General features: G+C 62.9%; 17 protein-coding genes and 1 long non-coding RNA gene across 39 annotated transcripts; 14 read left to right on the plus strand and 4 right to left on the minus strand.

The window, feature by feature from the left end:
• The first annotated feature begins 690 nt into the window (after positions 1-690).
• Positions 691-17061, plus strand: IP6K2 (inositol hexakisphosphate kinase 2). 4 transcript variants are annotated; one of them, XM_081106267.1, is made up of 7 exons: positions 691-819; positions 9513-9866; positions 11557-11624; positions 11739-11961; positions 12778-12953; positions 15633-15808; positions 16228-17061. In XM_081106267.1, the coding sequence occupies exons 2-7, from the start codon at positions 9634-9636 to the stop codon at positions 16726-16728; spliced, it is 1377 nt and encodes a 458-aa protein (XP_080962393.1). In that variant the 5' UTR covers positions 691-819; positions 9513-9633; the 3' UTR covers positions 16729-17061. The 4 variants fall into 4 exon arrangements, with proteins under 4 accessions (XP_080962393.1, XP_080962390.1, XP_080962391.1 ...); XM_081106264.1 differs by lacking the exon at positions 11557-11624 and having other exon boundaries at positions 9513-9835; XM_081106265.1 differs by lacking the exon at positions 11557-11624 and having other exon boundaries at positions 691-742; positions 9513-9835.
• A 2085-nt stretch (positions 17062-19146) lies between these two features.
• NCKIPSD (NCK interacting protein with SH3 domain) lies at positions 19147-30607 on the plus strand. Its single transcript, XM_081106495.1, has 13 exons — positions 19147-19418; positions 21594-21703; positions 21875-22076; positions 22263-22353; positions 22551-23035; positions 24781-24951; positions 25087-25173; positions 25269-25407; positions 25491-25571; positions 25703-25831; positions 25915-26007; positions 26293-26465; positions 29677-30607. Exons 1-13 carry the CDS (start codon positions 19248-19250, stop codon positions 29878-29880), a joined length of 2136 nt encoding a protein of 711 aa, XP_080962621.1. The 5' UTR covers positions 19147-19247; the 3' UTR covers positions 29881-30607.
• A 2998-nt stretch (positions 30608-33605) lies between these two features.
• CELSR3 (cadherin EGF LAG seven-pass G-type receptor 3) lies at positions 33606-58104 on the plus strand (the record flags this gene model as incomplete). The annotated part of the gene is made up of 35 exons (XM_081106562.1): positions 33606-37314; positions 38676-39326; positions 39933-40158; positions 40386-40501; positions 40784-40872; positions 40976-41133; positions 41551-41714; positions 41969-42094; positions 42180-42349; positions 42639-42824; positions 43514-43630; positions 43893-44064; positions 44211-44352; positions 44445-44565; positions 44869-45052; positions 45210-45311; positions 46586-46680; positions 46926-47135; positions 47374-47569; positions 47760-47915; positions 48215-48386; positions 48851-49018; positions 49235-49361; positions 49448-49654; positions 49864-50038; positions 50258-50370; positions 50742-50821; positions 51502-51625; positions 51865-51981; positions 52055-52203; positions 52411-52526; positions 52844-52996; positions 53456-53656; positions 54376-55246; positions 56496-58104. The coding sequence occupies 35 exons, from the start codon at positions 33606-33608 to the stop codon at positions 56521-56523; spliced, it is 9891 nt and encodes a 3296-aa protein (XP_080962688.1). The 3' UTR covers positions 56524-58104.
• Positions 58105-59425: 1321 nt separating this feature from the next.
• SLC26A6 (solute carrier family 26 member 6) lies at positions 59426-68885 on the plus strand. 2 transcript variants are annotated; one of them, XM_081106252.1, is made up of 21 exons: positions 59426-60111; positions 60959-61117; positions 61195-61334; positions 61764-61874; positions 62261-62412; positions 62590-62754; positions 62827-62979; positions 63248-63330; positions 63410-63557; positions 63765-63878; positions 63961-64038; positions 64485-64580; positions 64649-64755; positions 64890-64959; positions 65710-65802; positions 66026-66124; positions 66406-66498; positions 67110-67289; positions 67424-67478; positions 67655-67791; positions 67988-68885. In XM_081106252.1, the coding sequence occupies exons 2-21, from the start codon at positions 60999-61001 to the stop codon at positions 68000-68002; spliced, it is 2208 nt and encodes a 735-aa protein (XP_080962378.1). In that variant the 5' UTR covers positions 59426-60111; positions 60959-60998; the 3' UTR covers positions 68003-68885. The 2 variants fall into 2 exon arrangements, with proteins under 2 accessions (XP_080962378.1, XP_080962379.1); XM_081106253.1 differs by having other exon boundaries at positions 59481-60111; positions 67113-67289; positions 67988-68220.
• A 1135-nt stretch (positions 68886-70020) lies between these two features.
• On the plus strand, positions 70021-70876 carry TMEM89 (transmembrane protein 89; the record flags this gene model as incomplete). Its single annotated transcript, XM_081106373.1, has 2 exons — positions 70021-70314; positions 70691-70876. The coding sequence occupies 2 exons, from the start codon at positions 70021-70023 to the stop codon at positions 70874-70876; spliced, it is 480 nt and encodes a 159-aa protein (XP_080962499.1).
• A 3713-nt stretch (positions 70877-74589) lies between these two features.
• UQCRC1 (ubiquinol-cytochrome c reductase core protein 1) lies at positions 74590-86034 on the plus strand. Its single transcript, XM_081105751.1, has 13 exons — positions 74590-74845; positions 75100-75243; positions 79197-79283; positions 80785-80914; positions 81110-81308; positions 81762-81841; positions 83848-83963; positions 84167-84310; positions 84429-84589; positions 84681-84766; positions 85061-85149; positions 85393-85468; positions 85869-86034. Exons 1-13 carry the CDS (start codon positions 74777-74779, stop codon positions 85931-85933), a joined length of 1446 nt encoding a protein of 481 aa, XP_080961877.1. The 5' UTR covers positions 74590-74776; the 3' UTR covers positions 85934-86034.
• Positions 86035-89065: 3031 nt separating this feature from the next.
• Positions 89066-121413, plus strand: COL7A1 (collagen type VII alpha 1 chain; the record flags this gene model as incomplete). The annotated part of the gene is made up of 118 exons (XM_081105896.1): positions 89066-89150; positions 89656-89836; positions 90278-90437; positions 90520-90613; positions 90700-90861; positions 91004-91167; positions 91245-91374; positions 91468-91584; positions 91680-91826; positions 91904-92020; positions 92092-92241; positions 92323-92451; positions 93466-93609; positions 93699-93824; positions 93921-94064; positions 94309-94428; positions 94583-94726; positions 94937-95062; positions 95142-95288; positions 95498-95620; positions 95939-96085; positions 96285-96413; positions 96491-96637; positions 96722-96858; positions 97099-97225; positions 97302-97448; positions 97529-97701; positions 97799-97828; positions 97912-97938; positions 98028-98072; positions 98140-98202; positions 98676-98747; positions 98829-98864; positions 99026-99061; positions 99202-99255; positions 99361-99438; positions 99678-99704; positions 99783-99836; positions 99930-99992; positions 100077-100136; positions 100228-100263; positions 100432-100476; positions 100560-100595; positions 100921-100965; positions 101039-101074; positions 101225-101257; positions 101460-101492; positions 101596-101640; positions 101713-101772; positions 101855-101890; positions 101986-102066; positions 102348-102383; positions 102561-102605; positions 102805-102876; positions 103118-103162; positions 103396-103422; positions 103585-103614; positions 103734-103814; positions 103887-103922; positions 104215-104250; positions 104326-104406; positions 104612-104647; positions 105385-105447; positions 105533-105577; positions 106817-106852; positions 106929-106964; positions 107298-107393; positions 107508-107543; positions 107618-107653; positions 107738-107785; positions 108070-108105; positions 108245-108364; positions 108445-108645; positions 108733-108768; positions 108840-108893; positions 109067-109135; positions 109212-109256; positions 109363-109425; positions 109566-109610; positions 110091-110126; positions 110212-110247; positions 110403-110447; positions 110596-110628; positions 110768-110830; positions 110909-110944; positions 111019-111099; positions 111235-111303; positions 111401-111436; positions 111510-111551; positions 111649-111693; positions 111770-111814; positions 112826-112861; positions 112943-113002; positions 113099-113206; positions 113336-113407; positions 113544-113579; positions 113743-113802; positions 113915-113959; positions 114151-114186; positions 114300-114335; positions 114430-114486; positions 114634-114705; positions 115119-115190; positions 115456-115491; positions 115757-115837; positions 116018-116071; positions 116140-116193; positions 116312-116374; positions 116551-116613; positions 116710-116826; positions 116983-117060; positions 117156-117209; positions 117343-117391; positions 117805-117837; positions 120170-120247; positions 120403-120492; positions 120596-120790; positions 121099-121413. 118 exons carry the CDS (start codon positions 89066-89068, stop codon positions 121113-121115), a joined length of 8757 nt encoding a protein of 2918 aa, XP_080962022.1. The 3' UTR covers positions 121116-121413.
• Positions 121414-122572: 1159 nt separating this feature from the next.
• On the plus strand, positions 122573-122893 carry UCN2 (urocortin 2; the record flags this gene model as incomplete). The annotated part of the gene is made up of 1 exon (XM_081105897.1): positions 122573-122893. One exon carries the CDS (start codon positions 122573-122575, stop codon positions 122891-122893), a length of 321 nt encoding a protein of 106 aa, XP_080962023.1.
• A 4448-nt stretch (positions 122894-127341) lies between these two features.
• On the plus strand, positions 127342-152514 carry PFKFB4 (6-phosphofructo-2-kinase/fructose-2,6-biphosphatase 4). The gene is made up of 14 exons (XM_081105942.1): positions 127342-127873; positions 133740-133856; positions 134006-134102; positions 136523-136589; positions 137228-137302; positions 137512-137568; positions 138362-138483; positions 144751-144958; positions 145494-145640; positions 148640-148744; positions 148956-149085; positions 149167-149229; positions 149782-149846; positions 150627-152514. The coding sequence occupies exons 1-14, from the start codon at positions 127588-127590 to the stop codon at positions 150684-150686; spliced, it is 1599 nt and encodes a 532-aa protein (XP_080962068.1). The 5' UTR covers positions 127342-127587; the 3' UTR covers positions 150687-152514.
• Positions 152515-156127: 3613 nt separating this feature from the next.
• On the plus strand, positions 156128-174008 carry SHISA5 (shisa family member 5). 7 transcript variants are annotated; one of them, XM_081106033.1, is made up of 7 exons: positions 156146-156304; positions 158407-158560; positions 167738-167853; positions 168835-168909; positions 172247-172362; positions 172651-172863; positions 172949-174008. In XM_081106033.1, the coding sequence occupies exons 3-7, from the start codon at positions 167738-167740 to the stop codon at positions 173026-173028; spliced, it is 600 nt and encodes a 199-aa protein (XP_080962159.1). In that variant the 5' UTR covers positions 156146-156304; positions 158407-158560; the 3' UTR covers positions 173029-174008. The 7 variants fall into 7 exon arrangements, with proteins under 7 accessions (XP_080962158.1, XP_080962159.1, XP_080962156.1 ...); XM_081106034.1 differs by lacking the exon at positions 156146-156304 and adding an exon at positions 156324-156645; XM_081106032.1 differs by lacking the exon at positions 167738-167853 and having other exon boundaries at positions 156128-156304; positions 158414-158560.
• TREX1 (three prime repair exonuclease 1) lies at positions 174000-176263 on the minus strand. Its single transcript, XM_081106029.1, has 2 exons — positions 175667-176263; positions 174000-175387 (listed from the first exon to the last, which is right to left on the minus strand). Exon 2 carries the CDS (start codon positions 175366-175368, stop codon positions 174439-174441), a length of 930 nt encoding a protein of 309 aa, XP_080962155.1. The 5' UTR covers positions 175369-175387; positions 175667-176263; the 3' UTR covers positions 174000-174438.
• Positions 176264-176267: 4 nt separating this feature from the next.
• Positions 176268-189410, minus strand: ATRIP (ATR interacting protein; the record flags this gene model as incomplete). Of its 2 annotated transcripts, none has more annotated exons than XM_081106028.1 (13): positions 176268-176398; positions 176716-176968; positions 177118-177198; positions 177544-177635; positions 177727-177863; positions 180058-180720; positions 180900-181029; positions 181350-181445; positions 182809-182966; positions 184462-184580; positions 185962-186132; positions 186800-186930; positions 189164-189410. In XM_081106028.1, the coding sequence occupies 13 exons, from the start codon at positions 189408-189410 to the stop codon at positions 176331-176333; spliced, it is 2346 nt and encodes a 781-aa protein (XP_080962154.1). In that variant the 3' UTR covers positions 176268-176330. The 2 variants fall into 2 exon arrangements, 1 of the variants encoding a protein (XP_080962154.1); XR_013996786.1 differs by having other exon boundaries at positions 176269-176398; positions 177118-177272.
• Positions 189411-191869: 2459 nt separating this feature from the next.
• On the minus strand, positions 191870-194023 carry TMA7 (translation machinery associated 7 homolog). Its single transcript, XM_081106629.1, has 4 exons — positions 193943-194023; positions 193804-193859; positions 193618-193705; positions 191870-192230 (listed from the first exon to the last, which is right to left on the minus strand). The coding sequence occupies exons 1-4, from the start codon at positions 193956-193958 to the stop codon at positions 192196-192198; spliced, it is 195 nt and encodes a 64-aa protein (XP_080962755.1). The 5' UTR covers positions 193959-194023; the 3' UTR covers positions 191870-192195.
• A 50-nt stretch (positions 194024-194073) lies between these two features.
• CCDC51 (coiled-coil domain containing 51) lies at positions 194074-201635 on the plus strand. Of its 3 annotated transcripts, none has more exons than XM_081105521.1 (4): positions 194094-194145; positions 197857-198176; positions 199571-199735; positions 200230-201635. In XM_081105521.1, exons 2-4 carry the CDS (start codon positions 197865-197867, stop codon positions 200953-200955), a joined length of 1203 nt encoding a protein of 400 aa, XP_080961647.1. In that variant the 5' UTR covers positions 194094-194145; positions 197857-197864; the 3' UTR covers positions 200956-201635. The 3 variants fall into 3 exon arrangements, with proteins under 3 accessions (XP_080961648.1, XP_080961647.1, XP_080961646.1); XM_081105520.1 differs by lacking the exon at positions 194094-194145 and adding an exon at positions 196490-197438; XM_081105522.1 differs by lacking the exon at positions 197857-198176 and having other exon boundaries at positions 194074-194145.
• Positions 201636-209293: 7658 nt separating this feature from the next.
• On the plus strand, positions 209294-230205 carry PLXNB1 (plexin B1; the record flags this gene model as incomplete). Its single annotated transcript, XM_081106214.1, has 36 exons — positions 209294-210400; positions 211435-211617; positions 211943-212071; positions 212191-212291; positions 212820-212952; positions 213211-213367; positions 213633-213741; positions 213817-213925; positions 214139-214831; positions 215168-215290; positions 215433-215555; positions 215986-216079; positions 216182-216354; positions 216463-216614; positions 217540-217645; positions 218114-218250; positions 218527-218703; positions 218870-219041; positions 219283-219525; positions 219933-220097; positions 220194-220342; positions 220966-221066; positions 221146-221363; positions 221451-221629; positions 221776-221842; positions 222020-222166; positions 224260-224428; positions 224646-224749; positions 224828-224912; positions 225113-225285; positions 225441-225601; positions 225686-225833; positions 227878-227942; positions 228059-228134; positions 228782-228856; positions 229367-230205. 36 exons carry the CDS (start codon positions 209294-209296, stop codon positions 229469-229471), a joined length of 6408 nt encoding a protein of 2135 aa, XP_080962340.1. The 3' UTR covers positions 229472-230205.
• A 3131-nt stretch (positions 230206-233336) lies between these two features.
• On the minus strand, positions 233337-242539 carry FBXW12 (F-box and WD repeat domain containing 12; the record flags this gene model as incomplete). The annotated part of the gene is made up of 10 exons (XM_081105898.1): positions 233337-233834; positions 234199-234332; positions 234400-234744; positions 234944-235159; positions 236020-236178; positions 238427-238693; positions 239740-239855; positions 241301-241434; positions 241653-241690; positions 242255-242539. The coding sequence occupies 10 exons, from the start codon at positions 242537-242539 to the stop codon at positions 233735-233737; spliced, it is 1794 nt and encodes a 597-aa protein (XP_080962024.1). The 3' UTR covers positions 233337-233734.
• An 11045-nt stretch (positions 242540-253584) lies between these two features.
• On the plus strand, positions 253585-256611 carry LOC308529929. The gene is made up of 3 exons (XR_013996805.1): positions 253585-253671; positions 255003-255045; positions 256472-256611. It is a non-coding gene; the product is annotated as an uncharacterized lncRNA (long non-coding RNA).
• Positions 256612-256760: 149 nt separating this feature from the next.
• On the plus strand, positions 256761-263117 carry NME6 (NME/NM23 nucleoside diphosphate kinase 6). Of its 9 annotated transcripts, none has more exons than XM_081106313.1 (6): positions 256761-257152; positions 258815-258911; positions 260426-260528; positions 261195-261234; positions 261809-261969; positions 262222-263117. In XM_081106313.1, the coding sequence occupies exons 2-6, from the start codon at positions 258822-258824 to the stop codon at positions 262404-262406; spliced, it is 579 nt and encodes a 192-aa protein (XP_080962439.1). In that variant the 5' UTR covers positions 256761-257152; positions 258815-258821; the 3' UTR covers positions 262407-263117. The 9 variants fall into 9 exon arrangements, with proteins under 9 accessions (XP_080962439.1, XP_080962444.1, XP_080962441.1 ...); XM_081106318.1 differs by having other exon boundaries at positions 257062-257152; positions 260335-260528; XM_081106315.1 differs by lacking the exon at positions 256761-257152 and adding an exon at positions 257463-257744.
• Positions 263118-264782: the final 1665 nt, after the last annotated feature.

Raw genomic sequence — 264782 nt, forward strand, 5'->3', positions numbered from 1 at the left:
CTCCCTGGCCCCACCAGGGACACCCACATTCACTCCGGGGAGCCCGACGGGCCAGCGCCGCGTCCAGGACACTGAGCCTCACACAAGCCCCGCCACGTGCGGCGGGGTGGGACCTGGGTGGACACGGGGCCACCACCCACCAGTCACAGCAAACCTAAAGGCCGTCCTTCCGTCCACCCCTCTGTGCGTCGTCGTTTCCCGCCCATCTCCACCCAGACCTCGGTCCGCCTGGACATTAGACACGCCTCTATCCACCGTTCACAGCCGCTCTTCGTCCGTCTTTCTGTCCATCCATCAGAACAACGTCCCAGTTTGCTGACAAATGACTCAACGCTGGCACTGAACGCCCCGCATCCTGGGGAGCCCTTAGACTCCGGGTGATGGTGAGGTTGGCTGACCCGCCCGCCCCGCGGCCAGCCCGCCCTGCACCCGTCGGCCCGAAGCCCATCGGTCCACTCACCACCCAACGGACCTCCTCGGACACCCGTCCAGGGAACGTAACAAGGCCCCGCCCCCTGCCCCGCCCATCGCCCCGCCCCTCCCGGAAGCTGCTGCAGAGAGCCCCGGCACCCTAGCAACAGCGCTTTTCGGACCACCCAATCCACGAGCGGGGCTCCTGGTGGGAGCCAATAGCGAGGGTCGCCGGGAGGGAGGCTGGGGGCGGGGCTCGGCCAGGCCGCCGCCATCTTTACGGGGGAGAAACAATAGGACGGAAGCGCCGCGGGCCCGGCCGAGGCCCCAGGTAACGCCCGCCTCGCCTCGCCTCTGGCTTCGTCGCCCCGAGAGCTTTGAGGGAGGCTTTCTCCGAGCCGCTGTGGGGTGAGGCTTCCGGGCCTGAGGGGTCCCCCGTGCTCTTTGGGGGGGCTCGCGCTGTTACGGCGGGGCGGGGGCGGGGGCGGGCGGTGGGGGCGTCGCGGGGCTTCGGGGGCCGTGTCTCTCGGGGTCATTTGAGGGAGACGTTCTCTCTCCAGGTTCCGGGAGGGGCAGGGTCTTCCTTGCTTGTTGGGGCAGTCTCTCCCCGGATGTTTGCGGGGTGCGGGCCCCCCCGGTCATTGAGGAAGCTTCGGGCCTCGGGCCTCGGGCCGCATACCCCCGGACCCGGGCGGTCACCAGCCGCGGGGCATCGGGCGCTGCGCCCCGGCGCCGCAGGTGCGCTTCCCGGGGCGGCCGAGGCGCAGCCATTTTGAGGCCGAGTGGCCGTTGGGCTCGTCAGCGGGCGTCGGGGAGGACGCCGCCGCCACGTCCTTCCCCAGAGGAGCCCCAAGGCGCCCGGGGGCGTCCTCTCTGAACTCGCTCGTGGGCTTCAGGAGAGGACGGGAGGGCAGGGGCGGGCGGGCTGCCCGGAGCATCGCCCCCCGGGGGTCGCGCCCGCGGCCCGGCCCCGCTCCCCGACCGGGAGCCCAGCCGGGACCGCCTGGTTCCGAGGTGGCCGCTCAGCCCGAGCCCCACGGGCCGCGGGGGCGCGTTCTCCCGGCCGATCGGCCTCCCCCGCGGCGCCGTCGCGTGGGGTCGCCGGCCGCTTTGCACGGGCGGCATCCGAAGGGGCTGTTTCCTTCTCGGTCCGACTCGGCCTCATGCTCAGAGCCCGGAGGGGAGTCCTCGTGAAAGGGGGCGCGGAGGCCGTGAAAGGGGGCGCGGAGGCCGTGAAAGGGGGCGCGGAGGCCGGCAGGACCCGGCGCTCGCAGGTGCCGGGGCTGGAACCGGCCGCTGCTGGGGACGGAGCAGCAGGAGCGCCCTGGCCGGGCCCAGGTGGCCCAGGTTGGGGGGCGGGGGGGTCCTCCCTGACGCTCGAAGGCGGTGGGTGCCATCCGGGCGTGTTTCTCCCACGGGGTGTTTGTCCCCCCCCCTTCCTCTCTTCCTCTGAAATCAATAAAGACATAGCCTCCAGTGAGGATTTCGAAAACAAACAAATGCAACAACATTTTGGTAGCAAAATGTACGCAGATCAAGAATAAAAGTGGCCCTAAGAAAACGTACTGAAACCTTTGAAAAGCGGTAGCAAAAATGTTGCAGGGAACCAGTTTTATGTTAGTTTCCACAAAGCACCATGATTACAGTAATCTTGATGAATTCTAGTATTTAAAATATTCGCCGTGCTTGCATGTTTTAGCAGGGTAACACTTTAAGTGAACTGAGATGCTGATTTCCACCGGTTGCTGCTGTGGGGTTTATATAATTGCATCCTGTAACCTGGTGTTAAGTATTGGAAGAGAAGGTTTGGGGTAATGTTATTGTTTTAACTTCAGCCGCTGTCAGCATTAAAAAGAGGGCAAAATTAGCCCTGGCTGGTGTGGTTCAGTGGATAGAGGTCGGCCTGCGGACTGAAGGGCCCTAGGTTACATTCCCGTCAAGGGCACAGGCCCGGGTTCGGGGCTCGATCCCCAGTTGGGGGCGAACAGGAGGCAGCCGGTCCCTGATTCTCTCTCATCATTGATGTTTCCATCTCTCCCTCCCCCTTCCTCTCTGAAATCAATAAAAATATATTTTTTAAAAAGTGGGCAAAGTTAATGTTCTGTCATATTTGACATAATCGGCCAGTTGATTGCTTAGTAACTTTTCCTTTGGAGGAAAAATCATTTGAACTGTTAACTGTTACTCCAATTGGTTTACTGGCTTTGTGATTTGAGAGTAGAATTCACAGTTATTGTTAGAAATCAAATGAATGAGACCTAGGACAAGAGTTGATATAATTGTAAAATGAGTTTAGCAGATGTAATAGACTTTTGTGATTGAAGGCTTGGAAAGTGACAGGTGGACTTGGATAGCAGCCCTGCCCCTGCCTGAGCAGTGGATGTGTGCGGAGGGGACAGCGCTGACTGATGAGCTTGCTGGTGCCCTTGCGGGAGGTGCCAGAGCTTCTGTGAGCACCAGAGCTGTCACGTATCCAGGCAACTGGGCGGAGCCTGCGCCTCCCCAGGCCGCTTGCTGAGGTGAAAATTTTCCATTGTTTGGCTCCTAAAGGGGATGCACTGGGGAGGAATATCCCCTTTAATTAAAGTTGCTTTACCTCCTGAGACAATCACCTTCAGTTGATATTTTTGCACAGTAAAAAGTAAGCAGATGATCACACTCGTGATCACGTTTTAAAGCATGTTTTTGTTTTTATTATTTATTTTTTAATCCTCGCTTGAGGATATTTTTCTACTGATTTTTAGAGAGAGTGGGAGGGAGAGGGAAAGACAGGAATACTGATGTGAGAGAAACACGATCGTTTGCTGCTTGCACTTGCCCCAACCAGGGACCCTGGGCTGGGGAGGAGCCTGCAGCCAAGGTATGTGCCCTGACTGGGAATCTTGGATTTATGAGGAAATACATGGCTGTCCCTGAGAGTCCCTGGCGTCAGGGGCACCTTCCCAGGAGAGAAACCCTTCTTTGACCAGGATGGTGACTCAGACTGACCTTGGTGCAAGTGATGCCAGATACTCATGTGAGGCCCAGGAGCTCGGTTGGGACGGATGGGAAGGCCAATACCCGCCAGTGCACTTGTATGGAAATTGTTACACTGCCATTATACTTTCAAAGTACATTTTCTGATTATTATAATACGTAATTATGAAAATTTTGTAGATTAAAAATGTATAAGTAAAATTCCCTTTATTGAAGTATAATTTCTCTACAATAATATAAACTCCAAGTCTATAACTTGATGAGTTTTGACAAACTTATATAGTCACTGTCCCAGTGACTGCATGGACTCCGTTCACTGCATCTGAAAGTTCGCTCGGGCCCTTTGCAGCCAGTCCTGTTCCCCTACCTCTGTTGCCTGGCAACTGCTTATCTGCTGCTATGGTTTTGCTTTTTTTCTTTTTTTTTTTTAATATATATGTTTTTTAAATATATTTTATTGATTTTTGACAGAGAGGAAGGGAGAGAGATAGTTAGAAACATCGATGAGAGAAACATCGATCAGCCGCCTCCTGCACATCTCCCACCGGGGATGTGCCCACAACCCAGGTACATGCCCTTGACCGGAATCGAACCTGGGACCTTTCAGTCCACAGGCCGACGCTCTATCCACTGAGCCAAACCGGTTTCAGCGTGGTTTTGCTTTTTCTAGAATTTCAGATAAATGGAATTTCGCAGTGTATCTTATGTGACTGACTTTTTCTACTTAACATAATGTTCTTGTGATTAATCTTCTTTTTGCACGTATCAATACATTCCTTTTCATGAATTTTCCATTATACAGATATATGGCATACGACAATGTGTTTATTCATTCACCTGTTTGATGGGCATTGGTTGTTTCTACCTTTTGGCTATTGTGAAGAATGCCTCTATGAACATTCTCATGTACAATTCTTTTTTTTTTAAATCTTTTATTGTTGAAAGTATTACATATGTTCCCCCCCCCCATCTCTTCTAGACCACCCCCTACCCCTCTTGTAACAACTCTTTGTGTAGACATTTGTTTTTATTTCTCTTAGGTAAATACCTATGAGGAAGATTGCTGGGTCCTATAATAAGTATATGTTTAACTTTATAAGTGGTGGTAACTTTTTGTATTTCTCCCAGCAGTGTTTGAGAGTGCCAGTGACCGACACTGGTGGTGGAGTTGTGGGGGGTGTGGATGTGTGCAGTGCCAGGCAGCGGCTCTGGGGCCACGCGAGAGCTCTCGGAGAGGAGGGGCCGGGTGGTGAGGGTTGCTTTCCCGCCATCAGGCTAGTGGGCTCACATTGTCCCCTGTGTCTACCCAAACTTGGGGCTTTTCTGGAGGCAGCATCGCAGCCCCAGCAGATCCCGTTTGTAGCCTCATTAACGAAATTCTAGGTATGTGAGCTAGGGGCCCGGGGGCTGTCATGAGTCATAGCTGTTTTATTTGTAGTATTTTAAAAGTTAAGAATATTAATAAACTGTTCCAGGAGATCCCTAATCCAGTTTAATAGATGGAGGGGAGTGAATTGTGGGAGAAAGCTCTGTCCTAGTCCAGGATGACTCCTGCTGCGTTTCTTAGCTGTTCATAGTTTCGTGGACAAATGTGTGAGGTAATATAGAAAGTTAAACATAGTAAACCTGAAGCCAGTGTTGTATGGTATCCCGTAGCTCTCTAGATACAGGGCTTATCCATTGCATGGACTTCATAGTAACCGTTACACCCCAAGTTCTTGGGAACTAGGCCTTAGACTCAGATGTTTGAAAACCATTAAGCGACCCCGTTGCTCAAACCGCACGTGGACCAGGAGAGAGTAGCAGGGGACGCAGAGCAGGTGCTTGGGGTACTTTTCTTTGGAGGCTACGAGAGAAGTCGATCCTTTATTTCCCTACGGGGATGGGGCCTGTAAGGGCCCGGGGAATATGTTGTAGAGTGAAGGCATACTTACGTTCCTAAAGAGAGACTGAACACAGTTGAAATAAAAGAATCACAAAACAGGACTCACCTTACTTGTGCAGTACATTGACATTTATTTGTTTTTCCTTTTTGATTAAAACACTAATTTGATTACTCAGCCCACAGAGTAGAGATCTACTCCAGCCCTCTCCTATTTTAGACATCAGAAAACAAGTCTGTAAAACTTAATGGGGATTTTCTCCAAGTAATCCAGTCACCTCACTGCAGTATGATCCGCCTCCCACTGGGAGTTTCCTCTGTCGTCAGACTTGGCCCAGGTGAGCGTGAGCCTTGTTTTTCTTGCCTCTCTGCTCAGGATGATGAGGTCTCTGGGGAGTCGTGCCCTGGGGGCTGCCAGAGCTGGGTGCTGCGGGGACGGGTAAGGTGCCACATCATCCCAGCAGCTGTGAGCACACTGAGGACCCGGCCTCGCGGCCTCCAGACACACCCAGGAGCCATCCTCTATAGGGAGCTGCTCAAAGGACTTGTTTTTGTTTGTTTTAGGTTTGTCATTGGAGGTGGGGATGGATAAGAAACGTATGGAAAGATAGTTTTCTTCTGAATTGAATACGTTTAAGGAATCTTGAGCAGGTGGAAAGGGATTGTATTGTTAGCATTGCTCTGGTAACAGAAGTAGTTTTGTACACTTTCAGGAAAGGTTTTTGGATTATGTTTCTGAAGTCTGGCCCATGAGGAGTGTTTTAGATGTTCACCATTTAATAGTTATGGTGCCCGGTTTGTGCTGGGGTACTAGCAGTCTCACCATGAGTCAGTCTGTAGGTTTCCTTTGGAATTGCTCTTATTCACCAGGCCTTTTCAGTAGGAGAGAGGGAACCACCCTCCTCAGATCTTGAGAAGGGGCCTGTGTGGCCAAGCATATCAGAACGCCACCTTATGGAGAGAGTCTGGAATGACAGGAATGTGCTCACCCTTAGAGCTGATGGCCTGTGTTGTGTCTTGGGAGCACATGCCCTCCTGAATGCTACTCTGATGATGAGAAGGTAGTGCCAGGTGAGAAATCAGGACCTTTGGCCCCGGCCAGCAGGGTTCAGTTGGTTGAGCATCGACCCATGAACCAGAAGGTCACATGGTTCGATTCCCGGTCAGGGCACATGCCTGAGTTGCAGGCTTGATACCCAGTAGGGGCTGTGCAGGAGGCAACTTGATCAATGCTCAATGGTTTTCTCTCACATCAGTGTTTCACTCTCCCTCTCCCTCCCTCTCTTACTAAAATGAATAAAAACGTATTTTAAAAAAATCAGGACCTTTGGTTTTCTACACTTTTCATGTAGGGAAGCTTATTAATTCCTACCCCTTGAGTTTAATTGGGGTCCACAGCCTGTTTTCTCTGAAAGGAAGAAATGAACACCAGTGTAAACTCAGAAAGGTTATATAGCCAGGTGCCACACAGTGACAGTAACAACAGACCACATGTATGACGGCTGTCCTTTAGGATGATAATAGAAGTGAAAAGTTCCTATCGCCTAGTGACCTCTAGCCATGTTCATTGTAGTGCAACACATTACCCACACGTTTGTGGTGATGCTGGTGTAAACAAGCCAGCTGCCAGTTGTATAAAATATGTTACTTACAATTATGTACAGTGCATGATGCTTAACAAGATAATAAAAGACTGTCACTGGTTTATATATTTACTATGTGGTACTTTTTTTTTTTTTTTTAAATATATTTTATTGATTTTTCACAGAGAGGAAGGGAGAGAGATAGAAAGTCAGAAACATCGATGAGAGAGAAACATCGATCAGCTGCCTCCTGCACATCTCCCACTGGGGATGTGCCCGCAACCCAGGCACATGCCCTTGACCGGAATCGAACCTGGGACCTTCCAGTCCGCAGGCCGACGCTCTATCCACTGAGCCAAACCGGTTTCGGCTATGTGGTACTTTTTATCATTATTTTAGAGTGTACTCTTTCTGCTTATTTAAAAAAAAAGCACAAAGGTTTTCTGTAAAAATATTCATGTTTTGCCGGCAGCAGCGTCATACATCTTGTGTTTACAGCGCCTCTTGATTACATAATTCTCTTTTTTTAAAAAAATGTTTTTACTGATTTTAGAGAGAGGAAGAGAGAGAAAGAGATAGAAACATTGATAAGAACACCTTCTGCACACCCCCTACTGTGGACCAAGCCCACAACCCAGGCATTGGCCCTGACCAGACTTGAACTGGGGGCCTCCTGGTGCATGCGTCAGTGCTCAATCACTGAGCCACACCGGCTGGGCGCGTAATTTTCTCTTGTGTGTGATTTAATCTCGTGTTGTTTTGCACAGTAACACGCTGTACAGGCTGTAGCCTAGAGCAATAGGCTGTACCATACCACCTAGGGGTGCGGTGGGCTGTACCATCCAGGTTTGTGTAAGTGCACGCTGATGTTCGCACAGTGACAACATCGCCTACTGATGCATTTCTCAGAATGTACCCTTGTGTTCAGTGGCGCATGGCGTGTTTTATAAATAGGTACTATAAATACATAGTGAAAGCACTCTCGTAGGACACGCTAAATGTCCCAAGTACGGAGGAGTGCTATGCCAAGGCAGAGGCCCTGGCCCTGGTGGCTGCCATGTGGGAGCATCCAGCAGCGTGAGGTTCATTGGGGAGCTGTGCCTTACTGTCTCTGACTGTGGATGAGTTTGCTTCCCTCCCCGAGTCAGCTTCATTGTTTGCAACAGGGAGAGTAGCATCTACCTCTTAGAAGGTATGGTGAGGACTAAATGAGGTTTGATCCTGCAGTGAGTCCGGCACATAATAGGGGCTTTACCCCCTTTAGAGGACAGTGGACACATCTCCCGCAGGCCATCCTCACCACCACCATCTCTGTGGGAGTCCTGGGAACCAGAGGAGTCCTCAGTAAGAATCCCTGTACAGAAACCGAAGGGTAGCCCCAGCCCTGGAAGTAATGCTAGGAGTGACTGTAGTCCGTAAGTTACAGACAGAAAACAGACTTGCCCTAACACTGTTAACAGTTACACAGAGGAGGGCTTTGCTGCGATCCAGGTGTTTGGGAATGTGAAGTCAGCTGTCAGGCCCTGGCCTCAGCATGGGAGCGAGCTGTGATTGCCCCGGGAGTACAGCTTTGGTTTAAAGGCCTGTCCCAGCTTTTGGAGATCAGGATAGAACTGATAAAAATAGTTGGTGACCTAGAACACTGTATCTTTTTAAAGGGAGTCGGGCAGCCTTGATCAGTTGTTTTTAGATACAGACGTTAATCATTAAAGCAAGGCCAAGCTCCACCGCTAATAAGGGTGCTGGGGCATGTATTTGGCCTTGGATAGGGGCGGTGTGTTTGGACGCCCTGGGGAAGCAAATCTTACTAGATGGCGTGGAAGCAGTTTTTCCCTTTAAGTGCATTTTATAAAAACCTAATTAATGACCAACCGTGAACATGAATGTAAACTAGGATGATGGAGGTTTATCATCATCTATAATAATAATCTATAATAATAAAAGGGTAATAGGATAATCAGACTGAACGTCATTCCGGACGTCCTTCCTGATGAAGCTGGGGCTGGAGGGAAGCCAGCCTTGTCCCGGGTGCCTGCAGGCGGCCCCAGGGAAGCAGCCCAGGTCTGGGTGCCAGAAGGAGCTGGGGAAGGAAGGCTTACTCTTGCACGAATGTCGTGCATCGGGCCTCTCACTTGTAATAAATGTGCTGCACTGGGGGGGAGTGTTGATAATGGGAAAGCCATGCATATGTGGGGGCAGGTGGTTATATGGGAAATCTATCTTCCTCTTAATTTTGTCTCGAACCTAAAACTTCTCTAAAAAGTAGTTTATTGAGAAATATATAATTAACAGAGACTTGGACATCAGTTACCTTCAGTTTAACAATTTTATTAGAAAATAGTAAGATTTAATCGGAATATTAGGTTTGAAATGATGACTTTCCCTCATTGTGGCTTCATGTTTTGCCCCGCACTGTCTAAGAAGGGCTGTTTAGAGGCACCTAGAGTCAGTCCAGCCCCTACGTGTAGGCCTCGCCCAGCAGGCTTTGTTTGTGTCTGCGGGAGGAGGCGGGGCGGTAGAGGGTGATGTGGGCCACACTCTGAGTGAGCTCAGTCTGTCTGTCTTGCTGCTGGAGGTGGAGGGCTTCAGGCAGATGCGGCTCTAAGGCAGATGCCGTTCCCAGGTCACTTCCAACTCCTGCCACTGTTTGCCTCCCGCAGAGCGTCCCGTCGTGTGCAACCAAGGAGCCAAGGCCAGACACGCCAATACAGACAGACGGAGGACGCTCTGGCCGCTGGGCCCTGCTGCCTCCCCCTTCTCCCTGTTGCTTGCCCCCGGAGGATGAGCCCAGCCTTCAGGGCCATGGACGTGGAGCCCCGCGCCAAGGGCGTCCTGCTGGAGCCCTTTATCCACCAGGTCGGGGGGCACTCTTGTGTGCTCCGCTTCAACGAGACGACTCTGTGCAAGCCCCTGGTCCCGAGGGAGCACCAGTTCTACGAGACTCTCCCAGCTGAGATGCGCAGATTCACCCCCCAGTACAAAGGTGAGCCCCCGCCAGCGCCTGGCGAGGAGATGTGAGGCGTGGTGACCTCCGTGGCAGCCATGCCCAGAGTCTTCACCCCTCCCACTCACCCTGTGTTTTCCCTCCGCCTCCTCCTCCTCTTGGCCCTCAGCCCAGCACCTCACACCCTCAGGTTTCAAGCCCTGGTAAGATTGCTCAATTGTCTTTTGTTTTGTGGATTGCTTGGAGTTTATTTTGGTTTTTGGTGAAAGTGTAGATGTGTTTTATGTTCAAGTGTCTCTTGATCGCAGTAACCCATAGTCTCCATGGAGGGACAGCGGGGGAAGACTCTGGGAGGATTTTGCCCAGAATACTGCGGCCGGCTTTTTGTCCTCCAGAAAACCAGAAGCCCTGGTGATTAGGTAGGCTCGGGAGCAGGTTGAGTCAGATGGAATGCAGGAGTGGGAGGCCTGTGCTGACTAGCTGAAGCCCAGTTACGGAATGTCCCTGAAATTGCCATGTTACAGCAGCCTTCCGATTCCCATATGGTGACTCTGCCTTTTTATAACGCATTTTGGGGGGACATCAGCAGCCACCAGCATGGTGTGTTCTTTCCTGGGGAGGTGGGGTTCTTTGTAAATTAAGGATGAATCCATTAAGGAAATTAATGTAAAATGTGTATTGTCTGATTAAACAAAAGACTCTTGAACAACTTAGGCTCTTCTGGGACTGTTGAAACACACTCTTTGAAGACAGAATGTGCTGGGCACCTCTCTGTTCTGAATATGCATGTGTGTTGTGGTGGGGGCGGGAGAGTTGGGGGCCCTCACTTGGTCCTTCTCTGTTGTTTTTTCCAGGACAAAGCCAAAGGCCCTTTGTTAGCTGGCCGCCCTGCCCCTTTTTTTCCCCTGGTCCTTTCCCCATGGCCACAGGGAAGTGTGGCCCCTGAATCCCCGCCCCGGCTCCTGTGCGCCCAGAGCCGGGGACCACCTCAGCAGTGTCGTCTCTCTCTGAGCACGCATTCCCCTGCAGCGGGCGGGCAGCAAGGACTGAGCACATTGAGTGATCCTGGGCCAGAGAGGTCTGGGAGGAAAGGTGTCCAGCCAGTCGGTTGTAAGGCGCTCGTCGACACCTGCTGAAATGCTGCCAGTTGACAAACCCTCCTCAGAGACTGACTGATTACACACGCAGGTGCTAGAGACTGAAGGGGGAGAGAGCTGCTCTCCAGGCACCACCATCTGTACCCCCAGCCCAGCCCTATTTGCCTTGTGTTTATTTTGTTCTTTTGTGATATGAGATCTCAAGAGACCAATAAAATAACCTTTGAGAAGGACAGAGGCTTGGGGCGCCCACCTGTATGGGGGTGCTGCAAGAAGCCTCTGCTAGGGTGTCTGTTGTGCCGTGTGGTTTGTTTTGCTTGCTCCTTTATTTTGTGTTGCTTGCCCAGTCTCTCCTTACCCTTGGATGCTTCTTACCCCCTCAGGCACACCTGTGTCCCCGTGTTCAGGCTCTGCTATAAAGCAGGCCTTGAGGCCATTGGAGTTTCTGTTTAGGGCATTAAAAATCCCCGCAAGATATAAAGAGCAAATGTTTTCCACCTCTCTTAGGAGTAGAAGGATTACTTAAAAATTAATAAACATTTTCAATGATGGAAAAGCGTGTCTTGTAATTATTTGGCTCTTGCCTTGTTGAGTGCATCAGAGAGGAAGCCTCGGCTGTATTTGCTCCCTAATTGCTTGTCTGTGTGGTGTCATCTCTTCTAGTGTTTTGATATTTGTTAGGTTTGCAGATGAGTTTGGGGCCTCTGGCAACAGAGAGACTAAGGAACAGGGTAAGAGAAAACCACAAATGTTACAATCATGTTATTTATAACATATGTGGAATTGAAAGTTCTCTCTGCTTCTGTGCAATTAATAGTCCTCTCTGCTCCTTACCCCCCTTCTAGGTGTGGTGTCTGTGTGCTTTGATGAAGATGAAGACAGGAACTTGTGCTTAATAGCATATCCCTTAAAAGGGGACCATGGAGCCGTGGACAGTGTAGACAATTCAGACTGTGAACCAAAAAGTAAGCTCCTAAGATGGACAAACAAAAAACATCATGTCCTTGAAACAGAGAAGACCCCCAAGGACTGGGTGCGGCAGCACTGGAAGGAGGAGAAAATGAAGAGGTGGGTATAAGCTGAGGGGAGCCCTGAACTCTGGGAGGGAGGTGGCGGGGGATCCTAGTTGCAGCTCAGTGCCCTGGACCTAAGGATGCACTTCATGCACTTAGTAGGTGCCTTGTCACTCAGTGGCATGCGTAGCTTCTCTGCATTACATTGTGACGTTTGGAGAAGTGGCTGTGGTGGCAGCTATAGAAGGATTTCAGTCACCTTCCTCAGTGCCAGTCCCCGTGCTGCACCCTGGGGATGTAGCTGTCCTAAGACAGCCATGGGTTCAGGTTGGTCACTGACAGTGGGAGAAAATGGTCTGCTGGGCATCCCCTCAACTCAGGATTCCACCTAAGCGGGGCCTTCTGAGTGCCACACCTTGGAGAGCTTGTAAACATACCAATTGAGGCCTGTGTAGTATAGTTAGTAGGCTGGCTTATGGCCATGGAGTTTCAGTTTCGATTTCCCCAGTCTCCAGCTTTCGGAGTCAGGGAACCTGGACGTACCAGAAACCAGGGTGGTACTGCCTTGAAGAAGGCTGTGTAGGCTGCCTGTGAGGCCAGTGGGGAGGCAAAGGCTGTTCTTGCATCGTAGGTTCTCCTTACTGTAGAAAAACAGTGAGCTGGCCTCTTAATAAAAAAAAAGAAAGATCACCTTTCCTGAGGTATAATAGACATACAGTGACATGTACCTTTTTAAAGTGTTTGATATGTACAATGAAACCACCATATCAAGACATCAAACTTCCCATCACTCTACAAAGTTCCTTTGTGCTTCCTTTGGCCCTGAATTTGATAAGACAATGTGATTGATTGATTTTTTATCTCTTTATAGCCATAAGTTAGAAGAAGAATTTGAGTGGCTCAAGAAATCTGAAGTCTTGTACTACAGTGTAGAGAAAAAGGGGAATGTAAGTTCCCAGCTTAAATATTATAACCCTTGGAGCATGAAGTGTCACCAGCAACAGTTACAGAGAATGAAGGAGAATGCAAAGCATCGGAACCAGTACAGTATCCTTTGTTTACAGAGCATCTCTGTCTTGGGGGGAGGGGTGGTGGTGAGGGGCCCCTTGGAGCTGGGGGAGAAGGGTGAGAGCTGTTAGTCCTGGTTGTGCCGGCATACTACTATGTGACAACTGTGTGTAACGTCACTGCCCTCAGGCCAAGGGCTGGTCTGGGAATGCACATGAGGATGCGGTTTGAGAGGTTTTGGGGGATGAGCGGCTTCTTAGTTAGGGACCAGTCTGCATCAGGAGGCCTTTAGCCTGGAGTGCAAGGGGCAGGTTCGTATTTGAGACTCCTACAGAAGTCCCCAAACAGCTTCCCTGCCAAGGGTCAGGTTGGGGCGGACTGACCTGCCTATCCCCTTCTCCAGGCTGACCCATGAGGCAAGCACAGGCCGCTTTTATCTCCCTTCTTACCCACCAAGCTATGTGCTCATTGATTATTTAAAAATATGTTTTTATTGATGTTAGAGGAAGGGAGAAGGGGGAAGAGATAGAAACATAAATGATGAGAGAATCATTGATCAGCTGCCTCCTGCACACCCCCTCCTAGGGACTGAGCCTGCAACCCGGGCATGTGCCCTGACCATGACCTCCTGGTTCATGAGTCGATGTTCAACCACTGAGCCACACCAGCTGGGCTTGATTTTTTTTTTTATTTAATCCTATGGGGGGAAATTCCTCAGAATTGAGTGTGTATGGGGGAAAAAAATTGAGTGTGTTTTATTTTTAACATTTTATTAGGGAAAAATTAAACCTGTTAAAAATAATACATGTTGAACCTTTAAGTACCAATTACCCAGGTTCGGCAGGAAACCCACCGATGTCATTTCTATGTACACCCAGCACCGACAACTGAACTGTTTCGGAGGCAAGTCTCAGGTGTAGCGTTGCCCCTGTGTACACCCAGCATGCATCTCTAAGAGATAAGCGTATTTATTTATTTTTATATATTTTTTAAAATATGTTTTATTGATTTTTTTTTACAGAGAGGAAGGGAGAGGGATAGAGTTAGAAATATCAATGGGAGAGAAACATCGATCAGCTGCCTCCTGCACACCTCCTACTGGGGATGTGCCCACAACCCAGGTACATGCCCTTGACCAGAATCGAACCTGGGACCTTTCAGTCCGCAGGCTGATGCTCTATCCACTGAGCCAAACTGGTTAGGGCGAGATAAGGGTATTTAAAACATTGTTACTATTGCTACTCCTGGAGACGTGGACAGTAGTTCCTTCCTATGAAATCCCTAGCTTCTGTCCACAGTTTCCTAATTGCCTCCTGAGTGAGTTTTGTGCTGACAGCCTCCTTGAAGGGGATGTAGACGAGGTTCACGTGTTGCTTTTGGTTGACATGTGTAAGGTTTTCTAAGTACCCTTCTTGTTTTTTCTTAGAAATTTCTTGTTGAAGAAATTGGGTCTCCTAGAGTTTCCCACTATCTGGGTCTTACTGATTACATCCTTTCGGTATCTTACAGTTACTCCGTCTCCTCTGTTTCCATTAAGTTGGTCATTTTTTTTTTTTTAAATAACATTTAATAAACAAGTTGGTCATTTTATCTACAGGCTTGATCAGGTTCAGGTTCAGTTGGGGGGGCGGGGGGGGGGGGACCAGAGCCGCAGACACGGTGTCCGCCGGGAAGCATGGTGTCCCGTTGCCTTTTCTTTTGTACGGGTCCTTAGATCTGTTTTGTTCACTGGGTGACTTTCTGCTTTTGACATTCCTTCCTTCATAAGCTGGAATCCTACTATAAAGAAAAACTTTTCCTCATTAACTACGTGCTTATCCTGAGGTATACTTTATATAGGAAAAGCAGATTAAATCCTTCCATTTATTAGAGATGTATTTGGAATAATGAGTTGGTTTCTTGACATCCTCCAAACGTTTCCAGTGAGTTTTTTAGCATAAGTATTAATCCATTAATTTAAACATATTTGACATGTTTCCGTTCATTGCAGTTGTCTTTATTGATGCTCAAATTATCACGCCTTTGCCAGTAGGAGACTTTTAAAATAAGCTCCTGAGTCCCTTGGACACAGTCACAATAGTCTGTAATAGCTGTCTTACTTTCTGGAAAGAAGTCCACGGTCATGTATGTTTCCGGCTCCAGATGTGAACTTAACCATTCCTCTGAGGCAGGGGCTGCAAACCTTTCCAGTTAAAGGCCCAAATAGTAAATACGTTAGGTCTTGCAGGCCACATACTCTGTCACAACTGTCGCTGTGGCATGACAGCAGCCATAATAGTAAATGAATGAGTATGGCTGTGTTCCAATAAAACTCTTTATGGTCCCTGAGATTTTAATTTCATTTTCATGTTGTGTTGGGGGGGGAATCATGCATCTGGTCATTGTTTCTAGACGTTTTTAGTGTATGCAGCTGGGAAAGACACATTTATTTTTCTTTAAATATATTTTTTATTGATTTCAGAGAGGAATGGAGAGAGTGAAAGAAACATCCATGATGGGAGAGAATCATTGATCGGCTGCCTCCTGCACACCCCACTGGGGATTTAGCCCACAGTCCGGGTGCCTTTTAGCCCAGTTGTCAGCCTTGGTCTCCTTGTTGGGCCCTCTGTCGTGTTGGGCTTCTCTGGGCACTGTGCAGGCATTGTGCCCTGGGAGTGGAGTGCCAAAGGCCCTTGCAGAGCACCTGCTCTTTAGAAGGTGTTTTCCTTAACCACTCAGAATTTATCTTACTGGAGAACCTCACTTCCCGATATGAGGTACCTTGTGTCCTGGACCTCAAGATGGGGACACGCCAGCATGGTGACGATGCTTCAGAGGAGAAGGCAGCCAACCAGATCCGAAAATGCCAGCAAAGCACCTCTGCGGTCATTGGTGTGCGCCTGTGCGGCATGCAGGTGAGGAAAGCTGGTGCATGGCGTGGGCTGCCGCCCCCCTACCTTGGCATAGTCCTACGTTTTCTCAAAAGAGACCAGATTTGACTAACACTTTCTGGTTAGAAAAGAAAGCACGCATGCCTGGGTCATCCCCTCTGGGGCTGGCCTGGCTGGCCGAGTCCAAAGTCTGTGGACAGGAGGGGGCGGGCAAGGCAAGAGGATTAGGTCCTCTCCATCAACCATATACTGAACACAGAGCTGGGGGCAGAACCCACGTCAGAGGGTTGTATCCTGGGTGTTGATTGGCAAGCACATTGTCTCCTGTGACTCAACAGGTTAGAGACTCTGATTGATGCAGGGCTGTTGTTATCCCAGCCATGCCCCAGGGGCCCGGCTTTGTGGTGGTGGTCAGCCCTGACCTGCTGGTCTCCCTCCCACAGGTGTACCAGGCGGGCAGTGGGCAGCTCATGTTCATGAACAAGTACCACGGCCGGAAGCTGTCGGTGCAGGGCTTTAAGGAGGCGCTTTTCCAGTTCTTCCACAACGGGCGGTACCTGCGCCGCGAGCTCCTGGGCCCTGTGCTCAAGAAGCTGGCGGAGCTCAAGGCCGTGCTGGAGCGACAGGAGTCTTACCGCTTCTACTCCAGCTCCCTGCTCATCATCTACGACGGCAAGGAGCGGCCGGAGGTGGCCCTGGACTCGGACGCGGAGGACTTGGAGGACCTGTCCGAGGAGTCCGCCGACGAGTCGGCGGGGGCCTACGCCTTCAAGCCCCTCAGCACCAGCTCCGTGGACGTGCGCATGATTGACTTTGCCCACACCACCTGCCGGCTGTACGGCGAGGACAGCGTCGTGCACGAGGGCCAGGATGCTGGCTACATCTTCGGGCTCCAGAGCCTGATAGACATTGTCACAGAGATCACTGAGGAGAGTGGGGAGTGAGCTGGCCGACTGTACTGGTCCTTGACCCTCCGTGTCCCGGGCACAGCTGTGCTGTGTCCAGGAGGAAGCCAGAGTGGGCAGGGGGTGGCCTCTGCAGCCTGGAGCTGACCACAGAGGCCTCGAGTCCCGCCTGAGCCGGCCCCACCGCCCTCCGAGTCTATTTATTTTACTGTTTCTTCAACATTCCATGTTTGATGAGCAGATACCTCTCTTCCCTGAGTGTAACTGTCCTAATACAGACCCTTTTGTTCATTGTACACAGTGCTGCTGTCATTTTTTTTATTGAATTTGTTGGGGTGACATTGGTTAATAAAATTATATAGATTTCAGATATACAGTCTATAATAACATCATCTGTATATTGTGTGTTTCTACCAGCCCAAGTCGAGTCTCCTTCCATCACCATTTGCCCCCTTCACCTTTCTAACCCCCACCCCCACCCCCCGTCTTTCTTGCCAAAGGCAAACAACCAGCTCCCCTTCCAACCCTTAGAAGCCTCCTCACCTGTGACCACCACACTGGCCCCTTCCATGGGCCTTCGAGTCACCACAGCCTCCTGGCTTGGTCCTCAGTCTCTTAACCTAGTACCCCGAGGTAACCCCCAAAGGACCCCGACACGGATCACCTTCGCTGATTGCTGTGGGGTCCGCTAGCGGAGTGTCCCAGCGCCTCTGGAGAGAACTACACTGGACTTTGGACGGGTCTTCCTGCCCTCATGCAGCTTAAGCCAAACCTGGCAGCAGCTCATTGGCTGGACATTGTGATGTCAGAGGACTCGGAACCAATATGGGGCAGCCACCAGGCTCGGCTGCTGGCAGCAATGGGCTCTGTGGTGAAGGGTCCCAGGAGATGGCTGTGCCATGAGGGGTGTCCTGGGCAGGTTGGCTCTCGGCCTCACCACCCGTCACCGCAGTATTCATCCCTGGGCCCCGGCAACCGCGCCCGTCTGGTCCTTCAGCCAGGGCAGCCCCAGGAGAGCTTGTGCTCGGTGCTAGGAGGGCTTCTGGGAGGAGGTGTGTGTGGCAGGAGGTCTTGAACTGCAGAACCAGACACCAGGGAGCACAGGGTCTGAGTGCCATATTTTAGCAAGTCTCACCCCTCCCCTGGACCCCCGGCATCTCCTCTCCAAGGCCCAGTATTCCTCTGTCCACAACGTCCAAAGACAGGCCGCACGCACACCCTGGTTTGGTTGGGCCCCCAACCCTGCTCCCCGGCCCAGGCTTCAGTGGGGAATGCGGGTGGACCAGCCGGGGCAGAGATGGGAGGGCCCCAGAGACCCCTCCTGCAGACCCTCAGGGCCTCTCCTGGCTTCCCTCCTCCCGAACTTCAAAGACCTGCCCTTCAGGCTCCAAGGCACCCACTCCACCCTCAGGGTGACACCTGCAGGCAGCTGGGGAGCGGCTGACGGCTGACGCTGTGAAGGAGGAAGTGGGTCCGATGTCAGAGCCCTGGCCCCCGCTGCTCAGGGGTTGGATGGCTGGCCCAGGCACCCAAGGGTCAAAGGGTCGCAGGTCAGGGACCTGCGGTTCCCTTCCTGCGGGTTGGGGCTCCTGTGGGAGGCAACCAGTCAAGGTGTCTCTTTCACATCCATGTTTCTCTCCTTCTCTCCCTTCCACTCTGAAAAGGGAAAGAATATCCTCTGAGGATTAAAAACACAACGTGAGAGCGGAAGGGGAAGCTGCTGAGAGAGGAGGTGGGGTGCGAGCAGGATGGGGGGGTTTGGGACCGGGATGGCCCGACATGGTTTCTGTTTTTATTGTTTATTTTTTTAATAATACACTTTTTTTGGCTTTTAGAGAGAAAGGAAGGGAGAGAGAGAAACATCGATGATGAGAATCATGGATCGGCTGCCTCCTGCACGCCCCCACTGGGGATGGAGCCTGCCACCCGGGCCTGTGCCCTGACCGGAACCGAACCAATGACCTCCTGGTTCCTGGGTGGATGCCAGCGGCTGACCCACCAGCCGGGCTGGTTTCAGTTTCTAAGACCCGCCTCGCTCTCGCTCCCCACGGCCACCCTGGCGTGGCGGTGCCCGGGGCTGCCACCCCAGGAGGGGCCGGAAGACACACACGCCTGAGACCTGGCGCTCGCGGGCCAAGGGTCCGAGCAGAGAGGCCAACACAGGGACCGCGCCCTGGAGGTCGCCGTCCAGCCGGTTGGGTGGGACCCACTCCTCCCCGGGCGGCCGTCGGAGCGCTCCTTGGGGGCCAAAGCGCTCGGGCTGGCGCGGGGAGGAGCGGGGGACTGGGGGAGGGGGGCTCCGGGGCGGGGCGGGGGCGCGCGGAGACAGGGACCGGGAGGTGGAGAGGCCCCGGCGAGGGGCCCGCGGACTCAGCCGTCCGGGCCGCCAGGGGGCGCGGCGCCGGCGTGCGTGGCCCCCGCGGGGCGGGGCGGGCGGGCGGCGTGCGCGCTCTCGCGGCGTGTGTCACGGGGCGCCCGGCGTTGCTCGCGGCCTGGGTCCCGGTTCCGCCGCCGCCGCCGCCACCGCCTCCCCGCCCGGCGCGGCGCGGCCCGGCCCCATGTACCGCGCGCTGTACGCGTTCCGCTCGGCGGAGCCCAACGCGCTGGCGTTCGCGGCGGGCGAGACGTTCCTGGTGCTGGAGCGCAGCAGCGCGCACTGGTGGCTGGCGGCGCGGGCGCGCAGCGGGGAGACGGGCTACGTGCCGCCCGCCTACCTGCGCCGCCTGCAGGTGAGTGCGCCCCCGCCCCGGCCCCGGCCCCGCCCGGCCTCCCGACCGCCCCGGACCCGGACGCCGGGGGGCGGGCCTCCGGAGAGAGCCCGACCTGAGACCCCGGGCCCCGAGGACTGGGCCCCCCGGGGCTCGCACCTCCGCCTCAAACCAGGCCCTGGTCAGCCGGCTCGGAGGACCCGGGACCCACCCAACCCTGACCCTGGGGCCGAGACCCCTGGGGACCCGCTATCTGAACCCCCATCCAACTAGAACTCAAGACTCAGCCCCGATTCCAGCCCTGGATCCTGGCTGTTTCCCCGGTTCCCCAGACTCCAGACCCCTCATCCGCCCCTTCCGGGGTCCCCGGGCACCCACACTCTTGCCTCCCATTCTCAGACCCCCAACTGGAGCCCCCGCTTCCACCACCGAGACACTGCCTGTTCCCCAGCCTCCTCCATGTCCTCACCCCCAGCTCAGACCCTGGGCACTCTGGAGCCATGAGCACCCCATCCCCTAGGTGATCCCCGAAGCCCTGAGACCCGGTGTCTTCCACTGTCCTATTCTCGGCCCCCCCTAAGCGCTGCCTAAGACCACCCACCCACCCATTTGAACCACGGGCCCCAGCCCCTGCGGACACTTCCTGCCACCCCCCCACCCCCCAAGCCTCAGGTCCTGCCTTTTCAGACTTTGTTCTTTGAAAGTGAGGGTGCTCCCTCCCTCCTCCAGCCTGGAGTGGGGGCCGCTGCCCTGTGAGGAGGTGGGACCTCGCCGTGGCTCCCCCTGCTCTTGGGGTGCAGTGTCTCCAGCTGGTCCAGTCTGACCACAGCGGAGGGAGGCCTGCAGGCTTAGGGCCAGACACCCCCCTGCCGCCCTCATCCCAGACACCCCCCTGCTGCCCTAATCCATGGCCTTTGGGAAGCACCCTGTCCCGCCCAGTTCAGGACGGAAATAACAGGATAAATTTGGAGATGTCATCTGGCCTCACCAGAGGGACGGCCCGGGGCCTGGACCCTCGGCCTGACACGTCTCGCAGCGCCTGGAGTGACAGCGGGGAGTGCGGCCGGCCGGCGGGCTGCTGGGCTGCACGGTCTCTCCGGGGCTGAGGGCTGTCGGCCTCTTGTTCATGGTCCTGTGAGCCCCTCCCTGGCCAGGCCCGTAGGGCTGGGAGTTTGGGGGTCAGGGAGGCTCCCATCTTCTCTGTGTCTTGGTTTCTTTCTGCACAGCTCCCTGCCTCAGTTTCCCTAACCCGTCACTGGTTCCCCCCAGTGTGTCTTTCCTCCTCCCGCTCTCCCTGCTGCCCCCCCCCCAGTCTTGTCTCCCCGCCCCGTCTCCCCGCCCCCTCTCATCTCCGTGTCTCTTACTGCCTGTGTGTTTGTGTGTCTTTCTGTTCCCCGTTCTGCCTGGAGCCTGACGGACCACGTGTGCCAGGAGCAGGGAGGGGTGAGGGGCCGGTCCTGCCGCTGCCCCCCCTGCTCCCCACCCCGTGCCAGGCAGGCCGGGTCTATTGGGCCTGTGACGTGCTGAGGATGGCAACTCAAACTCTGGGGCAGGAGCCAGGCCCCTCTCATAATTATGTCCATCCACTGCCACCAGCACAGCACTGCTGCTTCCCGGGTGGCCAGAAAGATTCCTGGGACAGCGCGGGAGATGAGGCTGGGAGCAGGGGAGGCAGGGGAGGGGAGGGAGGGCTGGGGGGAGGGGAGGGGAGGGGAGATGGTCGCTGCCAGGGCCTGCAGAGGCTCCGTGAGCACAGGCTGCGTGGGAGTGTGACCTTGGTTTTGTGGAGGGTCAACAGGACCCAGGGTGACTTGTTAAAGGACCCGGACACTAGGGGCTCCCTGCTGGGCGTCTCAGCCTGAGCCGGGGTCCAGCCGGGGAGGGACTGCGTGTCCCCCCGGCCTCAGCTGGGGTCCCTGGGCTGTTTTTGCTCTGGGCGCCTGGTTTTCAGACATCTTAGCTGAGAACCTCACTGGGGTGAACCCCTGAGTGGGACCCGCCCCAGCTCCCCTTGAGAGCCGGTTGGGATTCCCCTCGGGCTCTCCGTGTCCCCGTCCAGCGTCCAGCACTCGGGGCTCCGGCTGCAGGGGTGCTGTCTGCCCCGGCTCCATCCAGCCTGGGCCTGGGTCAGTGCCCTTCCCTGGCCCCTGGTCTGATCGCCTGCCCCCCCCCGCCCCCCCCCCCACCCCCGCGCAGGGCCTGGAGCAGGACGTCCTCCAAGCCATCGACCGGGCCATCGAGGCTGTGCACAACGCAGCCATGCGGGAGGGCGGCAAGTACAGCCTGGAGCAGCGGGGGGTCCTCCAGTGAGTGGGGTCCCCCAGGGGTACCAGGGAGGTGCCCGGGCCGAGCTGGGGGAGGGCCGAGTGGGTGGAGATGCCGGAGGGGGAAGGTCCTGGGCTGGGGGGCAGCATCCCACAGGGAGCACGTGAAGACGGGGAGCTGTGAGGTGACCCCAGGGCCCCGTTCCCCGGCAGGAAGCTGATCCACCACCGGAAGGAGACGCTGTCCCGCAGGGGCCCCTCCGCCTCCAGCCCTGCGGCCATGACCCCGTCCACCAGTGACCACTGCCTGGCCACCGCCGCCAGGCAGCCCAACGGGGTGTGTCGCACTGGGTTCGAGCGGCAGCACAGCCTGCCCAGCTCCGAGTACCTTGGGGCGGACGGAGGCCTCTACCAGGTAGGTGGGGAGGGGGCGGGGGGGAGGGCTAAGGCTCTGTCCAGAGGCTCGAAGGCCCCTGGGGTCAGCAGTGTGGCTAGACGCGTAGCCCTGCCCGTGCCGGCAGCACAGGGAGCACAGGGCCTTCGCCAGGCCGGCAGCCCCGCGGCAGGCAGCCTGTCCTCACACCCCCCTGTGCCCTCCCAGATCCCGCCCCAGCCTCGCCGAGCAGCGCCCGCCACACCGCCTCCACCCGTGAAACGCCGAGACCGGGAGGCCCTGGCAGCCTTGGGGAGCGGTGAGAGGCAGGGTTGGGAGAATTGTGGGGGCACCGTGAGCTGGAATGGCTGCTCTGCTGTGTCGGGTTGTCGGGGGCTCTGGGCTTGGGGGGAGGGTCTGGCAGTGGAGCCGGGCCCTGTACTGGGGGGCGGGGGCTCTGGGCTGGGCGGGGCAGGGCCCCCGGGGCAGGGAGCACAGCGTCCACTCTGCCCGCAGGCAGCCGCCACGCCACGCCCTCGGGGGGCAGTTCTGTGTCCAGCGGCTCCTCCGTCAGCAGCACCTCCCTGGACACGCTCTGCACCGGCTCCAGCTTGTCCGAGGGCCCCAGCGGCTCTCCCACGCCCCCGCCTGTGCCCCGCCGCGGCCCGCACACCACTGTGTCCCAGGCTCAGCCGCCCTCCCAGGGGCCCGTCCCCGAGCCCCCTGCAGAGGAGGTGGTCGGTGACACCCCCTCGGCCCCCGAGGAGCTGGAGGCCCTGAGCGCGCTGAGCCTGGGGACCACCGAGGAGAAGGCGGGGGCCGAGACGGCCGTGCCCAAGACCATTGGGGCAGAGCTGATGGAGCTGGTGCGGAGGAACACGGGCCTGAGCCACGAGCTGTGCCGGGTGGCCATTGGCGTGGTGGTGGGGCACATCCAGGCCTCCGTGCCAGCCAGCTCGCCCGTCATGGAGCAGGTCCTCCTCTCGCTGGTAGAAGGCAAGGTGAGGGCGGGCACAGGGCCAGGGCTCCCCGTCCTCGGGCCACCCTGCTGCTCCCGCCCCCCCCCCACCCCCCCCCACCCCCCCCCCGTGTCCGCCTGTCCTTGGCAGGCGTTGGTTGAGCTCCAGCTCAGGGCCTGTGCTCTGCTGGGCGCTGCGGACAGTTAGGCTGAGCCTTGGAGGAGATGGGGAGGAAGAGCGTCCGGAGAGGCTCCCCTGCGCACAGGCCTCGAGGCAGGGCCCGGGCGGCTGGGCCACGGGGAGTGTGCGTGCAGGTGGGGTGGGGGGTGGGGGGGCCTGGGCGGGTGACGGGTGAGACCCGGTGTGGGGGGCCCAGGGCGCTCTGGCTGCAGGAAGGAGTGGACGTAGGGCAGGCGTGAGGCGCTGCTTTGCTGGCGTTGGCAGTGGGGAGAAGTGGGTGCTTCGAGAGCTCTGAGGAGCCCCAGGTGCTGACTCAGACGTGAGTGAGGAGCATGGACACCCTGGGGTGGGGGGCACGGGCCAGGGAGCAGGATGGGCAGGCGTGAGCCCAGTCCACACGGGGGGCGCCTCCTCGGGGCTCCGGCAGCTTGGGGTTGGGTCGGGGGAGCAGTAGGTCGATGGGCCCGTCTGCTGGGCAGGTGCACGGGCTTGGCTGGCAGGGTCCCAGGGGAACCGTGGCACCACTTTGTGTAGGATTGGGGCGGGGTCTCGGGTTTATCCAGGTCTGGGATGAGAGGCAAGTTGTTGGAGAACACCCCACGTTTCTTTTTTTTTTAACATCTTTTTCTTGATTTCAGAGAGGAAGGGAAAGAGAGAGATGGAAACATCAGTGAGGAGAGAGAATCTTTTTGTTGTTAATCCTCATCCAAGGATATTTTCCCATTGACCTTTTAGAGCAGCGGTTCTCAACCTGTGGGTCGCGACCCCTTTGGCGGTCGAAGGCCCTTTCACAGGGGTCGCCTAAGACCATCCTGTACATCAGATATTTACATTATGATTCATAACAGTAGCAACATTACAGTTATGAAGTAGCAACAAAAATAATTTTATGGTTGGGTCAAATGAGGAACTGTATTTAAAGGGCCAGAAGGTTGAGAACCACTCTTTTAGAGAAAAAGGAAGAGAGAGGGAAAGCCCTGGCTGGTTTGGCTCAGTGGATAGAGAGTTGGCCTGCGGACTGAAGGGTCCTGGGTTCGATTCCGGTCAAGGGCACATGCCCAAGTTACGGGCTCGGTCCCCAGTGAGGGGCATGCGGGAGGCAGCCCATCAGTGATTCTCATCATTGATGTTCCTCGCCCTCTCCCTTCCTCTCTGAAATCAATACAAATATATTTTTTAAAAAAAGAGAGGGAAAGACAGAGAGAAACATCCATGTGAGAGAAACATCGATTGGTTGCCTCCTGCAGGAGCTCTGACCAGGGCCTGGGCTGGGGAGGAGCCTGCAACCCAGGTACGTGCCCTTGACCTGAATCGAACCTGGAACCCTCTGGTCTGCAGGCTGACGCTCTATCCACTGAGCCACACCTACTGGGGCCCCACATAAGTGTTTCATGCAGAAGCCTGTCCCAGGGGGTTTCCCAGAGTTGGGGGGCGGGAGAGCTGGCTGGTGGCCTTGGGAGCCTTGGTGTGCAGAGATGGGTCATGGGAGCAGCTATTGGTGGGAGCTTGATGGGGACCAGGGTGGCGGGAGGGGGAGAACCTGGGTCTGGCCCCTCACAGGTCCTAGGAGCTGCCCAGCGCCAACCCCTGCCTCGCTCTCTCCCCAGGACCTGAGCACGGCCCTGCCCTCAGGGCAGATCTGCCACGACCAGCAGCGGCTGGAGGTGATCTTCGCGGACCTGGCCCAGCGGAAGGACGACGCCCAGCAGCGCAGCTGGGCCCTATACGAAGACGAGGGCGTCATCCGCTGCTACCTGGACGAGCTGCTGCACATCCTGGTGCGGGGTGGGGTCCCCAGCCGCCCGCCCTGCGCCATCCCGGCCCTCGGGCGTCTCCCCTCCACGCCCCCAGCTCCCTCACCCTCGGCTGCAGGGCCCACACTGGGTGACCGTCACACTCCCTCCTCCCCGCAGACGGACGCGGACCCTGAAGTTTGCAAGAAGATGTGCAAGAGAAGCCAGTTTGAGTCTGTGCTGGCCTTGGTGGCCTATTACCAGATGGTGCGTGAGCAGGGGCTGGGCCTGGCAGGGGTGGGGGCTGGGGGGTGGGGGGCTGGGGAGGGCCTGTGGCGCTGAGCACGCAGGTCCCCTGCCAGGAGCACCGGGCGTCCCTGCGGCTGCTGCTCCTCAAGTGCTTTGGCGCCATGTGCAGCCTCGACGCGGCCATCATCTCCACCCTCGTGTCGTCCGTGTTGCCCGTGGAGCTGGCGCGGGACATGCAGACGGACACGCAGGGTGAGGCGAGGGGAGCTCCCTGCCATCCGGAGGGGGGTTCCCGCCGTCTGTGGCGTCTCTGACGGCCCGCCTTGCCCCCGCAGACCACCAGAAACTGTGCTACTCCGCCCTCATCCTGGCCATGGTCTTCTCCATGGGGGAGGCCGTGCCCTGCGCCCACTATGGTAAGAAGGCCGGGCGCCCCGAGCCCGCTGGGGCCAGGACCCCGACCTGCAGGGACGGGGTCTCCGGGAGGGGCTCTCGGAAGTGCAGGGAGTGGGTGGGGGCAGGGCTCAGCCTCCTGTGCCCCTTGCAGAGCACCTGGGCACGCCCTTTGCCCAGTTCCTGCTGAGTGTGGTGGAGGACGGGCTGCCCTCGGACGCAGCGGAGCAGCTGCCGGATCTCTGCACCAACCTGCTCCTGGCGCTCAACCTGCACCTGCCAGGTGGGGGCACGTGGGAGGCGGCTGGCCAGCCAGGGCTCCGGGCTCAGCCCTGCCCCGTCCCACCTCTTGCCGTCTCTCCCCAGCCCCCGAGCAGAACGTCGTCATGGCCGCCCTGGGCCAGCACGCCAATGTCAAGGTCTTCTCCGAGAAGCTGCTGCTGCTCCTCAACAGAGGGGGTGAGGCCCAGGGGTGTGCGCGGCGCCACGCCCGTGTCCTGGGATCCCGTGTCCTGGGACCCCGTGTCCTGGGACCCTGAATCCTGGGACCCCGTGTCCTGGGACCCCATATCCTGGGACCCCGTATCCTGGGACCCCGTATCCTGGGACCCCGTATCCTGGGACCCCGTGTCCTGGGACCTGTGTCCTGGGACCCCATATCCTGGGACCCCGTGACCCCAGTAAGTCCCCAGGGAGACTCTGGGCCCAACACTAGGACCGCCTGACGCGCCCCTCCCTTCCTAGACGACCCCGTGCGCATCTTCAATCACGAGCCGGCGCCGCCGCACTCCGTCCTCAAGTTCCTGCAGGACGTGTTCGCCAGCCCCGCCACGGCTGCCATCTTCTACCACACGGACATGATGGCGCTCATCGACATCACCGTGCGGCACATCGCGGACCTGTCGCCCGGAGACAAGGTGCCGGAAACACGGGGAGTGACGCTGGCTGGAGGCGAGGGGCAGGGCTGCTGCTGGCGCCACCGGGGAGGGTGGGAGGCGCTGGGAACCTGGTGGGTGGCGGAGGGCCAGCCCTGTGGGGGGCGGGGGCGGGGGGGGGGGGGCCGGGCGGGTCTGTCTGGGGGAAGCTGGAGCCCAGGAGCCGTGGGAGGTGGGCGAGTGGAAGTAGAAGTGGGGTGTGCAGGCTGCGTGCTTCTCCCACGAGCGGGCCGTCTAGTAGCGCCCGGAATGCCGGGAGGAGGGCCGCTGTCCCTGTGGGGGGGAGCGGGCGGGGTGTGGGGAGGTCTGCAGGGCTGGCTGCCCCCCTGTGTGAGCAGCCGACGGGCGAGGTCCTGATTGCTGAGGTGCCGAGGACCTGACTCGGGGAGGGATGGAGGGTGGTGCTGGTTTTTATTTTTTAATCCTCACCTGGGGATGTATATGTTTTTATTGATTTTAGAGAGAGGGGGAAGGAGAGAGAAAGGAACGTTGATGAGAAAGAGAAATATCGATTGGTCGCCTCCTGTGCGCACCCGCCCAGGGATTGAACCCCCAACTGGAAGTGCGCCCTGGACCGGGACCCCTCAGCGCAGGGATGAGCTCCAGCCACCCGAGCCCCAGGTGCCAGGGCTGCGTGTCCTGAGCAGGTTTACATGGAGGGGAGGGGCTCAGCCCTGGGCTGCTGCTGCCTCCTGGCTGCGAGGACCCTGCTCAGCTCCTCCCTTCTCCTCTTGGCACGATGTCCCACCCCTTCCTTGGTGAATTTTGGGGCCCCCTCGTCCTTGGAGACCTCGAGCCGCTCCATGGCGCCGCTCTAGGGGTAGAGCCATACACCTGGGGCCACGCCCCGCACTGACTCGGTGTGCAAGATGCGCCCGCCACGGCGGCTTGCCGTGGCCGTGGCCGTGGCCGTGGGTAGCGCCTCTGGCTGCCTCTCGGGAGGGTAGGCTGTTTTCCGGGTCAGGATTGAGAGACCCCTGCGATGCATCCAGGCACAGGGGCCGGCGGGAGGCGGTGGGGGCTGGAGAGACGCGCTGAGCCCTGGCCCGGATGTGGTGGGAAGCCTGTGGCCAGTGGGCACTTCGGGAGCAGGAGGGACAGGCCAGAAGGAAGTCCAGGCCTTAGCGCGGACGGCAGGTGGGGAGCGAGAAACCCGGGAGGAACACCAAGGGAACGGGAGCACAGAGCCACGTGTTCGGAGGAGGAGGGGTGTGAGCCGAGTGAGGCCAGGACTGAGGAACTGGCACAGCCCGTGGTGGCGGACGGGCCACGTCTGTGGAGTGGGGGGGTCTGAGCGGGAAGGTTAGAGGACTTGGAAGGGAGTGAGAAGGGCGGGTGGGGGCTGGAAGCAGCACATGGAGACAGCCCTTGTGAGTTTCTGTGAAGGGGGCAGTGGAAGGGGGTGCTGGAGGGTGAGGGTGAGGGTTCTAAAGGCGGGAGACTCTGGTGCCATCTGAGCCAGAGGGAAGGCCCCGGAAGCGCCGGCTGATGTGTTGCGAGGAGAGGGCACTGCAGAGGGCAGGTCGTCACAGGGGAGGGTCCAGGCCACATGGGGGAGGCCCGACAGTGCATTCCGGGGGGGGACAGGGGAGATGCAGGTGCTGGGAGAAGACGGGGCTTTCTGAAGGATGGCTTGTTGCCCCGGCTGGGTGGCTCCGTTGGTCAGAGCGTTGTCCCTACACCACAAGGTTGTGGGGTCACTTCCCAGTCAGGGCACATACCCAAGTTGCAGGTTCGATCCCCAGGGCGTGAACCGAGGCAACCAGTCGATGTTTCCCTCCCTCTCCTTCCCTCTCCTGCTAAAATCAATAAAAACCTGTCCTGGGTGAGGATTAAAAAGAGAGAGACGGCTTGTTTCCCAGGAAGCACAGGCCAGTGGCCTGGGCAGTTCAGGTTCAGAAACCAGAGAAGGTGGGCAGTGGTGCTTCAGGGAGAAGCGAAAGGGCTGAGAGAAGTGGAGGGATCCCCAGGCAGTGCACACCCACAGGAGGTGCCCACGGGAGGTCTGTGGTCAGGAATGCGGTGAGGCCTGTGCGTGGCTCTGCATTGTCTGTTGCTTAGATACCTGGGCTTGATTGGCAGGCGCTGGTCTGACTAGGGGAGGGAGCTAGCAGGCTGATGCTGCCTCATCAAAGGTAAAGAGAGAAATGTGGAGGCGAAGGGGACAGACCGAGAGCACAGGCTGTGCCGTCAGCGGGTCGGGTCTCAGCGAGGCGGGGAGCAGTGTAGGTGTCCGATGGGGGCGCTGTTGGAGCGCTCTCGCCCGAGGTGCTGGGAAGGTGGGTGGGGCGGGGCTGGGAGATGGACCCGTGACCGCCAGGTCTTAGGCAGGGGCTGGGGGGTGTGGGGAGAGGCAGGACACCGGTGGGCTTGGCCTGACGTCTGAATGGACAGCAGTGCTGTTTGCCAGGTAAAGAACACGAGAAAGCCTTCACTTTGGACCGATGGGGAAGGCCGTGAGTTTGATGGTGGACACGGGTTTGAGGCCTCCGAGACGCAGGAGGGACAGTGGGCAGCTGGAGGTGCTCGTCTGGGGCTCACGGGAGAGGTCGAGGCCGGAGGTGTGAGTGTGAGTCACGGTTGAGGCTGTGTGAATGAGATCTTCCAGGGTGAGAAGACGGCGAGAAGCAGGGGGCCTCCGAACACAGGCAGTGTTACCAGGAGGGGCAGTGCCCTGGCTGGTGTGGCTCAGTGGATAGAGCGTCGGCCTGTGGACTGAAGGGTCCTGGGTTCGATTCCTGGACAGGGCACATGACCAGGTTGTGGGCTCGATCCCCAGTGGGGGGCGTGCAGGAGACAGCCGATCGATGATTCTGTCTCATCATTGATGTTTCTCTCCCGCTCCCTCTCCCTTCCTCTCTGAAATCAATACAAACATATTAAAGAACAAAAGTAAAAAAAAAATAAAGGAGGGCAGGGGCTCACCGCTGCTTCTCGCCACCTCTCTGAGCCAGGACTGCTTCAGGGCAGCTGCCTCCTGGGACTGCCTATGTCTCTGGTGATTCATTCATTCACTTACTCATTTGAGATTCATTCATTCACTCGCTCACTCATTGGAGAACTATCACAGGCCAGTTCTGTGCCAAGTACCTTCAGTGCCGGGGCTGCAACTCCGAGCCTCACTGGTGCCCACAGCCCGGGGTCCCTGTGGCCCGTCCCTGGGGTCCCTGAGCTTTGCCTGCTCTTCCTGCAGCTGCGCATGGAGTACCTCTCCCTGATGCACGCGGTGGTCCGCTCCACGCCCTACCTGCAGCACCGCCACCGGCTGCCTGACCTGCAGGCCACCCTGCGGCGGATCCTGAGCGAGGAGGACGCCTCGCCCCAGTGCCAGGTGGACCGCATGATTGTCCGGGAGATGTGCAAGGAGTTCCCGGCGCTGGGCGAGGCCCCCAGCTAGCGCCTTCCTCTCTGCCTTCCCTGCAGCCCTGGCCAGCGATCAGGGGACGTGGGGCTTGGCCCAAGCAGTTATTGCACAGATGGACGACAGTGTTAGGGGGTGCGGTGGTCGGAGGGTCCTGAGCAGGGCCCGCCCCCTGACGTAGGGCTGATGCGAGGGGCCAAGGGCAGGACTGGGGACCACGCTCTGGGAACAATGCTGGGGCCAGGGGAATGTGTGTGAGCCGAAGCCCCTCCACGTCCCAGCTGCCTCTTCAGCATGTCCCCCTCCCCCTCTCCGCACACACACACACACACAACTCGCACACACTCGCACTCGCACACGCACAGTCCCGCTGCTGCTTCAGGCTGGGCCAGGGCCCCACCCCCAGCCTGTCTGGTCTGTGTCCTGGGCTTCAGCAAGCCGTTTCCTTGGGGTGAGGGGAGGCTTCCGCTAGCTCAGCTCTGTTTCTTGCCTTAGCTTCGCATTAAGTGCCGCTCATGTGCTCCCCCTGCCCCGCCCCCCAGGGGTCAGTGCCCTCCCTCACCCCCCCAGGGGCCTGGGCCAAGATGCTGCTTTGAAAGCAGAACTAGGAGGCCAGTGACCCATCCATCCTTTAACCTCACAGAACGGGCGATGGCGCCGAGAACACCAGTGACTGATTCTATTTTCTCTGTAGACTGAAAAGCCATGTGTATCTCCTGTGTGCTGCGCTCACCTTTGGAAATAAATTGCCTCTGGAAACCGGCTTCCCTGTGTGATCCTGGGGTGGAGGAGGATGGCGGCGGGGCCCTGGGGCTTGCCCTGCCCTCCCAGCCCACAGAGGTGAAGGCCCCGACAGCCTCTCCCCCTGGGGTTCCTGCTCTGAGCCACATCCGGCCTGGGGTCCTTGCAGGTGCTGCCCCGCAGGCTTTGCTTAAAATCTTCCTTTGCCTCGAACGCTGCAGCTGCCTTCCCTGCTGAAACCCTGCTCCAGCCCTGGGCCCTGCGGGCTCTGCTCCTCACTCACTGGTCACGAGGCCGGCCAGGGCCCTCGCTCCCCGGCTTCGGCAGAGATGAGGGATTTACACGGTGGGAGGAGCATCTGAGCAAAGGCGGGGTTAGGTTTGCACTTTCCTGTGGGCTCCCACGTTTAAAAAACCGCTGTACGTGGAGGAGGTTCCGGGAACCCAGTGCCAGGCTCCAACCAGTCGGTGGTTTTCATCAATTCATTTTTTTTTTTTTACCCAAGATGATTTTTAAAAAATTTATTTCCCAGAGGAAGGGAGAGGGAGAGAGAAACATCAATGATGAGAATCATTGATTGGCTGCCTCCTGCACCCCCTCCCCCCCAGTGGGAATCAAACCTACAGCCCAGCCCAGGCCTGTGTCCTTGACCAGAACTGAACTTGGGACTCGACAGTCCACAGGCCGATGCTCTGTCCACAGAGCCACGCCAGCCAGGGCTGCCCAAGACGGTTCCACACATTCAGAATCATCCCTGATATTGACTTCCGGTCACGAGCTTTATTTTCTCATCGGGACGCGAAAGGCAGAGGGCCTCTCCCACCAAGGCTAATGCAGCAGCGCAGCGGGCGAGGGACGGGGCCCTGGGCAACAGGTCCCTGGGCAACAGGGGCCCTGGGCGGCGAGAGCGCTGGACCGGGAACCCCTGGGAGCAAAGCAGGGGAGGCTGATGGGCATCCTTCCCTTCACCGCCCGCTCCCAGCAGGTTGGGCAGAGCCTCACCTGGACGACGGAGGAGGGGCTGACGCCGTGTTTGGCCCAGGTAAAGGCTCGGCCTGGTCCCTCCTCTCCCTGGAGGCACGTGCCCCCTTTGTCACCCGGAATCAATGCACTGGCTTCCAGCCCGCGCCTTTCTCCTGGGAGCTGGAGGCAGAGAACCGATTCTCTTCCCGAAACACGCGGCCGGGCTGTGCCCCCTGGACCAGTGCTGGCGCTTAGGGACGCTGGCCCGGTGGCCGGAGGGCCAGAGGCCGCCGCCAGCTGCCCAAGGGGACTCCGCTCTGTTTGAAAGGGACGCAGACGCTCCACCCTCACGCCCTTAGGGACCCAGACCTGCATCCGGCGAAGCTCCGGCCGCACGGGGTCCCCAGGTGCAGAGACTGGGGCCAAGCACCGCTGGAGCTCACCCGCCTCCGGGCCCAGCCAGGCGAGGCGCTCGGGAGGTGGAACCCCGGGAACCCCGGGAACCCCGGGAACCCCGCCTCCCGGAAGCGAAGGAGTCGAGAGGCCAACGAGCGCGCCGTCTGATTGGCTGGTGGTGATGTCATAGTTACCGTTTGGGAGGGCAAGAGGCCTTAGGCAAGGGTTCTCCGCTGGGTCCAAGCAGGAGCCGCACCCCTGGGTGTCCTGGGCCCCAGAGCGACCCCGCCGCGGTCCTGGGGCGCCCACGCCCTTTGACCGGGCGCTGCAGGCCGTGGTCGCTGCTGCCCTTGCAGGCCACTTGGTGGAGCGGCTCCCGAGTGTCTTCCCGGCTCCGCTGGGCCCTCGGAGCGCCCTGGGCCCGGACAGTGCGTCCCGTAGCGGGCAGAGCCTCACGTTGTGCCCAAGAGACGGTGACTTTCTGATCGGGGCGCTCGGCGTCCACCCCGCCCCGCTGTCCTGTGACGTCCATTCCGCTGCGCCTGCCCATTGGCCGGACGGTACCCGCTGGCGCCCGGAGGGGCCGGCGGAGGAGAGCTGGGTTGTACGGCGGGAGAGGATTGAGCTTCCGTTAGTCCCGTCAGCGGTTAAAGCGGTCTCAGCGGAGGAGCAGCCGGGATCCGAAGAGCCGGGCCCGCAGCCGCGGGGCCACGCCGGGCTCCACGGGGCATCCCGGAGCACTGGGGTCCGTGCCCTGGAGAGAGGGGTGCAGCCTCCGGTGGGGGATCCCCCAGCGCCGGAGACTGCGGGAGGCTGTCAAGGCCGGGAAGGGGTGGCCTCTGCTCCTGCCCCGGGCAGGGCAGGTCACCTCCCGTTCCTGCTCCACACAAGGAGGTGGACAGTCGCGACGTTTCATGATTTAGAACTCGCTGATGGAAGAGTTAAAGCTATTGTTCGGGCTGCTGGTGCCCAGCTCTCCCCCCATCGCCCCCCCGCCCCGCCCCATGGTCCTGAGGACACTCACTGAGCCCCACATTCTCACCGAAATCCGGAACGAGCTTCGGAACTGGGGCTCAAGAAGGGGGACCAGAGGCCCGTCGGCGGAAGAAGGGAGGGGATAAAGTTACATTTGAAAAAGAGAAGAAAGGGTGGGAGACGGAGCCGGGACCTCGCCCTGACAGGAGGGAGGCGGGCGAGGGCGGAGCCCACGTGCGAGGAGGCGGCATCCGCGGCGGCCGCTCCCCGCGCCCGTTCAGCACCGCGGGCAGCGCCTCTGCGTTGCCCTCAGTAAAGATGGCGGCGTGGGCGTCGGCGATCGGAGCTGCCATGCGCCGCGGCCTGTACCACCGGGTTCGAGGTTTCGGGCGGAGGCGGAACGAACCATCGCGGCGGCCGGGAGCCATGTTGGAGCGGCGGGAGGCGGCGGCGGCGCCCGGGATGCTGCGGTGGGGGTGGCCGAGCCCGGGGCCGCACTCCACAGGGGCTCCGGCCGCGGAGTAGATGGTGGCCGGGGCGGGGCGGCGGGGGCGCGGAGCGAAAGGCCGAGCGGCGCGGGGCCGGAGCGGCGGCGGGGGCCCGGGAGGGGGCCCGAGCGGCGGGGCGGGCCCCAGGCCCGGACCAGGGCGGGGGACGGTGGAGGCCGAGTGGGGAGGCGGGGGGCGATGGAGAGGCGGCCGCCGCGGTGGGGCCTCAGGGGGCCGACGGCCGCGCTGCTCCCGCTCCTGCTCCTCTCTTTGTTCCCTCTCAGCCGGGAGGAGCTGGGGGGCGCCGGGGGCCGCGGCTGGGGCGCGGAGATGGCTGCTACCCCGGAGCCCGGGGCGCGAGTCGGTGGCGGGGCCTTAGCTCTTTGTCCCAAGCCTCCCGGGGCCCGGGAGGACGGGGAGCCCGGCCTGGGAGTTGGGGAGCCTGTCTTCGTGGGGCTCCGAGGGGGGAAGCTAAGCGCCCAGAGTGGCGGAGGGTCCCCCGGGCAACCGGATGCGGGGCTGGGGGCGGAATACGGGGGCCAGGCACTCGGGAAGCGCGGGCGAGGGGCCGGCCAGGGCCCAGGGTCTCCGTTATGCTGGCGCCCGGAGGTTCCCGCCTGCGGACGGACAGGACCGTCACGAAGAGACAGTTTGTCGCCAGAGGCTCCGTCCCCAGGGGTCCCGGCCCCAGCGAACAGCTTGCCCTTCCCTTCGGACCTTCTGGTTCGGCCCCAGAGGCATGCTGGGAGAAGCGCCCCCCAAAAAGTGGGAACTACGCGATGTTGCGGGGAATTGTGGGTGCCGGGGCGCAGGGGCCAAAGCGAGAGAATCCTGGGCCCCCGAGCCGAGAGGACGATCTCCCGGACGGACTGTCCTCCCGGGGCCGCGGGGCCTGTCCCGGGCCCGGCTTCAGCACCGCGCACGGCCAGGACAGCTCCCGCGCCGGGTTCAGCACCGCGCGGTGACCGGACAGCTCCCGGGTCGGCGCCCGAGCGCATGCGCCCCTGCGGCCTCTTCCGCCGCCGCTTCTCCCCGCTGCGCCCGGGGGTCCCGGCCCCGCCCGGCCCCTGGAGGACACCCCTGACGAGCCGGGCCCGCCCCCGTCGCGCCGCCAACCGCCACCCGCAGTTCCCGCAGTACAACTACCAGGCGCTCGTGCCCGAGAACCAGGCGGCGGGCACCGCGGTGCTGCGCGTGGCGGCGCAGGACCCGGACGCGGGCGAGGCGGGGCGCCTGGTGTACTCGCTGGCTGCGCTCATGAACAGCCGCTCGCTGGAGCTGTTCAGCATCGACCCGCAGAGCGGCCTCATCCGCACGGAGGCCGCGCTGGACCGCGAGAGCATGGAGCGCCACTACCTGCGCGTGACGGCGCAGGACCACGGCTCGCCGCGCCTCTCGGCCACCACCATGGTGGCGGTGACGGTGGCCGACCGCAACGATCACGCGCCGGTGTTTGAGCAGTCGCAGTACCGGGAGACGCTGCGCGAGAACGTGGAGGAGGGCTACCCCATCCTGCAGTTGCGAGCCACCGACGGCGACGCGCCCCCGAACGCCAACCTGCGTTACCGCTTCGTGGAGCCGCTCGCTCCGCGCGCCGCCGCGGCCGCCACTGCCTTTGAAATCGACCCGCGCTCGGGCCTCATTAGCACCAGCGGCCGCGTGGACCGGGAGCACATGGAGAGCTACGAGCTGGTCGTGGAGGCCAGCGACCAGGGCCAGGAGCCCGGGCCGCGCTCGGCCACCGTGCGTGTGCACATCACCGTCTTGGATGAAAACGACAACGCGCCGCAGTTCAGCGAGAAGCGGTACGTGGCTCAGGTGCGCGAGGACGTGCGCCCCCACACGGTGGTGCTGCGCGTCACGGCCACGGACCGCGACAAGGACGCCAACGGCCTGGTGCACTACAACATCATCAGCGGCAACAGCCGCGGCCACTTCGCCATCGACAGCCTCACGGGGGAGATCCAGGTGGTGGCCCCGCTGGATTTTGAGGCCGAACGCGAGTACGCTCTGCGCATCCGGGCGCAGGACTCCGGCCGGCCCCCGCTGTCCAACAACACGGGCCTGGCCAGCATCCAGGTGGTGGACATCAATGACCACGCGCCTATATTTGTCAGCACGCCCTTCCAGGTGTCCGTCTTGGAAAACGCGCCCCTGGGCCACTCGGTCATCCACATCCAGGCGGTGGACGCAGACCACGGGGAGAACGCCAGGCTCGAGTACTCGCTGACCGGCGTGGCCCCCGACACACCCTTCGTCATCAACAGTGCGACGGGCTGGGTCTCTGTGAGCGGACCCCTGGACCGCGAGTCTGTGGAGCATTACTTCTTCGGGGTGGAGGCCCGAGACCACGGCTCACCCGCGCTGTCCTCCTCGGCCAGCGTCACGGTGACCGTGCTGGACGTGAACGACAACCGGCCCGAGTTCACCACGAAGGAGTACCACCTGCGGCTGAACGAGGATGCCGCCGTGGGCACCAGCGTGGTCAGCGTGACCGCCGTGGACCGTGACGCCAACAGCGCCATCAGCTACCAGATCACAGGCGGCAACACCCGCAACCGCTTTGCCATCAGCACGCAGGGCGGGGCGGGGCTGGTGACGCTGGCCCTGCCCCTGGACTACAAGCAGGAGCGCCACTTCAGGCTGGTGCTCACCGCCTCCGACCGGGCCCTGCACGACCACTGCTACGTGCACGTCAACATCACCGACGCCAACACCCACCGGCCCGTCTTCCAGAGCGCCCACTACTCCGTGAGCGTGAACGAGGACCGGCCCGTGGGCAGCACCGTGGTGGTCATCAGCGCCTCTGACGACGACGTGGGTGAGAACGCGCGCATCACCTACCTGCTGGAGGACCGCCTGCCCCAGTTCCGCATCGACGCCGACTCGGGGGCCATCACGCTGCAGGCCCCGCTGGACTACGAGGACCAGGTGACCTACACGCTGGCCATCACCGCGCGAGACAACGGCATCCCACAGAAGGCGGACACCACCTACGTGGAGGTGATGGTCAATGATGTGAACGATAACGCCCCCCAGTTTGTGGCCTCCCACTACACGGGGCTGGTCTCGGAGGACGCCCCGCCTTTCACCAGCGTCCTGCAGATCTCAGCCACTGACCGGGACGCTCATGCCAACGGCCGGGTCCAGTACACTTTCCAGAACGGGGAAGACGGGGATGGGGATTTTACCATCGAGCCCACCTCGGGCATCGTCCGCTCGGTGAGGCGGCTGGATCGGGAGGCCAGGCCCGTGTACGAGCTGACGGCCTACGCTGTGGACCGAGGTGTGCCTCCGCTTCGGACTCCGGTCAGCATCCAGGTGACCGTGCAGGACGTGAACGACAACGCCCCCGTCTTCCCCGCCGAGGAGTTCGAGGTTCGGGTGAAGGAGAACAGCATCGTGGGCTCGGTGGTGGCCCAGATCACGGCGGCGGACCCCGACGAGGGCCCCAATGCCCACGTCATGTACCAGATCGTGGAGGGGAACATCCCGGAGCTGTTCCAGATGGACATCTTCTCCGGGGAGCTGACGGCGCTCATCGACCTGGACTACGAGGCTCGCCAGGAGTACGTGATCGTGGTGCAGGCCACGTCCGCCCCGCTGGTCAGCCGAGCCACCGTGCACGTCCGCCTCGTCGACCAGAACGACAACAGCCCTGTGCTCAACAACTTCCAGATCCTCTTCAACAACTACGTATCCAACCGCTCGGACACCTTCCCCTCCGGCGTCATTGGGCGCATCCCAGCATACGACCCCGACGTCTCCGACCACCTCTTCTACTCGTTTGAGCGCGGCAATGAGCTGCAGCTGCTGGTGGTGAACCAGACGAGCGGGGAGCTTCGGCTCAGCCGCAAGCTGGACAACAACCGCCCGCTGGTGGCCTCCATGTTGGTGACCGTCACAGGTAAGGGGTGGGGGCAGGCAAGTGACGTGTCCGGCCTCCGGGGCTCCACAGGGCACCTCAAACCCAAGAGGGATCTCCGCGCCTTCTAAGAATCCCGGCACCGCCCGGGATCTGCCATAGGCCTCACAGGTTAGGTTCATACAGTCCCTGCTTAGGCTCTTGGGAAGTCTCTACAGAAAAAAGACTGAGCTGTCTACTACCCCAGGGATGGTCCCCTCCCTCCAAAGGCTGGAGGTCCTGGGTGAATGGTCTGGAGGTCACGGAAAAGCCGGCAGAGGCCAGTCAGCCCGCACCACACCCCTGTCCAGAAGATGGGTTCCTTTGGGTCCACTCTGCCCCTCACCCCTCGGTGCGGGAGAGGGGAGCCAGTGGTTTAGCGGTCAGAAACAGCAGCGTACTCTGGCAGCTTTGGGCAGAGGGGGCCGCATTGGCCTGGCTACGATCCAAGGGACTGACCAGGCCCTGCCCTTTGGGAAAACACGCAGAGGCCCACCTGCCTCCTTCCCGCCCACACAGCAGGTGTCAGAGCCCCTCCTGGGAGCTGCCGTGGGGAGGCTCTGGAGGCTGCGGAGGCCGGAGACAGGCGGTCCTGGCGTCCACTCCGGTGCGGGGCCTGGTCCTGGCCCTGCCGAAGCACTCAGCTTAGGCACCAACCCACCAGCCCGCACCGAACGCCCAGCGTGTGCCATGGTCTGGGGACAGGCGTATAAGCCCCTCATCCTCATTTCCGGGGGGCCACTGAGATCGAAGGACCCGGGTCTGGGGTGATGGGCAACTTGCTGAGGGTAGGAGAGGTTGGGGTGCACGACCCTCCTGGTGCGAGGGAGCTGACTGACCTGAGGGGGTGGGTTGAGGGGTTACAGGACCTGGGCCAGGGGAAAGCAGTTGCTGACAGAGATAGGGATGGGTAACCCCTGACCTAGAAGCCTCTGTGTTTTGGAGGGTGTCTGGCTGGTTCTGCAGTGCTGGGGGTGGGGGAGGATGGGTGGTCAGTGTCCTGAGTGGGGTGGCCTGCTGACTAGGATAACTTGGGCAAGGGTGAGTTGCACTTCCGACTCTCTCGCGTTCTGTTGGAGGAGTGGCTTGCCGACCTCCGGGCACTGGGTGGGGAGGGGTTGCTGGTTGGTCCCTGGCCCAGGCCCCTCCTTGTGTTGGAGGGAGGCGAGAGGAAGCAGCAACTTGCTGACCCCTTGACAGGGAGAGCTGGGTCCACCAGGGCCACAGTGGTCACGAGTCCCTTGGCAGGGTCAGCCTGCTGACTCGGGGGCCAGCGCACTGGGCAGTCACTGGCCCGAGCCCTCTGCGTCCCAGGGAGGGCCGCTGCTGACCCCAGGCTGACCCTGCCCCTCCCCCGCCCGCAGACGGGCTGCACAGCGTGACGGCGCAGTGCGTGCTGCGCGTGGCCATCATCACGGAGGAGCTGCTGGCCAACAGCCTGACCGTGCGCCTCGAGAACATGTGGCAGGAGCGCTTCCTGTCCCCGCTGCTGGGCCACTTCCTGGAAGGCGTGGCCGCGGTGCTCGCCACGCCCGCCGAGGACGTCTTCATCTTCAACATCCAGAACGACACGGACGTGGGGGGCGCCGTGCTCAACGTGAGCTTCTCGGCGCTGGCGCCGCGCGGGGCGGGGGCGGGCGCCGCGGGGCCCTGGTTCAGCTCCGAGGAGCTGCAGGAGCAGCTGTACGTGCGCCGCGCGGCGCTCGCCGCCCGCTCGCTGCTCGACGTGCTGCCCTTCGACGACAACGTGTGCCTGCGCGAGCCCTGCGAGAACTACATGAAGTGCGTGTCGGTGCTGCGCTTCGACTCGTCCGCGCCCTTCCTGGCCTCGGCCTCCACGCTCTTCCGCCCCATCCAGCCCATCGCCGGCCTGCGCTGCCGCTGCCCGCTCGGCTTCACCGGAGACTTCTGCGAGACCGAGCTGGACCTCTGCTACTCCAACCCCTGCCGCAACGGCGGCGCCTGCGCGCGGCGGGAGGGCGGCTACACGTGCGTCTGCCGCCCGCGCTTCACGGGTGAGCCTGCCCGCGGGGCTGGGGCCCGCCCGGCCCGGGAGCCTCAGGCAGAGCGCGAGGGCGGGACCACACTGCCGGGAGGACAGGGATGAAGGAGCCGGCACGGGCGGGGCGCGGTGGGACCAGAGCTGGAGAGCCTGGTCCTGGGGGAGTCCAGGGCCACCAGGACCCAAGGCCTCGGTTGGGGCTGAGGCTGTGAAGGAGGCGTGGCCACTCCGGGGGGCGGGGCTGTGAGCATCCGTTGTAGTGGGTGGGGCGGGACCACGGGGCGTGGTCGGAGTGGGGCGGGGCCAGATAGAGGGCGTGACTAGAATCGGACTGGGCATGGTTAGGTATGGGCGGGACTAGACAGAGGGTGTGGTTAGAGTCGGGGGGCGGGGTCACTGACTAGGCGTGGGTATGGTGGGCGGGACCAGACCGAGGGCGTGGTTAGAGTCCGGGTGGGCGGGACCACTGGCTGGGCGTGGTTAGGTGGGCGGGCCAGACGGGGGCGTGTCACTTAAGCGCCAGACCCTTCCGAGGCGTTGAAACCCGCCTGGGAGCCCTGAGCCTCGGGAGCGGGGGCGGAGGGGCCTGGAGTGGTCGTGACCGCGGCTCCACCCGCAGGAGAGGACTGCGAGCTGGATACGGAGGCCGGACGCTGCGTGCCCGGCGTCTGCCGCAACGGGGGCACCTGCGCGGACGGGCCCTACGGCGGGTTCCGCTGCCAGTGCCCGGCGGGCGGCGCCTTCGAGGGCCCGCGCTGCGAGGTGTCGGCTCGCTCCTTCCCGCCCAGTTCGTTTGTCATGTTCCGGGGCCTGCGGCAGCGCTTCCACCTCACGCTGTCCCTCTCGTAGGTGCCCGCCCCGCACCCCTGCGGCCTCCACGCGTCCCTCCTACTGCCCGACCCCGCCTCCGACTCCTGCCGCCCCTCCCGCCCTGCCCGGGCGGTCACTGCTGCGCCCCCTCTCTCACCGCTCCCTAACCCCAGCCTGGGCTCCCTCCCCGCCAGCCTTGTCGCAGGGATGGTGGGTGCGAGGAGTGTGCGGCTTGTGACTCGCCCTGCCCACCCCCACCCAGGTTTGCAACAGTGCAGCCCAGCGGGCTGCTCTTCTACAACGGGCGTCTGAACGAGAAGCACGACTTCCTGGCCTTGGAGATCGTGGCTGGGCAAGTGCGGCTCACCTACTCCACAGGTGGGTGCCCCGGGGGGTGTGGGCGGCGGTGCACGTGTGTGGGGGCCAGTGCAGCTCCAACCCCCTGAGGGGCCTGCACACCCGCTTCCATGGCCGCAGAGCGGTGAGAACCTGATTCCGGGGGAGTCCATCTCCGGGGTGCGTGCTGCTGTCTGCCCCAGGCACTCCGGTGCACCAGTGTGTCACCGTGTGTGGGCTGATCGGATGCAACAGCGTCACCCTGGGGGTGGCTGTGCCTACATGACTTGGGGGGGTCAGCCTCCACACGCATCATCCCAACAGGTGAGTCCAGCACGGTGGTCAGCCCCACAGTTCCAGGGGGCCTGAGTGACGGGCAGTGGCACACGGTGCACCTGAGATACTACAACAAGGTGGGCATCCCCTCGGCCTGGGCATGGGGGGAGCCGGATGCCAAGTCCTGCCCCTCGGGGATCCCCCCGGGGGCCCTGCTGAGCGGTGTGCCTGGGTCTCTAGCCCCGGACAGATGCCCTGGGGGCAGCTCAGGGCCCCTCCAAGGACAAGGTGGCCGTGCTGAGCGTGGATGACTGTGACGTGGCCGTGGCTCTGCAGTTTGGAGCTGAGATCGGAAACTACTCATGCGCAGCTGCTGGCACGCAGACCAGCTCCAAGAAGTGAGGCCCGGCCCTGCCCCCATGCCCTCTGCTGGGCAAAGCCCGCCAGCCCGTCACACACCCACTCCGCACTCCCGCCCGCCAAGCTCCCACCCTTCCCCAGACCACCAGGTTTCCGCTCCCCACAAGGACCCTGAGACCCCACCTCACCTCTTCTCCCTCCGCCACCCCAGACACCAGGTGCCTCGCTCTCTCATCCTGACCCTGAGCCCGCTCTCCCCGCTTCCCCCAGACTCTGCCCATCATGAGCTCCTTTGCACCCCCACCTGGAGTAAGGCCCCAGCAGCTCCCCCAGCCAGGCCTACTCAATCACCTCGCCCTCTAAGTCCTACCCCCACACCTCCTATGACCCCCCCCCCCAGGAGCAACCCTACCCTGGCTCCAGTCCCACCAATGACCTGGACCCCTGACCCCCAGGTCCCTGGACCTGACAGGCCCTCTGCTCCTGGGGGGTGTCCCCAACCTCCCCGAGAACTTCCCCGTGTCCCACAAGGACTTCGTCGGCTGCATGCGGGACCTGCACATTGATGGCCGCCAAGTGGACATGGCGGCCTTCGTGGCCAACAACGGCACTGTGGCAGGTAGGCGTCCCTGTCCTCGGGTGGGGTGGGGCCGTGAGTGACTCCCCCGCTCACGGTCTCCTCTGGTGGCCAGCATGGCTCCGGTAGCTCCTACAACGGGCCTGCACGGGGTCTGCACTGGCCCGCCTCCGTCCAGGTCCACCCCGCGGGGACCTGGGGCTGAGATCGTGGCCACTCGCGGTCCCTGTGGACCCCCAGGTCCTGCCCGCGCTGTGCCCCTCGTCTCATACGCTCCCCATGCCTTCCTCCCCCAGGCTGCCAGGCCAAGCTCCACTTCTGCGACTCGAACCCGTGTCAGAACCATGGCCGCTGCGCAGAGCGCTGGGGGGGCTTCAGCTGCGACTGTCCTGTGGGCTTCGGCGGCCGAGACTGTCGGCTCCGTGAGTGGGCGGCTGGGCCGGGGGCCTGCAGGGCCGGCTTGGCTCCTGAGGGGGGCCGGTGACCTTGCCCCTTCCGTCTCCGCAGCCATGGCCCAGCCCCACCGTTTCCGCGGCAACGGCACCCTGAGCTGGGACTTCGGGAATGACGTGGTTGTGTCTGTGCCGTGGTACCTGGGGCTGGCGTTCCGGACACGGGCGGCGCAGGGGGTCCTGATGCAAGTGCAGGCCGGGACGCACAGCACGCTCCTCTGCCAGGTGCGTCTGGCCCCCGGCCCCCGACCCTCTTTCCCACCGGGGCATCCTCCGCAGGCGCAGGGCACCTGTGTGGCGCCCCACTCAGCGCCCTCTGGCCTGACCTCTGCTCCTTCACCCACTTCCGGCAGCATCGTGGCCCTGGGCGCAGGGCCTGTGTGCCCGATGTAGCCTTGCCCTGCTGTTCTACCCTCTGGTGTTCTCGACCTCTGAGCGCCCTGGCCTCACCTCCCGACATGCCCAGCCCCGGCCAAACGGGGTTCCTAACCCAGGTCTGTGCCTCTCCCCACAGTTGGATCGGGGGTTGCTGTCCCTGACGGTGACCCGGGGCTCGGGCCGTGCTGCCCACCTCCTCCTGGACCAGGTGACCGTCAGCGACGGCAGGTGGCACGACCTGCGGCTGGAGCTGCAGGAGGAGCCAGGTGGCCGGCGGGGCCACCATGTCCTCATGGTCTCGCTGGACTTTAGCCTCTTCCAGGTCTGACCTCTGACCCTGCAGTCGTCCATTCTCAGTCTGCCAACCAATTGATCCCGCCTCTAGTCAGCTCCTCTCCGCTCCCTCCCCTGCGCCCTCCCCCTCCTGTCCTGCTCCGAGCCCACCCGCAGCCCTCCTCATGGCAGGGGGCTCCTGGATTTCTGGCCCGGTCTTGGGTAGTCAGCACTTTGCCAGACTCTGGGAAACCCTTCTAATCGCCGGCCCCATCTCCCAGCTCAAATCGTGGGATTTCAGGGTCTGTTCTGGTCCAGGAGAAAGGGCCTATCTGAGCCCAGCTCTTTTTTAAAAATTAATTTTTATTGATTTCAGAGAGGGGAGAGGTAGAGAGAGAGAGAAACATCAGTGATGAGAGAATCTTTGATTGGCTGCCTCCTGCACGCCCCCTACTGGGGATCGAGCCCGCAACCCGGGCATGTGCCCTGACGGGAATCAAATGGGACCCTTCAGTCCACAGGCCGACTCTCTATCCACTGGGCCACACCAGCCAGGTCTGAGCCCAGTTGATCCCTTCCTGACCCATCCCCCTGCTCCTGCAGGTCCCTCATACTCAGACCATCCCCTGGTACAGAGGAGCAGAGCCTGGTTGTGCAGGGCTAGGGCCAGGCCAAGACGGCCTCGGGGGGTAGGGTAGGGGTCCTCTCCCTCCCCAGTGCTGACTGCCCCTCCCCCAGGACACCATGGCGGTGGGGAGCGAGCTGCAGGGCCTGAAAGTGAAGCGACTCCATGTGGGAGGCCTGCCTGCCAGCAGCGGAGAGGAGGCTCCCCCGGGGCTGGTCGGCTGTGTCCAGGTGGGGTCAGCACGGGGTGAGCGGGGAGAGCAGGGCCTGGGGACCTGAACAGCTGCGCTCACCTGGGGCGGGGGGCTAAGCCAGAGACAAGTCAAGCCTGTCTGTGCTGCTGGAGGCGAGAGTCCAGCTCCGATGGTCACGGGCCCTTAGAGGTCAGTGTCAGGGGCAGCACACTAGGGGCCCCTGAGCTGAATTAGGGACATGGGGTCGGGTCGGGTCGGGAGCTGCATGTCAGGGGTCATCAGGCCAGCTGTGTCCACAGGGGGTGTGGCTCGGCTCCACGCCTTTGGGGTCCCCAGCCCTGCACCCCCCCGCGCAGCGAGTGAACGTGGAACCTGGCTGTGTCGTGGACAGCGCCTGTGCGTCTGGGCCGTGCCCGCCCCACGCGGACTGCCGCGACCTCTGGCAGACCTTTTCCTGCACGTGCTGGCCAGGTAGGGCCCGGGCGGGGGCGTGATTGGGGGGCTGATGAAGACTCGGGGGCCTGGAGAGCCTGGAGGGGGAGGAGGAGGCCAAGGACGGCGCCGCTCCCTCCCGTGCCCTGTGGTCAGTGTCCTGAGCTCTCTGACCCGACCTGCAGGTTACTATGGCCCGGGCTGTGTGGACGCCTGCTTCCTGAACCCCTGTCAGAACCAGGGGTCCTGCCGGCATCTCCCAGGGGCCCCCCACGGCTACACCTGTGACTGTGTGGACGGCTATTTCGGGCAGCACTGTGAGCACAGGTAGGGGGCCAGGGGCCGAGATCAGGGAGGACCTGGGGGCGTTAGGAGGGCGCTGAGAGATCGGGGGCATCTCACCGGCTGTGCACCCCCAGGATGGACCAGCAATGCCCGCGAGGCTGGTGGGGGAGCCCGACCTGCGGGCCCTGCAACTGTGACGTTCACAAGGGCTTCGACCCCAACTGCAACAAGACTGACGGGCGGTGCCACTGCAAGGTGTGCTGGGGCCCGGCCCCTGACCCCTGGCCTTGGAACTCTTCCCTAGCCATGATTTGTGATTCTTTTCCAGCTTGCTGACCTCTGCCCCCTGACTCAGGCCCTGACCCTTAACCCGTCCTGTGACCTAAGTGCCGTCTTTTGTCCTTGACATCTGACCCCTCCCTTAAGTTTCACTTGCGGCCCGGCTTCCTCCTGGCCTGTGAGCATTGTTCTCTCCACCCTTCGACCCTTCGACCTTGGCTCTTCTTCCCCAAGCAAGCATTGACCTCTGACCTCAGGCCCTGACCCCTTCTCAACCAGGAGTTCCACTACCGCCCCCGGGGCAGTGACGCCTGCCTGCCGTGCGACTGCTACCCTGTGGGCTCCACCTCGCGCTCCTGTGCCCCCCACAGCGGGCAGTGCCCCTGCCGCCCGGGAGCCCTCGGCCGCCAGTGCAACGGCTGTGACAGCCCTTTCGCCGAGGTGACGGCCAGCGGCTGCCGAGGTGAGCAGGCCAAGTGCTTTGATGACTTGCCGCCGAATCCGCTAGGCCAGCCGGGGAGGGGCGGGCTGGGAGCCGGGCTGGGTGGCGGAGGGGCCGTGGCAGAGGCTGTCACTCGCCCCTGCTCCTGGCCCCTGGCTCAGTGCCCCCGTCTCCTTAGTGCTGTACGATGCCTGCCCCAAGTCGCTGCGAGCTGGTGTGTGGTGGCCCCAGACCAAGTTCGGCCTTCTGGCCTCAGTGCCCTGTCCCCGGGGGGCCCTGGGTGAGTACCTCGGAGCAGGCGCTTTACTGAGGGGGGGGGGGGGCCTGTCCTTGGCCTGCGGTAGCCGCCTCTTCCTGAGACGGGCGGCCTGGTTCCTGCAGAGGTGGGAGCGGGGAGGGTTCAGGCGGGCCCCTCACTGCCTCCTAGGGGTTCCGTGTCCCTCCCCCACCTCACTGAGCCTCCGTCTGTTTCTCCTGGCTTCTGGGCAGGATTGCGGGGTGCAGGTAAGGGGTACGTGTTTGCTCAGGTGCGCTGCCCCCCCCACTGCCAAAGCTTTCGCAGATCCCCCTGCTGCCTGAAGCCCCTGCAGGCCCCTCCCACTGCCTGAGGCCTCTGAAAGCTACTCCTGACTGCTGAGGTCCCGGGGCCCCTTCTCTGCTGCCCTTGGTCCTCAGAGACCCTCCCCATGCCTGGAGACTCTGGCTGCCCCTCCCACCTCCTCAGGCCCTGAGGTCCCTGCAGGAACCTGTGTCCCTGCTGCCTGAGTTCCGCCTTCGAGGCTCCTACAGGCTCCTCCCCACGGCCTGAGGTCTCCCCCAAACCCTCCTCCTTGCCTGAGGTCCCTGCAGTGGCTGGACAGAGATCATCCGTGTGCATGCACGTGTGTGTGTCTTTCTGTGCCTGCGCACGTGTCCGTGAGTCTGTCTTGGGGGGAGAGGACCCTGTGTTAAGGTTAGGGTCCCTTTCGCTGATGGCTGCAAGCTCCCTCGTGATCCAGGTCATTCTTATACAGCCCCCGCCCCAGTCTCATGGACAAGGAGAGACGGCAGCAGCCATGCCCGGGCAGTTAAAACCTGCGTGGAAACTTCTACCCTCACCAGTTTGGTCACAAAGTGCTCCTGGAGAATCTGGCCTGTGTGTGTGTGTGTGTGTGCGTGTGCGCGCGCGCGTGTGTGTGTGTGTGTGTGTGAAAGAGCATTGTGTGTGTGTGTGCAGATAGGAGCATTAGGGTGTGTGTGCGCATGCGTGCGTGCCCTGGGCCGCATGCCTGGGAACCTTTCCTGGCCTGTGTGTGCATGTGCGTGTGGACGTGTGCACAGGCCTGCCCTCGTGCTACCTTTTATCGCTGGTGGTTCAGAATGGCCAGACCCTCAGGAATTGCCTGGCAGCAGCTGGGGGCTGCCTGCACTGGGGCTGGGCCGCTCCATCCAGGGTCTGACGGGCAGTCCTCTGGTCTCTGACTCAGAGCTTCCTCTGAGACGGGAGAAGGTGCGTGGCCACCTCCTCGGGAAGGTGCCCGGCCCCAGGCCTGACCAGGGCTCGCCTGCCCCCAGGTGCTGCCGTGCGGCTCTGCGACGAGGACCAGGGCTGGCTGGAGCCCGACCTCTTCAACTGCACCTCCCCTGCCTTTCGCGAGCTCACGCTGCTGGTGAGACCGCCAGCCGATGCCCTGCACTCAGCACCTGCCCGGCCCTGGCCTCAGTCTCCCCAGGCCTGTGGTCAGCCCAGACCCCACGCCCGTCCCTGGGTGCCCGTCCCTCGGCCCAGACACCATACCCATCCCTGGCCCCGGCCTTCCCTGGGTGCCCTTTAATCTGGCCAAACCCTTCCTGTGAGGCTTTGGAGAAAGGCCTGAGGGACCCAGTGACCTCGGACCCCATCTTTGTCCGGCAGTTGGATGGCCTGGAGCTGAACAGGACAGCACTGGACACTGTGGAGGCCAAGAAGCTGGCTCAGAGGCTGCGGGAGGTGACCGGCCACACTGACCACTACTTTAGCCAAGATGTCCGCGTCGCTGCCCGCCTGCTGGCCCACCTGCTGGCCTCTGAGAGCCACCAGCAGGGCTTTGGGCTGACGGCCACTCAGGACGCCCGCTTCAACGAGGTGGGCTGTGCCCTGTGCCCTCCCCCAATCGCTGGCCCTGGGCTCTGAGCCCCGGGTCCCTGCTCAGGCCCTCCTGGCCCTGGGGAAGGGAAGGCCCTGAGCTCCCTCTTCCCCGGCCCCCCAGACCCAGACCCACCCCCTGCCTGCTGGGGCCCCCTGAGCCCTGGCCAGACCCCTCCGCCCGCCCTGCCCTCATGCAGCCTGTCCTGGCTGAGCCTGCTCTCCTCCCTCCTCCCAGAATCTGCTGTGGGCAGGCTCCGCCCTGCTCGCCCCGGAGACTGGGGACCTGTGGGCCGCGCTTGGGCGGCGGGCGCCCGGGGGGTCCCCCGGCAGCGCCGGGCTGGTGCGGCATCTGGAGGAGTACGCGGCCACACTCGCCAGGAACATGGAGCTCACGTACCTGAATCCTGTGGGGCTGGTGACGCCCAACATCAGTATGTGGTGGGGGGTGGGCAGGGGCTGCAGAAGGGCGAGGACCTGGGGTCTGAGGGCCGGAGGCCGGCTGCCACCCTCAGCAGGGCTGGGCTCCGCTGGTAGCAGGGAGGCTCTGGTGTGGGCAGGAAGGAGCGGGACCCCAGCCTGGGGAGGGACCCTTGACGGCCTCACCCCCTTCCTCCTGGGCAGTGCTCAGCATCGACCGCATGGAGCACCCCAGTCCGTCCCGGGGCACCCGTCGCTACCCTCGTTACCATAGCAACCTGTTCCGTGGTCAGGATGCCTGGGACCCTCACACCCACGTGCTGCTGCCTTCCCAGTCCCCGCGGCTGTCCCCATATGACGGTGAGGGCCCGGGGTGACCCCTGGGCCCGGTCCTGCTTCCCCAAGCCAGACCCCACGTACCCCCCTGCCAGGTCCCCTGGGAGAGACTCCCTCGCCAGCCCTCCCCCCACCCCTGGCCGCAGCACTCGCCTCCCAGCTCCTGCCGCCTCCAACCTTCCCAGGCCTGACCCTGCGGCCCATGTCCCCTCAAGGCTAGTTCTGGACCCGCAGGGAGGGAAGGCCCATGCTGGATGCAGGGTGGGGTTGAGAGCTGGTTTGTGGGCGCTCACTGACAGTGGCTCCTCCCCTTGCCCTGGCAGTTCTGCCCACAGGCGGCAGCGTGGAAAACTCTAGCTCTGCACACGTGGCCCCCCCGCCACCTGCGCTGGAGCCCGAGCCGGAGCCGGGGACCTCCATCGTCACCCTCCTGGTCTACCGCACGCTGGGGGGGCTGCTCCCCGCCCAGTTCCAGGCCGAGCGCCGGGGCGCCAGGTACGGGGGGGGGGGGCGAGGGGGTTAGGGGGAGCGATGCCAGGCCCCTCACCCTGAGCTTCCTGCAACTTCTGCCCAGCCTGGCCCCCCAACCCCGTTTTGGTGGGCAAGCGAGCAGGTTCCTGGTCACGGCTGCTCCTCGGCACAGCGCGGGGCCGGGCCCACCTGCCTGGTTCCGCAGCGTGTTGCGGGGTGTTGGTGGGATGGTCATAGGCAGAGGGCGGGAGCCAGGGCATCAGGCAGCCTGGCTGAGAGGCCAGCAGACAGGCCGCTGGGGAGCCCGGCTGGAGAGAACCTGCCCCTTCGGGAACCGTGACCCCAGCAGAGGCTGAAGGGGTCTCAGAACAGCATCCTCAGGGGCTTCCCAGGCGGGGCTCAGCCACGATGAGTGGCCGAGGACCCTGAGGCGGGCAGCCAGGGCTGGGCGGGCCGCGGCGCTCAAGCCCAGGCGGGTGTCTCCTCAGGCTCCCCCAGCACCCCGTCATGAACTCCCCGGTGGTCAGCGTGGCTGTCTTCCACGGGCGCAGCTTCCTGCGGGGCGTCCTGGAGGCCCCCGTCAGCCTGGAGTTCCGCCTGCTGCAGACGGCAAACCGCAGCAAGGCCCTCTGCGTGCAGTGGGAGCCGCCTGGCCCGTGAGGACCTCCGCGCGGGAAGCCCGGGGCCCCTGTTAGCCCCTGGGAGGCCGGCCTGCCCCGGGGCCCCCACTCACGCCCCTGGGCACCCAGCCCCCCGAGGAATGCTGCTCCCCAACTCCAGACACCCTGGGCCCCTCCTGCCCTCTCTCTCCCCTGCCCGGCGACGGGGCCCTCCTCGGAGCCGCTGGTGGGTCTCACTGCCCGTGGCCGCAGGGAGGACCAGCACGGAGTGTGGACGGCGCGGGACTGCGAGCTGGTGTCCAGGAACGGGTCCCACGCACGGTGTCGCTGCAGCCGGACGGGCACCTTCGGGGTCCTCATGGACGCCTCCCCCCGTGAGGTGCAGCTGTGCTCGGGGCCCCGAGGATGTGGGAGGGTCAAAGGGCAGGGGTCGCAGCACCCCAACGGTCACCCCTGTCCCCACAGCGGCTAGAGGGCGACCTGGAGCTGCTGGCTGTGTTCACGCACGTGGCCGTGGCCGTGTCGGTGGCCGCGCTGCTGCTGACCGCGGCCCTCCTGCTGAGCCTGCGCAGCCTCAAGTCCAACACACGGAGCATCCATGCCAACGTGGCGGCCGCCCTGGGGGTGGCCGAGCTCCTCTTCCTGCTGGGGATCCACAGGACCCACAACCAGGTGCAGGGTCAGGGTCAGGGGACCTGAGTCCCGGTGACCTCGGCCGGGCCAGAGCTCAGGGTCAGAGGTCAGGGGTGCTCCAGCCGGGCCAGGGTGTGGGGCAGGGTCCTGGGGCAGGTGCTGTGGTGTCGGGGTCAGCGGCGGGTGGGCGGGCGGGCGGGCGTGAGGCGGGCGGGGCCGGAGCATCCTGACGCCCGCCCTGCCTCCAGCTGGCGTGCACCGCGGTGGCCATCCTCCTGCACTACTCCTTCCTCAGCACCTTCGCGTGGCTCCTGGTGCAGGGGCTGCACCTCTACCGCGTGCAGGTCGAGCCCCGCAACGTGGACCGCGGCGCCATGCGCTTCTACCACGCCCTGGGCTGGGGCGTGCCTGCTGTGCTGCTGGGTGAGCGCCCTGCCCACCGGCCCGTCCAGGCTGTGACCCCTGACCTCTGTCCACCACCGGGCCTGCCCCTGGCCCCCAATCCCAGTGTGACTCCAACCTCGGCCCCCATGCCACCTGCTCTGGGAGGACAGCTCTGCTCGCCATCCCGGCCTCTCCCGCCCTCGGAGGCTCAGGGGCTCTAAAACACGCCCCTTCCATCCTGCCCCTCCCCCGCCCCAGGCCTTGCCGTCGGCCTGGACCCTGAGGGCTACGGGAACCCCGACTTCTGCTGGATCTCGGTCCACGAGCCCCTCATCTGGAGCTTTGCAGGCCCTGTCGTCCTTGTCATTGTGGTGAGTGCCCTGCGCTCGGTGCCACCTGTGTGCTCCGCTTGTGGGTGGGGCAGCAGCAGGTGAGGGGTGCCAGGGAGGGGCGCCAGGTGGCAGTCTGCAGGCTTCCTGGCTCGGCCTCTGGTCCCCATGCAGCTGGCATGGAGATGGAGGCGGGGTCAGAGGTGGCTGCCCCCCTCCCCGCCTCTGTCTCCCTGTCTCTCCACCTCTCAGTCCCCTCTGGCTCCCTGTCTGTCTCTGATCTCTGTACCATGTGTGTTCTCTGGGTCTGTGCCCTCCCCCCGCCCCCCCGTGAATCGTGGTCTCTCTCTGTCTCTCACCGTCTCTGTCTCTCTCGGCCTTGCCCGGGTGCCCATGTCCGGCGGTGGGTCCAGATGAGCGGGACCATGTTTCTCCTGGCTGCCCGCGCGCCCTGCGCCTCCGGGCAGAGGGAGGCCAAGAAGACGTCTGCGCTGTGAGTTGGCTGCCTGGGGGCCCGGGGGGTCTCGCCCTCCTGCTTGGGGCCTGGGGTCCCGGGACAGTCCCGGTGCAGGCTGGGCTCCAGATTCTGGGGGGGAGGAAGCCGCCTGCCCGGGGCTGCGGTCACTCCCTGGTGCCCGCGACACGCTGACCACACACGTGCTCTGGCCCTGCTGCCTCCCCAGTCTGCCTGGCCCGGTGGCTCACTGGGCCTCCTGCCCATGGGCTCCCGCCCGTGTTCTTCCCTGTTTGCTCTCATGCCGCTTCCTGCGTGGTTCCCCATGTCCCCTCCTGGCCCCTCATATCCCCCAGCGTCTTCCTGACACCTCCACGTTCTTGTGTGAATCCCCCCCCCCGTCCCCGGGTGTCCCCTGCCTGGCCCCGTGCTGCCTCTCATGTGACTCCGTGTGTCCTGTGTCCCTCCACGATCCCCATGTGACTCCATGTCCCTCCACGAGTCCTGTGTGACTCCCGTGTGACTCCGTGTGTCCCTCCACGATCCCCATGTGACTCCCGTGTGACTCCATGTGTCCCGTGTCCCTCCACGATCCCCGTGTGACTCCCATGTGACTCTGTGTGTCCCGTGTCCCTCCACGATCCCCGTGTGACTCCCATGTGACTCCGTGTGTCCCGTGTCCCTCCACGATCCCCGTGTCCCTCCACGCCCCTGCGCAGGACCCTTCGGAGCTCCTTCCTGCTCCTGCTCCTGGTCAGCGCCTCCTGGCTCTTTGGGCTCCTGGCGGTCAACCACAGTGTCCTGGCCTTCCACTACCTCCACGCCGGGCTCTGCGGGCTCCAGGTACGGCTGGTGGCCCTGTCACCGGGCCTGACGGAGCTTCGGGGCCGCTCCTGGGCGGGCATTGGCAGCAGGCGGGTACTGGCCGGGAATGACCTTCACTCACACCGGGGCTCCTGGCCGCCTGCCTCCTGGCCACACCGACCTTCCCCAACTCGTCCCTCGTGTCCCGGGGACCTTGGCTGACGCCCGGCTGGCCCGGGGCCTCCTCGCCCACTGAAGTCTCCGCCCTCGTGCCCCAGGGCCTGGCCGTGCTGCTGCTCTTCTGTGTCCTGGACGCCGACGCCCGGGCCGCCTGGACGCCCGCCTGTCTGCGCAGGAAGCCGGTGCCCGAGGAGGCCAGGCCCGCGCCGGGGACGGTAGGAGGCCCTCAGGGCCGGGAGGCCAGGGTTGGAGGCTTCTCTCGGTGGCTCACCCCCTGTCTCCCCCCAGGGGCCTGGGGTTTACAACAACACGGCCCTCTTCGAGGAGAGCGGCCTCATCCGCATCACCCTGGGCGCCTCCACCGTCTCCTCCGTGAGCAGTGCCCGCTCCGGCCGGGCCCAGGACCAGGACAGCCAGCGGGGCCGGGGCTGCCTCAGGTGAGCGGGGGGACACAGCTCCCACCAGCCCGCGTTCCCAGGTGGGCGCTGCCGGGCCCCCTGGGCCCCTGGGCCTCTGTGGCGCCTCCGTCCCGAGGCCTCCTGCCTCACCCCGGTGCCCTGGGAGCCATCCACGGGCACGCAGACGCCCGGCCTCCAGGGCGCCCATCGCCCCTCTTTAACGGGGGAGGGGCGGTGCATTTCCAGGGACAGCGTCCTGGTCCGACACGGCTCCGCTGCGGACCACACTGACCACAGCCTCCAGGCTCACGCCGGCCCCACAGACCTGGACGTGGCCATGTTCCATCGAGACGCCGGCGGAGGTGGGGGCCCGGGTGGGGAGGAGGGAGACACATCTCTCCCCGCCTCCCCTCTCTTCTGTCCCAAATTGGGAGCCGCGGCTGCAGCCGCCAGCTCCCCAGGTCACCACCCTAGCGGGCACCCAGCACCCAGCCCTGTTCTCCTAACAAGGCCCAGCCCTCTGCCCCTCCGCCCCTCACCCTCTCCCAGGCCCCAGGTCCCCAGCCCCTTCCTTCCTGCAGGGGCCACCCCAGGGCTCCCCTAGTCCCTCCTTTCCCCACGACAACGCTGGGCCTCCCACCTCTGACCTCCCACCTCTGACCTCCCACCCCAGGTGCAGACTCCGACTCCGACAGCGACCTGTCCTTGGAGGAGGAGAGGAGTCTGTCCGTCCCGTCCTCCGAGAGCGAGGACAATGGCCGGCCGCGGGGGCGTTTCCAGCGTCCGCTCTGCCGGGCCGCCCAGAGCGAGAGGCTCCTCAGCCACCCCAGAGGTGACGGGGCCCCCCGACCCCCGGGTGACCAGGACACCCCGTCCCACGTGGGTGTGACCCAGGGACCCTCCTGCCCCGAGGACTCCTGGGCCCGACCTGCTGGGCCGGCACTCCTCTTCCCTCCCGCCTCCGGCGTGTTCCGTGGCTGGAGGCCCGCACAGCCGGTGGCCGGAGAGCAGGTCGGGGTGTTCTAGGTGACACGCCACCCCTCCAGCCCCTGGGCTTCCCTGGGGTGGGGGCTCCTCTCTCAGCATCAGGTTCCCCCTGTCTCTGTCCGCCTCCAGCTGAGAGGGAGGGCGCATTAGTGCCCGAAGGCTCATGGACCTCTGAGAGCCGCCTCCCGTTCGCACCTGTGCTCACAGGACAGCCAGGGTTTTAGGGGCCATTGGGGTCAGGGGTCAGAGTCAGGGCCGCAGGGGTCATGAACCACCGGGTCCTGTCATGGCCCTGGCTCTGCAGATGTGGACGGCAATGACCTCCTGTCCTACTGGCCCGCCCTGGGGGAGTGTGAGGCTGCGCCCTGCGCTCTGCAGGCCTGGGGCTCCGAGAGGCGTCTGGGGCTGGAAACCAGCAAGGACGCGGCCAACAACAACCCGCCGGACACGGCCCTGACCAGCGGCGACGAGACCTGCCTGGGCCAGGCCCAGCGCCAGAGGAAAGGTGCGAGCGAGCCTGGCCTGGCCGTACTTCAGGAACCCCATGTCTTGACTCGGGGTTCCACCCTCCCAACCCAGACGGCTCCACGGGGGTCCTGAGTGCTCCCTCTGCTCCGATCTGGGGGTTTCCACTCCCCTATGCTGCACCACAGTCCCTGGGGATGCCATCATGGCAGTGCGTTGCTTGCCCCGCCCTGGTGTGGATCACAGAAACCCCAGGGCCTTCTGCCCCAGCCCAGGGGTCCTCCCCCAACCCCATCTGCGTCCTGTGAGCCCCAGGAGCCCCTGTGCCTCAGGCCTCAGAGCTCCTGCCCCTCCCCTGCTGGACAGAGGTCCTGAGAGATGATCCTGCCCACCCAAGGGCTCCCTGCCCTGACCTGCACCACAGAGACCCCCGGGAGTGCCCTGCCCCAGCCCAGGGGTTCTGCCCTCTGACCCTGTCAGCATCACCAGGACCTGGGGCTGCCCCCACCCCGACCTGGTGGGGGGCGGCTTGTCTCCACCCCTGCACGAGGGAGCTGTCCCGTCCTGGCCCAGGCGATGACCGCCTCCCCGCTGGCCCTGTCCAGCTGCCTCTGGAACTCCCAGAAGCCTCCTCTGCGCCTCTCCCATGGGTTTCTGCCCCAACCCTGTGTCACAGGGACCCCAGGGCTGCCATGTCCCTAGACCCGGGGAGTCCCTGCCCCCCTTTTACACATCCTGTCCCCCGCTGTTCCCACCCAGGCATCCTAAAGAACCGGATGCCATGCCCACTGGTGCCACAGCCCCGAGGCACCCCTGAGCTGTCCTGGTGCCGCGCAGCCACCTTGGGCCACCGCGCCGTGCCGGCGGCCTCCTACGGCCGCATCTGTGCCGGGGGCTCGGGCAGCCTCTCGCAGCCGGCCAGCCGCTACTCCTCCCGCGAACAGCTGGACCTGCTCCTCCGGCGGCAGCTGAGCCGCGAGCGGCTGGAGGAGGCCCCGGGCCCTCTGCTGCGCGCCCTCAGTCGGCCGGGCTCCCAGGAGCGCCTGGCTGCTGCGCCCGGCCGCCCGGAGCCCAGGGACCGGGGCAGCACCCTGCCGCGGAGGCAGCCGCCCCGGGACGGCCCCGGCGCCGCCGGCCGCTTCCGGTCACGGGATGCGCTGGACCTGGGCGCGCCCTGCGAGTGGCTGCGCACGCTGCCCCCACCCCACATCGCCCGGGACCGGGACCCACCGCCCCCGCCTCGGCCCCTGTCTCCCCAGCGGCAGCTCTCCAGGGACCCCCTCTTGCCATCCCGGCCCCTGGACTCTCTGTCCCGGAGCTCGAACTCAGGGGAGCGACTGGACCAGGTGCCTAGCCGGCACCCCTCGCGGGAAGGCCTGGGGCCCCCCCCACAGTTGCTCCGCGTCCGGGAGGACCCGGCCCGCGGCCCCTCCACCGAGCAGCTGGACATCCTCTCCTCTATCCTCGCCTCCTTCAACTCCTCGGCCCTCTCCTCCTCCGTGCAGTCCTCCAGCTCGCCCTCCGGCCCCCACACCACGGCCACGCCTTCCGCCACGGCCTCCGCGCTGGGGCCCTCCACGCCGCGCTCGGGCACGTCCCACAGCATCTCGGAGCTGTCGCCCGACTCGGAGTAAGCGGGTCCAGCCCCTGCACACCCCCATCTGCTCAGGACCATCTTCTGTGGGCGCCCTGTGTCTGCCACAGATGGGGTGTGCGGGGGGGGCGACAGTGACAGTGTGGGCACCCGGGCTCAGCACAGTCAGGGGCCAGGGGCCGAGGGCAGAAACCCGCAGGGAGAGGGGCTGTGATTGACAGGGGCTTGCGGCTGTGCTTGGGCCAGCACACCTCCCCCCCCCCCCTGGGCTACAGGGAAGGACAGGGGCCTTGCCTTCTAAGGGGCTTGAGCTGGGTGTGGGGGGCAGAGGAGGCAGGAGGCTGGGCCGGGGGGAGTGGGGAGAGCAGGGGTGGGAAGTGGTGCCAGGATATGGGTCCTTGCACGCCAGGCTGGACAGCTCACTAATGGTAACACACTCATCCCTTCACTCAGTCAGTGTCAGGTCCCTCCTGCCTAGGGCACTGGGGGCTGGGCACACAGATGCTGAGCTGGGACCTGGTGCATCCCAGTGCCCGTGGGTCTCTGTGGGTGGGGGTGGCGGACACACCGGAGGCAGCTGCATGCTCAGGTGTCGGGGAGGCCGTGGGGGGAACAGGAGTTGCCAGGCCTTAGCAGTCAAAAGGAGGGTTGAGTTTTATTTGTTTAAAAAAGTTTTTTTAAATCTATTGATTTTGAGAGAGAGAGACAGACAGACAGACAGGGGCTTGCTCTGCCTCTCCATGCGCCCCCTGGTTGACACTTGTATGTGTTGACCTGACGGGGTTGAGCCCGCCCCCTGGGTGCGTCAGGACAGCACTCTGACCAGCAGCTCCCCGGCCAGGGCGAGGGACAGCTAGTCAGGTCTGTGGAGTCTGTAGGGTGAGCGGCTTCGGGGAGGGAGGACCCCCAGGATCTGAGCAGAGTTGGGGGAGAAGGAAGGAAGGTGAGCGGGGCAAAGGACTTGGGGCCTGGTGCCCAGGGCGCTGGGAGGATGCTGGGGGAGGGGATCAGAGGGGCTGTGGGCCCCATCGGTGGGGTCTGGCTGTGGGGGGCAGGGAGCTGGGGGACTGAGCAGGGGTTCAGGCTTTGGGTGACCCTTGACCCCTCTGAGCCTCAGTTTCCTTATCTGCAAAATGTGCCTGTGGGAGCAGGCCCTGTGAGATGGGGAGATTTCTGAGACCAGGTCTGCCCAGTGTGCGCCTGGGGTCTGTCACGGGGGTGCTCGCTCCGCCTGGAGGAGACACGCAGGTGGCCTGGCTGACGGCTCTCCCCGTTCCACTCGCAGAGTCCCCAGAAGTGAGGGCCACTCCTGAGGGGCCGCCGGCAGCGGAGGAGCCGCGGGCAGCGGAGGATTCCGCGACGCTGACGGAAGAGACCCCCGGAGGCGGGCTGACCCCAGGCGCCCCCCGCTCCCCGGGCTGCCGGCTGAGCTGCACGCTCCTCCTGAGAGTGCGCATGCGTGGGGCTGGCAGGGGTGCGGGGCCTGGGGACGGAAGGGAGGACTTTTATACTTTTGTATCTTTGTAACCAGAGAGATATGCGTATGTTATTTTTTAGCTTTTCTGTTGCCTGGGGTTCTGAGGCGGGGCTGGGAGGGGCGGGGGCCGAGGGGAGAGGCGCAGAGTTTGACTCCGCTGGGGTTCCCGGCACCAGATGCTCTTTTCTCTCCTCTTAACGGGGCGGCTCCGGGCAGATCCTCCCGCCCCCCCCAGGGGGATCGGAACACCGCCAGGGCCCAGAGAACAGGACTGATCTTTGCTTTTTCTTGGATGCAAACTCGAGACTTGGGGTGGGGCTTGGAAACAAGGGTCCCCTGGCCGCCTCACAGGGCCCCCTCGTGCCGCCCCTCCCCGTGGGTTTGGGTGTTCACGGTGCGGAGCCCCTGCCGTTACTGCCTTATGACCGAGGACTGCTGCTGGTGCCGGGGAGCCGGGAGCCGGGTCCTCCTCCCAGAGGGCTGCAGGCCGCGGTCACCGCCCGCAGAGGGCGCCCGCCCTGCTGTGAGCAGAGCTGTCTGGTGCCCGTGATTCCCGCCAGGACTCCTGCCGAGGGCTGGGTGGGAGGGACAGCCAGGGATCAGAACCAAGGGACTGACGATGCCCAGTGTAGGTGCCACCCCCATGTTTACAGGAGCGCCCGGCCGGCACCGGCTGAGCAAGCGGCTCCCTCCCGCGCCCACCCCCTTCTGCTGGGAGACGGGACTGTTAGACCCTGTGCACAAACCTCCGTTTGATTGCTTTGTCTGATGCCCGGAACTGGGAACTTCTGCATTTTGTTACTTTGTTTACAGGTCAGGATTGAAAACATTTTAAGCCTTTGTTTACAACTGGAACTTTTTACACTTTGTTTACAGTTTAGAATGTTCCCACCCCCTTTGTTTACAAGTGGGAGGTAGCAAAAGTGGGAGAGGAGCCCACCTGGCAGGACCCTGGCCCTCTGCGGGGTGTGTAACCCCCGCTGTCCCACCAGAGGTCAGCCCTGAGTGCCTGCTGGACAGCAGGACAGCAGCGGGAGGCCTCCTCTTACCACCGGGAACGGGGTCTTGCAGGGTTGGGGGCGGGGCGGGCAGACAGTCCCTCCTCCAGGATGCTCGTGGGAGCCGTTTCCCAGGAGACCGAATGCTCTACTTGACTGACAGGTGCCAAGTCCCACCGGCCAGGACCACGCTCTGCTGACCAGAGTGACCCGCCTTGCAGGGTTGCGGGGCCGCGTGGGGAGAGGGGCTGTCCTTGCTATGTCCCCGCGGCGGGGAGAGGGGCTGCCCTTGCTATGTCCTGGCTCTGTAGATGCCCCTCCCTGGGGTCGCCCCCTTCAGCCGTGGCCCCTCTTCCTGTCTGTGTACATTGTTCCGTGAAGCCGCGCTCTGTTTTGGGAATAAACTTCTATAGAAAATGGTTATTGTCTCTCTCTTTCTTAAAAATGTATTGATTTCAGAGAGAGGAAGGGAGAGAAACATCCGTTTCTTGTCCCACTTATGCACTCATTGGTTGCTTTTTTTTGATATATTTTTATTGATTTCTGAGAGGAAGGGAAAGTGAGATAGAAACATCAATGATGTAAGAGAATCATTGATCGGCTGCCTCCTGCTCGCCCCCTACTGGGGATGGAGCCCAAAAACCTGGGCCTGTGCCCTTGACTGGAATCGAACCCGGGACCCTTCAGTCCACAGGCGGACCTCTATCCACTGAGCCACACCGGCCAGGGCCATTGGCTGCTTCTGGTACCTGCTCTGACAGGGCTGGACAGGCTCCAGCCAGCGGGGCCCCTGGCCAGGCCTCCGTCTCTCCTCGGTGGGTAGGAGGTGGCTGTGGCGACCCAGGGGGCCGAGCTCCGGGAGAAACCTGAGCGGGACCTTCTCCCGAGGCTCAGCTATTTTTAGCCCATTTCATGGGCGAGCCTACCCGGCTCCCGTCGCCTTTGCCCTCAGTTCTGGCCTCACCTTGTGACTGGGCCCCAGTAAGGGCCGCGGGGAACCCCGCCTCCGCAGGGCAGGCCGGGCTGCAGGCAGCTGCGGACTTCACCTGCCTGGCCCAGGGCAGGAGCGCTCAGAGCTGCCCTTGCTGACCCTGCAGCCCGTGGACAGCACCGGCCCCGGCAGCCTCTGCGATTTGGAGCCGTGGGGACATCACGTTCCGCGCGGAAACCTTGGCGGGGGGGACAGCATTCCCGGGCGGGGCTGGGGGGGAGCCCCACTTCGGGGCTGGGTGTCTGTCCAGAGTTGGAGGGAGGCTTCCGGCCCCTCCCGTCTCGGAGCAAAAGCCCGAGGGTGGCGCTCGCAGGGGCACAAGCGGCCCCACGACCCGGACACCCACCCCCACGGGGCTGAGGCTGGGGTCGCCAGTCGCGCCCCTCGGCATCCCGGCCTCGCGGGGTTTCCTTTCCTATTCCCCGGGGCCTCCCCAAGGAGCCCCGTAAGGAGCCGGCCCGGGGCCCCCGTCTGCAGACACCCCCCCCCTCCCCCGTCTGCAGACACCCCCTCCACGCCCCCGCTCGCTCAGTCAGGAGGGCGGGGCCCGGCGGAGCGCCCACGCCGGCCGCGGGGCAGAAGGAGTTAAATCTCCCCCCCGCGGGGCCCGCCCCGCCCAGGGCGCCTCGCCGAGGCCCCGCCCCGAAACGCTGATTGGCCCGAGCCTCTCCCGTCCTGCCTGGCGATTGGCTCCCGGGGGCGCGCCTCAGCCCCGGCCCGCCCCGAAGCCCCGCCCCCCGGCCCGTAGCGGCCTCGGCCCGAGCGGCTGGAGCGGCTGGCAGCGCGCTCGCCCCGGGGCTGTCGGAGGCCACGGGGTGAGTGCAGGGCGCGGCCGGGTCCCGGTGTCCGCGCGGCGCTGGCGAGGGGTCGCTCAGCGGGGGCGCCGCCGAGTCGGAAGCAGCGGTTTCCCGCCTGCACCGCCCCGCTTCCCTGCTCCCGGCGGTTCCCTGCGGGCAGCGTCCCAGCTGCTGCGAGGGATGGGCGGGCGCCCGGGACCCCGGCCTCCAGGGCGCGGCGGGGGGCGGCGCGCCCTGGAGTCCACCCAGGAGGTGCGTGTGGGCTGCGTTGGTGCCCGAGGTCGCTGCACCGAGCCCGTGGGGAGGCCTGGCCCACCCAGCTGGGCTCCTGGCCCGGTACCGAGCGCGGGGGTTCGGGCCGCTGAGCTCTACCCGAAGGAGGGGCCCGGGATGTAGGCCCCGCCTGCCGGCGCCGGCCCTGCCCGAGCGGGGAGACCCGAGTGACTCAAGGAGGAGGGGCGCGGGGCTCAAAGATCTCCGAGCCGGCGGTGCCAGTCCCCGAGGATCTGTGCGCCGCGCACGCCCTCCTCCGAGCGACCGGGCACCCGGTGCAGAGCCTTTCCCGGCGAGTGCCCGCTCCTGGGTGGCACCCGCCCCGGGGCAGAGCTGCCTTCTCAGCCGGGAGAGCTTTCCTCCAGGTAAGGTGTCCCAGGTGAGGGCTCCCCCAGGTGAGGTCCCCTCCCAGGTGAGGGCTCCCCCAGGTGAGGGCTCCCCCAGGTGGGCGGACCGTCCCTGCCGGTGAAAAGCTCCCAGCTGGTGGGAGCTTTTGGCAGGTCTAGCGAACCCCCCTCTGATAGCTCCTATTTCCAGGGCCAGGGGAGCTCCCCCCCCACACACCCCCCGTGTGAGGGCAACCCCAGGTATGACCTCCTGCTGCTAAGTGAGGTCACGCCCCCTCTTCCGGTGGGAACTCGGGGTCGATTCTTCCCAGGACAGAGGCAGCTGGCGGGTGAAACTTGCCTGCGGGTGAGGCTGTCCCCGGAGGTCCCCCCTTCCGGCGGGAGCTTCCTTCCCTTGTGGGGAGGGGCTCTGAAGAGGGGTGTGCCTGAGGGCCAGGTCCCCTTTGCTGGGTCCTTCCTGTCTGGGCTCCCAGCCAGGCAGGGGCTCGGGGGTAGCTGGGAAAGGACTCAGGCTGAGCAGAGCTTGGCTGGGGGAGGCCCAGGGGCTCAGGGGAGGAGGCTGGAGGGGCAGCCGGCCTGGGACCCGGCTGGTGGACACTCCGGCTGAGCAGATACCTCGGGGCTGGAGGTGTGGCCTTGCTCATCCCCTTGTCTCTTGATGGGGGACTTTGGCCCAGGAAGAGGCTTCCACCAGCCAAAGTTCAGGCTCTACCCCTGCCGCACGGGCGTGGGGCCAGCTGGAGGTTGGACCCACTGAGATCTTGGGGCCTCGCGAAGTCAGATGGGCGACGCTCTGGTCCGACGGGGCGGTGTGGGGGGTTGGGCCAGGGGTGCTCTCACTGTGTCTCTGGTCTCGCCACCCCAGACTGGGGGACACCCAGGTACTGCGGGCCACCACGGAGGCAATGGAGCGGAGGAGGCGGGACTACCGTGTGGAGCGGCAGCTGCTGGACCAGGAGCAGCTGGAGGAGCTGGGGCGCTGGGGCCCGGCACCCGGGACCCGCTGGTGGCGAACCTCTTTGCAGTAAGACTGAGGATGGGGGAGGGCCGCTGGCGGGACTTAGGCAGCTCCCGTGCTTGATACCGACCCCGTGTCCCCAGGTGCTCCCGGGCCCGGGCCCGAGCCCTGCTGCTGCAGCACCTGCCCGTCGTGGCCTGGCTGCCCCGGTATCCTGTGCGCGAGTGGCTCCTGGGCGACCTGCTGTCTGGCCTGAGCGTGGCCATCATGCAGCTGCCACAGGGTGAGGCCCTGATTCGGAGCTGCACCCTCAGCCTTCGGGCGGTGACCTGGCCTGCAAACCTTACCCCTCCCCCCCGCAAAAAATAACCCTAGCCCTAGCCAGTTTGGCTCAGTGGATAGAGCATCAGTCCAAGGACTGAAGGGTCCTGGGTTCGATTCCAGTCAAGGGCACATGCCTGGGTGTGGGCTCTATCCCCAGTGTGGGACATGCGGGAGGCAGCTGATCAATGATTCTCTTCCACCATTGATGTTTCTCATTGATGTTTCTATCACCCTCTCCCTTCTTCTCTGAAGTCAATAAAAGTATATTAAACAAAAAAATAACCCTGAAGCCATGACCCCTGCCCCTGGAACGGTGATCTGGTGCTGGGATTTCCTCATTCTCTCAAGGCTCAGCCTCCAAACCCACATGCTCCCGTCCCACCTGCAGGCCTGGCCTACGCCCTGCTGGCTGGACTGCCCCCCGTGTATGGCCTCTACAGCTCCTTCTACCCTGTCTTTATCTACTTCCTGTTTGGCACTTCCCGGCACATCTCGGTGGGTGAGTGGAGCCAGGCCCAGCCTGACAGGACGATGCCCACATCCTCCGTGGAGGGCAGGGTGAGGGAGGGCGGAGCGGGGCAGCTGGGAGACGGCCTGAGGGTCATTCCCAGGCAGGGTGAGGCCTGTGAGCCAGGGCCGCAGGCACAGGTACCTGACGTGAGCAGGGGGTACGGGGCGGGGGGGGGGGGAGGGACGGGGCAGAGGGCGCAGGGCCCATGTCTAGCCACCAGAGCCAGGGCTCCCACCTGACCCCCAGCACGGCCTCCGTTGCACAGTGGAGTCTGGGGACATCTGTCTAGAACTGATGTCGCCCGCCTCTCCCTTGAGGCCAGGGCTCCTGGTAGGACAGCGTCCGCTCCCCGTCAGACCTGCCTGTCCCTGCAGGCACCTTTGCTGTCATGTCCGTGATGGTGGGTAGCGTGACGGAAGCCCTGGTCCCAGACGAGGCCGTGAACTCCACCGTCAGCGTGATGGCCAGGGATGCTAGCCGGGTCCAGGTGGCCTCCACTCTCAGCGTCCTGGTGGGCCTCTTCCAGGTGCGGAGCGGTCAGGAGGGGCCCCCGCCGTCCCCGCCACTGCCAACCCCCTCCGCCCCGCCAGCTCCCCTGTGTCTGAGCCTCACCGTCCTCCTCATCGCACCCCCTCCGATCCCTCCTGCCCTGGGCGCTGGTCCAGCCACCCCCAGGCCCCTGACCGCCGCGGCCGGCCCACAGGTGGGGCTGGGCCTGGTGCACTTCGGCTTCGTGGTCACCTACCTGTCCGAGCCGCTGGTGCGCGGCTACACCACGGCCGCCGCCGTGCAGGTCTTCGTCTCGCAGCTCAAGTACGTGTTCGGCCTCCAGCTGAGCAGCTTCTCTGGGCCGCTGTCCCTCGTCTACGTGAGTGCGGGCGGGAGGAGGCCGGGGGGTGCCCGTGACCCCGAGGGCTGGCGTGACCCCGCCTCCCTTCAGACGCTGCTGGACGTCTGCTGGAAGCTGCGCCAGAGCGTGGTGGGCGCCGTGGTCACCGCCGCCGTGGCAGGGCTGGTGCTGGTGGCCGTGAAGCTGCTGAACGACAAGCTGAAGCGACACCTGCCCCTGCCGCTCCCCGGGGAGCTGCTCACGGTTCGGCTCCAGGGCACGGGCGGGGGGCCAGGCAGGCTGCACCTGTGGGCACCCCCAGGGCTAAGCCTCACGGGGTGGCACCGGTGAGAGGTCCTGGGGTGGGGGACCACGCAGGAGGCCCCGCGTCAGCCGCCTCCCCTCTCACTGACTCCCCCCCAGCCCCCCCTCCCACGGAGGTTTGGCTCTCGACCTCCCTCTCCATCCCCAGCGAGGTTCCCCATCCCCCACAGCAGTGCCAGCCCCCCCTCCCCCGACTCTGTCCCCGCAGCTCATCGGGGCCACAGCCATCTCCTACGGCGTGGGCCTCCAGCACAGGTTCGGGGTGGATGTCGTGGGCAGCATCCCTGCAGGGTGAGCTCCGGCCCCTGGAGGTGAGGGAAGGCTGGGCCCAGGCAGCGCCTTCCTCTGGCCTCACAGACGCCCCTCGCAGGCTGGTGCGCCCCGTGGCCCCCAGCCCCCAGCTGTTCGCCAGTCTCGTGGGCAACGCCTTCGCCATCGCCGTGGTGGGGTTCGCCATCGCCATCTCGCTGGGGAAGATCTTCGCCCTGAAGCATGGCTACCGGGTGGACAGCAACCAGGTCTGGGGGCGAGACGGGGGACACGAAGGGGCACACTGGTTACCAGAGACCCCGGGGCCTGGGGGGGAGTGTCCGGTGGGACCATGCGGGGCTGAGGGTGGAGAGGGGACACGGGACAGCAGGCCAGTCCTTGGGCTCTGGAGTGGGGATGGCGGTGGGGACGCCACGGGGCCGGGCTCGCTGGTGACAGCTCCTCCCTGCCCCCAGGAGCTGGTGGCCCTGGGCCTCAGCAACCTCATCGGGGGCATCTTCCAGTGCTTCCCCGTGAGCTGCTCCATGTCCCGGAGCCTCGTCCAGGAGAGCGCCGGGGGCAACACACAGGTGGGCGCCGGGGGCAGGTGTGGGCGGGGCCCAGCCTCTGCACACAGACCTGGTGACCCCGTCCGCTCACCCCGACCCCCAGGTGGCCGGAGCCGTCTCCTCCCTCTTCATCCTCATCATCATCCTCAAACTTGGGGAGCTCTTCCAAGACCTGCCCAAGGTGAGCCCCACCCACACCCACACCCACCCCACACCCCACCCACCCACACCCCACCCACACCCACACCCACCCCACACCCCACCCACCCACACCCACACCAACCCCACACCCCACCCACACCCACACCCCACCCACCCACACCCACACCCACCCCACACCCCACCCACCCACACCCACACCCACCCCACACCCCACCCACACCCACACCCACCCCACACCCCACCCACCCACACCCACCCACCCACACCCACCCCACACCCCACCCACCCACACCCACACCCAGACAGGCCCTGGGCTCAGAGCCAGTCAGGTCCCAGGTGAGATCTTTGGGGTGAGATTGGAGCTAGGGGTCAAGGGAGAGAACCTTTCGGAGTCAGACCCATGTGGTCAGGCCGGGGTGGGCGTGGGCGATGCCCGTGCGTGGGGTCAGCCGGCTCCGCCCCCAGGCGGTCCTGGCGGCCATCATCATCGTGAACCTGAAGGGCATGCTGCTGCAGTTCCGGGACATCTGCTCCCTGTGGAGGGCGAACCGCGTGGACCTGGTGAGCGCCGGGCCAGGGGGGGCCTCCGCCCAGCGCCCGCGGCCCCGTGACCCCGTGTCTGCTTCCAGCTCATTTGGCTGGTGACCTTCGTGGCCACCATCCTGCTGAACCTGGACCTGGGCCTGGCCGTGGCCGTGGCCTTCTCGCTGCTGCTCGTGGTGGTCCGCACGCAGAGGTGAGTTCCGCCCGCCTCTCACCGGGGGGTGAGAGCCACACGGCTCCCCCGGCTCCCCCCATCTTGGGGTGACCCAGGCTCCTCGTTCTTCCTCGTCACCCCTCACGCACCCCCTACGCACCATCTCTCCCCAGGCCCCACTATTCTGTCCTGGGGCAGATTCCAGACACAGATGTTTACAGAGACGTGGCAGAGTACGCAGAGGTGAGGGCCGGAGGGAGGCCGGGGGTGGGGCCGGGGCACAATGGGCCTTTGTGAGTCCCTTCCACGCCTGACAAGGACACGTTGGTCCCTGGAGTTTCGGGGGAGGCGTTGGGATCCATGACCCCCATTCGGCGTCCGAGGGGGTAGGAAGGGCCGGAGGACCCGGGGCAGCTGGGCCTGGGCCTCGGGGTCTCAGCCAGTGGCACTAGCCCGCCCTGCAGGCGGTGCTGGGCCAGGGGTGTGAGGGCAGGTCCTGGGCACCGTCCCAGGCCAAGTGCTGGGCACGGAGATGGGGCCCAGGAGGAACCAGCCTGCCCCCGACGTGGAGCCTTGGGGGCTGAGCACATAGGACCAGGCCGCGGGAGGGAGGACGTGCCAGCAGCTCAGCCGGACGGAAAGGGCAGGGCAGGGCGGAGCCGGCCGAGACCTGGGCTGGGCCTGCGTGGTGGCCGCTGGGGAAGGTCACTGTCCGCAGGCAGCTCGCAGCGGACAGACCGCAGGGCCAGAGCAGGGGGCCCACGGGGAGGCCTGGGCAGCGGACAGACCGCAGGGCCAGGGCAGGGGCCCACAGGAGGCCAGGGCAGAGGGCAGGAGCAGGACAAGGATCAGGGTGACGCAGGCTGCAGGCTGGGCCTCCGCTGGTTGGGAGCAGAGGGTTGGGGGGGCACTGGGGTGCACGGGGCAGGAGAGGCAGGAGAATGAGATGCTACAGGAGAGAGGGCTCAGCCGCCCCACCTGACCCTCCCCCAGGCCAGGGAGGTCCCGGGAGTGAAGGTCTTCCGCTCCTCGGCCACTGTGTACTTTGCCAACGCTGACCTCTACAGCGACGCGCTGAAGCAGAGGGTGAGGCTGGGGTCAGGGTCAGGTCAGAGGGGCCTCGCCTCCCGGGCGCCCACCCCCCTCCCGGGCGCCCACCCCCCTCCCGGGCTCCCACGCCCCCTCCCGGTGCCCACCCCCCTCCCGGGCGCCCACCCCCCTCCCGGGCGCCCACCCCCCTCCCCGGGGCCACCCCCCTCCCGGGCGCCCGCACCCCAGCCTTCGCCCCTAGTGCGGCCTTCGCCCCTAGTGTGGCGTGGACGTCGACCACCTCATCTCCCGGAAGAGGAAGCTGCTCCGGAAGCAGGAGCTGAAGCTGAAGCGCCAGCGGACGACGGCCCAGAAACAGGCAGGGACCCACGACCGGCCCCGGCTCCTGCCTGACCCCCTCTTCCCTGACCCCTGACCCCTGCTCCTCGCTCCCTGCGGGGGCTCTTCCCCACCTCTGAGCCCCTGGCAGTAGAGCCCCCAGCCCTCTCCATCGGGGTGTCCCCGGGCTGGTCAGAACCCCGCCTCCCGCCTGGCCTCGGCCCGAGCTCGGTTCCTGGCCCGCCTTCCGCCCAGAGCCAGGGGCGACGCCAGGCTGCGGCCAGCTGCTGGACGGCTCTCCTGTCCCCCTGCCCGTCCCAGGCCGCTGCCTCCACGGGCACTTCTGTCCCCATCGATGTCAACACCAGCGACGGCGCCATCAAGAGCCAGGATGAGGACGGCCCCAAGGCCCAGGTGAGGTTGGGGGGTGGGGGGTAGCTGCAGAGATGGGGGCGGGGCGCGCCCCGCGGGGGAAGCCATGGGCCTGCCGTGGTTCTGGAGGGGTCCCCGGGGCGAGGCCGCAGGGTTCTGCTTGTGGCTTCCTCTCTGATCCAGGCCCCACAGCCTGTGCTCGGGTCGAGGGGGAGGGGGAGAGTGTGTGGGGAAGACGAGGGGCCAAAGGGGACGCCCAGCTCCCTTAGAGACGCAGGTGGGTGCTGGCGTCTGCAGGGCACGGTGCGTGGGTGTCGGGGTCTCTCAGCCCCTGCCCCTCCGCCTGGCTGAGGGGGGGACACTGTCCCCCAACACCTCCCTTCTCATGGGTCCCAAGTAAGCCCGCGCCCAGGAGGTAATGGGACACGCACGTCAGGGTGTGTTGTCTGAGTCGGGGTGCCCTCTCCTGTGTGTCCCCCAGTGTCCCTCCTGTCTGCATCCAGGAGGCTCCCCATGGCCATGTCCTGTGTCCCCTGCACCCCGTGTGTGGGTGCTTCGTGCTCGTCCCACACCTGCATGAGTCCTTGCCTGTCTGTGCGGGTCCCTCCCTCCCCCTCCCCGGGGGCAGCCTTGAAGGGTGTCTGGCTCCCCAGCAGGTGAGCATGGAGCATGAACTAGCGGAGCCAGCGGCCAGCGGGCAGGAAGGTGCCCAGGCCCCAGACGGGTGCACGCTGAAGAGCCTGGGCCTGTCCCCGCCCGCCTTCCACAGCCTTGTCCTGGACCTGGGCGCCCTCTCCTTCGTGGACACCGTGTGCATCAAGAGCCTGAAGAACGTAAGGCCGGCGCCCTTCGAAGGCCCTGACCCCTGCCCGGCGCAGGAGCCCTCTGAGCTCTGACCCCCACCCCTGAACTTCCCTCCAAACCCCCCTCCCCTCCCCCCTGAACCTGGCCCCCTTTTCCGCTACAGATTTTCCGTGACTTCCGGGAGATCGAGGTGGAGGTGTACATGGCCGGCTGCCAAGGTGCGTGGGGTGGGGACCTTGAGTGGTTTGGGAAGAGGGCGGGGCCAGGAAGGAGCCTTCCCTGGAGCTGGACTCCTGGAAGGCGGGGTCAAGGGTCACGCGTGAGGCAGGCCAACCTGCAGCCTGGGCGGTTCCTGGCGGCTCCGGGAGTCAGGAGAGCCCGCCCTCGCCCGCAGCCCCCGTGGTCGCCCAGCTGGAGGCCGGGCACTTCTTCGATGCGTCCATCACGAAGCAGCACCTCTTCGCCTCCGTCCACGACGCCGTCCTCTTCGCCCTCCAGCACCCGCGGTCCGGCCCCGTCAGCCCTGTTCTGGTGAGCCGGCCCCTGGCCGCTGAGCCCGCTTACTGCTCGTCCCCACCCTGACCCTGACCCAGCTCCGGGGTCCCCGAGGACCCCCGCCCCCGCTCCCCCTCCCTCCTGCCTGGAGATGGAGCTGGCGGCAGGGGCAGGTCCGGGAGGCGGTGTGTGCCTGGGTAACTGACGGCGCTCCCCTCCGCTGCCCGCTCAGGTCACCAAGCTCTGACCTCGCTGCCACCTGCGGAGACGGCCGCCTCTGGGGCTGCGCGGGGCTGAGCACCCCCATCCGCTCCGGATGTCACTCGGGAGTCCCCTCCGCACGCACACACGACTCAGGGATGGAGGGCCCGACTCCACACACACTGCCGTCGCCTGGGCTGGGCCCTGGCCAGGTCGGGGTGGGCATGAGTGTTTTCAGCTTCAGGAATAAAGACTCATTTGCCCAACACCCGGCTCTGCTGTGACTGGTGGGCACCAGGGGGCCGCGGCCCTGGCCCCTGACTCTTCTTATGCCCCAAAGTGGGAACTGGTGTTAAATGTCGGGAGCCAGGGTGCAGAAGGCGGGCCAGGCCCGGGGCGGGGCACCCAGGCTCGCGTTTTCCCAGCCACACAGGCCTGGCACTGGGCCTCCCTGGTGCAGTCGCTGGGACCAGCTGCCTCAGGAAGGGCCTGTCCTCGGGGTCCCCCTGTAGGGTCGGGCAGGGCGGGCCTCTGGGCAGCCGGGGAGGGAGGGTGTCTGAGCAACCGGCGGCGGAAGCGCCCGCGCTCACAGGTGCGGCTGGTCCCACTTAGAGGTAAGCGTGCGGGTGACTGATTTGCTTGGGAAAACGCCGCTGTTAGAGGTCACCTGGGCTCTGCAGGTCAAGGTCAGCCAATCTCCGCCTAAAACGCCAACATCTGCCCCGGATGGTATGCTCAGTGGGTAGAGCGTCGGACTGGAGACTGAAAGGTCCCGGGTTCGATTCCGGTCAGGGGCACAGGCCCGGGTTGCAGGCTCGTTCCCCAGTAGGGGGCGTACAGGAGGCAGCCGATCCATGATTCTGTCTCATCATTGGCGTTTCTCTCTTTCTCTCCCTCTCCCTTCCTCTCTGAGACCAATAAAAACAGTTAAAATAAAATAAAACGCCGACATCTGGGCCTATGGCCGGTGGGCAGCAGTAGGCTTTCTGCCAGCGACGCTCAATTGGGGGTGGGAGGCCCTGGAGCCCTGGGCCTCGGTGGGGGACGTACCAGCACCCGCTCCTGGGTGCCTCCTGGTTACTCACGGAGACAGGAAATGCCCGAGCGCGTGCAGCTGGGCCCCGTCCCAGCCACTGAGTCACCTTGGCCAGCTCTGCTTCCCGCTCCCCCAGGCCCAGGACGTGGGCTGTCTGTCTGCTCTGCCAGCCGCGTCCTGGCTCCGGGACTGCCTGGCGCATGGCAGTGCCTGGTAAATATTGGCCGAGTGGAGCGGACATGCCCAGTGAAAGGCAGGCCTGCGGGAGCGCTCGCGGCTCCGCAGCAACGCTGGGCAGGAAGTAAGGGGTCACCGGAGGGCAGAGGGCCTGCTGCCCAGACGGCCAGGGAGGCCTGACAGGTCGCACGTGAACGGGAACCGGCTCCCGGCTGCCATCGAGGAGCGAAGGGCAGTGCGCTCAGGAGCGGGGGTGGGAGGGGGGCAGAGCGCTCAGACGTGGGGGGGCTCGGGCCGTACTCTGCGGGCGGGGCCACGTCTGTCTTTTTAAATATGTTTATTGATTCCAGAGAGGGAGAGAGAGGAGCATCAGTGATGAGAGAGAATCACCAACCAGCTGCCACCTGCACACCGCACACTGGAGATGGAGTCTGAAAGCTGGGCGTGTGCCCCAAACCGGAATTGAACCCTGACCTCTTGGTTCATAGGTCGAAGCTCAAACACTGAGCCCCCCCCCCCGCCCACAGGCCCCGCCCTTGAGCACTCACTCCGCTGCTGCAGGCAGTGCAGGCAGGGCAGGCAGGGCAGCCGCACGGGGCTGCCTTAGAGTTTTAGGGGGTGAGTGTGAGGTGTGGAGCAGGGAGGAGGGCAAAGGAGCCCGTCCCTCCGTCCTGGGCCCCAGGCCCGCCCGCCCGCCCCCTCCGGGCCTGGCACTGCCCCACCCCCAGCCCCCACTGGAACCCGCTGCCTCCCCAGGTGTTTGGCCCGTCGCCAGGCGCCCAGGCCCCGGGTTCCGGGTTCTGCTGGCACGGGTTCCGCTGGCACGGGTTCCGCTGGCACTCGCTGTCGCCATGCAGTACGCGCCGGCCTTCCTGCTCTTGCTCCTCCTCCTGGCCATGTCTGCTCCCTCCCAGGCCTGGTCTCGGCCCCTGTGGTACCAGGTGGGGCTGGACTTGCAGCCCTGGGGGTGCCAGCCAAGCAGCCTGGACGGCTGCGGGGTCAGCCTGGGCTGTCCCGGCCAATGGCTGGGCCTGGGGATGAACCCCATCTACTCGGTGACGGGGGTCATGCTCACCAGCGCCATGATGCTGATGGTGGGCCGCAAGGTGCTGCAGCGGCGGTGCCCGCAGGGCGCCAGGAGCGAGGTGAGAGCCTGCTGGTCCCCCAGCCTCCTCCCTGGACCGACACCCAGTGAACCCGTCCTCCCTCCACCCGCCCCGCTGCCCACCAGCCTCCTGCCCACCTCTGTGGGGCCCCTGCTGCCCCCCTACACCCCACGGTCCGTACATATGTCCACACCCATTGATCCCTGACCGTGCCCCAGGGCGAGGACCCTGCCCCTCCGTCTCCTTTCAATGCCTAGTCCTCATCCAGCCCCCAGGGGCCCCATGGCCACTCCCGCCACAGACCGTCCATCACCCAGCTCCCCCCTCACCAGCCCATCGCCCCAGCCCCAGGGGGGCCCCGCGTCGCGCCCCTGTCCACCCCTCTGCTCTCACGCTGCCTCTCGGTCCTACTCAGGTCCTGCAGGTGCCCGCTCACACCCCTGGACTCGGTAAGCGGCGGACCCCCATCTCCGACCACGCCCTGCTGGTCACGGTCCTGCACATGTTGGATGCCCTCCTGGCCCAAATCCAGGGCCACCTGCAGCATCTGGCCGCGCAGCAGCCCCGGCCAATAAAGGGCACTCCCACCCCGTGTGGGTGACGAACACGCCTCCGCTGGTGGGCCCTGGGGGGGGGGGGGCGAGGCGCTGGGCCCGGCTGGGACTGTGTGTCTGTCTCCCTGGTCCCCTCCTACGTGTCGAACCAGCAGCTGACTCACTGCTCCACTGCCCCCTTCACTGACCCCGCCTCCCTGAGGGTGTCACCCAGAAATACAGCTGCTATTCTGGGGCTCCCCGGAGGCGCCCAGGGGGGTGGGAGGAGACTTGACCATCGGGTCAGACTTGGGTGGTCCAGGGAGGGAGGCCCAGAGGTGACGACCAGCCAGGGCTGCTAGCGGGGCTTCGGGCCTGAGCTGGGGCGGGAGGGGAGGGGAGGGGAGGGGAGCCCCGGCTGCCTCCCCCTCGGTGGTGTCTCCAACCTGTGCTCTGGCACCTGAGTGGCCCAAGGGGACCCTCACCCCTTCCTCGCTCCCTCCTGCCACAGGCAGCCCCGCATGCGGCCACCGAGCCTGTGCACTCTTAGGGTCTCTGTTTTAGAAACAGCATGGCGTTACGAATTCAAAACTAGAAGCAAGTGCGCTGGGAAGACGAGGAAAGAAACGACAAATGTTACAGCGTCGGTGAAACTGCAGCGCGAGGCCCAGGACCGGAGCACGTCTGGGTCCCGACATTTCTGAACCCCGCCCCCCCCCCCCCCCAGTCCGATGCTCGCTCTGCTGGCCTCTGCAGGAGGGTTTCCCACACAGAGGCGGAGGGCAGCTCCGTCCTAACGCCGCGTGAGGTTTGGGTCTCGGTTACTGGTGGTTAGGAAATGCCTCTCCCTGCGTGCTGTGGGTGCGGTCACACCCATGGCCTGGGCTGTTGGCAAATCGGAGAAACTTCCAGCAACGCTTCTCATAAGAGACGCTGTGTGAGCTGGAATAATTGTCCACAGACTCCTTCTCGGCCCAGTTTCTAGCCTTGGGCGCTGGGGCAGGTTCTAAATGGAGGACCTTGGCCTCCGTCCTGGTCCTGGGCCCAAGGGGGGTGGGGGGGAGGCCTAGAGGCCATTCCCCGGGACAGGCAGGGACAATGAGCTGAGACACAGGTGTGGAGCAAACATCATGTCCCTCTAAACCCAAACCAGTGCCTCCCTGTGGTAGACGTGCTGCCCCCCAGAGCCTCATCACAGCGGGACTCCCCGATGCCCAAGGACTCCCCGAAAACATCCTGAGCTCCCCCTTAGAGTGCGCTTCCCAGAGAACCCAACCAGCGACAGTCCCCCATTCACCTTCCTCTTGGCTGCACCCCCAAATGTCACAGCCCCTCCAGTGTCACCTGCACAAGGGGAAGCAGGGTGGAGGGGTGTCCCAGTGGGAGAGGACAGAGGGCCTGACTGGGTGCGGTTGGACTCTCTTAATTTTGTGCGTTTTCAAAAATGACTTGATCCTACGGACGCACTCCTGGGGGTTCTTCACAGGCCGGGGCGTACGTAAAGGGCACTGGAGGCTGAGCGCGTCATCAGCCTGCAGTTAGGTCCACGTCTACACTCCGCGAGGTTTACCGCGCACCTACTGCGTGCCAGCCTGCTGGCTGATGTGCAGAACACTGCAGGCCCCTCCTCGCCCAGTCACAAACAGGGGAGGGTGGCGGTGGTGGTGGGACAGACTCAAAAAGGCAAAATTACTCTGCAGAGGCGGCTGGCCCTGAATCGGCGATGAGGGGGAGTGCTCCTGTCGGAAAGAGCAGCACTTGAGGGCCTGGTCGGGGACCATAGGGTGGTCGGGACTTCAGGAGACAGGAGGGGCTCTGGGGGGCAGGGGGGGCAGGGAGGGGTGGCAGCCAGAATCATAGCCCCTCAAGGTACCCGTGGTGTCAGCGCATATGATACAATTCTTGGCAAAAAACTTTACAGGCAGAACTAGGATTAAAGACCTTAAGCCCCGGCTGGTGTGGCTCAGTTGGTTGGGTATCGCCCATCCCATGCACATGCCCAGGTTGCAGGCCCAATTTCATGTCAATGGTTCTTGCTCTCTCTCCCTCTCCTATACGTTCTCTAAAAATCAATAAAAATATTCTTTTAAAGAAGATTAGCCCTGGCTGGTTCTGCTCAGTGGATAGAGCATCAGTCTGCGGACTGAAGGGTCCCAGGTTCGATTCCACTCACGGGCACATGCCTGGGTTGCAGGCTCCATCCCCAGTGGGGGCGTGCAGGAGGCAGCCAATCAGTGACTCTCATCATTGATGTTTCTCTCTCCCTCTCCCTTCCTCTCTGAAATCAATAAAAATGTATTTTTTTAAAAAAAGATTAAAGACCTTACAGTAGGGAGATCACTCTGGGTTGTTTTGGTGGCCCAGGCACCCACATGAGTCCTTCCAAGCAGAAGGGAAGCTCTGCCTCTGCCACTGGCTTCCGAGATGGGGAGCGGGTCCCCACCGTCCAGGGTCCCCACCGTCCAGGGGGTCCAGGGCCCAGGGCCCAGGGTCAGGGGCCGCGAGGGCTGGGCATGCCTGCAGGGGGCAGCCTGCAAGGAACCCGCCGCAGCCCCACAACCACTGGGTCTGTACGCTGTCACCGGCCTGATGGCCGAGGACGCCTTGCGCCTCTGGGAGGGACGCGCCCTGCCGGCGCCCTGCCGCCCGCCCAGTGGCATCCGTGTGGACTTCGGGCCTCGTGAGCTGAGACGGTAAATGTGTGTGATTGTCAGCCACCGGACTGGTGGTTAGTGACGGCAGCGACAGACACACGGTGTTCGACCCAGAGGCCGGCGCTCGAACCCTCTTCGCAGCTGGGCGGGAGCGCAGGCCGAGAGGAGGGAGCATCACGGACAGAGGACATGGCCTCTGTGGGTTCAGGGGGCCCCCCTCAGGGTGCCCCACGGCCTGGGCTCAGCCGCTCACCCACTTCCTCATCCTGTCTCGGCACCTCTCGAGCCGCGGCGTCTCTGACTCATGTTTCTGGGGTTCCAGGCAGCGGAAACGGAACCTGCTTTTCTCTTGCTCATCTGCTTCCCGTGGACTCGGCCAAATTCTCGGGGGGACGGGGGTCTGGGAGGTAGAATTTCCCCTCCCCACACCTTCCACCCCCTGCGGGCGGGAGCCGGGCTTCAAGGGTGCTGCCAGCGGTCCTGGCCCGGGCGGCTCGGGTGGTGGGAGCACCATCCCGCCGGTTGTGGGTTCGAGTCTGCGTCAGGGCGCGGACCCAGGTTGCAGGGACACGTAAGGGAGGCAACCGATTGATGCCTCTCTCTCTCCTTTCCTCTCTCTTAAGTCAATGAAAAACATCCTCGGGTGAGGGCTTAAACATAAAAATAAGCCCTAACCGGTTTGGCTCAGTGGGTAGAGCGTCGGCCTGCGGATTGAAAGGTCCCAGGTTCGATTCCGGTCAAGGGCATGGACCTGGGTTGCGGGCACATCCCCAGTAGGGGGCGTGCGGGAGGCACTGATCGATGTTTCTCTCTCATCGATGTTTCTAACTCTCTATCCCTCTCCCTTCCTCTCTGTAAAAAATCAATAAAATATATTAAAAAAATAAAATTGAAATAAGATAAAAAGGATGCTGCCAGTCAGGCCTGGGAGGAGACGGGAGCGGCGACGGGCGCCGATGGGAAGGGCGCGTGCGAGTTGCTTTCCAAACAGGAATCCTTTGCACAAACCATCTCAGCCGCCCTTTTCCTGAGCGACGAACACTCGGTCAGATCCTCCCCGCGCCGCGGCCGCTTCTTCCTTTTACAAAGAAACAAACCCTGGCTCTCAGCCGCGCCTCGCCTCTCCGCGCCGGGCCGCCACGCCGGGCCCAGCCCCACGGGCTCGCGGCGGACCGGGGGCTGCCGGGCCGGCGGGTGAGTCCGCGGCTTCCGCCAGGGGGCGGCCGCGCGCCGGGTGGCGGGACTGCGCCTGCGCCTCGGGCCGCCGCGTCGCTCTGCGCATGCGCGGCGCGGCCGGGCCGACGGGACTGGAAGATGGCGGCGTCCGCGGTCTGCCGGGCGGCCGGCGCTGGGGCTCGAGTGCTGCTGCGCGCCCGCCGATCGGTGAGGGGGCGGCGGGGGCGCGGGACAGGCGCGCGGGGCTCCGGGACGCGGACGGGGGGCGGGCTGCTAGGGCGGCGCGTGGGGATCGGGGAGGTCGCGGGGTCAGGGCCGTGGGAAGGTCACGGCCCAGGGCGGGGATGCGATGGGGATGGCGGCCTCGCGGCTGCCGCGGGGCGGGGACGGGGACCCCCTGCGGGTCGGGCAGCCGAGGAGCGAGGCCCGGACCCAGCCTCGGCCCCGCCGCCCGCTTGCAGCCCGCGGCCCTGCTGCCGCCGCCCGCCCTGCGGAGCACGGCCACCTTCGCGCAGGCCCTGCAGCGCGTGCCCGAGACGCAGGTGAGCCAGCTGGACAACGGCCTGCGCGTGGCCTCGGAGCAGACCTCGCAGCCCACCTGCACGGTGAGTGCCCGCGGCCGGGGCGGGGGTGACCTTGGGCTCAGGCCTCGCGGTTCGGGTCCCGACTGCAGCCCCCCCTGCCCTCGGGGGCCGCCCCCTCCCAACACGCATTTCGTAGGTGACGCCTGCCACGCCGGAGGCCAAGCCTCCCCAGCAGCTCCAGCAGCCGCCGCCCCAGGGGGACAGTGAGGACAGTGGGGTTCGGGGACGTCAGGCCATCACCTCCCGGCAGACGGGGAGTGCATTGCACGCGAAAGGCGTTTGGGATTCTAGCGAAATGGATGATTCTCCACAAAAACACAAAGCCTCCCATTTGACTCAAGGGTAGAAATCTTGACCGGATGCCGGCGTCGGCGGGGATTTCTCAGGAAGGAGTCCTTCTGCCTCTCCCCACCCCAAACTCAGGGCGCAGAGGTTTTATTGGCAAAATCTTTGGGTTCAGGAACAGTTGATGCCCCGTGTGATGTTGGTACAAGACAAAGGGCAAGGGCAACTTCCTTATCACAGGCACCTGCGCCAGCCAGCCAGCGCCTGGGAGGCCCAGCAGAGACGGCTGTCCCAGGTGGACCGGGTCACAGTGCGGATTTTTTCCCACAGGTGGAGTGACACACATGTTGATATAGATACGGCTCGATATGTCTGCTATCTTGTTGTATGGCGCCTTCAGATGACCACTCGTTCCGATCGAGGGCGCACGCACTTTCTGAGCAGCACTTCACAACGTACGGAGACGTGGGAAATCGGGTCTCTGAATGGTTTGCCTCAAAACAAGAAAAGTTCTATTGGGACGGTCTCCACCCATCACCCGAAAGATGGGGGAATGTGTAGCTAGCGACGGACATTACTTTGAACAAAGCACTTTTGATGTTTCTCTTGAAATTATCCTGTTTTCTTTGATGACAAAATCCGCATTATTAACCGGTAAATGGTTAATCCTCATTACTAACTGGTCCCGCATTATTAACCGGTACTGGTTAATAATTCGGATTGACCCTTTGCCGGTTAATAATGCGGATTGACTATTTACCGGTTAATAATGTGGATTCAGTAATCAAAGAAAACAATAATTCCAAGAGAAACATCGAAAGTGCTTTGTTCAAAGTAATGTCCGTCGCTAGCTACACATTCCCCCATCTCTCAGGTGATTTGTGGAGACTGTCTCAGTAGAACTTATTTTTTGAGGCAGACCATTCAGAGACCCAATTTTCCACGTCTTCGTACGTCGTGAAGTGCTGCTCAGAAAGTGCGTGTGCCACAGATCGGAACGAGTGGTCATCTGAAGGCGCAAGGTCTGGTGAACACGGTGGGTGGGTTAATACTTCCCCGGCAAGATCTTTTAACGTGTCTTTAACTGGTTTGAAGTGTGTGATGGTGGGTCATCATGAAGCAAATTACTTTGCCGTGTCTCCTGGCCCATTCTGGTGGTTTTACAATCAAAGCGTGCTTCAAATTGATTATTTGTTGGCGGTGACGATCAGTATTAACGGTTTCACCTGGTTTGAGAAGCTCATGACACACCTTCCTGATCCCACCAAACGCAGAGCATTGTCTTCTTTCCGAAGCAATTTGGCCTTGCAGTCGATGTTGATGGTTGACCTGGGTCAATCCATGATTCTGTGCGTTTGGGATTCTCAAAATTAATCCACTTCTCATCGCCAGTCACAATTCGATGCAAAAAAGACTTTCTTTCTTTCATGTTGAAGCAACATTTCACTGATGACTTTTCGGTTTTCCATTTGTCTTTCAATGTGGCACCCGTTTTCCTTTGGATTCTTCTAGAATTTTTATGGTTTCCTGTCGTACATTTAAATCCTTTATCCATTTTGAGTTTATTTTTGTGTATGGTGTAAGTTGGTGGTCTAGTTTCATTTTCTTGCATATATCTGTCCAATTTTCCCAACACCATTTATTGAAAAGACTATCTTGGCTCCATTGTATGTTCTTCCCTCCTTTGTCAAATATTAATTGAGCATATTGGTTCGGGCCGATTTCTGGGCTCTCTGTTCTATTCCATTGATCTATATGCCTGTTCTTGTGCCAGTACCAGGCAGTTTTGAGAACAGTGGCTCCGTTTTCCTTCCTTTAAAATGGTTCCCGTTGCTAGTAAACGATCGGAAATTGTTTGCTGAGCAACGTTTCATCTTTCTGCAAGTTGTTTTTGAGTCTGACACGCATCTTCACCCAATAATGCTTGTAGTTGTTGGTCTTCAAACTTTCTCGGTTGACCTGGACGTTCTGGCTTTCACATCGAAACCATCACTTTTAAAGCGTTTGAACCAGCGCTCACAGGTATCTTGAGATGGAGCATGTTCACCATAAGCTTCCCGAAGGATACGATCACTTTCAGCAGCACTTTACTTCGTAATAAAGTAATGAATTAAAACTTCCCGAAATTCGACATTTTTAAGTGTAAAAATGTCTATGGTGTTAATACCTTCAGAAAATTTGTCATATGAAGTTTTGAAGCTTGCTGTCAATACAACAAAATAGCAGACATATCAAATCACATATGCATCATCATATGTGTAGCTCCTTCTATTGGAAAAAGTCCGCATTATTAACTGGTACACCTAGTATTTCACGTGCTAGAAGATGCTCTAGAGCAGTGGTTCTCAACCTTGGCTGCACAGTAGAATCACCTGGGAATCTTTTTAAAATCCTGATTTCTGGGCCTCGTCCTCTGGAAATTCTGTTTCTTTGTTGTGGGGTGGGGCCACAACATTAGTAACAAAGAAACAGAATTTCCGGAGGCTGAGGCCCAGAAATCAGGATTTTAAAAAGATTCCCAGGTGATTCTAATGTGCAGCCAAGGTTGAGAACCACTGCTCTAGATTGTAAGGAGAAAGCCAGAGAGAGGGTGCTGCAGTTGTAGTCAAAGGATACCACGGACTTTAAAATGCCTCTTTCCAAGATGTCAAGTGAAATAGATGTTCATCTAAGAATTTAGGACATATGGTTGCACACAATATCTCAGGAAAGTAGATGTGAGAATTTTTTTGAAATATATTTTTATTGACTTCAGAGAGGAAGGAAGAAAGAGATAGAAACATCAATGATGAGAGAATCATTGATTGGCTGCCTCCTGCACGCTGCCCCCTACCGGGAATGGAGCCCGAATCCCAGGCATGTGCCCCTGACCAGAAGGAATCGGGACCCTGGGACCCTTCAGTCTGTAGGCTGACCGCTCTATCCACTGAGCAAACCAGCTAGGGCAGGATGTAATTTAAATCAACTCGGAACGAATAGTAAATTAAAAGACGAAGCTTGTGTGACCCTGTGGGGGGTGGGGGGGTGCCGCGGTTTGTTTTCAGCGCAGGGGGCTACGCAGGAATTGTAAGAGCCTCTCATTGGGCAGCAGGGACGCTTGGCGTGTTCAGTGCTCGGGTCCGATTTAAAACTTCCGTTAAGTGTGAATGAAGGTGCTTCCTCCATAGAAACGCCCAGCGTCTGACCGGCGGCCTCCTCCTTATCAGTGAGAGGAGCTCGCCGCGGGCAGAGCGTCGTTGTCAGGAAAGAGCGTGGGCTGTTTGCAGATGTGCTGCTTCCTAGAAAACAATCCCCTGGAAGTCAAGAGCGAGCCTCAGCGTTTCCTATAGCGACGCCACGTGGTCGGGTGGCGACGTGGTCGGGCGGCGACGTGGTCGGGCGGCGACGGGGCCGGGCCGCGGCGACGGGGCCGGGCGGTGACGGGGCCGGGCACAGGGCCGTTAGGGACTGCTGTGGGAGCCCTTGCTGACCAGGCAGAAGCACAGGAGGGGGAGGCGATGCAGCGTGGCTGGTCCTTCAGCCGTGGGTGCTCTGGGCACCTCCAGGCACAGTGGCCCTGCTTGGAGACAGCGGTCCCCACTCTGGGACTGTGAGCCTCAACTTCATCCTGTGTGGGTGGGGGTCCTGGGCTGTGCTGTCAGCCCGGGTGGGGTGTACGTGGGGCTAGCGGTGTGTTCCTTCTTGTCCAGGTCGGGGTGTGGATTGATGTTGGCAGCCGGTACGAGAACGAGAAGAACAACGGGGCAGGCTACTTTGTGGAGCATCTGGCTTTCAAGGTGAGCGCCCGCGGCCCTGCCTCTCCCGGCCCTGGGGGAAGCCGCCTCCCCAGTGGGGCTGCAGCTGGGGCGGCCTCTGGCCTGGGAGCACCTGTCCGGTGAGCCCTGCACAGGCCCCAGAGTCAGAGACCCTCCGGAGCCACAGGGGCCCTCTCCGCCCCCGAGGCCGGGCCTGGGCGCGTGTCCCGACTGGAGCAGCCGTAGGCGTGTGGTGAACCCGGGCTGGGCTGAGCAAGCCTTCTGTGCGCTGCTCTGCCTGTGGGCTCCCTGGGCATCTCCGGTTCTCGAGGGTGGGACAGTCCCCACTGCAGCCCTCACCCAGCCCCGGTGGCACAGAGGAGAGACTGACATTCTTAAATGAGTGGGAAGGTGGAGGCGGAGGCAGGGATGGGCAGCGGCACAGGTGTGTGGGGACCTTTTCTGTTAAGCCTCCTCGGAGGGTGTTTTTCCAGTGGATTTGCAGAGAGGAGTGGGCGGGAGAGAACATCAGTGAGAGACACAGCAATGGGTGCCTCCCGTGTGTGCCTCAGTCAGGCTGGGGCTCGAACCTGCACCCCAGGGATACGTGCCCTTGACCGAGGAGCAAGCCCAAGACCCTCGGCCTGTGGGCCAGTGCTCTAACCACTGAACAACTGACTTAGGCATAGATTTTTTTTAAAAAAATTTTGTTGATTACAGAGAGGAAGGGAGAGAGGAAGGGAGAGAGAGAGAGAGAGAAAGAAACATCAATGGTGAGAATCACTGATCAGCTGCCTCCTGCACACCCCCTACTGGGGATCAACTCCACAACCCTGGCTTGTGCCCTTGACCGGCAGTGAACCCCTCAGTCCGCAGGCCACACCAGCCAGGGCTCGTTTCTATTTCTTGATTTGAGAGGAAGATACCAATGATGTTGTTCCTCTTATTTATATAATTACTGGTGGATATTTTTTGTTCTCATCTGAGGATATGTTTTTATTGATTTTAGAGAGAAACATGGATAAGAGAAATGGCGATCGGTTGCCTCCTGTGTGTTCCCTGATTGGGAATCAAACCCACAACCTTGATGTATCGGGACGAAGCTCTAACCGACTGAGCTGCCCGGCCAGAGCTGTGCAGATGTTAACACACACACACACACAGGACAGGGCACTGCACAGTCATATGAATGGTGTGGGCGGAGTAGGTAGGGGCAGGGTTACCCGACACAGGTGTGAGCTTACCTGGGCCTGCCTGTTGGTAAGGGGACGGGTGCTGTAAGGCCAGACTGCTAAGGGCACTCTGGGTTCAGGACACTCGTTTGGGCCCCGCCCTTCCTCCTGGCCCCTGGCTGTCTCCACGCTGTTGGTGTGATGCTGTGGCCTCAGCGCAGAGCCGGCTTAGTGCTGGAGGCACAGATCCTGGGCCCGGCACCGCCGTGCTCCTTGCCGAAGGCACTGCTTCTGCTGCGACTTCAGTCTGCGGAGCTGGGGGTCCTGGGCGCTCAGGCGGCTCCTGACGGTGCCATTGGTGTCTGGCTCAGGGAACAAAGAACCGGCCTGGCAATGCCTTGGAGAAGGAGGTGGAGAGCATGGGAGCCCATCTGAGTGCCTACACCACCCGGGAGCACACGGCTTACTACATCAAGGCGCTGTCCCAGGACCTGCCGAAAGGTAGCGCCTCGGGGTGGCGGGCGGAAAGGGCCCTCCAGAGGTGCAGGGACTGGCACCAGGAGCCCCTGGCCTGGCCGCAGAACGGGGCTGCCCTGGAGTGTGGCCTGGCCACAGGGCAGCGGGGGGCCAGGCCTGGGGCCGTGTGCTGCTGTGGTCTCCAGTGGTCCACCCGTGCCCACACCGGTCCTTCCCCAGCTGTGGAGCTGCTGGCGGACGTCGTGCAGAACTGCAGCCTGGAGGACTCGCAGATCGAGAAGGAGCGGGACGTGATCCTGCGGGAGCTGCAGGAGAGCGACGCGTCCCTGCGGGATGTGGCCTTCGACTACCTGCACGCCACCGCCTTCCAGGGCACGCCTCTCGCCCAGCCCGTGGAGGGGCCCAGCGACAACGTCAGGTGGGAGCCGGCTGGGCCTGTGGCGGATGTCGTTACCCCTCCGGCCTGGCTGCCTGCCTGTGTGGCCCTGTGTCTCTTCTGTTCCCGTGTGCTCTCTGCTGGAATCTGGCCTTGATTGCAGGATATTTCCTGCCCTGACAGCCCGAGGGAGGGAGTGTGTGGGTGCCCCATCTGTGGGCTTCCGTCCTGTGGTGGGAGAGCTCTGTGCTGCCCTGCGAGCCCACAGGGTCAGCTCACCCTCCTCACAGAGGCCTCTGAGCCTGTCCTGAGGTCAGGTGTGAGTTGGGCCAGGCAAGGGCTGCCCTCTGGGCCCCGGAGGGGTGGGGGGTAGGGATGGGGAAGGGATCGAGCAGTGAGAAGCCGTCTCCTTCGCTTCTCCTTGGCTGCTCCTCAGCCCCCTTTTGTGTGGGCTGGGTTGGGGAGGCGCTGAGCCCCTGGCCGTGTGTCTTGCAGGAAGCTGTCTCGTGCCGACCTGATGGAGTTCCTCGGCCAGCATTACAAGGCCCCTCGCATGGTGCTGGCGGCGGCGGGAGGTGAGTGCTGAGCTCGGCCAAGCCCTGTGGTGGTGGTGGTCGGCCCGGCCTTGGTCACCAGGGCCCAGGTCTCCTGTTCTGAACGGGGGTCATCTTCCACTCCTGGGGACCCCGTCGTCCTCCCCGCCCCCCAGGGGAGCAGCCTCCGTCCGTCTCTGAGATGGAGTAGGGTTCTGCCTGGGCCGCCACACGGCGCCGCCTCAGCCCCACCTGGTCTCGGAGCCCCAGTCCGGAGGCTGGTGGGAGAGGCCAGCCTCACGGCCCCGCACGCGGCGGTGGCATCAGGAGGCGGCGGGGAGGTGCCTGGGAAGGAAGGCGGGTTGTGGGGACTCGGAGCTGGAGGCTGGGCTGCTTTGGGAGCGCGTGCTGTCAGCAGAGGCCTGGAGAATGGCAGGAGGGGGCGCCGGAGCAGAGAGGGCTGGGCAGCGTCATGTGGTGTAGGCTTGTCCTGCCGCCACTGGGGCCAGCGCAGAGGCCGGCCGACCAGGGAGGGGCTGTCCCGGTGCCGCTGGGAGGTGGCGGGAGCCAGGGCAAGAAGCAGATGGAAACTGATGGAGGCCTGGGCGGGGCAGGGACGCCCCCAGCTGTGGTCTTCGCAGCGGGTGCACAGAAGGCTGACAGGAGAGCCTGTTGATGGCTTCGGGCCCGGGAACCTGGGGACCAAGCGCAGTGGGAGCTGCTGGGGGCCAGACCCGGCTGGGTCCAGTGGAACCTGAGCTCAGGGAGGAGGGGAGGCAGCTGCTGGAGGCCGTGCCGTCGGGGAGGCCGCCCGCCCCGCGCTGAGGCACTGACAGCAGGGCCTCCTGAGGGAGGGGCCCCGCAGGCCCCGCGCGCCTGGGTTTGTAACGTACCAGGAAGTGCTCCAGCCGGGGACCCCGGCGCTAGTCACGCACTGCAGCACCGCCTCTGTGTGCCTGTCGCCTGCCACCCTCCCAGGGCAGCACCAGGGTCTGAGGGGAAGGCGAGGGGCACAAGGCAGGACAGGTGGCTTGTGCCCTGGAGCCCGTCTCGTCCTCGGTGCAGGTGAGAAGGCACCACACGGACCGATTTTAGGCTCAGCTTTCCTTTGGTGCTGTGCGCCGTGCTGTGCCATCCTGAGGTGCCCGCCCTGCCCGAGGCAGAGCCTGTCCACGGGGATCTCCCCTCACCCTGTCCCATGTCACGTTTTGGTGCCCTGTGCCCACGCCTGGCGGCCGGTGACATGCTGTCCGGCCCTGTGCCCGCGCCTGGCGGCGGTGACACGCTGTCCGGCCCTGTGCCCGCGCCTGGCGGCCGGTGACACGCTGTCCGGCCCTGTGCCCACGCCTGGTGGCCGGTGACACGCTGTCCGGCCCTTTACCCGCGCCTGGCGGCGGTGACACGCTGTCCGGCCCTGTACCCGTGCCTGGTGGCCGGTGACACGCTGTCCGGCCCTGTGCCCGCGCCTGGCGGCGGTCACACGCTGTCCGGCCCTGTGCCCGCGCCTGGTGGCCGGTGACACGCTGTCCGGCCCTGTGCCCACGCCTGGTGGCCGGTGACACGCTGTCCGGCCCTTTACCCGCGCCTGGCGGCCGGTGACACGCTGTCCGGCCCTGTGCCCACGCCTGGTGGCCGGTGACACGCTGTCCGGCCCTTTACCCGCGCCTGGCGGCGGTGACACGCTGTCCGGCCCTGTACCCGTGCCTGGTGGCCGGTGACACGCTGTCCGGCCCTGTGCCCGCGCCTGGCGGCGGTCACACGCTGTCCGGCCCTGTGCCCGCGCCTGGTGGCCGGTGACACGCTGTCCGGCCCTGTGCCCACGCCTGGTGGCCGGTGACACGCTGTCCGGCCCTGTACCCGTGCCTGGCGGCGGTGACACGCTGTCCGGCCCTTTACCCGTGCCTGGTGGCCGGTGACACGCTGTCCGGCCCTGTGCCCGCGCCTGGCGGCGGTCACACGCTGTCCGGCCCTGTGCCCATGCCTGGCGGCGGTGACATGCTGTCCGGCCCTGTGCCCGCGCCTGGCGGCGGTGACACGCTATCTCGCAGGGGTGGAGCACCGGCAGCTGCTGGACCTCGCCCAGAAGCACTTCAGCGGCATCTCTGGGACGTACGCCGAGGATGCTGTGCCCACGCTCGCTCCGTGCCGCTTCACTGGCAGCCAGGTAGGCTGCCTGGTGGGCAGGGCCATGCTCTCGCCGGGCCCCTGGGAGGAGGGACCCTCGTGCACACGGAGATGCCTCAGCAGGTGGGAAGGGCCCGGGCTGCCTCACAAGCACACGCTCACACTTGCGCCCCCCTCAGCCTCCTGGCACCCTTGGTCGCCTGGGCCGGCGGGCGTCCCTCAGTCTTGCCGTGCCCGTTTCAGATTTCCCACCGTGACGATGCCCTGCCTTTGGCCCATGTGGCCATTGCCGTGGAGGGGCCTGGCTGGGCCAACCCGGACAACGTGGCCCTCCAAGTGGCCAACGCCATGATCGGCCACTACGACTGCACGTACGGTGGCGGTGTGGTGAGTGCCGGTGGGCGTGGGGCCTGGTCTCGGAGGAGAGGGTCTGGGACGGGCTGCACGGCCCTGTGGGGGCCGGTGTGGCCACAGTCAGGGTGCTGCTGACCGCCTTGGCCTGCAGCACCTGTCCAGCCCGCTGGCTTCTGTCGCCGTGGCCAACAAGCTGTGCCAGAGCTTCCAGACCTTCAACATCTGCTACGCGGAGACGGGCCTGCTGGGCGCGCACTTCGTCTGCGACCGCATGAGCATCGACGACATGATGTTCTTCCTGCAAGGCCAGTGGTGAGTGCAGTGCTGGGGGTGCCTGGGAGCAGGAGCGGGGCTGAGCAGCACCTCTCAGTGACCCCCCCCCCCCCCCCCCCCCCCCGGTCAGGATGCGCCTGTGCACCAGCGCCACGGAGAGCGACGTGCGCCGGGGCAGGAACCTGCTCAGGAACGCCCTGGTGTCCCACCTGGACGGTGAGCCCTGCGCCCGCGCGGGGGCGACTTCCTGGCGGTGACAGCCCCCATTCCTACCCGAGACTGGAGGGAAACTAGTCGCATCATAACCCACAGCAGCCGGGCTCCAGATACAGGGGGGTGGGCCGGGGGCGGCCATTACCACAGCGACAGGCGGTTGTAGAGTGAGGGTGGCAAGCTGGGTCAGACAAGGGTTCAGGGGTCAGCCAGCAGCTGGAGTGGGCGTGTGCCTGGTCCCGATGGACGGGATGGACCTGGAGCCTCCCCCTCCTCCTCCTCCTCTCTCCCTCGCAGGCACCACTCCTGTGTGTGAGGACATCGGACGCAGCCTCCTCACCTACGGCCGCCGCATCCCCCTGGCCGAGTGGGAAAGCAGGATTGCGGTACGGCCGGGGCGGGTCTGGAGTGTGGACCTGGCTGACTCCTCTACGGGCAGCGGGGCTGGCGTATCTGGAGGGAAGGGGCAGGCAGAGGCCTGGCTGTGGGGTGGATGAGCCCTGCTGCCCTCCCCTTTGGGGCCGGGGGCAGCGCCGAGGTCCGTGCAGAAGCCGTCGGTCGGCTGGGTCATCCTGACTGCCTGGGGTGGTGCCCAGTGCCCGTCAGTCAGGGTGCCCGCTTCGCTGCAGGAGGTCGATGCCCAGACCGTGCGTGAGGTCTGCTCCAAGTACTTCTATGACCAGTGCCCCGCGGTGGCTGCAGTGGGTGAGTGACCTGCCCGCCTGCTCTCTGTCCTCCCTGGGCCCTTCCTGCGCCCCCACCCCACCCCCACCCAGCCTGCACTGGGAGCAGCCAGAGGCCCCGAGAGGCTCTGCCCATAGTCTGGCTGCCAGGGAGTTCTTGCTCAGAAAGCCTGTCCCAGCAGCTCCCTGACTCCCTGCCAAGGTGCCTCCATCAGTGCCCGACACCCACCAGGTAACGGACACCGCGGGGTGGGGCTCGGAGGCCGAGCGAGAAGAGACAGGCTCGGCGCCCCGGGATGTTCTCCCCTCTCCCCTCAGAGCCTGCCTTGTGCCGCTCTGGGCAGCCCGAACTGGGTGCGGCGCAGGGCCAGGTGTCCCTGTACCAGCCAGGCGCCCCGCCCTGACACCGCCCATCCCTACAGGCCCCATTGAGCAGCTCCCCGACTACAACCGGACCCGCAGCGGCATGTTCTGGCTGCGCTTCTAGGCAGCAAGCCTGTCGGCGGGAGGGCGGGCCGGCGCCTGGGCCCCCAGCAACATGTCGCCTCAGCTCCTCAGTCCTTCCGCACCAATAAAGCCCTGGTGAGAGCTGCGTGTGTCTGGCTTTGCATGGGGTCCACTGGGCAGCGGAGGGGGCCTTCCGCCTCCCCACAGGCTGCGTGTCCTCAGCGGGGGGCCAGCCGTGGGCTGGAGGCCTTTGCTGCCTCAGGCAGGATGAGGCCAGATGTTCCCACTTAGCCACGTGGGGTGCTCCGGCCAGAATGTCCAGCGTGAGCAGGGCGTCCACGGGAACTGCACACCCAGCCTCTGCCCTGAGGGAGACCCCGGGACTCGGGTGCTCAGGCAGAAGCCCTGCTGTCACCCTCTGGTGCCTGGTCCCCGGATGGACCAAGAGGGGCCACCTTCGTGTTTACTCTGGATTCTGGGAGGAGGGTAGCCTGGGGCGTCGTGTCCCCATTTGGTTCGTAGCTGCTGCCTGGACAGGCAAGGCAGCAACTCCTCTGCCTCCTGCTCGCTCGCCCGCGCTGACTCAGGCTCCAGGAATAGCCTGAGCTCAGGCCCTGAGCCCCCTCCCTGCCTCGGTCTCCCGGGCAAGTCCTGAGCTGCTGCCCAAGGTCCCCTCCCCATCTTCCTGAGGCTCTGGCTCTAGGCCCCTTGCCCCCACGGGCCCAGTGCAAGCAGAGAGGGAAGGCCCTCTTCCTGCGGTCGGGTCCCCTGGAGCCTGGGGGCGGGGGGTGGGGGTGGGAGTGAGGGGCCGAGTTTCCGAGGAAGGTGTTGCTGGGAGTTGTGAGCAGGTCCTGGGTCGGGATTGCTGAGGACGGTTCAGCCCCGGCCTCGCAGCAGCCAGAGCAGCCCTTGAATCCCTCCCGCTGTCGGGTAGGAAGTAACGTCAGGTCAGGTGCTTCCAGAACTCAGGCTGGGGACTCAGATCCCCCCACGTTGGGGCCACGGGAGCAGCGAGCACTGCGAAGCCTGGCCAGCCCCTGTGCTCACAGCGGCAGCTCGCCAGGCCTCGTTGGAGCTCCTGAGGGATGAACTGCTTTCTAAACCCAGGCCAAGGCCAGGGCCAGGAAGGACATGTCCAGGGGAGGGGCAGGGGGAGGTCAGAACTCAGGGCCCCGCTGCCCTGATGGAGGGCACTGGCCTCGGGCTGTGTCCCAGGCAGGGAGGGAGGCCTGCCTGGAGGCGGCAGCCAGGGGCCCAGAGGACCACACTTGTGCTCTTGAGGCTCCCAGGAGCTCCCGACACGCCCTCAGCCTCAGCCTTGCTCCTGCCGCCCAGCAGCCTCTTCAGCACCCTTTGACCCCTCACAGCAGGGGCCTGCCTTTCTTTTGGGGCCCCTTAAGGATCCGGTAAGGTTTGCCAGCTGGGCCTGTCTCCCCTAAAGGCTCACCCACACTGGTGTCCATACTGTATGTGCCAGTTCCTCCTGCTCTCCACCTGCTGAGTAAGGGAAGGGGAGGTCTCGGGGCAGGGGCTGCCTCTAACAGGAACATGTCTGGGCCCGGCTGGCATGGCTCAGGGGTTGAGCGGCGGCCTATGAACCAGGAGGTCACAGTTTGGTTCCTGATCAGGGCACAGGCCTGGGTTGCGGGCTCCATCCCCAGTGTGGGGTGTGCAGGAGGCAGCCGACCCATGATTCTCTCTCATCATTGATGTTTCTCTTCCTCTGAAATCAATAAAAATATATTTTTAAAAAAATGACAAGGCAAGACTTGTCTGGTTCTTTGCTACCCTCACCTGTAGGTCAGTTTCAAGGGGGGCGGTCCTGGCAGTTTTGGGGAAAGGTTTGGGCCCTGTGGGTCAGGTCACTGCATCCCAGGAGAGCTGGGGAGGCCAGTGCTGAGGTCGCCTCTGCCTTCTGGGTGACAGGAGGAGGCAGCAGCGACACAGCTGTCCCTGGAGCCGCAGGCCTGGAGGGGTCCCCCCAGCTCTCCCCACAGCCTGTGGGTCCCCACTCCGCCGGGCCGGGCATGCCGGGAGGGCTGGGTGGCCGCGGCGAGTGTAGATGTACTTCTGGGCTTCCAGAACGATCCGGGCTGGCGGGGAAATGGAGGGGAGGCTGGGGCGCCCTCGGCCTCAAGTGAACATGCACATAGTCACCTCCCCAGGACAGTGGCCCTGACCAGTCACAGCAGCCAGTGCAGGGAGACAAGTGGGCGGGCAGGGATGGTTAGGAAGGGGGAGCGATGGTGGATGCGAGGGCAGGAGGGGAGCCCAGGTGACCTCGGCCTGGGAGGACGGGGGTGGAGGAAGCGGGGCTTCCAGGTGTCAGGCCAGGAGGCGGTAGGCGGGGGTCTGGCCTGAGGCAGGACTGGGCGCACAGGCAGGAGGGTGCATTCCTGAGGAAGGAGCTGTCCCTGTGGGTGGTCCCTGCAGGCACAGCTGGATGGCATCTGTCTGGGCCGGTGCCGGCATCACGGGACCCGGACCCGGGGCGCGGGACGGACACGTATGCAGAAGCTGACCATCCTCTGCTGCCCCCCCCCCACACACACACACAAGGAGGGAGGGCGTGCCCTGGGGCAGTGTGCTGTGCTCTCCCTGGGGTCAGCTCAGAGCCCTTACTTGGGGGGCTGCTCCGCTTGTCATGGGTGGGCCGCTGTGCCGCACCCACCCCACAGGACGGAGGGGCTGAATCACAGAGCGCCGTCTGGCCCCCGTGGGGCGGGGGTGAGTCATTTTGCCTCCAGCCCCCAGGAGCCTGGGACGACCCAGGTCCCCTCGCTCTCACGTGTGCGCTGCAGCCGCCACCACATCGACCCCATGGGGCCGCGGGGCCGCCGCTGTCCGTGGAGAAACCTGCGGGGAGTCCCAGGAGCCGCGGGACGTGGGGCTTTAAGGGAGTCCGAGCGTCTGTCCAGGGGAGGCTGGGGGCGGCTACCGCTGGGCGGGTGGGCGGAGGCGGCCCCTGGGTCCCCGCCCGCGCCCCGCCCCCCGGGATTAGGGACTTTTCTCGGCGGCGGCTGGCGGGGGAGCCAGCGGAGCGGACCGGACCGGACCGGACCGGCAGGCAAGACTGGGACTGGGGTCGGGGGGCGCCGGGCTCGGACCGCCAAGGCGGCGGAGGTGCGGGACAGATGCGGGGTCCTGGCTGACCGGCCCCCCCACCCCCAGGATGAGGCTGCAGCTCCTTGTGGCCGCGCTCTGCACCGGGATCCTGGCGGGGGCGCCCCGAGCGCGGGCCCAGCCCGGGGAGCGAGGTGGGTACGACCAGGAGGGACCCCGGCCTGGGCCCTGCACCGTCCCCGCGGCCCCCGCGCCCCCCGCGCGTAGGCTCCTAGGTCTCTGGTCTCCCCAAACCCTCCGGGACCCGCGCTGCGTCTCCCAAACCGCGCCCCAGCCTATGCACCCCACCCTGCCCCCCCAGATGTGCGCTGGCTTTCCTACCCCTGTCCCTCCTGCGGGGGCCAGCCTCGGTCCCCCACCCTGCAGGCAGCTCCCGCCCCCATATCCTCCGGGGAGGGGGCTCGGGGAGCGGGTTCGGGGAGGTGGTCCCTGAGGGAGGGGGTCCCAGGGGAGGGGGTCCCGGGGGAGGGGGTCCCGGGGGGAGGGGGCCCCGGGGGCGGGGGTCCGTCTCTGGGCTCCTCTAGGTGCGGGCGGGTGGCATAGCCGATGGGGGCCCCTCCCCGTCTCCCCCTCGTCCCGGACCCAGGGGAGGGGGGCCGGGGGGAGGGGCTCCGAGAAAGTCCGGGTGCCCCGCCGCAGTGACCTGCACGCGCCTCTACGCCGCCGACATCGTGTTCCTGCTCGACGGCTCCTCGTCCATCGGCCGCGGCAACTTCCGCGAAGTGCGGGGCTTTCTCGAGGGGCTGGCGCTGCCCTTCGCGGGCGCGGCCGGGGCCCAGGGCGTGCGCTTCGCCGCCGTGCAGTACAGCGACGACCCGCGGTGAGGGCCCGGGGCGCCCCGACCCCCAGCCGGGATCTCCCCGAGACACCCCAGGCTAGTGCCCCGCGAAGGCCGGGCTGTGCACGGGGAGCCCAGGAGGGCCCGCGGCTCAGAAGCCCCTGCCGGCTGGGCTCCCCCTTCTCACCCCCGAGGCCTTCTGTCCGGCACCAGCCGCCTCCCACAGCCCGGCCCCTCCTCCTGCAGTTAATCGACCAGACAGCCTGCCCCGAGGCTGGGAGCACCAAGGCTTGAGGCGGACACGGGGACCCCTGAAGAGTTAGCTTGGGGGTGTCAGAGGTGGAGGGAGGAACCACAGGGCCAAGAGGACCCCCAAGGGGCCCTGACACCCACCACCCTCACCCCAGGGGCCCCTTGAGACCAGGATGGGAAAGGGCCCGGCCCCTGATCTGTTGCCACCACCCCCCACCCCCACCCCCACAGGACGGAGTTCGGCCTGGACGCGCTTGGCTCGGGGAGCGAGGTGATCCGTGCCATCCGTGAGCTCAGCTACAAGGGGGGCAACACGCGCACGGGGGCTGCGATTCTCCACGTGGCCGACCACGTCTTCCTGCCCCAGCTGGCCCGGCCTGGCGTCCCCAAGGTGACCTCCCCCACCCGGCCCCCCGGGCCACCCCAGCCTCAGGGTCTGCGGCCACCCTGACTCGACCCCGTCCCCCACGCAGGTCTGCATCCTCATCACGGACGGGAAGTCCCAGGACCTGGTGGACACAGCTGCCCAGAGGCTGAAGGGCCAGGGGGTCAAGCTGTTCGCCGTGGGTGAGTCTCGGCCGGGGTGGCAGGGCCACCTGGGGCAGGGCCGGTCGGGGCAGGCGGGCAGCTCAGCCCTGATGGCCTCACCCCAGGGATCAAGAACGCTGACCCAGAGGAGCTGAAGCGAGTGGCCTCCCAGCCGACCAGCGACTTCTTCTTCTTTGTCAACGACTTCAGCATCTTGAGGACGCTGCTGCCCCTCGTCTCCCGGAGGGTGTGCACGACCGCGGGCGGCGTGCCTGTGCCCCTGCCCCGTGAGTGCCTGCCCGCCGTCCGCCCCGGCCCCGCCTGTGTGCTCTGACCCCAAACCCAGGGTGCTGCCTTCTGACCCTTGACCCCAACGCCTCACCATGAGCACCAACCCCTGACCCTGCGCCTGATCCCCCGCCTTCCCAGCCGATGTCTCGCCCTCTGGCCCGCGGGACCTGGTGCTGTCCGAGCCCAGCAGCCAGTCCTTGCGGGTGCAGTGGACAGCGGCCAGCGGCCCTGTCAGCGGCTACCAGGTCCAGTACACGCCCCTGACAGGCCTGGGCCAGCCGGTGCCCAGTGAGCGGCGGGAGGTAAAGATGTCGGGAGGGGAGGGTGGAGGACTGGGGACTGGGCTGGGCAAAGTGCAGTGACCTCTGACCCCGGGCAGGTGCGCGTTCCGGCCGGCGAGACCAGCACGCGGCTGCAGGGCCTCCAGCCGCTGACCGAGTACCAAGTGACCGTGGTCGCCCTCTACGCTAACAGTGTCGGGGAGGCCGTGAGCGGGACGGCGCGGACCAGTGAGCAGTTCTGCTACCCTCGGCCCCCCCACCTCACCCCCCACCCCAGTAACCCCCACTCCTCTCCGCTAATCCTGGTGCCACCTTCCCCAGCCGCCCTGGAGGGGCCGGAGCTGACCGTCCGGAACACCACCGCCCACAGCCTCCTGGTGGCCTGGCGGGGCGTGCCCGGGGCCACCGGCTACCGGGTGTCCTGGCGGCTCCTTAGTGGTGAGTGAGGGGTGTGGGCTGAAGGGCGCCTCTGCGCCCCGACAGGGTGGCAGGGGCCTGGTCGGCAACACTAACCCCGCCGTGCGCCCGTCCAGGGGGGCCCACGCAGCAGCAGGAGCTGGGCCCGGGACAGGGGTCCGTGTTGCTTCGTGACCTGAAGCCTGGCACAGACTACGAGGTGACCGTGAGCGCCCTGCATGGCCGTCACGTGGGGCCGGCCACCTCCCTGACGGCCCACACTGGTGAGCGGCTGGGCGCTCCCCGCAGGCTGGGCGGGCGGGCACCGGGCGGGGCCCCTGACGGCCCTGTGCCCGGGCAGGCGCTCCCGTTGAGCAGACACTGCGCCCGGTCATCCTGGGCCCCACCTCCATCCTCCTGTCCTGGAACCTGGTCCCCGAGGCCCGCGGCTACCGGCTGGAGTGGCGGCGAGAGAGCGGTCAGTACGGAAGGGAGGGCGGGCGGCCAGGCTGGGCTTGGCTTCAGCCGGCCTGACCCTGCCGCCCGCAGGCGTGGAGGCGCCACAGAAGCTGGTGCTGCCCTCGGAGGTGACCCGCTACCAGCTGGAGGGGCTGCAGCCGGGCACGGAGTATCGCTTCACGCTCTACACGCTGCTGGAGGGCCAGGAGGTGGCCACGCCTGCCACCGTGGTCCCCACTGGTGAGGGCGCTGGGGGCCTGGCCAGGCCGGAGGGGCAGGGACGGGGGCCCCGGGCTGCCCTCACGCTGTGGCCTCCGACAGGGCCAGAGCGGCCGGTGGGCCCCGTGACAGACCTGCGGGCGACCGAGCTGCCAGGGCAGCGGGTGCGGCTGTCCTGGAGCCCAGTCCCGGGTGCCACCGAGTACCGCATCGCTGTGAGCGGCACCCAGGGTGAGGCGGACGCAGCAGCCCCCCCCCCCCCCACACACACTGAAGCTCCAGCCCTCAGCCTGTCGCACTCACACCGTCTCCTGACTCCTGTCCCTCCACCTCCAGAGGCAGCGCTGGGCCCAGACCTGTCGCGGGCTCTGCTGTTCTCCACTGCTCCACCCCATCTGTCGCCACTTCCTGCCCCACTTCCTTGTCCGTGGCCTCACCTCTCACACCTCCAAGCTCACCCCCCGCCCTGCTGGGACCCCTGTCCACGCTGACCTCCATCGCACGTCCCCACCCAATTCTGAACCCTGTCGGAATGTGACCTGTCACCTCACATCGCTGTCCACTGCCCCCCGCCATCCTACGTCCATGTTCCTGCCCCCTGCCCCCCGCCATCCTACATCCATGTCCCTGTCCCCTGCCCCCCGCCATCCTACGTCCATGTCCCTGCCCCCTGCCCCCCGCCATCCTACGTCCATGTCCCTGCCCCCTGCCCCCCGCCATCCTACGTCCATGTCCCTGCCCCCTGCCCCCCGCCATCCTACGTCCATGTCCCTGCCCCCTGCCCTCCGCCATCCTACATCCATGTCCCTGTCCACTGCCCCCCGCCATCCTACGTCCATGTCCCTGCCCCCTGCCCCCCGCCATCCTACGTCCATGTCCCTGCCCCCTGCCCCCGCCATCCTACGTCCATGTCCCTGCCCCCTGCCCCCCGCCATCCTACGTCCATGTCCCTGCCCCCTGCCCCCCGCCATCCTACGTCCATGTCCCTGCCCCCTGCCCCTTGCCATCCTACGTCCATGTCCCTGCCCCCTGCCCCCCACCATCCTGTATCTCCGTTTGTCATGGCCCTTATCATCCCGTCTCACTGTCCATCACTGGCTCCTCATTTCTCACGTTCTCATCTCTCCCCTCCCAACCCATAGTCCATCCCTCACAGTGTCTGTCCATCACTGACCAGCGACCTCCCCCTGTGCCTCTCCCACATCCCGGGTCTCATGACTCCCTGCTTCCCCGCCGCTCTTTTAGGAGTGGAGAGGACCCAGGTGCTTCCTGGGAGTCAGACAACCTTTGACTTGGATGACGTCCGAGCGGGGCTGAGCTACACCGTGCGGGTGTCCGCTCGAGTGGGCGCCCGTGAGGGCAGTGCCAGCACCCTCACTGTCCGCCGGGGTGAGCGCCGCAGGAGGGTGGGGGTGGGGGGCAGCTGCCTGGCTCACTGACCCTTGTCTTGACCCCTGATCTCTGTCTTTAACCCCCAGAGCAAGAAACCTCACTGGCTATCCCAGGGCTGCGGGTCGTGGCATCGGATTTAACCCGCGTGAGGGTGGCCTGGGGACCGGTGCCTGGAGCCAGTGGCTATCGGATTAGCTGGAGGACAGACAGTGGTCCGTGGAGGGTGTGGGGGGCTGTTGAGGGGAACGCTCAGGGTGCGGGGCCGAAGGGGCAGCAGGAGCCATGCCAACACTTCCCTCTGACCCTAGGCCCAGAGGCCAGCCGGACACTGTCCCCGGATTCCACTGGCATGGACATCGTGGGGCTGCGGCCTGGCACCTCCTACCAGGTGTCGGTGTCGGCCCGGCGGGGGCGAGAGGAGGGCCCTGCTTCCGTCACCGTCGCACGCACTGGTCAGACCCGCCTCCCCTCTCGGGCCCCTGCTTCTCCCCGGCTCTCCAGTCTCCGCCTTCTGACTCCCACCGCCTCCTCCCTCGGAGCCTCCTCTTCCCCCTCCAGTCTCCCTGGCCTCCTCCCAAGCCCCAGCCCTTTCAGATCCTCTGCCTCTCGCCTGTGACCGCCCCCCTATCAGATACCTGCCTTCAGTCAGGCCCCCAGTACCTCCCCCAACAGACTCCCCACTGCCTCTCCCCTCAGACCCACTGGGCCCAGTGAAGACCGTCCATGTGACTCAAGCCAGCAGCTCCTCTGTCACCATTGCCTGGAGCTCGGTTCCTGGCGCCACAGGATACAGGGTCTCCTGGCACTCAGGCTACGGTGGGGGTCAGGGGTCGGGAGGGGACCGGAGGGTCGGGAGGGCTGTGAGGGACAGGTCCGGCTGGAGTAGAGGCTGGGGGTTTCTTAGGGGGCCAGGCAGGGCAGGGGGGCCAGCGTCTGGCTAGCCCTGGAGCTGCCTCCATCCTCACCCCAGGCCCAGAGAAATCCCAGCTGGTGTCTGGGGAAGCCACGACGGCCGAGCTGGACGGGCTGGAGCCGGACACAGAGTACACAGTGCGCGTGTGGGCCCACGTGGCCGGTGTAGAGGGGACCCCCACTTCTGTGGTTGTGAGGACCGGTGAGTGGGCCCCGGCCAGCTGCCCATCGCATGTCAGGAGTACCGGCCCGCCGGGCATTCCTAGCTGCTCCAGCCGGCCACCGGCTCCCGCCCAGTGACTTCTTCCCACGCCCACCTCCCCCACTGACCGCGAGTCCGCCCAGGGCGCCCTCCGCGCGCTCCAGCTGCCCACTCAGTGGCCCTGACCCCTTCTCCCTCCTTCGCCCGCAGAGCCCGAGCCCGTGGGCAGCGTGTCCGAGCTGCAGATCCTCAACGCGTCCAGAGATGTCCTGCGGGTCACCTGGGTGGGCGTCCCCGGAGCCACCGCCTACAGACTGGCCTGGGGCCGCAGCGACGGTACCGCCCGCCCCGCCCTGGCCCCTGGCCGCGCTGGCCCCTGCGTCCACCGCCCTGACTGTCGCCTGTGCCCCATCAGGTGGCCCCACGAGACAGCAGCTGCTCCCGGGAAGCGCGGACTCCGCAGAGATACGCGGGCTCGAGGGCGGAGTCAGCTACGCGGTGCGGGTCACGGCGCTGGTCGGGGACCGCGAGGGCGCCCCTGTCTCCATCGTCGTCACCACGCGTAGGCCAGGCTGCTGGGGCGGCGGGACAGGCGCGAGGGGACTAGGGACCCGCAATTGGTCGAGAGCCTTGGGGGCGGGGCCGAGGGAGGCGGGATGACGTCTGGGATAGGCAGAGGGGTCGGCTGAGGGCGGGGCGTGCTCCACGGCCGGCTGGGATTGGCGCCGGGACGCGGGGGCGGAGCCTCCTGATTCCCACGCTTCCCCGCAGCGCCCGCGGCCCCGCCCGCCCTGGAGGGCCTGCGCGTGGTGCGGAGAGGGCCGCACTCGCTGAGCCTGCGCTGGCAGCCGGTGCCCGGGGCGCAGGGCTTCCGGCTGCGCTGGCGACCGGAGGGTGAGCAGTGTCCTGGGGGGGGGGGGTCCCCTGGGGGGGGGCTGTGGGCAGCGGGGGGGGGAGGGGGGGCTGTGGGCACGGCCAGTGATGGCGGGCACGGCCTGTCAGGGGCGTCGGTGGCCTCCGCGTCCATCGGGGATCAGCCGGGCAGAGCCTGTCCACTGGGCAGGGGCAGCAGGAATGGGGAGGCTGAGTCAGGAGGTGGACCTGGCGGTCTGCGAGGTCACGGTCAGGAAGGTGGGTGCGGGTCAGCCAGGTGGCTGGCCCATTCGCGCTGGGCTGTGACACCCCCCGCCCCTCCTTCCACGCCTGCCCCAGGCGGCCAGGACCAGTCTCGGGTCCTGGGGCCCGAGCTCAGCGGCTATGAACTGGACGGGCTGGAGCCTGGGACCCGGTACCGCGTGTGGCTGAGTGTCCGGTGGCCTTCCGGGGAGGGGCCCCCCACGGAGGTGACAGCGCAAACGGGTGAGCCCAGAGGGCCCTTCCCGGGTGCTCTTTTCCCCACTGACCACCCTCCTGGTTTCCTGCACCCCGTGACCTTGAGTGACTTCCCCTGTAGCCCCCCTACCACCTCCTCCCCTAGCATGCACCTGCCCGGCCCCCCTGAGGTCCCCCCTGGGTGCTCAGGACACAGGCTGAGCCCCGGCCCTGGCTTCCTCCTCAGAGCCACCTCGCGTCCCGGGCGCTGAGCTGCGTGTGGTGGACACTTCGGTCAACTCGGTGACTCTGGCCTGGAGCCCGGTGCCTGGAGCATCCAGCTACGTCCTAGCGTGGAGGCCACTTGGGGGCCGAGGTGAGGGGAGGCCAGGCCGGGGGGCTGGCAGGGGGCCCCACGGGGGCTGCTGTTTAGCCGAGTGCTGTGCTCTGCAGAAGTGCCCGGGGCCTCACAGACACTGCCCAGCACCTCGAGCTCCCAGCGGGTGACAGGCTTAGAGCCTGGCATAGCCTACGTCTTCTCCCTGACGCCCGTCCAGCAGGGTGTCCAGGGTCCGCCGGCCTCGGTCACACACAGCCCAGGTATGGCGGCACCGGGTGGGGGGGGCCGAGGGGGTGGCCAGACGCACCAGCCTCTTCAGTAACTCGCCCCCCCGCCCCCCGCAGCGTGTCCCCGAGGCCTGATGGACGTCGTGTTCCTGGTACACACCACGCGGGACAGCGCCCATCGCTCAGCCGCCGTGACCACAGCCCTGGAGCGTCTGGTGTCTGCACTTGGGCCTCTCGGGCCACAGGCGGTCCAGGTTTGGCCCCAGAGGCAGCCCGACCCCGGCCTGTCCCGCTGCCCCCCACCCTGGGCTCCGCACCAGCTACCCTGTCCCCACCTACCGCGGGCCCAGGGTCCCTCCCAGCCCTTCCCCGGGTGCCAGGTCTGACCTGCTGCTCCGCGCCCTCTCCTGCCATCACTGCTGCCCCTGCTGATTCAGGCTGAGTCTGCCCTCGGGCTCTGGGCCCCCGTCCAGGCTCTGTGTCCCCTCCCCCAGGTGGGCCTCCTGTCCTACAGTCACCGGGCCTCGCCGCTGTTCCCGCTGAACGGCTCCCATGACCTCGGCGTCGTCCTGCAGAGGATCCGCGACATCCCCTACCTGGACCCCAGTGGGAACAACCTGGGTAAGGGCTGCAGTGGAGGGGTCGTGGGCTCCCGTCCGGAGCTCGGCGCCTGGGTTCTGACGCGTCCTTTCTCCAGGCGCAGCCGTGGCCTCCGCCCAGAGATACCTGCTGGCACCAGATGCTCCCGGGCGCCGCGGGCAGGCGCCGGGGGTGATGGTGCTGTTAGTGGACGAGCCCTTGAGAGGCGACATCTTCCACGCCGTCCGCGAGGCCCAGGCCGCGGGTGAGGTGCGGGGCTGCTGGGAGGGGCGCCCGGCGGGGGGCTGGCCAGCGGGTGTCATGCGGGCTGTGGGCCCTCCTCAGGGCTGCAAGTGACGGCCCTGGGCCTGGCGGGGGCCGACCTGGAGCAGCTGCGTCGCTTGGCGGCGGGCACGGGCCCTGTGCAGACCTTCTTCGCGGTGGACGACGGGCCCAGCTTGGACCGGGCAGTCAGTGGTCTGGCAGCGGCCCTGTGCCAGGCAGCCTCTGCCCCGCAGGTTTGGAAGGGGCCTCTGGGGGGCTGGGGCGTGGAGAGAGGGGGTCTGGCGGCTCTGGGCGGAACTGCCTGGCCTTAAGGAGACCCCGTGTCCACAGCCACAGCCCTGCACGGTGCAATGTCCGAAGGTCAGTGTCCAGGGTTGAGAGGGGGGCGAGGGCCATGCCTTTCGCTGGCCACTCTGACCTTTGTCCGGCGTGTCTTTCCCCAGGGCCAGAAGGGGGAGTCCGGAGAGACGGTGAGCAGCCTGGTGGGGGAGAGCATGGCTGGGGGTCAGTGGGGCAGGGGAGGCAGGCAGCCCGGGTCTCACTGGCCACGCCTTTCTAGGGTCTAAAAGGACGAGACGGGGCCCCCGGCCCCCCCGGCCTCCCGGTGAGTGTCCCCCGTGCGGGTCCCCTGTGCCCGGGCCGGGCAGCCTGCTCACTGCTCTCTCCTGCAGGGCAGGGTTGGCCCTCCTGGCCCCCAGGGGCCCCCTGGGAGTTCCCTGGCGAAGGGCGACAGGGTGAGTGTGGACCCGCTGCGGTTCCTGGGGAAAGAGGGACGGAAAGAGCCGTTAAGACCACAGGTGTCCCTAGGAGCCTCGCTGGGTCTGATGGCGCCCACTTCTGTGCAGTTATGAAGAAATTTGGGGGAGGAGTCTGCAGCAGAGAGGGCGTGGGGATGGGGAGAGGGGGGTTGACATCCCCTGGACCCTGGAGAGCCTGGTGGAAGTTCTGAGTCGCAGGAGCAGGAAGCCCCACTGCCAGGCCACTGCCCTGGGCCCGGAGCCGGCTCCGTCCAGCTTGGAGGGGCAGCCTCTCCCCAGGCCCCACCCCCACGGCACTCACCGTGGGCCTGCAGAGCCAGGAGTCGGATAAAGAACAGTCTGGGCTCCCCCAGGGGCCCTGAGGGAGGGGGAGAGGGAGGGAGAAGGGGAGGGGGAGGAGGAGGGTCCTGGGAGGGTCCCCCCCAGCCCTGACCTCTTTGCCTCTTTAGGGCTCCCCTGGGGTGGATGGGGCTCCAGGCAGCCCTGGCCTCCCTGGGATTCCTGGGACACCTGGCCCGAAGGTGAGTGCGCCTTGCCCTGCGGGTCGCACGGCGGGTCATGCAGAGGGAGGGGTGGTGTCCTGACTCCGGCCTCCTTTACAGGGCTCCCCAGGGGGGCCCGGCCCTCGTGGAGATCCGGTGAGTTTGTGGTCCCTTCTCTGCTCTCCCAGCATCTTCCCAGGGCTCTCTGTGCAGAGCGGGGACCAGGGGCGGGGGGTGGGGGTGGGGGTTGGCCCGTGGGGGCCCACCCGGGACTCACCTGAGATCAAGCATCACCCTTTGGCCTGTTTTGTCCTCAGGGAGAGCGAGGACCTCGAGGCCCAAAGGGGGAGCCAGTAAGTGGAAGGGGAGGAGGTGGGTTCCCTAAGGCCCCATAAGGAATAGCGGGGGCACCTCCAGGGGCTCCCCACCCCCCCCGCAAGCCTCCTGTGCCCAGAATTGCACCCAGGATTCTGCTGCACCCTCTGTCCTGCAGGGAGAGCCCGGCCGAGTGGCGGGGGGCGATGGCCCAGGCCTTCCTGGACCTCCGGTGAGCTCTAGGGCGCGCGGGGCAGTGAGGTGCGGGCTGGGGGGGGGCACGGGAGGCGGGTGGGGGGTCTGTGGGGGGTGCTTTATACGCTGTCTTCTCCATCAGGGCCCTCCTGGATCTCAGGGCCCATTGGGGGACCCAGGACCTCGGGGTCCCCCAGGACCTCCTGGAGCAGCTGTGAAGGTGACAGCATGACCCTCATGGTCTCATGACTTCAGTGCGACCCTTTGACCTGGTGACTCCCTTTGAACCCGACGGGTCCGTCTGAGCCCGTGGGAACCCTCGACTCCCCCCCGTGGCCCCTCAGTGACCCCATGACCTTCATTGTCCAGTTGGGCCCGGTGACCCTCCTTCCTCCTGTGTCTGGGAGTGGAGGGGTGGTCCAGGGTCACGAGGTCACGAGGTCACGATCTGTCTTCCAGGGTGACAAAGGCGACCGTGGGGAGCGGGTAAGCGAGGGACAGGGTGGCAGGGGTGGCTGGGAGCAGGTTCCCCGTGACCGTCCCCTGACCTGCTGTTCTCGCCAGGGCCCCCCTGGACCAGGCGCGGGTGGCACTGCTGCCGGGGATCCCGGGCTGCCGGTGAGGCCCCCAGAGGGGCTGGGGCGCTGCTGGAGCAGGGTGGGTGCTGGGCCTTACAGTTTGGGGCTCACATGTGTACTCCCTTCCTCCCAGGGTCTCCCTGGAAGCCCCGGACCCCAAGGCCCCGCGGGCGCCCCTGGGGAGAAAGGAGAGAAGGTAGGACCCCTGACCTGCTGGTGCCAGGGCTGGGGCAGGGCCTGGGGTGGGGAGCAGGTTATGGACCCTCTGTTTCTCCCTCAGGGCGACTGTGAGGACGGAGCCCCAGGCCTCCCAGGACCACCTGGGCCCCCGGGTGAGCCGGTGAGTGCGGGGCATGGCCCCAGCCCCGACCCTCAGCCCTCAGCCCCTGCTCCACCCTCTGCCCGAGCCTAACCCTCTGCACCCCTCCCAGGGCCTCCGGGGACTTCCTGGAGATGTTGGCTCCCGAGTAAGTGCCTCTTAGGAGCGGTCTGGGGTGAGGCTGACACTCTGGGACCCGAGAGGACGGGGGTGGGGGGGTGGGGAGGTTAGGAGGTAAGGGTTCGCTCCCGGTCAGATCGTGGTTTCAGGGTCCAGACGGGCGGACAATCAAGGCCCCTCTCCTGTCTCTCCTCAGGGCGACCGGGGGCTGCCAGGGGCTGTGGGTGAGACTGGAGAGAAGGTAAGTGCAGCCTGGGGGGCTCTCAGGGCCCTGGGGGGGGTGTCTGGGACCAGACTCGGCTCTGACCCGTTCTGTTCCGTCAGGGCCAGCGTGGACCCCCTGGCCCGGTGGGACCCCAGGTGAGCCACTCGCCCCGCTGCTCGCGCCCCGTGACCTGGGCTCTGGCCCCTCCTGGTCTGACTTCTCGCCCTGACCCATGGCCCTGCCCCTGCCCCTCCTCACATGCGGGGGCAGTGCGGACCCTCAGCCCAGGGACCTGCTTTTAGCTCGGACCCTGCTGCACTGACCTGGGCTTCCCCGTCCTGGCTGAGTCTGACCCCTGCAGACCTGCAGCCTGGTCTGGCCTGACGCCCTCCAGCCCCACCCCAACCTCTGGCCCTGGTTTGCCATTTGCCACGACTGCCCGTCCCCCCCTTCACCAGCGTTTCTCCTCCTCGTCCCCAGGGGCTGCCAGGAGTCACCGGGCACCCGGGCGCGGAGGGTCCTGAGGTGAGTGGGACTGTGCTGGGCGCGGGGGGGCCTCATGGGTCCCCCTTCCTGGGCTCACGCTGTCTCCACACAGGGGCCACCCGGACCCACTGGCCGCCGAGGAGAGAAGGTGGGTCGTGGCTGGGGGCTGGGGGCTGGGGGCTGGGGGCTGGGGGCTGTGCCCCACCCCCGGCCCCGCAGCAGGGACTGGGCAGCGAGACACGGGCCTTGGCTTCCTCGGTGGGTCTGTCCCATCTCTGCCTCTGTCCCTTCTCTGCAGGGGGAGCCCGGCCGCCCCGGGGATCCTGCCTCGGTGAGTGCGGGGGCTCCGAGCACAGGGAGGCCCTCGAGCAGGAGACTGACCTGCCAGCCAGCGGCCCCGGGACCCCGGGGCGGCTCCGGCTCAGCTGACTCTCGTGCGGTGACCCCGTGACCTCCCAGCGGGACTGGGAGCTCGGGCAGATGAGCTCTGGGGGCCAGCCTGGCCAGCAAGCTCTGATGTCGTTTGTTTGCAGGGACCTGCTGGTGGGGGCGTCAAAGGAGAGAAGGTGAGTGGGGAGAGCGAGGGCGGTGGTCACAGGGCAGCGGTCACGGTCACAGGGGAGGTCGTGAGGGCTGTGGCGTGATTGTTGATGGTCTCTGTCCCTCCAGGGAGAAGTGGGGCCCAGAGGAGCTGTGGGAGCCAAAGGGGAGCCGGTGAGTGAGGGAGTGTTGGGGGGAGGGGGGTGAAGGCTCCCCGACCCCGACTTCTCATTCTCCCACCCCTAGGGCCCTCCTGGCTTGGCTCTTCCTGGAGACCCCGGCCCCAAGGGCGACCCTGGGAGCCGGGTGAGTAACTGTGGGGAAAGGGGAGTCAGAGGAGGGGGTGTCTGGGAGACCAGCTAAGTCCTGTGCCCCCCGTGCCCCACAGGGCCCCATCGGCCTCACTGGCAGAGCTGGACCCCCGGTGAGTGCCTGTGCCCTGGGTGAGGCCAAGGTGTGGGGTCCCCTCCCCTCCGGTTCTGGCCACCACACGCAGCCCCGTTCTTGCCTCCTCCGCAGGGTGACGCGGGGCCACCTGGAGAGAAGGGCGACCCCGGGCGGCCCGGCGCCCCAGGACCTGTCGGCCCCCGAGGAAGAGACGTAAGAGGGCTGTGTGGGGGTCCCGGGATGGGGGTTCTGGGATGGGGTGTCCGGTATCTCCGGGGTCCTGGGATGGGGTGTCTGGCATCTCTGGGGTCCCGTGGTGGGGTGACCTGGGATGGGGTGTCCTGGGGTGGGGTGTCCGGTATCTCCGGGGTCCCGGGATGGGGTGTCCGGCTTCTCTGGGGTCCCGTGGTGGGGTGACCTGGGATGGGGGTTCTGGGATGGGGTGTCGGGCATTTCCGGGGTCCCGGGACCTGGCTGACCCCCATGTCTCACAGGGCGAAGTTGGAGAGAAAGGCGACGAGGGCCCGCCGGTGAGTCCCCCTGGCCTGTGGGTTCTTACCCTTTACCCTTGAACTGTGACCCTGGGCTGGGACCTCCCCCAGGTCATCAGTCCCCCCTCCCCGAGCCTGTCCGGCCGTGCCCAGTGCCCAGGCCCTCCCTGAGCTCGTCTGATCCGCTCACCACTCCGCGCTTTCTCTCCATCCCAGGGGGACCCAGGTTTGCCGGGAAAAGCTGGCGAGCGAGGCCTGCGGGTGAGGCGTGGCCGGGGCCTGCAGGAGGGCGGGGCCTGCAGGAGGGCGTGGTGGTGGGACCACTGGGGAGAGGCTGGTGAGGGGGACCCTGCAGGAGGCGTGCAGTGACGGGAAACCCTGCGTGGCTTTTGGGGTGATGGGGAACCTGGGACGGTACAGGGGGGCCGGGGGCTTTGGCTCAGACCAGCTGCCTCCCCAGGGTTTGCCAGGAGCTCGGGGGCCTGTGGGTGAGAAGGGAGACCAGGGAGATCCCGGAGAAGACGGGCGGAACGTGAGTCCTCACCTCTGACCCCTGATCCCTGACCTCAACTTCCATCCCCAACCATCCAGTTCCCAACCCCGATCCTGCTATCCCAACCCTGAAATGCTGCCCCCTCACAAGCCTCATTTCCTGCGACCCCCTCGTCACAACCCCCAAAGACCACCAGGATCCCCTGAGTCCTTGGGGTGCTCGCAAAGCTCCCCGAAACCTCTGTGTAAACTCAGTGACCTTGACCTCTGACTTTCTGCAGGGCAGCCCTGGACCCTCTGGGCCCAAAGGGGACCGTGGGGAGCCGGTGAGTCGTACAGTGTCTGGGCTGGTGGGGGGGGGTGCTGGGGATTTCTAGTCTCGAGCTGGTCAGCGGCCACGTAAGGGGCCTGGGGGTCAAGGTGGGGAGCGCTGATGGTCACTCCAGGCCTGCCTGGCCCTCCGGGGTTGGCAGTGGGGGCTGCGGGGTCTCTGGGAGGGCAAACCTGGGCCAGGCCCGGGGCCTCAGGGCTCGGGGATGACCATGACTTCCTTTCTCAGGGGCCCCCAGGACCCCCAGGACGGCTGGTAAGGGTTGAGCTCGGTCTGGTCCTCTGTGGTCCCCTCTCCCGCCCCTGTTGGCGCCTCGCTGTGCCCCTCCTCCCTTCCCCTGACTCCCACAGCCCCCGCGGCCCCATCTGCCCACCAGCCGCCTCCCTGGTTGAACGCCCCTCCCTGTCGTTCCCGCAGGTGGACACGGGAGTCGGAGCCAGAGAGAAGGTATCAGGGCCTGTGGGTGGAGCGAGGCTGAGCACAGGGCATCCGGGGCCCCCACGACAGCCGCCCCTCGCGTGCCCGCGGCTCAGGGCTGTGCGGACAACGGCTTGTCTCTGCCGCAGGGAGAGCCCGGGGACCGTGGACAGGACGGACCTCCAGGGCCCAAGGGGGACCCCGGCCCCCCCGGAGCCTCCGGGGAGAGGGTGAGTGGGGCTGGGCCCGGGGAGGGGGGAGGCCTGGGCAGCGGCTCTGACTCCTCCTTGCCTCATCCTCAGGGCATCGCTGGACTTCGGGGGGCCCCAGGCCCACAGGTGAGTGATGTGCTTGATCCCATCAACCTGCGTCCCCATCTTTTCTTTTTTCTTAATAATTGTGTTGACTTCAGAGAGGAAGGGAGAGGGAGAGAGAAACATCAGTGATGAGAGAGAATCATGGATCAGCTGCCTCCTGCGCGCCCCACACCGGGGACCCGGGCCTGTGCCCTGAGGGGAACCGCACCAGCAACCTCCTGGTTCATGGGTTGATGCCCGACCCCTGAGCCATGCCGGCCGGACCCTGCGCCCCCATCTTGCTCTCACCGCTCTCTGACCTTTTTCCCTCCAGGGGGACCCCGGCACTCGCGGCCCCGCAGGAGACAAGGTGAGAGGAGGTGGAGGTTGCTGGCTGTGGCTTGGGCTCCTCCTTGGAGGCCTCTGACCCCTTGGTTCTCCCCAGGGCGACCGGGGCCCCCCTGGCCTGGACGGCCGCAATGGACTGGACGGGAAGCCAGGAGCCACTGGCCCCCCGGGGCTGCACGTGAGTCATGGTCCCTGCCTGGCGCCCCCTCCCCGCACCCCTCTGAGTGGCCCTGGCCTCACGAGGTCTTCATGGTGTCGATGTGCTCTGGGTGGGTCGGGTGCGTCTCCCAGGACCTGCCTGGGGGGGTGCTGCTACCCTGCCGGCCGTGGGTCCATAGGAACCAGGGCCCCTGACCCCATGGCCACTGTGGGTCTCTTCCCAGGGTGCTCCGGGCAAAGCTGGGGACCCCGGGAGAGACGTAAGTAAGGGGAGGAGTGGGGGGCGGGGCCGAGCTCGCCGTCATCAGGGTCCAGTGTCCGTCTGCAGGGAGGGAGGTGGTCGAGTCCTGTCCTCAGGGGTCCAGTCCCGGCAGGTGCTGGCCGAGCCCCACTCTGGCCTCTGCCCTGGTCCCTTCCCCTGGGAGTTTCAGCCGTGGCCGTGGGTCTCACACTGGAGGAGCATCTTTTTTTTTTTTTTTTTTTTTTTAAATATATTTTATTATTTTATTGATTTTTTACAGAGAGGAAGGGAGAGAGATAGAGAGTTAGAAACATCGATGAGAGAGAATCATCGATCAGCTGCCTCCTGCACATCTCCTGCCGGGGATATGCCCGCAACCCAAGGTACATGCCCTTGACCGGAATCGAACCTGGGACCTTTCAGTCCGCAGGCCGACGCTCTATCCACTGAGCCAAACGGGTTTCGGCTAGAGGAGGAGCATCTTGTTAAAAATGTATTTATTGGTGTCAGAGCGGAAGGGGGAGGGGGAGGGGGAGAGACATCCGTGATGAGAGAATCGTGGATCGGCTCCTCCTGCGGGAGGTTGCGGGATCGAGCCCGCAACCCGGACCTGTGCCCCGACCAGAATCCAACCGTGACCTCCTGGTCACAGGTCAAGGCTCCACCACCGAGCCACAGAGGCCCGGCTGGAGGAGCATCCTGATAGGGTCCTCCCAGGCCATGTGTGCCCTCAATCCTAGCAAAGGCTTTTTCCAGGGCCTTCCGGGCCTCCGAGGAGAACAAGGACCTCCCGGCCCCCCTGGCCTCCCTGGACCACTGGTGAGTCTTGGTTTCCTGGTGCCCTTCTGCCCCCCGACCGCCCACACCCCAGCTCTGACTTCCAGCCGATGGTCTCTTCCCACAGGGAAAGCCGGGCGAGGACGGCAAGCCAGGCCTGAATGGGAAAAACGTAAGTGTCAGGGCAGACGGCGAACCTGCCGAGAAACATCTGCACATGCACACACACGGGACACGCAGGCCGCCTGCACATGCACACGGGACACGCAGGCCGCCTACACATGCACACACGGGACACGCAGGCCGCCTGCACATGCACACACACGGGACACGCAGGCCGCCTGCACATGCACACACACGGGACACGCAGACCGCCTGCACATGCACACACACGGGACACGCAGGCCGCCTGCACATGCACACACACGGGACACGCAGGCCGCCTGCACATGCACACACATGGGACACACAGGCCGCCTGCACATGCACACACACGGGACACGCAGGCTGCCTGCACATGCACACACATGGGACGTGCAGGCCGCCTGCACATGCAACAGTCCGGGGTGCAGGCATGGAGCGCACACACAGACACGCTGAGATGGGCAGACATGACCCGTGTGTGCACACAGCGGCTGCAGTGAGCTCAGTGGGCACACTGGTGCGCTCAGATGGGCCGACACACCCACACCCACAGCTGTGGCTAGGGTAACCCACAGCCACGGACCAGGAGTCACAGACACAGGCTGAATGAGCAGACATGGGGGAGCCATACACAGGGCCCGTGGAAACATGTCACACAAGCACCTCCACACACACTCAGACGTGTGCTAAGACACAGACCCAGGGCCGCATGAGGACCTGTGTTGGGACTTGGCGAGACACACATTCAAGGCTCTGACATGTACACGCTCTGGGACATGGACACGTGCATTTGTATCTGTAGTCGCTCATACACATACATGCGCCACACATACTGAGATGATACACATACTTGCAGACAAGTCACACAGACACTTCTCAAGCCCCAGGGACGTACAGACACGTGTTCATCCAGTGCGTGCGGCATAAGCCCCGCCCACACGCACTTACCCAGTGTTGCCCACGGGACACGCAGACCCACGCACAGGCACACATGCTGACACACAGACCCAGGATATGTGCAGGCGGGGGGTTACGTGTAGGAAGCCAGAGACAGAGCATATGTGTAGTTACGGGTGGAGCCAGCAGACCTGCACAGGCACACCCGCTGGCGTGCAACAGCTCACACGGATGGTCACAGGCCACAGGCCACAGGCCAGGCTCCGAGACCACGGAGGCGGGGAGCTATGGGCTCGGAGGGTCACCTGACCGCTGCCCAGACGGTCAGACGCTGGAGCTGTTTGGGCTGATGTGCGTCCTCTGTCCACAGGGAGAAGCTGGGGACCCCGGCGAGGACGGGAGGAAGGTAAAGCCCCGCCCCTGGGCTTCGCTCGGCCCCAGACCAGGCCCGTGGCTGCAGCGCCCTTGTCTTCCTTCCACAGGGAGAGAAGGGAGACGCGGGCGCCCCCGGGAGAGAAGTGAGTACGAGTCCTCTGCAACCTCTAACCCATGACCCTGACCCTGATGCTGACCCATGACCCTGACGCTGACCCATGACCCATGACGCTGACCCATGACCCTGACGCTGACCCATGACCCTGACGCTGACCCATGACCCATGACGCTGACCCATGACCCTGACCCATGAACCTGACGCTGACCCATGACCCTGACGCTGACCCATGACCCATGATGCTGACCCATGACCCTGACGCTGACCCATGACCCTGACGCTGACGCTGACCCATGACCCTGGGATATGGCTCCGGTCGTTCTGGGACCTCAGGGCCTGATGCCGGCTGCCTCCACAGGGTCACGATGGCCCCAAGGGTGACCGCGGAGCCCCTGGGAGCCCTGGCCTCCCCGGCCCCCCGGGCCTCCCCGGGCAGGTGGGCCCTCCCGGCCAGGTGAGTGTTCAGGGGGAACGTAGGACTTGGGAGCAACAGCGGCCATGGCATCCCCACCGGACCCCCGCCCCGGCCCACGGTCCTGTGTGACCCCCGTGTTCTGTCACGTCTCAGGGTTTCCCTGGCGTCCCAGGAAGTCCGGGCCCCAAGGTGAGCGGCCTGCTGGGGAGGAGGTGGGGAGGCTGCGCGCTGGGCACCCCCACCTGACCGTTGTTTGTGCTCAGGGTGACCGAGGGGACACCGGATCCAAAGGCGAGCAGGTGAGGTCCCCCCTTTCCCCTGCCCGGCCCACACAAGCGCACGCGCCCCCACGCGGCCCAGCACCCTGTCTCTTCTGTGCCCAGGGCCTCCCAGGGGAGCGCGGCCTGAGAGGAGAGCCAGGGAGCAGCCCGGTGAGTGCTGGGGCCTCCGGGGGCCCCCTCCCTATCGCCCCGTGTGAGGTCCCACAGTCTGTCCTGTTTGCCGGCCGCTGGCCCTGCTGGATTCCTGCAGCCTCCCCTCGGGAACCTGGGCAAGGGGACACGCCAGGCGGGGCTCCCAGTGGCCTTGCGCCCTCAACCCGGGGCTGAGGGCCCTGGAGAAAGTCCGGGGAGCAGGCATGGAGGCGAATCCCGGCGTGAAGGGAGGGGCAGGGCTGTCTCCCACGGGCACCCCCTCACCCAGCCTGTGTTTCCAGAATGTGGAGCGGCTGCTGGAAAACATTGGGATCAAGGTCGGTGGTTTGGGGTCTGGGTGTGGGCACGGGAGGGGGGAGGGGCATGGGGCAAGTATGCCCACGGGGGCGGGGCGGGGGGGGAGGGCGGGGCGGGAGCCAGGGCCTGGGCTGCAGCAACAGCCCCTCCCTGCCTCAGACCTCAGCCCTGCGGGAGATGGTGGAGACCTGGCACGAGAGCTCTGGGCAGCTCCTGCCCGGGCCTGAGCGGCGCGGCCCCAAGGGGGACCCAGGCGAGCAGGGCCCCCCAGGCAAGCAGGTGTGTGAGGCCGCTCGGTGGGTGCCCGGGGGGGGGGGCAGGGTCGCAGGGCCCCCAGCACTCACTCTTCCCTCCGCCAGGGCCCCATCGGCTTCTCCGGAGACCGCGGGCTGAAGGGAGACCGTGGAGACCCCGGCCCGCAGGGGCCGCCCGGCCTGGCCCTCGGGGAGAGGGGCGCCCCGGGACCTCCTGGCCTGGCCGGGGAGCCGGGGAAGCCTGGCATTCCTGGGCTCCCGGGCTCGGCTGGGGTCGCGGGGGAGGCAGGAAGGCCAGGAGAACGGGTGAGCCTGGGGGATGCCGGGAGCCAGGGAAGGGGGGTCAGGAGCTGGACTCCCCACAAACATACCCACCCCACTCTGTGCACTCAGGGAGAACGGGGAGAGAAAGGAGAACGCGGAGAACAGGTGAGCTGGGCGGGCCTCGGGCGGCGCGGCCTAAGGCCTGGCGAGGCAGCCACCCCCTCTCTTTCCCGCAGGGCAGAGCCGGCCCCCCGGGCCTCCCCGGACCCCCCGGACCGCCCGGCGACAAGGTGCCCGCCCCGCCCCCTCCTGTGCCTGCTGTCGCTAGGAAGCCGCCTTTAGTGTAGCCCGGAAACGCCATGTGGTGTCTCTGACCCCATGACCTCTGGCCCCTGTGACCTGGGATGACCTCTCCATGCCTCCGTGACAGACGCATCTCTCCCCTCTGACCTTGTGCTCGTAGGTGGACGTGGACAAGCCAGGTCCTGGGCCGTCTGGGGAGCAAGGACCCCCTGGACTCAAGGGCGCGAAGGTCGGTGTGTGGGGTCAGCCTGGGGCCCACCTCCTGCCTGGGGCCCGGGGCCTGGCCTGACATGTCGTCCCCACAGGGGGAGCCAGGCAGTGACGGCGACCGAGGCCCCAAAGGAGACAGGGTGAGCCCCCCGCCCCCGCCCCCGCCCCCTGCTCTGCGGGGCCCGCTGGGCGGGTGTGTGGGCACCGGAGGGCAGTGACGGGCCTCAGCGAGCTACTCACCTGCAGGGGGCGCCGGGCAGCAAGGGCGAGCAGGGGGAGCCTGGACAGAGGGGCCAAGGCGGCATCCCGGTGAGTCCTGCGGGCGCCTGTGGGCTCACCCGCGGCGCCTGGACCAGCGTCTGCAGCGCCTGGGACGGGGGGAGGGGGGGCGGACGGACAGACTGTGGGGCGGGGTAGGGACAGCGCGGCCTGAAACCCCTTCTCTGCAGGGTCTGCCGGGAGAGCGCGGTGTGGCTGGGCCCGAAGGGAAGCCGGTGAGTGGAGGCAGGAGGAGCTGGGCTCGGGGGCTGCTGTGACCCCTGCTCCCCGGGGCTCAGTGACGGGGGGTGGGGTTGGGGGGGCCTGTGAGCCGGGTGTGAGTGCGGACGCAGGATGTGTGTGTGTGTGTGTGTGGTGTGTCGTGTGTGGTGTGTGTGTGTGTGTGTGGTGTGTCGTGTGTGTGTGTGGTGTGTCGTGTGTGTGTGGTGTGTCGTGTGTGTGTGTGGTGTGTCGTGTGTGTGTGGTGTGTCGTGTGTGTGTGTGGGGGGTGTCGTGTGTGTGTGTGTGTGGGTGTCGTGTGTGGGTGTGTGTGTGGGGGGAAGGGGGTTATCTGTGCACCTGCACGCACAGGCCCGTATGTGCTGTCCATGAGGAGCAGCCTTGGGCATGGATGGCGTGACCTGTGCTGGGGGTGGAGGCATGGACGTGCCCAAGTGAGGCTCGGATCGAGGCTCAGCAGCCCCTTCTCTCTCCAGGGCCTGCAAGGTCCAAGGGGGGCCCCTGGCCCAGCGGTGAGTACCCAGAATCCTCCCCTCCTGCCCCTCCTGCCCAGCCCCACAGGGGCAGCACGGCCTCCTCGGACCCTCTCTCCCACAGGGTGGCCACGGAGACCCTGGACCACCTGGGGCCCCGGTGAGTGACAGGCGGCACCGCCCCGCAGGGGGGGGGGCACGGGGGTGGGGGAGGGTCAGGCCCCACGGAGGAGCCAGACCTTGTCTGTGTTGATCCCTGAGCCCAGGGGGGTGGCTCTGACCCCTGACCCCTGCCCTTGACACCTCTCTCTCTAGGGTCTCGCTGGTCCCGCGGGGCCGCAGGGGCCGTCGGGGCTGAAGGTGAGTGCAGGCGTGTGCGGGTGTGGCTGGGAGGAGCCGTGCAGCGCGGGGTACCCTCTGCCCCCGCTGGGCTGAGCGCCAAGGTGCCCACCTGGCGGCTGTGGGCGGGGCTGCGAGCTGCTGTGGGGCTCATGTCTGGTCTTCGCAGGGGGAGCCTGGAGAGACGGGACCACCAGGACGGGTGAGTGGCCAGGCCGCGGCCAGAGTCGCAGGGCGGGGGGTGGCCAGGCCTTGGTCAGAGTCGCAGGGCGGGGGGTGGCCAGGCCTTGGTCAGAGTCGCAGGGCGGGGGGGTGGGCGCCCGCTGACTTCTCTCCCCCAGGGCCTGCCTGGACCTCCCGGACCTGTGGGCCTCCCCGGGCCCCCCGGTGCTTCCGGCCTGGTGGTGAGTGAGCCCCCCGCCCGCGGGCCCCGTCCCTGCCCGTGCTCCTGCCTCCCCTCACAGTCGACTTCTCTCCCTCAGGGCCCCCAGGGGTCGCCGGGTTTGCCTGGACAAGTGGTGAGTCCTGAGGTCGGGGCTGGGTTCCGGGTCGGGCGGCAGCGGGCCGGCCCCTGACGGAGCCCTCCTCCCAGGGGGAGACCGGGAAGCCGGGAGCCCCGGGTCGCGATGGTGCTGGAGGCAAAGATGGAGACCGAGGAGCCCCAGGCCTGCCGGTGTGTGTTCCCTGAGGCTGCGACAGGGCTCCTGGGGGAGGGGGAGAAAGGGAGGAGGGGAGGAGGGGGGGAGGGGGGGAGGGGGGAGGAGGGGGGGGAGGGGGAGGCACTGAGCTCCTCCCTGTTCTGCCACAGGGATCGCCAGGCCTGCCTGGCCCTGTCGGACCTAAAGGAGAACCTGGACCCATGGGGACGCCTGGACAGGTGACCTTTGCCCCCCAGCATGGTTTGCAGGGCCCACCCAGGGCAGAGTGTGGGGGTAGCTGCAGGAGGTGCGGGAACTCACTGGCCTTCCCCACAGGCTGTGGTCGGGCCCCCTGGAGTGAAGGGAGAGAAGGTGAGTGTGGGGGTGCCCGGGAGGTGGGGCGCAGGGGTGGGCCCGGGATCCCCACTGAGCCCTCTCCCCGCAGGGAGCCCCCGGAGACCTTGCTCGAGACCTGGTGGGAGAGCCGGTGAGTGTGGCGCCTCCGTCCGCATCTGCGTGCCCTCTGACCTCCGGCTTCGGGAGCTTGCCCTCCTGTGACCTGCTGCCTCCGCCCTTCTCTGCAGGGAGCCAAAGGGGACCGTGGACTGCCCGGGCCGCGGGGAGAGAAGGTGAGGGGCTGGCCCCAGGCTGAGCGCTGGGCAGGGGGAGGGAGGGTGGCCTGACTCTCACCCCCTTTCTGTGCAGGGAGAAGCCGGCCGAGCCGGGGAGCCCGGAGACCCTGGGGAGGATGTGAGTCTGGTCTGGCGTGGAGCCTGGGTGGAGGGGTTCCCTCGCACACACGGGCGCCCCGGCCTGCGCCCAGTCTGAGCCCACGCCTGGGCACGGCCCCGTTCACGTGCTCGGCCGCACTCCCCGGGCGCAGCCGTCTCGCTTCCGTGTGTCCAGCCCCGGCCTCCGGCTCCTGACCCCCCTCCCGGTCTCGGGGCAGCAGCATGTGTGTGGCCCCTTCCCGCCCGTCTGTGCTTCGCGTACGAGTTGGGTCTGTGGACAGGACGTGTCCGATCCATGCATCACATTCACGGTCCACGTGGCCGGCTCACTGTGAGCTCCACGTGTCTGTGGTCACACTGAGCGTCCCTCTGTCTGTGCCCTCGTGAGTCCCTGATCGCCTCTGAGCTCCCTCCAGCCAGTCCCTGGCTACATGTCTGTGTCCCCGGGTGCCCGCGGCCACACCTCTAAGTTTCCGGGTGCCCGTGGCCACACGTCCACATCCCCGGGTGCCCATGGCCACACCTCTAAGTTTCCGGGTGCCCGCGGCCACACCTCTAAGTTTCCGGGTGCCCGTGGCCACACGTCCACGTCCCCGGGTGCTCGCGGCCACACCTCTAAGTTTCCGGGTGCCCGTGGCCACACGTCCACATCCCCGGGTGCTCGCGGCCACACCTCTAAGTTTCCGGGTGCCCGCGGCCACACGTCCACGTCCCCGGGTGCCCGTGGCCACACCTCTAAGTTTCCGGGTGCCCGTGGCCACACCTCTAAGTTTCCGGGTGCCCGCGGCCACACGTCCACGTCCCCGGGTGCCCGTGGCCACACCTCTAAGTTTCCGGGTGCCCGCGGCCACACGTCCACGTCCCCGGGTGCCCGTGGCCACACCTCTAAGTTCCTGGGTGCCCGTGGCCACACGTCCGCGTCCCCGGGTGCCCGCGGCCACATCTACACGCGGCTCACGGGGACCCCGTTGGAGCGGCCTGAGCCGGGGCGCACGTTCTCCTCAAGCGCTGCTTCCTTTGCCTTTTTCAGGGCTTTAAAGGGGCCCCAGGACTCAAGGGTCAGAAGGTACGTGCGCCCCAAAGTGTCCCTGCTGGGGGTGGCGGCCCTGGGACTCCCTGCGCCTAACCTGTCCCCTTTCCCTCGAAGGGTGACCCGGGAGTCGGGGTGCAGGGCCCCCCTGGGCCAAGCGGTCCTCCAGGTGCGAAGGTAAGTCGCTGCCCCGTCCCCAGGTGGGGGCAGGGGGCATTCGGGGGCCAGGCTGGGAGGGCCCGGGACACTCCTGCCTTGGCTCTCTGTGTCCAGGGGGACGTGGGCGCCTCAGGCCCCCCCGGCGCTCCCGGCATCGTCGGCTTCCCCGGCCAGACGGGCCCCCGGGGAGAGACGGGTCAGCCGGGCCCCGGCGGAGAGCGGGTAAGGGCGCTGCGGGGCAGCAGGTGGAGAGGGGGCGGGAGGGGGCGGCCAGGCCTGCCGGCTCCCTGTGGTGGGAGGCAGTCGGGGAGGCCCCCGGTCACTCTGCTTCTCTCGCTCACTTTCCGGTAGGGCCTGGCCGGCGCCCCAGGGAGAGAGGGGGCCCCCGGTCCCTCGGGGCCTCCGGGACCACCAGGGCCGGCGGTGAGTAGAGGTGCCCACCCCGCGTGTCCGTTCTGTATGCAGTCTGTCCGCACGAGAGCCTGGGTGGGCTGCGCCTCGCTGGGTGGCTGGGGGTGCGCCTCCGAGGGGCCGGGACCTCACCTCCCTCTGCCCACAGGGGGCACCCGGGGCCTCCGGACTCAAAGGAGACAAGGTAGGTGGACAGTGCTGACCCCTGACCCCTCACCCTCCACCCCCCTGACCCGTCCACCCCACTGACCCCATCACCCCTCCAACCCCACTGGCCTACCACAGCCCTCTGCCCTCCCACCACCCCGATTTCTGGCTCTTACCCCCGGTGTCCTGCTGACCTGCAGGGGAACCCTGGAGCGGGGCTGCCCGGGGCGCGTGGAGAGCGCGGGGAGCCAGGTGTCCGGGTACGTACCTGTCCGCGGCCACGCCCACTGGACGAGCCACCTGGGACCCCCTTATGGCTCATCTCGCCTGTAACCCCACTTCTGACTCAGTGAATTCAATGTCACCATCCAGGGTGAAGACGGCCACCCCGGCCCGGAGGGACCTCGAGGCCCTGCGGTGGGTCCCCCGGGAGGCGTGGGGCGGCTCTAGCACCTGCCCGGCCCTCTGTTCCCGGGGACTCCTTCTGCCTGGGCTCCGCTCTGGGCCTTTGTCCCCCCAATTCCCTGGGGCCCCCCATCCCCTACCCCTGACCTGTCTCCCCACTGGCCCCCCAGAGCCGCTGAGCTCACAGGCTTCTTCTCTCACAGGGCCCCCCAGGCAGCCGCGGGGAGCGCGGGGAGAAGGTAAGGACTTGGGAAAGGCCTGGGGTGTGTGCGTGGAGGTGGGGGGTGGCCTTGTAAGTCAGGGCTTGGGGACCCCTCCGTCTGGGGGAGACTCACACTCTTGCACCCCACAGGGCGACCCTGGAGCCGCGGGGCTGAAGGGTGACAGGGTGAGTGTGGGCCTGGGGGAGGCGAGGGGGGGCTCGGGGCTCCTGACGCCTCTGACTATCCCATTCCCCCCCTCCCCCTTCCCCGTCCACGCAGGGCGACTCGGCGATAGTTCTGGGGCCTCCGGGGCCGCGGGGTGCCAAGGGGGACATGGTGAGTGGCTGCTCCCTGTGCAGACGGGGTCTCCCTGGGGTGCGGGTGGGAGTCCCGGGGGGGCAGGGCCAGGAGGCCCGAGAGCTCTAACCCTCAGAGGGTGAGAGACCTCCAGCCCCTGCCCCTGACCCCTGACCCCTGACCCAGGGTGAGCGAGGGCTGCGAGGTGCAGATGGCGAGAAAGGACCTCGAGGAGACACTGGGATTCCTGGAGAGAAGGTGTGGGGAGAGGGTGCTCTCTCGGGTCAGGAGGGGTTCCTGGGAGGCTGGGAGGGGAGCGTGAGCAGGAGGGGGGTAAGAGGGGGAAGGGCGTCAGGGGGAGGGGTCGGTCGCCACAGTGACCTCTGGGTCAGCCGGACAGCGGACAGCAGACCTGGGGGCTCCACAGAGGCTCAAGGGCCACAGTGGGGGGGGGGCGGCTCTGGGAACAGGAAAAGGCTTCTTGGGGATCAGGGGCACCCCAGGTGGGTTTAGGGGCCCAGTGGTAAGAGGGAGGGGCCGGGCCTGGGGACCTGGGGTGGGACACGGGCCAGTCCATGGGCTGGAAGGGGAGGTGCGGGCGTGGAGGAGCCGCTGGCAGGTCCCAGCCTCCAGTCTGCGGGCGCTGACGGTCCCTCCCGGTCACCCCGCAGGGCGCCAAGGGGGAGCCGGGCGACAAGGGCTCGGCCGGGTCGCTGGGAGCACGCGGACCCACAGGACCTCAGGCAAGCCCTCCCCGGCACAGACCCGCCACATGCCACACGCTACACGTCACATGTCACACGCCACACGACCACACGTGGCCCGTGGTGCCCCGGGCGTTGGAGGGTTTCTGGGCTCGCTCCCTGTTGGCCACATGTGTTCCCACAGGATCGGGGTGCTGCTGGGCCCTGACCCCGTCCCCCCCCCCCGCCCGGCTGCATATGCAGCAGGCAGGCCGCATGGGGGACAGTCACACTCAGGGGCCACCTCCCTCCCCGTTTCCCGCAGGGGGAGCCCGGTGCTGCGGGGATCCCTGGAGACCCGGTAAGGTGCCCCCTGCTCGTGTGGTGACCTTTGACCCTATGACGACCCCGTACTCTATGGTGTCAAGTTGCCCGCGGCCCCCACCTCACAGTGACCCCTAGGATGGTCCACCCACGTGGTGACCCCTGTCCCCCTGGAATACCCTGCCCTCCCAGAGACTCTGCCCCCCGAGGGTGCCTCACCCCCATGGTGTCCCCTGTGTTATATCCGGACGACTCCCTCTGACCCTCCCTGACCCCCCGACTTCGTGTTGCCCTCTCCCCAGGGATCCCCAGGAAAGGACGGAGCCCCCGGCGTCCGCGGAGAAAAAGGAGAGATGGGCTTTGTGGGTCCCCGGGGCCTCAAGGTGGGAAGGGACTGGGTTTTTTCCTGGTCGGGAGGCCTGATGTTGGGGGCGGTGTCTGGGGTCGGGTCAGGGGTCGGGGTCAGAGGTTGCGGTGTCCAGGCTGACGGTGGGCTGGTAGGTCAGGCCGGTTCGGAAGTGGTTTCAGGGCTCGGGGTCCCTTCCCACCTCCTGTCCCCGCAGGGCGAGCGTGGGGTGAAGGGCGCCTGTGGCCTGGATGGAGAGAAGGGCGATAAGGTACAGAGGGGAGGGGGCGTGGGCGGCGGCAGGGCCCGAGGCCTCGGCTGACCCTCCACTGACCGTAGGGAGAGGCCGGGCCCCCGGGCCGACACGGGCTGGCCGGACACAAGGGAGACGTGGTGAGTGCGGGGCACCCAGGTGGGGGGAGGGCGTGGGAGGGCGGAGGGAGGGGGTGGGAGGGCGGGGGGAGGGCGGGGGGCCAGGGCCTCGCTCACCGCTCATGTCTTCTCTCCCCAGGGGGAGCCGGGGGAGCCGGGCCAGGTGGGGGCCCCTGGCAAGGAGGGCCTGGTCGGCCCCAAGGTACGGGCCTCTCCCCAGTGGGCACGGGGCGTGGGGGGGCACGGGGCGTGGGGGGGCGGGTCCCGGGAGCCCAGTGGCTGCGGTCCAGGCTCAGAGGGTCCTCGGTGCTTGGGCTGCGGAAGGGCGGCCGTTGGAGGCCGAGGCGGAGGGTCTCTCATGCTTCCTTCCGTTGCCAGGGCGACCGAGGCTTTGACGGGCAGTCGGGGCCCAAGGGTGACCAGGGCGAGAAAGGGGAGCGGGTAAGTTGAGGCCAAGGCCGTGGGGGGCTGGGGCTCTCCGGAAGGGGGCCCCATCTTCGGGGCTCCGAGCACTGACCCTGACCTGTTTCTCCCCAGGGCTTCCCAGGAATTGGGGGCCTCCCAGGGCCCAGGGGCAGTGACGGTGCTAGTGGCCCCCCCGGGCCGCCCGGCAGTGTGGGCCCCAAAGGCTCGGAAGGACTCCAGGGCCAGAAGGTGAGGGGCCCTGACCCTGGCACTTGACCCCTGAACCTGCCCGACTCTCTCAGCCTCACTGACCTCGGATGCTAACCTCTGACCCTGTGATCCCCAAATGCCCTACTTCTGACCCCAGACCTCTGACCCCGCTCACTCGGCCCTTGTGTCCGACAGGGTGAGCGAGGTCCCCGTGGAGAGAGTGTGGTGGGTGCCCCTGGCGCCCCTGGGGCCCCCGGAGAGAGGGGGGAGCAGGTGAGTGGGGATTTCTGGGCTTGGGGTCAGGGACTGGGGTGACCTCTGGTGTCCCTGAGGTCAGAGGTCACATCCTGGTCCCCCGTTGCACGTAGGGGCGGCCTGGACCTGCTGGCCCCCGAGGCGAGAAGGGAGAAGCCGCGCTGACAGTGAGTGTGGCCGGGTGGGCTGGGCCCTGCCCTCGGACCAACATCCTGACCCCTGACCCCTGACCCCGGGCCCCGGGCCCCAGCTTGACGCTGTCCCTCCACGCTCCCTGCCTCGTGTGCCCGGTGCTCCCAGGAGGACGACATTCGGGGCTTTGTGCGTCAGGAGATGAGTCAGCACTGCGGTGAGTGGACCCCACCCCAGCACCCCGGCAGGGCCAGGCGGTGCCGAGAGCGTTCGGGGGGCAGGAGTCAAGGAGGGGGTGGGGATGGGGGGGCCAGGACTTCCCCGCGGAGACCCAGGAGGAGCGGGTGGACTGTGGTCCCTGAGGCCCAGTGTGGCGTGTGTGTGGTGGTCGGGGGGCCGAGCTGGCCCCGGGGCCTGACGTGGGGGGGGCTCCGGCCCCGGGGCACCTGCCCCCCACCCGCTGTCTCACACCAGCCTCTTTCTGACCGGCACTGTCTCCTCTCTCTCGCCCTTTGTTCCCAACGTCTCTCCGTCCTTGCTCGGCCGCTCTGTCTCCCCCTGTGCTCTCTGGTCCCTCCGTCCCTGCCTGTGTGCCCCCCCCTCATTGTGCCTCCTGCCCGCCCGCTCCAGCCTGCCAGGGCCAGTTCCTCGCATCTGGATCCCGTGAGTAGTTTCCTGGCATTTTCTGCCCCAGAACTTCCCTCCCCCAAGGCCTCTTGCCCATCACCTGGCCCTCTCAGCAGGGGTGGGGCTGGGTGCCACAGTGGTGCCCCGGTCCTGTGCCCCCTCTCCCTGCTCACCCTGCACCCCCTCTCCCTGCTCGCCCTGCGCCCTCCCTGCTCACCCTGCACCCCCTCCCTGCTCGCCCTGCACCCCCTCCCTGCTCACCCTGCGCACTCCCTGCTTACCCTGCACCCCCTCCCTGCTCGCCCTGCACCCCCTCCCTGCTCACCCTGCACCCCCTCTCCCTGCTCACCATGCGCCCTCCCTGCTCGCCCTGCACCCCTCTCCCTGCTCACCCTGCACCCCCTCCCTGCTCGCCCTGCACCCCCTCCCTGCTCACCCTGCACCCCCTCCCTGCTCGCCCTGCACCCCCTCCCTGCTCACCATGCGCCCTCCCTGCTCACCCTGCACCCCCTCCCTGCTCGCCCTGCACCCCCTCCCTGCTCGCCCTGTACCCCCTCCCTGCTCACCCTGCGCCCTCCCTGCTCGCCCTGCACCCCCTCCCTGCTCGCCCTGCACCCCTCTCCCTGCTCACCCTGCACCCCCTCCCTGCTCGCCCTGCACCCCCTCCCTGCTCGCCCTGTACCCCCTCCCTGCTCACCCTGCGCCCTCCCTGCTCGCCCTGCACCCCCTCCCTGCTCGCCCTGCACCCCTCTCCCTGCTCGCCCTGCACCCCCTCCCTGCTCGCCCTGCACCCCTCTCCCTGCTCGCCCTGCACCCCCTCCCTGCTCGCCCTGCACCCCTCTCCCTGCTCACCCTGCACCCCCTCCCTGCTCACCCTGCACCCCTCTCCCTGCTCACCCTGCACCCCCTCCCTGCTCGCCCTGCACCCCCTCTCCCTGCTCACCCTGCGCCCTCCCTGCTCGCCCTGCACCCCCTCCCTGCTCACCCTGCGCCCTCCCTGCTCGCCCTGCACTCCCTCCCTGCTCACCCTGCACCCCCTCTCCCTGCTCACCCTGCACCCCCTCTTCCTGCTCACCCTGCACCCTCCCTGCTCACGTTGCGCCTTCTCCCTGCTCACCCTGCACCCCCTCCCTGCTCGCCCTGCACCCCCTCCCTGCTCACCCTGCACCCCCTCCCTGCTCGCCCTGCACCCCTCTCCCTGCTCACCCTGCACCCCCTCCCTGCTCGCCCTGCACCCCCTCTCCCTGCTTACCCTGCACCCCCTCCCTGCTCGCCCTGCACCCCCTCCCTGCTCACCCTGCGCCCTCCCTGCTTACCCTGCACCCCCTCCCTGCTCGCCCTGCACCCCCTCCCTGCTCACCCTGCACCCCCTCTCCCTGCTCACCATGCGCCCTCCCTGCTCGCCCTGCACCCCTCTCCCTGCTCACCCTGCACCCCCTCTCCCTGCTCACCATGCGCCCTCCCTGCTCACCCTGCACCCCCTCCCTGCTCGCCCTGCACCCCCTCCCTGCTCGCCCTGCACCCCCTCCCTGCTCACCCTGCGCCCTCCCTGCTCACCCTGCACCCCCTCCCTGCTCGCCCTGCACCCCCTCCCTGCTCGCCCTGTACCCCCTCCCTGCTCACCCTGCGCCCTCCCTGCTCGCCCTGCACCCCCTCCCTGCTCGCCCTGCACCCCTCTCCCTGCTCGCCCTGCACCCCCTCCCTGCTCGCCCTGCACCCCTCTCCCTGCTCACCCTGCACCCCCTCCCTGCTCGCCCTGTACCCCCTCCCTGCTCACCCTGCGCCCTCCCTGCTCGCCCTGCACCCCCTCCCTGCTCGCCCTGCACCCCCTCCCTGCTCACCCTGCGCCCTCCCTGCTCACCCTGCACCCCCTCCCTGCTCGCCCTGCACCCCCTCCCTGCTCGCCCTGTACCCCCTCCCTGCTCACCCTGCGCCCTCCCTGCTCGCCCTGCACCCCCTCCCTGCTCGCCCTGCACCCCTCTCCCTGCTCGCCCTGCACCCCCTCCCTGCTCGCCCTGCACCCCTCTCCCTGCTCACCCTGCACCCCCTCCCTGCTCGCCCTGCACCCCCTCTCCCTGCTCACCCTGCGCCCTCCCTGCTCGCCCTGCACCCCTCTCCCTGCTCGCCCTGCACCCCCTCCCTGCTCGCCCTGCACCCCTCTCCCTGCTCACCCTGCGCCCTCCCTGCTCGCCCTGCACCCCCTCCCTGCTCACCCTGCGCCCTCCCTGCTCGCCCTGCACCCCCTCCCTGCTCACCCTGCACCCCCTCTCCCTGCTCACCCTGCACCCCCTCTTCCTGCTCACCCTGCACCCTCCCTGCTCACGTTGCGCCTTCTCCCTGCTCACCCTGCACCCCTCTTCCTGCTCAGGCCCCCTGCCTAGTTACGCGGACACCAGCAGCCGCCAGCGCCTCCCTGTGCTGCAGGTCTCTCACGCAGAGGAGGAAGGTGAGGGCTGCGCACCCGTGGGCGTGGCCGGGGGGGCACAGACACAGCAGGGCACACGCGTGCACATGTGCACACACGGGGGAGGCGTGGCTGGGGCTGGGCAGCGTGATCCTGGCTCCACAGCGGCCCCCACAGCACGCCCCCCGCCCCCGCAGACCGCGTGCCCCCCGAGGACGATGAGTACGAGTACGAGTACCCCGTGGAGGACGCCCAGGACCCCCAGGCTCCCTGGGACGGCGATGGCGGTGAGAGCAGGGCTGGCGCGAGGGTTCGGGGTCAGGGTCCCTCTCAGCTGACCCCCCCCCGCCCTCCCCCCCCCCGCTGACCTCCTGATGCCCTTGACCCCAGACCCCTGCTTGCTCCCGCTGGACGAGGGCTCCTGCTCTGCCTACACCCTGCGCTGGTACCACCGGGCGGCGGGGGGCCCACGGGCCTGCCACCCCTTCGTCTACGGCGGCTGTGGAGGGAACGCCAACCGCTTTGAGACCCGGGAGGCCTGTGAGCGCCACTGCCTGCCCCCCGGGGCCCCGAGCCAGGGAGCAGGTACGGCCGCCCCCCCACAGGGCCCGGCACTGAGCTCTGCAGGTCCGGCCCCCGGGGACGGGTCAGACCCCGACCAAGTCACTAGAGAGGGAGACTCTCTCTGGGGCCCCCAGTAGGCCCCTCGCGCTCCTTGAAAGAGCTGGTAAGGACCCCTCCCCGAGCCAGAGCCCCAGCCCGTGCCTGGCTGCCTCCCCCAGTGCTGCTGGGGCCCACGCGTGGGTGTGGGTGTGGGTGTGGGTGTGGGTGAGGGTGAGGGTGAGGGTGAGGGTGAGGGCAGGTGGCTGAAGACAGCACCCCCCCGCCCCCAGGTGCTCTCCAGCGCTGAGCCCCACATGCGGCTGAAGTTCAGCGGCCCCTGGCGGCCGCGTCTCCGTGGCCCCCGTGGCTTTCCTGGTGCTAGCGGCTCGTGTGCGGGGAGCGTGCACGCGTCCGTCATCTCAGTGACTTCCCGTGGGTCTGGCCATCCCCTGTGGACAGGCCCCCATTGTGGCGCCGGCCGCCCTGGCCGATGGCTCAGCGTGGGGGTGGCCGTGGGCAGTGAGCGGATGTGACTCCGGCGGACCCGCCCCTGCCCCGAGCTGGTGACATGGTGCTGATTCGGGGGCATTAAAGCTGCTGCTGTGAAAGGCGCCTGTGTGACTGGGGAGAGGGGGTGTCGGGAGGCAGCTCCCCGGGGGGTCAGGGCTGCCCTGCCTGGCGCAGGGCCCCTCTGTCCGGCCCTGGTCACTGTCCTGTGACCCTCGGTCTTCAACTTGTCCCCCAAAGAGCAGCTGGGGGTATGTCCTCACTGCCCCCCGAGGGCTGAGTCACAGGAGGGGCTGCCTCGTGCAGCAGCGGCCCCCGGCCCCCACCCAGGGCGCGGAGGGAGATAAATGGGCCCTGAGGGGGCAGTGGCTGAGGCCGCCGCGCAGTCGCCTGGCCCCCTTGGCAGCCCCGGCGCCCCGGCCCTCCCGGAGGAGGCTGCTGCTCCTGGTAGGACGGGGTCGGACGGACGGGCAGGGCCTCGGGGTTGAGTGGACCTGGGTCTGGGCGAGTGGAGGTCTCTGGACCCGAGGAAGCTCTGGGGTCCCCCACCCCCGCCCCTTGCCCTGGACCTGCTGCGGGGGCCCTCGCTTAGACCGCAGGCTGCCCGTGCCCCGCCCTCCGGGGTCCCTGCTCCGCAGCCTGCGGCCAGGGCCTCCTCCCGCTGCCGCAGCGCGGCTCTGCCTTCCCTCATCCGTCCCATCTCCTCCCTCCCCCTCATCTCTTTTCTCTCTCCCTCTGTATAACTGTATGTACTCACTCTCCATCTCTGGATTTCTCTGTCTCTCTCTTTTTTAAGGTTTCTTTTTAAATATTTTTATTGATTTCAGAGAGGAAGGGAGAGGAAGAGAGAGATAGAAACATCAGTGATGAGAGAGAATCGTGGATCGGCTGCCTCCTGCACGCCCCACACTGAGGATCGAACCCACAACTCAGGCATGTGCCCTGACCGGGAATCGGACCCTGACCTCCTGGCTCATAGGCCGATGCTCAACCACTGAGCCACCCAGGCCGGGCCCCAGCCGATTTCCCTGTCTCTTTACCTATCTCTGTTGCTCGCTCTCTTCCTCACCCTCCGTCTCTCTGGCCCCTTCCCTGTCTCTCCTGGACTCTCTCATTGTCCCTTCATCTGTGTCTGTCTCTCTCTGTCCCTGGCCTGACCTCAGTCTGTCTCAGGGTCTGGGTCCCCCCTCTCGCTGTCTCCCCCCCACCCCCAGCCTCTGCCCTGAGCCCCTTCTCTCCTCACAGCCTGACGTCGCGATGCCCGGGTGGGCCCTGGTGCTGATGGTCCTGGCGTTGGGCAGCGTCCCACTGGCCTCAGGGACCCCTGTCCCAGCCCCGCAGCTCCCGCCTCAGCACTCTCCCCAGGCCACTCCCCGCCCTGCGGCCTCGGAGAGCCCCCCAGGGAAGAGCCCCCCAGCCAGCCCCGCAGGGAGCCCGCCCAGCCCCGGCCCCCGCATCACCCTCTCGCTGGACGTGCCCCTGGGCCTCCAGCAGATCCTCCTGGCGCAGGCCCGGGCCCGAGCCCTGCGGGAGCAGGCTGCCGCCAACGCCCGCATCCTGGCCCGCGTGGGCCGCTGAGCCTGGGGGAGGGGCCGCAGCGGAGCCGGACAGCACACTCCGTCCGGGGCCTGGGACTCGGACTCGCCACGTGGGGCCTCCGCCATGTGGGCCACCTCACACCTGAGCACCTCAGGCCCTGTGTCTGGACGGCACAGCGGGTAGCGGCCGAGTAGCGTCTTGCCCACCTGTGGCCCCGCAGAACCCCGTGTGCCCGACGGCTCGGACTCGGCCAGAGAGGTCACTGCCACCTGCAAGCTTGTTACATGTGGGTGCCCCACGGCCCCGGAGCTTCTGGACACCCCTGCGGTCACTCTCACCACTGCCTCCGAGACCATCCACTGCGACCAGACCCCCAGGCAGCCCCGCCCCCTCCTCGCAGAAGCCCTGAGCCTGTTTCCTCGGACCCGATGGTGACGCCGCCAAGCTCCCGTGACACTGGGTGACGGGTGGACGGAGGGCTCCAGCCTGCAGGAGCACCCGGTGACCAACGGGGGAGGGCCGGCCGGAGTCACACCGGGTTTCACTGTGGGGCACCCAGGCAGGGACACACGGAGCTGCCACCCGGGCTCTGCTGCCCCTGCCCACTCCCCACTCCCCACGCTGGCCCCTTGGCGTGGAAGGAGTAGGTTTTACCCTATTTCACACTCTTTTTAAAAAATATATATTTTTATTGGTTTCAGAGAGGAAGGGAGAGAGAGAGAACCCATTGATCGGCTGCCTCCTGCGTGCCCCCCACTGGGGATCAAGCCCGCAACCCGGGCCTGTGCCCTGACCGGGAATCACACCGTGATCTCCTGGTTCGTGGGTGGACGCTCAGCCATTGAGCCTCGCCGGTGGGGCTTATCTCACACTCCGGTCTCCATTGCTGGGCCCGAGAGGGACTGGCCTAGGTGGTGTGGACGGCTGGTTGAGGGCGGGCAGACCGGGGCTGGGCAGACAGCTCCCGCTGGACAGGGCAGAACGGGGTGTGGACGGCTCTGGGGGAAAGAGGCAGAGCTGGCCGAGCGGCCGCTGGAGTGGGTGCCCTGGTGCTGATCTGGGGAAGGCAGCCGCGGGGGGCGGGCCGGGGCGGGGCTGCAGGGGCGGGGCCCCAGGGCACACTCCCCTCTGCAGAGGCAGGGGGCGGGCTGTGGACTCCACGCTGCTGGGGGTGGAACCCGGGCCAGTTGGGCTGCAGGATGGACAGAGGCTGGGAAGGAGGCAGCCGGCTGATGGACCCCGGGGCAAGGAGCAGCAGGCGGGGTAGGCACAGGTGGCCTGGAGAGGGAGGGCGGGGGGGGGGGAGGCGGGGGGGTTAGGAATGATTGGGGTGCGGCCGGGGTGGTGCTGGCAAGAGTGCAAGGCTTTGGGGGTCTCAGCAGGTACAGGGGTGCTCTGAGGGGCACCAGCCCGTCTGTGGTCAGGAAGAGGGGGAACTCGGTAGCCTCCCCGGGAGAGGGAGCGGGCCAGGGGGAACTATAAATAGCGCTTCCTGCAGCCCCAGAGGAGGGACCGCCAGCTGGAGCTGCTCAGGCCCTCCTGCTGGGCCCTTCGCTGGCCTCCTAGGGTCACGCTGGTCCAGGTCTCCCTGGGGGTCATACCAGTTTGGGGAGGTCCTGAGGCTCATTTGGGAAGTTTTTCATATGATTTGGCTTTAGCGCTTAAACCGCATTTTTAGGACACCTGCTGGGGGCCTGGGGGCCATCCTGAGTGGAGTAAGCACCTATTGTGTGCTCTGCCCTGCGTGAGCCTCCCTGGGTCCCTGGCGGCTCCTAAGTCCTTTGGGCACCTACTGTGTGCCGGGCTGGAATCAGCCAGTGCTGGCCAGGTCCCCAGGCTGCTCCGTCACATGGCTGCAGGCCTCCAAGTGGCCTCACGCCCTCTGTGAGCTCTGGACCCAGGGAGACCCCGGGGTGCCCCTTGGCCGGAAGCGGCCGGAGGGAGCCGGGACTCCTGGGAGCCCTCCAAACCTCCCGGAGGCGGCCAAGGGAGAGGAGGAGGGAGAGGAGGAGGGGATGAAGGTGGAGGGGCCGCAGAGAGCAGGGCCTGGGCGCGGGCTTGTCGGTGTGTGTGCACCTGCAGCTTTCTCGTGGGGACGTGCGGGTCTGTGTGGTGGTCATCGAGGTTCCTAGCCTTCCTGCTGCAAAGGCTGGTTTGGTGGTTGGCCAGGGCTGGTCAGCAGTCAGGATGGAAGAGTTTGAGGCTTGAGGCCACCCCACTGCTCGTAGCCTGGGGCACTGGGAAGCCCAGTGGGCAGTGCAGCGGGCACCCCAGGAGGCAACCAGGGCCGGGGGGGGGGGGGTGGTGTCCCTGTGGGGAGACTGAGCTGGACATGCTCACACATGAGGGCCCACTGACATCAGCACACATCCCACCCCTGGGCCAGGACAGCTGGCTCACTTTGGCATGGCCGAGGGGGCAAAAGCAAGGAGGGCACCAGTGGGGCTGAGGGTGAGGAAGCAGGAGAGCACTTCAGCGGGTGTGTGTGTGTCGGGGGGAGGCAGGTGCGGCAGTGGGAGTGGCTGTGAGGAGTGGGAGGGGATGCTCTGAAGGCTGCAGGGGGACCCTGGCCTTGGGAAGGGGCCCAGGCTTCTCCTGCATTGATCTGTGACCCTCACTGCGTGCAGGGACCTGGGAGGGTATGTCTGAGTCAGCCCTTGGTCAGGCTGTTTGGGGAAGAGTGGGAGGTGGAGAGCTTTTGCATTTCCTTGGAAGCCAGGCCCATACTCTGGGTGTGGAGGTGGCTGCCCAGACATGGCGCTGGCCTCCCGCCCTGCCCTGGCTGCCCTTTACCCGGAGCCTTTGACTGACATCCCGTGGGGGTGGGGGGCAAGGGCAGGCCCGAGGCGGTGCTGGGTGTCCGTGATGTTCGAGGAGGCAGCCTCTGCAGTGAGCGCTGGGTGCTGGAGAGGGTGTGGGCCTATGTGACAGTCTCTGAGGCCAGGGCGGCCCCGGGATGACCTTGGCCGGGGCTGGCAGAGGAGGCTGGCTGTGTCAGGAACGGATGAGTGGCTGTCGAGGAGTAGGAAGCAGCAGGGAAGTCACAAGGGGTGTCCTGCTCCCAGGAGCCACCCAAACCCACGGGTGTGCTCACAGCTGCCAGGCATGAGGTGGAGGGAGCTGGGGCGGCACAGCAGAGGATGGGGGAAGGGGAAGTGGCCGGATCCGTCCCAGACCCGGAGGGCATCCCGGGGGAGGCAGCCAGAGCTGGTTTCAGGGCGCGGCCAGGTGGGCTCCTGGCAGGTGTATCTCCTGAACCTTCATTCCCTGGGAAGTGGGCAGGCCATCTGTAGTGGGCATCTTAAGGTCCTGGCCAGGCTCTGAAGGGCTGGGTGGGAATTTGGAGAACTAAGGCCAGGCAGGGGTGTGGCCAGGAGGGCAGGGGGAGGGGTGCTGCGGTTGGCCCCTAGCTTCTGTCCTGGCCAGGCACCCCTGGGGCAGAGAGAACTTGAGGATGCAGTGCTCGGTTAAGGGGGTTGTGGACGTCCGCGCTAGAGGGCGGTGTGATGGGCCCCAGGGCAGAAAGAGTCCAAAGCTTGCAGACAGGGGAGTGGCCAGGGTTTCTGGACTTCTGTCTTTCCGCCTCGCCCCTGGCCTCCACTGCAATTTGAGAGGCAGACCAGCGGTTCTCAACCTGTGGGTCGCGACCCCCAAAGGGGGTCGCCTAAGACCATCCTGCATATCAGATATTTACATTACAATTCATAACAGTAGCAACATGACAGTTATGAAGTAGCAACGAAAATAATGTTATGGCTGGGTCACAACATGAGGAACTGTATGTAAAGGGCCAGAAGGTTGAGAACCACTGCAGTAGACAAAGCATATAATAAATGGTAACATGAATGTGCTTGAGAGTGGATTTTTCAGACATGGACACATTTCATCTATACCAGAATCTTGTAAGATTTAAAAACTTATATATATTATTGATTTCAGAGAGGAAGGGAGAGGAAGAGAAACATCAACGATAAGAGAGAATCATGGACTGGTTGCCCCCTGCACGCCCCACACTGGGGATCGAGCCCGCAACCCGGGCCTGTGCCCGACCGGGAATCGAACCGTGACCTCCTGGTTCCTGGGTCGACGCTCAGCCACGGAGCCACGGGGGCCAGACCCTTGTAAGATGGATGACGGGCATGTGCCACCTCCAGCGAGTGCCCGGAGAGCTTGGTTGCCAGCTCCCACGCACTTGCTCCAGGCGGACCCTGTGTAGCCCGAGCTGCTCAGCGGCCAAGGCGGAGAGAGAAACACCATCCGCTCTGACCTGCGTCCTGGGCCTTGTCCCGAGAGCAAGGCCTTTCCAGCCCCTTGAGAGGAGCAGGTCGCTCCCGTGGGCGGGTGCAGGGCGCAGCGGGGTTGACAGCCCAGACGTCAGGCCAGTGATCAATCGCGCCGAGGCCGTCCGCCTGGTCCTGACCAATCAAGCCCCGCGGGTCCCGTAAGCCCCGCCCCCTGGCGTGGAAACCCCGCCCTCCTGGAACCCTGAGGTCCCGCGTGGTGAGAAGCGGACCCGGGTGCCCTGGGGGCGAGGCGGCGATTGCCCGGAGCGAGGCCCTGGGAGAGACCCGTACACACCTGCGCGGCCAGGGTGCGCGTGCTGGGCTCCTGCACCCGAAGCGGGGCCAGTACCAGCTGGGACGCGGGCCTGAGTGCGCTGGGCATGCGCACCCGGGATCCCGGCAGGGAGGGCGGGCCTGCGGCGGCCGAACCCGCAGGCGGGCGATTTGCGCATGCGTGGTCCTGGGCCACGCCCTCTCCAGTTGGGGCGGGGCCTACGCGCCCTGGGCGGGGTCTCGGGAGTGGGACGTGCGTCACGGCAGCTTGAAGAGGGGCGGGCCGAGGGGCGGGGCCTCCGGTGGCCCGAGCTGGCGGGGCTGCTTGGGTGGGAGCCGTGCGGTCCGACTGCTCGCGGCTCCGGGATGGCCTCCCCGCGGGAGCTGACGCAGAACCCCCTGAAGAAGATCTGGATGCCGTACAGCAACGGGCGGCCCGCCCTGCACGCCTGCCAGCGCCGCGGTGAGGCGGGGTCCGCGGGGAGCGCGGGGGACGGTGCGCGGGGGATGGATGGGGCGGCCTGGGCAGTGGTCTGTCGCGGCGAGGGGCCGGGAACCGCGGGGAACCGGGACAGGTGAGGCTGAGGCTGCCGGGCTGGTGGGAGGGGAGCAGAGCGGGTGGTGGGCGAGGGCAGGGGTGGCAGAGCTGGAGGCGGAGGCCGGTCTGCGGGGAAGTCTCGGCTCCTGGGGGCCAGGTCCGGCCCCGGCCCCGCGCACTCCTGTCCCCCCACCGCTCAGACCAGGGGGACCTGGAGCCCCTGCCCTGCCCTCTCTGCTGGCCAGAGAGCGTGGGCCGGTGGCCGGCCGCGTCCGAGCTGGGCTGGCCCTAGCGGGACTGCTTGGCCTCTCTGAGCCCAGCGCGTTCAAAGGCCCGAGAGCGAGCTCGCCCTCCGGTCGGAGGAGGGGCGGGGCGCCCCGGGCCTAATCACCCACCTCCGCACCTAAAGCCAAGTTTTGGGGGTAATTCCAGGGAGGTGCGGGTTTGACCAGAATAGGGGCCGTGAGGGCACTGTGCCATGCGGGCCTGTGTTTGTGTCGTGGGTAGAAGGTAAACTTACGGGTGAAACATCTGGGAGACACGCTGAGATGCATGTCACCGTTAAGCTCACCTTTCCGGGGTCTTGGGTGTTTCATTCCCTACCTTGACTTTCCACTTGTCCGTAAATGAGCCTGCAGCCTCTTTATTACAAAGAAAAGGAAAAGGTCTGTTTTAGGAGTCACGGAAACGTTGTGGAGAAGGTGCACATTGGCAAGGACCTCAGAGAACATCTGTGCCAACTCCTGGCACAGAAACGGACATGGCCATCAGGAGGCTGGGTGGTGTGCGGGGTCTCCCTGCCCCCGACCTCTGCTTGGCCGTGATCTGGGAGGGAGAGAGAGCTGTGCTGGGCCTGGCTCTGACATGGTGTGAGACCTGGGGGAGTGTGTCTCTTACCACACTGTGGGTCCTGGCAGGGGGTGGCCCTGGTGGGGCACGGAGCCTGTGACCCTGCCTTCAGTCCTGGGCCAGAGCTTCCATCCCCGGCTCTGTGTCCTCAGGGGCTCGGTCACGCCCACTCCGCTTGAGCTCTCAGTGGAGGCCCTGCCCCTGGCCGTCCGTGTGAGGGCTGTTTCACTCCAAGGGGAGGAGGAAGAGCCTGGACTTTGGAGGCAGGAACACTGGGCTGCATCAGGGCTCAGCTTGTGGCCACAGGCAGGGCGACTCCTCCAGGCCCGCATCTGAGCTGTCACCAGCCTGCTCCGCGCAGCTGCCGTGAGCTTCGGGACGAGGAGGCTCTCCGAAGGGGTAGCCGTCTGGTCATTTCACCGCTCGTCGCTCCCGCAGTCAGGGTGGAAGCAGCAATTCTGAGAACCTCCAGCACAGACGGGAGGGGACCTGCGGCCTCGAGGGAGGGGACTGGCTAGGTCCTTCCGCCACTTGGGTAGGTCTATATTTCTCCAGGCTCCAAATCTGTGATTAAAACCTGGCTCTGGCCCGGCCGGCGTGTCTCAGTGGTTGAGCATCAACCTGTGAACCAGGTCACGGCTCGATTCCCTGAAGGGCACGTGCCCAGTTGTGGGCTCCATCTCCAGTGTGGGGCCTGCAGGAGGAAGCCGGTCAATGATTCTCTCTCATCATTGATGTTTCTATCTCTCCCTCTCCCTCTCCCTTCCTCTCTGAAATAAAAAATATGTAATTAAAAAAAAGGGGGGGACTCAGGGAGCAGGGCAGAAAAGACAGTACTTGTCTGATGGCTCTTCTTAGGCAGAAGGTGGAGGACTTGCTGGGTCTGCACGTGGCGGGGGTGGCCGGGCGGGTGGGGGAGTTGGCCATCTGTCCCCCCTGAACAGGACAGACCCGGCGCTTAGCTTTGAGGAGCTGTTCCGTCCCCGCCCGCCCGGGGTGTCGAGCAGGTGCAGCTCAGGAACCCGTCTGGACTCATGTCGGGGACTCGTGGCTGCCCCCGGGGTGGCGCCTGCAGGAAGTGGCCGCTGCCCAGCACCAGGCTTGTCTCAGGCCTCTCGCCTGCTCGGCTTCCCCGGGCCTTTTTTTTTTTTAATGACGGACCTTATCATTATCTTTGTCCCAATATTCATTCACTCTTGCCTCACCCGAGGATATGTTTCCATTGATTTTCAGAGAGGAAGAGAGAGGGAAAGACAGAGAAACATCCATGGAGAGAAACACATCGACGGGTTGCCTCTTGCATGAGCCCCGACCAGGGAGGAGCCTGCAACTGAGGTACATGCCCTTGACCGGAATCAAACCCGGGACCCGTCGGTCCCCAGGCCGATGCTCTATGCACTGAGCCGCACGGGTCAGGGCCAGGCCTCCATGGCCTAGAGCGATTGCGCAGGAACAGGAAGCTGAGTGGCATGTCCTCAGACTTCCTTCCGCACACGCCGGTGTCCTGAACAGCGTGTCCTGCTGTCCTGTTGCTCAACATGAGGGTCCGTGAGGCCCAGAGCGGCTCGCCCGGCTCACCGGTCCGCGCGCTGTGCCCCGCGCGGCCGTGCTGGGGTTTCCCGTGTTTGGCTGCTGGAGGCAGAGCTGTTGTGAAGATACTTGTACTTTGGTTTTTCTTTTGAGTCATTTCCTTGGACGCTTATCTTGAGGAGCAGAGGTGATAGGTAACGTATTCCTCTGGCTTTCGCCCAGCCTGTACTCGCTGCCCTTCCGCCCACCAGGCCATGCAGGGGCGGGGGCTGCCGCGAACACCAGGGGGGCGGCCAGGGCCCTCTGGGGAGATGGACATGCAGAGGGCATGCAGGATCCTAGTCCCGAGGCTGCGGGAGGACCCTCCAGGGACAGCGCGGTGTGGGGGGGGAGGGAGGGAGCGGGGGGAGGCCTCCTCGAAGGGAGCAGGTCTCCCCCTCCCCACCAGCAGTAGCGATGCCCTGCCCTGAGGTTCCTCGGTTGCTCGGTTGCTTGGTTGCTTGGTTGCTCCAGAGCCGCCAACCGGCCAGGAGTTGTGCAAACAGCGGGCCCTAGTGATGGCCCTCGGGACACAGGGCCTTGCCTAACTTGTTTTTCTCCCCCCTTGGCCAGCGGAGGCTCTTCTGCAAGTTTCCTCATCTTGCTCACTGTCCGGGGGATGCCCTCCTGCCCTCCCCTGGGCTCCCTGTTGGTCACATTGGCCTGGCACTTGGGGCCCCTCTGGCCATCTGTTGTCCGCAGGGCCCGCCTGGGACAGAGGTGCCTCGGCACCCGGACTCCCAAGGGCCTCGGTGCTGAGGGGCAGCTGTGTCCTCCACCAGGCGCTGCCAGGGCCGTGCAGGGGCACCGCTTCCCCGAGGTGCTCTCCCTGGGAGATAGTGCTGGACCCTCCAGGGAGGGCGGTCAGCACGGGACCCAGCCCTGCCGGCGGGGCTCAGGGGTTGAGCGTCGACCTGTGAGCCAGGAGGTCACCGTTTGATTCCCGGTGAGGGCACAGGCCTGGATTGCGGGCTCCATCCCCAGTGGGGGGTGTGCAGGGAGCAGCCGATCCATGATTCGCTCTCATATCGATGTTTCTCTCTCTCACTCTCTCCTTCTTCTCGGAAATCAATGAAAATCTATTTAATAAAAACACAAATGACAGGAACCAGGCCTCCCTGCCCCTGCCCCCCAGGCAGGGCTGGCCCTGGGCCACGGCTGCAGCCTGCGGGGCCCTGCAGGGTCAGGTGAAGGCAGCTGCAGCCACGCGGCTAAGAAGGGCCCGCAGGTCCCCGCACCCGGCCAGCTGTCCATCCACTGCGGCTGCACCTCGCCCAGGGCCTGAGGCTTCTGGGGTGAGACCAGCTGAAAGCTGTGCTGGGTCGCGTCCTGCCGGCGTTCTATGGTTTGGTGTCTGTCCAGGGGCCAGGGAGGGGGCTGTGTCCTGACCCTTCCCCTCTGGCCCCCACAGCGTCCTGATGGGCGCTGACTGGTGGCAGACGGGACGGGACGGGACGCGGGCGAGGGCTGTCAAGGGTCCACCCTGTGGGCGTCGCCTGGGTCTCTGGTCTCAGCCTCTGGCAGCCTCACCCTGTTGGGTTTGAGATGCTTCCCTCCTCCCTCCTGCCCATCACCTGTGAGCACCCGTCCGTGCCAGGCCCCGCGCCCGCCTGCTCTGCTCCTGGCGCTGTGTGGGGCTCAGACTCCTTGGTGAGGTGGCGGGATGGAGGGAGAGGAGCCTGAGGAAGGTCTAGGGCAGCGGTTCTCAACCTGTGGGTCCCGACCTCTTTGGCGTCGAACGACCCTTTCACAGGGGTCGCCTAGACCATCCTGCACGTCAGATATTTACATGACGATTCATAACAGCAGCCACATGACAGTGATGAAGTAGCAACAAAAGTAATTTAACGGCTGGGTCACAGCATGAGGAGCTGTATTTAAAGGGCCAGGAGGTTGAGAACCACTGGTCTAGGGCCGTGGTCGGCAAACTGCGGCTCATGAGCCACATGCGGCTCTTTGGCCCCTTGAGTGTGGCTCTTCCTAAGCCTTAGGAGGACCCTAACTAAGTTAATAACAATGTACCTACCTATATAGTTTAAAAAATGTGGCTCTCAAAAGAAATTTCAGTCGTTGTCCTGTTGATATTTGGCTCTGTGGACTAAGGAGTTTGCGACCGCTGCTCCAGGGGAAGGAGCATTTGGGAGCTGGGCTTTGTGCGATGAAGGGACATGAACCTGGGAAGGGGAGCAGGGTCTGAACAGGGAGGAATGCAGAGCGGCCACTGGCCCCCCGGGTGGCAACCGGGGCGCTGCCTCCCGCGAGGTCCTGGCTGCCCTGCTGGCCATGGGAACGCCCATCCGTGGCAGCTGGGGTGTGGCAGGTTTGGCTTCATATCTGGTGATGCCCAGCAGGTCAGGCTGGCGAGGTCCCCCCGCATCTGCTGGGGCCCAGGCAGGGCCCTAAGGTCCATCCGGCTGGTGTAATAATCACACAGACACGAAACAGATCAGCATGAGAAAATAACCAAATTAAGCGGTGCCCCTGCACGGCCCTGGCAGCGCCAGGCGGAGGACACAGCTCCCCTCAGCACCGAGGCCCTTGGGAGTCGGGGTGCCGAGGCACCTCTGTCCCAGGCGGGCCCTGCGGACAACAGATGGCCAGAGGGGCCCCAAGTGCCAGGCCAATGTGACCAACAGGGAGCCCCAGGGGAGGGCAGGAGGGCATCCCTTGAACAGTGAGCAAGATGAGGAAGCTGGCAGAAGAGCCTCCAAAGCTGGCCTGGTGCAGGGACCTGCGGGCCCTTCTTAGCCGTGTGGCTGCAGCTGCCTTCACCTGACCCTGCAGGGCCCCGCGGGCTGCAGCTGTGGCCCAGGGCCAGCCCTGCCTGGGGGGCAGGGGCAGGGAGGCCTGGTCCTGTCGTTTGTGTTTTTATTAAATGGATTTTCATTGATTTCCGAAAAGAATTTGGCACACGCGTACGGGAGTCCCACGTGGGAGCGGTTCAGAGCCCGGGAGGGGTTGAGGGAATGAGACGCCCTGAGCCGGGCTCGGTCCTGCGCCTCGGAGCTTCAGAGGGGAGCTTCAGAGGCGGTTGCAGGAGAAGAGCCCCCCTTGGTCAGCAGGGTGTGCCCGCCCCGTGGAGGTCAGAGAGGTGACCTCTGGTAGCAGCCGTGGGCATGGCCTGGAAGTCAGTTTCTTCTCCGTAGCTCCGGGCTGGGCAGAAGGTTCTTGAGTCTGTGGCTAAAGTTGCCTTTTGCTCAAGACAACCCGCATGGCACAGAGGCACGTGTGGGGTGATGGTGCAGGACCCCCGGGGGGCAAGCATGCTGGCGGTGGTGTGAGACCGGCCTGGGCTGCTCAGGGACCGTAGGGGGTGACGCCACCCTGTGCCCCGAGGCTGAGGGCCCGTCTGACCTGCGCCCTCACCTTCCAGTGTGCATGACCAACTGCCCCACGCTCATCGTCATGGTGGGCCTGCCCGCCCGGGGCAAGACCTACATCTCCAAGAAGCTGACGCGCTACCTGAACTGGATCGGCGTGCCCACGCGGGGTGAGGCTCGGCTGGCTCTCCAGGGGCTGGGGGCCGCGTGGGAGAGGGAGGAGAGGGGACTGGACTGGGTGGGGCTGGGCCGGGGGGGGCCGAGGTCGGAGTGGGAGGGCTGCTTTGTGGGAGAGCCGAGCCCGCCTTCTCTCCTCCAGAGTTCAACGTGGGCCAGTACCGCCGGGACATGGTCCAGACGTACGGGTCTTTTGAATTTTTCCTCCCAGACAACGAAGAGGGCCTGAGGATCCGAAAGTGAGTGTGCGCGCGCATGTGAGTGTGTGTGCGCATGTGCGTGTGTGTGCACATGTGCGTGTGTGTGCACATGTGCGTCTCTGTGTGCACATGCTTGTGTGTTTTGTGCGCGTGTGTGTGCATGTGTGTTTATGCACACACATGCATGTGCACGTGTGCACACGTGTACAAAGGGCCAGGAGCCTGTGGAGCCCGGTTGCTGGGCAGGACAGAGCTGCTCCTGAGCCCTGGCCTCGCCTGCCCATGAGCTGAGCCTGGGCTGGTCCGTCGGCCTCAGGGCCGGTGGTTGGGTGTGAGGGGGCAGGGGGAGGGTGTGGTGTCTTGGTGCTGGCCTGGTGGTAATGAGGACATCCTGGCGGGGGCGGGGGCGGGGGGGGGGGGAGGACAGGGCCTCAGGGAGGCGGCGAGGCTTAGCCAGGGCAGGTTAAGGCGCCCTCCTTGGGGACAGCCTCTGGGAGGGAGGAAGCCGAGTGGGTGCAGGTACAGCCTCGGGGGGTGGGGGGGGCGGGGGCGGGGGGGGGCAGCTCGCAAAGCCGGAAGGACCAGGACCGGGCCCAGAGCTGGCCCCAGGATAAGCCCTCTGGGACCTCTGGAGGGGGGTCAGCTGGTGCCTGGCGGGTGCCCGAGACCCTGGCTCAGCTGTGAAGGGCTGGGTGACGTTCACCCTCCTGCTGTTGTTCTTGCGATGGGCATTTGCACCCCCCCAACCTGAGTCCTTCCTCCGGAGACTCGCACTCGGGGCACCGACACCGGCTGGTGGTGTGAGGAGCTGCTGCTCCCGGGGCAGGCGTCAGCTGAGGCGCGAGCAGCTTCCTCGCCCTGGGTCTTGGCCCAGCATTGGAGCAGGGCGCTGAGCAGAGGGTGGCCTCTGCTCTTGGGGAAGTGGGTGGGGCCAGGCTGCTGCACCAGGAAGGGCCGACATTCAGGCCTTTGTGGCCGAATTGTGGTGACGCTCAGTTTGGGCTCTGGTGCTATCGACCCAGACAGAAGGGAGGGGCTGAGATTTGAGCTCCTACTGTGCGCTGGGCGTGAGGCCCATTGTCACCCTCCCCCACTGTACAGGGGGAACAGGCTCAGGCGTCTCACACAAGATGCCGAGTTATCGACACACGCCATGGGCACACATGGGTACACACACACACACACACACACACACGTGTCCATGTGTGCACAGTCGCACTGCCCACGTGAGTAAGCACACATGTGGACACCTCACTCATACGTGTGCTGCCAACCACAGCACACAGGACACACATGCACATACCTGCATACCTCACCACACACAGAGGCACTCTGGGCCATCGAGGAGACGTACTCACACTCAGGCACTCAGACGGTGTGGGGTCCCCAGGGCCCCCCAGGTTCAGGGTCAGTGATTTGCTGGGACCTCAGCCTGCGGCCCTCCTGGCTGAGGTTTCTCACGGCAAAGGGTTCAAGTCCAGAGGAAACCAGGCTTCCGGGCGTCTTCTGCCCCGGGCTCCGGCCTGATGCACAGATTCCTGCAGCAGGAGCTCGTCACGGACGCGGGCCAGGGTTTACCGGGGGCTGGTCACCCGGTGCCTGTGTACTCAGACGGCATTTACACACACATGTCCTGTATTATACACACACACTGAAACCTACACTTGCGTGTGTGGGTGCATGCACACATACCCCGTGTACACGTGTGTGCACCCCGTCACCACACACGAGGGCTTGGGGACACGGTGTTTGCTCAGACGCCATGATGTCCCACAATCCAGTTCACTCAGGCCTGACACTCCCCCGAGTCAGGTCAGCTCCCCAGGCTGAGGGCTCAGTCCCCAGCCCCCTCTGCAAGCCGCAGCCAGAGCCCCGGGCGCCTCGCTCCTCCGGGCCCTGTACTGGGGTTCCTCAGCCTCTTCAGGTCCAGGGACTGGCTAGACGCGCTCCCGCGCTCAGGACCACACGTCACTTGCGTTTACGGGTTCATGGTAAAGGGTACAGCAGCCAGCCCTGGCCGGTTGGGTGCCTGTGGACTGAAGGGTCCCCGGTTCGATTCCAGTCAAGGGCACAGGCCGGGTTGTGCGATCAGTCCCCAGCAGGGGGCGTGCAGGAGGCAGCTGATCCATGATTCTCTCTCATCCTTGATGTTTCTCTCTCTTCGTCTTCCTTCCTCTCTGAAATCAATAAAAATATTTTAAAAAAGAAAGGAAGGGAGGGAGGGAGGGAGACAACAGCCAAAGGGAAGAGGTGCCCCACAGGACAGGGGCAGGGCAGGGCAGGGCGGAGCTCCCAGCCCTCGGGGCGGCACCCCCATGCCCTCACCAACCTGGAGGCTCCCCAGCTCTGTGCTTCAGGGGCTTTCCTAGCGCTCAGGTCCGCCCCCCACTGTGTGGGATGGTCCCTGACCCTCCTGCGGCCAAGGGGGCGCTGGCTGACCCCGTGTCTCCTCCCGGAAGGCAGTGCGCCCTGGCCGCTCTCCGTGACGTCCGGCGGTTCCTTAGTGAGGAGGGGGGACACGTGGCGGTGAGTGTGACACCCCGGGGACATCTGGGGGACATGTGGGAGCCACACGCATCCGTCCCTGTTGCTCATGGGCCTCTAGAGGGAAGGCGGGTGTGTGACCACGCGCCAGGGGCAGCCCCTGGAGAACGTGCAGCCACTGGGCGGGGGGGGGGGGCACCAGGGGCTGGGAGGGGCTGGGCTGTGGCTGCCTTTGCCTCTGAGTGCTTGTCCAAGGCCCTAGCCCCCCCCCCACATGCATACACACACACACACACACACACACATGCACACACACACACACACACATGCACGCACACATACATACACACACACGGGCCGGAGGGATCATGTCCCTCCCCGGCCCTCCCCTCTCCTTTTTACTGGGGTCTCAGGGTCGGTTGGAGGTCAACATGGGTTCAGTTCTCCAGGATTAACTAGTTTCACGGGACTTCCTGTGGGTCAGCGTGAGCAGAGCAGCTGCTGAGAGCGTCCCCCGGGGAGGGTTGGCGGCCCTGCCCTGCGGGAGCAGAGCACCCCCTCCTGCCAGCTCCCGGGCGCGGGTGCGAGGAGACTGGCCGGGGCAGTGGCGGCCCAGTGGGATGTCCAGTAGCCTCCACCGTCTCCGGGGCCAGAGGCACGTTAACCCAGTTTGGTCCTAGGTTTTCGATGCAACAAACACCACCCGCGAGCGGAGGGCGACCATCTTTAATTTTGGGGAGCAGAACGGCTACAAGGTGAGACCTGGGGGCTCACGTCCTTGCTGGGTCTCCGGGCCCCTTTCCCGGCTTCCTGATGGGCCGGGGCTTCGGACAGGGCGGCCCCAGAAGGAGGGCCTGGGCCTCGGCTGCTTGTGGGGCCCTGGGCAGGGCGGGCGCTCTGTGGGGCCAGCCCGCCTTGGTGACCCGGGTCCCCCCTCCTGCCCTCGCCCTGGTCCCGGCTGCAGACCTTCTTCGTTGAGTCCATCTGTGTGGATCCCGAGGTCATCGCGGCCAACATCGTGGTGAGAGCCTGACCTCCGCGGGGCAGTCGGTCCCCCCCCGCCCCCCCACGCGCGGGCTGGTGCCTGGGCCTCATTCGCTCTTCCCGACCTCGGGGCGGGGGCGGGGGACAGTAGGGTGCTGGTCAGGGGAGCCTGGGCCCCCCGCCCAGGGCCATTCATGTTGGGGGGCTTTGTGGCATGCTGGCATTCATTCTGCCCCCCTCTCCCTTCCCCTCATAGTCCCCGGACGTGGAGGGAGGCATCAGCCCTTGGGTGGGGGGGTGGCATTTAAAAATATATATATTTTTATTGATTTCAGAGAGGAAGGGAGAGGGAGAGGGAGAGAAACATCATGATGGGAGAGAACCATTGATCGGCTGCCTCCTGCACACCCCCAATGGGGTTCGAGCCCACAGCCCGGGCCTGTGCCCTGACCGGGAACTGCAACCTCATGGTTCATAGGGCGAGGCTCAACCACTGAGCCACACTGGCCGGGCTGGGGCGATATAAAGAGACTTGGCTCCTCTTCCCTGTCCCTCCCTCCACAAGGAAGGAGCATGTGGGTGTGAGGAGATGGTTCAGGTGGGGAGGGGCCTCCGGCCGCCCCTCCCCCTCCCCCTCCCCCCTGGCCTCCCCTCCCCCTCCCCTGTCCCACGGAGATGAGGGCTCCGACCTCAGGTGCCCAGTCACACTCTCTCAGCACCAGGAGCCACTGCGCCTTCCTGATGGGACCAGCCCCCTGGGGTGGCCCCCAGCCCCCACAACCCCCAGCCCTCTCCTTGGCCTGATGGCCTTGCTCTGTGCCCGGCGGCAGCAAGTGAAGCTGGGCAGCCCTGACTACGTCAACCGCGATGGCGAGGAGGCCGCGGAGGACTTCCTCAGGCGCATCGAGTGCTACGAGAGCTCCTACGAGTCCCTGGACGAGGACCTGGACAGGTGGGCGCTCGGGGACAGGTGGGCCCACGGCAGACAGCGAGCACGAGGGCTCCTGCGGACCCTGGCGACGCCCGAGACCCGCCTCCTCCTGCTGCCTCACCTGCCTGCTGCCTGGGGGGGCGGCAGCCCCTGCCCGGGGGCCCCGGGGGCCCAGGGGAGTTCAGGGGGGGAGAGGCCAGGTCTGTGGTGGCCGGGCAGGCAGATGGCGGAGGAGCGTTTGCCAGCGGCTCCCTGGTCCGTCCCAGAAAAGACTGTCCTGTTCGCCTCGGGCAGGGCATTTAGAGCGCTCAGGGGCACAGCGTGGCGGCCGTCACGGGGTGGCCTCACCCCCTCGCTTTGGACGTCGCCTTTAGGGAGCATGAGCCTTGCTTACCCCTCTCAGGGTCTGTCTGTGTCATGCGTGTCTTTTTTTTATTTTTATTTTTATTTTTATTTTTTTTTAATTTTATTGCTTACAGTCTTACAAAGGGTATTACATATGTGTCTCCTTTTTCCCCCCGCCCTTGGCAATCCCCTAGCCTCCCCTACCCCCCAGTGTCTTATGTCCATTGGTTATGCTTATATGCATGCATACAAGTCCTTTGGTTGATCTCTTACCCCCCTCCCTCCTGCCCCTCACCCCTCCCCGGCCTTCCCGCTGCAGTTTGACAATCTGTTTGAGGCAGCTCTGCCTCTGTATCTATTATTGTTCAAAAGTTTATAATGGTCTCTATTATCCATGAATGAGTGAGATCATGTGGTATTTTTCCTTCATTGACTGGCTTATTTCACTTAGCATAATGCTCTCCAGTTCCATCCATCCATTGCAAATGGTAAGAGTTCCTTCTTTTTTAGAGCAGCATAGTATTCCATCGTGTAGATGTACCACAGTTTTCTAATCCATTCATCTACTGATGGGCACTTAGGCTGTTTCCAGATCTTAGCTATGGTGAATTGTGCTGCTATGAACATAGGGGTGCATATATCCTTTCTGATTGGTGTTTCTGGTTTCTTGGGATATATTCCTAGAAGTGGGATCACAGGGTCAAATGGGAGTTCCATTTGTAGTTTTTTGAGGAAACTCCATTCTGTCTTCCATAGCGGCTGCACCAGTCTGCATTCCCACCAGCAGTGCACAAGTGTTCCTTCTTCTCCACATCCTCTCCAGCACTTGTCGTTTGTTGATTTGTTGATGATAGCCAGTCTGACAGGTGTGAGATGGTACCTCATTGTCGTTTTCATTTGCATCTCTCGGATGATTAGTGACTTTGAGCATGTTTTCATATGTCTCTTGGCTTTCTGAATGTCCTCTTTTGAAAGGTGTCTATTTAGGTCCTTTGCCCATTTTTTGATTGGATTGTTTATCTTCCTTTTGTTAAGTTGTATGAGTTCCCTATAAATTTTGGAGATTAGGCCCTTATCAGATATGACATTGGCAAATATGTTTTCCCACGCAGTGGGTTTTCTCGTTGTTTTGTTGATTGTTTCTTTTGCTGTGCAGAAGCTTTTTATTTTGATGTAGTCCCATTTGTTCATTTTCTCTTTAGTTTCAAGTGCCCTAGGAGCTGTATCAGTGAAGAAATTGCTTCGGCATATGTCTGAGATTTTGTTGCCTTTGGCTTCTTCTAGAATTTTTATGGTTTCCTGTCGTACATTTAAGTCCTTTATCCATTTTGAGTTTATTTTTGTGTATGGTATAAGTTGGTGATCTAGTTTCATTTTCTTGCATGTATCTGTCCAATTTTCCCAACACCATTTATTGAAGAGACTATCTTGGCTCCATTGTATGTTCTTGCCTCCTTTGTCAAATATTAATTGAGCATATTGTTTCGGGCCGATTTCTGGGCTCTCTATTCTATTCCATTGATCTATATGCCTGTTCTTGTGCCAGTACCAGGCAGTTTTGAGAACAGTGGCTTTGTAATACATCTTGATATCTGGTATTGAGATCCCACCTATTTTTTTCTTTCTCAGGATTGCTGCAGCTATTCGGGGTCTTTTTTTATTCCAGATGAATTTTTAGAGAGTTCGTTCTAGATCTGTGAAGTATGCCGTTGGTATTTTAATGGGAAGTGCATTGAATCTATAGATTGCTTTGGGTAGTATGGACATTTTAATGATGTTGATTCTACCAATCCATGAACACGGTATGTTCTTCCTTCTGTTTATGTCTTCCTCTATCTCTTTTTTCAACGTCCTGTAGTTTTCTGAGTAGAGGTCTTTTACCTCTTTAGTTAAGTTTATTCCTAGGTAGCTTAATTTTTTTGGTGCGATGGTGAATGCGATTGTTTTTATAATCTCTCTTTCTGAAAGTTCACTATTGGTGTATAGAAATGCCTCAGATTTCTTGGGGTTAATTTTGTATCCTGCTACATTGCCAAATTCATGTATTAAGTCTAGTAGCTTTTTGATGGAGTCTCTAGGGTTTTGTATGTATAATATCATGTCGTCTGCAAATAAGGACAGTTTTACTTCCTCTTTTCCAATTTGGATGCCTTTTATTTCTTCTTCTTGCCTAATTGCGATGGCTAATACTTCCAGTACTATGTTGAACAGGAGTGGTGAGAGTGGGCATCCCTGTCTTGTTCCTGTTCTTAGGGGAAATGGTGTTAGTTTTTGTCCATTGAGTATGATGTTGGCTGTGGGCCTGTCATATATGGCTTTTATTATGTTGAGGTATGATCCTTCTACTCCCACCTTGCTGAGAGTTTTTATCAAAAATGGGTGTTGGATTTTGTCAAACGCTTTTTCTGCATCAATTGATATGACCATGTGGTTTTTTTCTTTCAATTTGTTTATGTGATGTATCACGTTTATTGATTTGCGGATATTGTACCATCCTTGCATCCCTGGGATAAATCCTACTTGGTCATGGTGTATGATCTTTCTGATGTACTGCTGGATCCGATTTGCTAAGATTTGGTTGAGGATTTTGGCATCTATGTTCATGAGGGATATTGGCCTGTAATTCTCTTTCATTGTGTTGTCTTTACCTGGTTTTGGTATTAGGGTGATGCTGGCTTCATAGAATGAGCTTGGAAGTGTTCCTTCCTCTTGGATTTTTTGTAGTAGTCTGAGGAGGATAGGTTTTAGTTCTTCCTTGAATGTTTGGTAAAACTCCCCTGTGAAGCCATCTGGTCCTGGGCTTTTGTTTGCTGGAAGCTTTTTGATGACTGCTTCAATTTCTTCCATAGTTATTGGCCTATTGAGATTTTTGGATTCTTCCTGATTGAGTTTTGGAATGTTGTATTTTTTCTAGGAATTTGTCCATTTCCTCCAGGTTGTCTAGTTTGTTGGAGTAGAGCTGTCCATAGTATTTTTTAACAATCATTTGTATTTCTGTGGGGTCTGTTGTTATTTCGCCTCTATCGTTTCTGATTTTGTTTATTTGGGTCCTTTCTCTTTGCTTCTTGGTGAGTCTGGCTAGAGGTTTGTCAATTTTGTTTATCCTTTCAAAGAACCAGCTCTTGGTTTCATTGATTTTCTGTATTGTTTTTTTGGTCTCTATGTCATTTATTTCTGCTCTAATCTTTATTATCTCCTTCCTTCTGCTCACTCTGGGGTTTTCTTGTTGCTGTAGTTCTAATTCTTTGAGTTGTAGAGTTAGATGATTTACTACCATTTTTTCTTGTTTTTTTGAGATAGGCCTGTAGAGCTATAAACTTCCCTCTCAGGATTGCTTTCATTGTGTCCCATAGGTTTTGGATTGTTGTGTTTTCATTGTCATTAGTTTCCAGGATGTTTTTGATTTCTTCCTTGATCTCATTGTTAACCCAATCAATATTTAATAACATGCTATTCAGCTTCCAAGTGTTTGAGTATTTGGGGTTGTTTTTATTGTAGTTTATTTCTAATATTATGCCATCGTGGTCTGAGAAGATGCTTTTTATAATTTCAATCTTCTTGAATTTGGGGAGACTGTGCTTGTGACCCAATATGTGGTCTATTTTTGAATATGTCCCATGAGTATCAGAGTGGAATGTATATTCTGTGGCTTTGGGGTGAAGTGTTCTGAAGATGTCTATTAAGTCCATCTGATCTAGTGAGTCATTTAGGAATGCTGTTTCTTTGCTGATTGTTTGTCTAGAGGACTTATCCAGTGATGTCAGTGGTGTATTAAAGTCCCCTACTATGATTGTATTGTTGTCAATCTCTCCTTTGATATCTTCCAGGAGTTTTTTTATGAATTTGGGTGCTCCTGCATTGGGTGCATATATGTTTACCAGAGTTTTATCTTCTTGTTGTATTGATCCCTTTAGTATTATGAAGTGGCCTTCCTTATCTCTTGTTATGGCCTTCACTTTGAGGTCTATTTTGTCCGATATAAGTATTGCTACCCCAGCTTTCTTTTCCTTTCCATTTGCCTGAAAGATATTTTTCCATCCCTTCACTTTCAGTCTGTGTGAGTCCCTTCTAATGAGGTGGGTTTCTTGTAGACAGCAGATGTATGGGTCATGTTTTTCTATCCATTCAGCCACTCGATGTCTTTTGGTTGGAGCATTGAGTCCGTTTACGTTTAAAGTTATTATTGAAAGGTACTTGTTTGTAGCCATTTCTTTTTTTGTGTGGCTGTTTTCTTTCTGAGCTTTTTATTTCTTCTTTTTACACCAGTCCCTTTAGCATTTCTTGCATTGCTGGCTTGGTGGTGATAAACTCCCTTAGCCTTTTTTTGTCTGTGAAGCTTCTTATTTCCCCTTCAATTTTGAATGATAGCCTTGCTGGATAGAGTATTCTTGGATTCAGTCCTTTGCTTTGCATCACTTTGTAAATTTCCTTCCATTCTTTTCTGGCCTGATGTGTTTCTGTTGAGAAATCATTTGACAATCTAATGGGAGATCCCTTGTATGTAACTTTCCGTCTCTCTCTTGCAGCCTGTAAGATTCTCTCTTTATCCTGAACATTTGCCATGGTAATTATGATGTGTCTTGGTGTAGGTCTTTTCAGGTTCACCTTGTTTGGGACTCTCTGGGCTTGTGTGACTTTTTTCTTCCCCACCTCAGGGAAGTTTTCTGATATTATTTCTTCGAGTAGGTTTACTAATCCGTGTTCATCTTTCTGTTGTTCTGGCACCCCTATTATTCGTATGTTGTTTCGTTTCATATTGTCCCAAAGCTCCCTTAGGCTCTCTTCCTGTCTTTTAATTTTTTTCTCGAATTGCAGTACAGTTTGGGTGTGTTTTGCTTCCTTGTCTTCTAATTCACTAATTCGGTCCTCCGCTTCTCCTAGTCTACTGTTGATACTTTCAATGGTGTTTTTTATTGCAGCTATATCACTCTTCATTTCTTCTTGGGTCTTACTTAAGTTGTTGACTTTTTCATCTGTTTCTTCTAGCTTCTTGCATAAGTTGTTGACTTTTTCCTCCGTCCGGTTTATGCACTCTAGGACCCTTATTCTGAATTCTTTTTCTGTCATGTTGCATGCCTCTGTATCATTTTGCTGCTTTTCTGGCGAGTCCTCTTTTTCTTTCCTTTGGGGGTTTCTTTGTCTACCCATGTTTGATCTCACTGACATATCTAGACGTTGAGTCGTTCAGTGGCTGCTCCCTGGGTGGCAGTGGCTCCGTGGGCTGTGGTTGCTCTTCGGGCAGTTGCGGTAGCAGCTGCTCCTCAGTTGGCAGCAGCTCCTCTGGTGGGTGCTGTTCACAGCTGTGGTGGCTCTTCTGGCTGGTGCGGGGAGGTTTAACGTACAGCTGCTGTTCCTCAGACAGAGGGTGTGGTGCTCAGGAGGCTGCTGTTGCTTGGATCTGCTTTCCAGGGGAGCTCTGCCCTTCCCGGCTGCAGACCGTCTCACCAGCTGAGTAGTTTCGCCAATTTGGGGTGGGTGTTATTAGTTTCAGCTGCTTACTCCATTTGCTCCGGGAGACGACCTGGGACGCGTCTGCCTATATCGCCGCCATCGGGAATCCACCTTTTTATTGTTATTATTGATTTCAGAGTGGAAGGGAGAGGCAGAGAGAGAGAGAAATATCAATGAGAGAATCACTGATCGGCTGCCTCCTGCACGCCCCCCACTGGGATCAGCCTGCAACTTGGGCCTGTGCCCTTTTATCGGAATTGAACTGTGACTTCCCGGTTCATAGGTCAACGCTCAGCCACTGAGCCACGCTGGCAGGGCAGGTCACACATGTCTCGTGGCCCCCTCACCCCCACCCCCATCACCGCTGACACCTGTGGTGATGTCAGGCCTGGCGGTCAGAGATGCAAGGGTCCCCGGCTGCGACCGGCAGCAGGATGTGCCCTCGAGGGCCCCGGCCACACTCCAGCCCCTCTCTGCCTTCGCTCTGCACAGGGACCTGTCCTACATCAAGATCATGGACGTGGGGCAGAGCTACGTGGTGAACCGCGTGGCCGACCACATCCAGAGCCGCATCGTGTATTACCTCATGAACATCCACGTGGCCCCGCGCTCCATCTACCTCTGTCGGCACGGCGAGAGCGAGTTCAACCTCAAGGGCCGCATCGGTGGGGACCCCGGACTGTCCCCGCGGGGCAGGGAGGTCAGTGTGTGTGTGTGTGTGTGTGCGTGCGTGCGTGTGTGCGCACACATGTGTGTGTGCGTGTGTGTGAGTGTGTGTGCATGTGTGTGCGCGTGTGCGTGTGTGTGTGTGCGCTGGGCTGCAGCTCTCATAGCCAATATGTAATCATCGAGATGCATGACCTTTAGTCAGTCTAGAAGGTTCCCACCGTGTAGGGAAGGTCACCAAGCACCGAGCAGATGCCTGGGAGTCTGGCTTCCACTGAGCTGTCACCTGGGGGAGGCGTGGCATTCGGGGAGTGGCCTGAGCCCCCAGTCAGCTGTGCTGGCCGTGGTCTAGGGGAGAGACTGAGGCCTTAGCGGGAGTCCTGCGGCCTCGGCGTGGTCAGGCTGGGGCAGCGGCGGGCAGGGACCTTCTGACCAACAGCAGGATCTGGGAAGGACGCACAGGACAGCCCTGAGGGTGTGGGTGCTGCCGCCTGGCTCTTCGCGTGTCCTCCAGGCGCGTGGCCGGGGACCTGGGGCTGTGGGGCCTGAGTCCGCCGGTGCCGTTGCAGTTTGCCAGGCGTCTGGCCCAGTTCATCAGCGACCAGAACATCAAGGACCTGAAGGTGTGGACCAGCCAGATGAAGCGGACCATCCAGACGGCCGAGGCGCTGGGCGTGCCCTACGAGCAGTGGAAGGTCCTCAACGAGATCGACGCGGTAGGCGCCCCGGGGCCGGGCCCGCTCTCCTTGGTCGGTGAGGGTTTCGGGTTTGTTTGGTTAAAATATATTTTTATTGATTTCAGAGAGGAAGGGAGAGGGAAGGAGAGAGAGAAACATCATTGATGAGAATCATGGATCAGGTGCCTCCTGCACGCCCCCCACTGAGGATCGAGTCTGTAGACGGGCATGTGTCCTTGACCAGAGTCGAACCTGGGACCCTGCAGTCCCCAGGCCGACGCTCTATCCACTGAGCTGCACCGGCCTGGGGGATAGTTGTTTTAAAGCTGCATTTGGATCGTTGTGGAGGGTCTCCAGGTCCTCCTCGAGGTTCCTGTTGGAACAGCGTTTGGCCCCAACTTCTATTTTTGTCCCCGGAGCCGCTCCTCCTGCATCCCTGCTCCTCCTGCTTCTCATCCTCCTTCTCCCGACGGCCTTGAACTGTGACTGACGTGCAACATTGTATCAGCTTAAGTGTCCGCCCTGACGCTTTGACACATGTATATATGCCAAGTGGCCGCCACAAAGTGCACGTCCACCGCCTCACATGGGGACCGTTTCCGGGTCATGAGCCCTTGTAAGGTCTCCTCTCCGCAACTCTCAGGCCACAGTGTTGGCTGTAGCCACTGCCCTGAGCATCGTGTTCCTCGAAGTGTGTGCCTTCTGACCCCGCCCCTGGCTTCGCATCCTTTTTCTTTTTAAATTTCCTTTATTGTTGAGAATATTACAGACGCCCCCGTTTTACCCCGTGGCCCTCCCCACCCATCTCCCCCCGACCCTGGCCTTCACCTGTCTACTGTCTGTGTCCGTGGGCTCATCCTCTTATGATTATTTATTTTTGTTGATCCTCATCCAAGAGCATTTTTCCGTTGATTTTTTTTTTTAGGAGAGAGTGGAAGGGAAGGGGAGAGCCAGAGAGAGACGTCGATGTGAGAGAGACATGGCGACTGGTTGCCCCTGCCACCGGGTTGACCGGAATCGAACCCGGGACCCTTCTGTCCATGGGCTGATGCTCCACCCACTGAGCCAAACCGGCCAGGGCCGCGGCTCATCCTTTTAAGGGCCTGCTTTCACATCAGCACAGCCACACAGGGAACGCGGTGCTCTGCCAGGCTCACCTGCCGTCTGGCCACCAGGTGTCGCTCTGGTGAAGGGCAGACCTGGTGATGACTGACTGGGTACAGGGAGGTTCTGGATGGGCAGCCAGTGAGGGGCCGGGAGCAGGCAGATGGGGTCATGAAAGGGAGGCAGGGAGGGGGCGGTGGTCGTGGGTGAGACTCCGGGGGGCCAGGCTCCAGACTGACCATCGGACGGAATAACCAAATCCCTGGGGGTGGGCAGGAGCCTGGTGCCGCGGGAGTGGGTGGGGAGACGGGCGGAGGCGAGTCCAGGGAGAGGCGGCTGAGTGAACGGGAGGCCGGCAGGCGGGAGGGCGAGCGTGAGCCAGGGGCCTGCGGAGAGGCGGAGGCCGGGGCCGGGGTGCCGGGCGGGCGGGGCCCGCGGCCACACGGTGCTGAGTCCGGTGTTTTCTGAGGACCCCGTGCAGGCTCCTTCCCGAGGGGCCCTCCCTCGGTTTCTCTGTGATTATCCGCTCCGTGGGCCCGGGGAGGCAGTGTGCTGTGCAGCCCCGCGGCCGTGGCTGGGCGGTGAGTCCTCTCCGCCCCAGAGGCAGCCGGGGCCGCGTGTGCTCCGGGACGGACGGCTCTGGCGGCGGCGGCTCCGTGTTCTCCTGTGAAGTGGCTGGCGGCTTCCTGGATGCGTGGGTCCCCTTCTTCTCCCGCGTCTGGAACCTGCCACCCGTTCGTCCGCTTCCCCCTTTGGGTTTGTTCTCGGCCTTGTTCCGGGAGCAGCCCCGGCGGCTCCTCTGCTTCAGCGGCGGCTCCTCCTTGGCCCGTCCCCAGCCGCGGCCTGCTCGCCTCGCCTCTCCTCTCGGTCGCAGCTCTGCCGGACACGCGCCTCCGCCCCTCGTGGTTGAGTCTTTCCGCAGGTGGCGCAGCCGTCACCACAGGCAGCTGTAGGGCCTTTCACTTCTCCACAAGCAGCCCGGTGCCCCCCCGCACCCCCGCACCCCCCTGCACCCCCGCACCCCCCCCAGGGCAGCCCGCCGTCTGCTTCGTGTCTCTGTGGCTCGGCCTCTTCTGGAAACTCCGTAGAAACGGAGTCATGCCGTGCGTGGCCTTTTGCGACTGGCTTCTTTCGCTTCGCATGTTTCCAGGCACACACGTGTGGTCGCGTGTACTAGCGCTTCCTGCTGCCGGTAACATCTCACGGATCTGGCACACGATTCGCCCGTCCCTCCGCCGCCGCGCTGGGTGGCTCCCACGTGTGGCTGCGTGTTCAGAGCTGCCCCGCGTTCCTGTGCCGTGTTTGCCTGGAGGGTCCTCACTTCCCTCGGGGTACACGGAGGCGTGGGATTGCGGGGTCACGCAGACACTAACTGTGAGGTGTGTCCTGAAGGGGCCGCTCCCTTTCACGCTGGGTGAGGGCTGGCTTCCCTGCACGTCCTCCTGGCTCCGGCTCGGAGTGGGCTGGGCGCTGGGGAAGGCTGGACGGTGCCCTCGGGCCTCTCTGGGCGTATAGACGCCTAAGTGTTCTTGCTGGTGCTCCTCTGCTGACCTGTTGTTTAAATGGATTTGCTCATAGAAAGCATGTGTGGTGTGCGAGTGAGTGTGACCTGAGTGACGCCGGGGGTGGCACAGCCGCCCGCACGGAGGGGGGAGTCCCGGCTCAGGAGGCGCACAGCCCCGTCCTCCCCGATGCACGGGCTGTGCTGGGATCTGTGCGCACAGGGGCCGCCCCTGCTCCGGGGCCCAGAGGGCCTGCTCTCCCCAGGCGGGTCCGGCTTCGGACAGGGCGGGCCTCTGTGGCCCCGGAGCCAGCCCTCTGCCTGCCACTGCCCCCCCTGACCCCCCACAGGGCTGACCCCCCACAGGGCTGACCCCCCACAGGGCTGACCCCGGGCCTGGCACGGAGGTGTGACCACCGCGGTGTCTCCCCAGGGCGTCTGTGAGGAAATGACCTACGAGGAAATCCAGGATCACTACCCCCTGGAGTTCGCCCTGCGGGACCAGGACAAGTACCGGTACCGCTACCCCAAGGGGGAGGTAGGTGGGACTCCGGGCCTGCCCCCCTGGGCGGGGGGAGGAGATCCCTTTCCCAGACGGCCCATCCTCACCGGCCCCCAGCGTCCCTCGGGGTGACATGTCCCTGTCAGTCTGGGGTGGGCAGGCCCAGCACCGAGCCGCCGCCGGGGCCGGGGGAGGGGTGGCCCACTCCCCGTGGCTCCTCCCACCCTGAGGCCTCCCGCCCTTGCAGTCCTACGAGGACCTGGTGCAGCGCCTGGAGCCGGTCATCATGGAGCTGGAGCGGCAGGAGAACGTGCTGGTCATCGGCCACCAGGCGGTGATGCGCTGCCTGCTGGCCTACTTCCTGGACAAGGCGGCAGGTGCGGGCTGCCCCGGGGGGGGGGGGGGCGGGGGCGGGGGTGAGAGAGAGAGCGGGCTGCGACCCCCGTCTGTGCCCACAGAGCAGCTGCCCTACCTCAAGTGCCCGCTGCACACGGTGCTGAAGCTGACGCCCGTGGCCTACGGTAAGGCTGCTTCCTGTGCTCGGGCCTGGCTGTGTGCAGGGCCCGGGACTGTGCGGGAGCCACTGAGAGCCCCGGCCCCCCGCCCCCCCTTCCCAAGTGGCTTTCAGATGGTTCTGTCCCATTTCCGTGGCCGCAGGAAGCCTCCGGGGCCTCCGTCCCCATCGCCTCCCACATGACGGGCGCAAAGCCCCACAAAGCCCGCGCCCAGGACCAGCCTCTTACATGTCCTGGGCGCGGGTTCGACCACCTCTGACCGGGGCTGGGACCTGGCAGCTTCCTGGAGCCCTGGGTATGGGCGCATCCCGGGCAGCCCCGCCTCAGTGGCGCCCGAGGGCGAGGACGGCGGGGGCACCGCTCCGTGTGGGAGACGGGGGTGGTTTGGGCCTGAGGACTGAGCCGGGACGCCCTGCGGGGCTAGGCCTGTGCTCCCCCCACCCCTCGGCCCGAGGCTGCGCTGGGCATGGCGTCGATGAGCCGGGGCCTGGCAGGGCGAGGGCGGGAGACCCGGGCGAGGGCCCATCAGGAGGGACGCACGTGCTCTCCCTCTGGCAGGTTGTAAAGTGGAGTCCATCTTCCTGAACGTGGGGGCTGTGAACACGCACCGGGAGAGGCCGCAGGTACCACAGGGCCGCTGGGGGGGGGCAGGGAGGGGGGCCAGCCGTCCCGGGGCCAGGCCAGGCCCAGCTGCTCTCCGCCGCAGGGGAGGCCATGGTCCGTGTGCGCTGCCTGGGGGGGCGGGGGGAGGTCCCTGGAGCCCCACAGTAGACGCTGAGCCAGGGAGGGGTGCCCGCGGGGAAGGGGCGCCTTCAGACATTGCCTGTGTCTGTGGGGGGAGGGCCTGGGCGGGTTCCTGCAGGAGAGCAGTCGCCAGCTGTGCTCCCCACGTCTGTTTAAGGCAGGAGCTCCGCGAAGTGTCCCAGAACCGCTTTCTGGTCCCGGGGTACCTCTCCCACCGAGCCCGGGCACCCCCTCCACACCTGTTCCCCAGTCCCTGCAGCCAGGCGGCTGGGGCTGCACAGCGAGGGGCCAGGCCTGGGCAACCCCTTGGCCCCGAGCCCCTCAGGCCGAGATGTGTCCAGGGCCTGCCCTGAGGGTCCGGCCCAGCCCGTGGGCCCCGCAGGCCACAGGGAGTCTAACGGGTGCCTTTGTGCGGAGGCCTGACCGCTCCCCAAGGAGCAGGAGCGCGGCCTGGGGCGCCCTTCCCCCCTCCTGTTCCTGTGTGTCCAGCAGCCACGCACCCAGGGGTGCCGAGCCCTGGCTCAGGGCTAGGGGGGTGGGGGCTGCGCCGGCAGCTGGGCTCCGGGAGGGAGAGGGAGCCCAGCGCCCACGTACTGTGGACGACAGCGGGGTCGCGGCGCTGTGGTTCCACGGGTGAAGGTCTGTTTGTTTTCGTGCAGAACGTAGACATCGCGAGGCCTCCAGAGGAGGCCCTGGTCACGGTCCCTGCCCACCAGTGACCCTGCCTCCACGGCGACCCGGCGGCCATCTCTGCAGACAAGGTCATTCCAGGCCCTGGGCCGCCCGCAGGCACCAGGCAGGGGCCCCGTCCACGCCACCCGCTTCCTGCTGACGGCCGTGGGGCTGTCGCACCTGCTCTGCGGCCTGACCTGCAGCTGGAGACCCTCCAGCCACGCGGCCTGCTCTGCGGGCGGCATTTGCCGGCACTGGGCCTGCTGCGGCCCGTCGGCCTCGTGAAGCGGGCAGCCCCGTGTGGCCCCGCTGCTGGCCTGGGCCCGGAAGCCCTGCAGGCGCCCCGCTGGCCCGGGTGCGAGGAGAGCCCTGCCCACCGCCCTGCCAGGGACTGAGGGCTCCCACCATGGACAGCTGGCCAGGCCGTGTCTGAGCCGCTGGAGAGAGTGGGGGCTCGTGTCACGCGCAGGGAGCCGGCATCCGCCCCGCCCGGGCACACGGAGCCCCGAGGAGGAGCCCCAAGGAGGAGCCCCGAGGAGCTGCTGGCCAAGACCACCCCTATGGCGGCTTCTCTCGTGCGTCACTCCGCCCGGCGCGCCTGCCCCGGACTCGGGGGGCGGCCAGCACCGGGTGGATGGCCACGAGGGTCTGGATCTATGCTGTGCACCTGCCGCCCACGGTGCACCTCGCTGGTGCCAGGCCAGGGCCCCAAGCCCGCTTTGCACCTGCAGCCTTTCCTGGGGTGTCCCTGCAGGACACCCTGCCTTTCCCAGCCCCCAGGGCTCTGCAGCCGCAGGGGTGTGGGCAGCCCCTCCCGCCTCTCCCCGGGACCGGTCTCCGCACGGCTGCCGCCTGGCTGCTCCGCGTGGCCAGCACAGTCATGTGTGGGTCGCAGGCGTTTTCCTCTCGCCCTGGAACAGGTGGGATGGGGTCTCGGCCGCACAGCACTCTGTGTCCAGGGCTCTTTGCAATAAATAGTTTTTAAAATCACAAGGATCCTCAGGCGAGGCTGCATTGTGTGGCAGCTCTGGGGACCCCATGCCGTGGTCTGTCTGTAGTGAGGTCCCAGGTCCCGCCCCCACCCCCGCCTGCCCTCTCAGGAAGGAAAGCTGCGGTCCCCAGTGAGCCCGGCCCTCACCCCTGAGCCAGAGGCAGATGTGGGGGCGGGGCGGGTCTGGGGTGGAACATTAAGCACAGGGTCCCTGGGTCCCTGGAAAGTGGGTCCCAAATGCTGGCCTCCTTAGGGAGGGGAGCCAGGCTTTGTGTCAGGATGGCCCCGGCCCGCGTGGCTCAGGGGTTGAGCTTCAACCTAGGAACCAGGAGGTCACGGTTCGATTCCCAGTCAGGGCACAGGCCCGGGTTGTGGGCTTGAATCCCAGTGGGGGGCGTGCGGGAGGCAGCCGGTCCATGATTCTCTCTCCTCATTGATGGTTCTCCCTTTCCCTTCCTCTCTGAAATCAATAAAAATACATGTTTTTAAAAAAGAAGAAAGAGCCCTAACCACTGTGGCTCAGTGGATAGAGCGTCGGCCTGTGGACTGAAAGGTCCCAGGTTCTATTCCGGGCAAAGGCATGTACCTTGGTTGCAGGCACATCCCCAGTAGGGGGCGTGCAGGAGGCAGTTGATCGATGTTTCTCTCTCATCGATGTTTCTGACTATCTCTCTCCCTTCCTCTCTGTAAAAAATCAATAAAATATATTTTTTAAAAAAGAGAAGAAGAAGAAAGAAAAAGAGCCATTAGCCCTGCTGGTTGGAGCGTCGTCCGCTGCACGGAAAGGTGGAGGGTTCAAGTCCAGGTCAGGGCACGTTTAAGCGGCAACCGATCGATGTTTCTCTCCCTCTCCCCTTCCATTTTCTAAAATAATAAATAATTTTAAAAAAAGTGTGTGTGTGTTGTCCTGGGGAAGGGTCTGAGCATTTTGTGCTGCTGGGAACCAATGGCCTTAGGCAGAATCAGAGGAGCTGAGTGATGAAATGTGCGGAGATTGGTCTCGGCAACGTGAGTTGCATTACAGCAATCACGTCATGTTACTGAGCAAAGTGAGCTGTCAGCTGCGAGGGAGCCGCCAGCACCCAGGCCGCGCCCAGGCGTGCGGGCCCCGTTTCCTCACGGGGAAGCTTCCCGGGTGGCAGGCCCAGGCCGGCGTCTGCCACACCCGTGAGTGGCCACAGGCCTGGGGGTGGGGGCAGCGTGAACCTGTGCTATTGACACGGGGCCCCCTGCGAGGATGCCACCCCGCTCCCCGCAGGGCCTGGGCTGCTGACCTGATGTCTGGGGGGCGGGGGTGGGTGGGGGCATCCTCTCCTGCAGCCAGGTCTCCGTGGGCAGTCCTCTGGGTACCTTGTTCTACACCCCGGGGGGTCCCCCTGCGTCTCTCCACGCGTCTCCTCAGGCAGCTCAGCACTGCTCCTGGCCCTGCCACCCAGGCCCTGGTCTCTGCACTGAAATCAGGAACCATTTCTGCCCTGGCCAGTTTGCTCAGTGGATAGAGCATCAGCGTGTGGACTAAAAGGTCCCAGGTTCAATTCCGGTCAAGGGCACAGGCCCAGGTTGTGGGCTCGATCCCCAGTGAGGGGCGTGCAGGAGTCAGCCGATCAATGATTCTCTCTCATCATTGATGTTTCTATCTCCCTCCCTCCCTCTCTCTGAAGTCAATAAAAATATATTAAAAAAAGAAGAAATCAGAAGCCATTTCAACTAGAATGTCTCCAGTCTGAAGCCCTGGCCCACGGAAAACAGTGACTATGGCGTTTGCCAGGGGTTGAACTGTGTCCCCCAACCACCACATTCACCCACCGAAGACTGCACCCCAGCACCTGGGTCCTCACAGGTGGAGTAGGTCCTACTGGGGCGGTGGGCCCTCAATCCAAGCTCCCTGGCGCCTCCAGAGGGCGAGAGCGTGGCTGCAGACACCTGGGCTTCCAACGTCCAGCACGACTGTGAGGCTAACCTGCAGCTGGAGCCGCTCCGGTGCGGTGCCGGCCCCGCAAACGCAGGCTTCCCAGAGCCGCTCCCCACGCAGGAACTCGCTGCCTGAGGCCTTGTTCAAGGAGCCTCTCGGTCCCCCAGGGCCTCGGGGAGCTGAGCTGTCTAACCACCTCACCCCACATTTGTTCTATTATTTTCTTCTTATTTTTGTTAATCTTCACCTGAGGATGCTTTTCATAGGTTTTTAGAGAGAGGGAGAGACGGAGAGAAATGCCAACGTGAGGGAGACATTGATGGGCTGCCTCCTGCATGAGCCCCGACCGGGCCCAGGCCGGGGAGGAGCCTGCAACCGAGGTATGTGGCCTTGACCAGAATCGAACCCAGGCCCCATTGGTCCGAAGGCCAGGGCTCTACCTGCTGAGCCACACCGGCTGGGCCCTCCCACATGTATTTTGAACGCACCAGTGGGTAGAGCATCGGCCTGCGGACTGTAGGGGCCCGGGTTCGATTCCAGTCAGGGCACATGCCCGGTTTGCGGGCTCGTTCCCCGGGGCGGTGGGGTGGGTGCAAGAGGCAGCCAATCAATAATTCCCTCTCTCCCTCTCCCTTCTTCTCTTAAATCAAAAATATAAAAAAGAGAAAAAGTTGATTAAAAAGTTAACATTACATAAAACAAAACCAAAGAAACCCGTGACACTGCGGTGCCCTGGACGATGCTCCCACAGCTGAGCCCACTGGCCAGGGCTCGGCCGCTGCTGGGCTGGGCTCTGGCCGGGGAGTGAGCCTGTGGCCACTGTGCTTCCTGAGCTGAGGAGAGGGGCTGGGTGCGGGGTGCGCGGGGAGGGCAGGGCCCGACAGGCTCCATGTCCCGCTGGCCGCGCCTGGCCGAGGTCAGCCCGGGACGGGGGCTGCACCCACACTCTGCCTGGCGCTGGCTTTTGGGCGTCACTGGGTATGGCTCCCCTGGGCAGCCCCAGGCGCGGCGTCCAGGCTGTACGCACAGGTTCCAGGCCTGCCGGCCGGTGTGGCTCAGGGGTGAGCGTCCACCTCTGAACCAGGAGGTCAGGGTGCGCTTCCCGGTCAGGGCACATATTGGGAAAAAAGGCTCCAGCCCCAAACTGGTTCTCCTAGGCTGGGGGTTTGGCTCAGCGGCTGGCACGAGGTCCCCTCTCCCCCACCCTCCTGCCGGGGGAGGGGCACAGACAGAGGCCATCCGTGAGCCAGGAAGCTCACTCTCATCAGAGAATCTGCTGGCGCCTTTTAAAAATATAGATATTTTTATTGATTTCAGAGAGGAAGGGAGAGGGAGAGACATCGCTGATGAGAGAATCACGCATCGCCTGCCTCCTGCAGGCCCCCGGCTGGGGAGCGAGCCCAAAACCCCGGCTCCTGCCCTTGACTGGACTCCAGCCGTGACCTCCTGGCTCCTAGGTCGCCCGGCGGGGCTGGCACCTTTTTTTTTTTTAATTAAATCTTTATTGGCTTCAAAAAATTTTAATGTTTTTATTGATTTTGGAGAGAGGAAGGTAGAGAGAGGGGAACAGCAGTTGACTGCCTCCCATAGGCGCTCGGGCGATGGCACCCGCTGCCCGCGGGCCTCCGGGCTTCGGGCGTCTGGAGCCGCCGGTGGTGCTGGGCGCCACGGCCCCACGCGGAGGGCAGCCGGCGCCCTGTGCCCCGGGCTGCCAATCCGATCGTCTCCCAGGGCAGGCCCCCGCCAGGGCTGAGCCGCTGGGACCGGGGCTGGAGGCCCTAGAAATAGGGGCGCCCCCAGGGGCTGAACTGCGTCACGTCCTCTGGGCCGGGGACCTGTCAGGCTCGGGACTAGACCCCAAAGGGGCCTGGGTTGGTTGTGTGCCTGCTGGGCGCCGCCTGCTGTGTGCCAGCTGCTGGGCGCCGCCTGCTGTGTGCCGCCTACTGTGTGCCGCCTGCTGTATGCCAGCTGCTGTGTGCCGCCTGCTGTGTGCCAGCTGCTGGGCGCCGCCTACTGTGTGCCAGCTGCTGTGTGCCGCCTGCTGGGTGCCGCCTGCTGGGTGCCGCCTGCTGGGTGCCGCCTACTGTGTGCCAGCTGCTGGGCGCCGCCTACTGTGTGCCAGCTGCTGTGTGCCGCCTGCTGGGTGCCGCCTACTGTGTGCCAGCTGCTGTGTGCCGCCTGCTGTGTGCCAGCTGCTGGGCGCCGCCTACTGTGTGCCAGCTGCTGTGTGCCGCCTGCTGGGTGCCGCCTGCTGGGTGCCGCCTACTGTGTGCCAGCTGCTGTGTGCCGCCTGCTGGGTGCCGCCTGCTGGGTGCCGCCTGCTGTGTGCCAGCTGCTGTGTGCCGCCTGCTGGGTGCCGCCTGCTGGGTGCCGCCTACTGTGTGCCAGCTGCTGGGCGCCAAGGTCCGCCTGGGCCATCGCACCTGCCAGGCGCCTCGGGGCAGAGGGTCCGCCGGGCACGTGGGTCGTGGGCAAGGGCGCCCTGGACACCGCGGCATCGCGCGGGGGCGGGGCCTCCTCCCTCCCCCTCCCTCCCTCCTCCTCCCTCCCCTTCCCTCCCCCTCCCTCCCCCTCCCTCCGGGGCGGGGCTCGGGGCCGCGGGGCGGGGCGGGGCCGGTGTTCCCGCGGGTCGCCGAGACGGGCTGCACTCGAGCCCCGCGTTTCCGGCCGGCGGCCCAGCTGCGCGTCCGTCCGTCCAGCGCTCGCCATGGCCGCGCCGGCGCCGCGGGTGCTGCTGCTGCTGCTGCTGCTGCCTCCGGGGGGTGAGCCTGGGGCCCGGCCGCGGGGGGGCGGGGGGCGGCAGCCACGGCCTCGCCGGCGGCCCGAGCCTAGCAGCGCCCCCAGAGCTCCCCAGCCGGACCCCGAACCCGAGTGTTAGCCAACCTCGGCCTGACCCCCGCCCCTGACCCCGGACCCCAGGCTGCCGCCGTCATCGTCTCCGGGAGCTGGGGTGGCGGCTGGTCCCGGATGTCCGGGGGTGGCCCCCCGGGGCTGGGGGCGACGCCCTGCCCTCCCTCGGCCTCTGTTTGGGCCGGAGCCCCGCCCTGGCCCCCCCCCACCCCCCCCAGGCCTGTGATCCGGAGACAGAACTGCCCCGGTGTTGGTTGGTTGACTGTAAATTCTTTTAAAATGATTGATTCTGGAGAGAGGAGGGGGGACGGAGAAACAGGGGTTTGCTGACCTGCCCGGTGCCTTCGCGGGCTGGACCTCCTAAGGCCTGAGGGCTGCACCCCAGCCTGGGCCTGGGCTGACTGTGGCCCGAAGATCTGCAGGGGGGGCCGGGCTGGGCCGTTAGGGTGAGGGATTGGCACCCCCAGCCCCAGCCCAGGAAGCCGGCGGGGAGGGGACTTCCTCAGGGAAAGGGCCTTATTTCCTGGGGGGCTGGGTGGGAACTGAGCGGGCAGAGCCTGGCCCGGGGAGCCTCGAACGAGTGTGCGAGGGTCAGAGGACACAGTCGCGGGCTCTGGGCCGAGGGGCACAGGTGTGTTTGGCCCCAGCGAGCTCTGGGCCATGCTGAGTGCCCGCCGGCCTGGGGCTGGCTGGCCTGTCCCACCCGCTGCCCTCAGCTGTGCCCCGAGCAGGACTCTGTCTGGAGCTGCCAGGGACGGAGGAGGGCCTCCCACTGCCTCCGTCCATAGCTCTTCCCACGGTCACTCCGTGGGCGGCCGCTTGCTCTCCGATGGCCCCAGGTACCAGGTGCCCTGACCAGGCCCGGCTCTGGCGTCTCCAGGTGACAGCGCCACCCCTCAGGCCTCTCCCCAGCCTGCCAGTCGTTGGCGTCTCAGGGGACCGGCTGGCTCCCTTGGGGACCTGTCCAGGCGGAACCCTGCACTGCCCGTCCTGCCGGCGGGCACCGGCCCTGTGCTGCGGTGGCTTCAGGATGCGTGGGAATGCGGCTGTAGCCTCTGGCTGGGAGGTTGCAGACCTCCTGTCCCCCGAAGTCCTGGGCCATTGTCCACACTGTCCTGCGGCTCTGTCCTCATCCCACCTGTGTGTCCGAGAGCCTGGGGACGGTTCTGGGCCTCGGAGCCCTGGCCCCCGAGGGCACGCGCATTGCCCAGGCACCGCTGCAGCCCCGCGCAGGGCTGGGCCCAGGAACACCTGTGGGTGTGACTGTAGCCGCTGGTGAGTCATCAGGAGACAGCACCCTGAGCGTGCAGCCGGGGCTGGGCCCCTGAATGTGGAGTCCAGCAGGGGCTGAGCTGCTCCCCGAGGGCGGGGAGAGGGGATGAGGATCAAGAACTGGCCGGGCCCTGCCAGGTGGCTCAGCTGGTTGGAGCAGCCTCACGCACACCACCAGGTTGCGGGTTCGATTCCCATCAGGGCACACACCTCAGCTGCAGGTTTGATCCCCAGTTGGGCTAGGGACCCAGTTGGGATGTTTCTCCCTCACATGGATGTTTCTCTATTTCTCTCGCTCTGAAAATCACTAAAAACATATGCTTGGGTGAGGATTAAAAAAATAAATTGGCTGGCCCAGTGCCTGTTCCCCAGCAGCTCGTTCAGCCGCGTGACGGGGGCCTGGGCAGCCCGGAGGAGGCCGTGACGGACGAGGTGTGAGGCGAGGATGGGAACAGGAAGGGGGGCCGAGTGTGGATGGGCTGGGAAGTGGGTTGTCCTTCCAGACCCTCTGCCTCTGGGCCCTGCTCTGTGGGCCGTGGACTTGGCCCTCGCGCCGTGTGCACCGGGAGGGCTGAGGGCACGACTGGCCCAGTCAGGCTCACCTAGAAAGTTCACTCCCCATCACAAGGCAAGCAGGCGGGGCGGGGGGGAGGTTGGGGGGGGGGCGCTGTGCCTGGACGTGGCCGGGGCCTGGCGTGAGGCTTCCCCTTTGGCCACCGGTGAGCAGGCGTCTCCGCTCCAGCCCACAGCGAGGTGTGCATGCCGGCCGGCGGAGACAGCTTCTCCCCCAAGACCTGCCCCGTGTTCTGCTGCGGCACCTGCTACAGCCAGTACTGCTGCTCCGACATCCTGAAGTCCGTCTGGAACAAGGAAGGCTGTGCCGACAATCAGGACAGGTGGGTGTGCCTGGGGTCATGGTGGGATCGCCGGGGGTCACGGTGGGTGCGCCTGGGGTCATGGTGGGATCGCCGGGGGTCACGGTGGGGGCGCCAGCAGGGCTGAGCAGGGAGGGGAATGGCCTTGCCCCTCTGGCTTCTCAGCCCTTTCAAGATGGTGGAGGACACCCGGCCCGTGTGGCTCAGTGGAACGTGAGCGTCCACCTAGGAACCGGGAGGTCAGGGTTCGATTCCCGGTCAGGGCACAGGCCCGGGTTGCAGGCTCCATCCTCAGTAAGGGGCAGGCAGGGGGCAGCCGATACATGATTCTCCCTCATCATTGATGTTTCTTTCTCTCCTTCTCCTTTCTTCTCTGAAATCAGTAAGAAATTAAAATTAAAAAAATAAACGATGGAGAGGGCATTGGGCCAGGGGGGCTGGACGCCCACACCCTGCTCCGTTCGCCCCTCGCCCGCTCTCCCCTCCCCGGAGGCCCCGCTCACCCAGCCGGGGCTGAGCAGGGTTCCCCGCTGGTCCCGTGCTCGCCCTTGGATGTACTTACACCAGCGTGTCCTCCGGTGGGCACCTGGGCGTGTGTGCCCACAGTACACGCAGGCACCTGGAGGGTTGTATGTGGTTTGTGCAGGTACCATCTTGTGGGCCCTGGAGGGCACGGGGAGGGCAGAGCAGCGACTGGCCCAGTCAGTGTGCCATGCTGTGCCCTCCTGCTGTGGCCCATGGATTCACCCTGCACTTTTTTGTTTTTTTTAGAAAAGTAAAGGTTATTCATTCTTGGGAGTCAGTTATCCTCACGTGCATTTTGGCAGAGTCCAAGGAGTTTCTGCTATTCTGAGAGATATTAAGAACTTTCTCGCTCTCGCTCTCACTCTCTCTGTTAACAGATCTTTTAAAAGAAACACATTTCTGCCTGGCTGGTTTGGCTCGGTGGATACAGTGTTGGCTTGTGTACTGAAGGGTCCTGGGTTCGATTCCAGTCAAGGGCACATGCCCAGGTTGCGGGCTCGATCCCTAGTGGGGGGCATGCAGGAGGCAGCCAATCAGTGATTCTCTCTCATCATTGATATTTCTCTCTCTTCCTCTCTGAAATCAATAAAACTATATTAAAAAGAAAAGAAAAACAATTAAAAAATAAGTAAATAAAAAAAACACATTTCTTCTGGATAAACATCTAGGAGTGGAATTGCTGAGTCATTGAGTGAAGGTGTTCTGTTTTGGCAGATTCTCCCAGTTTTGTTTTTTTAAGTGCATACACACACACACACACACACACACACACACACGTATGTATGTATAATTGATTTCAGAGAGAGAGAGAAACATCAATGATGAGAGAGAATCATGGATCGGCTGCCTCCTGCACGTCCCCGAGTAGGGATTGAGCCCACAACCCAGGCATGTGCTCTTGGCCGGAATCGAACCTGGGACCCTTCAGTCCGCAGGCTGACGCTCTATCCATGGAGCCAGCCGGCCTGGGCGAGAGAGGACGTTTATGAAGCTGGGACAGCGGAACAGGAAGGGCTGGGACAGAAAAGCAGCAGGAAGGGGCCCAGGCGGGGCTGCCCTTGGCTCACGGGGAAGTCAGAGAGAAGGGGGCCTGGGAGACAGGGTCAGGGGTCAGCCCTGGACGAGCTGCTGCTGCCCGTTGCTCCCTTGGTTGCAGGCCTCGTGGGGACCCTTAGAACTCAGGGAGGAAAGAAACCCGCTGAGAAAGAGGGGGGACGGCCTGGGGGCTCCAGAGGGAGCCGCTGGCTGCTTCCCCTGCTTCCCACGGCTGCAAGCTTCACCGAGGTCCTGTTTTCCTCCCTTGAAGGGCAGGTCTGCTGGTGTCAGGTTTTCCTGGGCTTTGTTTGTCTGAAAATGCCTTTATTCCCCTTCCTTCTGAAAGGGTATTTTCTTACGGTTACAGATTTCTGGGTGGGCAGTGATCAACGTCTTTCAGTACCTTAAAGCTTTTACTCCGTTGTCCCCTGGTGTCTGTGGTTCCGGTGGAGAAAGCAGCTGCCAGCGAGCGGTGTTACTGCTCCTTTGCGAGGGGGCGTGCCTTTTCTCTGACTGCTTCTAAGACGTGCTCCCGGGAGGTGCCGAGGCGTGGTTTTCTTTGAGTTTCCGCTGCTTGAGGTCTGCAGCGCTCCGGCGCCATGGCTTGTTGCTCACCAGCTTCGGGAAACGGGCAGCCAGGTCCCTGAAAGGGTTGCGTCTGCCCCGCTCCCTCCTTCCTCTCCGTCTAGGTCCCCTGTCAGGCCTTCTGCGAACTGTCCTCCCGTCTCACCGACTGAGTTCTCTGTTGGCATCGACCATCCCTTTGTGTCCTTGGGCTTCAGTTTACGTACGTTGGTTTTGACCCGCCCTCCCGTTCACGGATTATACCCTTAGCTGTGTCTAATCCTTCCTTTTTTCTTTTTCAATGTTTTGTTACATCCTCACCTGAGGATGTTTTTCCATTGGTTTCCAGGGAGAGAGGAAGAGAGAGGGAAAGACGGAGAGAAACATGGATGTGAGAGAAACACATCGATGGGTTGCCTCTTGCACTCGCCCTGACCGGGGCCCGGGCCGGGGAGGAGCCTGCAACCGAGGTACCCGCCCTTGACCGGAATGGAACCCAGGACCCTTCGGTCCGCAGGCCGAGGCTCTATCTGCTGAGCCACACCAGGAGGCTCTCATTATTAATCGGCTGTATTATTTTTTAATCTTAGAATTTTATTATTATTATTTTAAATATTTCAGTTTCTCTTGAATTGTTCCAGCTTTTCTTTAATCTCCTTGAACAGTGTGTCGTGTTGTTTAATGTCAGCGTCTGGCGCCCCGGGTTGGAGGCCCCCGCATTCCTGTTGTCCGTAGTGTCTGTTGTTTTCTGTTCAGGCTGTCGGGTCGGGCGATCCTGGACATTTTGGATTGTGTGTCTGACATGGCGTCTGCCAAGTGGACTGTAGAAACGTGGAGCTTGGGGTCTCCTCCCGGGGGCACTGCAGGGGCCTTTGTCAGGGCCCCGGGCGCTCAGAGCAGCCGCCCGATGGCGGAGACCAGAGGGAGGGGGAGAAGCGGGCTGTCTCCTCAGTGTCCCCCTTCCTCATGGGGGGCAGCTTCCCAGGCTGAAGTCTAAGTGGTGGGCTTTGTTGGGGCCTCCCACCCGGTGGGCTCTGGGTTTCGTCCTCCCGCTTGAGGCTTTGGGAGGCTCTGCCCAGCCTTGCGGCTGCCACCTGACATTGGTGATGCCCCCGGGAGAGAGTTTCAGGTACCAGACTCACCCCATGGATTTTCCGTCCCAGCCTTCCCACCACTGGGCCCCAGCTGGGTACTCCCCACTATGCCATTGTTTGCCAAAGCTTGCACACTGATTTTTTAAAATATATATATTTTATTGATGTTTTACAGAGAGGAAGGGAGAGGGACAGAGAGTTAGAAACATCAATCAGCTGCCTCCTGCGCACTCCCTACTGGGGAGGTGCCTGCAACCAAGGTACATGCCCTTGACCAGAATTGAACCTGGGACCCTTCAGTCTGCAGGCTGATGCTCCATCCACTGAGTCAAGCTGGTTAGGGCCACACTGATTTTTTGAAAAAATATATTTTTATTGATTTTAAATATATTTTAGAGAGAGAGGAAGGGAGAGAAGAAACATCGATATGAGAGAGAACCATGGATCAGCTGCCTCCCCCACACACTCTGACCCAGGATTGAACCCAAAACCTGAGTATATGTCCTTGACCAGAATGAAACCCTGCTGGAGTCCAACCCCAGCGGGTCCAGGGGTCCCCAAAGGTGTGGACGGAGTCGGCGAAGAAGGAATGACACGGAGACAGCGTTCAGTTGATCAGCAGCCTAGCCAGGATCTCTAGCCAGGATCTTCAGCCAAGTTCTGGTCTGGATCTCCAGCGAAGTTCTGGTGTTTATTGTCTTGTTACATCCGTATTTATACCAGTTGATTTTAATCCTGTCAATTTCTATTGCAAAGGTTAGGGCGTTTCTTATCTCCATTCCAGGGAGTAAAGATTATGTAGCTTAAGCGTGATTGTTTGTAGTTAAAGTGATTAACTACCGGCCTGGCACTTAGTTAAGGAGTTTCATCCCCTCCCTGACTCCAGGGAAAAATCCCTACCTGGGGAAACAACCTTTCTCTGAGAGGTGACCTTGGTTAAAACACACAGCGCTAAGGGGAGCAAACATATTAAGAACAGTATGCTATATATGCCAGGTCCCTTGAAACATATGCTGTGCAGATGTTTCTTTCCTGCAGCGACTGTGTCAAGCAGCAAGGATGGACCGGCTTCCGGCAAATTCCCCCTTTTTTATCTTTTAAATGATAGCGCATGCAAATCAGTTGCCACCTCTCAGATTGGGCCGTTTAAGACTTGGAAGAAGAGTGGCAAGCAGTGACAGTGAGCATAGCTATAAACATAGTGGATGGAGCGCACAAGGAGCCCCATTCCTGTAGAAGGTTGCTGGCCTCTTCAGTCAAGGGATTTCAGCTGTCCTCAAGTTGTTGGTTTGATTGTCTTTGTTGGTCTGGCTAGCGGGCGGCATCACTGGCGACGGGCTTCCCGAAGCGTCAGCGAGTTGAAGGGCTGCATCAAAGGGTCCATCAGGGCCGTGCTTGATGGTGGTGTCGGTGTCCGAGGAGGAGTAAGCTGTGCCCTCTGAGTCAGCTGATATAGAAGATGGGGGGTAGTAGAGAGAAAAAGAAGAGAAAGCAAAAGAACTACAAGGCATGGAAGTGTTTAGAAAAAAAGAGGGAGAAGAAAGGGAAGAAGGCAGCACCCTGACACAGCCCTTTCCTTCAGCTGCCCCTTTCCCTGTGGTCCAAGGTAGAAATGGGAAACAAGTCCTGTTGCAGTAAGAGGGCAGCTGCTGTCAGCCAGTCTCTGTCTTTACCTGGGTCCTGATCTGAGCTGGGCATGGGAAGCGGGAAGCAGCCATGGGGACAGGAGACCTTCCTCAGAAGGGGCGAGTGTTCAAGCCCCTGAACCATTGGGGGGGTGAGGATCTGTGCCCCACCTCTGTTGAACCCCAAGTTCTCTCCTACTGGGCCCCCCCGACTGTGCCTGTCTTAGGTTGCCCCACCCTGTGGGGTCTTACCCATCTTTGACTACCAGCCATCTCTGGGCCAAGTATGGTGATGTGAGGTTCAGTTCTGTCTCCTTGGTAGCCTATGTCCCGCTGGCCTCCATGCCCAGCAACTGCCTTGGGATCCCCTTGCCTGCTTGCGGGGCCCCGGCATGATCACATATCTTGGGGAACCCAGGTTTCTTCTCCATGGAGGGCCCAGCTCACGCTATTGGGTGAGAGACAGATCAATGGTACCAGCCACCATGAGGCTTCAACCTCAGCATGAACAGAGAGCTCAGGCAACGGCTATGGGCAATTGGATTGTAAGAAGACGGTCCCTCTTGACACAAGGGTTAGAGGGGCCAATACAGGACAAAGGAGAGTCCCGGAACAGGGCTTTCTCAGCCCAGGATGTCAGGCTCTTGGCACAGGACAACTCCATGTATGGGACATATACCAAACACCCCTAGTCACGGCATGAAAGGGAGGTGCCCTTCCTGGAACAGTAGGGTAGGGAGATTCTAGAAAAGGCTGTGTTCAGGAAAGAAGGAGAAAGGCCAAAGAACCAGCAAACAAGTAGTTAGATTTTAAAGAAAGGGAAAAGGAAAGGAGATGTGGGGCAAAGCTGGGACATGTGGAAAGACAAAAAGGAGGCACATGTGATCCTCCCAATGGACAGATTGTTCCAGCTCAGGGCTGCACATCTGCTGCAGACGGGCACTGGTCAGGTGTGCTATGATGAGGCAGAGATGGAGGGCGGTGAGACATAAGGTCAGACTAGACGGTCTGGAATCCACACAGGTGAGTCTGCGTCCTGTGGAAATATACAAGCATATCCTCTCCCCCAGGTTAAAAGTACATCAGGTCCCTTCCAGGCTCCTGTAAGCAAGTCTCTCCATTTGACGAGGGCTTTAGGTTTAGTTAGATCAGGGTTCCAATGCCTGTACATCGGGGAATTTCCCTCAGAATCTACATTTAGTATATTAATTACAAATAGAGTATGTTGTAGAACATGATGAGGAGAGGAATATTTAAACTCATTTTCTTGTAATATTTTGTAACAGGAGTAAATCAAACACTGCTGGGGCTATATAATAGAACTCCCATTTGAGACAAGATATCTCTTCCCCATAATGTAAAGGGGATAGTCGTAATTACACAGGGACAGAATGTTCCTGAATGTTGATCTTCATCAGCCCAAGTTAGAATCTGAGAACTCTTTTTTACGTTAGATGCCTTGCCTAGTCCTACTAGGGAAGTGGAGGTGGTGTGCATGGGCCATGAAGAGGGCCAATCCTTCTCTGCTATGCAGGAAACATCTGCTCCTGTATCCAATAGACCTTCAATTGGTTTTCCCTGAATTTGTAAAATTTTTGTAGGTCTAGTAGCATGGATTTCTTGTATCCAAAATGCTGCATCGCTAGATCCAAAGCCTCCGGCCCCTCTAGCTTCCTGGGTAACGGCTGTCCCTATTTTATGTATTGGTAACAGGAGTAATTGGGCAATTCTCTGGTTGGGCTGAATCTGTGTAGTTGTGGTGGGTGGGGAAAGTAAAATCTGTATTTCTCCTGTGTAGTCTGCATCAACAACTCCTGGGATGACTAAGATCCCCTGTAACGAGGTGGAGCTCCGTCCTAATATTAAACCTACGGTTCCCTCAGGCAGCGGCCCAGACACTCCTGTAGGAATGGCTGCTACTGGCGAGTCTGGGGTTAGTACTGCATGGGTGGTTGAGTGGAGGTCCAATCCTGCACTGCCTGGGGTTGCCTTGAAGAGGTCACTGACTGATCGAAATTTGCAGAGGGGTTGAAGGTTGATGCCCCTATTATTGCAGGGGCCTGGGGCTGGCCCCTTCTCAAGTTTCCCAATTGAGGTGAGGGGATATAACCTCTTTGGGAGCTATTTGTAGAGTTTAAAGGCCGATCATTTTTACGGTATCTTGATCTACATTCCTTTGCCCAATGGAATCCTTTCTGACATCGGGGACAAACGGTTTTTGGAGGATTAATATTATTCCCTAATGTATTTTCAGGCTGTCGAGGAGCTTGCCATCTGGCCTGAGTATTATTATTTTTATTTGGGCATTCTCTGCTAAAGTGCCCAGATAAGCCACAAGAGTAGCAGTTCATATTTCTTTTATTACCTGTATTATTGCTGGCTTGTCCTATACCCTGTACATATTGAGGGTATGTCTCCCAGGATGTCAGGATGAGAGCTGCAGCTATAGCTACACCCTGTATAAATGCTGGACTTACATCAGCACACTGTTTTATAAAATCATTTATAGTTCCTGTTCTGCAAATCAGCCTTAATAAAGCCTGACAGGTATTATTAGCATTTTCAAAAGCCAGTTGTTTGATTAGGATATCGGCTGCCTCTTTGTTATTGATTACTCTCTTGACTGCCTGTATGAGGCGAGAAAGGAAATCCTGATATGGTTCCTCGACCTTCTGTTTAACCTCTGTAAGGGTGGTTGTTTTTCCTGCTGTATAAGGTAGGGGTTTCCAGGCATTTACTGCACAACTGGTTACTTTAATAAGTGCCTCTGTGGGCATATACATTTGTTCCTGAGCCGTGTTAAAATCACCTTCTCCTAATATCATGTCTAGGGTTATTCCTTTTCTGGAATTTTTGCTAGTGGCTATAGCTCTCTTAGCAAGATCATCATATTCAGTTTTCCATAATAAGTAATCGCCTCCTGAGAGACAGGCTTTACAAACCTGTGACCAATCATAAGGAGTCATCCATTTACTGGCTAGGGTTTCTACCAAGGTTTGTGTGTAAGGAGCTAGAGGTCCATATTCAGAGCAGGCCAATTTTAATTCTTTAAGTACTTTGTAAGGTATAGGCTCCCAGGTGGGGTTTTCGTCCTCACCAGACTCATTCTCATATGCAACTGGGAAGCAGAGTGAGAATTCAAGATCTCCATTAGCTTCAGCTTCTCTTATCGCCCTTTGAAATTTAGACATGGAGCTCATAGGAGCCACAGGACCTGGTTTAGGCTTCCTTTCTAATTTGGGGAGCCTGTTTTGAATGGGAGGGCCTCTCTCCTCTCTACTGACTGGAAAGGACCAATGGTCATGTTTATGATATTTATTCTCCTTCCGATCAGCAGGCATAGCTACCTTGCTTTTAGATTGAGCTGGAGACAATAATGATGTATCCTCTCTAGGTGGAGCCGAGGGACTATTTAAAGTTTGAGAAAGTTCAACCGTTTTTGCCTCTGGTGCCAAGGTGTCACAAATTGAATTCCAGAAAGAGAAGGTATCTGCCGGGACCTTCTCAGATCCATGGTAGCTGTAATAGTTCTTTAATTGCTCTCCTTCTTTAGTCCTAGTTTATAAATTAACAGTTCCATCCTCTGGAAGCCATTGACATACTTCTTCTATAAAACTTTTTGTCTGACTGGGAGTAACCTTAACTCCTCTGCTAGCAAGCATATGCGTTAAAAGATTAATACAGAGTCTTTTTTCTTTAGACTCAGTATGACCCATCTTGTCAATCTAAGTTCTGTACTAACTACCCGCTTACCCTACTTATCCTCTATAGGGCGGGTCTGCAGCACCCTACGGTGCAGTCCTATCTGTCCCAAGTACGGGGGGACTTACCTAAGGGTCCCTGTTCGGGCGCCAGATGCTGGGGTCCAACCCCAGCGGGTCCAGGGGTCCCCAAAAGTGTGGACGGAGTCGGCGAAGAAGGAATGACACGGAGACAGCGTTCAGTTGATCAGCAGCCTAGCCAGGATCTCTAGCCAGGATCTCCAGCCAAGTTCTGGTCTGGGATCTCCAGCGAAGTTCTGGTGTTTATTGTCTTGTTACATCCGTATTTATACCAGTTGATTTTAATCCTGTCAATTTCTATTGCAAAGGTTAGGGCGTTTCTTATCTCCATTCCAGGGAGTAAAGATTATGTAGCTTAAGCGTGATTGTTTGTAGTTAAAGTGATTAACTACCCGCCTGGCACTTAGTTAAGGAGTTTTATCCCCTCCCTGACTCCAGGGAAAAATCCCTACCTGGGGAAACAACCTTTCTCTGAGAGGTGACCTTGGTTAAAACACACAGCGCTAAGGGGAGCAAACATATTAAGAACAGTAGGCCATATACGCCAGGTCCCTTGAAACATATGCTGTGCAGATGTTTCTATCCTGCAGCGACTGTGTCAAGCAGCAAGGATGGACCGGCTTCCAGCAGAACCCGGGACCCTTCTGTCCGCGGGCTGACACTCAACCCACTGAGCCAACCCGGCCAGGGTGCGGCTGTTATTATTTTTAAAATCTCTGTTGTACCTACAGCCACTTCCCCTTCTTTCCTTCTGCATGTTTTTCCTTTGGTATCATTTCCCCTTTTCACGGCTGTTAGTCTTGCCAGATGTCTTCCCGCTTCGGTTCTCTTCTTCTCTGACTTTCTGCGGCCGCTCTCTTTAACTTTGCACTTACCTTTCTTAAGTCCTTCCTTCTGTGGGAGTTCGCACTATTTTTCCCCACCTTCTTGAGTGTAATACCATCTCACTATTAAAGTTCTGTTCCTTCAGGATTTATTTAACCCACTGGGTGTTTTGTTTTTTTAATTTAAATATTTTTGTACCAGATTAATTCATTTCCAAGGTCTGAGTTATTTTTGGCATTTTTTTTAACACTGTGGCATTGTAATCTTCTATTACTGATTTTAAAAATATATATTTTATTGATTTTGTTACAGAGAAGAAGGGAGAGGGATAGTTAGAAACGTCGATGAGAGAGAAACATCGATCAGCTGCCTCCTGCACACTCCCTACTGGGGATGTGCCCGCAACCAAGGTACATGCTCTTGACCAGAATTGACCCTGGGACCTTTCAGTCTGCAGACTGACGCTCTACCCACCAAGCCACGCCAGTCAGGGCCTGTTACTGATTTTTAACTCCATCCCATTGTGGTCAGAGAAGGTACTTTGTATGACAGCTGTCTTTTCAAATCTGTTGGGACTTGTGTTGTGGCCTCAGGTGTGGTCTGTCCTGGGGACGGTCCCGTGTGCACTTGAGAAGAATGCATGGCATTGTCGCCCGAGACCCTGGGAGTGTGCGGGCCATCCGCCCTCAGGATGCCCGGCCCCGTCCCGGGTTGGCTCCTGTGCGAGCTCCGTGCGCTAACGCGTGTGTGTGTGTGTGTGTGTGTGTGCGCGCGCGTGCACGCGCGCACGCTCCTGGCGTGCTGGCGGGGTGGGTTGTGTTAATCATGGGCTTTCCTCTTTGCAGCTTGGCCAGTGTCAGGAATAACATGGTGGAGACGTCGCTGAAGTACACCGACATAGACACCAACCCCCTGCCAGGGTAAGTACAGCCAGCAGGTTGGGGTGTCTTTCTGGCGGAGGTGTCAAGGGGGCTCAGGGGGAGTGGGGACGGGGGCTGGGAGGAGACAGAGTCACGGGGTGGAGCCCCCCAAAAGCGTCCCCTGGGAGCCCTCACCATGTCTTGATCCTTATGCTGGGAAGTTGTATCCTTATCATTGTGTTGGGGCTGGGAGTGACCCTGGTTGGGGGTTGGGATTTGAAAGGCCAAGGGTGGGTGTTCACATTGACTCAGTGACGGGCGGGCGCACCGAGCAGAGGGGGACACAGTGCTGGGTGATGGTGGTGCGTGTACGGGGCGGGCGCACAGAGCAGGGGGGGACACAGTGACGGGTGATGGTGGTGCGTGTACGGGGCGGGCGCACTGAGCAGAGGGGGACACAGTGCTGGGTGATGGTGGTGCGTGTACGGGGCGGGCGCACAGAGCAGGGGGGGACACAGTGCTGGGTGATGGTGGTGCGTGTACGGGGCGGGCGCACAGAGCAGGGGGGGACACAGTGCTGGGTGATGGTGGTGCGTGTACGGGGCGGGCGATGGGGCAGGGGGGGACACAGTGACGGGTGATGGTGGTGCGTGTACGGGGCGGGCGATGGGGCAGGGGGGGACACAGTGACGGGTGATGGTGGTGCGTGTACGGGGCGGGCGCACAGAGCAGGGGGGGACACAGTGCTGGGTGATGGTGGTGCATGTACGGGGCGGGCGCACAGAGCAGGGGGGGACACAGTGCTGGGTGATGGTGGTGCGTGTACGGGGCGGGCGATGGGGCAGGGGGGGACACAGTGACGGGTGATGGTGGTGCGTGTACGGGGCGGGCGATGGGGCAGAGGGGGACACAGTGCTGGGTGATGGTGGTGCGTGTACGGGGCGGGCGCACTGAGCAGGGGGGGACACAGTGACGGGTGATGGTGGTGCGTGTACGGGGCGGGCGATGGGGCAGAGGGGGACACAGTGCTGGGTGATGGTGGTGCGTGTATGGGGCGGGCGCACTGAGCAGGGGGGGACACAGTGACGGGTGATGGTGGTGCGTGTACGGGGCGGGCGCACTGAGCAGGGGGGGACACAGTGCTGGGTGATGGTGGTGCGTGTACGGGGCGGGCGCACTGAGCAGAGGGGGACACAGTGACGGGTGATGGTGGTGCGTGTACGGGGCGGGCGCACTGAGCAGGGGGGGACACAGTGCTGGGTGATGGTGGTGCGTGTACGGGGCGGGCGCACTGAGCAGGGGGGGACACAGTGCTGGGTGATGGTGGTGCGTGTACGGGGCGGGCGCACTGAGCAGGGGGGGACACAGTGCTGGGTGATGGTGGTGCGTGTACGGGGCGGGCGCACTGAGCAGGGGGGGACACAGTGCTGGGTGATGGTGGTGCGTGTACGGGGCGGGCGATGGGGCAGGGGGGGACACAGTGACGGGTGATGGTGGTGCGTGTATGGGGACGGGCGATGGGGCAGGCTCCCGGCACATCCGGGAAGGCCAGGCAAACCAGCTTCCCCTTTCACCTTTTGTACTCTTTTTGCCATGAAATCCAGGTAATCCTTTATCTTCTTTGGGCCCCATTTCACCCTTTAATCTTGGCATTCCTGAAGCCCAGGAAAACCAGGAAGTCACATATATCTGTATCTATCTACCTATAAACCCATATATCTGTATCTATCTGTCTATCTATTTTAAATGTTTTTAGTGATTTTATTGAAGAGAGAGGGACAGAGAGATTGAAACATTGATGAGAGAGAAACATCGATCGGCTGCCTCCTGCACAGCCCCCACTGGGGATCGAGCCTGCAACCTGGGCATGTGCCCTGACACCCACATTTAATTATCTCCGTATTATGCGTGGGCCCTTTGAGCCATAAGCCTCTCTGGTATAAAAGATACACTAGCCCTGGCCGGTTTGGCTCAGTGGACAGAGCGTCGGCCCGCAGACCGAAGGGTCCCAGGTTCGATTCCGGTCAAGGGAACGTATCCTGGCCCTGATCAGGGCCCGTGCAGGTGGCAACCAATGAATGTGTCTCTCTCCCTCCCTCCCACTTTCTCAAAAAAAAAAAAAAATCAATGGAAACATAGGGTCCGAGAGGATTAACAAAACAAAGCAAACAAATAAGACGCCGGCCTTAGGCCTGAAGAGCGTGGCTGGAGGAGGGGGTGGTTCTGTGGACAGTGGCCCCGCGGCCTCTGGTCATGAATCCCGAGTGGGCAGGTCCCCTTTCTGCGAAGAGGCTTCTCTTTCTGTTTTGTTTTATGTTTCAGGGAGGAGGGGGGAGGAGGGGGGGAGGGGAGAAGCGAGGATGGGCCCCCAGAGGCTCACCGCCCCGTGCAGGTCCCCCCAGGGCGCACCGGCTGTGGCTTTAAGAGGCCCCAGCTTCCTGCTCTGACGTCAGGGGAGGCAGGGCCAGGGGTTCACTTTCCTTTTCCCCGAAAGAGGTGTCGAAAGAGGCGGCGAGAGGAAAGGGGAGGAGATGACACGGAGTGACAGGATGGGAGCGGGGAGTCGGCGGAGGACCTGAGTGAGGGAGGCTGACATGGGGTGAGCCTGGGCACCGCGTGTGTGTGGCACGGACGGACGGACGGACGGGGGAGCCAGCGCCGCCTGCCCTCCCGGGCACAGCCTGGGGGAGTGTGTCTCCCTCCTGGCGATGCGGGGCCTCGGCGGCGGGAAGGCGCCTGCTGGCCGGCCGCACGCCCCGCGAGTGCGGGCACTTGGGGTGCAGCGTAAGGGTCTGTCCATCTGCCCCCCCCCCCCCAGGCGCCGCCTGGGCCGAGGAACCCCCGGGGCAGGGGCCCTGTCGGCCCTGAAAGCCCGAGCGGTGACCCTCGGCCCAGCCTGCTTCCTGGGAGAGCCTGGCTCTCGGCGGGGCCGGCGGGGGGCCCTTCGTTTTCCCACCGGGAGGCCCAGGGGTGCGGGGTGCACGTGAGCACCTGGCGCGGGCACCCCGGGACGGCCCTGCCCGGATGGGAGTCTGCAGCGCCGAGGCCGGCCCCTCCCCTCCCGCTGCCCCGGCTCCGCGTCCCGGCCGGTGGGCTCCGGGCAGGACTAGTCCGTCTCGCCCATCACCGAGCCTTTGGCGTGAAGCACAGCGCCGGCTGCGGTTTGCGGTCGATGACCAGGCGCTGGGGGTTGGCGGTGGACGAGACGGGGCGCCGGGCGGGGGGTGAGGGGGGGCAGACTCAGCCGGTCCGCCCGGAGGAAACCGAGGTTGGGGTTCCAGCCACACACCCGGAAGCGCCCCGCCCGCGCAGCCCAGCGTTTCCTCCTTGGGGGGGCGCCCGGGGGGGCGGGGTCCTGGCTGGGCCGAGGCCCCGGGTCATGCCGGCTCTTTGGCAGGTCCGGGGCCACCATAGCCATCGGCCTGACCATCTTTGTGCTCTTCATTGTCACCATCATCGCCTGCTTCACCTGCTCCTGCTGCTGTTTGTACAAGATGTGCTGCCGCCCCCGCCGTAAGCACGTCCCGAGGGAGCGCCCGGGCCCTGATTGGGTTACCTGGAGGGAGGGCGGGGCCACGGGCGCCCAGGGCCCTGATTGGGTTACGCTGGAGGGAGGGCGGGGCCACGGGCGCCCAGGGCCCTGATTGGGTTACGCTGGAGGGAGGGCGGGGTCAGGAGCGCCCAGGCCCTGATTGGGTTACGCTGGAGGGAGGGCGGGGCCATGGGCGCCCAGGGCCCTGATTGGGTTACGCTGGAGGGAGGGCGGGGCAAGCCGAGGGTCCTGACAGATTCTCTCCACAGCGGTTGTGACCACCACCACGTCCACCACGGTGGTGCACGCCCCCTACCCTCAGCCTGCAAGCGTGCCACCCAGCTACCCCGGGCCGTCGTACCAGGGCTACCACCCCATCGCCCCCCAGCCAGGGATGGTGGCGGCACCCTACCCGACGCAGTACCCACCCCCGTACCCCGCCCAGCCCGTGGGCCCGCCTGCCTACCACGAGACCTTGGCTGGTGAGTCCAGTGCCGCTCTGACCCTGCCCGGCTCCGGCTCCCGCTCCCGCGGCGCCCGCAGCCACTCTGCCCTCTCTGTTTCCAGGGGATGCAGCCATGGCCTATCCTGCCAGCCAGCCTCCTTACAACCCAGCCTACATGGACCCCCCGAAGGCCACCCGCTGAACGCACTGCATCTCTGGCTGCCACTTGATGCGGCGCGCGCGTGTGTGCGCGTGTGTCCACGTGTGTGCGTGCTTGTGTGTCCATGTGTGTGCGTGCTTGTGCGGCTATGCAGGCACAGCCTTTCAACCTGTGCGGTGTGTGTGTCCTGTTTGTACACGTGATGATGACAAGGTGGGGATGAGCCTCACCAGAGTTGCTGGAACCGTCCTTTGATCTCTTCCTCACTTCAAATTATGCTTCCCTGAAATCCCAAGCAAAACTCAAAGAATGGGGTGAGCTCCTGGCCAGACCGCCCGGGAGACCGGGGGTCGTCACTAGGACAGCCCCGCCTTTTGTGGGCAGCGAGCGCACATGCTCGGGCTCCGCAGTGGCCAGCCCGCTTGAGGCCATGCCTGCCCCCAGGTGTGGCCTCCCTCACAGAACAGAGCTGCGGGGCGGTGGGTGGGGCCGGGGTAAGCTGGGTTTTGATCCCATCGTTCCCTGGAGCCAGGCCCTGGGACCACCTGGAGGCCGCATCCGCCTCGGTGCTGCTGCCCCGGCCCCCGACACAGGTGGACAGGGTGGCCGCTGTCCACCTACACACTCAGGTGTCCTCCCTGCAGTGTCTTCGTTGTACTTTTATCCAAACTTTTTTTTGCCTCTTTTGTTTTAAAATGTATGTGATAGTTGCTGAGGCTGAAACCCCTGGGCCCCAGAGGGACATTGGCCCAGAGGAGAGGGACCATCTGACCTGACAATTCCCGTCTCCCTCACACCAGCTCCTGGAGCCTCGTTCCATTGTCCTGGCAGCAGGGACACTGGGCCACCAGCCTCTGAACCAAGGTGGGGGGCCCCGGGTGGCTGCTGGCCCAGATACGAATACCTCAGTGTCCCCGTCCCTCTGACTGTCTCGCCAGATCTGTCTCAACTTTGTACTGTTGATGCGTTTCTGAGTCTGGGAGCTGTATGTTGGTTTATAATAAATGCAGACATTTTGAGCTACTGGCCCTTCCTTCTTTAAAAATTGACTTTTAGAAGATGGGAAAGGAACATCAACGCAAGAACAAATCATTTGGCTGCCTCCTGCATGCCTCCTGCCTCCTACTGGGGATCAAGCTGGCAACCCGGGCATGTGCCCTCACCAGGAGTTGAACCAGCAGCCTTTTGGTGCCCAGGAGGTCGCTCCACCAACTCAGCTGCACCGGCCAGGGCTGCCTGGGGCACTGGGCCTGGTACCGTTTCCATCCAGCACTTGGGCTCAGACGTCTGACCGTCCTGCGAGCGAGGATGAGGGGCGAAGGGACAAGGTTGTGCCGCCTCTGTGCCGTCCCCGGGGCTGAGCGGGGCAGAGGTGCAGGCGCTGCAGCTGCCGAGGAAATGGAGGACGCGAGCGCTCAGTGCGGGGTCTTTATTGTCAGGCTTTCCTCTCAGCTACTGCGCAGCTGAGCCCAGGGACAGCCCGTACAGTGTGGCCAGCGCCACTGTCAGCAAGGCCAGCAGGCTCAGTGGGGCCAGGAGTCCCTCCCTGGGTGAGGACGCGGGGCCCTGCCCTAGGGGAAGGACGCTGGCCCCAAGGCTGCGACGGGCATGCCTGGCTCTGCCCAGGAGCGCCGAGGCCGTGGCAGCAGGCGACCTGGAGGTGGCGCCAGTGGCGGCCGTGGCCCCGTACATGGGCTCGACGGCACTGAAGGGCCTGGCGTGGGCATCCACCCACTGCAGCAGGGCCCGGGGCCGCCACTGGCAGATGCTAAGCAGGGCGAGGACGTCCCCCTCGGCCGTGTGCGAGTCCGGCGGCGCCTGCCCATACAGGCGCGTGTAGATGCTGCCCAGGCTGTAGCTCCTCCGCGGGCCCTGCTCGGGGGGCCGGCCGGCCTGCTCCAGAGCCTTCAGGGCGGCGATGCTATCCACACAGAAGCCACCGTCCAGCGCGCTGGCGAGGCCCAGCATGGCCAGCTCTGCCTGGAGCAGGGGGAAGTCGTAGCGGTCCCCGTTGTGCGCCACAAGGCACCAGGGCTGCGGCTGGCGCTGCAGGAAGGCTCGGAGCAGGTGGACCAGGTCGGCGTCGAAGCACTGGCGCCCATGCGCTACCAGCGTGGCGGTGCTCAGGCCGGTGATCTCGCTGGCCGCAGGGCTGCAGGCCTTCCCTGGCGCCACACACAGGGAGAGCTTGTCCACCACGCGGGGTGGCGGGGGCGCCGTCAGAGGCCGCTGCGGGGCGGGCGGACTCTCCAGGGCACATCTGTGGACGGCCAGCAGGCACAGCTCTGTGATCTTGGGCTGGGAGAAGGGCAGGCCGGTGGCCTCCAGGTCCAGGAAGATCAGGGTCTGCATGGGGCCTGGGGGCGGGGCCTGCGAGCGCATGGTGGATGCCTGCCTGAGCCTGGGAGGACAGAGTGGTGTGAGTGCCCCAGGGACACAGTCTGAGGTGGGGTGGGAGGGGGCAGGCACTGCTCTGGCCCCTGCACAGCTGGTGAGCTCCAGAGCCCACTTTCAGGGCAGGAAGCCAGCGAGTAGGTGGCGTCTGGTGTGAGCAGCTCTCAACTGGGGGAGGTTTGGTTTCTCCCCTAGTACCCACTTAGTCGGGGGTGGGGAGGGGTGGGGGGGGTGGGGGTGGAGCCCTTGGCCTTCCCACCCTGCCCAATCCAGGGTCCTCACTTACCAAGCGGCAGGCAGACCGGTGGGTGGCAGTGACTCCGGCACACGGCACACAGCACACGGCTCTCGCTGCTGGCCCCAGAGGCGGGAAGTGAAACTTAGCCGGAGCCGCCTACAGCTGCTGTGTGACTGGGCCCGCCCTGCCAGTCAGCCTGCCCGGTTCCTCTCTTGCCAACACCCATGCCTCGCAGGCCCTCCCCGCCCCCGACTCCCCAAAGGCCTCAGATCTCTAGCTGTGCCTGCACGGTGCACCGGCCCTCCCACCTGCGAGAGCACGCCAGGACGGGCAGTGGTTCCAGGCCATGGGGAAGGCCCACAGGGACTTCAGCTTGACAGCAGCCCCTGCCCTGGCACTGGGCACCCAGCCTGAGCCCCCTTCCCCAGGGCTGCCTCCTTCCTGGCTGTACAATGGTTTCTTCCCATGGCCTCAGCCCAAAGCCATGACTCAGGACAATTCCACAGGCAGGGCAGGGCTCCTTCCTCCGGGCAGGCTGTTGCCATAGGGACGGCTCCTGCAGCCGGACCGGAAGAAGGATCCAGCCTTCCCTGGTGTAGCTGCTCCATCCCTCCCCCTCGCCAGCACAGACCAGACTCAGGCAACACAAAAGGCAGTTCTCGGCAGCACTGCTTTAATCAGCCCGGGAAGCCGCGGGCGCGATGCTCAGACCTCAGCCGCAGTCCATGTCGGGGTCGTCTGCGTCGGGCTCCGCCGCGCAGAGGTCATCCAGGGCAGCCTCTGCGCCAAAACCAGAGGGCTCTGCTCTGGCGGAGGCCGGAAGCGCCGAAGCCCGCCCCCCCTCCCCCTCCCCCTCCCCGGAACTGACCCGCCCGCCAGCCCAGGCCTCCTGCTCAGCTACTGGAGCAAAGTGATACCAGGCAATCAGACAGGGATGTCTCTGGAAAACCCGTGGCTCTGTCAGGCCGACCGACAGGAGCCACAGGCAGCCCGGTGCTGGCGAAGGCTGTGGACAAGGCTGTGGACGGAGGGCCGCAGGCCAGGAAACCCGACTTGTGCCTGCACTTCAGGGTGTCCCCCTCCCGCCACCTGCTCACCTTCGCAGTCGGTCACGTCGGGGAGACTGCGGATGAGCGCGCTGATCCCGGGCACGGCCTGGTCGTACTGGTGCAGGACCCCCACGCAGTGCACGGCGAAGAGCTTGTCCTTCTGGGACAGGCTGTGCAGCAGCAGCGCCCCGTCCCGCAGACACCGCACCGTGCGCCTCTGCTGCGCCGTCCTCGGGGCGCCCCCTGCCCTCCGCACTGTCAGCCACTGTCTGTGCAGCACCACCGTGAGCACCCGGACCACCTGGGGTGCAGGCCGAGGTCAGGTCTGGGAGCTCCTGCACCCCAACAGCCTGCTCAGCCCGAGTGGTGGCACTAGGGTGAGGGGCAGGAAGGGGTCCTGGTACATGCTGCTCACCCACCCACAGACCCGCCTCGCGCCTGGGCTCTCACCTCCGTGTTGCACTGGCAGCTGGAGCCAGTGACTGGGGACAAGGGGCTCTGTACGCCCAGCTTGGCCAGGAGCCACACGGCCTAGAGCAAGAGCAGACGTTCCGGACGAGGCCTGGGCTCAGCGAGGCCTCCCCGGCTTCAGAGGCGACAGCTGCCTGCATGAATGGGGCCCAGGACGCGGTGGATGTGGCCTTCCCAGACCAGCTCAGGACCCCCACCTGTGTCCCCCCACCAGCCACAGGCCTCCAGCCCCAGCCCAGCCCCAGGCCAGCCGTCGGGCACCTCCGCCCAGTCCCAGGCCCCGGGCTCCACCTCCTCCCATCTGTGTGGTCATCTACCCTGTTCGTGTCCACATACACCTGCGACCAAGTTCACTTTCTCCCCCAGCGACAGGGGGCGAGGCTCGCAGGGAGGGTGTGGCGTTACCTCTTGCTCCAGGTGGAGCCACTGCGTGTCCGTGGCCGCGCCGTCGGGCCTGGAGGTGATGTACGTGTACAGCAGCAGCAGGAGGCACCCTTCTGGAAAGGTGTCCACCTCTCGCTCAGGGGCCCCCACGAGTGCAGGAGCCCCCGGAGCCCAGCCTGTCCCTGTGCCCCCTCTGCCCCTTACCCGAGCGGGAGCAGAGCTGAGGTGCCAGCGCCTGGTGGTCTGCCAGGAGGGCCAGGAGCTCCACCGCCAGCAGCACGCTGGGCAGGGCGACGTCTGGGCAGAGGCACCGTGGCAGCAGCGGGAACACACACTGGAACCTGAAATGCAGGCCCAGAGGTTGGCACCTCACCCGACCCCACAACTCGCCTCCACTTCCCGCCCGAGGGAACAGGAAGCCCACGCAGGCCGTGCAGACAGGCCTGGCTCAGAGGCCGGCCGACCACCTCCTGGACGTGAACGAGTGGGCACGGCCCCGCTGGGCAGCTGTGGCCGAGGCAGCCTTGCCGCTCAGTGCCACCGGGAAGCGGCTGCCTCCCTGGCCCGAGCTCCTCCCGGCCTCAGCTCCCAAGTGGGGGGCAGATGTGAACACGGGTGAGGAAAGCGCCCTGGCCCACACCCAGGCCTGGCCAGGCTCCAGAAGTGACGGGCGTGGACTGGGCTCTGGTTGGGTCTCGTGCCCGCTCCTGAGCAAGGGCCATCCTTGCCCTTGTCGGTGTGAGAAGGTGCGTACGGGGTGAGCGGGGGCGGGGCTCTGGGCACACGGCTCCCCAGTGCCAGGCCCAAGGCACCGCTGTTACCAAGGAACCAAGTCCCGAGACAGCCATTTGCTGTGTCCACCTGCACAGCCTGGGGGGGAGGCCGTCCTCCCGTGCCCCCTCCTCGCACCCGCAGCCTCTGAGCACACAGCATCGGGGGTTGGCCATTCCCAGAATGCACCAGGACGCAAGCTCTCACTGTTCCCGCCAAACTCTTAGAGCAAACCCTGCGTGGTGGGCGGGGAAGCCGAATGTTCTGTTGCCAGGACGCTGGGCTCTAACCTGCTTGTGAGAAGTGGCCCTAACTTGTCCACTAAAGCCCTGAAACCAGCGCACAGAAAGCCCGTCTTTATGTACAACAGCGTGTCCCTGCCGACAGCACCCGGGCCGCTCGGCTGGAGGTGGGGTGCGCTATTCGCCCCAAGGCCGGCCGTCCTAGTGCCTGGGAGCAGCCCTGGACCGACTGCTCCCAGCGCCTGAGGTGATGTGCCCTCAAGCCTGGTGGGCACGGTGCCCTGAATGAGGCCGCAGCCCGTAGCACCGCGTACTGCGTGACAGCCATGGCACCCTCCCTGGTGGCACCTGTCCTGGCTTTTACACCAAGATCAAGTGGGAGCGGTGGTGGCTCCGCCTGCAAGTGAAGGAATTCAGAGAAGCTCCAAGAGGGAGGCAGTGTCAGTGACCGAGAGCAAAGGCTGGAGACGCACTGCTGGGAACCCACCCAGCACCCTGCCCCTGGGGTCTCGGGCCCGTTTCCCGCCTCCACACAGGCCAGGTCACTCAGCAATACGGAGTGCCGGGGGCCGGGCTGAGGGTGGCAGAGGCACCGTCCGGCTGTGGGAAGCCCAAGGGTTGAGGTTTGCTGTCCTACGGACAAGCTGAGAGGAATGGAGGATGGAGTCTATCAAGAGAAATGGTAAGACGTGGTTTCGTGTTGTCATCTAACAAACACGAGACCACCAGCCAGCCCCTGAGCTGGGCTGCCTGGCAGCTGGGTGAGCCCTGTGCCCACCAGCTGCCCACACGCACTGCAGTCCTGCCAGCCCTGGGCACCACCTCAGGGATGGACCAGACCGGCCAGAACACCGTCCGGTGGAAACCAGGACCTGAAGTGCTTAGACACAGGAGCTGAGCGCAGGGAGGAGAAGATAACGTGGCAGCAGCCACCCAGTGTGAGCGGCGTCTCGGGCAGCAGCGGGGGGGGGGTGGGGGTGGGGTGTGTGTGGGGGGGTGAGGTGCCCCCAGGCATGCGGCTCGGGGCCCCCACGCTAGGAACTGAGGACCAGAGGGCTCGTGAGCTGTTAACTGTGCCATCCCTGCCCACAGACCCCCGAGCAGGCAGCCTGCGGCTCAGGCACGAGGTGGGCACAGCAGTGATGGGCAGACCCCCTGCACCTGCTGCTTCCTTGGGGACCCCTTAGATGTGGTTGTGACATGTGGTCCGCCTGATCCATGTCCAGGTTCAAAGGCCTCTTGGCCCAGCTTCTGCCCATCCGGGGGCAGGACATTCCTCCAGCGCAGCTAACGGCCTCTTGTAGCGCGTGTCTTTGCTGACCTGCTGTACGGCGGCAGCGTTAACCCAACAAACCGCCTCCTTGGTTCTCCCCTACCTAGTCCCACCCCCCGTCACTTCAGAACTCCCTGAACAAGGCCTAGAACTGAGCAGCAGACAAGTCAAGACATGAGCCAAGCCCCAGGGCCACAGGATAGCCCTCAGGTCAGGGAAGGCAGAGAGCCGCTCGCAGGCGCATGGTACCTGGGCAAGAGCTCAAAGGGAGAGTTTTCAGCTAATTTCACCAGCACCTTAAGGCACTGGCTGAGGAGGCTGGCTGGAAGGTGGCCTGCGGCTGCGGAGGAGAAAGCTAAGAGGCGGAGCAGCGCCTCCAGCAGGGGGTGCTGGCCTTGGTCCCCGGCAAGGCCCCCCGCGGCTGAGGGGGTGTCCCCAGGGGGAGGCGGGCTCTGGCTTCCTTCCTCCGCTCCGGACAGCAGGCGGCGGACCACGGCCCCGCTGTGGCACACCAGGTGCTGGAGGACGCCCAGCGAGGCCACGCAGCAGCTCTCCAGGCTGCAGAGGGAGTCCTCGGCGCTGGCCTCCGCCCCGGTGCTCCCGCGGGAGGAGCGGGAGGGCGAGCCCCCCGGAGCGCCGCTCCTCCTGGCTGCTGCGGAGTCCTGCAGCGCCTGGCAGTGTGAGCCCACGAAGAACTGCACCAGGGGGAGCAGGTGCACGGCGCCAGGAAGCGGGCAGAGCGGGAAGGCTCCCGGGTCCCCCTCTGCTGAGGCCCTGGCACAGGAGTCCTCCTCCCTGGCGATCAGGTTCAGTCCCGTCAGAGCCAGGTTCTGTGCTTCTCGTAGGGCCGAGAGGGGAAACGGCCCATCGCGAGAGCCTGTGGTCCTCAGGCCTGAAATCCCAGCCCCGGCGCTAGCGACAGACACAAAAGGAAAGGCACAGCGTGAGATGGGGATACGGTCAAGGCCCCAGACAACTTGCCCCCCAAATTCTCTAGCTGCCCTGTCCAGCCACAGGCCTCCCAGGCTGGCCAAGTCCCAGAAAGTTCTGGAAACTTCTTTCTCGACAAGCTTTGTAGGAGTCATGCTTACCTGCCAAGCCCCAGGGGCTGCAGCAGGGTGCTGGTGGGAGCCTCAGAACCACAGCTCAGGAGGTGGCACAGACCGAGGGGTGACCCCGGGATCAACGGCTGCTTCAGGAGAAGGCTGATCAAAATGGAACCTGCAGAAGACAAGGCGACGCTCGCAGGTGCTCACACGGGAGGCCTTTCTGTGTCCTCGGAAGGAAACGGAGGGCTCCCTGGGTGCACTAACCCACTGGGGCCCCTGGTGAGGAGGGCTCTGGGACACGCCTGCCGGGGCCCCTGCCATTCTCCAGTCTCTGCTGAGTCACAACCATGCCTCCCGGACCCTCGGAAGGATTGGCTGGGGCGCAGCTGCCGGGCGAGGAGCCATGGCCCCTCCCGGCCTGGCTGAGGACGCGCAGCCTGCAGAGCACAGTGGGAGCCAGCAGGCCTCCTGCAGGAGCCAGGGTTCTGGTACCTTGAGGGTTTGATCTCTGCATCAGGCTGCCAACAAGACTTTTTGGGGACTCTTCTTGCTTTGTGGGGTCACCTCCCAGACTGTGGGTCTTATTTTCTGGAATCAGATAAAATGTGAATCAAAACTCGAGCACAAAGGCACAGGCCTATCAGCAACGCTAGACACAGTGGCTTGGAACACAGTGCCTCCAAGCGGGAGCCATGCGAAAAGGAAAAGGAGCTGCAGCTGTTCGCCCCCTGCAGGCGAGCGGCGGCCCAGCAGCGGCCTCTCCTGTCCTTGGTGCTGCAGCTGCTGCCCGAGCTCTGCACGGGGCTCTGGTTGCCCGCAGCCCTCCGGTGTCGTCAGCTGTTTCACAGAGAGGACAACTGAGGCACGAGGGCGAGCAACTGGCTCAAATCACACACGCCGGTCAGCAGTGGACGGGGCCTCCTGGCCAGGCTGTGGGCTCCACTGCCTGCTCGTCCCCCCACCCCACGCTGCCCCTGGACTCCAGGGGTGAGTGGCTGAGGCTCTCAGAGGTGGGCGACGGCCAGAGGCTGGAAAGGGCTGCGAGCGGCAGGGGCGGGGCAGGCACCGGAGGGTGAGGTGAGCTGGCACAGCGCAGTCTCCGTGGAGCCCCCCTGCTGCTGGGCTGTTGGTCTCTGGACAGCAGGGGTGTCCCTCGGTCCGGCCTGAGCGGAACAAGAGGGAGGCTGGGCAGGAGGGGAACACAGGGCCCTGCTACGAGCTGTGTTTCTGGCAGGTTCTGATGCTGCCAGGGGTTCTAAAATGCGCCTGCCAGCACTTTGGCACCGTTCCCTTCAAAGGTGCGCCCGAGCTTCCTTCCCCTTCACGTGGCCGACTCAGCGATGTGCTTCCAACAAACAGGACGTGCAGAAGCGCCGCTACGGCTCCCGCAGCGAGGCCACAAGTAGGACAGCCCCCACCGGGCGCCCTCCCCCCTGGGCTCCCCCCCTCTCTCTGGGTTTGCTAGGTCTAGTGAAAGCCAGTCACCAGGTGATGAGATCAGCCACAGAGCCTGTGGAGGCGCCCACAGCAGAGAGGAATTCCATTGCCAGCCCCGTGACTGAGCCCTAGACACGCCTGCTGGGGTTCTAGCCCAGCTGTGGGCAAACTACGGCCCGCGGGCCGGATTCGGCCCGTTTGAAATAAATAAAACTAAAAAAAAAAAGACCGTACCCTTTTATGTAATGATGTTTACTTTGAATTTATATTAGTTCACACAAACACTCCATCCATGCTTTTGTTCCGGCCCTCCGGTCCAGTTTAACAACCCATTGTGGCCCTCGAGTCAAAAAGTTTGCCCACCCCTGTTCTAGCCCCTGCAGAGACAAACCATCGCCATGGGCCCTGTCAGAACTGCTGGCCCACAGAGACCAGGAGACAATAAAGACTCGTTTTAAGCCACAAGTTTGGGTGGTCGGTTACACAGCAATAGGCAACGGACAGACTGACTTACCCTCTCGGCCCGCCAGCGACTTGCACCCTGGCTCTGGGTGGCGGGGGTGGGGAAAGGACATGTTAGCATTAAAAGACTCCTTTGTAGGGAAAGATGGTTTTCCAAATTGTGGAGAACACGCTTCTGGCTTTAGAACCACAGAAGGGCTTTTCCTAGGACTAGAAAAAGTTAACTATGAATGCAAAGTAATGATTCTGCTAAAAACACTTCAAATACCTGGTTATACATTCTAACAGGCTTAGAGCTTTTCATGTGCTCTGTCTGCACACGTCTGTCACTGTGTCAGGTCGGCACGTAACCGCAGAGGCATTTTCATAAAGAAAGAGGAGCCGCTGCCATTACACACAGGGATGCTAAGTGAACGAAGACAGAAAAGGACGAGAACCATGATTTCACTCACATGTGGGACAGAAAACAACAAATGAACAAACAACAAACAAACTCATAGGCAGACATCATGGTGGTCGCCAGAGGGTGGGGTGGGCGAGGACACGGAGGGTAAAGGGGCCACACGGAAGGTGATGGAGGCCTGAGTCCGGGTGGTGAGCGCAGTGGAGCAGACAGGTGTGTGTCAGGAAGCTGCACACCTGAAACGTACACACTGTGACCAGCCAACGCTTCCCCAACAAATAAAAAGAAAGAAACGTAGTAAGACTTGGCAGTGCAGCAATAAACACGCAAAGCAGAAAAAAACTCAAGGCATTTTAATCCAAAGTCTTGAAAAAAAATTTCATTTATTTCCATATTATTCTAATCCCCCAAAATATTGGCCATAATTCTATCAAAACATGTTTTCATGTGGGATGACCACTTTTTAAATAGGGACTAAAGTCAAAGATTTTCAGTAGAAAGAGGGTCAATTAGAAGGTGTGTTGTCACCTGAAACTAATATAATATTGAATGTCAACTGTAACTGAGAAGTAAAAAATGATTTAAAAATTTTTAAATTAAGAAAAATGGTGTGTTGTGTCCTGCAGCTTGAAAGGGAGCCGGCTCCTCAGTGCCATGGTCTCTGTGTTCGAGGCCGTCTCACCCTCTGATGGTGTCAGCCAAGGCCCTTCTGTGTGAAGGGCGCGGACCGGTCCCCTCCGCTCTCCTCTTACCTGGACTACAAGGCAAGATGCAACTGCACACCCGGCCCATGAAGGGCCAAGGCTGCAGACGCTCACCACCAGAAAAGGCGCCCGAGCCGCACTATGCAAATTTCAAGGCTGACACCGACACTGTCCCGCCTTCCTGGCAGGCAGGGAGCGGACACAGGCCACCAACAAGCTCATCACACCTGCAGCAAGAGCGGGGCTGCTGGACAAAGGCCCCGGGGCAGCGAGTGAGGGAAATGCCCCACGGATGCTTGGGGCAAAATCAGTTATTTAACACAAACGACACCCAAGTGAAGACTGACGACCCCAGAAGTTTGGAGATGACCTCGCTGGCCTCTTCCAGCCCGAGGGGTGTGTTACCAAGTCCTACACACGGAAGCAGGTCTAGAGTGTGGGGTTTGATGCTGTTAACGCCCCCAACCATCCCAGCCTCATCCAAACCACCTCTGAGCCTTCAGCAAAGAGGACCCAGGGCCACGTGCAGAGTCTAACCGCCTGCAGGACTAGCCTGACACTGTCCTCAGACCTCCTCCGACACACGCACCACCCTCACCTGCCGTGGGACACGGAGGGAACAGCTGGCTTATGTGTTCGTTCACTGCACTGAAGCTTTGTCCTTAATTCATTCATCTCCGCATCTTTAAACTGGAGTTCGGACTGCAGCGACTGGAGCTGGAAGGGAAGAAACATACTTCGTCACATGTACATCACATGCAGATACCACCGGCTTCCAGATCCCCAGCTAAAGGGGATCAGCAGTGAGGATGAGAACAAAAATGTGCTAAAAAAAAAAAAGGGTGAAAGCCTGCTGACGTGATGCCCTGCAGCATCGGGCTCAGCCTTCTCTCTGGGAGACTGCACCGTCTGCCAGAAACAACCGTCTTCATGGTGGGGATCAAATAATGCCGGCCACATGCCCAGCACAGGGCTTGACAAGGGCCCTATCTCACAGCCCATGTGACCTTTCAGTGAAGGTGGCGCACAATCCCAGGCCTTCTGGGAAGTCAGGGCAGAGCACCTGGAAGTTTCACTAAAACCCATGCGTGTGCCGAGACCTGCTGCTCTAGCCTCAGGGCCTGCAGCCACCATAGCCGCTGTCCCTCCCGAGCACACTCCGTGCCAGGCTCGCTCCAGGCAGCCAGTGCAGAACGTCTGGTCTCACCGACCCTCCAGGTCACTTCCTGGACAGATGAGGGATGTGCGGCCCAGAGCTCAGGGCACTGCCGAGGTCACCACTGGTGTCATGAAGCTGGACTCTAACGCTGGTTGGTCTGACTGCTAAGCCCTTGCTCTTAATCATGTAGATGGAAAGGCAGCCACTGCTGTTGGTGCTGTTGCTGCTGTCAAGTTTGCTAAGTTTGCTGAGTGAAGTGATGGCTCTGGAAGTGCCGAGGGGCAGGGTGGCATCCACTGGACACCTACTCTTCTTCTTTGCAGAACAGCACCCCTCCTGAGAAGCAGGCACCCCCACCTCTGACCATGTGATCTGAAGGACAGCCACTGCCTCTGTGGTGACAGTGACTGGTTCAGGGACAGGCGCCTGGCTCAGGTCAGACAGAGCTTAAATGTTAAAGCTTCCCCAGAATTTTACAGCTTGAGGAGGAGCCAGGCGCTGTGAGCCCAGGTGCTTGCAGAGAGCACCCTGCACCCTGAGGACGGAGCCTGGCTGCAGCAGCGGTTCAGGATGGGCCTGGCCAGGCTTGAGCCCCTCGGGCCCGCACACCACTTCCCCCAGACTTAGCGGGACGTCGACCCCTTTCCTCTTGGAGCAACTAGATCGGCTGAGTTCCCCTCGTTCAACCTGCTTCTGGAGCCTAAGCTAGTGGTTTCTTCCTGCCAGGACCAACTACCACAGCAGAGCAGTGCATCTACGCCCTTCGCCACGCGCAGAGCCTGGAGAACAGGACCCGCATTCACTGGTGACGGAAAGTACTGAACACAGAACTGCTGGCATCTTCCTGAAGTTTCACAGGAACTCTGGCCGCTGCTTCTAAAGGAACCCAGCGAGCGGCCGAGCTGGGGTCCGAAACGAAAACACAAAAGCGCGGGTCACCTTTTTGGAGAACTCCTTCTCCCTGTCGCTCAGTGCCTGCGCTTTCTCCTGCTCCAGCAGGAAATGCGATCTTCTCTGTTCCTCCAAAACGGATTCCGTCTGATGCAGTGAGTCCCGCAAAACTTTAATTTCTCCGTTTTTAATGAGAACTTCTTCTTCCATTGCCTTCATCTGGAAATGCCAAACCGACCTTGTGAAAAGTTTGTCAAGGAAAATTACACATGCACTTACGTCCACACGCGGCTGGGAGGTGGAGAAAGCGCGCGTGAAACGGGTCCCACAGACCAGTGAGTGCTCACAGTACCTGCCCCCCCAGACGCCACTGGGGTTGGCTCGGCCTGCTCACTGACTGGCTGATGCCCAGCAAGGCGGCTCACACACACACGTCCCTCACGCATGCAGACGCTGGGAACCCAGTGAGCCTCACACTTCACAGAACTAAGATTCCACATCACGTCCTGGTTCCCAAGGGACCAGGTTGGTCTCAGGAAGGATATCTGCTTTTTTGGCAAAACTGCTACTGAGAACAGCTACCACTACCATGTGTGTCCCTTAGGTGACACCTGCTGTGCACTGTCTGTGCTACAAGAAGCCTGCATCTCGGGGGGGTCTGGTGTATAGTTTCCTTTCTTGCCTGGTCTGTTAGGAATCTCAGGATTGAGTCTCTTTCGGCCTCAATGATCTGGCTTTCTTTTCCCAGCCTTCCCCCATTTATGGGGTGACTTCTGAACTCATTTTAAAACTTTTATATATTTAAAAAAAACCCTTTTATATGTCACTGCACCATGCATGCACAAGTGACGGATTAGCTGCAGAAACCAAAGATGAAGTCACTTACCTTCTCTTTAAGTTCTTTGTATTGGGCCTGAAGTAACTCTATTTCAAAATTATCCTGGACTGCAGCACTCTCTCTGTTTCTCCCTGCAGGACTTTTGGACACCCCACCTGATCTGGGGGCGCTATGAACACCTGTAAGAAACAGTTCCCACATTGTCCCACTTCTGCCAGACAATGCTGGAAAGAATCACTCTCGAAAGCAAAGTAGAGAAAGATCTAGTATGAGATACAGATATTTTCCAACCTAGGAATGACTCAAACTCAGAAATGATCCCTATGAACTAACAGATGCCGCCACCCTCCCCCATCACCCCCACAATGTTAAGTCTCATCTAAAGGCTGAAAGGCGCTGTGAAGATCTCGCGGGTCAGAACTCAATGATCAGTGACGCAACCGCCCTGAGCAGCTACAGTATGGCAGGCCTGGGTCAGTCCCTGCTCACAATGGGGTGCTGAGCAAAGCGACTGTCCTGGTGCCCGTGGAGCTCACAGGACATGAGGAGAGCAATGCCCAGTCTCTGTGTCGCAAAGAAGCAGGGAGAACTCAAGGAACAAAGGAAGGTCAGTGTGGCTGAACCCGAGGAGGACGTGGGAAAGGGACAGACCGCGCTGGGCCTGTCAGGCCATGGGAAGGGCTCTGGTCTTCCCACTGGAAACCGCGGGAGGGGTGTTCACGCGCATCAGTGTGAGACGCAGCCCGTCTGCGTGTGGAACAGATCACGCTGGCTGTGCTGTGAAGTCTGACCTGTAGGGAGTCAGATTGGAACTGGGAAGACAACATCCTAGAGGACCTAGACTGTTGTCCAGGGGAGGGCGGTGGTACCTTAGATCAGGAAGATGGCAGAGATAATGCAAAGAGGTCGGATTCCAGAGGTGCATTAAGGAGGTGAAGGTACAGGAGTTGGGAGGGAATTAGGTGTGAGGCCACGGAAAGGGAGCGTTGCCTTGTGCCAGCTGAGAGGCAGCGGTGCTAGTCACCACGGTGCAGAGCATCTGGTCACCGGCCAGTGTTTTCTGAACGTCTGTTTTGCCAGGTGCCAGGCTGGAGATGCTGGAGGACTGGGTCCCCAGGAAATGACTGTGGAACTGAAGATGCCTGCGAGACACCCAAGAGACGCCAGGTGCCCTCAAAACCTTTCTCTCTCGCCCTGGCCGGCTGGGCTCAGTGGATAGAGCGTCGGCCTGAGGACTGAAGGGTCCCCGGGTTCGATTCCGGTCAAGGGCACGTGCCCAGGTTTTGGGATTGACCCCCAGTAGGGGCTGTGCAGGAGGTGGCCGATCCATGATTCTCTCCCATCACTGAGGTTTCTCTCTCTCTCCCTCTCTGAAATCAATAAAACATATGTATTTAAAAGAAAGACGTTCTCGCCCTGACCGGTTTGGCTCGGTGGATAGAGCGTCGGCCTGTGGACTGAAGGGTCGCAGGTTCGATTCCGGTCGGAGGCGTGTGCCTTGGTTGCGGGCACATCCCCGGTGGGGAGTGTGCAGGAGGCAGCTGATCGATGTTTCTTTCCCATCGATGCTTCTAACTATCTCTCTCCCTTCCTCTCTGTAAAGAATCAATAAAATATATTTTTTTTAAAAAAAGACAAAAAAAAAAAAAGACAGATGTTCTCTTTCTGGGAGCCCAAGACTTCATTCGTCCCCAGCTAGATAGCATGTGAGCTCCATGATGGAGGGGCTTTTGTCTTTTGCTCCTTGCTCAGTGAGCTGCAGCCCCTAAGGGTGGGCTCCTAGCTCAACTACTGGTTTATAAAGGAGCAAGTCTCTCTTATCTCCTGCCTCTGCCAGGCCCTTATGCTCACGCAGCTGAACGGGGGCAGTGGCCTCCATGCCACCTCAAGCCTCCCGCAGGAATGGGTCTTCAGGCGGAGGCGCCGGTTCTGACGGTGGAGGGAGCGTATCCCAGGGACCTGCTAGAACGAAGAGCTTCAGAAACTAGTTACTTGTTAACCTAGTTTCCTGCGTTTCAAATCGGTGTGTGACATTCCTGACCCATGTCTCCCCCCAGAATCAAGGGAGCTTTGGGGACACGACTGCTGCTTACATCAAGCAGTTCCTAGATTTTATTTAAAATTTTTTTTATTGATTTCAGGGAGGAAGGGAGGGGACAGAAACATAAATGATGAGAGAGGATCAAGGATCGGCTGCCACCTACACGCCCCCTCCTGGGGATTGAGCCCGCAACCCCGCGTGTGCCCTGACCGGAACCGAGCCCTGGACCCGCCTGCGGGCCGACGCTCCGTCCACGGAGCCCCCCAGCCGGGGCGAGCAACTCCCAGCCTTGAAAGAAGCGAAGGGCGGCGAGGGTGCCGGGCCCAGGGCCGCGTCGCCTCCGGGGGGGGAAGGGGACCCGGCGCACTCACCGGACGCGCCCCGAGCCGCGGGCGGGCACTGGCTCAGGGCCTGCGACGCCAGGATGTCCAGCTCCTCCAGGTCGTCCGCCGTGAAGTCCCCGTGAAGGCCGAACGGGTCCTCGGGGTCCGGGGCTGCCGCCGACGGGAAGCTCCGCGCCCGCTTGCTCGGGGGCTGCCTGCTGCTGGGCGCCGGGCCGAGGCCGGGCGCCAGGGGCCCGCCCCGCCGCCTGCTGCCCGGCGCGGGGGCTCCCGCCATCCCGCCCGCCGCCCGTCGCCCGCCGCCCGCTCCCCGAGGCGCAGAGCCGCCGGGTCGCCGCGAGGCCGCAGGGGGACCAACCGCCGCGCGCCGCCTGCCGCCCCCGCCGCCGAGGCCACGCCCCCTCCCGCGAGCCAATCGGCTGCCGGCGGGCGGGCGCGGAGAAATGACGCACGTCGCGCGCGCCCCGCCCCGCCCAGTGCCCGCCCCCCGCCCCCCGCCCCCGCGGCCGCTGCTCTGCGGGCCTGAGACCCGGCCCTGAGACCCGGCCCTGCGCCGGTCCGGCGGCCCGGGGTGCGTCCTGGGCGCCGAGCCCCCGCGCGGGTGCTGCCTGCGGCGCACGGTCAGGCTCAGGGTCTCGCGGGACGCTCACGTGCGCACGTCAATCGAGGCCGCCTCCGGCGCGGTTCGTCCCGCCACCTCGCTTCACCGCCCGATCCACCGGGACCACCGGGACCACCTCTCGCAGACCCGGAGGTTCCCTCGGGGTGGGGTCCGGCGGGGAAGCGAATAGACGGAGCCGTTGGGAGCAGTTATGTTCGAGTCCTGCATGTGTTGCAGGTGCCTGTGTTGGGGGTGGGAGCCAAGTCCTCGGCAGGTACCGGCACCCATTCTGTCCGCGGAGCGCCTGGGTGTCTTCACCCACGTGCCGGCCGTACAGACGCGAGAGGCTCGGGGAGTCGCGGCGGCCCTGGCCCCCCAGGCGCTGGCATACAGAGCACTGGCCGGCAGGCTTTCTCGGCAGCAGCATGTGCAGGACGGCCCGCAGGCGCTGGGTGTTGGAGAGGAGCGGGCAGTGCTCTCAGCCTTGCGCGCTCAGTGCCGGGCGTCGCCTGGGAATGCCCGTGAAGGCGGCAAGTGGAAGGCCTAGCGGGTCTCGAATACCTGCGTTTGGAGTTTGAGGTCATTGGTCCTTTCCCTCAGCTGCCCGGACGGGACACCGGAGGCTGAAGTCGTAACTGCTGGCGATGTGCAGAGGCAGGAGCGCACTCGGTTCCGGGAGGGATTAGGTTCCGCCTGGGACACTGCGGCGCTGGCTCTGGGGAGGGCTGGGTGCCGGCTGGCCAGGCCCCACAGGGAGAGCCCCGGCCCCGAGCCCCAGGACGGTGCCGGTGGCCCGCGGCTTCCCAGGAGGACCCAGCAGGCTCTCCCCCTTTTCTGTTAGCACCAAGCACTTTAGTCATAAAACAGGGTTCAGTTTATCAAAACCTTTTCCAGTTTTGCCCTAGCAAAATCTGACCATTTCTAGACCTTTTGGGGTTTGTTTTTTGATCCTCACCTGGGGACATTTCCCCCCATTGATTTTTTTTTTAGAGAGAGTGGGAGGGAGAGAGGAACATCTGTGTGCGAAAGATAACATGGATGGGTGGCCTCCCCCTCCCCTCAGGATGGAGGTGTGTACCCTCGACCAGGAATCAAACCCGGGACCCTGTCTGCAGGCCGACGCTCTAACCGCTGAGTCAAGGGCTGGGGAGACCCTGTGGACACATCTGAGAGGAGCTTAGCATTATTCCCATCGCTGTGTCGGGTCCCGGAGGGGAAATTCAGACTTGTGCCTCTGAACTGCCTCAGTACATACGCATTGAGCACACATTATGGGTGGCCTGTCCTCCAGGAACTACCTCCTGGAGTGAAGCTCCTGTCAGGAGTCAACAAATGTCCGGAGAAAAATGAAACACTGGGCCTCCACTCTAGTGGCCAGGAAGAGCGGGCCACCTAAGGGCCTCCAGGAGCTACAAGAGTGACAGGCAGGGAGGCGCCGGCGACAAGGTGAGGCATATAGGCCACTTGCTTGGAACATAGGCCAGAGGCTCAGACGGATCAGGGTGAGGAGGAGGAGCTGGTGTCCGGGTCCTTAGGGCTTCACTGTCATTGCGGAGACTCTGGCTTTTGCTCGAAGAAGCTGCTGAAGAGTTCGAGCCCAGGAGACACCAGGTAACAGCTCAGCAAGGTGGCTCTGGGTCCTGACGGGAGGGAAACAGGGTCGGGCAGGAAGGTGACTGCAATAACCCAGGTGAGGGTGTTAGGGTTGGGGATGGTTCTTGGGAGAAATATGAAGGGTCCGATTTAACTTTCCTGACGGACTGAATGTGGGGTGTTAGACCCTGGAACCCAGGGCGGCCCTTCCTAAAGCCCTAGTGGGAATGCGGGCCCGGGGATCCGGGGACCCGGGGACCTGGGAGTAAGCTTGCTTCTTAGACTCCAGGAATCTCTTCGTTTGCTTCCCTTCATGGCGCATGTCATGTGCTGTCCTGCTCCCTCCTGGAGAAGTTCCTTGACAGCAGGAACTGTTTGCAGACACAGGCCCAGCCTGCACGTAGCAGTCTCTACACGAACAGTTGAGCATCCCCGTCAAAAGGCAACGTGGATGTCCTAACACAGAGGGTGGCCTTTCTTTCCAAAATACAAACTCTCCCACTAACGTCACGTATTCTTTCGTATGTACAACCACACAGAAATGACAGCCATTTCAAGCGAGTTGGTTTAATTCCAGGTGGTACAGAACATCTTGAAAAACACACTTCGACAGGACTCTGAGCTGGGTTTACTCTGACCACACAGCTACGGTTGAAATGGCAGAATGAGAAGAACTGAAGAGATGAGCCAATGCATGATTATCATTATCATTAACTTTTTTTATAAAAGTTTATTCTTAAATGTACCACAGCCTCCAAGACAACACTTCATTTTAGCTACAGGTGGCAAGAGATGTGATGACAGGGAATCCTGATGTTAAAACAGGAATGGAGCTAAGGACCACCACTGCCCCAGGCACAGGAACAGTTCACTTTTTGCCAGATTTCTTAATTCCACCTGTGGCTGCAAAAGGAAAAAAGTGTCAGTTAGGGGAGAACACAGTTCTGGTAGGAACCCTAGCAAGGCTCTGCTCTCACAGTGGGCGTTCTCTTTGACACAAGCATGTACGGGGCTTCCCCATGTTACCTACTCCGGGGGAAGTAGGGTGAGGATGAGGCAGGAAGGGCTGTGACTGGCCTGGAGCTACATCGTGCGGTGTGCTTCATGCAGACTGGCTCACTGAGTACAGTCTCCTAGCAACCCACTGTACAGACACTGAAGTCTTAGTGTCAGGTGTTACTCAACGTTACAAACTGGGATGTGATGAAGCCAGGATGCCAGCGGGTAGTCTGACTTCCAAATCTATATCCCTAACTGTTACATCATACCACACTACCTTCTACATTGTGATCCAGTATCTTATTTTTCCCTATTTACAAATGACTACAGCTGTGGCAAACAGGTAATTTAGGAAACAGTTGTAGAATTAAGTATCCCCAATATAGGAATGAAGATCCTATTGTGACAAACTAAACTTTTAAAAAGTTACATGATGTGCACAGCCCCGTGGCTCAGTGGTTGAGCGTCCATCTATGAACCAGGAGGTCATGGCTCCATTCCCATTCAGGGCACAGGCCCGGGTTGCAGGCTCAATCCCCAGTGTGGGGTGAGCAGGAGGCAGCCGATCCATGACTTTCTCTCATTATTGATGTTTCTATCTCTTTCTCCCTCTCCCTTCCTCTCTGAAATCAGTAAAAATGTACATATATTAAAAAATAAAAAAGGACACCCCATCACAGCATTCAAAAAGGACGCTCAGTGCGATGTGGCTAACAATGAAACCCACGGGAGAAGCCCTTCCAGCCTCTACTGCCCCAGGAGGCTCACTGCCCCGGCTGGGCACAGACCCCGCGGGGGAAGCAGCCCCCATGGGCGAGCGCAGACAGCACTGCAGCGGCACAGAGAACATGGGGCTGCTGGGCCTGACGCATCTCGGTCTGAAAGGGGCAGAGCGGAGGGGCCGGCTGAAAGCATGTGGAGCAACAGCCCGGCCTGTGCTTGGCATTTCAGTCCAGGCTCACCCCGACGTCGGCGGACCGGGACGCCCAGCACGCACTACCGTCGACCAGGGGCAGCGAGTCCCGAGCCGAGAACACGACTCGGGGCAAGAGGCTGCGGGCTACTCGGAAACTCAGCGGCGTGCGTTCCGTGGGCGATCTGCACGGCGCCTCTGCGTGTCACCAGGGAAGGCCGGGCTGCCTGCTGCGGCCACGCCACGCCTGGCCCCGGCGGGCACCGAGCCCCGCGACCTCGCCGCTCACCGCGGGGGCAGGACAGGGCCTGCTGCGCCCGCCCTCCGGCCGGTGCTCGGGACCGGCGTCCGGCTCCGCTCCGCCGGGCCCTCACTTACCCAGGGGGCCCTTCCCCGCCGCCTTCGCTTTCAGCTCCTCGAGCTTCTTCTGCTCCTCCTTCTGCCTCTGCTTGAACGCCTTGTCCTCCTGGGGGGCGAGCGAGTTCCGTCCCGGCGGGTCCCGAACCGGCGGGCTCCCACCCCGCGGGCCCCCACCCCTCCGCGCCGCCCACGCCCCGCGCTCACCTCGTCCATCTCCTTGGCCTGCTTCTTGGGCTGCTTCAGGGGCTTCTTCTTGCCACCTGCGGGCGACACGCGCACGCTCACCCGGGCCCCGCGTCGCCGGGTCCCGTCCCGTTCCGCCCCGCCAAACCCGCACACTCACCTTCGCGGCCGGACATGGTGCCTGCCGCCCCGGCCCCAGACCCTGCCACCGGAAGCGGAGCCCCCGGCCCCGCCCCTGCGCCTCCACCGGGCCCGCTGATTGGCTCCCAAACAGGAAGTCGTGTGCCCGCTGCCGGAAGCGGCCCGCTGAAGGCGGGCGCAGGCGCTCCTCTGGGTTTGCGGCTCCGGCTCTAGGCAGGCCAGGTACGCGGGGTGGCACTGGGGGTCCCGCCGGCCGGGGCGGTCCGGCGCCGGGAGGGGTGCTTCACCGGAAGGCGCCAGCCCCGGGCCGTGCGCGGGAAGGGAAGCCCTGCAGGTCGAGGGAAGGGCTTGTGCGAAGACCTCGGAGCTTGGCGCGTTTGTGGACCGAGGGAGGCGCCGCGAGGCTTGGGGAGGCGAGGGAGGCGGCGGAGGGGGTAGACCACCCGGTCCCCCGAGGGGATCGGGGTTTATCATATAGCCCGGGTGGCGGCTTTTTGCAAATCGTGTTTGTGCTGAGTGTGTGCTACGAGCAGAGAGTGCTCTAGGCCCCGGGGACGCAGCCGTGGACGGAACAGCGCCTGCCCTGGCAGAGCCGACGTCCTGGGGTGACAGACGGACCGGAAGCCCAGCAAACACGAGAAATACCTGTCGCGGGTCGGGTGACACGTCCCTGGAGAAAAGTAAAGCAGAGGCAGTGGGTAGGAATGCCGGGGGGTGGGGGTGGCAGTGAGGTTGAGCAGGCCTTGGGAAGGGCGGGGAGCTCGCGGCACAGATACTGAAAGCTGGTGCGGAGGCCCCAGGGGGAGAGGCCGGTGTGCTCCAGCCGCACCAAGAAGGCCACGCACCGCAATGGTGTGCGTTGAAGGACGCTTAGGGAACCTTATTGTGGCAAACATTTAGCAGTTTGTGTGTGTATCACATCATGGCATTGCACACCTGCCACTTACACAGCGGTACATGGCAATTATCTATATGTATAAAAACCAAGTGACTGGAATGACCAGTTGCTATGATGTGCACTGCCAAGGCCAACCGGCTCGATCTCCATCGGCCCCCCCAACCTCCCGCGGCCTCCCCCCCTCCCCTGGCAGGCCCAGCCCCCGATTGGCCCCGCCCACTCCAATTGGGGGCAGGGTCAGCTGGCCAACCTCCTGTGCCCCCCCCCCCTCCACACACTGGCCCCCGTGGCCCCCATTGACCCCCATGGGGCAGGCCGGCTGGACCTCACCTGTGCACGAATTCATGCACCAAGCCTCACAGGGGTGGGCAAACTTTTTGACTCGAGGGCCACAATGGGTTCTTAAACTGGACTCAGAAGAAGGAGCTGCGGCCGTGTTTCCGATGTTGCCATGTTAACGCTGCTGCTGGTGAAGGAGCGGAGGGGAGAGCAAGAGAACCCTCCGTTCTTCCGGCTCCGCGGGCCGGATAGAACAGCCGAACGGGCCGGATCCGGCCCGCGGGCCGTAGTTTGCCCACGGCTGAGTCTAGTATCTCAATAAAGCTGGGGGGGGGGGGGCGGGGTCCTTGTGATCGCAGCAGAGGAGAGACTGGAGGGAGATGAGGCCAGGAAGCCCGAGAGCAGGTGTGCCCTGCAGGCCATGGGGAGGGTTGGCTTCTGGCCTGAGAGAAAGGGGGAGCCGTCGCAGGGTTTGAGCAGAAGAGACATGTTCTGAAAGGACCACAGCTCTGTCGGCAGGAGACTGTAGGGGCCAGAGCAGAAGCAGGGAGGCCTGTCCAGAGGCCCCCGGGATGGCCCGGGCCATTGGGACGAGTGGGGGCAGGGCTGGGGCAAGAGGAAGAGGGACGCTGGATTTGGGAAGGAAGCGGCGAGGGCTGGTGGGCTGGACGGGAGGTGGGAGAGGAAGCCGAGTCCGGAGGATGAGAGGTTGTTGGCCTAATTTGGACGTAGGGGTTTCCATCGATGGAGAGATGGAGACGGAGAAGGCTGTGGGAAAGGCAAGCCTGGAGGGACGAGCAGTCCGATGTCACCGAGCTCCTCTCGAGGGAGGGCTTAGGTAGCACTTAAAAGGCCACGTGTGTCTGACGGAGAAATAAAGCGGGCAAGGTGGGCAGAGGGAGGTTAGAGGAAGGCCTTGCCAACAGGTGATACCTGAGCAAAGACACGGAAATCAGGGTGAGCCGACGGGCCGGGTGGAGGAATGGCAGGCACAGGTGGCCGTGCTTAGCTGGTGGGCTGGCTGAGCGGAGGGCGGGACGGAGAGGAGGAAGAGGACGAGGGCGAGGGCGTGCTGGCCACCGCAGGGCTGGGGCTCGTGCCCGGGAGTCGGGAACTGAGGGACGGACCTGGCGTAGGACTTAGCCTCTGGCCGCCCTGTGCAGAGCAGCTGTGCGGGCAGGGCAGGAAGCCAGGCTTAGGAGGAGGCTGTAGCTGCCATCTCTGCCAGGGACGGGTGTCCTCCTGGGGCCGGGGCCGGGCTGCTTCCTGCTGGTGGAGGAAGAGCCCGGAGAGAAGGCGAGGGAGGCCGGAGGGAGCGGAGAGGGGGCGTGGTTTCCGGAAGAGGGTGCTGGAAGCTGCAGGTGTGGGGGAAGAAGTGGTGGAGCCTTCGGGGGAGAAGGGGGTGAGGAGGGAGCGACAGCCCCAGACGCCCTCTGCTGAGCGCCGCTTAGGAGAGCGCCCCGCGCTGGGCTGGGCCGCGCTGGGCTGGGCTGGGCAGGGCTGCAGGCTGCCTAAGAAGGGGCTCGCCCGCAGGGTGGCTGCGGGGTCACAGCCGGTGTGCGGTGGGCACTGCGTGAGGCCTGGGTGGCCTGCCAGACCCCTGGGGTGTGGATGGCATGTGCTCCCGTGGGCCTGAGCGCTGGGACTCGGGTTCAGGGCAGCACCAGCTCGGAACCACTGCCCCGGGGAGGCCCCCTTCGCGCTCTCGGCCCGGCCACGCTGTCCAGGGGCTGAGTCCCCACCCTGCGGCGGGGCTGCGGCTCAGCCCCCTGTGCCCAGGTCACCCGCATCAGGAAGCCCCTCTCGGACCTGCAGCGCCTCCAGTGTCTCCCTGTCCAGCGTCCTCTGCCGTTGGCCACCAGGTGTCACTCTGAGTCCGGACTTGGGGGTGGTGGAGGGGTTTGGCCAGAGGAGGGTGCTGCCCGCCCAGGGCTGCCCTCTCCTGGGCAGGGGGGTTCCTCTGTCACAGCTGCTCTGGGGCTCGGCCAGGCCTGACGGGATAGTGGAGACGCCCAGCCTGTGCTGCTCCCTCGGGTGGAAGAAGTAGGTGGGGCCCCACACATCAGAGTGAGGCTGGAAAGGCAGGGGCCCCAGGAGCTGAGCTGTGGCCGTGGCTGCGGCTGGAGAGGGGGGAGCAGCTCCTGGGACAAGTGAAAGGGAGCCTGCGCCCTGGAGCGTGTGGGCATGGAGGGCGGGCGGACAGGCTGCTGGGAACCTCGGCCGTCCATCCGTCTGTCCGCTGCTGGGAACCTCACCCTGTCCGTCCATCCGTCTGCTGGGAACCTCGGCCCGTCCGTCCGTCCGTCCGTCCGCTGCTGGGACAGGCTGGGTCCTCGCTGTGAGCACCTCCGGGGCGTCTGGGAGGTTGATGGTCGCTACGGGAACCTGCCCCGAAGCCCCTCAGGTCTCAGTTTCTTAGGGCGTTTGTGGGGCTTTGTCAGCGTGGACACAACTCAGATTTGGCCATTTTCTTCGACGTCAGAAACCTAGGCCCAGCGTTCTAATCTGAGTCGTAGCAGAGCCCTGGGCGGTGGGTGCAGCGGGGGCTGGTGTGGAGGGGGTGGGGGCCTGGTTCCCTACGTGTGGCTTCCCTGGGGCCGCCGTCCTGGCGCTGCCGCCACCTCCAGGCCCCGCAGAGTGGCGCTCGGTTCGGACCCTTTAATGGCAGCGGGTCGGTTCAGAGCTGACCCGAGGCCTCGCCACCTGAGTGGCCAGCCTTCCTCAGCGGGAGCTGACCCGTCTGTGTCCCCCCGCAGATCTCCCGATGTCGGGGTGCAGCACCGTGCCTGCCATGCAGTACGCCGTGGGCGTGCCCCCCGCGCTGGTGCGGAGAGGCCTCCTGGGAAGGGACTTCCTGGTGACCAGGACGCTGTGCAGCCCGGGCGCCCGGCAGCCCCGAGAGGACAGGCCTGAGGAGGAGGCCCTGCGGCTGCCCCAGCGCCTGGCGGTGCAGGGCCGGGCCCTGGGGCACCGCCTTCAGCAGCGCGCCGCCGCCAAGGCCACCGCCTGGTGGGAGAGATACGAGGAGTTTGTGGGGCTCAACGAGGTCCGAGAGGCCCAGGGGAACGTGGCGGAGGTGAGGAGGCCGGGGGGAGGGCGTCCTCTGACCCGGGAAGCGGCCGGTGGCTCCTGCCGGACAGGTCGCCAGCCACATCCAGGCTGGCCTTTTCCTGAACGAATTCCGCTCGCGGGGGGTGGATGGGGAGATTGGGGCGCCCTCCGGGCGGCTGGCTACGCTGCTCCTGGAGCCAAGCTGCTGACCAGTGGCCTGGCCACGAGGTCGTCGGGCAGGCAGCGGTACTTCCCTCCTGGGCTGCGTGGGGTGATGCGAGTTGCCTGCAGGGTGACTGCGCCCTGTCCCAGCTCTCACCGCGTGGAATGGAGCCTCCCTGTGGAGGCGGAGGCCTTGGGGAACTTCGTACCGTGAGGGGGGAAGCGCTGCCCATGATTGTCAAGTCCTTTGTGGCGGCGGAAACACATTCTGCCCCTGCCCCTGCCCCTGCCCCTGCAGACCAGCACCGCGAGGGGGTTACGTGGGCTTCCGCTGGAGGGTTTTTTGTTTTTTGTGTTTTTTTTTAAATCCTCACCCGAGGATATTTTTCATTGATTTTTAGGGAGAGTGGAAGAGAGAGGGAAAGACAGAAACATCCATGTGAGAGACACGTATCGACTGGTTGCCTCCTGCATGAGCCCCGACCAGGGCCCAGGCCGGGGAGAAGCCTGCAACGAGGTACGTGCCCTTGACTGGAATCGAACCCAGGACCCTTTGGTCTGCAGGCAGACGCTCTATCCACTGAGCCACACTGGCCTGGGCCCGCAGGAGGTTCTGAGGCCCAGTGCTGTCCCTCCCCTTGGAGGCCATGACCCTGGCTGAGCAGTGCCTCTCCTGGCGCTGTTGTGAGGTGTCAGTACGGTGACGCACAGAACGTCTTAACGTTGCGGACCAGTAGTTTCATTGCTAGCGTTACCCAGTGGCCAGGAGAGTTTCTATTGAACGCGTACAAAAAGCGTTTTACATAAATGTTAAAGGCAGGCGTTAAAGTTAAACACCCGCTGCATTTGGAAGTCATTTATTAAACGTTCTCACAAGCGGATACCTTTTGAGAGTACGATACTTCATAAAACACTGTGATAGGAAGCAAGATTCTCCCATCGCCGCGACGTGCTCAGAACAGTTTCCTTCCGGGGTTTGTCCGACTCCAGTCGCTGGCTTGGCACCGCAGGCCGTGCGCATTCTCGGCTGTTTCCCAGGTCCTCGGGCGCGTGTTCCCACGTGAGTGGGTAAACCCGCTGGTTCTGACGAGGGCACAGGGCTGCCCTTTGGGGGTGCCTGGCTGAGCCAGGATTCTGTTTCTGAGGCTCAGCCTTCCTGCCCTTCCCACACCCCGCCCCCCAGCCCATATGGTTGGGAATGAGCCGGGCGTGTGGGTGCGGAGAGAAGAGGCCGGCAGCTTCCTGTTCTCCCCGCAGGCCGAGAAGGTGTTCATGGTGGCTCGAGGCCTTGTCCGCGAGGCTCAGGAGCAGGTGGAGGTGCAGCAGGCCAAGCTGAAGGAGGTGAGGGACCGCCTGGACCGCATCTCCAAGGAGGACAGCCAGTACCTGGAGCTGGCCACCCTGGAGCACCGCATGCTGCAGGTAGGCCCCGGGGAGCCCTCCTCACCTGGGCAGGGCCCAGCGGGCAGGCCAGGGAGGGGCCAGGTGGGAGTCCCGGCTGGTCTGATGGTCAGGCCTGGGCAGGAGTAAACCAGAAGCTCCTTGGAGGGACAGGGCCCCAGGCTTGCTCAGCCCATCGCCCACGTCCTCCCAGAGCACTGGGTGGACGTGCCGGGCACGTGCTCTGGCCCCAGATTGCCAAGGAGGGGCACCAGAGGGTGCCAGACACTCCCCTCTGGTAGGCACATTCCTCGTCTGGCAAACGCCAAGATGGCTCGGGTCGGAGGATAGTGCGGCCGCTCGGCCACCCCGACTCCTTTGCTCCCCCACACCAGGCTCACGCTGCCGGCATTCGTTGGCATGTCATCTGTGCCGGGCACAGGCTGAGCCTCGGGGTGACCGTGGGAACCTGCTGGCAGCTGTGGCGGGGGGCCCGGTTGCACGTCGCCGCTGTGTAACCAGCTGCGCTTCCGCAGGAGGAGAAGAGGCTGCGCACAGCCTACCTGCGGGCCGAAGACTCCGAGCGAGAGAAGTTCTCCCTCTTCTCGGCGGCCGTGCGGGAGAGCCACGAGAAGGAGCGCACGCGGGCCGAGAGGACCAAGAACTGGTCCCTCATCGGGTCGGTCCTGGGGGCCCTGATCGGCGTGGCCGGCTCCACCTACGTGAACCGCGTGCGGCTGCAGGAGCTGAAGGCCTTGCTGCTGGAGGCCCAGAAGGGGCCCGTGAGCCTCCAGGAGGCCATTCGGGAACAGGCATCCAGCTACTCCCTCCAGCACCAGGACCTGCACGACCTCATAGCGGACCTGAGGGGCCTGGTCCAGGCTGAGCCGGGGCCGAGCTCTGGGGCCCAGGCAGGGACCCCCGCCCGGGACAGTGACGCAGACGTCCTCTCAGCCGCCCTGAGAGAGCAGCTCAGCCACTCCCGGCAGGTCCATTCCTGTCTGGAGGGTTTGCGAGAGCAGCTCGACCGCCTGGAGAAGACTTTTGGCCAAGTGGCCGGGGTGGTGCAGCTTGCGAAGGCCGCCGACCCGGCTCTGCCTGGCTCTGCACTGGAGCCAGGGGGCCTGGTCTTGGTGCTGCCGGACATGGAGCAGCGGCTGGAAGCCCAGGTCAACAGGAACACCATCTACAGCACGCTGGTCACCTGCCTGACGATCGTGGCCACCATGCCAATGCTCTACATGCTGTTCAGGGCCAGCTAGCCCGACCGGCTCCGAGGGCCTCGGCTGGCTGGTGTGGATGCAGTAGAGGGTCCTGGTGGGGAAGTGAATCTTGGGGGACACACGCCACCTCAGCCTGAGCCGGGTACCATCTGTGTGGTGCCTGGCAGACGGACACATTTTCCTTCTTGGGCAGTGCTCATCTATATTAATTATGAAAACTTTGTGCTAACATCTCATTAACATGTCTTTGCGTTTATGTTATTTAAAGTAATTTATATCAACTGAGTTTTACTTTTTGAAAGTTGAGATTCAAGACTCGAGGGTTTGCAAAGAACTTATATACTTATTAGAGGCCTGGTGCACAACATTCGTGCACTGTGGAGGGGGTGGTCCCTCAGCCCAGCCTGTGCCCTCTCGCAGCGCTCCCCCTGTGGGAGTGCACTGACCACCAGGGGGCAGACGCTCAATGCAGGAGCGGATGCCCCTGGTGGTCAGTGCACATCATAGCAACTGGTCGTTCCACCATTTGATCAATTTGCATATTACCCTTTTATTATACAGGATGTGCATAGCCCACGGACACAGGCACTAGGGTAGTGAAGACCTGGGGGGTTGAGGACGGGGGTTAAGGGAGGGGGGTGGGAGATATCTGTAATAACAATTTAAAAAACATTTTAAAAAATTAAAACTATTTAAAAAATAAAACAACAAAAGACTTGAGGGCTGGTCTGGAATTACTCTCCCCCTTCAGCTCCTCTTGTCTCATGGTCTCCTTGGTTCGGGATGTTCTGATGGGTTTACCCTTGAGGTCTGGGCCTTCATTTTGGGTTTCCTGGCCTGCCCTCTGCCTGCCCAGCTGCCCGTGTCAGGTAGCCTGGCCGTTCAGTGAGTGGAGCCTCATCTGCTGCCCACCGTTGGTAACCATGGTTACTGCCCCTCTCTGGATCACTTCCTCTGCCACGGTGGGGGGAACCCGCTGGTTCTAATGCTGGCCAGATACTCAGAGGAGAGCTGGGGAGGGTGATAAATACTCTGGAGACATAATGACGGGACTGGTGGCCAGTCTGGGTCCCTGGGGCAGTGCTTTAGGTGCCACTGGGCTGAGTGTCCCCCTACACAGCCCAGGGGTGGCCCTTACAGGCCTGAGCAGAGGTCAGCTTGCCGGCAGCCGGAAAGGGAGGCGGTGGTGGGGAGGGCCTCCCAGAGGTGGGCGGTGCCTGGGAGGCATGCAGGCTGACTACCCTGAGGACCTCTGACCTGCTTTTTCCAGGGGGAAGGGCAAACTTTGACCTCCCGGGCTAAATGGCGTGGGTGGCCTTGTGTGTCCTGAGTAAGCAAGGGCAGTGGGGAGGCGCTTGCACTCCCGTTGGGCGTCGGAGGACTCCTTTCGGAGCACCCCGAGGTGGTGCCCGGGCCTGTGGGCATGTGCCCCTGGGGGCGTGCTGAGCAGAGGCCCCTGGAGCCAGTTTCCCAGGAGGTGCCCTCCCTCTTTCAGGCTGTGCTCAGTCCAGGTGACTCACACACACACACACACACACACACCCTGACCCGGTGCTATGAACTGCTGCTGAGCAATTGGTCCCTTGGTCATTTGGTCGTTTCATCCCTGGCAAGGTTTTGTTTGTTTTTGTTGTTCTTATTTTTACTGATTTCAGAAGAGAGAGAGAGAAAGAGAGATAGATACACTGATGAGAGAGAACCATTGATCGGCTGCCTCTTGCACACCCTTGCCCCCCACTGGGGATCAAGCCCATAACTGGGGCATGTGCCTTTGACCGGAATTGAACCCGGGACCCTTCCGTCCACAGGCCAACGCTCTATCCACTGAGCACACTGGCTGGGCAGCAGGGTTTCCCTTGTAATGGTCCTCAGGATGGTATGGGATGAGATGACCTCTGCACGTGGGCTGTTCCAACTCCTATGGGGCAGGAGGGGCCGTATCTGTGGACAGATGAGGCTACAGTGGGGTTTACAAGTCCCAGGTCCCCCTGTGGGTGAGGTAGGTCCAGAAGGGTGTGCACTTGACCAATGGATTTAGGGAGGAGAGGGTTACAGACGCTGAAGGGCTGCCCCAGTAGGAAAGCTGTGACCTGGCTCAGGGGATGGCTGTGGGGGGGTGTGGAGCATAAGGTGAGAGAATGAGGGGGCGGAGCTGGGGTGCCAGATTGGCAGGCACCTGGGGTCCTGATGTCCGAGGCAGGGGGTGAGGGAACTGGGGAGGGGGTCGGGGAGACGGGAGGGAATTTGGGAGGCAGAGTTGGGTAGATTGGAGCGAAGGCAGACTCTTTCTTTTTGTCCTCACCCGAGGATATTTTTCATTGATTTTAGAGAGAGAGGAAGAGAGGGAAAGCCCGAGAGAAACATGGATGTGAGAGAAACACATCGACCGACCAGGGCCCGGGCCAGGGAGGAGCCTGCCACCGAGGTACCTGCCCTTGATGGGAATCAAACCCGGGACCGTTTGGTCCACAGGATGACGCTCTCTCCACTGAGCAGAACTGGCAGGGCATGAAGGCAGACTCTTGCTGGAGGCTGGCAGGGGAAGAGGGTGCTGCTGGTGGTAGCTCTTTGGGTGGTAGCCAGTGTGGGTGACCCGAGCCTCTGGTTCTCTCTCTCTCTCTCTCTCTCTCTCTCTCTCTCTCTCTCTCTCTCCCCCCCCCCCCTCACGCGCACACATGCACACACACACAAACATGCACACACACGTACACACACGCACACACTTGCGGAGCCCCTGGGGGCTTCCAGGGTGATGTGTGTGACAAATGTGCCTCCCGGGGGCCTGGAGCCACCTTCCCCAAGGACTGGCGGGGTCCTGGCCGGTGTGCCAGGGGCGGCGGTGAGAAGGGCCGGCAGGGGGCACGCATGGGCCTGGGAGAGGAGAGCCCGCTGCCCGGGCCCGCCCCCTCGGGAGCCCAGGTATTCGCCGCCGGGGAGTTGAGACTTGCTCTGGGCTTCTCGGCCGGGCGGTCCGGGTCGGGAGGAGGGGGAAGCGCCGTCGCTCGCGCACTCCCGCAGCCGCCCGGCCTCCGCCAGCGGCGGGCGGGGGGCGGCATCACCTCCGCGGGCGGAGCGCACGGGCGTGCACGTGAGTGTGAGTGTGTGAGTGTGAGTGTGAGAGTGAGAGTGAGATGGGGTGGGTGCGGGGGTGGGGGTGGCGGGTCAGGTTACTCGGCTTAGTGATGGCGCAAACCCTGCCCCGAAGCCCGCGCTCGGCCCGCGCGGCCGCAGGTGGGGGCCGGAAGCGGGTGCCCGTCCGGGCGTCCTGGGCGCCGGGCTGGGCGGGCGGGCGAGGTGGGGCCCCGGGAGTCCAGGTAAACAAACTTGGGGCGGCCGACGCGGAGCACAGGACCGGAGGGGACGGGCGCTGGGCACCGCGGGCGGAGGTGGCCGCGAGCAGCTGAGGGCGCGGGTCCCGGCCCTTCCATCCCGGGGTCCCCAACTCCGTCCCTCGCGGCGCGCAGGTGAGGCCGGCGGGGCGGGGCGGGGCCGCCCGCGCGGGGACCCACCGCCCGCGAAGCCGCGATCCGGTGGCCGTGGCTGCCTCCGGGGTGCAGGCTGCCCGCCAAGGGGGTCCCCGCCCTCAGCAGGTCGGAGCCTGCGGGGCTAGAACGCGGGGTCCCGGGCAGCTCGGGGCGCGCGGCTCCGGCGGCTTCCGGCCTGGCGGGCGCGGGGGGAGGGCGGCCGGCGGGCGCGGGGGACGGAGCGGCCGGGCGAGCGCGCGGCTTTGTCTCTTTTGTTCCCGCGGTGGCAGCGCCGCGCGGGCGGGGCGGGCGGGCGGCGGGCGCAGCTTTCCGCCCCTCGGTCTCCGGGTAACCGTGCGGCGCCGCCAGGCCCACCCCCGGGGCGCGGGGGGGCGCGGGCGGCGAGGTGCGCGCAGATCCCGAGCCCGGAGCCCGGAGCCGCCTCGCGCGCTGGCCCCGCGGCGGTGAGTGCGGGCCGGGCCGGGCCGGGGCCGGGGCCGGGGCGGCGGGAAGGGCTGGGGCTCGGTCCCGGGGGCCGGGCCGGGGCGGTCGGGGCGTGGCGGGCGGCTTCCGTCCTGGAAGTTGGGACGCGCTGCCCCGCGCGAAGGGAAACTCCGGCGGCTCCGCCCGGAACGCGATTGGGAGACGGAGGAGGTGGAGCTGCGCCCGCGGCCCCCTCCTCGCGCCCCGCGGAGCCCGCCGCCCCCTCCCCGCCTCGGGACCGCGGTGGGGTCCTGCCCGCCGCCCGGAAGGAGGGGGTCGGGGAGGAGCCGATGGGGGCCAGGCTCCCGCTGCAGGCTGCTCGGTGCCGCCGGCAGATGCGCGCTGGGAGCCGCCGGCCCGCGCCGCACGGGGACCCTCTGGGCGCTTCAGCCCCGCAGGTGCCGTCCGTGCAGGGTCCTCGCACCCCAGGCCACACGGGCCGCCGGGCGGTGTGCCCGCCGCTCGGCCAATGAGTAACTCCCGGCGGACGTGGGACCCGCGGGGAGAGGGAGAGGCTCCCAGGGGTCCGAGCGGAGGGCGGGTGACGGTCCAGGTGCGGAGGGGCAGTCTGTGCGCCCCCCGGGCTGTGAGGGGGGCGCCCCGAGGCCCCAGGGGGTGCTTGCTCTTTGCGGCCGAGGCAGAGCAAGGGGGCGGGAGAGACCTTGGCCGCCGGCACAGGCAGAGCTAGGAGGGGCCAGCGCTCTGGGGAGGGGGGCAGGAGGCCCTGGCGGTGCTGGTTGGGGGCCTGAGGCTGGCTCCAAGCCCTCCTGCCCCCTCGGGCCTGGCCTGCTCCTTTAGAAAAGTGTGGCTGCCCTGGCCGGGGTGGTTCACTGGATAGAGCCACGGCCTGCGAATGGAAAGGTCCCCTGGTTCCATTCCGGTCAAGGGCATGTGCCTCTGTTGCAGGCTCCACCCCTGCCCAAGGCCCTGCAGGAGGCAACCAATCCATGTTTCTCTCTGTCTTTCCTTTTCTCTTCCACTCTCCCTAAAAATCAATGGAAACATATCCTGGGGTGAGGATTAAAAAACAAGTGTGGCTCACACCTCGCCGTCTGAGGCACGGAGCTTAGAGAGCCTCTCCCTGCCGCGGGCTTCCTGGGCTGTGCATGGCCCTCCCGCAGGAGCACCTCCGTCCCAGGTGCCCGCTGCTCCGTCCCAGGTGCCGGGCCTGAGTCAGACGCCAGCCTCCCTGCTGTCTGGGAGCTTCAGTCCAGAGTGGGAGGGCCGACAGGGAGACAAGGGCCTTGGCTGGTGCCACCACTACCAGGCATACGCCACGTCATGTGTCATGGTCAGAGCAGAGTTTGCAGAGCCACCCAGGGAGTGGGCGCAGCAGCCCCGGTGGACAGGGGGGCTCCCCCGGGAATGGGGGCTGGGGGTTGGGTTCATGAGATGGAGGGGGAGTGGGCATGCCAGGCGGTGGGACCAGCCTGTGGGATGGCAGGGAGGAGGGAAGCAGCCTGCAGGTCAGGCCGTGGCACGAGGAGTATGCGTGGGAGAGCCGGGCATGTGATGGGGAGGCTGGCCTTTATCACAGGCCCTAGGGTGCCCCAAAGACTCCGGGGGGAGGGGAGGGATGGGGTGCGATTCTGCTTGAGGACCCTGTGGAGCAGGGTTGACTTGGGGCTGCTCTGTCGCAGAGGGGGGTGCCGGGCGAGGAGGAGAAAGCGCCAGGACCCTTTTCCGGCCCCCCCACCCGGAGGGCCAGGCCTGGGTCAGTGATGGCGAAGCCGCCTTTCCCAGAGGGTCAGCCTCAGCCCGCTCTTCCGGCCGCTGCGGCCTGGGGCTGTGCTGGTCCCGCCCCTCCTCCTCGGGGCCACCCCGCTGCTGCGCTTGTACATTTGGGGAGTGTCTTGGTGGCTGCTCCCTGAGGCCTGGAGAGCCTGGCGCACAGACCGCGCTGAGCAAATGTTTGTGAGCGAATGAAGGGGGAGCTGGTCTCACTGTGGACCCTCTGCCCCAGGCGCCCCTGAGCAGGAGGGGTGGGAGGGACGGAGCCGCCCCCATCGGGCACACCCTGTCTTCCTGCGGAGGGCACGCTCCCCTCATCCCCTAGAAACAGGTGGGGGCTCCTGGGAAGCCGGTCTCCGCCTCAGTCCTGGGCTCTTGGCTGGGTTCATGGCTCTCCCCGCTGCCCCCTCCCCCGCCCCCTCGGGTGGCTAACAGAGGCAGCCTTGTTCCTGCTCCCATAGAGCGGCCCTGTTCTCCGCACACTAAAAATGGAAACCCCCAGGCTATTTCGGGAGCAGTGCCCAGCCAGGCTGTGGCCTCGGCTCCCACTGGGCTGCTGGACCCTCCTTCGAGCCTCTGGCCCAGCCCTGCTCACTCGGGGCCGCCTCGGGGACACCCGGGGGCCTTGCTGGGAGGAGCTGACCTGGGCCGAGGGAGCGCTCCCGGGCAGACTGGCAGCTGGGTGGCAGGAGGGGTGGGCAGCGTGGCCTGGGCACAGGGGGTCGGGGTCGTCTCAGGGCCTGTGGTGCACAGCCTGTCCCAGCGCTTCACCCGCCTCCGTGCTCCTGGCTGGGGACCCCTGGGCCTGGGAGGATGGTGTTGCCATGGTTTCCTGGTCCTCACAGGCCATAGCTGGGGCCTCTGAGGAGGGGTCTGTGCGGAGAGCAGACACCCAAGGTTTGGGGAGCTCCCGGGGCTGGGGGCACAGCTGGGCATGGTGTCTGATTCTAGGACAGTGATGGCGAACTTATGACACGCATGTCAGAGGTGACACGCAAACTCATTTTTTTGGTTGATTTTTCTTTGTTAAATGGCATTTAAATATATAAAGTAAATATCAAAAAATATAAATCTTTGTTTTACTATGGTTGCAAATATCAAAAAATTTCTACATGTGACACGGCACCAGAGTGAAGTTAGGGTTTTTCAAAATGCTGACACGCCGAGCTCAGAAGGTTCGCCATCCCTGTTCTAGGGCATCCATCCCCCACCTCCACCTTCTCCACACCAGGCCCTGGCCCTGCTTTGACCTGCTGGAGAGGAAATAGCAGGAGATGGCCTGGCCCCAGCGCCCTCGGCCAGGGACGTGTGCGTGCGTCTGTGGGGTGTCTGGATGTGAGCATGCCTTTGGTATGTGGTGTGACATGTGCCTGTGTGAGGTGCGACGTGTGTGTTTCTGTGTGTCAGGAGTCGTCTCCGTGTGGATGTGTCTTTGTGCAGGTGGCTAAGTGGGGGTGGTGTGTGTGCCTTTGTTTCTGTGTGCACAGATGGTATCTGCACACATCTGTGTATGTGTGAGCATCTGTGTGTGTGTGAGCATCTGTGTGTGTGTGAGCATCTGTGTGTGTAAGCATGTGTGTGTGTGAGCATCTGGGTGGCTTCTTGGTGTATGTGAGCGTGTGTCTGCCGGGGAGCTGTGGGGTGTGGGCCCGGGCAGCCCGGCGCGGAGGTGTGTGCCTGGGGCCTGGGTGGGTGGCGTTTGCACAGAGGGCGAGGATGGAGAGTGCCAAGAAGGGAGCAGGGGCTGCAGGCGGCCGGGGCTGTGCTGGGTCCCACGGGGCCTGCCAGCCGGGGCTCCTTCCTCTCCGCCCTTTCCCAGGCCCCGAGGGCTCCGGTTCCGCCCCCCCCCTCCCCCTGTGTGGCTCTAAGGAGGCGGCCCCTGTGGAATGTGTTTGGTGGCCGAGGGCCAGGCCGGGCCCAGCTCCACCAGCAGGCTGGGCAGGGGACGGGGTAGCTTGTGCTGCCTCCACATGCTGGCTCACGCTCTGCCTTCTCCCCGGCTAGGTGACTCCTGCAGGTCATGCTGTTGTCTGCTGACCCAGCCGGCCCTGCCAGGTGAGCCTGACCTCCCCCAGGCATCTGGGAGACGCGTGACTCCCACCTCTACTCGGGGTGCTCCAGGGGTACGGGGCCCAGCCTTTCCGTTTCAGGCCTCCTCCCCGCGGCCCTCGCCCGCTCTCCTCTCCAGCCTGTGGTTCTGTGCTCATGGCCTCCTGGATTCCTGCCTGAACAGCCCTGCCCCTCCCCCTCGCCCAGCCCCCCCCCCCCCTCGCCCTGCCCCAACATGCAGTGGCCCGTGGGCGGCACCCTCCCTCCTGCTGCCCAGGAACTGCCGGCTGTGAAGCGGGGCCTGCCCCTCCTCTGGGCTCTGGGCACCCCTTCCCACCCCTGCGCTCTCCTGCCCCTCCCGGGCTCTGTCCCTGGGGATGGGTGGTGGTGACCCAGGCGTGAGGGGGGGGGGCAGGGTCTCCTGAGAGGGCAGTGCTGGCAGGGGCCGGGCGGTTTGGAGCTTCCGGGAGACCTGCCCGTGCTGGTCTGTCAGTATGTGGGCTGGGCTCCGCCTGGACCACGGTGCCTCTGCTCACCGCCAAGGTTGGGAGGGCATCCTGGCATCGGCCTAGCCCTGCCCCTCACCGGTGGCCGCACGGTGCTCAGGTGGCCGTGTGAGCCCTGCTCCCCTTCTCCCCCGCCAGGTGACCATGCCTGCCCTCGGCCCGGCTCTCCTCCAGGCGCTCTGGGCCGGGTGGGCCCTCGCCCTCCAGCCCCTCCCCCCGGTGGCCTTCGCTCCCAACGGCACACATCTGCAGCACCTGGCCCGGGACCCCGCCTCCGGCACCATCTACCTGGGGGCCACCAACTTCCTGTTCCAGCTGAGCCCGGGGCTGCAGCTGGAGGCCACCGTGCCCACCGGCCCCGTGCTGGACAGCAGGGACTGCCTGCCGCCCGTGGTGCCCGAGGAGTGCCCGCAGGCCCAGCCCACCGACAACCTGAACCAGCTGCTGCTGGTGAGCCCCGGGGCCCTGGTGGTGTGCGGCAGCGTGCACCAGGGCGTCTGTGAGCAGCGGGGCCTGGGGCAGCTCGCGCGGCTGCTGCTGCGGCCAGAGCGGCCCGGGGACACCCAGTATGTGGCCGCCAACGACCCAGAGGTCAGCACGGTGGGCCTGGTGGCCCGGGGCTCCGCCGGGGAGCCCCTGCTGTTCGTGGGGCGGGGCTACACCAGCCGGGGCGTGGGGGGTGGCATCCCGCCCATCACCACGCGCGCCCTGCGGCCCCCGGACCCCCAGGCCGCCTTCTCCTACGAGGAGACGGCCAAGCTGGCCGTGGGCCGCCTGTCTGAGTACAGCCACCACTTCGTGAGCGCCTTCGAGCGCGGGGCCAGCGCCTACTTCCTGTTCCTGCGGCGGGACCTGCAGGCGCCGTCCCGCGCCTTCCGAGCCTACGTGTCCCGCGTGTGCCTGCGGGACCAGCACTACTACTCCTACGTGGAGCTGCCCCTGGCCTGCGGGGCCGGCCGCTACGGGCTGGTCCAGGCCGCAGCCGTGGCCGCGTCCAGGGAGGAGGCCCGGGGGCCCGTGCTCTTCGTGGCCTTCTCCTCGGCCGCGCCCCCCGCCGTGGGCCGGCCCCCGGTGGCCGCTGCCGGGGCGGCGGGGGGCTCTGCCCTCTGCGCCTTCGCCCTGGACGCGGTGGACCGGCTCGCTAACCTCACGCGCGACGCCTGCTACACCCGGGAGGGCCGCGCGGAGGACGGGGCGCAGGTGGCCTACATCGAGTACGATGTCAACTCGGACTGTGCACAGCTGCCCGTGGTGAGTCCCGCACTTCCCGGCCGGAGCCGGGCCACGCGTCCACGCGAGCAGCTGCCCGGAGTGGGAAGCGGGCGGCGGTGTGGGGGCCGATCGGGCCCCCCGTAGTCGCTTCCTTTGTATCTGGGTGGTGGAGGGGAACCTCCGTGGCATTCAGGGGGACAAGCTGCCAGGGGTGGGCTCGGCTGGGCCCCGAAGGGACTGCGTTCGTGCAAGTGGCGGAGAGGGTGTTTGGGGTTCTGGGGATGTGGGACAGCCGCCCAGAATGGGGTGGGGGCCGGGACCTGTTGTGTTGGGTCTTTGAGCCAGAGGGCAGGTGAGGGTGAGGCTTGTTCGGCTCTAGCCTCAGGATGGATTCAAAAAGGGGAGAAGGGCCGGCCGGCGGGGCTCAGTGGTTGAGCGTCGGCCTAGGAACCAGGAGGTCACGGTTCCACTCCCGGTCAGGCACATGCCCGGGTCGCAGGCTCCATCCCCAGGAGAGGGCGCGCAGGAGGCAGCCGATCAATGATTCTCTCTCATCATTGATGTTTCTTTCTCTCACCCCTTCCCTTCCCCTTTGAAATCAATTTTAAAAATATTTTTTAAAAAGGGTGTGGGGAGCTGCACGAGGGGGACTGAGTCAGTGGGAGGTGGATTGGGGATGGCGCCGGCTGCGCGAGGCTTTGGAGAAGTGGTCCAGGAAGAGGCTGAGCTCACACACACCTGGAAGCAGCAGGTCCCAGGCCAGGGATGGGCAAAGCTGGGGCTCGGACAGGTGGGAATCCACAGAGGAGGAAGGGCCTGCTGGAGACCAGCCAAGGCAGCTGGAAAGACGCCTGGGAGACAGGCTAAGTACCAGCATGTGGCTGTGGGCGATGTTGTCGGGGAGGCTGGCGGAGAGCCTGGGGCAGGGACCAGAGTGTCCCAGAGGCCCAGGCGAGAGGACAGAATTGTTCCCAGAGAACTGGCCGGGAGCCCGGGGCAGGCGATGGGCTTAGCCCAGAGCGTGGGTTGGGAGGTCATCCAGGGAGGCTCACTGGGCTCCCCGCTGCCTGCAGGACACGCTGGATGCCTATCCCTGTGGCTCAGACCACACGCCCAGCCCCATGGCCAGTCGTGTCCCCCTGGAAGCCACGCCTGTTCTGGAGTGGCCAGGGGTTCAGCTAACAGCTGTGGCAGTGACCAGGGAGGATGGACACACTATCGCTTTCCTGGGTGACAGTCAAGGGCAGCTGCACAGGGTGAGTCCACAGGAAGTACTGGGCCCCACCCCGAGGTCTGGAGGGGACAGGCTGCTGGGGACCCAGCCTGGACAGAGTGACCCCTGGGACCCTTGAGGCTGAGCTAGGGGATCGTGACATATCCCCAGGCCAGGCTCCTCTTCCTAGGGCTGGGCGGTGTCTGTGACCCCCAGCCCTTCTGATCCCCCTCCTGCCCCCAGCCGGGGTGGTGAGACCTGCCCTGCCCACAGGAAGTCTCCCTATAAATTCTTCATTGTGGGGAGAGGGATCCCGCGGGCCTGTGGCCGTGGACGTGGGTCCCAGGCCTTGTGGTTTCTGATCTCAGGTGTACCTGGGCACAGGAAGTGATGGGCACCCGTACTCCACAGAGAGCATCCAGCCGGGGTCTGCGGTGAGCAGAGACCTCACCTTTGATGGGGCCTTCGAGCACCTGTATGTCATGACCCAGAGCACCGTGAGTGGCAGGCGGGAGCTGGCTGCGGGAGGGACCTGGGCCTCGGGCTGGGCCAGGGGCCCGTGTGTGGGTGAGCCACCCGTGTTTGCATCCGGCCTCAATCCTCTTTGCTGTCCCAGCTTCTCAGGGTTCCCGTGGCCGCCTGTGCTCAGCACCTGGACTGTGCCTCTTGTCTGGCTCACAGGGACCCATACTGCGGGTGGTGTGTGCTCCTGGGAAGGTGGGTGCTGCACGGACGCCTGACCTCGCCCCAGCCCCAGCCCCAGCCCCTGTCCAGGCCCTGGATGGTTTGGTTCAGTGGATAGAGCATTGGCCTATGGACTGAAGGGTCCTGGGTTCAATTCCAGTCAAGGGCATGTGCCCAGGTTGCAGGCTCCATCCCCAGGAGGCAGCCAATCAGTGATTCTCTCTCATCATTGATGTTTCTATCTCTCCCTCTCCCTTCCCTTCTGAAACCAATAAAAATATATTTAAAATGATAATAATAATAATAATAATAATAATAATAACTGCCCTCTCTAGGATTCCTGGTCCTTGGCTCTTGCCTTTCAACCCCTGACCCTGCATGCCCCAATCCCCCACTCCGTCCTCCGCCCCAGGGATCAGGGCCTGGCTAGGGCACACCCAGCCCAGTGTCCTGGCCCAGCTGAGGAGACCGCCCAGGTGTCCCCAGGGCTGAAGGTGTCCCTGCCTGTGAACTTCCCGCGGCCCTGGAGGTCCTGGGTGGACTCTGGTCATTCTCGCCCAGGTGCAGCCGCCGTTCTGAGTGCTCGCGGGGCCAGGGCCCAGCGCGATGGCTGTGGAGCTTCGGGCCGGAGCCGGGCTGTCTGCAGGTGGCAGCCATGAGTCCCGCCAACATCAGCCGAGAGGAGAGGAGGGAGGTGAGTGGCCAGAGCAGGTGGGCCCCGGGGAGAGGGCTCTGGTGATGGGTCCACACCTCAGGTATGTGTCAGATGCACTGAATGCCACATGGCCTGCACAGGTCACTTCCCGGGGCCTTGCTCCCGCCGGCTGTTACTGGCCAGGCCCGGGGGTGCCCGTGAGAGCCGGGCTGGTGCCACGGGTGTCTGCCTATGCCGGTGCCAGCCCTGATCTGCTGCCCACTGGCTCCGACCACGTGTCCTGGCCTCTCTCGGCAGGTTTTCCTGACGGTGCCTGACCTGCCACCCCTGTGGCCGGGGGAGTCATATTCCTGCCACTTTGGGGAATACCAGAGCCCAGCCCTGCCGACCGCGTCTGGTGTGAGGTGCCTCTCCCCAGACCCGAGCGGGGCCCCCGTGCTGCCGAGAGGAGCGGGTGGGTGAGAGAAGGGGCCAGCTCCCCAAAGCCCCCCACCCCGCGGCCTGGAAGCCCTGCCTGCCTCCTGCCTGGCTCCAGGGGGTGTGGGTGGGGCCCTGAGTCCCCCCATTAGTCCCAGACCCCTAAAGTCCCCATTTTATTCCCAGTGGACTCTGTCCCCTGACCCTGGGTGCCTTCCCCACGCTGTGTGGTCTCGGGACATTGGCCGGGGGTCTGGAAACCCTGCCCACTCCTCAGCGCTGGCCCGCCCTCCCCTTTGCAGACCACGTGTCCATGAGCGTGGAGCTCCGGCTGGGCGCGGTCGTGATCGCCAAGGCCCCCCTCTCCTTCTATGACTGCGTGGCCATCACTGACCTCCACCCGTCTGCGCCGTGAGTCCCTCACCTGACCCCAGGCCCGGCTGCCCTGTGCCCTGTGCCCCGTGCCCCACGGCTGTGTCTGTGCAGGTGCCAGGCCTGCGTGCGCAGCCGCTGGGGGTGTAACTGGTGCGTCTGGCAGCACCTGTGCACGCAGAGGGCCTCGTGTGACTCCGGGCCCGTGGTGGCCAGCCAGCAGGTGAGCGTGACTCCGGCCAGGCCATGCGGGGGTTGGGTGCCCGGGTAAGCGTGGCTCCGACGGCGGGGTCTGTGTCCCCGGAGCCTGCCCCCCCTCTGGGGAGTTAATGGGCTGTGTTTGTCTCTCTTTCCCTCGGTCTCCTCTCCTCCTAACACATCCTTTCCTGCCTGCTGCCTGCTGAGGGGCCCTCCTGCTTTCCTCTGCCTCCCCCAGAACCCGCTGCTCTCCCCGGCCCCCCCCGCAGAGGACGCCCCCAGCCCCTCCCCACCCGCAGCCCCCAGGACCACGGTCACCCCTGCCCCCGACACCCTCCCCGCGGAGCCCGGGGTGCCCTCCTCAGCCGCAGCCTCCGAGACCCCACCTGGGACCCGGCCCTCCCCGCTCAGCACCGGGGGGCCGTGGGCAGGCCCCAGCCCCACCCCCGCCTCAGCCTCAGCCTCCACAGGGTCCCCTCTGCACGAGGGTCCCCTCCATCCCAGCCCCCTGGACGGACCTGGAACCACTGTCCCTGCTCTCACTGACGTCAAACCCACGGCCACCCCCACGGACCCGGTGGCCTCCCACCCATCACCCTCAGACGCGGCAGCCCCGCCCGCTGCCCCCGCCGACCCTGGCCCCGGGGCCTTCCCCTCCTCGGTGCCCCTGGACCAGTCCCCCAGCGCTGCTCCTGCCACCACTTTCCCAGGGGCCGCCGGCGCCACGAAGCCCGCCCTGGACTGGCTCACGAGAGATGGCGGCGCACGGCCCGAGGCGGACGAGTGGACGGGGGGTGACACGCCCGCCTTCTCCACTTCCACCCTCCTCTCAGGTGATGGAGACTCGGCCGAGCACGAGGGCCCTCCCGCCCCCCTCCTCCTCCTGTCCAGCCTCGACTACCAGTTCGACACCCCCGGGCTCTGGGAGCTGGTGAGGCCCAGCCCGGGAAGGAGGCCTGGGGACGGGGCAGGTGCCGCCCTTGCTCGCTCGGCGGTCCTGCATCGCCGGATCGAGGGGCAGGTGTGGGATCGAGGGGCAGGTGTGGGATCGAGGGGCAGGTGGGGGATCGGGGGGCAGGTGGGGGATCGAGGGGCAGGTGTGGGATCGAGGGGCAGGTGGGGGATCGAGGGGCAGGTGTGGGATCGAGGGGCAGGTGTGGGATCGAGGGGCAGGTGGGGGCTGCAGCCGACCGGCCGGCCCTGGGCTCCGTGCGGGAAAGGACCGGCGGTGGGTGGGCTCCATGCCTGCCTTGCTCGGTTCCTACAGGAAGAGGGGAGCTGGGGGGCCAGCGCCTGCCCCTGTGTGGAGCGCGTCCAGGGCTCCACGCTGCTGCCGGTCCACGTGGAGCGAAAAGTTCGGCTGCTGGGCAGGAACCTGCGCCTCCTGCAGGTGAGCGGGTCCTGCTGGCAGGTGGCACCGGGGCCTCCTGCTGTTGGCAAACTCGATGCCAGCCCCGGTCTCAGGCCCGGCCCAGGGCTGTGCGGGCCCCGGGGCTCAGGCCCTGCTCCTGACGCTGCCCCCGCGCCCTCAGGACGGCCCCGGAGACAGTGAGTGTGTGATGGAGCTGGAGGGCCGAGAGGTGGCCGTGGCGGCCGAGGTGGAGTGCGAGCTGCCCCCGGACACGCGGTGCCACGTCACGTGCCAGCAGCACCAGGTGCAGACCTCAGTGCTGGGTGGGCAGAGGTGCCCTGGCCGCCAGCCTCAGCTGGCACACCACACCCAGCCCAGCTCCAGCTCTGACCCTGCGACCCCAGGGAGTCTTGGGACCCCCTCTCTGACCTCTGACCCCGTGTCTCAGGGACCCCTGGATCCCAGCTCTGTCTCTGGCCTGTGTCCCCGAGGGGTCTTGGTAGCTCTGACCTCTGACTCTGTGGTCCCACGGGGTCCCCTGCACCCCAACCCTGACCTCTGGCTTTGTGTTCCCACAAGGGGTCATTTTGGTCCTTTCTCTGAGTCGAACCCACGGCCACCCCTGTGGACCTGGGGCCCCGCACCCATCACCCTGGGCAGGAGAGGCACTGCCCCTCCCCCCACCCCCCACCTGCTGCCTCCCAGCTCCTGCCCTGACCCTCCTCTTCCGGCAGCTCAGCTACGAGGCTCTGCAGCCAGAGCTCCGGGTGGGGCTGTTTCTGCGCCGAGCCGGCCACCTGCGCGTGGACAGCGCCGACGGGCTGCACCGTGAGCGGGGGGCTGCGGGCTGCGGGCTGCGGGCTGTGGGCTGCGGGCTGCGGGGGGCCACGGCCGCCATGCCCGCCTCTCACGCCCGCCTCTGCCTCCCAGTGGTGCTGTACGACTGCTCCGTGGGACACGGGGACTGCAGCCACTGCCAGACCGCCGCGCCCCAGTACGGCTGCGTGTGGTGCAAGGGGGCGCGCCCGCGGTGCGTGGCCCGGGAGGCCTGCGGTGCGGCCGGGGCCGTGGCCACCCAGTGCCCCGCGCCCCTCATCCACTCGGTGCGTTGAAGCGCCGGCACATCCCTCGCTGCCGCCGTGGGAGGGAGCGAGGGCGCCGGGCCTGTCCCCCGGGCAGCTGCGGGTGTGAGCTGTCCTCGTCCGGGACAGGTGGAGCCGCTGACCGGGCCGGTGGATGGAGGCACCCGCGTCACCATCAGGGGCTCCAACCTGGGCCAGCGCGTGCGGGACGTGCAGGACACGGTGCGAGTGGCCGGCGTGCGCTGCGCCGTGGACGCAAAGGAATACGCCGTCTCCAGCCGGTGAGCGGGCGGCACAGGCGCAGGGACCCTGTGGGCTCCGAGGCCGGCCTCCCCCGCCCACCCGCGCCCCCGACCTGCAGCTTCCCACCGACCGACCGACCGACCAGGCTCCGGAGGTCGTCCCCAGGCCCGGGCCCACCACTGCCAGAGCGGGGGTGGGGGCAGCGGGGCAGCAGGCTCTGCAGGTCCCAGGCAGCTGTGCTCGGGGCTGGCCTCCCAACGACCCTTCCCCGGCACCGCCCGGGCGGCGGCCTCCTCCGGAGGGAGGGTAGGCGGGCTCCCCGCGGCCTGGCTGGGCCTCGCAGGGCCCACAGTGCACACAGGGGACACTCCCAGCCACACCCGGCCCCCGACCCGCAGAGCCGGAAAGCCGGCCCTGGGCCCGCGTGGAGACCTGCGTGCGTGGGGACCAGGCGGCCTGTGTTACACGAGACGCGCGCGTGGAGCCCACATGTGTTAGGAACCTCAGGTGGCTGTTCACTGCTATTGGGTCTGGAACCTGGACCCCCTGCTGGGGCCTCACACCGGCCTGGTTCCGGCCTGGTTCCGTCCCGCGGCGATGGCGCGGAGAGTGATCGGCCCCTAGCTCGTTTTCTGGCCGAGACCGCGTTTCCTTAGTCACTGCTTTGCGCCCATGTCCACCCGGGCCTAACCGACTTCCAGGGACTGTCCCCCACGCGGGGCCACGGTCCCGCCCCTTGGCTCACGCGCCGCCGCCCACGCACCAGCTCGCCCAGGACTCCCTCCCCGGAGGGGCTGCGTCCACCCGAATGGCTGACCGCGAGGTGGATGCCCAGCTCCCAGAGCCTCCCGGAGGCCCCACGGAGTCCCTCCACCGCGGAGGGTGCTGTCCGTCCGTGGAGGGTGGGGGCGGGGAGGCAGCCCTTGGCGTGGCCTGGCCCCCCAGCCTGCCCCCTGCCCACAGCCTCGTGTGTGTGACCGAGGCCAGCGGGGAGGAAGTGACGGGCGCCGTGACCGTGGAGGTTCCAGGAAGAGGACGAGGTGTCTCGGAGCACGACTTTGCCTACCAGGTGCCTGGCTGCTGAGCCCCCCTCTGCTGGCTCCTCCCACCCCTCCGCTGACTCCGCCCACCCTCCGCTGACTCCTCCCACCCCTCTGCTGGCCCCTCCCACCCCTCCGCTGACTCCTCCCACCCCTCTGATGGCCCCTCCCGCCCAACCCCTCCCCCCCTATTGAGGGGCCACCCCCTCCGCTGGCCCCTCCCACCCATCCGCTGGCCCCTCCCACCCACCCGCTGGCTCCTCCCAGCCCTTTGCTGGCCCCTCCCACCCATCCGCTGGCTCCTCCCACCCATCCGCTGGCTCCTCCCAGCCCTTTGCTGGCCCCTCCCACCCATCCGCTGGCTCCTCCCAGCCCCCTGGTTTCCTGGGCTCCGGGCTCCAGGGCCTTGTGTCTGCCTTGGGCTCCCCGCCTCCCTGTCTCCACCCTGACTCCGCCCTGACGGCCTGTCCGTCCGTCCGTCCGTCCCCTTCCCACAGGACCCGAAGGTGCATTCTCTCTTCCCGTCCCGCGGCCCCAGAGCCGGGGGCACCCGCCTCACCCTGCGCGGCGCCAAGCTCCTGACTGGGCGGCCGGAGGACATCCGGGTGGTGGTTGGAGACCAGCCTTGTCACCTGTGAGGCCCGCAGGGAGGGGTGCTGGGGGAGGGGGGTTGGGGGGCGGGGGGCTGGGGGTGGGTGCTGGAAGGGGGGAGACCAAGGCCACTCCCTGGGGAAGGGCCAGACCCTCCCGAGCTGCGGTGCGTGGGTGTGGCCTGCAGGCCCGCGGGTGGGGGTCAGCAGGGCAGGCGGTGAGCTGAGGCTCGAGTGGGGGCCCCATCCCGGAACCAGCCCCCTCCTTCCCGGGCCTCTGGGCAGCCTGGCCCGCCGGCCACCCCCGCCTCCCTCCCCAGGCTGCAGGGGCAGCAGGCGGAGCAGCTGCGGTGTGAGACCAGCCCGCACCCCGCGCCCGCCGCGCTCCCGGTGGCCGTGTGGTTTGGGGCCACGGAGCGACGGCCCCCGCACAGCCGGTTCGAGTACACGCCGGACCCCAACGCCACCTCCGCGGGCCCCGCCAAGAGCTTCCTCAGGTGCGGGCCGGGGCGGGGGCGGGGGCGCGGGCGGGGAGGCCCGGGTCGTAGGCTTGGGGGCTGTGACCCACCGCCGGGGCGGCTGCGGCTTTGTGCGGGCGCTGGGCGGGAGCTGGACGGGCGGTGCCTGGAAGCCGCCTCCCGGAGCTCCAGGCCCCTGTTGCAGCGGAGGACGGGAGATCCGGGTCCGCGGCCAGAACCTGGACGTGGTGCAGACACCGAGGATCCGAGTGACGCTGGTGCCGGGAGCCCCGCAGCCGGGCGGGGGCCTGGGGCGCAGGCGCCGCGTGGTCCCGGAGACAGCATGTCCCCCCGGAGCCCCCTGCGGCGGCATCCAGGTAGGACCCCCGCGCCCTGCTGGCCGCCACACCCCCCCAGGACAGCCGTGGGGGGCACTCACTGCGGCCCCCCTGACTCCCCCTACCCTCCTCCCTGCCCCCTCCTTCCCCCCACCTCCCCCGCCGCCCTGTCCCCTCCGTCCCCCCTGACCTCCCCCACTGCCCTGCCCCCTCCGTCCCCCACCTCCCCCGCCCGCCCTGCCCCCTCCGTCCCCCCTGACCTCCCCCGCCGCCCTGGCAGGTGGAGGAACCGTGCCAGGTGAACTCCTCCCAGCTCTTCACCTGCCGCGCGCCTGCCCTCCCTGCGCCGCCCCAGGACCGCTGGGTCCGGGTGGAGTTTATCCTCGACAACCTGGTCTTTGACTTTGCCTCGCTGAGCCCTACCCCCTTCTCCTACGAGGCCGACCCCACCCTGCGGCCCCTCAACCCGGAGGACCCCACGGCGCCGTTCCGCCACAAGCCCGGGAGCGTGCTCTCCGTGGAGGTACCACTGCTGCCGCGGGCGCGGGCGGGGGGCGCCGGTGGCCACCCCTGGCACCATGGCCACCCCTGGCACCGCCCCTTTCATCAGCGAGGGCCGAGGGGCCGGGGGTGGGTGCCAGGGCTAATGCGCCTGGCAGGGCCTGGCACTGTGGCCTGGGCCCGGCATGCCCATGGCAGGTGTCTGCGTGACCAGGTGTAAGTGGTTTGGCACACACAGTAGGCGGGTGGCGTGGCGCACAGCCGCCCGGGAAGAAAGCTGGGTGGGCAGAGAGGGGTCGGACGGGGTTGGCCGCTTGGATGGCACTGGGGGCTGGACCGGCCCTCCCGGGCGGGGAGGTGGGTCTGAGTGACCACAGCTCAGCCGGCGGGGAGGAGCTCTGAGTGGCTGCTCCGTGACCCGCCTTCCAGGGGGACAACCTGGACCTGGCGATGTCCAAGGAGGAGGTGGTGGCCATGATCGGGGCTGGCACCTGCGCGGTGAAGACGCTGACCCGGCACCACCTGTACTGCGAGCCGCCCGCGGAGCAGCCCCCGCCCCTCGGGGAGGCGCCCGACGCGCTGCCCGAGTTCATGGTGGGTGGCAGGCCCCGGGCGGGCGGCCGGGCTCGGGCTTGGGCTCGGGCTTGGGCTCGGGCTCGTGGGAGCCTTGCTCACAGGCCGTCCCCGCAGGTGCGGATGGGGAACCTGCGCTTCTCCCTGGGCCCCGTGCAGTACGACGGTGAGAGCCCCGCGGCTTTCCCCCTGGCCGCCCAGGTGGGCCTGGGGGTGGGCACCTCTCTCCTGGCTCTGGGGGTCAGCATCATCGTCCTCATGTACAGGTGGGTGCCGCCGGGCGTGGCTGCGTCGGGCAGGGGCGAGCTAGGCCAGGGGTGGACGTGCTGCCTCTGAAGGGCCAGAGAGTGCGGCCTCTGTGGGCCAGGCGGTCTCGGTCGCAACTGCTCGACTCTGCCCTTAGAGTGCCAAGCGGCCATGAGCAGCCTGCGAAGCAGTGAGCAGGGCTGCGTGCCCGTAAACCTTTCCGTTTTTCTAAAATTTACTGATTGATTTTAGAGAGAGGGAGGCATTCGCTAGTTGTCTCACTTACTGATGTATTCATTGGTTGCTTCTTGTATGTGTCCTGACCGGGGATCGAACCTGCAACCTTGCTCTAACCATCGGACTACCTGGCTGGGGCCCCAATAAATCTTTATTTACGAAAACAGGTCACGGGTGTATTTGGCCTGGTTACGGTTTGCTGGTCCCTGGGCTAAACTGGGCTGGGCTAGACAGGGCAGAGGCGGGTATGACTTGCCTGGGATGAGACAGGCTACATTATTCAGGGCTAGGCCGTGGCTGGGCTGGGTGTGGCTGGGCTGGACGCTGGCCCGGGCAGGCCTGGGCCCGGCGGGACCAGCGGGGGCTCCGGCCTCCTCCAGCCTCTCTCGTCCTCGGTGCTGAGCAGGAGGAAGAGCAAGCAGGCCCTGAGGGACTACAAGAAGGTCCAGATCCAGCTGGAGAACCTGGAGAGCAGCGTGCGGGACCGCTGCAAGAAGGAGTTCACGGGTGAGGCGGGGGGACGGCCCCGCCAGGGCCCCGCCCGCCCCAGGGCTGAGTGCCCAGACCCGGCCTCTTCTGCTCACAGACCTGATGACCGAGATGACGGACCTCACCAGCGACCTGCTGGGCAGCGGCATCCCCTTCCTGGACTACAAGGTGTACGCCGAGCGCATCTTCTTCCCGGGGCACCAGGAGTCGCCCCTGCACCGGGACCTGGGCGTGCCCGAGAGCAGGCGCCCCACCGTGGAGCAAGGGCTGGGGCAGCTCTCCAACCTGCTCAACAGCAAGCTCTTCCTCACCAAGGTGCAGCCCCGCCCTGCCCGCCCCCCCTGCCCCTCTCCATCCCCGGGTTTCTGACCGGCCCTCCCTCCCCCGCCCTCTCCCCGCCAGTTCATCCACACCCTGGAGAGCCAGCGCACCTTCTCCGCGCGCGACCGCGCCTACGTGGCGTCCCTGCTCACCGTGGCGCTGCACGGGAAGCTCGAGTACTTCACCGACATCCTCCGCACGCTGCTCAGCGACCTGGTGGCCCAGTGCGTGGCCAAGAACCCCAAGCTGATGCTGCGCAGGTCGGTGTGGGTGTGGGGAGCGGGGGGCCCCGCCGCTTGGCACCTGGAGCCGGGAGCCGAATGGGGACCCCCCGGGGCCTGGGGGTCCGCAGAGCAGAGAGCCTTGCAGCCCACCTGCCGCCCCCGCCCGCCCCCTGTCATCCCAGGACAGAGACGGTGGTGGAAAAGCTGCTCACCAACTGGATGTCCATCTGCCTCTACACCTTCGTGAGGGTGAGGGAGGCAGGGGTGCGGGAGGGGCGGTCTCCTCGCCCCACAGCCTGCGCACACCTGCCCAGCGTGTCGTCAGTGCCTTAGGCCCTCTGCAGCCTGCATCCCGTCCCTGTCCCCGTGCGGGTCATGTCCCACACACCTCTGCCCCAGGGGAGCTAACCGCCTGCCCCTCCCCAGGACGCGGTGGGGGAGCCTCTGTACATGCTCTTCCGGGGGATCAAGCATCAAGTCGACAAGGGGCCAGTGGACAGCGTGACTGGCAAAGCCAAGTACACCCTGAACGACAACCGCCTCCTCCGAGAGGACGTGGAGTACCGGCCGCTGGTGAGGCTGCGCGTGGGTGCCAGCATCGGGCCCGAGGGGTGAGGAGGGCGAGCTGTGCAACTGCGTGTCTGTGTGTCTGTGTGTGACTGTGTCTGTGTGACTGTGTGTGACTGTGTGTAACTGTGTCTGTCTGTGTGTCTGTGTGTGTCTGTGTGTGACTGTGTCTGTGTGACCGTGTGTGTCTGTGTGTGACTGTGTCTGTGTGTGTCTGTGTGTCTGTGTGACTGTGTCTGTGTGACTGTGTGTGTCTGTGTGACTGTGTGTGTCTGTGTGACTGTGTCTGTGTGTGACTGTGTCTGTGTGTGTCTGTGTGTGTCTGTGTGTGTCTGTGTGTGACTGTGTGTGTCTGTGTGTAACTGTGTGTGTGTGTCTGTGTGTGTCTGTGTGTGACTGTGTCTGTGTGACTGTGTGTGTCTGTGTGTGACTGTGTCTGTGTGTGTCTGTGTGTCTGTGTGTGACTGTGTCTGTGTGACTGTGTCTGTGTGACTGTGTGTCTGTGTGTGACTGTGTCTGTGTGTGTCTGTATGTCTGTGTGTGTCTGTGTGTGACTGTGTCTGTGTGACTGTGTGTGACTGTGTGTGACTGTGTGTGTCTGTGTGTCTGTGTGACTGTGTGTGTCTGTGTGTGACTGTCTGTGTGTGTCTGTGTGTCTGTGTGTGTCTGTGTGGGTCTGTGTGTGTCTGTGTGTGACTGTGTCTGTGTGACTGTGTGTGACTGTGTGTGACTGTGTGTGTCTGTGTGTGACTGTGTCTGTGTGACTGTGTGTGACTGTGTGTGACTGTGTGTGTCTGTGTGTCTGTGTGTGTCTGTGTGTGACTGTGTCTGTGTGACTGTGTGTGTCTGTGTGTGTCTGTGTGTGTCTGTGTGTCTGTGTGACTGTGTGTGTCTGTGTGTGACTGTGTCTGTGTGTGTCTGTATGTCTGTGTGTGTCTGTGTGTGACTGTGTCTGTGTGACTGTGTGTGACTGTGTGTGACTGTGTGTCTGTGTGTGTCTGTGTGTCTGTGTGACTGTGTGTGTCTGTGTGTGACTGTCTGTGTGTGTCTGTGTGTCTGTGTGTGTCTGTGTGTGTCTGTGTGTGTCTGTGTGTGACTGTGTCTGTGTGACTGTGTGTGACTGTGTGTGACTGTGTGTGTCTGTGTGTGACTGTGTCTGTGTGACTGTGTGTGACTGTGTGTGACTGTGTGTGACTGTGTGTGTCTGTGTGTCTGTGTGTGACTGTGTGTGACTGTGTCTGTGTGACTGTGTGTGTCTGTGTGTGTCTGTGTGTGTCTGTGTGTCTGTGTGACTGTGTGTGACTGTGTGGGTCTGGGCATAGAACCACTAGCCTCTGCGAGAGGCGCCTCTTCAGACCAGCTTAGCAGGACAGAAGCCTGAGGACGGCCTCAGAAGGCCCCCAGCTTTGGATGGGGTCAGAGCGGACAAAGCCAGGGTCTGGGGAGCAGCCAGCCCTCGCTGAGCCAGCGCCTGCGTGTTTGTCGGCCCTGGACTCGCCGTCCTGTCAGGATGTGATGTGCCCGCCAGGCGGGCCGCCACCCTGGCCGACCTGCCTGCTACGCCCCCTGGGTTTGCTTTCCCCTTCGGGACGCACCAGAGGTCCTTTGGGAAAAGCCCATTCAGGCTTCGCCAGACCTGCTCGTCCGTTAGGCTGGGGGGGCGGGGGGCCGTCCCTCAGGGCCTCAGCCTGGCCCGCTGAGCCAGGAGCCTGGGCCCGAGTTAGGAGGGACTCGTGCTCACCGTGCTTTTTTCAATGTATTTGTATTGATTTCAAAGAGGAGAGACAGGAACATCGACGATGAGAGAATCGTGGATCGGCTGCCTCCTGCAGCCCCACACTGGGGTCGAGCCCCAAACCCGGGCCTGTGCCCTGATCGGGAATCGAACTGTGACCTCCTGGCTCATAGGTCGACTCTCAGCCACGGAGCCACACTCATGCTTTATGCCACTCACCGCACAGATGGGTATCGGCGTGGTGCCAGGTGCTGGGCCACGTGGAGGCAGCCACCGAGGGCTTTCTCGTGCGGGCCTGCCCTTGGCCCTGCACCTGGTCGTCCCCGTGTGCCCCGAGCCCTGATGCTCCGTGTGTCCTGTGCAGACCTTGAACGCGCTGCTGGCGGTGGGGCCTGGGGCGGGAGAGGCCCAGGGCGTGCCTGTGAAGGTGCTGGACTGCGACACCATCTCCCAGGCCAAGGAGAAGGTGCTGGACCAGCTCTGCAAAGGCTTGCCGCTTGCCCAGAGGCCGGACTCCCGCACCCTGGATGTCGGTGAGGGCGGAGGGGGGGCCGGGTCCTGGGCCCGCGTTGGGCTGGGCTGGGCTGGCCTGGACCTGCTCTGGGGGCAGAGCTGGGCTGTAGAGGGACCCCCTCTCACCTGGGGAGGGGCCCCTGCTCCTGGTCCTTGGCGAGGTTGGGGGGGGGCTGTGTCCCCTGGAGGAAGGGGCAGGCTGCGGGTCCTGGGCCCAGCCCCACCTTCCCCTTGCAGAGTGGCGGTCCGGGGTGGCCGGGCACCTCATCCTTTCTGACGAGGATGTGACTTCCGAGGTCCAGGGTCTGTGGAGGCGCCTGAACACCCTGCAGCATTACAAGGTGCGGGGGGGGGGTGGGGGGAGCTGGAGGAGGGTTTGTGGGGCGGCTGGCAGAGGGGTCACCAGCTGTGGTCAGCAGGTCCCAGACGGAGCGACCGTGGCCCTGGTCCCCTGCCTCACCAAGCACGCCCTTCGGGAAAACCAGGACTATGTCCCTGGAGAGAGTGAGTGCCCCCCCCCCCCGCCCCGCCCTCTGCGCTTGCTCTGCCCGGCAGGGGTGCCCGGCAGTGGGGAAAGGACCTGGACCTCAGTGGGCCTGTGTCTGCCTCCATTCCACCCAGAGGAGCCTCCCCAGGTGCCCCCCACCCCTGGAGTTGGCAGGACCCCGGCTCAGGGAGGGCCCCTGACGGGCGTTCTGGCGCAGGGACCCCCATGCTGGAGGACGTGGATGAGGGGGGCATCCGGCCCTGGCACCTGGTCAAGCCCAGCGAGGAGCCGGAGCCACCGCGGCGGAGGAGGGGCAGCCTTCGGGGCGGGGAGCGCGAGCGCGCCAAGGCCATCCCCGAGATCTACCTGACCCGCCTGCTGTCCATGAAGGTGCCGACACGGTGGCGACGGGTCTGGGCTTGGCGGGCAGCAGCCCCTCGTGGGGTTTGGGGGCGGCAGGGGGCTCACAGGCCTAGGGCCCCGTGTGAGAGCGGGGCTGGGCCCCTCGCTGACCGCCCCTCTGGTTCCCGGCCCTGACCCCGCAGGGCACCCTGCAGAAGTTTGTGGACGACCTGTTCCAGGTGATCCTCAGCGCCAGCCGCCCGGCACCCCTGGCGGTCAAGTACTTCTTTGACCTGCTGGACGAGCAGGCAGCGCAGCACGGCATCTCCGACCAGGACACCGTGCACATCTGGAAGACCAACAGGTGGGGCGGGGCCGGCCGGGGTCGCGGGCCTCCTCTGCCGCCGCCGCAGCTCACCAGCTCACGGCCGCACCGCCCTGCCCGCAGCCTGCCGCTGAGGTTCTGGATCAACATCATCAAAAACCCGCAATTTGTGTTCGACGTGCAGACCTCAGACAACATGGACGCCGTGCTGCTGGTCATCGCGCAGACCTTCATGGATGCCTGCACCCTGGCGGACCACAAGCTGGGCCGGGTGAGCCGTCGGGGGACACAGAGTCCGTGGTGGGGTGGGGCAGCGTGGGCCGGGGGTGGTACATGCACACGGATCCCAGGCTGCCCACGCACACGGATCCCAGGCTCCCCACGCACACGGATCCCAGGCTCCCCACGCACACGGATCCCAGGCTCCCCTGCACACCAGGCTTCCTGAGGACCTCCAGGGGGAGGGAGGCCATGGCCGGCCCCTGCCTCCAGGCCCCAGGCCAGGCTTTGTCCCCGGGCTCCCTGGGCGGTGGTGGTGCCTCATTCTTGAAGGATGAGCAAGAACAAGACGAGCAGCTGATTCATGGGGTTAAGACAGGGCAGCCTGCAGGGTAGATAGGGGGCAGGGCCTCTAGGTGAGGGCTTAGCCGTGCGGGGCACTGAGAGCCCTTGAAGGCCTGGGAACAGGGTGGGGGGGCTGGTGTCAGACCTGAGGGGCAGAGCCTTCTGGCAGCTGTGCTGTGGGTGGGCTGGAGCCTGATCCAGGGGCAAGCTGGGCTGTCCTCAGGGTGAGCAGTGGCCAGGTTCAAGGTGGGCGGGGGTGGTGGGGGGAGGCAGAAGCTGTGGCTGGATGTGGGGGATGCAATGGAGGGGTCACCTGGGGCCCCCGGGCTGTGGGGTGTGGTGAGCGGGGACTTGCAGGAGGTGAGTCCTAGGGGATGGTGGGGCCGCCAGGCAGTTCCCAGGCCGAGAGGTGGATTCCAGGTCGCAGGGCAGCTCTGGGTGCCCCGTGCGTTTGCACCCTGTGGCAATGCCTGCCTGCCACCCAGCGACAGAGGGGCAAGTTCGGGGAGGCCCGGCGTGGGGGCGGGGTGGCCAGGGGAGCGGGGAGCGGAGGGAAGTGGTCAGGGCTGCCTGGTGGCACGGGCGTGGGGTTGTGCTGTGACCTTGGTCAAAGTCCAGAGTCCCGTGATATATACGGGGTTGCAGCCTCGCAGGGGCTGTGCTCCCAGGCCTGACAGCTGCCCTGTGGCCTGAGGGAGAGCAATGCAAACTCCACTCCGGTGCTGTCTCTTGTGAAACCGCCAGGAGCTAAGACCCGGGGTTCCAGACCCCTCCATGGTGCTGGGGGGGGGGGGGCGGGAAGGAGAGGGGTTTCTGTTCGGGCTTCACTGCCTCCCGTTCCCAGCAAAACTGCAGGTGCCTCCTGGGCAGCTCAGGGTACCCACGGGGGTGCCAGGCGTCCCCCACGGAGAAGGCAAGCGTCCTGCCCGCGCCAGGCTCCTGTCCCCGCTCAGGGCCCAGCGCCATCGCTCCTCAGCCTCCCAGCAGCGCCAGGAGCCAGGAGGAGGCAGCAGGTGGAGAGAAGGAAGCTGCGTCCAGAGCCCTCAGCAGGGGCAGAGCTGGGAGCGGCCCCTGGGGGCGGGAGGGGGGCTGGTAGAGGAGGTGTCCGGCTGGAAGTTGCAGGCTCTGATCTAAGAGACTTGCTCCCAGTCCCAGCGCAGCCATCAGGAGTGGGTGGGCCTGGGCAACGGACTTCATTTCCCGGGTCAGTTTCTGATTTTAAAAACGATCCCCTGGGGGCCCTGGCTGGTATGGCTCAGTGGATAGGGCGTCAGCACGTGGACTGAAAGGTCCCGGGTTCGATTCTGCCTGGATTGTGGGCTCGATCCCCAGGGTGGGGCGGGGCATGCAGGAGGCAGCCGATCCATGATTCTCATCATTGATGTTTCTGTCTCTCTGTTCCTCTCCCTTCCTCTCTGAAGTCAATAAAATAAATAAAAATGAAAATGATCACTTGGGGAATGGGCAGCACATGGAAGCAAGAGGGCTGCTCACGGCACCGCCCCCTCCTGCCCTGTGGGGTCCCTGCTGGGTCCAGGGGGAGGCACTCGGAGGCCCTTGAGCTGGAAAGGACCTTGGGGCAGCAGGGGAGGAGTCCGGGGAGACGCTCAGAAGGCAGGGCTGGCTCGGGAGGCCGGGGGCGGTGACCGTGACCAGCCAGCCCCTTGCCTGGGACGGGGCGTTCCTGGGACAGGTGGTCACGCTCACGGGGCTCATCCTGCTTCCCCTTCACCCCTGCCTGCGGCACCCAGGACTCCCCCATCAACAAGCTGCTGTACGCCCGGGACATCCCCCGGTACAAACAGATGGTGGAAAGGTAGGAGGGCGGGGAGGGGCCTGGGGGGGCGGGGGCAGGGGGGGTGAGGCCCAGGGGGGGGGGGAAGGGAGCGGGGCTTGTGCTCCAGCAGCTGCTGTCCCCACCATCTCCGGCAGGTACTATGCTGACATCCGACAGACCGTTCCCGCCAGCGACCAGGAGATGAACTCCCTGCTGGCCGAGCTGTCCCGGGTGCGGCCCTCCCCCTGCGTCTGGGTTCAGCACAGGCTCCGGGGAGGGCCCTGCCCCCTTCACGCTCCTTTGCGGGGACCTGAGCACTTTAAAGACCAGGGCTCCAGGGCGTGTCCCACAGCGGCAGCCTCCCTGGGCTCAGCCAGGTGCGGGGGTGCCCGCGGCCCCTGCTGGGCGTTCAGCCGAGGTCAGCCGGCGGCCTGCTTCCCGGGTGGTATAGACGCGCCGCCCTTCTCCTGAAGGAGCCCGGAACGCCAGCCCAGGAATTAACACACAAGGTTCTGAACCGATGACCGTCGCAGCCACAGTGACCGCAGCTCTGGTTTTAGGCTGTTTCGAGTGAGGTGTTTTGATGGCCTTCTCATTGGGCCCCTGGAAGAGCTCCCCAAGTGGACCCGGGGAGGGGCCGGTGACCTCAGGAAAGGGGTGAGGTCAGAGCAGCACCTCGCCCGCTTGGCTCCACGGCCACCTGGGACGACCCAGGGGGCAAGAGGCAGGGTCCGCGGCGCCCCAGGCCCTGCTGAAACTGCAGGCTGCGCCCCCCTGCACCTCCAGGCCCCGCCCCGCCCCTTCCTTGGGTTCTGGGCCTCCTCTGGGGGCGGGGGGGCGGGGGGGCCTCATCTCTGTTGCCTCTCTGTCTTCTCTAGAACTACTCTGGAGACCTCGGGGCCCGCGTGGCCTTGCACGAGCTCTACAAGTATATCAACAAATACTACGACCAGGTGGGTGCACCTGGGCCCTGGGGCAGGGGGTGTCCTGGGACGCGCTCCCTGGTCCTGGCTGTGTTCTTACATGTCCCCACCCGACCCCTGGCCCCTCAGTGGGGCTCCCAGATATGGGGGTGGGGGCTGGGGCTCTCCCAGGACCTGGGGATCGAGTAGCGGATGTGCCCAGAGGGACACAGCTGCCAGCTCGGCCCTGCTCAGACCCCTTCCCGAGGCCCCCGCTGGCCGTGGGTGTGGGTGTGGGCCCGGCCGGGCTGCCAGAGCGGAGGGCTGGGCACAGCCGGGCTGCGTGGGATCCCAGTGGACTTCCCCGGGGGAGGTGGGTGTTGGTTTCCTGGCGCGCTAGGTGCTTCAGTCCCCACCTCATTCTCCCGAAAGCCTGCGGGGACCGGATGGTCTCCCCTCCCCCTGGCAAGGCCCTGCGCCCACGCGGACGGAGGGAGGGTACCCCGAAGTGTGCCCGGTCTCTGAGGGGGCGCGGGCCCTGACGGCGTCCCCGCCTTTCAGATCATCACGGCCCTGGAGGAGGACAGCACGGCCCAGAAGATGCAGCTGGGCTACCGCCTGCAGCAGGTGGCGGCCGCCGTGGAGAACAAGGTCACGGACTTGTAGGCACAGGCCGGCTCCGGGCGGCCCTGGGGCCTCAGGGGGAGCCGCCTGTAGATGCCTGAGCGCCTGGTTAGCAGTTAGGGGTCTCCGGGCGGCCCTGGCGCCTCGGGGGGGCCGCCTGCAGAGATGCCTGAGCGCCTGGCCAGCAGTTAGTGGTCTCCGGGCGGCCCTGGCGCCTCGGGGGGGCCGCCTGTAGATGCCTGAGCGCCTGACCAGCAGTTAGGGGTCTCCGGGCGGCCCTGGCGCCTCAGGGGGGCCGCCTGTAGATGCCTGAGCGCCTGACCAGCAGTTAGGGGTCTCCGGGCGGCCCTGGCTGGGGCCCTGCTGCGCTCACCCCGCAGGCCCGCGGCCAGGAGGCCCCAGGGGTGGCGCCCGCCTGCTCCCCGAGCCCAGCGACCCCGTGGCTGTGTTCAGTGCTGTCAGCCTGCGGGGCGTCCGGTGCGAAGGGGAGACTGGACTGTCCTGAACACTGGCTGTCCCTCCGGGACCCCACGAGGGCGGAGGGGCTCCTGCTGCGTGTCCCCCTCCCTCCGCCCTGACCTCAGTTTTGCTGCCTTGGCCTCTGCTGCTGCCACGATCCCGGGTCCGAGAGGCGAGCACCCGCTCTAGGCCACTGTGAGCTGACCCCTCTGGGGGCCGCCCCGTGGGCTACCCTGCCTCGGGGCGCGGCGAGGGCACTGGCGGGGGCCTTGGAGGGTGACCACCCGGACCGGCTCCTCATTAAAGGATAAACACTGCCTGGCGTCTGCTCTGTGGGCTCCACCCAGTCCCTCCCGAGAGGAGGCGCTGTGCAGGCACTGGGAGGGCTGGGGAGGTGGGGTCGGCATCTGGGGGAGGTCTCCTGCCCCCTGAATGCTCCCACCTGGGCAGGCCAGGCTCCCCCTGGCTCCTGGGCAGGGCTGGCTGGGGTCCCAGATTCCAGGAGGGAAGTGGAGCCCAGCCGGGGGGGGGGGCGGGGGGGGTCTGTCGCCTCTTCAGGGGCTGCCGTCTCCGCAGTCTGAGGGCTGTGACCCCTCCGAGCATGTGTCCTTGTCTGGAAGGGACGGGGAAGGATGGCCTCCGTGCGGCCGACCCCAGCAGCGTAGCTCACAGCCCTTCCCTTGGTCCTGTCTGAGCTCCCCACCCCCACCCCCCGCCTGGGGGTGTGAGGGGCTCCTGGGTCCTGGGGTGTCTTCTAAGCCGAGGCCCTTACATGAAGGTGCGCTGCCTGGTGGTCCTGATTGGGGGCTGGAGGTGGCTCCGGGCTGCCTTTCCGGATCCGTGTTGCCGGCTGGGTCTGCAGGGCGGGCTTGGTGCCCTTGACTGGGACCAGCCTTGGCCACGGCAGGAGGCCAGCCAGGGCCCTCCGGACGCAAGGCTCTCCCCCTGGCTCCCTGCTACGCCCACGGCCCAGGCCCCGGCTGCCTGGTCGCTGCCTGATGCCTAGGGATCTATCTCCCTTTAAAGTGTCCTGTCTTTTTTTTTTAATCCTCACCCGAGGATATTTTTTCATTGACTCTTTTGAGAGAGTGGAAGAGAGAGGGAAAGACACAGAGAAACATCGATTGGTTGCCTCCTGCACAAGCCCCCACCAGGGCCTGGGCCGGGGAGGAGCCTGCAACCCAGGCCTGTGCCCTTGACCGGAATCGAACCCAGGACCCTTCGGTCCGCAGGCCGACGCTCTATCCACTGAGCAGCCGGCCAGGGCTCAGGTGTTGTGTCTTAATGAAGGACGTCGTTTACCCAATTCCACACGTTCTCCAGGTCCAAGGCGAGGACATCGTGTGTGAAGGGAATGCATTTCTCGGTTGTAATTTGGGTTCTGTGGGTCCGCCCGCGGGCCTGGCGGGTAAGTGCCCTGAGACAGAATGACTGCAGATCGGGGTGCCCCGCGGCGGGTAGCAGCGCACCGCCACCTTCCGGCCACAGCGAGGAACTGACCGCACTGGAGCCGCCCGGAAAGGTGGCCGTGGGGGCGCCAGGGCTTGTGGGTCCCCTTGCTGGTCTCCCCCGAGTTCGGGTTCCGACGTGAGGTGACTAAGGAGGCAGAGGCGGGGTGGCAGCAGCGGCTCTTCAGGATCAAGTTGGCTCCCGGCAGGAGGGCGGCAAACCCCCGAGAAGCGGGACGGGGAGGGGGCGGGCGCCAGGGCGGCCAGCGAGGGCCGGGACGCGGCGACGGAGCTGCAGGACGGGCTGCCCCGGCCCCGGGCCCCCGCCCCCGCCGTCTCCCTCCGCGGGCGGCCGGGGAGGCATTACCCTGCCCGCTCCCGGCCTGCGCAGCTCCCGCGGTCGGACAGCCGGTGCGCGCAGACCCGGGGTGGGGGGTGGGGGTGGGCTCCTGGGTGCAGGGCAGGCGGGGCCTGGTGGGCGGACAGCGCGGGGGCCCGGGGTCCGGAGAGGCGCTTCGTCCCTGGCCGCGCGCTCCCGCCCTGGTGCCCCCCGGGGACGCGGCTCCTGGGGCTGGAGAACCCGGGGCGCAGGGCGGGCGCAGATTGTCATTTGGGGTTTTGTCGATCGGCCCGTGGGCTGACCACCTGCTGATACGTGCACCTGAGACAGAATGGCCCCGTCCCCGCGCACCCCCACCCCCGCCGCACCCCGCGGTCGGGGCACAGGCCCGGGTTGCGGGCTCGATCCCCAGCGTGGGGCGTGCAGGAGGCAGCCGGTCCACGATTCTCTCTCATCACGGATGTTTCTCTCTCTCTCCTTCTCTGAAATCAATAAAAACATATTAAAGAAAGAAAATGGCTCAGCTGGCTCTCTTCAGTCACTATGGCTACTTTTTTTCTTTTTTCAAATATGTTCTTATTGACTTGAGAGAGAGGAAGGGAGAGAGAGAAACATCCATGGGCTGCCTACCGCCCGCCCCCGCCGGCGATGGAGCCGGCGACCCAGGCCCGCGCCCTGCCTGGGGATGGCCTCGGCCACCGTCCAGTGCGCGGGCCATGCTCAGCCAACTGGCCGCACCGGCCAGGGCTCCACGACGACGATTTTAAATCCATTTTCTAAAAGCCTTCTGAAAAGCATAGGTCTAAAAAATACGGGTCTTTCTGCTCCTTTGCTATAAAAACACTCACTAAACAAAACAATCTCATCATCGCACTTAATATGTATTAAGTGTGAGTTACATCCTGCAAATGTCTGAGTCCACACTTTCTGACTTTCCGCCTCGTCTCCCGCCACCGACCCCAGCCACACGCTTCCCTCGGGTCTGAATCTGAGACGGGCTCGGCCCTCAGGCCGCCTCTCCCCGCAGACCCTCCCGGGCCTTCCTCCCGCCTCCTGGGCACCGCGTCCAGTCGGTTTCTAGGAGGGGACGGTGGGCACTCCGCTTAGACACCCACAGGCTCTTGGAGAGTCTCCCATGGGGACCACACTTCCACTAGCGCGCTCTAACCCCTCAGGCGACTTCCTCCCAACCCGCCCGCCCCCCAAAGTCAGGAGAGGAGACCCCGGGTTTTAGGCTTGGTTTGCTGGGAGCCGCTCCCAGGACTCGGAATCCTGAGCTAGTGACACAGGCCGGGGCCAGCCCTTCATCAGATCCATTCCCGTGGGGACATTCCCGTGACGGAGCCTCTGACGTGTTTTTATTTCTCAGTCCCACGTGTATTCTGAGTCTCTTCTAGCTACGTGTCGATGTCAACCCGTTTGGGCTCAGTGGATAGAGCCATCAGCCTGTGGACCGCAGGGTCCTGGGTTCGATTCCGGTCCAGGGCACATGCTTGGGTTGCAAGCTGGATCCCCAGTACGGGGCGTGTAGGAGGCAGCCGATCCATGATTCTCATCATTGATGTCTCTCTCTCTCTCTCTCTCTCTCTCTCTCTCTCTCCCTTCCTCTCTGAAATAAAAATACATATATTTTTTTATATTTCTATTTTTCTAATGCACCTCCTTTGGCTTACGTTCCACAGGACTCAGTTTGGGCTGCTTACAGGCAAGGACGCTGACAATCGGACGCGGCGCCTTCCCTTGTAACCAGCCTCAACCTAAAGCCGCCCTTTCCCCATCAGATGCCTCCGCGGGGTTGCCTGGGACTGCGTACTGTGTGACCACTCACGTCCGCTGCCTTCGAGGTCTCCCCGCTCCCTGATGCTCGGGCGAAGGGCCCGTTTCCCACCCTCCGTCTTCCTAGCGTGTGACTGTGTACCTGTCGGGTGTCGGATTCCTGATCGATAAGTGACTGCTGTTTTGTCCACTATCGCTAAATAATCATCCTGGGTTTGCAAATAGAATTCTCTTTACTACAGCGAGGAAGTCGATGCCAGGTGGGCCGCACTCGTCGCCGCATCACGGGTCCAAAGAATACATCACCAGGACGCTGGCCTCGCGGGCCTTGGACACCACACACACGATGCTGGTGCTGTCGCAGATCGCCCTGGAGTAGTAGCTGCCGAAGGAAGCACAGCACCCTCAGTGGGCGGGAGGGAGCGCAGGTCTAGGGTGGGGTTTTTGTTTTCTTTTTAAATTTTTATTGATTTCGGAGAGGGAAAGAGAGACACCAGTGATGAGAGAGAATCATTGATTGGCTGCCTCCTGCACGCCCCCACTGGGGATCGAGCCCTCAACCTGGGCATGTGCCCTGACTAGGAATCGAACCCGCGACCCTTCAGTCCGCAGGCTGATGCTCTACCCACTGAACCACACCGGCCGGGGCAAAGAATCTTTTCTGTTTAAACTCTAGGACCCCTTGTTAATTTGCTTAACTAGACATTTGAAATCGTGAGGAAGAGTCATCGCCAAGCAGGGCTCACCAGCTGGGCGTGGGGTCGGCCCGCCTTTGCTCCAGGTGGCAGCAGCTCAGGAGGCCTGCGCCGCGGCCTTCCTCCTCCCACATGTACAGGTGCAGGTAGTTGTCCGTGGACGCGGTGAGGACGTGGAGCGAGTCCTGCGGAGGAGGGCCAGGGTGAGCGGCGCCCCCGCCGGAGCCGGCGGCAGGAGGAGGGCGTACGCACCACCCATAAGGAGCAGATGGCCTTCTGGTGGTGGCTGAATCGATGCAGCAGGTGGCCGCGGATGGAGAAGAGGAACAGGTGTGGCCCGCTCTCAAAGACGATCGAGTCTCCGTCCCGGACCCCCATCCGGAGCGGGTCCTCCATCCCGTCCGGCAGCATGAAGGCCGCAATCTGACGGGCTGTTTTCAGGGGAAACACACGACCAGGCAGACTTTGGGTCGTGTCGTCAGAGCCACCTCCTGACCCTGAATGAAAAGATAAACTCGCCCGCCGGCGGGGCTCAGGGGTTGAGCATCGACCTCGGAACCAGGAGGTTGTGGTTCGATTCCCGGTCGGGGCCCAGGCCCGGGCTGTGGGCTCGATCCCCAGTGCGGGGCGTGCAGGAGGCAGCCGATCCATTACTCTCTCATCATGGATGTTTCTCTCCCTCTCTCCCTCTCCCTTCCTCTCCAAAATCAATGAAAATATATTTTTAAAATAACAATGAATCAGACAGGCCTCCAGCTAAGAAAGCCCCGCCCTGCAGAGGCGGCTGGCCGATCGCAGGCCCACCTTCCAGGCCCGAGCGGCCCCCAGGGCTCGTCGCTGCCAGGTCGAAGGTGCCGAACCCTGTCCTCCCGCAGGACGCTCTCCGGAACATCACGGTCACCCTGTTGGCGCGCTTCAGGGCCCAGCAGGCTTGGCTGCAGAATGCGAACGGGAGAGAGACGCTCGAGGGGGCGCTGCCTCCAGGCCTCAGCAGGCCCTGGGCGGAGAACACCTGTGGGGATACCAGTGCACGGGGTCAGGCGAAGGGGTCACCGTCTCCGAGCAGCAGCAGCGCCAGGAAACCCTCCACTGCACGTCCTGGGCCGAGCTCGGTGGCTAGAGCGTCGGCCTTCGGACCGAAGGGTCCTGGGTTTGATTCCGGCCAGGGCTGCGGGCTCCATCCTCCGTAGGAGGCAGCTGATTCGTGATTCTCTCTCTCTCATCACTGATGTTTCTCTCTCTCCCTCTCTCTTCCTCTCTGTGGCCAAAGCTTTATCCGAGTCGCAGGAAGGCTTTCGTAGTCACTGTTTGTCACTCGTTGTCCTCCTGTCCTGCCCGTCACCGGGGTCACACGGAGCAGGGTCCCCAGCGCCCCCTCCCCATGGTCTCCGTGCGGCCGCCCTGGGCCCCCACCAGGTTGCGGCAGGTCCCCTCCGAGCCGTCGCTGCGCCTCCCTCAGCTCCCTGCTCCCTGGGGCCCAGCCACATGCTCGCCCGGCCGGCCAGGCTCAGGGAGAGAGCGTCGGCCTGCGGACCAAAGGGTCCCGGGTTCGATTCTGGTCAAGGGCACAGGCCAGGGCTCCATCCACCGAGCCAACCCAGCGCCACCAGGCCCCCCCTCCTGTCGCGCCCCCTCCTCCATCCTGGGCTGACTCGGGCCCCAGGCACCCATTTTCACTCACAAACCTCCGTCCCTGGGAAGGGGTTGCTGCGCCCAGGACAGCGGCTCTCGGCTCCAGGAACGGAGGCCGCGTGTGCTGGGCCTCGAGGGGGCGGCCGTCCGGTCCTGGCCGCGCTCCGGGCCGGGGACCCTCCCGCCTCCACCCCTCACCCTGACCCTCCGAGGCTGCGGCCGAGCACCGGGCGGCCCTACCTGGGGCAGCATGTGCGGGTGGATCCCCGAGGCGAAGACCCACTTCCTGTTGGGCGAGCAGTACAAGAGGTCCACGCTGTAGCCGAACGCGTTCACGCGGGACACGCTGGCCAGCGTGGGCACCGTCAGCGTGTGGATGTCCCCTTCGGAGTCGCCCACCTGCAGCAGAGCACGCCCGCCCGTCACGGGAGGAGACCCTAGAGCCCGGGGGGCGGCCTGGCGGGGTGGGGGGGCCCCCATTTCTTTCTTTCTTTAAAAAATATTTTTATCCGTTTTAGAGAGGAAGGGAGAGAGGGAGAGAGAAACATGAATGCTGAGAGAGGATCATGGATCGGCTGCCTCCTGCACGCCCCCCACTGGGGATCGAGCCCGCATCCCGGGCCTGTGCCCTGACCGGAATCGAACCCGGGGCCCTTCTGTCTACAGGCTGATGCTCTATCCACTGAGCCACCCGGCCAGGGCGGTGCCACCATTTCTTCAGCCACAGAGAGGAGGTGAACTCCTCTGACCAGCCTGCCCCACAGGGTCCTGGGATGATCCCAGGGAACACGATGTCCTAAGGCCCAGCACCCCGGCTGGTGGCTCACTCGCACAGCGACTGCCTTTTTCTCAATGTCTCTCCCCACATGACCCCTGTCCAAGGTCATGTCCTCCAACAAGACACACGGGAAGGAAGACACTCGTAACATCACCCCGGGTCTCTGCTGTCAGAGCTGAGCAAAGGTGCTGAGGAATGACAGGGGCCAAGCGGGTGTAAACGTCTGTGTGGCTCCAGCGGAGGCGAGAACAGATGCCTCAGGAGCACAGGGGGAGCCTGGCCGGTGTGGCTCAGTGGATAGAGCTCCGGCCCAAGGACTGAAGGCTCCCGGGTTCAGTTCCGGTCAAGGGCACGGACCTCGGCTGCAGGTTCCCGGACCTGGTTGGAGTGCGTGCAGGAGGCAACCCATCTGTCTTTCCCTTTCCCTTCCACTCTCTCTAAAAAAAGCCAATGGGAAAAATATCCTCAGGTGAGGATTTACCAAAAAAAAATGCCTGACTGGTATGGTTCAGTGGTTGAGCATCAACCTATGAACCAGGAGGTCACGGTTCGATTCCCAGTCAGGGCACTTCCCAAGTTTTAAGCTTGATCCCTAGTGTGGGGCGTGCAAGAGGCAGCCGATCAATGATTCTCATCATTGATGTTTAGCTCTCCCTCTCCCTTCCTCTCTGAAATCAATAAAAATATATTTTAAAAAATAGATTCAATGTAATCCCTATTAAAATACCAATGACATATTTCACAGACCTAGGACAAATGCTCCAAAAATTCATATGGAATAAAAAAAGACCCCGATTAGCTACAGCAATCCTGAGGAAGAAGAACAAAGTTGGGGGGATCACAATACCAGATATCAAGCTGTATTACAAAGTCATTGTTCTCAGAACTGCCTGGTACTGGCACAAGAAGAGACACATAGACCAATGAACGGACCGGAGGACCCAGAAATCAACCCAAGCCATTGCGCTCAATTAATATTTAAGAAAGGAGGCAAGAGCATACAATGGAGTCAAGACAGTATCGTCAATAAATGGTGCTGGGAAAATTGGACAGATACATGCAAAAAAAAAAAAAGAAACTAGACCACCGACTTACACCATACACAAAAACAAACTCAAAATAGATAAAGGACTTAAATGTAAGACGGGAAACCATAAACCTCCTAGAATAATCCCTAGGCAGCAAAAGAGCAGACGTATGTGTAGCAATATCCTTACAGACACAGCTCCCTAGGGCAATGGAGACCAAGGAGGAAATAACAAGTGGGACTCCATCAAAATAAAAGGCTTCTGCTCAGCAAAAGAAACCAACGACAGCCCTGGCCGGTGTGGCTCAGTGGATGGAGCGTCGGCCTGCGGACTGAAGGGTCCCAGGTTCGGTTCCGGTCAAGGGCATGTACCTGGGTTGCGGGCACGTCCCCAGTAGGGGGTGTGCAGGAGGCAGCTGATCGATGTTTCTCTCTCATCGACGTTCCTAACTCTCTATCCCTCTCCCTTCCTCTCTGTAAAAAAATCAATAAAAATATATTTAAAAAAAAGAAAGAAAGAAAGAAACCAACAACACAAGAGAGCCCACTGCATGGGAGAACATATTTGCCAACATTATCTAAATAATAAAAGCGTGATATGCTAATTAGACCAGACAGCCCAACGACCATCCAGACGTCCTCCCGGACATCCTTCCGAAGCCGGGGCTGCGAGGGCCCCAAGCCCCTTGCACGAATTCCGTGCATCCGGGCCTCTAGTCTCGTATCTGATAAGGGTTTAATCTCAAAAAAAAAAAAAAGAAAGAAAGAAAGAGAAGAAGGCAGGTTGGGCGGTGACCGTCAGGGGGCCCGACGCCTGCCCAGGAGGTGGGCAGCCCGCTCACCATGAGAACGGGGCCGTCGTCCGCGAGGAAGGCCTCCAAGGAGAAGCAGCACCTGGGCATGCTGCGCGTGGCCAGGGGCTCCGCGTCCTGGCAGTTCCACACCTTGACGGTCTCCTCCCTGTCCACAGTGAACGCCAGTGACCGCTGGGGCAGGGTGGCCAGGTGCTTGATGTTGGCCTGCTGGGCGGGGCTGGACCAGGTCAGAGAGCCCTGGACGGGGAGCACGGGCGGTTCAGGGGGCGCTCCCCGGGGGCGTGGGTCCTGCCCCTACTTATTTGAAGCTTCCCCCAAACCAGATGTCTTTTTTGCAGGAACAGAATTAAGAAAGTTCTGCTGGCCCTAGCCGGTGTGGCTCAGTGGATAGAGCGTTGGCCTGCGGACTCAAGGGTCACAGGTTCGATTCCGGTCAAGGGCATGTACCTGGGTTGCGGGCACATCCCCAGTGGGGAATGTGCAGGAGGCAGCTGATCGATGTTTCTGTCTCATCGATGTTTCTAACTCTCTATCCCTCTCCCTTCCTCTCTGTAGAAAATCAATAAAATATATTTTTTTTAAAAAAAGAAAGTTCTGCTGCATCTCAGCCGCGTGAGGGTCGTGAACATAAGGCGTCGTGAAGCCCTGGCCGGTGTGGCCCGGTGGGTAGAGCATCGGCCTGCAGACGGAAAGGCCCAGGCTGGGTCCGGTCAAGGGCACGCGCTCAGTGCAGGCTCCTCCCGGCCCGAGCCCTGGTTGGGGCTCTGCAGGAGGCAGCTCATCAATGTCTCTCTCACATGGATGTTTCTCTCTCCCCGTCCCTTTCCCTCCCTTCCACTCTCTCTAAAAAAATAAAAATTAAAAAATAAAGAAAAAAAAAGAAAGAAAAATAAAAATAAATCAATGGAAAAATCATCCTCCGGGGAGGGTGGGAATTTAAAATGTGAATTCTCTGCGCACTACAGTCTAAGTCAGTGATGGCGAACCTATGACACGCGGGTCAGAGGTGACACGCGAACTCATTTTTTTGGTTGATTTTTCTGTGTTAAATGGCCTTTAAATATATAAAATAAATACCAAAAATATAAGTCTTTGTTTTACTATGGTTGAAATATCAAAAAAATTCTATATGTGACATGGCACCAGAGTGAAGTTCGGGTTTTCAAAATGCTGGCACCCGAGCTCAGAAGGTCCGCCGTCACTGGCCTAGGTGAAGGGTGGCGAGTTACGGTTAGAAGACCTGATTGGAAACTTCCTGCTGCCAAAGGAGGGGCCCGCCCCGGCTTCGCCTGCGGACAGGGCGGCCACAGGGGCCGGCCGTGTGCTCATTGCAGACTCACCTCCTGCACGTCCCAGGCGTAGAGCACGCGCCTTGAAGACACGGCGCAAACGATGGACTTCTGTCCGCTCATGGAGGGGTCGCTTCCTGAGAAGTAGGCCAAAGGCCCCAAGACGCCTGGAAGGCAACGCAGGCAATCCTCGGCCACCAGGCACTCAGGAGCGACCCGCTGAGCAAGGAGGATTCTGGGACAGCGATGGTAAGTTTCCTGCAGCCTTAATGGAGCAGGGATGGAACCCTGGCTTCAGCGTCATTCAAACCTGGCCCCCGGGGAGATGTTCACCGATTTGTTTTTCCTCATTAACCTCAGTTTCCATAGATATAAAATGGGGATTAAAAATAATTCCATCGGGTCCTGGCCGGTGTGGCTCCAGTGGGTGGAGCACCAGCCTGCAGACTGAAGGGTCCTGGGTTCGATTCCCGGTCAGGGCCCATGTCCTGACCCCAGTAGGGGGTGAGCAGGAGGCAGCCGATCTATGATTCTCTCTCATCATTGATGTTTCTATCTCTCTCTCCCTCTCCCTTCCTCTCTGAAATCAATAAAAATAAGTAAGTAAATAAATGTTTCTTTTCCTTTAAAATGTGTATTCCAGGAGGGATGGGAAAAGGGAGTCATGGGCCCGGTTTGACGTTGTGCAAAGATCACTCTGGGTTCTCCAGGCGGCACAGGGCACAGGGGACACGGCCGGGAGCAGGGACAGTGGTGTCACCACAGCAGCCCAGTCCCGTTCCGTCTTCGTTCCCTTTCTCTTCGCTGAATGAGAACACATACGCGCACACACATGTAGGCACACACGTGCACACACACTGACGCGTGCACACGCACACGAGCACATACACATGCACACACATTGGCGCGCGCACGCACACATGCAGGCACACACGTGCACACACACTGATGTGTGCACATGCACACGAGCACATACACATGCACACACATTGGCGCGCGCGCACACATGCAGGCACACACGTGCGCACACACTGACGCGCACACGAGCACATACACATGCACACACATTGTCGTGTGCACACACATGCAGGCACACACGTGCACACACACTGACGCGTGCACACGCACACGAGCACATACACATGCACACACATTGGCGCGAGCGCACACATGCAGGCACACACGTGCACACACACTGACGCGCACACATGCACACGAGCACATGCACACACATTGGCGCACGCACGCACACATGCAGGCACACACGTGCACACACACTGACGTGCACACATGCACACACATTGTCGTGTGCACACACACATGCAGGCACACACGTGCACACACACTGACGCGCACACATGCACACGAGCACATGCACACACATTGGCGCACACACGCACACATGCAGGCACACACGTGCACACACACTGACGCGCACACATGCACACGAGCACATGCACACACATTGTCGTGTGCACACACACATGCAGGCACACACGTGCACACACACTGACGCGTGCACACGCACACGAGCACATACACATGCGTGTGTGCAGGCACACAGCCCAAAGCAGTGTTTCCTCCACAGTGAACCGTGCTGCCCGTCCCGCACCGAGGCTGCCGGTGGCCTCCCGGTAGGAGAAGTCCTGCGGCTGGGCCCGTGCCATGCGGAGCTCGCGCCGGGCCTGGGCGAGGAAGAGCTGCTTCCACGCGGGCACCTGCGGGGCCTCCCAGGAGCCGCTCCATCTGCTCCGACACAGGCTTCTGGGAAGAGTCACGCCCGCCTTTACCCGCTGCAGCCCCTCAGCCCCCCACCCCAGCCACCCCCAGGCCTCCGCTCACACCCCAGGGACACCTGCCCTCCACCTTCCCTCCCCTCCCCTCCCCTCCCCCCTCCCTGCCCTCCCCCACCCTCCTCCCTCCTCCCTCCCCCCTGCCCGCCCTCCCACCTCCCCTGGCCGTACCTCCACAGGTTCTCGTCATCTGCCATCTTGTTCCAGTACTTGGGGGAGAGAAGGGGGAGAAGCAGGCAACTGGTACCCAAACGCGGGCCCCTCCATCACTGTCTTCTGTTCTGGGAGCAAGGCCCTCGCGGGGAACGAGCCACCCTCCTGGCTCTCCAAGCCGCCCAGGCGGGGCCCGCGGGACATGGTGACAGCAGAGGCCGTCGCTGCCGGGACAGGGCCCTCCTGGGCGACTCTGGGGGCTTCCTGGGCTGGACATGGGGCTTCGAGAGCCACTGTCAGTACAATGACCCCCGGGCACCCCGTTGTCATGTTCACGGAACAAACAGGCTCCGAGGGTGAGGGGTGCTGGCCTGACCGCCACGCGCGCCTGCAGTTTGCTAATCGGCGCTCAAAGCGGCCAAGAGACGCACCGACTCCCAAGGGCACCGACGGGCACGCCAGGCCTGACGAGGTCACGGTAAGGGACAAAGGAAGTTCGCGTGGGTGTGATGCTGGGGCGCCAGGATCCTGAGGCCCCAGAGCAAGGGGAGGGGTCCTGTACTGGCACCAAGAAGGTGGACAGAGCGCAGAGGGCCGGGGCGAGCACGCACCTTGCTCACCTGGCCCGCCTGCAGCAGGCTGGAGGCGTCCAGGAAGGAGAAGATGTGCAGCAGCGGCACTTTAGGCAACAGCGACGGCACCGGCACCGGCACCGGCACCGGCACCTGCACCTGTACCTCCGCCTCCGCCTCCGCCTCCGCCTCCGTCTCTGCCTCCGTCTGCACCTCCGTCTGCACCTCCGCCTCCGTCTGCACCTCCACCTCGGCCTGCGTCTCTGCCTCCACCTCCGCCTCCATCTCCACCTCCGCCTCCGCCTCCATCTCCATCTCCACCTCCATCTCCATCTCGTGGCCGAGCCCGAGCCCGTGGCCAGCTCCTTCCCCCCCGCAGGCTGCCCTGCATTTAACGTGGCCCCGGCTGCGCCCTGGGAGGCTTCCCACCTGCCCCCGGGCTGGAGCGGACAGGCTGCAGGTGCCCGGCCTCCACTCCCACCTGCGGAGAGGCAGCCGCTCTCCCCTAAGGAAGTCCGGCCCCCCTGCCTGCTCTCCAGCGGACGCTGCTCTCCCAGGGAGCTGCCTGCCACACCATTACCGTTTGCTTGAATCTTTGTGATTTTATTCATTTATTTTTTAAAAGAAAGATGTCACTTTTAAAAATATGTATTTTTTATTCATTTCAGAGAGGAAGGGAGAGAGAGAGAGAGAGAGAAACATCAGTGATGAGAGAGAATCAGTGATCGGCTGCCTCCGGCACGCCCCACACTGGGGATCGAGCCCACAACCCGGGCCTGTGCCCAACCGGGATTCGAACCGTGACCTCCTGGCTCCTAGGTCGACGCTCAGCCACGGAGCCCCGCCGGCCGGGCCAGCCTGTTGCCCTCTGAACATCTGTGCTTTGACCTTAAAGGCACCGGACTCCACGTGCTCACACAGCTCTTTCTGGCCCCCGTGCATGCTCTGTGTCCCATCCGCCCTCTGGCTCAGAGCCTCCTCCGTTTCTGGTTGCTTGCGACCCTCCTGTTCTCTCGGGGTCAGTCCCTTCGCTCGCATCCGACCCGCACACCCAGCTTTCCCTCCGAGGGCACTGCCCGCCGGTTCGGCCCTGGTGCGCCCTCGCTGGCTCCCGCCCGTCAGCCGGCGGCGAGGCTGTAAGTGGATTAAGCGCACGTGTTTGGTGTCTGGTCTCCATCGCTCCCTGGACGGGATGTAATTTCTCTGATGAAAGGAGTCTGTCTCTCTCACGCGCTCGGGACTCACAGGCCAGGCTTGTTGTGCAAACAGAAGATTGAATTACACGCAGCAGAGGAAGGGATGGGCGGTGGCCCGGGGCTGGCCGGCAGCGCCAGGCCCTGGGGGCCGTCCCCACGGCGACCTGGTGACCACCGGGAGCTCCCGCCGGGGGCAGGGGCAGAGGGGAACGAGACTCAGGCTTCGCTTTCCCTGTTGAAAATAGACACCATTCCCCCCCTTCCCTGCTCTTGGAGCAGCGGTTCTCCGCCTTCCGGCCCTTTAAATACAGCTCCTCATGTTGTGACCCAACCGTAGCATTATTTTCGTGGCTACTTCCTCACTGTCATGCTCCTGCTGTTGTGAATCGTCATGTAAATATCTGATGTGCAGGATGGTCTTAGGCGACCCCTGTGAAAGGGTCGTTCGACCGCCAAAGGGTCGTGACCCACAGGTTGAGAACCGCTGTCTCAGAGCGCTTACTCTGGAAATCTCGTCGCTGTGAGTCTCTCTCTATCGCTCTGACATGTGTGTAAAGGTTTTAGAAGCTGTATGACTCGGGAATATTTTTCTAAAGGACCTGGGGGCCATCTCTCTGAAATACAAACACCTCAGTGGACAGAGCGTCGGCCTGCGAAGTGTTTCTCTCACATGGATGTTTCTCTCTGTCTTTCCCTCTCTTCCACTCTCTTTAAAATCAATGGAAAGTTATCCTTGGGTGAGGATTTAAAAATAAATAAAGTCTAATTTTTGAAAAAAGAGAGAGATTTCTTTTTCTGCTTCTACAAAGCCAATGAACTAACTAGTCACCCCCTCGCAGGTGCACGTGGAATGAACCCTGTCTGGAGGGCACTTGGGCGATGGCCAGAGCTGCTCAGCCACATGAGATTCCCGTCCTTCCGTCCCTCCGTCCCTCCGTCCCTCCGTCCCTCCGTCCCTCCGTCCTTCCGCCCCACAGTGGGCTGCTGGGAGACGCATCGCCTTCTGGCCAAAGGCTGTCCAACAGTGAGACCTGCTCCCTCCGACCTCTGTGTGAGCGGCTTCCTAGCTGGGAGACTTCGTTTTAAATGACGTTCCCCTGAAACGAAGGCTAAGGCGGTGGCGGGAGCGGCTGCGTAGCCAGCTGAGCGAGTGACTGAAGGGAACTGGAATCTGCTTAAGGAAGAGCGGGTGGGGAGGCGGAGCCACAGGGCACTGAGCCGCAGGGCGTTGGGGGGGGGTGCTGCTGGGCTCCCTGAGAAGCCAGAGAAGGGGGGCCGGAGACAGGCTCAGGGCTCCGCCCAGGAAGGGCTGCGCTGCGGGCTCCCCTGGGTGCAAGTCTCCTGCGTCCCTCCCAGGGAAGAAGGGGGGGACGGTGTGGGCGTGCTGGGGGGGCACGCAGGCTCCCTTGTGCTGAGGGTATCACCCGCTCGGGGGGGGATCTCAGGGGAGGGTCTCAGTAGAATACACATCAGCTCCCAGGCGAGCTGTCAGGGTCGGGGTCTCCTGTGTTGTCGGCGCCAGGACAGGGGTCACTAGTCAGGGCAGCGGCCGAGGCGGCCACGGTCACTGGTCTGGTTTTGCTGCTTTTCTGGGCCTGGAGCTGAGACACGACTGAGGCCGCGATGTTATCTCCAGGGGGGAAAGGTCAGGGTTCAAACCGCATGACCAGCCATACGCTGGGGGGTGGGGGGCTGTCACCCTAGGGACCAGGGTCTTGTTTTCTCATTTTTACCCCTTGCTGGGCGCCGGGCCTTCTGCCCTGGTGACCCGTGCCCGGCCCGTCGTCCTCGTCTGCCAACCGCCTGCCACGGCGGCATGACTTTCCTCTCCACAGTGGCGGACACGCAGACATCGGTGGGGAAATGGACGTGTTTACGTCCACCTCCTCGGCAGCCCCTTCGCACACAGTCTGTCTCACTGTGGACACAGATGCCTGGCGCCGGGGCTCTGGGAAGGAGGAGGCAGTCATGCCCTCGGGGACGCTCATCCCTCCCAGGAGCTGTAGTCCCTCTGGACGGTGGACGGAGGTTCTCCGTGGTCATTTACCTCCGGGGACTCTGCCTCCCATCGCGCTGGAAATCACCGGCAAGTTTCTGCTCCAGTTAATGTTGACATTCTGTTTGGGCACTTTCATTGGCTGCTAGGAGTTGCTTAAACTTATTTTTAAAAAATAAGTTTGTATTGATTTTTGAGAGAGAGAGAGAAAGAGAGAGGAAGGGAGAGGGAAAGAGAAACATCGATTGGCTGCCTCCCGCACGCCCCTACCGGGGATCAGTCGCGAAAGGCCTGTGCCTGGCCCGGGAATCTGACCGGCCATCTCTGGGTCCGCAGGACAACACTCAAGCTGTTTGCCTCCAAGTCTCTAAACCTGGGCTCCTTTCCTACCACATGGCAACCCCAGCTCCTTCCACCAGCCTCCCTGCTCTCCGTCCGGCATTCAACGACGTTCTCCTCCAGAGCCTCACGTGTGAAATGTTCCGGGGAACGTGTGCTTTGAGATTGAGAGAGCGCCCGCCCCAGGCACCGTGTTGGGGTCCTGAGCCTCATCCTGTCCATGAGCGGAGCCCGCCTTGCCCTCAGGGGGTGTTCACACCGCGCCCTCTGCTCCTAACGACTTCCATTTCACTTCAGGGCCTCTTCTAGGGGTGCCCGCCTGCTCTTTAACGCCGACTCCAGTCACAGTGGATGTTAAAAGAATGTAGGACTCTAAATTTTCCTGTGACGCCTCCTATACAAATGTGACTTTTACACACAAATCTTGGGAACCACCTGGTTTCTCTATTTACATAGAAAGGAATGAGATCTTTGCGTTCCCAGACTCAGGGCATGTGCCTGCGGTTTGTCCGCTGGTTTTGTTTGTCTCGAGCCGGATGTAGTGAGGGAGCCAGTGTGTCCCGCTCCCTCCCCCCCACAGGACTGGACACGTGAGCAAGTTAAGTTCGGAGGATTCGGGATTCTCGGTCCCTCGTGAGAGCTTTTCTGTTGTTACTTCTGCCCCCGTACACCTTCCTCCCCGGCCATTCCTATCCCCATATGTTCTCCACGGACGCCTTCGGGGCACGACGGCCGCAAGGAGCTGGCTGTCGAATGGGAAGGAGTCGCTGAGTGGGTGGGTGGGACAGGGAAGTGTTTACCGTGACAGCCGCTCACCGTGAGGAGCCGGACGAGGAGGCGGCTGGGGCTGGGCGGAGGTGGCTGTGCCTAATGCCTGGTGGACGACAAGAACCCACTGCAGTTCTTACGTGTTCTTTGGCACATTTCCGGGTACTCGTATGTGATAGCGTGTTTTCTGTGCTTAGCGTGGGCATCGCCCTGTCCCCTCCTTTGAGGAAGTTTGAAGTCGGCTGTGAGTCAGCGTTCCCCTCCTCCTGGCCGCCGGCCGCCGTCCGGCCCAGCCCCGTGTCTGCAGGTGACGGTGACGTGGTGTCCCCAGGAGGCGACACCGTGGCTCCCGCCTGCGCGACCGCGTGCGTTCCTGCCGGGTAAGCTCCCGGACCGGACGCCCGCTTTGCTCTGTTGGTCGGTCCCCTGTTCCCACGGCGGCCGCTGCCCTAACTGCCAGACACGTAGGATTCGTTTTCCACGCTGAGACCCATTTGTCGGCTCATAAGCATCGATTCACTTCTCTGGGTTACTTTGTATCCGTGCTTGTACCGGACACTATTAATTCCAGGTATTTTCATTTAGTTCTGTTTTAAAAGACAAATGGTTATCCCTTCTAAGTAAATGCTTTACTTTTTTTTAATTGTTCATTCCTCTCTTTTTTTCCTCTCCTCACATGTTCTGGCTAGAACAGAAAAATAGTTTAAAAAAATATTGCAGTGATAATGCCACTCAGATTTGTCTCTGCCTAAAAAGTAAACCACGCCCTTGATTTATTACCCTCGTGTCACTAGACTTACGTGGTTTGGGAATAGTTCAATATGATTCCCTTACATCTGTTTTAACCTTTCATGGTTATTCAACAGTGAAATGTAATCTTGAATATACAAGATAAATTAGAGCACCAACAGTCATAGAAGAAATAAAATAGTCAAGAAAGAAAGAACAGCCTGGCCTTGGGGCTCAGTGATTGAGTGTCACCGGCCCGTGAACCAGGAGGTCCCGGTTCCGTTCCTGGTCCGGGCACAGGCCTGAGCTCCGGGCTGGGTCCCCAGTGGGGGGCGTGTGGGAGGCAGCCGATCCACGGTTCTCTCCCATCACTGATGTTTCTCTCTCTCTCTCCCCCTCCCTTCCTCTCTGAAATCAATAAAAACGTATTTTAAAAAATAAGTAAATAGCCTTGGCCAGTTTTACCCAGTGGTTAGCGCGTTGGCCCGAGGACCGCATGGTGGCGGGTTCAGCTCCCAGGCAGGGGCACCGACGGCGGCCACATGTGCGATCCCAGCCCAGCCGGGCACCAGAGGGAGGCAACCAGTCCATGCGTCCTCTCACCTCTCTCTCTCTCTCTCTCTCTCTATATATATATATATATATATACACACACACATATATCCCCCTCCCTCCCTTCTACTCTCTCTAAAAAATTAATGGGAAAAAATATCCTCAGGTGAGGATGAAAGAATAATTAAAATAAATAAGAAAGAATGAAGTATCTTCCTATATTTATAAGAAACTGACAAGAATGTGGTATTTCTTTAGGGTAAAAGATGTTAAATTTGATGGATAGCTTCATCATAATTGTGTGTCTGTAAAATATGAAAAAACAGCCCTAACTCACACCATATTAGAACTAAGCTTCCTGTGGTCGCCCCCCTAGAAATCAGGGGTCCCCATCCCTTCCTCCCCCCTCGGTGCGGCAGCGCCCCAGCCTCTGCATCGGCACAGGATTAAAGGAGCAACTTGACCCCCCAACGCCGCCCCCCCAGGGATCCCCCCAAGGCCGCCCTAGCAAACACCTGGGTCCCGAGATGCTGGTGGGGGGGGACAGGGTGAAGCACCTCCCGGAGCCCGAAGGCAGGGGCGGGGGTGCGGGGTGCGGGGCGCGGGGCGGGGGGCGGGCCTGGAGTGGAGGTGCCCCCCCCAAGGTCAAGCGCCCAGGCCGCCACTCCAGCGCCAGCTCCCAGGTCCCGCAGGGAGGCCCCGAGGGCAGTTTGGCCTCGGCTCTGGGAGGACTTAGCGGACTCGGGGGGGGGGGGAGAGAAGAGGGGGGGCAGGGGGGCGGGGGGGGGCAGGCTGACCTCTCCCAACGCTCCCGTGGGGGTGGGGGCGGGGGGAGGAGAAGCCCAACCTCCAGGGCTCGGGCAGCCCCAGGCCTGGGGGGGCCGGTGGGAGTGGGGGGCGCAGGATGCCAAGCTGGGGCTCCCGGGGCTCGGGAGTCGGGCCGTGGGTGGACCTGCGTGGACAGCGGAGCGGAGGGGCTTCGGACACTTCAGGGTCCAGCGGGAGGCGCCCCGGCAGTTGGGCGCGGGCGAGGTCAGGGCTGAGGGAGGGGTCAGGGCCCCCCCAAAGGCTGAGCCAGCGGCAAACCCCACTGTGTCAGCAAGACATGAAATGGGGACGCGTTTCACATCTTTAAAAAATTTAAAAAACTAAAATCCATGCCCTGGCTGGTGTGGCTCAGTGGACAGAGCGCCGGCCTGCGGACGGAAGGGTCAGGGGTTCCATGCCAGCCAAGGGCACAGGCCCCGGTTGCAGGGGGGGTGAGCAGGAGGCGCCAATCAGTGGTTCTCTCTCATCAGTGATGGTTGTGTCTTTCCTTCTCCCTTCCTCTGAACCAATGAAAAGAAAACACGAAAACTAAAATTTAAACAAGAGCCAGCTGTCCATCGGGCACGATGAGTGGCACCTGCACCCCTTCGGGGCTGTAACTACTTAGAGCTCGCTGCACCCACCTGGCTCCTGCGGCCCCTCAGCCCCCTGGCTGGAGACCCACACCCCACTCTCCCCCTGCCCCCCACTCTCCCCCTGCCCCCCACTCTCCCCCTGCACCCCTCTCCCTCTGCAGCAGCTGCCAGGGACCAGGCTTTGTGCAGAGGGGGCTCTGCTGGCTTCCTCGCTGAGCGCCCTGTGTGTGTGTGACCCGCGTGGGATGCTATTGGCTCATCGGGAGGTCTCTCCCCTACGACACCTGCAGGTGCGGAGATGTGTAGTCGTGTGTAAATAGCTGAAGCAACCCTGAATCAGTCATTGCAATAGAGATAAAAACGCAGGGATTCAGCCCTAGCCAGTTTGGCTCAGTGGATAGAGCATTGGCCTGCGGACCAAAGGGTCCTGGGTTCGAGTCCGGTCAAGGGCACGTGCCTGGGTTGCGGTGCAATCCCTAGTAGGGGGTGTGCAGGAGGCAGCTGATCAATGATTCTCTCCCATCATTGATGTTTCTATCTCTCTCCCTCTCCCTTCTCTAAGATCAATAAAAACATATTTTTTAAAAAAATCAATGGGAAAAATATCCTCGGGTGAGGAGTAACAAAAAAAATGTAGGGCTTCAAACACTGGGTGTGACGTTGCTAAAAGGGTCGGTTCGGGTTTGGCAGGACAACTCGATTCTGGGTGGAGGGGGCGGTGCAGAGCGTGGCGGGCGAGGGCGGGTTCCTGCCTTTAAAGGTCACTCTCGTCCGCTGCCGGCGTCAGGCCTGGGAAGACTGCGTCCTGCTCCGGCCGACACGCGTGGTCACTGCCTGTCTACACCCGAGAATAAACACCTCGCCCAGCGAGTTCCAGAAAGCCTGTGGTCACAGCAGGTAAAGCGCCCTCATTCACTTGCCGACTTCTGAGCAGGAAAACCATTATATTATTTATTTTTACTCGGGGAAGGCCTTGGGCAGAAGTTACCTAGATAGAGAATTTACCTCGAAAATGTATAGAAACAGGTACAGAAACCTGCAGATAACGCCAACCGGCGTGTCCTACGACGTTTCCAATAATGCAAGTAGCTGTGGGTACGGAGGGAGGCTGCGGTGTCATCGCAATGATGTGATTCGTTACTAAACGTTAACACCGAAGTGAAGGCTCGGGCGGGAGTCTGCTGTGTGCCGACTTCCCTGTGTCACTGACTTTCTAGTTCCTGCCCTTTTTATCTCAGAGGTAAGACCAGCGTTTCAACACTTCACTGAATCGTTTTTGGTGCTTATTCTTTTTAAAAAAAATACATTTTTATTGATTTCAGAGAGGAAGGCAGGGGAGAAATAGAAACATCAAGGGTGAGAGAAAATCATGGATCGGCTGCCTCCTGCTCGCCCCACACTGGGGATCGAGCCCGCAACCCGGGCCTGTGCCCGACCGGGCATTGAACGGTGACCTCCTGGTCCCTTGGTCGAACCTCAGCCCCGGAGCCGCGCGGGCCGGCGGTCTTGTGCCTCATCAGGGCTCCGGGCAGATACTCTAGGACGTCCTTCTCTGGCATCTTCTAAAACCCTGTTGAGACCCTGTTCTCTAATGTTTATAAGTGAAGCACGTTCACTGCCTCAGACACCACGCGTTCCGCAGAATGAAGGACAGAGCCCCCGAGGCACGTGGCTCCGCGTCCTGACCACGGAGAGCTCCGTGCGCCCGCCCTCACCCGCTGCCTTGCTCCCCAGCTCCTGCCGCCATGCCCCGGGCCGTCCTGGGCGCCGTCCTCCTCCTGGCCGTCTCCGCGCCAGCTGCCCTGGCGGTGGGTGAGTCACCTGTCCCTGCTCTGCCCACAGGCCGGCCGCGCCGGGATCGTGGGGAAGCGAGAGGGAGAGGTGGACGTGCCGGGTGGTTTTACTCACTCCCAGTTCCTCCTGTGGCCTGAGGGCCCCCCCCCCCCCCCAGAAGGAAGGAAGGAAGGAGAAACAGGGCTGGCCGGGAGCAGCGTTAAGAGTGTGCGGCGGAGGCAGGCTCTGGCGGAAATGGATGGTGAGGGCTAGTGCAGCCGCTGCCCCTGTCCAGGCCCGGCCAGGGTGCTCCGTGCCGCGAGCTCGTCCCATGCACCCAGGGGTCGCTGGTTCCATTCCCCGTCAGGGCGCAGGCCCCGGTTGCGGGCTTGATCCTTAGTAGGGGGCGTGCAGGAGGCAGCCGATGTTTCTCTTTCCCTCTTCCTTCCCCCCCCCCGCCCCCCCCCCTCTCAAATCACCTTAAAAAAACCACACACATTAGCCCTAGCCAGTTTGGCTCAGTGGATACAACGTCAGCCTGGGGACTGAAGGGTCCCGGGTTTGATTCCAGTCAAGGGCACATGCCCGGGTTTCGGGCTCGATCCCCCGTGGGGGGTGTGCAGGAGGCAGCCGATCCATGGTTCTCTCTCATCAATGATGTTTCTATCTCTCTCTCCCTCTCCCTTCTCTCTGAAATCAATAAAAAAATATTTTTTAAAAATATATATATTCTGAGAAATAGTGAAAAATTATGGGAATTACAATGTTACACTCGATTATATTCTCTTAATGCAGCAGCGAAAGAGGAACAGGGAAGCAAAAAGAGATGAGACATACCGACAACAAAAAGTAAAATGCCAGAGCTCGCTTCGGCAGCACATTTACTAAAATTGGAACGATACAGAGAAGATTAGCATGGCCCCTGCGCAAGGATGACACGCAAATTCCTGAAGCGTTCCATATTTTTAAAAAAAGTAAAATGCCAGATCAAATCTAACTACGTCATAAAACTTTATGTGAATGAATTCCACAACCCAGTCCAAAAGGTAGAAATTATTTGACTAAAATTTTAAGAACAAGATCCAAGTATACGGAGGTCTCCTCTCGCATGCATGGGCGAAGGCGGGCGCTCCCCAGTTCTCCCCCCTCCGGGCACCCTCCGGGCAAGGGCAGCCTCATCTGAGGGATCACAGCTCCTGGCGGCCAGCCAGGTCCCTCCCCGCGCTCTTCCCGGGGCGGAGGCCGGCCAGCCAGGTCCCTCCCAGCGCTCTTCCCGGGGCGGAGGCCGGCCAGCCAGGTCCCTCCCCGCGCTCTTCCCGGGGCGGAGGCCGGCCAGCCAGGTCCCTCCCCGTGCTCTTCCCGGGGCGGAGGCCGGCCAGCCAGGTCCCTCCCCGCGCTCTTCCCGGGGCGGAGGCCGAGAGGGACCTTTCTGAAGCTGTTTTGTCTTCCAGACTTCCTTGTTCCCACTGGCGAAGGGGCGAGCGTCCAAGAGACAAAGGTGAGCCCGCCTCCTGGCCTCCGGGGACCAGCAATGGGAGGAGCCCGTGCCCCCAGCTCTGACCGCTGGGAGTTGGGGGCCGGAGGGGGCTGGCGTGGGAATCACGGCCCCATAAAAGCTGAGTCGTCGCCTATGGGTGGCGCATTTTTCCATGTCCCTGAGCCCCCTTCCCATTCCTTAGCCCAGTCGCTTCATACAACTCTCTGGCGGGCTAGAAGGCAGCATGTCGCATCATTCGCTGGGTGACGAAGTCATGGCTGAAATCAGCTGGGATGTGCGAAGGCTCTCATTCTGCCTCCCGCACAGCAAGGCCCCGCATGCAGTCACTTTGTCCCTTTCCGGCTACATCCTAACGCCACTGCGCCTGCCCGTGTGAGCCACTGCTGCCTGTCGCAGCCACACACACGTCACTCTTAGGAAAGTCTAACCTTGAGGGACACTTTCCTTCCGTGACCTGATGTGACCGGGAAGCCCCCGGGGCGGGGGGAGTGGGGGGGGCTCGGGCTGCCGTCACCATCACTGTGTCCCGTAAGGAAGGCCGGGCTGCCTCCTAGAAGGCGTTTACTGAGGAGGCCTGCCAACCAAGAAGGCAGGGCGCTGACAGGCGTTCAGGGCCCATCTCCCAGCAGGTGCAGGGACAGGACTGTAAGGGGAGGGGCGGGGGGAGGCTGGGGACGGAATGCAGCTCCGAGCAGGCCTGGAGGCGGGCAGCCGGCAGCTGTTGTCCTTAGTCACCAGGCATGAGATGATGTTTGGACTCCTGGTGGGTCGGTCTGACCCTGCTTATCCGTTCTACTTGCTGGAGTCAAAGTACCACCTCCTCCATCGCTTGGCACAGGCCTTGGAAAGGAAACTTAAGAAAAACTTAACCCCCTATTCACGTATAAGAAACTGAATCCCCTCTTCATATAAGTACATATATGTGTTCTAAGATTTTAAAATAATAGGATTATTCTATCTATCAGATTACCCCCCCCCCCATCACTAACAGCCACCGTCGTCGGGGTTGACACTCCTTCCCCAGTGGCAGTGACAACAGTCGCAGGACCTGGGCGCAGGCACCCACAAGTGTCTGGCTCTCACCTCCAGGTCGTTTGCATCAACAATATCAACCAGTGCTGGTTCGTCTCCTACTTCAAGCCAAGCGAGCCCATCTGTGGCAGCGACCAGGTCACCTACAACGGGGAATGCCACCTCTGCGTCACCGTCCTGTAAGTCTCCCTTCCTCCCCCCTCCTCCCTCCTCTCAGGGCAGGAGACTAACGGCGGCTACGACAGGCGGGACCTCCTCAGGCGGCTTCCTACTCGGTCTATCTTCCCTCCAGTCTCCTCCACGACTTGCTCCCCCATTTCTTCCATTCTTCCCTGTGCTCCCCAAAGTGCTCCCCTTCACACCCTGCAGAACCAGAACCCCTGGAGGTGAGGGTGCTGTGTCTGGCCTGGACAAGGACCGATTGAGAAAAACAGCCTGGCCGGCGTGGCTCAGTGATTGAGCATCACCGAGGAACCAGGAGGTCATGGTTCAGACTCCTGGTCAGGGCACAGGCCCGGGTTGTGGCTCAATCCCCAGTAGGGGGCATGCAGGAGGCAGCCGATCAATGATTCACTCTCATCATTGATGTTTCCATCTGTCTCTCCCTCTCCCTTCCTCTCTGAAATCAATTAAAAAAATTTTTTTTAAAGAGAGAAAAACATATTTTTCCCCTTTGTTTGATTAATATGTTATTACATTGGTTGATAACTTTAGGTTGAGTCACAGTGCACTCATGGATAAATAACCACTTGATCAGAATGTATAATCTTTTAATATTCAGTTGGCTTCAATTTATTAGTATTTAGTTGAGAATTTTTGCATCGTATTCATGAGGGATTTGTTTGTAGTTTCCCTTTTTTATGATGTCTTTGTTATCACGGTAATTCTGGCTTCATAAAATGATTAGGGAGTTCTATTCCTCTATCATTTGGAAGAGTTTGAGAAAGATTGGTATTAAATCCTCTTAAAATGCCTGTTAGAATTTACTAATGAAAACATCGGATTCTGAACTTTTATTATTAGTTTGATTTTTTATTGGTTCGATCTCTTTTCCTGACATAGGTCGGTTGATTTTCTGTTTCCTCTTGAGTCCGATTAGGTTACTTGTGTGTGTCTAGGAATTTGTCTATTACATCTAGGGCATCTAATTTATTGATGTGCAATTGTTCATAGTATCCCCTTATAGATATTATTTCTTTAAGGTCACTAGTAATGGCTTAACTTTCATCAAATGCATACTTTAATGTACATTCTCTCTCTAATGCTTTTATTAAATATTCAAGATTACTTTGAATTTTCTATATTTGACTTAAGGCTGAGTATATTTTATATGTTCACTCTCTTTGACAAATAAAGATCTATGTAATAGATATTTTAAAATACTTATTAAAATAAGAATTCACTATTAGCAGAATGTTTTCTTCTCAAACTTAGCTAAAGATTATCAAGTAAAAGTCATAACTTATATCATAGAGCAAAAATAATCATTTCAAAATATAATTTCTTTCAGATATAAAAAGGTTAACATAACTAAACTGCATGACGGACCTTGCGTAAGTAAAGCCGCTTTTATTTTTAATTTTTAGGAGTAAACCAAATCTAGTTCAGGGCTCACCGTAGTAGAGAATTTTAAATATTCTGTTATGGAAAATCTCAGGCATAGGTAGTGAGAGCCAGTAACGTATAAACTCGGACGCCCGCATGTGGACGCTACGAAGTGCGAGTGTTTGCACATTCCTTCCTCGTCTCCTCTTTCTTTGCTGAAGTTTATTAACCCAAACCTCAGACACACGTTATTTCACTCCTACATACTTCAGAGTACATCTCTGAGAAGTGTGGACACTTTCTTGCACACCAACAATGCTGTTTTATTTAATTTTTAAAATATGTATATATTTTTTTACTGACTTCAGAGAGAGGAGGGAGAGGGAGAAACATCAATGATGAGAGAGAATCACGGATCGGCTGCCTCCTGCACGCCCCACGCTGGGGATCGAGCCCGCAACCGCTCACGTGCCCTGACCGGGAGTCGAACGGTGACCTCCTGGTTCATCGGTCGATGCTCGGCCCCTGAGCCACGCCGGCCGGGCTCAATAACTTCTTTACAGCAGTGACACCCAATCTATACACATAAAAGCCAAAGCAACCGCCAGCTGGCCAGTAGCTATGACACACACTGACCCCCAGGGGGCAGATGCTCCACCAGGAGCTGCTGAGCTGCTGTCACTTGGCACCAGGAACCAAACAGGAGGGAGCCCAATTCTGGGGTGCGTCACCTGAGAACCGCCCTCTTGCAATCCGGGACCCCTTGGGGGATGTCGGAGAGCCGGTTTCCGCCGGATCCCCACAGGCTGGGCCCAGGGACCCCACTGGTGCACAAATTCGTGCACCGTGCCTCTAGTTGGAAAATAAATGAGAAACAGTGCATCACTCAAAACAGAAACAAAGCCCTAACGGTTTGGCTCAGTGGATAGAGCGTCGGCCTGCGGACTGAAGGGTCCCAGGTTCGATTCCGGTCAAGGGCATGTACCTGGGTTGTGGGCACATCCCCAGTGGTGGGTGTGCAGGAGGTGGCTGATCGATGTTTCTCTCTCATCGATGTTTCTAACTCTCTATCCCTCTCCCTTCCTCTCTGTAAAAAAATCAATAAAACATATTTAAAAAAAAAAAAAAACAGAAAGAAAAACTACCAAGTATCTGGAAACTCACCTTTTCCTCAAGACTCACACCCACTTCCCAAGCTCCAAGGGCGCCACCAGCGCGCGGAGCCCAGTCCCTGGGTTATAATTTAGGTTGTGACGCCCCCCTCCTGTCCCGAAGGCGCGGGGTCGCCCACGCCCGCTCTCCCCTCCGCCCCCGCCCCGGCGGCCCCCCCAGGAACCGGCAGCCCCTCCGGCGGGGCGACGGGCGCAGCGCCCGGTGGAGGTTTCCCTCTTCATCTCCCAGGCGGGCTTCTCTGAGCTCACATTTCTTTTGCAGAAAAACTCCTGAATCTGCCGGGAAGACGCCGGAGCTGCAGAACCCCCGACGAGCACGTGACACAGCGGCCGCTTCTTCGGGTGCACCCCCCCCCCCCAGGGTGCTGGCCCCGAGCACCCCCTCAACAGCCAGGGTCGCACCCCTCCACCTGCCGTCCAGTAAAGGGCTCAGCGGGAACCGTGCTGGCGGGCTCTTTTCTCGGCGAACAGCCATCTTTTAAAGAGGCTTTGGTCCCTGTCAAGCTGCATCCACGGCGGCGGGTGGCTGGGCTTTCGGCGCACCGGGGTCTGGTTCCAGAAACTTGAACCGAACCACGGAGGTTCCGATACGAGGGTCGGACCAGCAGGTGCAAGGGGCAGGGCCCCGCCAGGCCGCCGCCCGCCCCGCGCCCCGTCCCGCTCACCCTCCCCGCCGCGAGGGGGCGCCCCGGGAGCCCTGGCGAACCCACGGCGCGCCGCCGCCCAGCGCTTAGCCCCGCCCCCCAACTCCGGCTCCGCCCACGGCGAGGACCCAGGGGGCTGCCCGCCGCGCGCCTGAAGGACCCCGCTCGGGCCGCACGGGCCGCCCAGCCCGGCGCCTGGTGGCCACTTGACGCGCCCGGAGGACTAGGTGGATCGGACCCGAACTCCAGCTGGACTGGGGCTCCGAACAGCCCGGAATCTGGGCGGACTTAGTCCCCGGGTACAGGGGCAGGGATCCCGCGGCTGCAGGCCTGGGGGCTGGGGGGCGGGGCTCGGCGTCGGTGACGGTGGGAGAGGGAGGCAGGTGTCGGGTCCGAGGTGCAGCCCCCGGTGCAGTGACCGGGGGACGGGGGCAGGGCGGGCGGGGGCCGGGGGCGCCCCTCGGTAACGGGGAGATCCTGCCTGCGCGGCTGCTCACGCCCGGGTGTCGGCGCGGGCGTGGCCGACCCCGTCCCGGTCAGACGGCTGAGCTCGGTGGCTTGGGGGGGCGCGCGGTGGTCAGGCTGCTCGGGGCTCGGAGGAGGGGGCGCTGGTCCGACCGCCCGTGGTTCGCGGAGCCGCCTCGACCCGGTGGCACCTGCAGGGGTCCCGCCAGGGACCCTTTGGAGACCGGGCCCTGGGTCCTGGGTCCTGGGTCCTGCAGAGGTGATGGCCGGCTTCTCACGGAGAAGTGATCTCAGCCGGAGGAGCCCTCCGCCTCCGAGTGCAGACTGACCGACAGAACGCCGTCCCCAGTGTCGCTCCCACGCTACTTGTTGGCTCCCCCAGCGCGTTCGACGCCAGACGTACAAGTAGGAACAAACCAAGACCATGTAGGTTCCCGCAGTCAATGGACCTGATCAAGCAAGAAAGTAAAAAAAAACCCAAATAACAGAAACGGATCGGGCACCTCGGGCTCTCTGAGCTGCTTTACACGCACATGGCTGCAGCCAGGCCTGAGCTGGAGTGGCACGTCCGTCTCCGCCGAGGGTGTGATGTGGGCAGGACAGCCTGGCCGACCTGGGCGAGCGGGTAGGAGACGGCTGCATCCAGCCGACACCCCGATTCCTGCCCATCCATCTGCCGGCCCCAGAGATGACGGAGGGCAGACTGAGACAGAGGGCCTTTGGGGTGGAAATCCTTGTTCTGCCCCCGCGGCCTGGCTGTTGAGACATAGGAATTGTGAACACTGTGCTGTGAGACACAGGACAGGTAGGACGGGCAGGAAGTGACTAGGAGAGACGGGTCGTGTTTAAACCCGAATTTCGTTTGAATGGGTGGCTCCCTCCTAGGCTCACAGGGGCACAAACCAGATCACGCACCCCCCAACCCCATGAGCGCAAAGGGGCCATGAAATATAGGGTGTCCCAAAATTCACGCAAGAAGTAATTTTGATAGAAAACACAGGTTTATAATTAAAAATTGTAAATTTTTTATTGATTCATAAAGGACACAGTCTAGGGTTATGTATGGACTAGCACATCGGGTCCATGGCCTCCACGGCTTTGCTGGCACAGACGCAAAGCCACGGTCTCCATTGGTCTTCATCGTCCCTGCTCCTGGGCCGTCATTGGTCCTTGGTGATGCTTATCACATTAAAGGGATTGACATCAAAGGGCAACAGATATTAGAATCTGATTCAATCAACCAAGTAAAATTAGGCTTTTATTTTTTGCTGTTGTTAATGCTCACACAGAATTCAAATCGTGCGTGAATTTTGGGACACCCTATACAACAGCGTAGATGTGTGCAGTAGCCATGTGTGCAGCCTTCCTATGGAACTGTTACGGGCTCTGTGAGTGTGAGGAGGGGAGCCTTGCTTAGCTGGCAGAGCTGCGTGGCCCGGAGCAGGAAGGGTGGGGCGTGCAGCTCCGATGGGGCCCTGACCCAGCTCTGGCCGCAGGAGCGAGATGACCGCCATCCTGCGCAGCCCTCCGGCCCTGCAGCTCACCCTGGCCCTCATCAAGCCCGATGCCGTGGCTCACCCGCTGATTCTGGAGGTAAGAACGGACCTACGCCTCACGGTGTGCACGGGGGCCGCTTGTGAGCGCTGACAGCGTGGTCCTGGGCCAGGGTCCGCGGAGGCAGAGCCGGGCTCGGGGGCAGATACCACAGAAGACACGCCAGCACCGTCGCACAGGAGCCCACCCTCAGGACAGCGCATGGGTCTCAGCTCTCTGTGGCTGCACAGCAGTTGCCATGGATGTAGCAGCTCAAAGCAGAACTTCCTTCGTATTTCACGGTCCTAGAAGGGGAGGGACAGGAGGCTTGGCTGGGTTCTTCGTCTCACAAGGCCACAGTCAAGGCGGAGGCTGACTGGGCCCTTACCTGGGGCGTCTGGGCAGAACCCACCCCCAAACTTATTGGGGCTCCTGTGGTTGTAGGACTGAGAGCGCCATGTCCTTGCTTTTTTCTTTTTGAAATATATTTGATGGATTTCAGAGAGAGAGAATCATGGATCGGCTGCCTCCTGCATGCCCCCTATTGGGGATTGAGCCTGCAATCCAGGCCTGTACCCTGACCGGGAATCGAACCCGGGACCCTTCAGTCTGCGGTCCGATGCTCTCTGCACTGAGCCCAGCCGGCCAGGGCTCCATGTCCTTGCTTCTAGGCAGGACCCTCAGCCTCAGAGGCCGCTCCATCTTCAGGGCAGCGCAGGGCAGCGCAGGCTTCTGCTCTCTCCGGCTCCCCCTCCGGCTCCCGCAGGCACAGCTCTGCTTTTAAAGGTCTGATTCATCGGGCGATGCGTGAGGCCCGTCTGGGTGCTCTCCCTTTTGATTAAAGCACAGTCAGCTGATCGCGCCCTGCATCCCACCCCAGAGCCCCCGGGTCCCGTCATGTGACAGACGCGTTTTGCACGGCGTCCACGGTCCTGGAGGTTTGGGGGTGGCTCATGCCCGCATCCAGCCCTGAGTGAGCCCTGCGGCGCCAGCAGGGGGTCTGCAGGTGTTGGGACCAGGCCCGGCCTCTAAGGAAGGACGGCTCCCGCCAGTGCCCAGCGGTCCGCGGAGGGGGAGCCAGGCTGGAACCCTGGGTGAGGCCGCAGGTGGGCTGGGCGGGCGGGTGGGCCGAGGGCATCGGAGGTGGTGGAGGGCCAGGAAGTGCAGCCTTGAGCATCGAACCAAAGTGGTTGCTCTTCATCCGGGAGTGAGAGTGGGAACCTCTCAAAAACTAGTGACCGGGGTGGCCGAGGGGGCGGCGTGTCTGATGCGTCAGGTGTGATGGTGGAGAGAGTGGGGGGACCGCCAGGGAGAGGCTGTGAGGAGGGCCCGGGCGGGGGCCCTGTGGGCTCGCGCTCCAGGGGCCGCAGGAGCAGAGGGGCAGCCCGCACTCTGCCCCTGCGCCCCAGGCTCACCTGCTGGTCATGTGACCGAAGGTCCTCCCCTCCCCCCAACTTCTTCTCTCCTGACCCGCCCCCGGCAGCCCCTCGGTCCCGGGCTCCAGGGTCCCGTGTTCTGCGGGTCGGCGGCTCTGGCCCTCCCGCCCTCTGACTGACGTCTCCGGTGCCGGCCAGGCTGTCCATCAGCAGATTCTGCGGAACCGGCTCCTCATTGTGCGGAGGAGAGAGCTCGTGTGGAGGACGGACGACTGCCGGAGGTTCTACCAGGAGCACGAAGGTGGGACCCGGCCCCGGGCTGCTCCCTCCGGGAGGCACCCGGGCTTTACCTGGACGCGGCCGCCACCCCGTGGAGCGCACCTTTCCTGGGAAGGCTCTGTTCCGTCCGGCCGGGAGCTTGGTTTTACGTCCGGATGACGTTCCCTGTGTCAGACCTCGTCCACGCTCAGTTCCTTCGTTGTTAACCCTCACCCGAGGACGTTTCCCGTGGGCTTTTGGAGAGAGGGAAGGAAAGGGGAGGGACAGAGAGAGACACATCAGTTAGTTGCCTCCCGCACACGCCCCGACCAGGGCTGGGGTCGGAGCCTGTGACCCAGGTACGTGCCCTTGATCGGAATTGAACCCGGGACCCTCCAGTCGGGCCGACGCTCTGCCCACTGGGCCAGTCCTCTAGGGCCTAATGCTCATCATTTCATGTCATTCTCCCAACAGCCCTCGAGTAGGTGTTGCTATGTCCTCAGTGTCCAGATTAGGGAACTGAGCTGGGGTGTTGATGGCTCCCCCAAAATGGCACAGGTTGTGAGGGGCAGAGCCTGGCTTCAGACCCAGGTGTGCCGGACCATGCGGCCCTGTTCTTTGCTCTGAAACGGTTTCTATCCTTCCGAGCCGGGAGGAGGCGTGCAGAAGGCTCCTGGCACGTGTCCTGACGCCGGCGCTCTCTCTGCAGGGCGCTTCTTCTACCAGCGGCTGGTGGAGTTCATGGCCAGGTACGTCCAGCCCTGGTTCCCGCATCTTTACCGACTGAGACAGACCCCCTGCCCCCAAACAGATGCATCAACGTTACTGGCCACTCTTTAAACTTGTAATGAGTGGCCAGAAACAGGAACTGAGCCACCTGCCCTGGTGCCTGTCCCGTGCTGGTGACTGGCCAGTGGCCGTAGCAGCGTATTGCTGAATGCTGCCCAGCAACGGCTGACCTCCCTGGCTTTCTTGGGCACCAGCACCAGCTAGAATGGCATGGAAATGCTCAGGACGTACAGGGCACCTTTTTTAAAAACATATTTTTATTGATTTTGGAGGGGAAGAGACGGGGGAGAGAGAGACATCAGTGATGAGACAGAGTCATTGATCAGCTGCCTCCTGCATCCACTGGGGATCAGGCCCTCAACCGGGCCTGTGCCCTGACCGGGAATGGCACCCTGACCTCCTGGTTCATAGGTCGATGTTCCACCCCTGAGCCACGCCAGCCGGGCTGCAGGGCGCCTTTGTCTGTGACACGTGCGCGGGGTGCCACCCGAGACCCGGCGGCCAGGTTCCTGACATGTGCCCCTTGGTCCACAGCGGGCCCATCCGAGCCTACATCCTCGCCCACCCGGACGCCATCCAGCTCTGGAGGACGCTGATGGGGCCCACCAGGGTGTTCCGCGCCCGCCACGTGGCCCCCGACTCCATCCGAGGGAGTTTCGGCCTCACCGACACCCGCAACACCACCCATGGCTCCGGTAGGTCTGCCCCAGGCCCACAGCACACACGGGAGGAGCGGGTGGGGGCAGTGAGCTTTCCCTCCTGCATTTCTGGCCCTTGGTGGCCTCAGCGCTGTGGCCCCAGGACTGAGAGCAGAAGAGGCTCGGTTTCTGAACCTGACTGAGCCCGCCTCCTGCCTGCACTCAGCCCTCCCTGATAGACCCCTTCTCTCTCTCTCTCTCTCTCTCCTCTCTCTCCCCCTCCCTCTTCTCTCTCTCCCTCCCCTGCAGACTCGGTGGCCTCCGCCAGCAGAGAGATCGCAGCCTTCTTCCCGGACTTCAGCGAGCGACGCTGGTATGAGGAGGAGGAGCCGCAGTGGCGCTGGGGCCCCGTGCGCTACAGTCCGGAGGGGGGTGTCCACTGCGCAGTGGGCACAGGCGGCCAGGACCGGCCTGACCCCGGCCTGTGGGTCTGAAGGCTGGATGGGGAGGCCGGGGCTCATGGCGCCCTGGCGGCCAGGCCCCGCCCGCCTGAGAGCCTGGCTCCTCACTGCCGCCTCCGAGCCTCTCTCTCATCTGCCTCTTCGCTGGGCTGGTCCTGGGGGCTCAGAGGAAGGAGGGCTCCGCTTTGCCCTGACACTGTTCACGCCTTTTCGAGGAGGAGCTGCCTGAGTGACTGACTACGAGCAGCACCTGGCCCTCCCTCCGTGCCAGTCCCTGTCCGACCGCGCCTCCTGCAGGCCGGCTGCTCAGGGCCTGCTGGTCCTGATGGAGTCAGTGAGCCTGTCCTGAGGCCCCTCCCCTCCAGTGCCCCGGGGGCGGGGGGGGGGGAGGTCCACACAGTGCGGCTCACGTCCTGGGTGAGTGGGCTCTGGTCCCGGCCTGCACCCTGGGGGGAGGGGCGGCCTTTATGTGACACAGGCCACGGCTGCCTGATGAATCAACTCAAAATGTAGTTCTTAAGAGAATAATCTCGCCCCGGCCAGTGTGTCTCAGTGGATAGAGCACCGACCAGCAGACTGAAGGGTCCCAGGTTCAATTCCGGTCAAGGGCACATGCCTGGTTGCAGGCTCGATCCCCAGTGGGGAGCATGCAGGAGGCAGCCGATCCATGATTTTCTCGTTATTGATGTTTCTATCTCTCCCTCTCCTTTCCTCTCTGAAATCAATACAAATATATTTCATAAAGAGAGAGGGATGGTTTGTTCTTATGTGTCTGTCGGTTGGCGGGGGAACCGCTGGTTTCACTTGGACTCACTCGTGGCTGCACTCAGCGGATGGGTCCCTCTCGGCTTTCATCTGGAGCTTCACAGCATGTGGTCTTAGGGTCCCCAGGGGGCCAGCCCCCATTCACAACCTTTCCTGTTCCTGCGCCTGTCATGTCTGCTAACATCCCATTGGCCAAAGCAAGTCACATGACCAGACAGAGTCCATTTGGGAAGGGCCTGCATAAGGGAGGGGTACTGGGAGGGATATTGGGGGCCACACCATGACAATCTACAGTAGTGAGAATAGTGAGGAGCCTTGAATTTATATAGAACTTGTGAGACCAAATATTGCACAAGCCAACAAAGGAGATGAAGAAATAGCCCTAACTGGTTTGGTTCAGTAGATAGAAGGTTGGCCCTCAGACTGAAGGGTCCCAGGTTCAGTTCCAATCAAGGGCGCATGCCTGGGGTGCAGGCTCAATCCCCAGTAGGGGACGTGCAGGAGGCAACCGATCAATGTGTTTTTTTGACATCGATGTTTCTGTCTTTCCCTCTCTCTTCCACTCTCTTTAAAAATCAATGGGGGAAACTAAATAAAAAATAAAATAAAAATAATAGAGAGAGAAGAAAACAATCAATGGAAAAATATCCTCAGGTGAGGGTTAAAAAACAAAAAAAAAGACTCTACATAAGCACATTATTGGGGGGAAACTCGTTCTGCCTCAACTAGACCCGAGGCTATAATGGATTCTTTTTTATTTTAGGAAGAGTTATTTTATTTTTTAATATTTTTATTAATTTCAGAGAGGAGGGGAGAGGGAGAGAAACATCAGTGATGAGAGAGAATCATTGATTGGCTGCCTACTGCACACCCCCTACTGGGCATCAAGCCGGCAACCTGGGCATGTGCCTTTGACTAGAGTCAAATCTGGGCCCCCTCAGTCCGCAGGCTGACGCTCTAGCCCAGTGATGGCGAACCTTTTGAGCTCGATGTGTCAGCATTTTGAAAAACCCTAACTTAACTCTTGTGCCGTGTCACATATAGAAATTTTTTGATATTTGCAACCACAGTAAAACAAAGACTTATATTTTTGATATTTATTTTATATATTTAAATGTCATTTAACAAAGAAAAATCAACCAAAAAAATGAGTTTGCCTGTCACCTCTGACACACATGTCAGGTTTGCCATCACTGCCCTAGCCACTGAGCAAAACAAGCCAGGGCTTGATTTTTTTAAAATAAATTCTTTATTGTTGAAAGTTGCATGTCTCCTTCCCCCATCGCCCTGTCCCAGCCCCTGTGGTCTGTGTCCATTGGTTCTGCCACTGCAGGCACCCAGTCCTTCGGCTGCTCTCTACAGTGGATTGTTAGCTCCGTCCTTTATTGATCCCAACAGTGGTTCTCAACCTTCCTAACGCCGCCACCCTTTAATACAGCTCCTCATGTTGTGGTGACCCCCAATTTCATTGTTACAAATTGAACGTCATTAAAGCATAGTGATTAATCACAAAAACAATATGTAATTATATATGTATTTTCCTATGGTTTTAGGCGACCCCTGTGAAAGGGTCGTTTGATCCCCAAAGGGGTCGCGACCCACAGGTTGAGAACCTCTGGATTCCAACTCCTTCCCCTAGAGTCT

Source organism: Myotis nattereri, assembly GCF_964212035.1.
Source record: "Myotis nattereri genome assembly, chromosome: 14".
NCBI classification, from domain to species: domain Eukaryota; kingdom Metazoa; phylum Chordata; class Mammalia; order Chiroptera; family Vespertilionidae; genus Myotis; species Myotis nattereri.

Excerpts from the sequence above, each read along its gene's own strand:
- CCDC51 (XM_081105520.1), top strand. The coding sequence starts at position 197,285 with ATGGAGGGCGGGCGGACAGGCTGCTGGGAACCTCGGCCGTCCATCCGT. Across the intron at positions 197,439-197,856 it reads GGACAGGCTGGGTCCTCGCT|ATCTCCCGATGTCGGGGTGC; the intron begins GTGAGCACCTCC and ends GTCCCCCCGCAG. Across the intron at positions 198,177-199,570 it reads CCCAGGGGAACGTGGCGGAG|GCCGAGAAGGTGTTCATGGT; the intron begins GTGAGGAGGCCG and ends TTCTCCCCGCAG.
- SHISA5 (XM_081106030.1), top strand. The coding sequence starts at position 156,250 with ATGGCCGCGCCGGCGCCGCGGGTGCTGCTGCTGCTGCTGCTGCTGCCT. Across the intron at positions 156,305-158,406 it reads GCTGCTGCTGCCTCCGGGGG|CCCACAGCGAGGTGTGCATG; the intron begins GTGAGCCTGGGG and ends TCTCCGCTCCAG. Across the intron at positions 172,363-172,650 it reads GATGTGCTGCCGCCCCCGCC|CGGTTGTGACCACCACCACG; the intron begins GTAAGCACGTCC and ends TTCTCTCCACAG.
- NCKIPSD (XM_081106495.1), top strand. The coding sequence starts at position 19,248 with ATGTACCGCGCGCTGTACGCGTTCCGCTCGGCGGAGCCCAACGCGCTG. Across the intron at positions 25,832-25,914 it reads GCTCAACCTGCACCTGCCAG|CCCCCGAGCAGAACGTCGTC; the intron begins GTGGGGGCACGT and ends GTCTCTCCCCAG. Across the intron at positions 26,008-26,292 it reads GCTGCTCCTCAACAGAGGGG|ACGACCCCGTGCGCATCTTC; the intron begins GTGAGGCCCAGG and ends CTCCCTTCCTAG.
- IP6K2 (XM_081106267.1), top strand. The coding sequence starts at position 9,634 with ATGAGCCCAGCCTTCAGGGCCATGGACGTGGAGCCCCGCGCCAAGGGC. Across the intron at positions 11,962-12,777 it reads AAGGAGGAGAAAATGAAGAG|CCATAAGTTAGAAGAAGAAT; the intron begins GTGGGTATAAGC and ends ATCTCTTTATAG. Across the intron at positions 12,954-15,632 it reads AAAGCATCGGAACCAGTACA|AATTTATCTTACTGGAGAAC; the intron begins GTATCCTTTGTT and ends TTAACCACTCAG.
- UQCRC1 (XM_081105751.1), top strand. The coding sequence starts at position 74,777 with ATGGCGGCGTCCGCGGTCTGCCGGGCGGCCGGCGCTGGGGCTCGAGTG. Across the intron at positions 74,846-75,099 it reads TGCTGCGCGCCCGCCGATCG|CCCGCGGCCCTGCTGCCGCC; the intron begins GTGAGGGGGCGG and ends GCCCGCTTGCAG. Across the intron at positions 85,150-85,392 it reads AGTGGGAAAGCAGGATTGCG|GAGGTCGATGCCCAGACCGT; the intron begins GTACGGCCGGGG and ends GCTTCGCTGCAG.
- SLC26A6 (XM_081106252.1), top strand. The coding sequence starts at position 60,999 with ATGGAGCGGAGGAGGCGGGACTACCGTGTGGAGCGGCAGCTGCTGGAC. Across the intron at positions 62,413-62,589 it reads TCCTGGTGGGCCTCTTCCAG|GTGGGGCTGGGCCTGGTGCA; the intron begins GTGCGGAGCGGT and ends GCCGGCCCACAG. Across the intron at positions 67,290-67,423 it reads GCATCAAGAGCCTGAAGAAC|ATTTTCCGTGACTTCCGGGA; the intron begins GTAAGGCCGGCG and ends TTTCCGCTACAG.
- TMA7 (XM_081106629.1), bottom strand. Across the intron at positions 193,706-193,803 it reads AGGCCAAGGAGATGGACGAG|GAGGACAAGGCGTTCAAGCA; the intron begins GTGAGCGCGGGG and ends CTCGCCCCCCAG. Across the intron at positions 192,231-193,617 it reads GGCGGGGAAGGGCCCCCTGG|CCACAGGTGGAATTAAGAAA; the intron begins GTAAGTGAGGGC and ends TTCCTTTTGCAG.
- NME6 (XM_081106312.1), top strand. The coding sequence starts at position 257,852 with ATGGCTGCAGCCAGGCCTGAGCTGGAGTGGCACGTCCGTCTCCGCCGA. Across the intron at positions 261,235-261,808 it reads CTGGTGGAGTTCATGGCCAG|CGGGCCCATCCGAGCCTACA; the intron begins GTACGTCCAGCC and ends CTTGGTCCACAG. Across the intron at positions 261,970-262,221 it reads CAACACCACCCATGGCTCCG|ACTCGGTGGCCTCCGCCAGC; the intron begins GTAGGTCTGCCC and ends CCTCCCCTGCAG.
- PFKFB4 (XM_081105942.1), top strand. The coding sequence starts at position 127,588 with ATGCGTGGTCCTGGGCCACGCCCTCTCCAGTTGGGGCGGGGCCTACGC. Across the intron at positions 127,874-133,739 it reads GCACGCCTGCCAGCGCCGCG|TGTGCATGACCAACTGCCCC; the intron begins GTGAGGCGGGGT and ends CTCACCTTCCAG. Across the intron at positions 136,590-137,227 it reads AGGAGGGGGGACACGTGGCG|GTTTTCGATGCAACAAACAC; the intron begins GTGAGTGTGACA and ends GTTTGGTCCTAG.
- TREX1 (XM_081106029.1), bottom strand. The coding sequence starts at position 175,368 with ATGCGCTCGCAGGCCCCGCCCCCAGGCCCCATGCAGACCCTGATCTTC.